At 45.1% G+C, this 287,637-nt stretch overlaps 6 protein-coding genes across 15 annotated transcripts; 2 read left to right on the top strand and 4 right to left on the bottom strand.

The window, feature by feature from the left end:
* Positions 1-905: 905 nt before the first annotated feature.
* OXSR1 (oxidative stress responsive kinase 1) lies at positions 906-97,639 on the bottom strand. 2 transcript variants are annotated; one of them, XM_047770257.1, is made up of 18 exons: positions 97,232-97,639; positions 76,365-76,477; positions 68,795-68,903; positions 58,252-58,393; positions 43,255-43,310; positions 39,188-39,297; positions 37,081-37,182; positions 33,291-33,424; positions 32,529-32,577; positions 31,820-31,885; positions 24,096-24,218; positions 14,272-14,307; positions 11,056-11,208; positions 8,445-8,509; positions 7,733-7,785; positions 5,532-5,600; positions 4,069-4,133; positions 906-3,644 (listed from the first exon to the last, which is right to left on the bottom strand). In XM_047770257.1, exons 1-18 carry the CDS (start codon positions 97,299-97,301, stop codon positions 3,570-3,572), a joined length of 1,590 nt encoding a protein of 529 aa, XP_047626213.1. In that variant the 5' UTR covers positions 97,302-97,639; the 3' UTR covers positions 906-3,569. The 2 variants fall into 2 exon arrangements, with proteins under 2 accessions (XP_047626213.1, XP_047626217.1); XM_047770261.1 differs by lacking the exon at positions 97,232-97,639 and adding an exon at positions 65,837-65,973 and having other exon boundaries at positions 76,365-76,383.
* A 39,515-nt stretch (positions 97,640-137,154) lies between these two features.
* MYD88 (MYD88 innate immune signal transduction adaptor) lies at positions 137,155-141,464 on the bottom strand. Of its 2 annotated transcripts, none has more exons than XM_047770248.1 (5): positions 141,059-141,456; positions 140,046-140,171; positions 139,488-139,668; positions 139,227-139,318; positions 137,155-138,954 (listed from the first exon to the last, which is right to left on the bottom strand). In XM_047770248.1, the coding sequence occupies exons 1-5, from the start codon at positions 141,450-141,452 to the stop codon at positions 138,800-138,802; spliced, it is 948 nt and encodes a 315-aa protein (XP_047626204.1). In that variant the 5' UTR covers positions 141,453-141,456; the 3' UTR covers positions 137,155-138,799. The 2 variants fall into 2 exon arrangements, with proteins under 2 accessions (XP_047626204.1, XP_047626206.1); XM_047770250.1 differs by having other exon boundaries at positions 138,794-138,954; positions 139,227-139,269; positions 139,479-139,668; positions 141,059-141,464.
* A 925-nt stretch (positions 141,465-142,389) lies between these two features.
* On the top strand, positions 142,390-153,342 carry ACAA1 (acetyl-CoA acyltransferase 1). 2 transcript variants are annotated; one of them, XM_047770243.1, is made up of 12 exons: positions 142,390-143,200; positions 143,416-143,509; positions 144,585-144,642; positions 146,820-146,899; positions 147,206-147,248; positions 149,338-149,436; positions 150,359-150,439; positions 151,561-151,751; positions 151,914-152,093; positions 152,367-152,422; positions 152,508-152,653; positions 152,978-153,342. In XM_047770243.1, exons 1-12 carry the CDS (start codon positions 143,024-143,026, stop codon positions 153,051-153,053), a joined length of 1,281 nt encoding a protein of 426 aa, XP_047626199.1. In that variant the 5' UTR covers positions 142,390-143,023; the 3' UTR covers positions 153,054-153,342. The 2 variants fall into 2 exon arrangements, with proteins under 2 accessions (XP_047626199.1, XP_047626202.1); XM_047770246.1 differs by having other exon boundaries at positions 143,090-143,200; positions 143,447-143,509.
* Positions 153,343-153,533: 191 nt separating this feature from the next.
* Positions 153,534-237,919, bottom strand: DLEC1 (DLEC1 cilia and flagella associated protein). Of its 4 annotated transcripts, XM_047770225.1 has the most exons (38): positions 237,803-237,913; positions 235,316-235,834; positions 234,286-234,436; positions 215,265-215,375; positions 213,727-213,920; positions 213,299-213,519; positions 211,715-211,793; positions 194,656-194,743; positions 193,650-193,823; positions 192,850-192,986; positions 191,326-191,418; positions 188,126-188,216; positions 187,394-187,556; positions 186,296-186,488; positions 185,449-185,507; positions 184,723-184,891; positions 184,199-184,292; positions 183,854-183,984; positions 183,609-183,767; positions 180,120-180,259; positions 168,431-168,584; positions 167,741-167,851; positions 166,463-166,593; positions 165,764-165,955; positions 164,767-164,837; positions 163,689-163,840; positions 160,764-160,882; positions 160,227-160,297; positions 157,375-157,580; positions 157,182-157,289; positions 156,987-157,112; positions 156,793-156,887; positions 156,533-156,617; positions 156,172-156,381; positions 154,999-155,160; positions 154,128-154,281; positions 153,793-153,916; positions 153,534-153,699 (listed from the first exon to the last, which is right to left on the bottom strand). In XM_047770225.1, the coding sequence occupies exons 2-38, from the start codon at positions 235,709-235,711 to the stop codon at positions 153,576-153,578; spliced, it is 5,238 nt and encodes a 1,745-aa protein (XP_047626181.1). In that variant the 5' UTR covers positions 235,712-235,834; positions 237,803-237,913; the 3' UTR covers positions 153,534-153,575. The 4 variants fall into 4 exon arrangements, with proteins under 4 accessions (XP_047626181.1, XP_047626178.1, XP_047626192.1 ...); XM_047770222.1 differs by having other exon boundaries at positions 156,987-157,289; positions 237,803-237,914; XM_047770236.1 differs by lacking the exons at positions 153,534-153,699; positions 153,793-153,916; positions 154,128-154,281 and having other exon boundaries at positions 155,057-155,160; positions 156,172-156,275; positions 156,987-157,289; positions 237,803-237,919.
* Positions 237,920-245,897: 7,978 nt separating this feature from the next.
* PLCD1 (phospholipase C delta 1) lies at positions 245,898-267,283 on the top strand. Of its 2 annotated transcripts, none has more exons than XM_047770218.1 (15): positions 245,898-246,055; positions 254,517-254,681; positions 257,930-258,158; positions 263,195-263,324; positions 263,428-263,659; positions 264,196-264,397; positions 264,516-264,660; positions 264,737-264,886; positions 264,977-265,135; positions 265,366-265,525; positions 265,694-265,810; positions 266,162-266,340; positions 266,434-266,566; positions 266,640-266,789; positions 266,926-267,283. In XM_047770218.1, exons 1-15 carry the CDS (start codon positions 246,022-246,024, stop codon positions 267,009-267,011), a joined length of 2,271 nt encoding a protein of 756 aa, XP_047626174.1. In that variant the 5' UTR covers positions 245,898-246,021; the 3' UTR covers positions 267,012-267,283. The 2 variants fall into 2 exon arrangements, with proteins under 2 accessions (XP_047626174.1, XP_047626170.1); XM_047770214.1 differs by lacking the exon at positions 245,898-246,055 and adding an exon at positions 250,865-251,056.
* A 310-nt stretch (positions 267,284-267,593) lies between these two features.
* VILL (villin like) lies at positions 267,594-286,850 on the bottom strand. Of its 3 annotated transcripts, none has more exons than XM_047770203.1 (20): positions 286,756-286,850; positions 282,212-282,278; positions 281,969-282,043; positions 281,472-281,671; positions 280,208-280,316; positions 278,637-278,747; positions 278,138-278,337; positions 277,670-277,748; positions 277,470-277,568; positions 276,829-276,958; positions 276,582-276,682; positions 274,030-274,167; positions 273,766-273,924; positions 272,996-273,175; positions 272,262-272,407; positions 271,176-271,320; positions 268,676-268,861; positions 268,445-268,516; positions 268,085-268,342; positions 267,594-267,860 (listed from the first exon to the last, which is right to left on the bottom strand). In XM_047770203.1, exons 2-20 carry the CDS (start codon positions 282,275-282,277, stop codon positions 267,747-267,749), a joined length of 2,568 nt encoding a protein of 855 aa, XP_047626159.1. In that variant the 5' UTR covers position 282,278; positions 286,756-286,850; the 3' UTR covers positions 267,594-267,746. The 3 variants fall into 3 exon arrangements, with proteins under 3 accessions (XP_047626159.1, XP_047626154.1, XP_047626164.1); XM_047770198.1 differs by lacking the exon at positions 286,756-286,850 and adding an exon at positions 286,596-286,710; XM_047770208.1 differs by lacking the exons at positions 274,030-274,167; positions 286,756-286,850 and adding an exon at positions 286,596-286,712.
* Positions 286,851-287,637: the final 787 nt, after the last annotated feature.

Genomic DNA, 287,637 nt, shown 5'->3' with positions numbered 1-287,637 from the left:
GAGCCCTCCTAGGCACATCATAGCCCTAGAAACTTCCCTACCCTGTGGTCTCACTGACCTGGGAGGATGAGCTCAAAGTAGTATAGGTGCTGGTCTCTGACGTCCCCGAGCAGTCTGGTCACCTCCACTGTCTTCTAGGAGACTGTAGGGTAGGACCAGGCTGCTCTGGCCCTTCCTGTGAGATCCCACAGCCTGTCTCTCTCTCTTCTTCTCTCCTTGTACCTGCCTTCGGTCAAGGGCACAACTAAGACCAAAGAGAGGTGTAACAAGAGTGTTCTAACCACTGGAGCTGCATAAGCTGAATGAACACACAATCACTGGCAGTCACCTGTGTTGGTGTGTTGGTGTATAGGTGGGGGTGGGGGAGGGTATTCCACAAACATCGCCTATAGAGAAGCACTGGATGGTATCTCAAGTCTCTTTGAAGTCTGAGAAGGACTCTAGTAATAAAAATAAGGGATAGGAGTTCTGGTTTCTGCTCCAAAATGTAAACAGCTTCAAAGTTGTCACTCTGTTGCAGCAGATAAAAAGCTGAACTGAAAATCAACAGTTCTTAGATCTGTCAGAGACTCCCAAGGGCTTGAATCTGGGATCTTTCTCCTGCCCAGTAGCATGAGCAGAATTAAACACAGAATATCAGTGCTGGAGTTCCACATCCCACCCTAACAAATTTCCCTGGGCAGATAACTCTCTCTTCTGAGATTTCAGTTTCTCCATTTGTACAATGGTTTTAAGTTCTTCTAGATAATTTGTAGATTAACTCATGCTCTTTATCTTTTTTTAGTTAATGTGTACCTTGGCTTTTCTCTCATCCCACAAAAACTGAAGTTAGTAGTGATATCCTGACCCACTTCCCACTGCTCCTACCAAAAGCCACTAAAGTCAAGAATCCTTCCACCAAGACAGACAATTTATTCTTTATTGATTAAAAATGAATGAAACATGCAGCAAAGTACAAAGTCAAAAGAGGAAAAAAAAGGGAAGGGGGAAAAGTCAAATACTTTACATCTTCCATAATCTAGCACACGACACAAGGAGGAACCTCCATTTAGTGATATACCATTATTCTGTCCTCCAGATTATTAGAATATGGGCTGGCTCTAGGATTTTGCTCAAAATGTAAGCAGGAAAAAACCCCAAGAAATCCATTAGTCATTTAAAAAGACCATACATTTCACAAATAGCATTGGCACATGTTACCTTGTGCTCAGTCAGTCCCTACCCCAGGGACCAGGGCATTCTGGGGCCCTAGGGAAACAGGTGAATCCTGAACCACTGCTGCTGGGGAGAAGCGAGGTTTGCTCACTAGGTCACGTGCTGTCCCACTTGGGAAGCTTCTGTTCACTCATTTTTTCAGCATCACCGTACAAGTCGGCAAAGGGAGTCCACCATACATCATGCAGAAGAAGAAATAACACTGTTCTGGGGCTTGGTATCTGGCTCCTAATTCCCAGCAGGGCAAAAGGTGAATGGAAAACAAAAAGAAAGCCCCAGCCCACTTTTATTGTTACAGCTGTCCCACTGCAGTTCAAAGATAACAGCTGGCTAGAGAAATTGAACAGGGGGATAGGCTGTTGCTTCCTCCAAGCCTAGGCTCTCAACCACCTCCAAATAAAAGGCAGAATAGTGATGCCACCACCCTTTGTATTCATAAATAAGTAGGTTATGATGGGCTGATTTGAAATCAAAACACACATTCCAAGGTAAGCCACTAGTCTGTACCAAAGACACTATCCCTTTTTCATTATTTACTCCTACCTTCCTGTCCTTGTTCCCCCAACCCTCTTCTAAAAAAAAAAAAAAAAAAAGAAGAAAAAGAAAAAAGGAAAAGAGAAAGCTAAATATCTGTCCAGAAAGCTGATCAATCTTTTCTTTCTCCAGGCTCAGCAGGCTCCTTCCTTTTACTAATCCTGCTGCAACCTTGGACTTTGGTATCTGAACATCTAATCTATTTTCCTCCCAACCCCCATCCCAAACCATCCCCTCCTTTTCTTGCCAACAGCCATCTTTTCCCAACAAGCCACTATATCCAGGGCAGGTGAAGAAAGCCCATGACTAAAACTACAAGCTCAGAATAAAACAAAACTGTAGCAAGTCGGTTGTAGGGAAAGCTTTCCCAGGTGCTCCAAGAGAAAACTAGGTAAAGCAATCTTGTTATTCACAGACCAACAATGCTGGAGGGCTACCACGATTCTCTAAGAAGCAACTCTCCCCTTTCCATGGGGCCAAAGCCCATCTTTGTGTGTCACTTTAAGGCCAGATTGAGGATCTGTTTTATTTACAAAACTTGTTAGGGCTATCTGCAGTTAGACAGATAGCCCTAACTACTAGGGCTGTGAAACAGTAGGAAAAAAAGAAAAATCAACTCCACTGATGATTCACATATTGCATTATGAGTGCTCTTTTTTAAACCTAGAGAATAATTTATATTATTTCTGTAGAAAATCAAAACGAACACTGTCTACTCATAAATCCTAAAAGTCACGGCACATGTGGTTTCACTTTCCATCTTGGGTCAGGTTCAGCGCACAGAAGTGTGGACCCCCTCCAAAGGGTCAGTGCAGGAGAGGGGGCAGAAGGCAGGCCTCTCTGGCCCAGTGTGAATCTCCTTTATTGCTGTAGAAATCTCAGCCTGCATTTCCTCAGGACTTGGAGGCCAGGCAAATTGATTTTCATGGGAGGATCAAGGAGCAGTTTTTCTTCAAATTTTTAAGGTTTGAAAATAAACACTTCCACAATGATATGAGTTATGATTTCTCCTGTTCAAAAACCTCTGCTGGGAAAATTCTCTTCCACAAGCCATTACTTGATGTTTTCTCTAAAAATAGTCCAAAGTTCCACTGTGAAGGATCCAATGGCTGATGTTCGATTACAGTCAGATGTTTTGCACCAGCTGAAGTTAAGGCTAGCAACCCTTTCTGGAGGGAGTAATGAAGAGGGGTGCCTGAGAGCAGCTTCAGCAAAATGCTTAGAAACGTCATGAACAAAACTAGAACACAGTTTAGGCTGCCTCCATCTGAGGCTGTGCTTTTTCCTAACATAGGTTGCTAGAATTCATAGCAGATACAAAAAGAAAAAAAAAAAATCACTAAATTAAATCCTCTGGGCTCCGGCTGAACAATCAACTCTGAAATGCTACTTCGGTGGTGAAGAGATATCCTAAGATGCCCACTCCTGTCAGGTGTGGGAGAGTAAGCAGGGTGAGGAGGCCCAACACAGCTGTTACTTTGCACCCAGCGCCATCACTGGAGTAAGGCAAGACTGACAGACCTCCCCTCTGGGCTCTGAGGCACCCAGGCCACTTCTTAGATGCAGGAAGACAGGGAACATGTGCAGTACGTTTACCAACGGAACTCCTTAAAGGGATGCTGGCCACTGGTGATCCAACTTTTCTTGCCCTATGGGAAAAAGGGTAATGATGGCAGGAAAAACATAAAGACAGACCTCTAAAGCTCCTAGCTGGGAGGTTTGTTGCTGGGTTCTTTGGCAGTAGTGGGTTTAGGCCAACAGAAGCAACAGAGATACGCATGTGTGGAATCTCCTTAGGCCGCCTCTTCCAGGGCTGTGTTTTAGCTGATGCTGAGCTGGGCAAATCCTATTAGTTTACTGTCATCAGGAATATCCGAGCCTTCAACACCAGATGCCTAAGAACCAAACAAAATGAGAAGCTGTGGCTAGTTATAAACAAAATTACAGGTGGCAATTAAAACTGATACGAGGACTGCAGGAGGGAGGGCAGTGGGGGACAGGTCCCTGGGATACAAACAAGAGGTTGATGATGGTATTTCTTCCAGAAAAGATGGAGTCTGGATACAAAAGTGGAATCAGGTTCATTAACAATCTCTCTTGAGAATAAATAATCAAGGGCCTTGGGTAGGAGGCTTCCTGGAAGGAGAGGAGAAGGGAAGCTACTGAGGGAGACATCAGCTCAAGGCACTGGGGAAGCTAAACAAACAAAATCCACCATCTTTTAATATTCTTATCACTCGGAGAATAGGGAAGTTGGTCTGAGGAGGCCACTGGTGTGCAAAAGGTGAGATGGTTTAACAAGAAGAAAGGGATGAATACCAGTTTGAAAGTGACAGAACGATTTGACTGGGGTTCTTCCACAATTTTCTGCAAATTAGCTGCCACTGTAATCATACAAACAGAGAAAGTAATGAGAAACTCAGTAAATACACTTCCAACCTTATTTAAAAAATTTAAATGGTAATTCAGAATCTTCTATATCAAAATAGAAGCAGAAAGATAAATCACTCCCCGAACAGAAGTTTTTTCCTATTTTTATTTTTTATTTTTTTTGTTTTTCAGGGCCGCACCTGCAGCATATGGCAATTCCCAGGCTAGGGGTGAACTGGAGTTACAGCTGCCAGCCTAAGCCACAGCAACACTGAATTCTTAAGCCACTGAGCAAGGTCAGGGATCGAACCTACATCCTCATGGACACTAGTCAGATTTGTTACTGCTGAGCCACAACGGAACTCCAGAAAGGTTTTTTTAAAACTCAACTCCAAGTAGCAAAATAAATCTTGATTCACTGAGAAATTAACTTTAAGATGCTATATTAAATTAGGAAAGACACTCAAGTGAAAGAGGCATGATTTGCCTATTTGTTGGGCAGAAAACCCTTGAATGGGAACTGGCCAGCTACGGCCCTCGGCTTGTTTCTGTTCTGTGAGCTAGGAATGGTTTAAAAACAGACACTTGGGGTGAGGTGAGGGGTGGGGGGTGTGGGCAAAAAAATAACAGACACTGTATGTGGTCCACATATAGCAGACCTTAAACTATTTTGCCCTTTGAAACTGCTGACTTGCCCTAGATGATAGCCTTTTCCTTTAGTAATATGCACCCATGGCCTGACTGTGCCTTTTCTTATTTCCTGTTTTTTTGTTTTTATTTTTTGTCTTTTTGCCATTTCTTGGGCCACTCCCTCGGCATATGGAGGTTCCCAGGATAGGTGTCAAATCAGAGCTGTAGCCACTAGCCTACGCCAGAGCCACAGGTACTCAGGATCCGAGCCAAGGCTGCAACCTACACCACAGCTCACGGCAACACTGGATCCTTAACCCACTGAGCAAGGCCAGGGATCAAACCTGAAACCTCATGGTTCCTAGCTGGATTCGTTAACCACTGCGCCACGACAGGAACTCATTTCCTGGTTTTTTTTTTTAGGACTAAATCTCTAATGATTTTTGCTTATCTCTTAGCTCCATAAGGGTTGAGTTTATCCTTCAAAATGGATTAGGTACGGCCAAGCTTACTCTAACTTAAGACTTCTGTCATGGTTTCTAGCAGAGTCTCCCAGAGGCCTGGGTAAGTTTTCATTTACTATCATCAGGGGTCACAAAGGAAACTCAGAAATGAGATTTTCTTTTTTATAAGAACCTGTCCCCTGTACCTGTTATTCCAGCAAAACTAAGAACCATTCCAAGAACCATTAGACCTACTCAGTGGAATAAAAGTCTGGTTTTCAGATCCTAAGTATATATGCAGAGACATGGGAACACAAGAGCAGAACGCAAAGTAGTTACCTATTACTAAATCCCTTCCATCGACGAGGCCAGCAGAAATGAGTTCCTGGGAGACACCCTCCGCTGTATCTGTAAGGACAAAGAAGAAGGTCTCCAGTTCCTGTGCCTGCGTGTCCCTGCTAACTCCTAGAGCTGGCGTTGGCATGGCCAGAGGCTAGCTGCTAAATCCACAAAACCATGACGGCAGGTGGGACTTCCTCCCACACAAAGGTTTTTGCTGCCACCAGGATTATCTCAAGTGAGGAACTCTCACAGGTCTAGCTAGAAGGCAGAACCTGTAACAACCATAAGGCAAATATAGGCTCAATGTAAAGATAACTTTCTAAATGATGGCATAATTTAGATGAGTTCTTGTCCTTGTCAGAAGAGCACCTGATAGTGATGCTGCAGAGGAAACTACTAGTCTGAAGTCAATCCTGGACCCAAGCCCTATGAGCTCTGAGACACGACAATGAGTGTGTGACATCTCCGGGGCTAATAAAACAGAATAATTTAGTCTCAAGTAAATCTTTTTTTTTTTTTTTGGTCTTTTGTCTTTTTAGGGTCGCACCCGCGGCATATGGCGTTTCCCAGGCTAGGGATCTAATCAGAGCTGTAGCCGCTGGCCTACACCACAGCCACAGCAATGCCAGATCGGAGCCATGTCTGCAACCTACACCACAGCTCATGGCTATGCTGGATCCTTAACCCACTGAGAGAGGCCAGAGATCAATCCAGCAACCTTATGGTTCCTAGTCAGATTTGTTTCCACTGTGCCTTGATGGGAACTCCCCAATTAAATCTTAAGAGAACAAATTGTAATCTCTTCTCTTTGGGGATTACACTCAAAGTTTTTTTGCTAAAAAACATTTTCTTTTTTATTCTGATGGGCTTTCCTTCATATCTTGTTTTTACTCCAGGTAGTACAATCTGAGCAATGGGTATATAACTAGAAACTAAAAAGATGAGGACAGAGTACCATCAATTAACCTCATCTCCAAATGATTCCTTCCTGATGGCTAAAGAGAACCCCTGGAGGGAATGGGAGGACCTCTACTTGTACCAATGAGCAGTGATTTGAAATCGTACCTTAAAATGTGACTGTCTGGCTTTAAAAAGGAAAACAGAAACACCTCTGTACATATGCATTTGTTCTTTGCATTTGAGAGTGAGCTGCTCATGATACAGAGACAGCGGGAAGAGTAAGAAAGGCACATAGGACAGATACTCGCTGGCTTCGGGCCACTTCCCAAGAAAGAATCCTGAGTAACGAAGGCAAGAGAGAGAAAATATGCCTTGTTTGTGGGGAGAAGTTCATGGCCAGAAACGATGCATGACAGGGCATAGCTTCAGCTGGGGAGGAAGGGCACAGGAAGCCCTGCTGCTTCTTTGCTGTCAGAGAGGACAACCATATTCAGTGATAAGAGCAGGAACTGTGCACCAACAGATTTGGGTATGAATTCCAGCTACATCTCTTCTCAGCTATGTGAACTGTAACCAGTTACTTTACTCTCTCTAAGCCTTCATTTGATCAACTATGCCATGGAGACATAATCTTCCCTTAAGAGCTGTTCTGAGAATTTAATGAGATACTGCTTAACATGATGCCTGCTGTATGGTAAGGAGCAAATCAGAGCTATATTCATTACTGTTTGTACTATACTCAGTTTGCTAAATGAGGTAGTAATAAATGAACTGCACTTTTTTGGGCCACAGCCATGACATGTGGGAGTTCCCTGGCCAGGGATCAAATCCATGCCACGGCTGTAACCAGACCCACAGCAGTGACAATGCCAGATCCTTAACCTGCTAAGCTACCAGGGAACTCCTATACCAGGAACCCATGAACTTTTTTTTTTTTTTTTTTGCTTTTTAGGGCTGCACCCACGGCATATGGAGGTTCCCAGGCTAGGGGTCAAATTGGAGCTGTAGCTGCTGGCCTATGCCACAGCCATGGCAACTTGAGATCTGAGCTACATCTGCGACTTAGAGCACAGCCCACAGCAACACCAGATACCCGACCCACTGAGTGAGGCCAGAGATCAAACCATATCCTCATGGATACTAGTTGGATTCATTTCTGCTGCACCACAACGGGAACTCCAAACCAGGAACGTTTTTATCTTTAAGAGCAAAATATATCTAATGGATAGAAACTTCACACACATTTCCTTAAATGACAAATGTGAGGTTATTTTGTTTTCAATGTTTTGATGCCTCACCTCTCCCAGGAGTAAATTCGAATCGAATATCATTTAGTTCTTTTTTTGAATTCCTATGAAAGAAAACAAAATGTATTAAATGAGTTCTGAATTTATTTGTACAAATTATGCCTACATATACCAGCAAACTTTGCCTCCAGAAACATCTTTCTGACCATAGAATCATATGATTTGTCCTAATGAGATCACATTAAGGGCTCAGAGCAAACAACTGAGTGATCATCTAACTGTCCTATAACCCTTCTAATTGATGTCCTTGCCATTCTTCTTCTTCTTTTTTTTTTTTTTTTTTTGCCTTTTCTAGGGCTGCTCCCACGGCATGTGGAGGTTCCCAGGCTAGGGGTCCAATTGGACCTGTAGCTGCCGGCTGACGCCACAGTCACAGCAATGTGGGATCTGAGCCGTGTCTGCGAACTATACCACAGCTCACGGCAATGCCAGATCCTTAACCCACTGAGCAAGGCCAGGGATCGAACCCGCAACCTCATGGTTCCTAGTCGGATTCGCTAACCACTAAGCCACAATGGGAACTCCAAGGTCGCTATTATTTCTGATGGAAATAATACACCTGCAAGCAAACAGCACTTGACACTGGGAGGATGCACAACCCTACCCAGCTGCTCTCAGGCACATATTACTAGAAGGAGTAACTTACAAGGAGAAATGAGCTTATTCAGAGTATTCAGAAAACAACAACAAAATGTCTGCTTACCGTAACCTTAGTACTAGACTGATTGGGATCTTGGTTTCTTGTGAACCTGCTCCTGAAGACTGAGCCTAAAAAAGCATTGAAAAGTATAAAGTCATTGCCTGGACTATTAATTGTGTTCGTCAGTAGAGGACTTGTCCACTCAGCAGCATTTTCCTCACCTCCAGATGTGACTATCCTAGTCCCTAGGACACTCTCTGCTGTGGGAAGACATGTACTGCAAGGCAGCAACAAGAACTGAATGTCAGCCCGAGTCAGACAGAAGTACAAAGGCAATTCTCAAACCCACGTGAAATTCCATACACAGCCACACTGCAATGTTGTATTTTTCAGAACCCTGTTCCCCTCCACAAGGGAAGAGAACATGAAGCTGGGTTTTTCCCTTTAAAAAATCTGCCAGGAAGTTTCTGTGTGGCACAGTGGGTTAAGGATCTGGCATTGCCATAGCTGTGGCGAAGGATCATTTCCTGGCCAGGGAACTTCCATATAGCGCAGGTGCAGGGGGCCAAAAAATCTGCCAGTGTATCATACAACACATTAGGTAGGGTCTAAACTGGCTTGCCCTGGGGAATCCATCCAAGCTGGAATTTCTAGGTCTTTAAGGACTAAACTAACACTTTCTGAAAGCTATAAGCTGTCCCTGGAGGATATACATTCTATTTAAGCCCTTTATAAAATGAATCCAATCTTTCCATCAGTTTTCATAAGATAATCGCCTCTTTTCCCACATGATGGACAGAAATGGAAAGCTTGGGCGAAGAAAAGGTGAAATGAAGTTAGAACATGTCCAAGTGGAAGTGCTCTGAGCAGGGGTCTCTTAAGGCAGAGCACCACTGGGATGAGGAAGAAAACATCTAAATTTCCTTTTTTTTTTCTTCTCACCTGAATTTTGGGAAAAAATAAAACAAAAACATCTGCATTATTTAATAAATGAATAGACTCTGGAACTCTTACTCTCACCATGGAGCACAGGGTCACGTACTGCAGACAGTATTTGAAGTTTCCTGAGGGAAGTGTAGGGGCTACAGAGCATGGAGATTCCCAGGGGATCCCCATTCCCTCTGCAACTTTCAGTGTGCTCTGATTTAATGACGTCTCTGTGTGCCTGATTGTGCGGATTCACAGATTACATCACCAGATTTCAATAAAATCAACCCCCACAAAACTGAGAAGTATTTTTTTTTGGCCATGCCCTCAGCACATAGAAGTTCTAGACCAGGAATGGAACCCCTGCCACAGCAGCAATCTGAGCCATTACTGGGACAATGCTGGATCCCCAACCCGCTGAGGCACTAGGCAAGTCTTGACAAGTATCTTTTTCTTTTTACAGCCGCCCCTGCAGCATGAGGAAGTTTCCAGGCTAGGGGTTGAATTGGAGCTGCAGCTGCTGGTCTGCGCCACAGCCACAGCCATAGCAATGGCAGATCTGAGCTGCACCTGTGACCTACGTTGCAGCTCACGGCAACACCAGATCCTTTAACCCAATGAGCAAGGTCAGGGATGGAACCCCCATCCTCACCGATATTTGTCGGGTTCTTAACCTGCTAAGCCACAATGGGAACTCCGACAAGTACCTTAAAAAGATAATACAGGAAAATCACAGCTCAGAGACAGATTAAAGTAAACAGAAAAGCCAAAAATGATCCTTAGTGCCAGCTACATTCTGAACTTGATCATAATAATGACCTAATAAAAAGCTGACAGGACAGGGCCCCTCTTCTCCTTCACTTCTCCTGGCCTGGCTGGAGAAGGCCCTCCCTGCGGGGGTTGGGAGTAGGGGTCAGGGGAGCCCCTCTTGTTGCGGTCCAGTCCTCAGGTTGGTGCCCTCACCCACCACCCCACCCTAGAGCTTCAGGACCTCCCTTAGGTGCAGGTGGTTCCTGTTCCCCTTGGGTTCTCACTGTGGTGGTTCACCAGGGGAGCAGCTCTCTTGAGGGGTCCAGCCAGTAAGGCAGGCAGGCCTGTTCCTCCTGTGGGGCCGGGTGCCACTGGGTAGTGCTCTGGTCCTGGTCCTCCTTGCTGCTTGTGGGGCGCATGTGGTGGGCCATGCAATGTGAATGGAGGCCATCACCCTTTTCAGACAAGTGCCTCCACTCCCCCCAATCTCTGCCATGAGGCAGCACAGGCTTTGCTCACCCCAGGCTTCCCACACTGCGAACTACACCGCCCAGCCCAAGCCCAGCTGGGAATGGTGCCTCTTGGGCTTCTGTGGGCAGAAGGGGAGATAGTGGGTGGGGGATGACGCAATGGGTGAGAAAGCCCCCTCCAGGGTCCCAAGAAGGAGCCTCCGGTGCTGGGCCTCCAAGTCTCCCCAACTGCTGCCCCTTAAGTGTGCAGTGGTGCAGTGCAACTGCCAAGGCTTGGGCAGAACCCCTTGCCTATGCATCAGGGGAAAAGTGCTGATGCCCGCTAAACTTTTGCTGTCGGGAATATTTCCAACATTAACTTATTTTGTTGCTTAAGAACCTCTGCCATCCTTGTCAGACTTTCTCATTTGCATAAAAGTAAAACTGTGCAAATAGAACTTCTGCCTTGTTTCAGAACCTACCTGGACCTCGACCTTCTCCCCCAGGTGGCCCTCCTCCCCCACCCAGGGCCCCGCAGCACCACCTACCTGGGCTGCCTGCACTGGAGCCAACTCTGCAGCGGGCGGCAGGGAGACCGGAGTCAGCTGCGCAGGCATCTGCCCTGCGGACTGAGGTAGATGAGCAGAAATCTGTTCTGGAACTTGGAGTAAAGTACCCACAGGGTGCGTGGTTGAAAACAGCTGTAACAAAAACACACAGGCAGTGCTGAGCCGTGTCTGCGACCTAGACCACAGCTCACTGCAACGCTGGACTCTTAACCCATTGAGCAGGCCAGAGATTGAACCTGCATCCCCATGGATTCTAGTCAGGTTTGTTAACCACTGAGCTGCATTAGAAGCCCCTGTTTTTAAGAACTTTTTGAGGTGTAATTTATGTCCCATCAAATTCACCAATTGTAAGTACACAATTCAATGGTTTTTAGAAAAGACTGGGAGTTAACACCACAGTTAACTCCCAATCCCACACTTAGCCCCTAGGCAACCACTGATCCACCCTCTGTCTCTACCAATATGCCTTTTTCCAAACAAAAGAAACAACGTATAAACAAAATCATACAATGTATGTTCTTTTGTGTCTGGCTTCTTTCATTTAGCAGTTTTTTGATTCAGTCATGTTGTAGCAGATATAAGTAGTTCCCTTTTTCCCCCTTCTTTGGGTTCACCGTATCACATTTATTTTAACACTACCATCTTTTTTTTTTCTTTTTTGGCCGCCCAGTGGTATGTGGAGTTCCCAGGCCAGGGATCAGGCTGGGAACTGAACCTATGTCTCAGTGCTCGTAAGACACCCCTAATCCCACCGCACCACAGCAGCAATTCCATGTTTATTTTAAACTGCATTTATTCTATCCCCTTTGCCTAGCAAAACAGCACCTATAAAATACAAACTTAAGTTATGAAGTACGAAATAACAGAAGTAACATACTTTTATGTTAGGGACCCTCCATTACTTACAGAAAAAGAAAATCAACCAATGATTCCTTAACTTATCTGAAATGCTGTTTGAAATGGATGTGAAGCTTTATAATTAACATAAACATTAAATATTACTTTGGGCGTTTGAAATATTTCATACATTTTAATTATGTAATAGGAAAAAAAGATTGATTCTGAGCATAAAACAAGATATTCAAAATTTTAAGTTAGTGGGGAAAACAAAATCAATGCAACAGCCAAAATTTAGAGTTAAAGGAGGAAAAAATTAAAAGGGCAAAGAGAGGTCTAACAGCTGTTATTAAAGTAATATCAAAGAAACAAAGAAGTAGAAAGTTCCCATTGTGGCTCAGAGAGTTAAGAACCCATCACAGCGTCCATAAGGATGAGGGTTCAATCCCTGGCCTCACTCAGTGGGTTAACTATCTGGCATTGCTGCAAGCTGCGACAGGTTGTGGATACAGCTCAGATCTGGTGTTGCTGTGGCTGTGGTGTAGGCTGGCAGGTGTAGCTCCAATGCAATCCCTAGCCTGGGAATTTCCATGTGCCGCAGGTGCAGTCGATCAAGTTAAAAAAGGGAAAAGAAAAAAAAAAGAAAGAGAGACAAGGAAGTAAAATTTTGTGTTCACTTAGCTTCATAGGAAACCAAAAGTTACTAACTGGCTCTGGTTTTTGGTAGAAAAACAGAACTTTAAGATTAATTTTGAGGAGTACCCATTGTGGCTCAGCGGAAACAAAACTGACTAGCATCCAGGAGGATGCAGGTTTGATCCCTAGCCTCGCTCAGTGGGTTAAGGATCCAGTGTTGCTGTGAGCTGTGGTGTAGGTTGCAGACGCGGTTCGTATCCAGTGTTGCTGCGGTGTAGGCTGGTGGCTACAGCTCTGATTCGATCCCTAGCCTGGGAACCTCCATACACTGCAGATGGTGTGGCCCCAAAACACACATACACACACACACACAAAAGATTTTTTTTTTAAATGTTTATAATTATCAGCACTATTTAAAAAAAGACAGTGGCCTCCAAACTGCATGCACATATATGTTTAGCTCTAAAACAGAAAGGTTATACAATACAAAGTAATGAGAGGATGTGAAGAGACTGGAACTTTGTGCACTGCAGATTGGAATGTAAAATAGTACAGCCATTATGGAAAACAATACGGTGGTTCCTCAAAAAAATTAAAAATAGAACTATCATATAATCCAGCAATTCCCTTCTGAGTATAGCCCCAAAAGAACTGAAAGCAGGAACTCAAACAAGTACTTGTACAGCCAAGTTCATTGCAGCATTACTCACAAGGGCCAAAAAGTAGAAGAAACCCTAATGTCCATTAACAGATAAATGGGTACGCAAATGTGGCACACACACACGTATTATTCAGCGTTAAAAAGGAAACAAAGAGGAAATGTTACACAGATGACCCTTGAGGGCATTATACCAGTTAGGAAAATGCAAGATGCCAGTTAGGAAAGGACAAATACTCTATGATTCTACTTATACGAGGTACCTAGAGTAGTCAAATTCAGAGTCAGAAAGTAGAACGGATGTTGCCAGAGGCTGGGGGGAGAAGAGAATGGGGAGTCACTACTTAATAGGTACAGAGTTTCATTTTACAAGGTGAAAAGAATTCTGGAGATGGCTGGTGCTGACGGTTGTACAACACTGTGAATGTACTTTAATGCCAGTGAACTGCATACTTAAAAAATGGTTAAGACGGTTAATTTTATGTTATGTGTATTTTATCATAACTTATTATTAGTAGGCTCTCCTATCACACTGAGGCAATAACTATAGATATCAGAATCTATTTGACAAGAGAAGAGGCCAAGGAAAAAGGTGGCATATGACAAATTCCTGGACAGATTAATACACAAAGCCTACTTTCCACTTAAGCAGCCTAAGATAAAAACAGCACTTCATAAAATCAAGCAAGAAAGGAAGAACATTCTGTCTGGGTCCTTAGGCCAACTTTAAAAATTAGTGCAGTGGCACCACTTTACTGCAAAGGTCCATTCAAACTCAGAATCGATACTGGTAAATTTTTTTTTTTTTTTGGCTGCACCTGCGGCATGTGGAAACTCCTGGGCCAGGCATTGAATTCAAGTCGCACTGTGACTTATACCACAGCTGTGGCAATGCCAGATCCTTAACCCGCTGTGCCACAGCAGGAACTCCTCCAATAAAATCTGACTGGCATAAATTCTCATTTCCATTTGGGTACATACCAAAAAATGTGCTTAATGTTAAAACCAAACCAAAACAAAAAAAGCACACATACTTTAACGATTCAATAATCATATCTACTTACCTCAGAATTTGTTAATGACTCTTTCACTCTGGGAGACTAAAAAAAATACAAAAAAAGGAGGCTTGTTAACTTTGACAACTCAGGTTACTTGTAGTCAGTTCCAAACTGCATGCATGGAATGCTGAAATGCAAGTCAACTCCATTTCATTCTGATCAAGCAAGAAAGGAAGAACATTCTCATTCTTTAACTCATTGGTAATTCTAGTGAGAGTTTTCTGGAAAAAGAAAGCTGTCATGATACTACTGTATTCTTTGTTCAGGTAGCCTCTAATACATCAATATACTTATGCTATTTTAAGAGTTCTGAACTTGAGGTTCATAAGCAAACATAATGAGACTAATTTCTCAGGCAGTATGGAGATCACATTCTTCAAAGTATAATTCTTTCTACTAATCATCAACATATTAAATGCATAGTATCTCAAACCAATGTAAACATTCAAGGTAATTATCCAATACATTCTCAAAGCAGAGTAATTCTGATTATGGACTTTAATGAAGAAATCTTTTTTTTTTTTTTTTTGTCTTTTTAGGGCTGCAACCAAGGCATATGGAAGTTCCCAGGCTAGGGGTTGAATTGGAGCTGCAGCTGCCGGCCTACGCCACAGTCACAGGCAAGGCTGGACCCAAGCTGCGTCTCCCACCTACACCACAGCTCAGAGCAATGCCGGATCCTTTAACCCACTGAGGGAGTCCAGGGATTAAACCTGTGTCCTAATGGATACTAGTTGGGTTCGTTAACCGCTGAGCCTTGATGGTAATTCCTAACGCAGAAATCTTAAGCCAAAATTGAAATACCAATTATAATCTTTCATTTGAAAAATCTAAGCTAAATTGATTTAGTAAATCTTAAATTAGTAGTAATTCTGGAGCAATGTCTATTTAGATCTTCTCACCATTTTTCAGTTGCACTGTTTTCTGATATAAAGCTGTATGACCTGTTTGTACATTTTGGAGATTAATCCCTTGTCAGTTGCTTCATTTGCAAAGATCTCCAATTCTGTGGGCTATCTTTCGTATTTTTTATGGTTTCCTTTGCTGTGCAAAAGTTTTTTTGTTTTTGTTTTTTTTTTTGCTTTTTTAGGGCTGTTCCCAAGGCATATGGAGATTCCCAAGCTAGGGGTCCAATTGGAGCTACAGCTGCTGGCCTACACCACAGCCACGCAGGATCCAAGCCATGTCTGCAACCTATACCACAGGTCAAGGCAACGCCAGATCCTTAAACCACTGAGTGAGGCCAGGGATCAAACCTCCAACCTCATGGTTCTTAGTTGGATTTATTGCTGCTGCACCACTGCGGGAACTCCCTGAAAAAGCTTTTAAGTTTAATTAGGTCCTGTTTGGTTATTTTTGTTTTTATTTTCCTTAGGAAGTGAATCAAAAAAGACAATGCTGCAATTTATGTCACAGAGTGTTCTGCCTATGTTTTCCTCTAAGAGTTTTAAAGTATTCAGCCTTACATATAGGTTTGTAATCTATTTTGAGTTTATTTTTGTGTATGGTGTAAAAACACAAGTTAGTAGAAATTCTCAATATAGGCACTAGGGAATACAAATACCAACAAGTGTCAATTTATGATAAGTTCTACCAGGTATAAATTTAGACTTCTTATAAAGGTCAGTTTAGGTTTTTAAAATTTTTATTACCATTTTATTAAGAAGACTCAAGATTCAGGCAATAGCTAATGTATATATAAAAGTATATGGCCAACACAAAATCTTTTACAAAAAACTTCATATTTGGAAATAATTTTAAACATAGAGAACAGTTAGAATAAGAGCAATACAAAGAATACTGCTATACTCTTTACCCAGATTTACCCATTACTAACCTTTTCCCTCACTACTTTTTTAGTGCTTCCTCCTTTTTAATATATATATAATATATATATATAAAATACATATATATAAAAAATCAATTCTGTACCATTTGAGAATGAGATACATATAATCATAGCTGTTTACCACCGCATAGTCACTATTTCTTTCTTTTCCTCTTTTTTTTTGGCTGCACTTACAGCATGTGGAAGTTCCCAGGTCAGGGATTGAAGCAGTGATCCAAACCACTGCAATGACATCAGATCCTTAACCTACTGAGCCTCAAGGGAACTCCCAGTATTTCTTTCTTTCTTTCTTTTTTTTTTTTTTGCCTTTTCTTGAGCCACTTCTGTGGCACATGAGGTTCCCAGGCTAGGGGTCTAATTGGAGCCGTAGCCACCGGCCTATGCCAGAGCCACAGCAATGTGGGATCCAAGCCTTGTCTGCAACCTACACCACAGCTCACGGCAACACCAGATCCTTAACCCACTGAGCAAGGGCAGGGATCGAACCCGCAACCTCATGGTTCCTAGTCAGACTCGTTAACCACTGCACCACGACGGGAATTCCAACCCCCAGTATTTCTTAAGAATAGGGATAGTCTCCTACATAACTTCACACAACTAAAGTTATCAAATTCAATAAGTTTTAACAATAACACTCTAATTTAATAATCCAACTTTTCCAATGACTTCCTAATATCCTTTAGAACCTTTGTTGTTCTAGTTCAGGATGCTGTCTGGTATTATGTACTGAAGTTAGTCATCATGTCTCTCTAGATTTTTTTTTTAAATAGCTGTACCCATGGTATATGGAAGTTCCTGGACCAGGGACTGAGTCCAAGATGCAGCTGCAACCTACACAACAGCTGTGGCAACAGAAGACCCTTTAACTCACTGTAATGGGCCATGGATCGAACCTGAGCCTCCTCAGTGACCCAAGCTGCTGCAGTTGGATTCTTAAGCCATCATGCCACAGCAAGAACTCCTGCATTTTTTCAGTTTGGCACATAATCATTGCTCTTGCCTACTACACACTCCACTTGAATAGAATATTCCTAGCTTGTGGTCTGTCTGTTCCCTCGTGTTTCAGACTTAAATGAATTCTGCATAGTGATGGATCCTTCCTATGGTATCATATCTTAGGCAGCCACACATTCCTCTGCCCCTCATATGTGATGCTAATTTTAGTCGCCTAGCCAAAGTATTTTCCAGTTTCTCAGGTATGCAGTAGCTATTTTTTCCCCATGCAACTAATGGGCAATCTGTAGAGAGACAACTTAAGACTTTGTAAATATTCTGTTCCTACATATTTATCAATCACTGATGATACTTGTCCAATTCAATCTTTACAATTGTTTTATGATAACTGTGAAATGATGAATTTCCCCATTCATTCCTACATTTACCAGTCAGCACTGGTGGGTTTACTGTAATAAAAAGTCATCCCGTTTCCCCCATTTACTCATATATCTAATTATCACTGGCATAAACATATAGATTTCTTTTTAAATAATTTATAACCACAATTGATTTTGGTGGTTAAATTATCCCTAATTTGGCCAGTGGGAGCTCCTTCAACCCGACTCTTACATTATTAAGAACTTTTCTTTAAATAAAAAATTTTTCTTTCTGTCAAAAGAAGACACTCCAGATTTATCATGTGGTATCCTGCTTACACTCTGGAAATCAGACATTTCTCTAATGAGCCCCTGTTTGTTTAGTAGAGAATGACATTAGAAACCAAGATTTTGGCATAAGGCGTGCTTACTGTTACTGCTTTCCAGATGCTCTGCATATCTGATAATCTTTGTTTGGATGCCAGACACTGAATTTTACCTTGTTGCATGCTGATAATTTTGTATTTCTATAAATCTTCTTAAGCTTTGTTCTAGAATACAGTAATGTTACTTGGAAGTGGTTTAATCCTTCTGGATCCTGTTTTGATGAGCTGTTAGTTGGCTCTAGAGCAGTATTCAGTCTAGGGCACCACATTATACCCCATCTCTGAGAACTCTACCAAATACCCTGTGAATTATAAATTTCTCCAGTTTAGCTGGTGGGAATAGGTACTGTGCCTGGCTTTGTGTGAGTGCTCCAAATGGGTAGTAGTCTGGATATAGTCTGCTAAATACTCAATGCTCTAAGCTTCTTTCTCTGTGTAGCTCTCTCCTCTCTGGTACTCTACTTTTTCAATTTTATCTGCCTTGATCTCTTACCTCTATTTACTCAACTAAAGAAAACACTTCCCAAGCCATAATGAAGAAAATAACCAATCAAATAAAACTGCCCCCAAACCAACATGGATGTTAGAATTGGCAGCAAAGACATTAAAATAATTATAATTGGAGTTCCCATCTTGGCTCAGCAGAAACAAATCTGACTATCCGTGAGAACGAGGGTTTGATCCACGGCCCCACTCAGTGGGTTGAGGATCTAGTGTTGCCATGAGCTGTGGTGTAGGTGGCAGACACAGCTCAGATCCCAAGTTACTGTGGCTGTGGCAGAGGCCAGCAGCTGCAGCTCCAATTTGACTCCTAGCCTGGGAACTTCCATATGCTTCAAGTGTGGCCCTAAAAAGCAATAAAATAAAATAAAATTAAATTAAAATAAAACTATATTACATATCCTCAAAAAGTTAGAGACCTTGAAGATGCAAAAACCAACACCAATCAAGCTTCTAGAATATAACAACCAAAAATCACCATATCAAAATTTTAGTATGAGGTCTGAGATAGAAAACAGAAAGACTGGATGGGATTAGTAGCAGATTTACACTGCAGAAGAAAAGATCAATGAATTTGTTTATTTATTTAGTCTTTTTAGGGCAGTACCCGTGGCATGTGGAAGGTCCTGGGCTGGAGTCTATTCAGAGCTGTAGCTGCTGGCCTACAACACAGCCACAGCAATGCCAGATCCTTAACCTACTGAGCAAGGTCAGGGATTGAACCTGTGTCCTCATGGATTCTAGTCAGATTCATTTCCACTAAGCCATGACGGGAACTCCATGATTAATGAATTTAAAGTCTAGCAATAGAAATTATGCAAAATGAAACTGAAGAAAAATTTTAAGGCCAATTAATAACCCTACAATTGCCTCTAAGTGGTCAAGTGAAGAGTTGTATATCTCTCCCTATTTATTTATTTATTTATTGCTTTTTACGGCTGCACCTGCAGCATAATGGAAATTCTCAGCTAGGGGTCGAATTGGAGTTGCAGGTGCTGGCCTACACCATAGCCACAGCAACACAGGATCTGAGACACATCTTCAACTTATGCCACAGCTTGCAGCAACTCCAGATCCTTAACCCACTGAGCCAGGCCAGGGATTGAACCCATGTCCACATGGTTACTAGTCAGGTTTGTTACTGTTGAGCCACAACAGGAACTCCCATAGGTCTCTCACTTAATTTTTTTTTTTTTTTTTTTTTTTTTACTATTTCTTTGGGCCGCTTCTGCGGCATATGGAGGTTCCCAGGCTAGGGGTCGAATCAGAGCTGTAGCCGCCGGCCTACGCCAGAGCCACAGCAACGCTGGATCCGAGCCGCGTCTGCAACCTACACCACAGCTCACGGCAACGCCGGGTCGTTAACCCACTGAGCAAGGGCAGGGACTGAACCCGCAACCTCATGGTTCCCAGTCGGATTCGTTAACCACGACGGGAACTCCGGTCTCTCACTTTAAATCAAAAGCTAGAAATGAGGAATCTTAGTGAGGAAGGCACGTTTAAAGCCCAAACAGGCCCAAAGCTAGGGCTTCTGCACCAAAAATAAAAGTTGTGAATGCAAAAGAAAAGTTCTTGAAGGAAATTAGAAGTACTACTCCAGTGAACACAGAAATGATTTAAAAAAACAAAGGAGTTCCCTGCTGGCTGAGTGGGTTAAGGATACAGCATTGTCGCTGCTGCGGCACGGGTTTGATTCTTGGCCAGAGAACTTCTGAATGCCATGGGTGAAGCCTTAAAAAAAAATCAAAAGACTTAAAAGAAAACAGCTTTATTGCTGACTGCAGAAAGCTTCTGTGGTTTAGATAAAAGATCAAACCCACCACAACATTCCCTTAAACCAAAGCCTAATCCAGAGTAAAGCCCTAACTTTCTACAATTTTATGAAGGCTGTGAGGTGAGGAAGCTGTAGAAGAAAAGTTTAAAGCTAACAGAGGTTGGTTTGTGAGACTGAAGGAAAGAAGCCATCTCCATAACATCAAAGTGAAAGGTGAAACAGCAAGTGCAGATGGAGAAGCTGCAGCAAGTTAAACAGGTCTCTAGCTAGGATAATTAATGAAGATGGCTACACTAAACAATAGATTTTCATTGGAAACAAAATTGCCTTCCATTGGAAGAAGAGGCCATCTAGGACTTTCATAGCTAGAGAGAAGTCAATGCCTGGCTTCTAAGCTTCAAAGGACAGGCTGACACTCTCCTGCAGGGGGCTAATGCAGCTGGTGACTTTGAGTTGAAACCAACACTCATTTACCATTCTGAAAATCCTAGGGCTCTTAAGAATTATGCTTAATCTACTCTGCCTGATCTCTTTAAGTGGAACAAAAGAGCCTGGATGACAGCACATCTGTTTACAATGTGGTTTTACTGACTATTTTAAGCCCACTGGTGAGAGTACTGCTCAGAAAATCAGATTCCCTTCAAATTTGACTGATCATTGACAATGCACCTGGTTACTCAAGCGCTCTGATGATTTAAAAGATTAACATTTCCATATCTGCTAATACAACATCCATTCTGGAGCCCATAGTTCAAGTCTTATTATTTAATAAATACATTTTGTAAGGCAAGAGCTGCCCCAGTGATTCCTCCGACAGATATGGGCAAAGTCAAAAGAAAATCTTCTGGAAGGATTCACCATTCTAGATGACATTCAGAACATTTGGAATTCATGTGCAGAGGTAAAATGATCAATATTAACAGGATTCTGGAAGAAGTTACCCAGGGATAACTTTGACGGGTTCAAGATTTTGGTGGAGGAAGCAGCTGTGGATGTGGTGGAAATAGCAAGAGAACTAGAATTAGAAGTGGAGCCTGAAGATGTGACTGAACTGGTGCCATCTCATGATAAAACTTTAAAGGATGAGGGATGGAAATGCTATATAAAATTTGGTTGTGACGATCACTCTACAACTATAAACGTAAAAAAATTTATTGAGTAATTAAAAAAATAAAAATGAAATGATAATTAAAAAATTTTAGCATTCCCATTGTGCTTTTTCCTTAAAATGCTTTTTATAAATCAGTTCATTTAACTCTCACAACTCTGTGAAATCCGAGCTGCAGTTGTGACCCAAGAAACAGTTGCAACCTAAGTGGCAGCTGTGGCAATGTTGGATCCTTAACCCACTGTGCTGGGCTGGGGATTGAACCTAGGTCCCAGTGCTCCCAAGACACTGCCGATCTCGTTGCACCACAGTGGGAACTCCAGTAAAGTATCTTTAAAGTATGTACATTGTTTTTTTAGACATAATGCTATTATGTGTATAGTTTATACGTAATAAATGTGGAAAACCAAATAATTTGTGTGACTCATTCTACTGTGGTATTTGCTTTATTGAGGTGATATGGAATCAAACCTGCAATATCTTCTAAGGTATGCATGTACTGAAAGAAAAAGCCTATCAATCTAGAATTCCTCTACTCAGCTAACAAATCTTTTCAAAATACAGGTGAAATAGGGGATATTTTCAGATATAACATTTAAAGAAATCATTGCCAGCAGATCCACACCACAAAACTATTAAGTGGAATTCATCTGCAGAAGGAAAATGATATATAGATGGAAATCTGAATCTACACAAGTCCTTATGAACATGTGAATTTTGTCAAAAGTCTTTTTCAGGCTGTATAAAAATTAAGAATATAATTTTTTTCAACTTTGGTCTATTAATACTACAAAATTTCCTAATATTGAACCATCCTTATATCACACCACACTCGATTACGGTACATTAAAAGATAGTGTAATTCAACTCAGTGTTAAAAGACTCTCTTTTTCATAAAGTATACATGGTATCAAAAATGGCTATAAGGATAATATGAGAAATAATGGATAATACAAGAAAATCAAAAAGCTACTTATTCTGTGTACAGAGTACATATCATCTTTTTCTTTTCTTTTGGCCGCCCTGCAGCATATGGAGCTCTCAGGCCAGGGATCAGATCTGAGCCACAGCCTCAAACTAAGCAGCAGATGTGGCAACGCCAGATCCTTAACCTATGTGCTGGTTCAGGGATCAAACCCACGTTCCAGCACTCCCAAGATACTACTGATCCTGTTGTGCCACACTGGGAGCTCTGAGAGTATATCATTTTCTATGCAGCTTAGACACCAGTGTATTAGGTTATAAAAAGGCTACGGTGGAGTTCCCTTCACGGATCAGTGGTTAACTGATCCATGAGGTTTCGGGTTCAATTCCTGGCGTTGCTCAGTGGGTTAAGGATCTGGCGTTGCCATGAGCTGTGGAGTAGGTCAGATGAGGCAGAATCTGGTGTTGCTGTGGCATAGGCCAGTGGCTATAGCTTCAATGAGACCCTGAGCCTGGGAACCTCCATATGCCACGGGTGAGGCCCTTAAAAAAAAAAAAAAAAAAAAAGCTATTGTAAGTATTGCAAAACCACCAAACTTTAAACAACTAAATTTCTGTTGTAGATAGAGAATAGTAATCAGATACTGAAAAGCTATTGTTTACCTTTCTAAATATTATTTGTTGGTGTGAGAAAAAGCATCATTGTCTCTCTCATGGGAAGCTAGAACAACAAGGTTCATGTAAATCTATCTCCCTCCGGCCACTTCAATGTAACATTACAAGAGAACATAAATTCGGAGCTCCCGTCGTGGCTCAGTGGTTAACGAATCCGACTAGGAACTATGAGGTTGCGGGTTCAATCCCTGGCCTTGCTCAGTGGATTAAGGATCCGGTGTTGCTGTAAGCTATGCTGTAGGTTGCAGACGTGGCTCGGATCCCGCGTTGCTGTGGCTGCGGCATAGGCCAGAGGCTACAGCTCCAATTAGACCCCTAGCCTGGGAATCTCCATATGCCATGGGTGCAGCCCTAGAAAAGGCAAAAAACCAAAAAAAAAAAAAAAGAGAGAGAGAGAATAAGAGAATATAAATTCAGAGAGGAATCATACAAAAAAGGAAGGCTGCCATAGTCTCACTTCCATAAAGAAAAAAAGTCACAATCGTATACAAACGAATGTTTACATTTATTACCTTTTGAAGAGCTTTTTCAAAGCAAGAGCTTAAAAAAATTTTTGTCAATTTTCATTGGCAAAGTCTTTGAAAACTTGGTTCTCCTAAAGGACTAGTCTCAAAGACTTCATTTGAAAATAAGAACAACAAATATTCAATGCTGATCAGCAAGTCCTAACCACCATCACAGAGCAGATTCTAAAAGAAGGCAGAGATATACCACCTGACCACGACTCATCCCACAAAAAGGTTCTTAGTGGTCAAAGCTATGATGCCTCAAATATTTCCTATACACATTTCTATTCTTGGCAATGAGTCCTAACAATCAACTTGAGGAATTTAATGCTATATAAGAGTGATGAATTAAAACAAGACCCTTGTCTACAATGCTTTTAGCAAAAAGTAATACACACACACACACACACACTGCAGGATATACCAACTGAAGAAGAGGTGCATAGTTCCTCTTCAGGTAGAAGGTTACTTTCAAGTTCACTAATCTTCTCTTCTGCAGTGTTTAATCAGTCAATAATCACATCCAGTCTGTTTTCATCTCAGACATTATAGGTTTCATCTCTCAATCTAGGTCATTGTTATATACCCTAAATATTATCAAACAGATAGGCCAGTCCCCTTTTCCATTTAGAATTACTTGGGCTCCTATTAACAAGTTGTTCAAGGAAATGTGTCCATATTTTTTATATTTTAGCTGGTTAAACTGAACAGAACCACAGAATGTAGTATTACCTCAGAGGCTTCAGTCAAGCAGGTAGAACTCTAGCTGAAGCACATAGTTTAACAAAACTTACCCTGAGTTGTGAAATTGCTGCTTTCCCTTCCTCACTTTCTTCATCAAATTCATCATCACTCCACTCCCAGCCACCATCTTCTGTCTTATGAAGACGGCCACTGGAACCCGGTACTCTCCGAACCTGTTCGTTGGGAAGAGAGACATGGACTCTGGCAGTATTTGACACTTACTATATATAAGAGTCAACCATATTTCTCTCTCTTTCTATAACTTCAACACAGTAAGCAGATAACAATCTTCCCCACAAATAAGTTGTCCCATAAAAATTCACACCCTCCATCTTTCACTTGCTTTCTGTTCATAATCTCCACTATTTATCTTTATTCACAACCAATGACTTTCCCTATATTTCTATACTCTGAGCCTGAACATCATACAAATCCTTCTTCCTATATTTCTATACTCTGAGCCTGAACATCATACAAATCCTTATGTGAAGTCACAGGTCAAATCTAATTAATGGTTTCAAATCCTGAGACATTAAAAAAGAATGGAGGGGTTCAGCCCCCAAATAAACTCAAGATAAAGAAGATTCTGCCTTTTTTCCCTCCAACTTCAAAGTCACAATTATACTTGTATAGTGTTTCAAGAGTACTACAGCTGTGAAAGACTTGTTAAGAAAAAAAAAATTTTTGCATCCCCAAAGGCAACCACTTTTAATTCATTTTATCCTTTTGGAATTTACAGTTATTTCTCTAAGTAATTTTTTATTACCCCTTGATTTTTTGGTTTTAGGAATTATCTATTGGATTTCTCACTACAGAAGAGAGAATTTAACCCTATTATCAATCCCCTTGTCTTTTTTTCAAGACACAATGGTTTTTTTTTGTTGTTTTTTGTGTTTGTTTTCTTTAAGGGCTGAAATCAGAGCTACAGCTGCTGGCCTACGCCACAGCCACAGCAACATGTGATCTGAGACGCATCTGCAACCTACACTACAGTTCACGGCAATGCCGGATCCCAGACCCTCTGGGCAAGGCCAGGGATTGAGCCCACATGTTCATGGATACTACTCGGATTTGCTTCCGCTGCACCTCAAAGGGAACTCCCAATATATTGTAATTTTGGTTAAATCAATACTCAATGTTTACATAACATCATGAATATAAACTATACAGCTGAACCTTATTACATGTTATAATTACTTTTCTTCCCTGCATAACTTTTTTTTCTTGCTTCTTAGGGCAGCACCTGTGGCATGTGGAAGTGCCCCACACAAATTGGAGCTAAGTTGCCAGCCTATGCCACAGCCATAGCAATGTGGGATCTGAGCCTCATCTGCAACCTACACCACAGCTCAAGTCAATGCCAGATCCTTAATCCACTGAACAAGGCCAGGGATCCAATGCGCATCCTCATGGATACTAGTGGGGCTTGTTACCACTGAGCCACAATGGGAACTTCCCCTGAATAACTTTATTTCTCCTGGAGTTAATACTTATTTCTTACTTGCCATATTTATCCCCAAATTCTCTCCCTGCTGTGTAAATCTTCTCTCACCATATTCATATACAGTAGGTATTCACTGGTATCATCTTCTTGAGGAAGCCTCTCACCAGAGCCTCCTGATCTGCTCCACCAGATTCACATCAGGTCTGGTACTCACTCTACCATCATTCAGAAGACCATGCTTCCTGAATCACATGACTTCCCTGTTCTTACTTTAAGCACTTTACTATTAGCATGGTGCATTTATTAAAGCCATGCATTTCTGAACATATCTTGATTCCATCCCCACACTTCATATATAGTTTGCCTGGTTAAAAAAAAAAGTCTGGGTTAGAAATCATTTTTTTCCATACTGTTGAACACACTGTTGCTCCCCTGTGATATGGCTTCCAGAGGTGCTACTGAAGTCATTATGACTTATGATCCTATCTCTGACCTTTTGATCTTCTCTGGAGGGCTACAGGATCTTTTCACCTCCAGGATTCTGATCTACCATAGTATGTGCCTGAGCCTTAGTGTATTTTCATTATTTGTCTGGGTACCTGGGCTCTTTCAATCTGGAAATTGATGAAGTTTTTTTTTTTTCCATAATTTCCTTTCTTCTGTTTTTCTCAGTTCTCTTTTTCTGGAACTCTTTTTAAAACTCAAATGTTGAACTTTCTTAAATAATTCTCTCATGTTCTCATTTTTTCTGTCATGTATCCCTTGGCCTTGTGGCTCTCTTTTCTGATAAATTTCCTCAACCCTAAAACCTATGTAATGAATTTAATGTTTTCAATTTCCAATTTTCTGGTGGTGGGGCCATTCTCTAAATGCTTAGCATTTTTTGTTTGTTGTTGTTGTTTGTTTGTTTTAATGGGCACATCTGCGGCACATGGAAGTTTCCAGGCCAGGGATGGAATCTGCGTCATAGTTCTGACCTACACTGCAGCTGCAGCAATGCTGGATCCTTTCATCCACCTCAACAGGCCAGGGAGTGAACATGAACCTCTCTAGCAGTCAGATTCTTAACCCACGGTGCCACTGTGGGATTCCTAAATGCTTCTTTTTTTTTTTTTTTTTCCTTTTATAGCCGCATGTGAAGCATATGGACATTCCCTGGCTAGGGGCTGAAACGGAGCTATAGCTGTGGCCTACACCAGAGCCACGGCAACAATGGATCCGAGTTGCCTCTGCATGCTATGCTACAACTTGCAGCAACAATGCCGGATCCTTAACCCACTGTGCAAGTCCAGGGACTGAACCTGCATTCTCACAGAGGAAATGTTGGTTCCTTAACCTTCTGAGCCCCAACAGAAACTCCAGCTGTTATGTATGTGTGTATGTGGCTGTGCCTGTGGCATGAAGAAGTTCCTGGGCTAGTTACAGCAGTGACAACAACACCATATCCTTAACCCACTAGGCCTCCAGGGAACTCCATAAAGTAATAGTTATATAGAGAAATTTCATATATGATTAATTTGACCCTTTGAAGTATTGAAATTAAATGCTTTTTAGTATACTGGGAGTTGTGAAACCATCTTCACAATCAAATTTAAATCATTCTCATCACTTCCCCAACTCCCCCCCCCCAAAAATCCCATATTCATTAGCACTCACTACCCATTTCTCTACAATTTGCTCAAGTCTGAGGCAACCAATATGCTACTCTCTGTCTCTAATACATTTGCTTATTCAGGATTTTCACATAAATGGAATAATACAATATGTCTTTCAATTAGTGTATATATATATTTTTGGTCCCACCTGTGGTATGAGAAAGTTCCTGGGCCAGGGATCAAACCTGTACAATAGCTATAACCAGAGCCATAGCAGTGAAAACGTAAGATCCTTAACCTGATAAGTCATGAGGGAACTCCAGCATGATTTTTTTTTTTGCTTTTTGCTTTTTACGGCTGCACCCCCAGCACATGGAGGTTCCTAGGCTAGGGGTTGAATTGGAGCTACAGCTGCCGGCCTACACCACAGCCACAGCAATGAGGGGTTGGAGCTGCATCTGCAACCTACACCACAGCTCATGGCAATGCCAGATCCTTAACCCACTGAGCAAGGCCAGGGATTGAACCTGCAACCTCATGGTTCCTAGTTGGATTTGTTTCCACTGTGCCATGAAAGGAACTCCACTCCAGCATTTTTTAATGGTAATCCATGTTATTGCATGTATCAATGTTTCATTCCCCCCCTTTTTTTTTTAAGGGCCGTACCTATGGCATATGGAAGTTCCCAGGCTAGGGGCCAAATCGGGGGTGTGGTTGCCAGCCTACGCCATAGCCACAGCACAGCAATGCCAGATCTAAGCTGAGTCTGTGCCACAGCTCACGGCAATGCCAGCTCCTTAACCCACTGAGTGGGGCCAAGGACTGAACTCGGGTCCTCACAGATACTAGATGGGTTCACTACCTCATTCGTTATTATTGCTGAATAAAATATTCCACTTTATAGCTATATGATATTCCATTTTATAGCTATATTCCATTTTATAGCTATATAAGATTTTATATATCCATTTATCAGTAAGTGGACATTCAGGTTATTTCCATTTTACAAATAAACCTTCCATGAACATTCATGTATGTATTTTTATGCGTACATGTTTTCAATTCTCTTGGGTATGCCTAGCAGAAACATTTCTGGCTCATATGGCAACTTTATTTAGCCTTTTGAGAAACTGCCAGACTATTTTATAAAGTGGCTGCACCATTTTCCATTCTCATCAGTAACGTGTAAGGGTTCCAATTTCTCCAAATCTTTTATCAACACTTGTTATTCTCTATCCTTTTTGTTACAGTTATCCTAAAGAACATGAAGTGGTGTCTTCATTGTTTTGTACGGTATGAAGAAACTCAAATCACTCTGGTAGTTGCAGTGATTTAACAGAGTTAATTTTTTTATATTACTCAATGAATTTATTACATTTATAGTTGTACAATAATCATCACAACCCAATTTCATAGCATGTCCATCCCAAACCCCCAGTGCATCTCTCCAACCCCTAACCTGTCTCCTTTGGAAACCATAAGTTTTTCAAAGTCTGTGAGTCAGTATCTGTTCTGCAAAGAAATACATTGTATCCTTTTTTCAGATTCTACATGTAAGTGATAGCATTTGATGTTGGTGTCTCACTGACTGACTGACTTCACTCAGCATGATAATTTCTAGGTCCATCCATGTCGCTAAAGATGCTGGTATTTCATTCCTTTTAATGGCTGAGTAATATTCCATTGTGTGTACCATATGTACATCTTCTTTATCCACTCCTCTGTTGATGGACATTTAGGTTGTTTCCATGTCTTGGCTATTGCAAATACTGCTGCAATGGACACTGGAGTCATGGTTTTCTCTGGATAGATGCCCAGGAGTGGGATTGCTGGATCAAATGGGAGTTCTATGTTTAGTTTTCTGAGGAATCTCCATACTGCTTTCCACAGTGGTTGCACCAATTTACAATCCCACCAACAGGGTAATAGGGTTCCTTTTTCTCCACACCCTCTCCAGCATTTATTGTTTATAGACTTTTTGATGATGGCCATTCTGACTGGTATAAGGTGGTACCTCATAGTGGTTTTGATTTGCATTTCTCTATGAATGATGTTGAACATCTTTTCATGTGTTTTTTGGCCATCTGTATGTTTTCTTTGGAGAAATGTTTAGATCTTCTGCCCATTTTTTGATGGGGTTGTTTGGATTTTTTGGTATGGAGCTGCAGAAGGTTTTTATAAATTTTGGAGATTAATCCCTTGTCAGTTGATTCATTTGCAAATATTTTCTCCCATTCTGTGGGTTGTCTTTCTGTTTAGGGTTTCCTTTGCTGTGCAGAAACTTTTAAATTTAATTAAGTCCCATTTGTTTATTTTTGGTTTTTTTTGACATTACTCTAAGAGGTAGATCTGAGAAGATGTTGCTGTTGTTCATTTCGGAGAGTGGCACTCTCTAAGAGTTTTATAGTGTCTGGTCTTTTATCTAGGTCTTTAATCCATTTGGAGTTTATTTTTGTGTATGGTGTTAGGGAGTGTTCTAATTTCATTCTTTTCCATGTGGCTGTCCAGTTTTCCCAGCACCACTTATTGAACAAGCTGTCCTTTCTCCATGGTATATTCTTGCCTCCTCTGTCATAGATTAGTTGGCTGTAGGTGCATGGGTTTAATTCTCGGCTTTCTCTTCTGTTCCATTGATCTGTATTTCTGTCTTTGTGCCAGTACCATATGGTTTTCAGGATTGTTGCTTTGTAGTATAGTCTGAAGTCAGGGAGCCTGATTCCTCTAGCTCCATTTTTCTTTTTCAGGATGTCTTTGGCTATTCCGGGTCTTTTGTGCTTCCAAACAAATTTTAAAATATTTTGTTCAAGTTCTGTGAAAAATGTCCTTGGTAATTTGATAGGGATTGCACTGAATCTGTAGATTGCTTTGGGTAGTATAGTCATTTTGATAATATTGACTCTTCCATCCAAGAGTGTGGTATCTCTTTCCATCTGTTTGTGTCATCTTTGATTTCTTTCATCAGAGTAAGGTCTTTTGCCTCTTTAGGTAGGTTTACTCCTAAGTATTTTATTCTTTTGGATGTTAAACGGGATTGTTTCCCTAATTTCTCCTTCTGATCTTTCATTGTTAGTATATAGAATTGCAGTTGATTTCTGTGTATTAATTTTGCATCATGTGACTTTGCCAAATTCATGGATGAGCTCTAACAGTTTTCTGGCAGAGTCCTTAGGATTCTCTAGGTATAGTACCATGTCATTTGCAAATAGTGATAGTTTTACTTCTTCCTTTCCAATTTGGATTCCTTTGATTTCTTTTACTTCTCTGATTGCTGTGGCTAGGACTTCCAAAACTATGTTGAAGGCATCCTTGTCTTGTTCCTGATCTCAGCGGGAATTCTTTCTGCTTTTCACCACTGAGCATGATGTTTGCTGTGGGTTTGTCATATATGGCCTTTATTATGTTGAGTAGGTTCCCTCAGTGCCCACTTTCTGAAGGGTGTTGGATTTTGTCAAAGGCTTTTTCTGCGTCTAATGAGAGGATCATATGCTTTTTATTCTTCAGTTTGTTAATGTGGTGTATCACACTGATTGATTTGCGGATATTGAAGAATTCTTGCATCCCTGGGATAAATCCCACTTGATCATGATGTACAATCCTGTATTGTTGGATGCAGTTTGCTAGTATTTTGTTGAGGATTTTTGCATCGATGTTCATCAGTGAAATTGGCCTGTCGTTTTCTTTTTTTGTGGAGTCTTTGTCTGGTTTTGGTATCAGGGTGATGGTGGCCTCATAGAAGGATTTTGGGAGTATCCCTTCCTCTGCAGTTTTTTGAAATAGTTTCAGAAGGAGAGGTGTTAGCTCTTCTCTAAATGTTTGATAGAATTTGCCTGTGAAGCCATTTGGTCCTGGACTTTTGTTTGTTGGAAGTTTTTTAATCACAGTTTCAATTTCAGTTCTTGTGATGGGTCCATTCATCTTTTCTATTTCATCTTGGTTTAGTCTTAGAAGATTGTACTTTTCTAAGAATTTGTCCATTTCTTCTAGGTTTTCTGTTTCATTGGCGTATAGTTGCATATAGTAGTCTCTTATGATCCTTTCTATTTCTGTGATGTCTGTTGTTACCACAGTTTAGAATTGATTCATCAACTGCGTAATATACCTTTTCCTTTTAGTTGATAGCAGAGTAATACCTAGCAGAGTGGACTAACAATATTTGCTAAAAGAATATATCAAAGAATGCTAAAGAAAGGACTGAAAGGAGTTCTCTTATTGCTCAGCAGGTTGAGATTCTGATGCTCTCACTGCAGCAGCTTGGGCTGCTGCTGTGGCATGTGTTCTATCTTTGGCCCAGACACTTCTGTATGCCATGCGCAAGGCCAAAAAAAAGAAAAGAAAAGAAAGGATTGAAAATGAGTATTACTTGGAGTTCCCGTTGTGGCTCAGCAGAAACGAATCTAACTAGCATCCATGAAGATGCGGGTTTAATTCTTGGCCTCGCTCAGTGGGTTAAGGATCAGGAGGTGCTGGGAGCTGTGGTGTAGGTCGCAGATGCAGTTCGGATCCCATGCTGCTGTGGCTGTGGTATAGGCTGGCAGCTACAGCTCCAATTCGACCCCTAGCCTAAGAACCTCCATATGGCGTGGGTGTGGCCCTAAAAAGACAAAAAAAAAAAGAAAAAAAAAGACGAGTAATACTCGTACTGTTAACAAAGTATTACTTAGATACACTTTCAAAATGTGAAAGTAAATCTACCCTAAGTAATTTCCCAGAAAAACTCAGTTAAATCCCCATTTACCTTTTTGGCTCTTTCAGAAATGGTTGGTGCTCTCTGCAATATTTTTTCTTGAAGATATTCTTTATTCTGGAGAGGAAAAATAAGTATTTTCTCTTACAAGAACTTTTTATTGAACAAAAAAGTTAACACAGAAACATTCACAATTAAAATGTGATAATAATAACTGTTTTATAAAGAAGTTTGAGAAAAGTTTCCATTCTTTTGTTCTGAATTTCATGTAATGTATCACTACCATGGCTTTATACATTGAGACAGAGCTTTAGTGTACTGTATGAGCCATCACTGATGAAAATTTTGCTTTACTGGATGTCCTTTGGAATCAGAGTCCCTCATTTCCAACTACAGTAACATCTCACTTATCAGTTATCCTTGGGAAATGAGATTACTTACTAGTTCAGTAGTAAACCCTAAAATTAGAGGTCAGTATTTTTCACATAATTTTTCACTGATTGTATTTATAATAGAAAAGTTTAACATTCACTTTTTCCTCTTACAGATTTAGCCTGACATTTAAATTTATTTATAGGAAAAATACATTTATCTTAAATACCAAAGATAATTTTACAGTACCCTTAGCAATCATTTCACCTACCATCATTCTTCCAAAAATAATCATTTCAAGATAATACAACATTTGAGGAGTGAACCTAATTTAGGTAATTGAGGAGGGTCATATGAACACATGAAATCAAAAGTCCAAATTTCCTACCTTTGCTTTTTGGAAAAATTTGTGCCTCAACAGTTCTGCTGCTGTTGGTCTAAAACCAGAAAAGAAAGTTTTTAGAGTTAATTAAAGTGTAATATGGGTTTTCATTATTCAAAATGAAAAAATGATTTCTTGAGCAGCAAGGTAAAAAACTCAGTGTACTCCACTTTCCTTAATCTGCTAAAAAGTGAAAAGGATAAACTCAGTACAGACACTGAACAGAATTTTAAAAAATCAAATAGCAATGTTCTGATAATAATTACTGTAGGTTCTTTCAAAAATTCATTAATAAAATGTTTATTTTTTTTAAAGTCAACTAATTTGGCAGAAGCAAGGAAATAAGTATGACTATTTGACATTAAATATAACATTTGCTATGTGTATTTCTTTTGTTACTAAAATTGTAAAGTGCATTAAGATAGTTGTTTACTCATAACTTTTAAATGCAAATTGCAAACAAACCCTAGCACTAACTTGGCATTTTGGTGAGATATATATAGATATATATATATATATATGATTATAAAAAATTAACCAGGAAATAGCTTATTTAGGGTATACTCTATACTAAAAAGAAGGGAGAAAGTAATTTACTCAATTCCAATCTAATACAATGGTCTGTGTATATTTTTTCTAAAGTTTATATGCAGTTCCTTCAAATATGCACCAATAATTCCCTGTGCATGTATGTATGTGATTCTTAGCCTTTCCCAAAGGTTTACATATTAGATCAAGAAGAAAAGTAAGCTTTATCTCATAGTCTACCTTTTTTCTGGATCCTTTTGAAGGCACAATGAAATCATTTTTCTAAATGACTTTCCGTATTTTTTCAGCATTTCTTTATCCTGAACACCAGTTTCCAAAGAAGGAGGATCATTCTGCAGTGTCAGCATTAAAACCTGTAAGAATTTTCAACATAATATAAACTTCTGAAGACTCATAAAGTAAATTAAATATTGTGGCTAAGATTTTCCAATAGAGACAACCTCAAAACATACAAGCAGAATTATTTTCTACAAGTTCACATCTAGGAGTTCCCATTGTGGCTCAACAGGTTAATAACCCAACCAGCATCCATAAGGATGGAGGTTCGATCCCTGGCCTTGCTCAGTGGGTTATGGATCTGGCTTTGCCACAAGCTGCAGATATAGCTCACAGACACAGCTTGGATCTGGCACTGCTATGGCTGTGGGGTAAGCTAGAAGCTGCAGCTCTGATTCAACCCCTGGCGTGGGAATTTCCATGTGCCACAGGTGTGGTTCTAAAAAGAATTTAAAAAAAGGTTCACATCTAGACAGCTGTTTTGATACTAGATTTTTTTTTTAGCTGTTTGCACATAAGTAATATCCTATAGATAGTTGGTTTCCCAGAAAATACACCTGTAAGGGCCCAACTGTATCAATGTTGTATGTCCTTCAGTTGGAATCCTTTGTGTTCTTGGCCCCATTCTTACACCAGCAACGTATCTTGGAGATATATATACATATATGTATATATATTTATTTATTATTTATTTTAATAGCAAAATTAAAAGTGTGACCTTGCTTACTTTATGTATTCATGGCTCTGTTTCAACATCACCCCTTGTAACCCGGCCTTCTCTTTCCATAACTCCTCAGAAATTTCATAGCAATCACTGATGATATCCTAGATTACACAACTACACAGTCCTCTTTCAGTTCTCATTCTTCCTGCCTTCCCTGTAGCAACTGATAATCTTCATTACTCTGCCCATCTTTTTTTTTTTTGTCTTTTTGCTTTTTCTAGGGCTGCTTCTGCGGCATATGGAGATTCCCAGGCTAGGGGTCTAATCGGAGCCATAGCCACCAGCCTACGCCAGAGCCACAGCAATGCGGGATCTGAGCCGTCTCTGCAACCTACACCACAGCTCATGGCAATGCCAGATCCTTAACCCACTGAGCAAGGCCAGGGATTGAACCTGCAACCTCATGGTTCCTAGTCGGATTTGTTAACCACTGTGCATGACGGGAACTCCTATTCTGTCCATCTTAAATTTCTTCCTTCTTTGACTTACATGGCAACATACTATCTTGATGTAAAAAGATTTAATTAATAAAGGTCATATATACATATAATGGGATTTGGGTTGTTTTGTGTTTTTCTGTACTGTTTAACTTCTTAATAAAAGTATACGTCATTTCTCTAAGGACACAGTCAGCCAATACTAAAATCAAAAGGCTATAATCAGGGTTATTATTTGCTATTCAGAGTCAACTTATATTTCCTAAAAGAGAATTACTAAGGTTGGCAATATTTCTCATTTTGAGCAAATAGGTTAACATGTTTATGTCTGGCTACAATTGCAGCAGTCACTGCCTACAATGATAAAAAGTAAACCTTATCTTTCTCCTCTACCTCCCTTTAAAAAAGCCATTTATTGGGTCTAAAAATAGCCTCCCACCTTACAGTTTCAAAAAAACCATCCTTTACAAAACCTTGTGAATATCCACTTACACCTAGCAGTTCTGACCTTTAGGAAAACCATGGCCTTAAAATATCATTAACCTTTTATATAATCAAAATTTCATTCAGGAGTCCCCATCGTGGCTCAGTGGAAATGAACCCAACTAGTATCCAGGAGGATGCAGGTTCAATCCCTGGCTCCCCGGTTAGTGGGTTAAGGATCCGGCATTGTGGCGAGCTGTGGTATAGATCGCAGACACGGCTCATATCAGGTGTTGCTGTGGCTGTGGTGTAGGCCAGCAGCTATAGCTCCAATTCAGTCCCTAGCCTGGGAACTTCCATGTGCTATACCTGCAGCCACCCCCCCCCCAAAAAAAAAAAAATTCATCCATCAAACACATAGGTCAATATTCATGTTTAAATATGGAGATACAGGAGTTCCCGTCGTGGAGCAGTGGTTAACGAATCCGACTAGGAACCATGAGGTTGCAGGTTTGGTCCCTGCCCTTGCTCAGTGGGTTAACGATCCGGCGTTGCCGTGAGCTGTGGTGTAGGTTGCAGACGCGGCTCGGATCCCGCGTTGCTGTGGCTCTGGCGTAGGCCGGTGGCTGCAGCTCCGATTCGACCCCTAGCCTGGGAACCTCCATATGCCTCGGGTGCGGCCCAAGAAATAGCAACAACAACAACAACAACAAAAAAGACAAAAGACAAAAAATAAATAAATAAATAAATAAATATGGAGATACAGAGAGGTTTTTACTGGATTTCTCTCTCTTCACATTGTCAGAGCCCTAAAGGGGACAGAATAGCATTTTAAAGGTTCTGAAGTGCACCAAGATCATAGAGATGTGAAATATCACTTTGACAAAAGTTCTCAATAGTGGTCACCATTTTAAACAGGCATAGGGCAATTTGCAAAGTGATGCAAGCTGAACTATAAACAACAGCTAGAAATACAAACAGATACAGAATTCATATGCATATTATAACTAAGAGATCATACAGAGAAAAATGGTTACTAATAGTACTGGCAGGACCATTTTGAAACATGAATTTATTACTAATACTGGGGACATTGGGATTAAGAACTACTCCTACATGGGATATAATAGGCCTTTTAATAAAAGCTGCTTAATGTCCTATCACAAAGCAAAGTTTTATTCAATAACAATGAGAATAATACATAGGTATGGTATAATGAACACTCTGAAAAGGATTATCTTATTTAATTTGTAAAAAGCACTTAAAGCACAGATAAGTGCTCAATGAATGGAAGCTGTAAGTACTATAACATGGAACCTTTGGGAGTTCCCATAGTGGCACAGGAAACACGAATCCAACTAGGAACCCTGAGGGTGCGGGTTTGATCTCTGGCCTCGCTCAGTGGGATAAGGATACGGCGTTGCTGTGAGCTGTGGTGTAGGTTGCAGACGTGGCTTGGATCTGACACTGCTGTGGTAAAGGCCAGCAGCTGTACCTCTGATTTGACTCCTAGCCTGGGAATCTCCATATGCCAAGGGTATGGCCCTAAAAAACAAACATGTAACCCTTCCAACAACCTTATGAGGTAGAAATGATCATCATCTCCCCTCTACACAGATGATTGCAGGGAACACACATTAAAATGAGACAGATCAGGAGTTCCCTTCGTGGCTTAGATGAAACGAATCTGCCTGGTAACCATGAAGATGTGGGTTTGATCCCTGGCCTTGATCAGCAGGTTAAGGATCTGGGGTTGCCGTGAGCTATGGTGTAGGTTGAAGACGAGGCTCGGATCTGGCGTTGCTGTTGCTATGGCTGTGGTGAAGGCCGGCAGCTGCAGCTCTGACTCAATCCCTAGCCTGAGAACCTCCACATGTCACGTGTGCGGCTCTAAAAAAAAAAAAGAGAGAGACACAGACAGATCAGGTCCTAATATCAAACTGTTACACAGTCAAGGGATGGTGAGTCATTATATAAAAAGATCAACTACAATGTAAAGTCATCCAATGCTAAATACCAAATATCTATAAGATTTTTAACTGCTAGAAGGAATTCAGGGCAGAATTCTATGGATAACAATATCAAAAAAAGTAGGAATCTGAGAGAACTGGGACTTCAGTTGGGGGAGTACTTTGAATATGGACCTTACCTTCATTGGTGGATACTTATGGTAAGGAGCTGCCCCTGTGGCCAGTTCAATTGCTGTGATCCCAAAACTCCAGATGTCAGCTTTGAAATCATAACCCCGGACCTGTAAACGAGAGAGAGACGTACATGATTACTTTTACCACCTTCGAAGCACATTTATTTATTTATTTTAGGGCCACATCTGCAGCATATGGAAGTTCCCAGGCTAGGGGTCGAATCAGAGCTACAGCCACTTGCCTACACCATAGCCACAGCAACATGGGATCTGAGCTGCATCTGTGACCTACACTGCAGCCTAATGGCAATGCAGGATCCTTAACCCACTGACCAAGGCCAAGGATGGAACCTGCATCCTCATGGATACAACTGGGTTTGCAATCTGCTGAGTACAATGAGAACTCCTTATCACCTTAATTTTTATTTATTTATTTTTCATTTCACCTTAATTTTTAGAATGAAAAAAGCTGAAAAGGATGAAAGTATTCTTAAAGTTGTTGGTGTGAATATGTTGCCAAATATCTCTCCTTTACATGGTCACCAGCATACTAAATAAATATTCTGATTTTCTGTCCTAAGCAATATAGGAAGAAAAACAGGTTTTGGGGTGTGTGTGGTTTGAGATCTAAAATTAAAGCTCTACATTATGTCCTGCCTTGACATTAAGCAAACAGGAAGGCCTCTAATGACCTAAACAAAATTTCCCTTCCCCACTCTCCTCCCAAGGACAAGGTTCCCTAAGTTCAACAATCCTGCTTATCAAATCAATCAGGTATATCACCTTGAGCAGCAGATGTCCACTTTGTGCCAGCCCTCAAAATTGTTCAAACAAGCCAATCACACCTTCACAAAGAAACCAAATGGCATCCCACATCCCATAGGCATACTACAAAGCCTGTCTCCTATAGCAACTGTTTATTTACTCCCTTCCTAAGTACAACCCCGTGAGGCATGCAGTGTCCTCTGCCTCCAGATATGTGTATATGCAAATAATAAACGTCTCCCAGACTTCAGACAATATTACAAAGCCACAGTAATCAAGACAGTGTGGTACTGGTACCAAAACAGACATATAGACCAATGGAACAGAACAGAGAACACAGAAATAAACTCAGACACCTACGGTCAGTTCATCTTCAACAAAGGAGGCAAGTTGGAAATATCTAACTGCAAGCTTAAAAAACAAGACTAGACAGGATATAATTAAGAAATAATTAACAGATGGGAAGTGGAGATAAAAATTTCTACTGAGTATGTAAATTCAAAGGAAAAGTTCAGAAACAAGGTACTAGTAAGCAGTGTTGTTAAATATTAGAAGGAAAGCCATAGGAGAAGTCAGAGAAATGACCCAAGTAGGAGAAGAATAAGGAAGCTAAGAAGTGAATAAAGGAGGAAAAGGTCAACAGTTTGAAAACCCATAAAGAATACAAGTAGCAAAAAATGAGCACTGGAATGGAGAATTAGCTGAGTTTCCGTTCAATAATGGGATGAGTGACATCAGACTGCAGTTATGTGAGACAATTGGGAAATAGGGACATGTAGAAAACTAGTCCTTCATGAGCCATAGCGATTAAGCTACATATAAAAAGATGAGGTCATTTAATTTGTACTAAGGAAAGTATTAAACCAATCATGATTATACCCTTCCTTGGATTGCCTTTCACATAAATATTGAGGTTTATATGTTCTTGAAATGTTCTAGAGGTTTTTTTGGGGGGAAGGGGTTGTTTGTTTTTTAATCATGGACCAAAGTCTTAAACAAGGTACAGAGATGTATTTCCCAAAGCCAAACCAGTAGACCAAACAAACGCAAACTATTCAGTTTGTTTGTTTGTTTGTTTATTTGTCTTTTTGCCATTTCTTGGGCCGCTCCCGCGGCATATGGAGGTTCCCAAGCTAGGGGTCGAATCAGACCTGTAGTCGGCGGCCTACACCACAGCCACAGCAACGCTGGGTCCTTAACCCACTGAGCAAGGCCAGGGATCGAACCCGAAACCTCACGGTTCCTAGTCGGATTCGTTAACCACTGAGCCATGATGGGAACTCCTTCGGTTTTTTTAATGTTCTAACAAAATCTTAAGTCATTTTAAACAAGATAAAAGACACAGTACCTGTTCCATGACTTCGGGTGCCATCCAGCAAGGGGTTCCAACAAAGGTCTTTCTTACTTTATTTCGGGTTATGTCACCACCAGTTGCTAAAAAAGCACTAACCCCAAAGTCTAAAATAGAAATACAAGAGCAAGGTATTAAAAGTACAGTAACAAATAGACAGGAAAACATTGTCATATAGTTCTATAACACATAGCAAGACATTTTCTCCTTTTTCTGCAGAACTTCTTGACTAAATTAAGACACAGCTTAGGGGTTCCTCATTCCATTCCTCTCACCTCCACACATCATCATCTCAGATTTTTCTCCTTGCTCCAATTCATTCTTTTCATTTTACCAAACTGAAATTCTATATCCATTAAACAATTATTCCCACTACTCCTTCTCCCTAGCCCCCAGCAACCACCACTCTACTTTCTGTCTCCATGATTTTGACTATTCTAAGTATTTCACATAAGTTGGAATTCCTGCTGTGGCACAGCGGAAATGAATCCAACTAGGAACCATGAGGTTTCGGGTTCGATCCCTGACTTTGCTCAGTGGGTTAAAGATTTGGCATTGCCGTGAGCTGTGGTGTAGGCCGGCAGCTGTAGTTCCAATTGGACCCCTAGCCTGGGAACCTTCATATGCCAAGGGTGTGGCCCTAAAAAGCAAAATAAATAAAAATAAAAATAAAATAAATAAATAATAAGTATTCCATATAAGTAGAATCATACAGTATTTGTCTTTTTATAACTGACTTATTTCACACAGCATAACATTCCAGGTTCATCTGTGTTGTAGGATATGCCAAGATGTCCTTCCTTTAAAGGGTGAATGATATTTTACTGCATATATATATGCCACATTTTGTGTATTCATTGATCCATTGATGTACGCTTAAGCTGCTTCCACGTTTTAGTCATTGTAAATAATGCTGCTATGAAAATGGGTATATAAAGAACCATTTCAGTCCCTGTTTTCAGTTCCTTGGGGTTATATACTGGAACATATAGTATTTTTATTTTTAATTGATATGAAGAATTGCCATACTGTTTGTTCCCCACTATAGCTGTACCATTTTATATTCCCCCCAACAGTAAACAAGGATTCCTGATTCCTCCGCATCCTCTTATTTTATATTTTTTTGATATTAGCCATCCTGTTGGGTATGATGATATATACTTCTCCCCGCTCAAAGCTTCATTTAAACTTAACCTTCTAGTGAATTTTTCATTTCACAATACAAGTCATTGTACTTTTTAGCTCCAGAATTTGTTTGTGGTTTCTTTTTAGATTTTATCTCCTATTGCTATTTATATTTTATTCACACATCAATTTCTTGAGTTTTCCCATATCTTCCTTTAATTCTCTGAACATCTTCAAGATAGCTGTTTCAAAGTTTCTGTCAGTAGATGTGCCATCAGGTCTTTTTCAGTGACAGTTTATGTTGGTTTATTTATTTTTTAGCATAAGCCATACTTTCCTGTTTCACTGAATGCCTTGTTATTTTTTTGTTGTTGTTGAAGAATGGACATTTGAATCTAATAATGCAGTTAACTCTGGAAATCAGATTCTTCCCCTTCCCCAGGGTTTGCTGTTTTTTGTTACTGTTTTGTTTGGGGAGGTTGTTGTAGGCTGCATCTGTGTCAAGCATCAACCTGAAGTATAAACTTGAGGTCTTCTTGGATCTTTTTTGCACCTTTTTCTGGGCACATTCATTTACTTTCCAATTTTCCCTCCGAATGTGGTTGTTCTTTAATGTCTTAAAGTCTGGCTCCAAAACGGGGAAGAAGGAAAAAATGACAGGAACGGAAAAAACAAAAAACAAAAAATGATGGCCAGTTAAGTCTCCTGAAAATCACATGGAAGGGAGAAGGTGCAATGACAATGGGGCCACTGCCCGTCTCTTTGTCTGCACCTCAGTAACCAGAGCAGATCCCTGGTATTTGGAGAATAGGGTCCTTTCTGGCCCCCATGGTTCCTTTAAGCTGTGTGCAAGCTACTCCAAAAACATGTGCATAGCTGCCAGTCATGTGGCTGATGGATGAGGAATGAGTAGCTCTGAAATTGACCAAAATTAACTGCAATTTACCTTGCAAGTCTGCCCCTAGAATTTTCAAGCAATCAATGGACTGTGGAATTTCAAAACAGTTACATCAGACGGATTCTGCCAATTCAATTATTGTCTAGGTGGGGAGACAGAATTTAGGTGCTTTCTACTCTGCCATCTTCTAAGAATTCTCTTTTCTTTAGTTTCTTACCACTGGGTTTTGTTTCTCTAAACAATACAACATAATTGTGCCTGGTCTTGAACTCATATAAATGGAATCACAAGCTATATATTCTATTTTGACTAGCTTCTTTCACCCTATGTTTTTATAACTGATTTAACATTTCTCTGTAAGTTGTAGTTCTATCCATTTTCAACACCATGTGGTATTCCAAAGTATAAATTAACTACAATTTATCCCTTCTAGTAATGAAAGGCTTGGGACTGTTTCAAACTTTTAATGCTTATGAGCACTATAGCATGCTGAAGTATGAATTTCTGTACACCATACATCTAGAAGTGAAAGTCTTTGGGTATGCATATCTTAAACTTAATAAATAAAGTGTACTAATTTATACTCCCACCACCAGAGTGTGAGATTTTCCCTTACATTCACACTGACAACTAGTGTGTTTGCTGGGTCAGCCAGTATAATGCGGTATCTCAAGGTTACTTTACTTTGCATTTAATTGATAACTAGTGAGGCTGAACATCTTGCATTCCATTTATATTCTCATGTCTTCATTATCTGATTTTTCCTTAATGAGTTCTTGTATATTCTAAATTTAAGCCCTTTATCAATGATTCATACTTCAAATATCTTCTCTAATCTGTGGTTTTGCCTTATTTTTCTTATTAATGGTGATAAACTATCAATGAAAGAGAAGTTTCAAATTTTACAGGAGTCAAATTTATCAACATTTTTCTTTATGTTAAAGCATAATGTGGCTTAGTAAAGCATGATGTGGTTTGGTTAAAACATTGCCTTAACTGAAGACATGAAGATGTGTGCCTAAATTATCTTCTAAGGCTGAAAAAATAACTCAAGGTTTGGGTGATTATCTTCCTCCTGCCAAACACGTGATTATCCCAGCAGTACAGGACTGAGCTGAGGTTTTTTCAGATGATCTGCTTGTTTAACAATCCTGCAGTTCAGCCATTCTGGAGTCTCACCCTGGTAGAGAGGGTATTTCACCGGGAATAGCAACAGTGGCAGGCTTTGGCCTCCAACTCTTACTCTTCAATTCTGAATCTGCCAAAAGTATACTTCCACCTTTTCCTAACTGGCAAATACTTCATTTTCCCCAGGACAGAAGCAGCTCTGTATCAACTTTCTATAGCATATTTCTTCTTCTTTTTTAAAATTTATTTTATTGAAGGATGATTTATTAAAGTTGGTTTACAATGTTGTGCTAGCATATTTATTCTTAAATGTAATGAGGCTTCTTGAGCACTCCTTTAAAGGGAAGTACTATGAGAACCCAAAGAAGATGACTCTAATAAGGGTAAGGAGTGGATAACTGGAAGGTAATGTGGAATGGTCAGAAAATGCCTAGGATTAAAACTAAAGGATGATCATGGACTTGGAGAAGAGACTTGTGGCTGCCTGATGGGAGGGGGAGGGAGTGGGAGGGATGGGGAGCTTGGGCTTATCAGACACAACTTAGAATAGATTTACAAGGAGATCCTGCTGAATAGCATTGAGAACTTTGTCTAGATACTCATGTTGCAACAGAACAAAGGGTGGGTGAAAAAATGTAATTGTAATGTATACATGTAAGGATAACCTGACCCCCTTGCTGTACAGTGGGAAAATAAAAAAAAATTATAAAATAAATAAATAAATAAAAATTAAAAAAAATAAAACTAAAGGATGAGTAGTGGAAGACATCTTCAGTCAGCAGGGATATGCTAACATAGTATATTTGACCAGAGATGGTCCATGGAACAGGAGAGAAAACCAACTGAGAAAAAAGATAAATAATGTGGTTCTACCAACCATTAAATTAAAACAAAAAGAAATACTAATCATTACCTGCAATCTGTACTGAGCCATCTTCTCCAAGGAGAATATTTCCAGCCTTCACATCTCTTCGAAAAAAAGAAAACCACACATTAAAAAACATCTATTCTATGAAGTCACATGATTTAAACAGTTCACTATATTCACTGGCAATATTTATTTACTTATTTATTTATTTACTGCTCTTTTAGGGCTGCACCTGCGGCATATGGAAGTTCCCAGGCTATGGGTCGAATCAGAGCTGCAGCTGCCGGCCTACGCCACAGCCACAGCAACGCCAGGTCCGAGCTGCATCTGTGATCTACACCACATCTTGCAGTAACACCAAATCCTTAACCTGAGTGGGGCCAGGGATCGAACCTGCATCCTCACGGATACTAGGCAGGTTCGCTTCCACTGAGCCACAACAGGAACTCCCAACACTGGCAATATTAAATGCTTGATTTTGCATTAAAGGGTATTAAGGCCAAGAGCAGTATTTTTTAAATTATAGTCACTTGTACTAGAATCCAAACTTTGTATACAGAAGGCTACAATACCATAGCTTTCCACTATAAAATCTGGAAAACCCAAGGTTATTAAATCCTCACTTGAAATAACAGTGGCCAAAGAATATGGCCCTCACTTACCCTCATGTTATTTCTTTTTCAAATACATTGATTTTTTTTCTACACCCTAAGATATGATCAAAATTTTTAAATGGTCCATATGCAACAGGGATTGTTCTACACCTATAGCATAAAATATGATAAAATTATTCAAACATCTCTGTTTTTATTAATAACTATAATAATTCAAGTAATACAAAAATACATTCCTATTGTAAAAACCTAAACATCACTGAAAAGGTCAAAATTCATTTGACTACCATTCTTGAGTCCAATATTCTTCTCTCCAAAATGTTCAACCATTAAATCCACTTAACAGAATATGTTCCTGTGAAACAGCCAGGCTTTTCTTTCAACATAAATGACATTGTACTCTCCATTCAAATCTTCAACTTGTTCCCTCATGCAACATGTCAGTAGTATCTGACAAAAATCTATAATCTCTAAATTCTATGAGTAGCAAATCAGCTCCTTAATAACTAGAGAAACTCACAATGTAAACGAAATGTAAAGGGCAATTCTCTACAGCTTTGGTTATAATAACAAACCCCAAATGATAATAAGTTAGAAAGCCAACAATAGAAGAAAGGTTAAATTAATTCTGTTACATTCATGAAATAGATTAAGGTCAATTAACCTGTTATGACTTCAAACACTCTCTAAGATACCTCTAAGTGAACAAATCAAAAGGGACAGTACATGTTGTATGATACCATTAATGTGACACACACCCCTTTCCATACACACGAAACGCAAAGAAATCAATTTAGTTCCCTGGCAGAGAGGAATGGGGCTGGAGTCAAGGGGGAACAGTGTTTGATAATCTTGTGGGAATGGACTCATCTATTTTACAGTTAAAAATAAATATAATTAAATAAACAAAAGAGAGCCAGGTCTTAAAGTTAGAAAAGAAAGAAAAACGGAAGAAAGCCCTACTTGTCAGGAAAAAGAACCTGTGAAAAGCACAACACTTCATCCTTTCTCTGCCCCTGTCCTCGTTCCTCCATCCTTAGATATAACCATTCTCTGGTAAACAGTGAACAACTGTGTCACAACTATGTGTAGCAGCACCACTGTATCAGGAGTATATAATACCTTTCCTATGTACTAAAGCTTAAGGACATCACATTACTGAGTATTACGTTCTGCTTATAAATCCAAGAAATTTATAGGATCTTACCCCAGAGGCTGACTTAGAATGGAAGTTAACTCACTTTGCCCTACAAACCTAAAGTCTCTGACCATGAACAAGAGAGAACTGAGGATATTCCCTTCCCTTGGTGACAAAGACCATTCAACTAAGACAACCATGAACCTTCAACTCCTTTTTCTCAGCTCATGCATAATGACATCTAAAACAACAGAAAAAAAAAAAAGTACAGTTTTTTTAAATTTTATAACGATTTTTATTTTTTCCATTATAGTTGGTTTACAGTGTTCTGTCGAATTTCTACTGTACAGCAAGGTGACCCAGTCACACATACACGCATACATTCTTTTTTCTCACATCATCATGCTCCATCATAAGTGACTAGATATTGTTCCCAGTGCTATATAGCAGGATTTCATTGCCTATCCATTCCAAAAGCAATAGTTTCCATCTAATAACCCCAAATTCCCAATCCATTCCACTCCCTCCCCCTCCCCCTTGGTAACCATAAATCTGTTCTCCATGTCCATGATGTTTTCTGTGGAAAGGTTCACTTGTGCCATATATTAGATTCCAGCTATGTGATATAATATGGTATTTGTCTTTCTCTTTCTGACTTACTTCACTTTGTATGAGAGTCTCTAGTTCCATTCATTTGGCTGCAAATGGCATTATTTTGTTCTATTTTATGGCTTAGTAGTATTCCATTGTGTATACATACACACCACATCTTCTTAATTCAATCATCTGTTGATGGACATTTAGGTTGTTTCCAGGTCTTGGCTATTGTAAACAGTGCTGCAATGAACATGTGGGTGCATGCGTCTTTTTCAAGGAAAGTTTTGTCTGGATATATGCCCAAGAGTGGGATTGCTGGGTCATATGGTAGTTCTACATACAGTTTTCTAGGGTACCTCCATCTGTTCTCCATAGTGTTTGTACCAATTTATATTCCCACCAACAGTGCAGGAGGGTTCCCTTTTCTCCACACCCTCTTCAGCATTTGTTATTTGAGGACTTATTAATGATGGCCATTCTGACTGGTGTGAGGTGTTACCTCATAGTAGTTTTGATTTGCATTTCTCTAATAATCAGTGATGGTGTGCATTTTTTCATGTGCTTGTTGGCATCTGTATATCTTCCTTGGAGAAAAGTCTATTCAGGTCTTTTGCCCATTTTTCAATTGGGTTGTTGGCTTTTTTGCTATTGAGTTGTATAAATTGTCTGTAATATTTTGAAGATTAAGCCCTTGTCAGTTGCATTGTTTGAAACTATTTTCTCCCATTCGGTAAGTTGTCTTTTTGGGTTTTAACGGTTTCCCTTGCTGTGCAAAAACTTGTCAGTTTGAGTAGGTCCCACTGGTTTATTTTCGCTTTTATTTCTGTTGCCTTGGGAGACTGACTTGAGAAAACATTTGTAAAGTTGATGTCAGAGAATGTTTTGCCTGTATTCTCCTCTAGGAGTCTGATGGTGTCTTGTCTTATGTTTAAGTCTTTAAGCCATTTTGAGTTTATTTTTGTGCATGGTGTGAGGGTGTGTTCCAGTTTCACTGTTTTACATGCGGCTGTCCAGTTTTCCCAGCACCACTTGCTGAAAGGATTGTCTTTTTCCCATTTTATATTTTTGCCTCCTTTGTTGAAGATGAACTGACCGTAGGTGTCTGAGTTTATTTCTGTGTTCTCTGTTCTGTTCCATTGGTCTATATGTCTGTTTTGGTACCAGTACCACACTATCTTGATGAATGTGGCTTTGTAATATTGCCCGAAGTCTTGGGACAGTTACACCTTCTGCTTTGTTTTTTTTCCTCAGGATTGCTTTGGCAATTCTGGGTCTTTTATTGTTCCATATAAATTTTTGGATTGTTTGTTCTAGTTCTGTGAAAAATGTCATGGGTAATTTGATAGGGATTGCATTGAATCTGTAGATTGCTTTGCATAGTATGGTCATTTTTACAATATTAATTTTTCCAACCCAGGAGCATGGAATATCTTTCCATTTCTTTGAATCCTCTTTAATTTCCTTGGTGATTTTTTTTTGTCTTTTTCTTGGGCCGCACCCGCGGCAAGTGGAGGTTCCCAGGCTAGGGGTCTAATCAAAACTGCAGCCGCCTGCCTACACCACAGCTCACGGCAACGCCGATCCTTAACCAACTGAACAAGGCCAGGGATCGAACCCGCAACCTTATGGTTCCTAGTTGGATTCCTTAACCACTGAGCCACGACAGGAACTCCTCCTTGATGAATGTTTTATAGTTCTAAGCATATAAGTCTTTCACCTCCTTGGTCAGATTTATTGCCAGGTATTTGATTTTTTGGGGTGCAATTTTAAAAGGTATTGTATTTTTGTATTTCTTTTCTAATATTTCATTTTTAATAAACAGAAATGCAACTGATTTCTGAGTGTTAATCTTGTATCAGCGACATACAGTTTACTTACTTCCTCCTCCTCTGTGTTTTTGCAGCAGGCTGCACTGTAGAATGTTAGTAGAGCTCATAAAAATATAATCCTATCTCTGGGTCTTTCTCATTTTACCATTAGCCATATCTGGGCCTGTATCTTAATATATTTCTTTATCACCTGCACTTACTTGGTATTACAGTTAGGACATAAAGAGGACCTGCCAGATATTCATCAAACAGATTTAAATAACTAAGTAGAAGACAACTGCCTCAAATCCTCTTAAGGAGATAACTGAAGCAGTAAGTCAATCCATCCATCCATCCACCTATACACCAAAATAGCACAGAGAACTCTACCCAGTATTTTGTGATAATCTATGTGGGAAAATAATCTGAAAGAGAATGGATGTGTAGACATGTATAACTGAATCACTATGTTGTACAGCTGAAGTTAACACATTTTAAATCAAATTCTTCAATAAAACTTTAAAAAATGAAAACAATGTATGAGTTTAAATAACAATTAAATATTAAGAAAATGTCTTTAATCAGTTCAGTAATAGCAACTATTCCTGCCTATGCATAACATTCTGTCAGATGTTTAAAATCTCAATGGCATATAAGGAGAAATTCAAAACTGAGTAACTTTGGCTGTATTAATAAGAAATCAAATTTTCAATTAAAAAAACAAAAAGTGATTGTTTCTGAAAGTATTAAATCAATCAATTCATCCAACTAAATACCAAAATAATTGTATTATTTTGTAACTTAATTGTTCCCTCCTGCTGTCCCAGCCCCCAATTCCCACATCTTATCTCTATTCTAAATATTAGGGTTATAAACTAATATGTTGTAGCTAAAGAGGACAACTATCCATCTAAATAGAAGACAATTATGGTATAGCTATATATAATGAAATACTACCAAAACTAATGAATGTGTTTGTTAATATGGGACAATCTGCAAATATATCAAGTGAAAAAAGAATACTTCATGTTGCCATTTGCCCTTTTTTTTTTTTTTTTTTGGTTGCATCTGAGGCATATGGAAGTTCTTGGGCCAGGGACTGAATCTAGGCTTCAGCTTTGACCTATGCCACAGCTGTGGCAATGTGCACTCCTCAATCCATCACACTAGGCCAGGGATTGAACCTATGCTGCCACAGAGAAAATTACCGGATCCTTATCCTACTGTGCCACAGGAAGAACTCCCCCCTCTTTGTTTGTTTAATGCAGGAGGGAGGGGGATATATACAGTAGGTTTAAACTGGCATAAAATTTCTCTCAAAGGATTCACAAGAAAATGGCAAGAAGTGTTTCCCTTTAGACCAGGATACTAGAGGTTCAGGGAAAAAAAAGAGACTTTTTTAACGCTTTACTTTTTAAAACTTTTTTTTTGTTTGGTTGTTTTTTTTAGGGCTGCACCCATGGCATATGGAGGCTCCCAGTTAGTCTGCATAACTGGGAGCTGCAGCTACCAGCCTACACCACAGCCACAGCAATGCCAGATCCAAGCCGCATCTATGACCTACACCATAGCGCACAGCAACACCATATCCCCTACCCGCTGAGTGAGGCCAGGGATTGAACCCTTGTCCTCATGGATACTAGTCAGGTTTGTTATCGCTGAGCCACGACAGGAACTCCTAGAAAAATTTTAGATGTACATAAAACTTGAGAAGACAGTACAGAGGCATTCTCATATACCTGACACTCAGTTCCCCCCATTACTAACATCATATATGAGAAGGGTACTTTTGCCAGGTTAATGAACCAGTACTGATGCATTGCTATTAACCAAGACCTACAATTTACTCAAGTTTTTTAGTTGTAACGTAATGCCTTTTTTCTTTCCCAGGATACCATATTCCATTTAGTTGTCATGTCTTCTTAGGGTTCCTCCTGTTTGTGACTTTCCTTGTTTTTAACGACTTTGACAGTTTTGAGGAGTAATGGTCAAGTATTTTGTAGGACACCCCTCTGATGGAATTTTTATGATGTTTTCCTCAAGATTAGACTGGTGTTGCATTTGGGGAAAGAAAAATCACAACTGTAAAATGCCATTTTCATCACATCATATCAAGAGAACATAGTATCAACATGATATTGAGAAGATTTGTCATGTCATACACCATTTTGTGCTGTTTAAAAATTTTAAGCCTTGTATTTGCATTATTCCCTCCTGCTGTCCCAGCCCCCAATTCCCACATCTTATCTCTATTCTAAATATTAGGGTTATAAACTATAAATTATAAAGATAATGATAAATTATAAAGATAATGTTTTCTTTTTCTCTTTTTTTTTTAGTGGCCAAACCTGAGGCATATGGAAGTTCCCAGGCCAGGGACTGAATCTGAGCCATAGCTGCAACCTATGCTGCAGATGCAGCAACATGGGATCTTTTAACTTACTGTGCCCAGCAGGTGATTGAATTGGATCAAAGCCACTGCAGTGATTCTTCTGTTTTGTTTTCTTTAGGGTTGCACCTATGGCATATGAAAGTTCCCGGCTAGGGGTCGAATCAGAGCTACAGCAGCAGGCCTATGCCATAGCCACAGCAATGCCAGATCCAAGATGAATCTGTAATCTACACCACAGCTTGTGGCAATGTTGGATACTTAACCCAGTGAGTGAAACCAGGGATCAAACCTGGATCCTCATGGATAAAAGTTGGATTTTTGCTAAGCCATAATGGGAACTCCCTCAAACAATGTTTTCTAAGTTTTTGTCTTATGTGAAACGACAGTAATCCATTTTCAATAGAGCCTACACTTTGGGTGACTATTTTTCCTGATAAATTTCCCAGATACTCAATTCATATTTCCCTTTTCAAACCAAAAGTATAATCTATAGATTGGAGTGCTTCCAAGAGTAAAAGCAGAGGAATATCATGAAGCTAAGTGGCTCACTGGAAAACCAAGCACACCAATATGTCTTCACACAGAACAGGATAACAGACCTTTCAGGAAAAAAACTTATAACTGGGAGTTCCTGTAGTGGCTCAGCAGAAACAAATCCTACTAGGAACCATGAGGTTTTGGGTTCTATCCCTGGCCTGGATCAGTAGGTTAAGGATCTGGCATTGCTGTGAGCTGTGCTGTGTGTCGCAGATGTGGTTCGGATCCCAAGTTGCTGTGGCTGTGGTGCAGGCCAGCAGCTGTAGCTTTGATTGAACCCCTAGCCTGGGAACTTCCATATGCCTTGGATGCGGCCCTAAAAAGCATAAAGAAAGAAGAAAAATTGTAACTAAGTATCTGAAAATCAATATAGTAGTCCTTAATGAAAGAAACTTTTTTGGAGTTCCCAGTATGGTACAGTGGATTTAGAATCTTGACTGCAGCAGCTTGGGTTGCTGTGCTGTGGAGGTGAGGGTCTGATCCCCAGTCAAGTGCAGTGGATTAAAGGATCTGGTGTTGCCACACCTGTGGCTCGGATTCAATCCCTGGCGTGGGAATTTCCATATGCTGTGGATACGACTGTTAAAAAAAAAAAAAGTTTTTTGTTTTTTTTTTTTACCCCACCACTAAGAATACCAAGCAACCCAGCAACCACAATAGTTAAATCCTTTGACAAATCTTAAATAGTAAGAACAGTGAGTTTTATTTTTCACAGCTTAATGCCATTTCTTACATGGCACTATTGCACCAAAGTTACAAATTCCTTTTAAAATTAAAAGAAATATCACAAACATACTTGATTTTCTCATTAGTACAGAACACAAGTTTCTTCCCACTACATTTTTATGACTCATCAACAGGCAAAGTTTATGGAACACTTGATAAAGGCCAAGAGAAGAAACAAATCAGCTAACCTTTTTAAATTGGAAAAATAATCATGTAAGTAAAAAAGAGAGACAGAGAAAAGTTTAAGTCTAATTTAGAGACCTGATCACCCTAGTCAAATGCTCTAAAGATTAGAAGGTCAAGGAGAAAACCCAGGGGAGATGGAATAAAATTATTTGCCCTAATCCACCATGACACAAATCTACATGAAATAACAACTGGACTCTAAAAAGAAGAGAATAAAATCTACTGAAAACATCCAAGGTTCATACACTTGGTATATATACACTTCTATTCATGTTCTGAGGTGAAGACTCTGACCTTTTGTGTGTGTGTCTTTTTTGTTTTTAGGGCTGCACCCATGGCATATGGAAGTTCCCAGGTTAGGGGTCAAATCAGAGCTGTGTGTGGCCTACACCACAGCCATAGCAACGCAGGATCTGAGCCTCATCTGCAACCTACACCACAGCTCATGGCAACAAGGGATCCTTAACCTACTGAGCAAGGCCAGTGATCGAGCCCGAATCCTCATGGGTACTAGCAGGGTTTGTTAATCACTGAGCCACGAAAGGAACTCTAAGACTGACTTTTAAAGATAGAGATATGGATATATTAAATAAGACAACATATAGCTTATTTGAAGAATAATAATTCAGTGGCAGACCTAAATTCTACTGAGTTAGTAACTAAAAGCTATAACTGATATTGAACCAGTGTATGCCCAGCTTCACTGATTAGCCCACTTTTTCCTAGAAGGCTCTGCAAGGAGACTGCCTAAATTCAGATCCCAGCTCTCTCATTAGCTGGGTAACCACTGGCTTAACTCTCTTTGTCTTGGTCTGTCATCTGTAAAATAGGAAGAATAATAATAATAGTACCAACTCAGAAAGTAATTGTGAAGATTAATTGAGGAAAGCTTGGAAACATATTTAGAAAATGATTTCACACACAAGTTTCAGTGACTGCTAGTTGCCATTATCATGGACACCAGAGATCCACATTTTCTTAAAGGGCCAGACAGTAAATAGTTTAGGTTTTGTGGGCCACACGTTCACCATCACCACTACTTTGTCTCTGTAGTATGAAAACAGCCATAGACAATCTGTAAATGAGTAGGCATGGTTGTGTTTTAAAAAAGAAACAAATAATTCAGCCTGTGGGCTAGAGTTTATCAATCGCTGGTGATCTCTACGGCTATAAAAAATTTTTTTTCCCTCTCACATAATAGTCTGGGCATGAATGACATGAATCTGGCATGGACTGACTCCATAGAGGCAGTGAGTGACTCAGGTCCCTCGTATTTTATTGCTTTACCATCTCTAAGTTCTTGCTGCACAGTCCATGATGCCTTACTACTACATCCACATTTCAATGGAATGAAAGAAAAGGGCAAAGAGTGGTTATGTCACTTTCTGTTAGCAGTAGTTCTCGGGGTATATGGCAGTGTTAAGGGACATTTTCGGTTGTCACAGAGGACATTGATGGAGTGGGGATGGGGAGTGCTACTGGCATGTAATATGTAGAAACCAGAGATGTTGCTAGATCCATTCTACAATGCACAAGATAGCCCCTACAACAAATAACCGTTCAGATCAAATATCAGTAGTGCTGAGGTTGATAAAACCTGTTAAGGGAACAACTTGGAAATAGTACACAACACTTCTGTTCTCATCACGATGGCTAAAAACTAAATCTCACAGTCATATCTGGCCTGCATGGGAGGCTATGAAATGTTGCCCTTTTTCTGGATGGTCATCTTTCCAGTAAAAAAAAAAAAAAAAAAAAGCCTTTTTTTCTTATTCTAAAAGAGGGGAGGAGTTCCCGTTGTGGCGCAGTGGTTAACGAATTCGACTAGGAATCATGAGGTTGAGGGTTTGATCCCTGGCCTCCCTCAGTGGGTTAAGAATCCAGCGTTACCGTGAGTTGTGGTGTGGGTCGCAGACACGGCTCAGATCCCGTGTTGCTGTGGCTCTGGTGTAGGCCAGTGGCTACAGCTCTGATTAGACCCCTAGCCCAGGAACCTCCACAAACTGTGGGAAGCAGCCCTAGAAAAGGCAAAAAAAAAAAGACTAAATAAATAAAAATAACAGAGGGGAGACATATTAGAGGCCAATTAGCAATCGCTGGCATATTTCCTTCTAAAAGATTACTCAAAGAACATGGAATCAAACTGAGGTATTAACTGAATTATGTTCACTGCTAGTATCAAGGTATAATACACAAGGTTATCATCATTCAGAGGATAGGAATGCTGTTTTTCAGGGCACCTTTTCCTCTTAACAGTGTGGGAAATAAATTCCCAAGTGTTTACTCTTTGGTCATGCCCCCTTTACAGTCATTTGCTAACACAATATTTTAACTAGATACAAAATAATTGATTACGTATATTAAAAACAATTTTTTTTTCTTTTTCCTTCTTTTTTTAAGGGTTGCACCTGGGCATACGGAAGTTTCCAGGCTAGGGGTCGAATCAGAGCTACACCACAGCCACAGCAATACTGGATCTGAGTCGCATCTGTCATCTACACTGCAGCTTGTGGCAAAGCTGGATCTTTAACCCACTAAGTGAGGCCAGGGATTGAACCCGGTACTTTTTTTTTTTTTTTTTTTTGATTAGGTACAATTTTATTTCATCTTATTTTATTTTGGCCTTTTAGGCCCGCACAAGCATCATATGGAGGTTCCCAGGCTAGGCGTCCAATCAGAGCTACAGCTGCCTGCTTACCCCACAGCCACAGCAAACCAGACCCTTAACCCACTGAGCAAGGCCAGGGATCAAACCCACAATCTCATGGTTCCTAGTCAGATTCATTTCCACTGTGCCATGACTCCATTTCAGATGAAAAATCCTATTGTCTTAAATATATATACAACTTCAGTGTTTCCATGATTTCTGGTTTACATATTATTCCTTAGAATCAACTCTTCTCTTTTATCCCCATAAAAAGAAAGCTGATTTACTTTGTAAGACTTAAACAGGTTGAAAATTTAAACAACTATAAAGAATTATTCAGAGTTCCCATTGTGACTCAGCAGGTTACAAATGTTACTGTATGAGGATGAGGGTCCACTCCCTGGCCCTTTTCAGTGGGTTAAGGATCCAGAGCTGCTGCAAGCTGTGGTGTAGTTCACAGACGCAGCTCAGATCCTGAGTTGCTGTGGCTGTGGCTGGCAGCTGCAGTTCGATTCAGTCCTGAGCCTGGGAACTTCCATATGCTGCAAGTGCAGCTAGAAAAGAAAGAAGGAAGGAAGGAAAAATTATTCATTTTTTCCTAAAATGAGATACTTCTATAGATAGCAGGTTTCGCCTATTATACCTTGATTTTCTTTAAAATGCTTCTAGTCTCAAGGTAACCTAATCAAATGTTTTTGTGTTCAGGGAGGGGATATTTTGCTTTTTTCCTCTCCATTTTCTGATTACCCCTTAAATACTTGAGTTTTAGGAGTTCCTGCTGTGGCTCAGCGGTAATGAACCCAACTAGTATCCGTGAGGATGCAGGTTTGATTCCTGGCCTCATTCAGTGGGTTAAGGATCCAGCATTTGCCATGAGCTGTGGTGTAGGTCATAGATGTAGCTCAGATCTAGTGTGCCTATGGCTGTGGCGTAGGCCAGAAGCTGCAGCTCTGATTTGACCCCTAGCCTGGGAACTTCCATATGCCACCAGTATAGCCCAAAAAGCAAAAAAAAAAAAAAAAACCAAAAAAACAAAAAAAAACCCCACCAACCTTCAGTTTTACAAGTTGGTAGCTGTCTGACTTTTTTTTTTTTTTTTTCTGCTTTTTAGGGCTGCACTGGTGGCATATGGAAGTTCCCAAACTAGGGATCAAATTGAAGCTACAGCTGCTGGCCCAAGCCATAGCCACAGCAATGCAGGATCTGAGCCGAGTTTGCAACCTACACCACAGCTCACACCAATGCCAGATCCTTAACCCACTGAGCAAGGCCAGGGATCAGACCCACACCCTCATGGATACTAGTTGGGTTCTTTACCTGATGAGCCACAAGAGGAACTCCCTAAGATCTGCATTCTTGGCCTTCCTCAATCAATAAAAATTGACAAAAGGCCAGAAAGGATAATTCAGGCAAGGCTTTATTGGAGCCCCTGCTGTAGCAGGGGGAAATAATGACAACAGGTGCCCTTGCTTGCTCACTCCTCAAGGGGTACAGAGCTGGTTCCTTATATGCAGTGAGGGTAGGGGCAGGTCCAAAGGTCAGGTGAGAGGAGTGGTTTAGGTGGTCTTCCCACCCTGTTGGTGGTGGTGTGTGCAGGGGGCATGTATAGTACTCTACTCTTGCTTCTGACACCCTGATTTGCTCCTGGCTCTTCAGAAGAGGCAGCCTGGTTTTTAGCTCTTTTTGTATCTTCTTGCTTATAATTTTTCCCAAATGCATATGTCCGCAGTTATTTTCAGTCCCTTACAGTTGCTTTGTATTTTGTTGCTCGAGATGTTTGTCTAGCTGAAAGCACTGCAGCCACTGCAGCAAAGGGTCCCAGGTCCTAGGTCCCAACCTGTCTCAGGCTTAGCTGCTACCTCCCATTCTTTCATTCAGGGTAGTGATTGACCTAGGCCTGGCACCTCTTGGACCTCCACACAGTGGTAAAGGATGACCCTGGTTCAATGTCTCCTAACACCCAACCCAGCAACAAAAGGTGGCCCAGAGAAGTGCATTTCATGTCCATAGGCAATACCAGAGAATGAATGGGAGCCCAACTAGCACAAGGTGGCCTAGCTCACAAGCTGAGCCCAAGGAAGTGCTCACGGATCCAAAGGCACAGCCACTATCTCCACCTTCCACCTAGCAGCATCTAGCCTGGGGAAATACACTCTGCTCCCATGGTGGCATCATCAAGAACTGAGCAGAGAGCTCCAGCAATGCCATGTGAACAAAACAAACTAGAACACCACTGCAAAGGCTCTAAAAATCAGGGCAATTCCTAAAATATATTATTTCAATATATTATTATTTAAATAGGATCAAGAGTCTTCTAATATACCATCCAAAACATTCATGATACAATAAAACAAAATTACTCAACATACCAAGAACTAGGAAAAACTTAAATAAGAAAAGACAAATCAACTAACATCAACACCAAGATGAATCAATTGTTGGAATTATCTGAGAAGAATTTTAAAGCAGCCATCATAAAAGTGCTTCTAACACGCAATTCAGAATTCTCAAAACGAATGAAAAACAGAAAATCTCAGCAAAAAAGAAAAAAGCTGGAGTTCCCGTCGTGGCACAGTGGTTAACGAATCCGACTAGGAACCATGAGGTTGTGGGTTCAGTCCCTGGCCTTGCTCAGTGGGTTAAGGATCTGGGGTTGCCGTGAGCTGTGGTGTAGGTTGCAGACGCGGCTCGGATCCCGAGTTGCTGTGGCTCTGGCATAGGCCGGTGGCTACAGCTCCGATTAGACCCCTAGCCTGGGAACCTCCATATGCCGTGGGAGCGGCCCAAGAAATAGCAACAACAACAACAACAAAAAGACCAAAAAAAAAAAAGAAAAAAGCTAAAAAAAAGAACCTAATGAAAATTATAGAACTGAAAGCCTATGACAACTGAAATAAAAAGCTCAAGAAATGGGTTCCAGAGTAGAATGGAGAGGACACAGCAAAGAATTGGCAAACTTGAAAACAAATGAAGAATATTTTCTCAATCCGAACAGAGAAAAAAAAGGTTAAAAAAAAAAGGAACCGAGTCTCAGGGATTACGCTACAATAACAAAGGATCTAACACTTCCCAGAAAAAGAGGAGAAGAAATGGGTTGCAAAGTTATTCACAGAAATAATGGCTGAAAATTTCCCCAAACCAGTAAAAGTCAAAAACTTATGGATTTAAGAAGTTTGGGAACCCCAAACAGGATAGACCTAAAGAAATCCACACCAAGATATATCATACTTAAACTTCTGAAAACCAAAGACAAAGAAACACTCTTGAAAGTAGCCAGAGAAAAACAACATATTACTCACAGAATACCAATTCACACGACAAATTTCTCATCTGAAACCATCCAGAAGGCCAGAATTAAGTAGCACAGCATCTTTTAGATGCTGGGAAAAAAAGAACTGCCAACTAAAAATTCTCGTATCCAGGGAAATCATTCTTCAGAAAGGATGGGGAAATAAAGATATTCCTAAAGAAGGAAAACCAAATCCAGGGAGACTCTACCTTTGGAATTCTTATTATCTGTACTCAGGGACTGAAGAGATATAAATAGCAGAAATATTTGAACCATGAACTGTTATACAGCTTTTATTTATTTATTTAGTCTTTTTAGGCCCAAAACCATGGCATATGGAGGTTTCCAGGAGCAACGTAGGACCTGATCCGTGCCTGTGACCTACACCACAGCTCACAGCAACGCCAGATCCCCAAGCCACTGAGTGAGGCCAGGAATCAAACCTGCATCCTCATGGATACTAGTCAGACTCGTTTCTGCTGAGCCACAACAGGAACTCCTCAAATGTTATTTGATTTTTTAAAAAGTTTTAATTTTATAACATTATTTACAAAAGTTTTTAATAATTTGAGAAAATGGTCATGATATAAGAGAAACCAAAAAAGAAACAGACAAAATTATACATATGGTTTTTTAGGGTTCTTTTCTTTGGCCACACCTATGGCATGTTGAAGTTCCTAGGACTGGCACTGGACCCACCCCATAGCAGCAACCTGAGCCACAGCAGTGACAACGCTGTATCTGTAACCTGCTGCACCCTCAAGAGAACTCCCACAGATAGTTATGTTTTAAATATTTTTAAGCATATAAAAGAAACTGGGAAGGAATATTCCAAAATGTTATCAGTGACTACAGATTGACTCCTAGTAGAAAATTAGGAGTTTGCCCTGTTTTTGCATTTTCCAATGTGACTTAAGTATTTGTTACTTTTTAAGTACTTACTAGCTGTGTAACCACAATGTACTGGAACTAGAAATGCAAAGAGCTCTGTTTATACTCAGAGATTATGATTAGTTGTGCAAAAGAATGGGGAATGGCCTCAATGAAATGATACAGCCCAACTATCACTGCACTTATCCAAAAGAGAAGAGTGGTGTCCTTTACATACCTGTGAATCTGTCCATTTTTATGCAGGTATTCCAACCCCTCCAGCACTTCTCGGAGAATTGTAGCTATGGTAGCTTCATCTAGGACTCCACTTTTATGTTCCCCCTTTGCCACAATGTGCTTAATAATATCCAGAACAGAACCTGAAAAGAGAAGGCATGGTTTGTCATAATTTTCTTAACTCATTCAAAATAATTCCGAGCTATTTTGAAATCAATAAACTTAGCTGTGTAGGAAAGAAAGGAAGAGAGAGAAATGTAAGGAAATTCAGAAGTTTAAAATTAATAATTTATTCTTAATTCCACTCTAAAACAGAAAGCAGCCTGCTAATAACCAAATAGTAATATTACACCAGCTCTTCTTTAAACTTCTAATGAGAATCTGAAAAAGGTAATAAGAGGATTTTTGATTGCTTCTGAAGACTCTCTCTAGAGATACTAAACCATGCCCTTGAGTATAAGGTATCACAAACCAGTTTAGGCTTCCAACACCAGATGAGAGTATGCAATGTTGTATGAATAAATACATAAAAACACAACTGAAATTAAGTCAAATTACACAAGAAAACTTGAAAGTAAATATCATATGTGTATGCAAACTAACTCAAGGGTTAAAATTATGTTTCTGGTTAATAAATAACAGAAATAAAACAAGAGGAGTTCCCGTCGTGGCGCAGTGGTTAACGAATCCGACTAGGAACCATGAGGTTGAGGGTTCGGTCCCTGCCCTTGCTCAGTGGGTTAACGATCCGGCGTTGCCGTGAGCTGTGGTGTAGGTTGCAGACGCGGCTCGGATCTTGCGTTGCTGTGGCTCTGGCGTAGGCTAGCAGCTACAGCTCCGATTCGACCCCTAGCCTGGGAACCTCCATATGCCACGGGAGCAGCCCAAGAAATAGCAAAAAAAAAAAAGACAAAAAAAAAGAAAAAGAAATAAAACAAGGGAAAGAAAAATATGAAAAGAATAAAAATGGAAGATCTCTTTACATAACACCCCAGATGTATTAATAATCCTATTCTTCCCAGGATGGGAAATAATATTTCTACTACTTAAAGAGAGGGAGGGAAAAGAAACCTATATAGTAATTAAAATCACAGCATGCTGGAATTCCCTGGTGGCTCAGCAGGTTAGGGATCCAGCATTGTCACTGCTGTGCCTCAGTTCACTGCTGTGGTACTGGTCCAATTCCTGGCCTGGGAACTTCCATGTGCTGTAGGCACAGCCCTCATCCTTACCCCCCACAAAAAAAATCAGATAGCCCTATCTACCATAACTGATGACAAAAAAACATCTGCTAGAGATCAGTAAGATTTCTGGCAGTGCAACAGCCCATAAAGAACACAGAACCAAAGCAAAACAATCTCTAATATTAAAAATTGTGCCAAGAAGTCTGGAACACAACATAAACTTCACAGAAAAGACTGTATGCCCGTTTCTTGGCAAAGACTTCAATGACCAAATTTGAAATCAAAAAACAAAAAAAAAAAAACCAAAAAAAAACCCACTTCTGTTGAAAATACGCCCTGGTGAGTACTTTTTACTTCACACACTTAAAAAGAAAAAATGTACTTCCAAACACATTTGGAAGATGGAAAGAAGTGGTCTAGATGGAATCCCTGCAAACAGGAGAGGACTGAACCCACGCTTACTTTAGCTCCCATTTGAAATCCACTAACTTGATAAACTTGATAAAAAGGGCATACACCTAGAATAAAAAAGAAAACAAGAAAGAAGATAACAGAAGAGAGACAGCACTAACTTTCTGGAAGAGAGAAAGCAGAAAAAGTAACTGACTATGCAGAGTGGAGAAATTTGAAATTTTAGGGCCTGCAGAAGAGATATGGCAGTTAGAATAAAGGGGATCCCTAGCCAGAACTCAGTATACATCCACCAAGGACACATAAGGAGAAGGGTGGGGGACTGAAGGAAAGGGTTGAAGACAGGAAAACTGGCTGAAAGTTCATATAAGGCAGAGTAAGATTTGAGATTCCTCCTCTTGACCCTGGAAACCAGGCCACTACCAATACCCACCTCCAGCAGGAGATAGGCTAAGTTTACTCTCAGGAGACAAAGAACCAGGAAGGCTCCAGATTCTATATAATGTTTCCTAATATATTACCATAGTTTCCCCTCTTATTGCTGAAATTCACAAGACTGTGATCCATAAAGAGGGGGCCTAAGGGAGAAGTTTTGTTCTGTTTAGTTTAACCAATCACACAACAACCCCCAAAGCAAAGCGACTATACCAAGTGGCCGCATATTTCATTCTTCTGAGAAACCCAGGTCACAGAAGAACTGCTTAGTAAGAAAACATGTATAAATGTTAGTTGAATGTTCATAATGCAAAGAAGATCTAAAATAAGGAATGAAAAGAAAGAAATCCCTACTAGAAAATAAAAACACAACTTATTCAACAATTAAGCAATATGAGATCTAGAACTAGGTGCCACAGAATATGTCAAGAGAGATTCTATACTGCCAGCTTTCAGGGAACTTCTAGGAGATCAAAGAAATGGAGCAACAAAGATCTTAGAGCACGTCAAAGTTATTACATCTGTATTTTTAAAGAGTTTGAAGCAGGAACTCCTTTCCAAAATCTTACAGGATTTTTATTGGTTTCACCTCATCCAATGATCAACAGGGAAATTAAAGCAATACATATCCCAACACTGTGTCTGGAGTGGATATACCAAACAAGGCTTTGTAAGAAGCTCCCTTGGAGTTCCCATTGTGGCTCAGTCATTAACGAACCTGACTAGTATCCGTGAGGTTGTGGGTTCTGCCCTGGCCTTGCTCTGTGGGTTAAGGATCTGGCTTTGTTGTGAGCTGTGGTGTGGATCACAGGTGCAGCCTGGATCCTGCGTTGCTGTGACTGTGGTGTAGGCCAGCAGCAACAGTTCCGATTCGACCCCTAGCCTGGGAACCTCCATATGTCATGGGTGCGGCCCTAAAATAGACAAAAGAAGCCCCCTCTTCCCTGGGATTAGAATGACTTTTCAGTTTTCATCTCCTAACAGTATGATTTTTAATGGTGGAAGGATGATCATGCCACTAAAGACCTTCATCTTTAACTGATGAATACTGGTCCTGGAAGGTATCCCCCTTTTTTTCCACATAATTTTTTTCAGCATCTTGAGGCATCTAACATGATGGTGCCTACAATCCTCCCTCCTCGAATATCAAAATTACAGAGAACACTTCATATCAACCAAGAAAAAGGTGAAGGTAAAGTATGCTAAGCAAAAGAAAACTGCAGACTATCACTGGATGATTCAAATTATTATCTAAAGAAAGGAAGGAGTGAGGGAAGGCTCTATCAGCATAGCCTTTGGGCACAATCTGGAAGAAATATTCTACAAGGATAATCTGTTCTCGAACTTTAATAATGAAGAAATTACTTAACAAACTACTTAAAACATGTAGATTTCCAGACCTCACAGACTGCCATTCAAAAGATCTGAAGTAGGGCCCAAGAAGCTGCATTTTAACAACCTAGACTACTTGATGAACACTGCCCACTGAAATCCAAGAATTTCTTAGAGTGAAGGCAAGTAAATTAAATAATGGAAAACAAGAAGGATTTGGTACAAATTTTATAACAAAGCAAAAAATTAAAATGCGGATCATCTATTTTCCCAAAACCATCTCATGTCTGCCTTCGTAGTCTATGGCACAGAACATTTAAAAAGCAATGTAGAGTTCCCGTCCTGGCGCAGTGGAAACAAATCCGACTAGGAAGCATGAGGTTTCAGGTTCGATCCCTGATGGGTTAAGGATCTGGCATTGCCATGAGCTGTGGAGTAGGTCATAGACAAGGCTGGGATCTGGTGTTGCTGTGGCTGTGGTATAGGCTGGCAGGTGTAGCTCCAATTGGACTCCTAGCCTGGGAACCTCCATATGCCATAGGTATGGCCCTAAAAAGCATAAATAAATAAATAAATAAACAAATAAATAAGTAGCAATGCAAAACTTTAACTACCCAAGAAAATCATTAGTAAATATTAAAATAATATTGGCGTTCCCGTTGTGGCGCAGCAGAAACAAATCCGACTAGGAACTGTGAGGTTGCAGGTTTGATCCCTGGACTTGCTCACTGGGTTAAGGATCCAGCATTGCTGTGAGCTGTGGTGTAGGTTGTAGATGCAGCTCAGATCTGGCGGTGCATGCAGTGCCTGTGGCATAGGCCGGTTGCTCCAACTCCAATTAGATCCCTAGCCTGGGAACCTCCATATGCCGAGGGTGCGGCCCTAAAAGACAAAAAGTAAATAAATAAATAAATAATCTTAAAAAAAATAAAATAATATTGAAGAAGTGGTGAAACAGCTGCTGGTTTAAGACACTTGTTAAATCTGATAATTAGAGTTCAAATTAATTATTCAGTCAACATGTTCATTTCCTCAGTTTATTTTTATTAAAAAAAAAATTCTTTGAGTCAAAAATTAACTCACTTATTTTAGTTACCAGTATTTTTACCAGGAAGTTTTAACCAATCTTCAGTCATGAGATGCTGTTTGTGTCTTCCTAAGCCATATAAGTTTTCAAAGGGGCCAAAATTTGCTTGGTCTGAGTATTCTATTTCAGAACAACAGACATATTCTCCACTGTTGACCATCTAAAGCTGGTCACTCCTAATACTTTTTATGTGGGCCATACTTAGGGCCAAGAAGTTTCATACTTTTTATCTCCATTAGAAGATGACAAGTAGAGAGCACCTCTAGACTACAAAAAAATTCATTAAGACAGTGAATTTAAATTAGATTTCTGTATTTCTGCAGTTCATCCCTTTAAGTCCTATAGGTACTTGTTTTCTTTTCCTTTCAGAAGCTTTCTTAATTACTTTTGATTTTAAAAAACCTTATGCTGCAGTTTGGTGCTAATAAATTGTAGAAATAGCTATCTAGGTCAAAAGTAATTCTAATTTCTTTAAAAAAAATTTTTGTTTTTTTAAAAACTTAATGCATGCCACAGCAGCAACCTGAGACTCAGCAGTGACAATGGGAGATCCTTAACCCACTGCACCACCAGGAACTCCAAAAGTGACTCTAAATTTTTTTTTTTTTTTTTTGCTTTTGCTTTTTAGGGTCGCACCTGCAGCATATGGAGGTTTCCAGGCTAGAGGTTGAATCGGAGCTGTAGCTGCTGGCCTACACCACAGCCACAGCAATGTGGGATCCAAGCCACGTCAGTGAACTACACCACAGCTTACAGCAACACCAGATCCTTAACCCACTGAGCAAGGCCAGGGATTGAACCCAAGTCCTCATGGATACTAGTCTGGTTGGCTAACCACTGAGTCATGACGGGAACTCTCAAAAGTGATTCTGATTTTTAAATATTAATTTTCTGTATCAACAACTTCTAACATTTTATATCAGAGTTTTAATTGTTGAATTAACAAAAGTTAAGAATATTATAGTCATAATGAAGCATTATAATACTGACACCCTTAAACTTATTTTAAACATGATGTCTACCTGGTCAATGGGCTTAAGAGTGACAATTGTAATTCATTTTACAATTTAATTAGTTTATTAAAACCTCCATCAGTACAATCCTGCTAAGTCAAAAATACACTTTTGTTTTAAATATTTTGCCTGAAAGTTGATGTGAATGGGTGTAGTCTAAACACATTTGTTAACTCTGGCTTTCTTTTGTTTACTCATTTATTTAATGGCTGCACTTGTGGCATATGCAAGTTCCCAGGCCAGGGACTGAACCCAGCCGCAACCGCAACCTATGCTATAGCTGCAGCAATGCCAGATCTTTTAACCCACTAAACTGGGCTGGGGATCGAACCCATACCTCTGCAGCAACCCGAGCTGCTGCAGTCCAATTCTTAAACTAGCACACCACAGTGGGAACTCCTTATATTTTTTTAATTAATCAAAAGGAGCCCCTGCTTATCAATGGGCCCTCCTCACACTCTCTATGCTCCAGCTGTGATCCTCCATCAGTTCCCCAAACACACCACACTCCTCCATCCTGCCTCCAGACCCTCTCAATACAGTGCTCCCTTTATATGGATCCCTTTTCCTTTTTCCCCATATATCACCTCTACCTCACATTTCACCTAATTATTACCTATCCTTCAGGTCTCCTGAAGAATATCACTTCCTAGGGCAGTTTTTGTCTATTCCACTAAATTTATTCTCCCTCAATAAAGTTAGGTTGTCCTAGTACTTACTTCCATGACATCTGATAGTTCTTCATGGCACTATATACATGTATAATTACATAATTGTACCTTTTTCTTATTAGCTATAAGGCCCATAAGAACAAGGAACTAACAGTTTGATTAATGACTGTGTTGGTAATCAACAATTGATGAAAGGCATTTTAATTGAGCTATCTTGACAGTTTCCTCTTATTTAAATTTTTTAAAAGTTATCTTTAGTTCTATCTTTTGTTTTATAAATACTGTTTAAATATATCTCTTCATTTAAATGTGTGTTCACTTTATAGCTATAAAAGGTTACATTTTCGTAAAAAAGATGCAAAATTTTTAGTATTTTAAAAGTAACTGTTGGAGTTCCTCTGTGGTTCATCGGGTTAAGGACCTGGTGTTGTCACTGCTGAAGCTTAGATCGCTGCTGTGGCACAGGTTTGATACCTGGCCCAGTAACTTCCACATACCATGGGAGCAGCCAAAAAAAAAAAAAAGAAAAAAGAAAAAAAAGTGACTGTTTAATGTAAGCCTAAGTTAATTATAAAAAGAATTAATGCCTGGAACATGCTTGAAATTATCACCCAAGAAATTTGCTGAGTGCTATGCTAGAAAATTTGGGCACTAGCCCAGGAAACTTAAGACCGGAGGAACAGAGAGATATGTTTAAAAGATATCCTACACGGCTATATATCCTGCCCCTTCTGTAATCAGGACATAAAATCCCTGAGAGAAGAACAGTAACTCTTTTATTTTTTTTGCTTTTTAGGGCCACGCTTGTGGCATATGGAGATTCCCAGGCTAGGGGTCAAACTCGAGCTACAGCCACCAGCCTACACCACAGCCACAGCAACATGGGATCCAAGCCATGTCTGTGACCTACACCACAGCTCACGGCAATGCCATTTCCTTAACCCACTGAGCAAGGCCAGGGATCAAACCCGAAACCTCGTGGTTCCTAGTCGGATTTGTTTCTACTGCACCAGAACTCCCAAGAACTGTAATTCTTAAAATTTTTTTTTTTTTCTTTCTGGCTGCTGCATGGCATATGAAGTTCCTGGCCCAGGGATCAGATCCGAGCCACAATCATGACCTAAACTGCAGCTGCAGCAACACCAGATCCTTAACCCACTGTGTGGGGCCAGGGATTGAACCTGAGTGTCAGTGCTCCCAAGATACTGCCAATCCCACTGCACTACCGCAGAAACTCCTAAAGAAAAAATTCTTTTAGAAAAAGTATTCTGCTTAGCAGTAGCAGGAAGAATGGGCTCACATACAGCTATGGATGAGAATTAAACAGGCAATTTATTCCTATTTGTCAGGACTTTCTAGCAAAACATTAAAAACTTTGTATTACACATTGCTGTAAATTACAAATAAAGAAAATTATGCTATAGGTGATCAATAACGAAAGATACAGTATTACCTAATATTCCCATATCTGTCCATACTGAAAGAACCATGCTTGACCACCATCTTGAAAGGTGGTTGGTGTTAGCAAGGCTTCCAACCATCATATGAACAGGGCCTTTAACAAAGCAATCCAGTTTCTCCAGTGTGTCACTAATGGGATTGAAACAAAAAGGTGATTCTGGCTACACTGAAAAGCATCAAATAACAAGGGATTATTATTAATGACTAAAATTTCTTGTGCACCTACTACAGTCAGCACAATGGTAGATGCTTTACATATTCATCTCATTTACTCCTTCCCAATACCCTGAAATGTAGAAAGCTATCGCCATTTAATGGACAAGGAAATAGGTTCAAAGAGCTAAAAGTTTGCCCAATGACACAACTGCTAAGTAGAAAACCTGAAATTTAATTCTAAAGCCTATGGACTTTTCTGTAAAGCCTCTCTGGGAAAGTAAGGTATTCAGTGAGCAATGGTATTGAAATGGCAAATAAAAATGGATTCTCTTTTCTACAACACAACAATCAAAAATGGAAAATCACGTTCCCATATAAAATACGTATGCAAACAAGCAGCATATTAATGGAAAAGTTGGGCAGCTTCATCACTCACTCATTCTCTCCATCTTGCCACTTGATTCAAATCCACGCTGTGGCAAAATGTCTAATTTATTACAAGGCATGGGCCTTCAGGTACCAGGACAAAACTTCAGTGGTTACATATCAAGGGTCCACTGTTGACATCAGCAATATTTACATTTTATTCTAAGGACTAAAGCAGAAATAATTGTATATATAACACTGAAGGATAATACATACAATTAATTATGTTCATATGGGGGAACCAAGATTTTCTGTGTAAGAGAAAAGAGAAAAAATATAAATTTAAAGTTTTAAAGGTCTGTAATGTCCAACCTGAATTGGAAATATTAATGTCAAATCACGGTTTGTGATTTATTTTTATTTTTATTATTATTATTTTTTGTCTTTTTGCCATTTCTTGGGCCGCTCCCGCGGCATATGGAGGTTCCCAGGCTAGGGGTTGAATCAGAGCCATAGCCGCTGGCCTACACCAGAGCCACAGCAACTCGGGATCCGAGCCGCGTCTGCAACCTACACCACAGCTCACGGCAACGCCGGATCCTTAACCCACTGAGCAAGGGCGGGGATCGAACCCAAAACCTCATGGTTCCTAGTCAGATTCGTTAACCACTGTGCCACAACGGGAACGCCTGTGAATTATTTTTAATATGTGGTATTTCCAAGCTCTTTCAACTAGAAGCAGTAACAAAGTAGTAGTGACAAGCATCCCAAGCATCCAAGTTATTCTTTCTAAATACCACTCCCCATAAAAAGGATTAGGGCTCCTTGGAGACTTGGCTGATTCTGAATCTGAGAAAAATAATGTAACTGTGAATCATTTATGCTGAACCAAAAATCAAGGAAGCTATCAAAGACTGATGGATTCATGTCAAAAGGACCTAAGAGTAAGCACCCACTGACAAAATTCTGGATAACCTGAGCCTGAGAAGAACAGAGGATAACTGATTGAAAGACAAGGAATATATAAAAACTTTTGAGTCTAGATAATGACACTCCAAAAAATGAAAGCCTCAATGTCAAAAAAGAGAAAAAAACCCCCAAAGAACCCTCTCATCTGCTACCACTAAAGCAATTTAATTATTAAACCTTTACTCTGAAAATTGGTCCTTAAAAAAAAATCCAATTATATATCCTGCCTTTTCAGTAGGAACTACAGTACAGGTTAATCAAAAAGCTCCAGTTAGGAGTCTCCGTCATGGCACAGCAGAAACGAATCTGACTAGGAGCCATGAAGTTGTGGGTTTGATCCCTGGCCTCGATCAGTGGGCTAGGGATCTGGCTTTGACATGAGCTGTGGTGTAGGCCAGCAGCTGAAGTTCTGAATAGATCCCTAGCCTGGGAACCTCTATATGCTGTGGGTGCGGCCCTAAAAAGCAAAAAAAAAAAAGCTCCAGTTAAAAAGGAAAATTTCCTCTACAGAGAAGAATGCAAGTTTAGAAATATATATGAATATATAAATATATATATATTTAAAATAGGATACAATATGAACAAGAGGGTTTGTCTGCAATCCCTCACAAAATAACTGATTCAAACAAGGATTGTTAATGGACACTAAAAATCATTAGACATAAGCCTTTTAGGAAACAGACACTCACAATGCCCAAGTATCATTCCACAGATTATTTACTAGCTGTAAAGGGAAATAAAGCTAATTTTTCCATGGGGTAGCCTGGCTGTTACAACCTTAAGTAGTCAAAATTAACATCACACTCAAAGATACAACTAGACAGCAAGTACTACTTCCTGATGTGATGCAATATGAAGTACACAGCATCATCTACAACACATTCTCTCCAAAGAAACCTTCGGGTCTAATTTTTTTTTTTTTTGCCTTTTTGTCTTTTTGGGGCTGCACTGGGATATGGAGGTTTCCAGGCTAGGGGTCCAATCAGAGCTGTAGCCACTGGCCTATGCCACAGCCACAGCAATGTGGGATCCGAGCCGTGTCTGTGACCTACCTATAACCACAGCTCACGGCAACACCGGATCTTCAGGTCTAATTTTAATTTGTAGGAAACACAGGAATATAAATCAGTTTAAACATCACCAGGAGGAAATAACCAGATAAATCCAAAATGTGGACATCCTATAAGACCTTCAGACCAGACCCTTCAACAAGTTTGTGTCATGGAAGAGAGGAAATGGAAGGGAACCATCCTAAAATAAGAGCAAGTGAAGAGACATGACAACCAAATGCAACAAGTGGAGCTTCTATCAGCTCATATATTACCATGGTTAGCAGATACTGTATTCTTAGTATTTCCTCAAACACAAATGTCCATGAAAACCAAACCAGGATAAAAAGAAAAATATTTGTAATAACTTTCCAAACCATGGAAACGATACTTTATTGTACTCTACTCACCTCCACTTAGGAGCTTCATGACTAGCCACAGCTCATCTTTTACCACAAAAGACGTGTAGTAAGACACAATATTAGGATGATGGCACTGACTCATGGCTTGAATTTCTTTCTACAAAGAAGAGAAAACATGATAATTCATAATATGTAAGCTAAAACATAAGTTTATAAGTTACTGAATCCAGATTTGGGAATTTTGAGACTATGTCTAGGATTTCCATGGCCCTGACCTCCTCAAGCATGGTTAAACTGGAAACTGGCACAACACTATAAATCAATTAATTTTAATATTAAAAAAAAAAGAATGGTTAAACCAAAAAAACCACTTGGTGTTCCCACAGTCCATTCTGACCCTACCCTTTTCATTCACTATACAAGTAATCTCTAAAACCAGAAACACACACCACTTATCACACCCTGGACAGCACTACAGAGGCCTCCATTGGGACGTGTGACATTTTTACTTTAAGAAATGCCATTGAAGAACCACCTTGAGAAATCAGGTTTTACAGTCATAGAGAATAATTACTAATAAACAGATGGTTGTTTTTTGTTTGTTTCATTTTTCCCCCAAATATTGCTTCAGTGCATTTCTGTGAAATGATTAATAATTCTCACTTCAGGAGTTCCTGTCGTGGCTCAGTGGTTAACGAATCCGACTAGGAACCATGAGGTTGCGGGTTTGACCCCTGGCCTCGCTCAGTGGGTTAAGGATCTGGCATTTCCATGAGCGGTGGTGTAGGTAGCAGATGTGGCTTGGATATGACATTGCTGTGGCTGTGACGTAGGCCGGTGCCTACAGCTCTGATTGGACCCTTGGCCTGGGAACCTCCATATGCCATGGGTATAGCCCTGGAAAAAGACAAAAAGACAAAAATAATAATAATAATAATTCTCACTTCAAAGAGGCCATAAACTAAATCCAAAGCAGAAACTTGAGCCCAAACTCTAAGTTATACCATCTCAGCTAATGAATTTAAATTAGATTTGGCATGATAAATGCCTTATAAAAGCCCTGTGTGATTAGGGCCCTGCTTACCTCTCCCTCATTCTTACTGTCTTAGCTCACCCTATTCCCAATCTACCCCATTCCTATGATCCAGCCAGAGTAACTTGGCTAGCCATGCTTCTTCTAACCCTATTATTCCGTCTGCCTCAAATACACTTTCCTCCTTTTCATCTACCTAAAAGCACCAATTCTTCCTTCTGATCCCAACCAAAATACCCTTTCCTCCCAGCTCTCTAGGTTCAGTTAGGGGTCCCTTTTGTTGGCTTCCAAGCTCTCTGCATATCTCTGTACATCATGGCACATACATACTGGATAGTACATCAGGGGCTTATTTATCTGTTCTTCCTTGCCAGACTGAGCGCTTCAAGAAGGCAAGCAGTTAAAAGTGGATTCCTGGAGTTCCCATCCAGTTAAAAGTGGATTCCTGGAGTTCCCATCGTGGCGCAGTGGTTAACGAATCTGACTAGGAACCATGAGGTTGCGGGTTCGATCCCTGGCCTTGCTCAGTGGGTTAACGATCCGGAGTTGCCGTGAGCTGTGGTGTAGGTTGCAGACGCGGCTTGGATCCCACGTTGGCTGGCAGCTACAGCTCCGATTGGACCCCTAGCCTGGGAACCTCCATATGCCGCAGGAGCGGCCCAAGAAATGGAAAAAAGACAAAAAAAAAAAAAAGTGGATTCCTATACATGGTGGGAATTATCATACTAAATTGTAATTGCCCATTTATTTTTCTGCATCCTTTACAAAACTGTAAGCTCAATGAGAACTCAGACTCTGCATTACTGGCACTTATCATTGTGCCTGGAACACAGTATACCAATTTATCTCTCCCTGGCCTTGCTCAGTGGATTAAGGATCCAGCATTGCAGTGAGCTGTGATGTAGGTCCCAGCCATAGCTCAGATCCCACACTGCTGTGGCTGTGGCATAGACCAACGGCTGCAGTTCTGAGTCAACCCCTAGCATGGGAACTTCCATATGTGGCAGGCGTGGCCCTAAAAAGCAAAAAAAAAAAAAAAAAGGAGACTATGGAGGGGGATAAATTGAGAATTTGGTAAAACACCCACTAAATTACTAGCACAGTCTTCTGTACTAAAAGCTACGTAAATATGAAGAATAAGGAGGAAGGAACTAATGTAAGCACCTGCCTACTGACATAGTTATACAGAATTTGAAGAGATATGTACATATGGGAGAGACAGGACAGCATGTATGTGCCAAATGAGCAGAGATTTATCTGGGTTTAACGGATACACACGTTATATATAAAAATAGATCAGCAACAAAGGCCTACTGTACAGCATAGGGAATTATACTCAATATCTTGTAATAATTTTAAATGTAAAAGAACCTGAAAAAGAATATATATGTATGTATAACTGAGTCACTTTGCTGTATACCTGAAACATTGTAATTAACTATAATTCAACTAAAAAAAACAAAAAAACAAAAATAGAAATAAACGAGCAAAATACCAACAACAAAAAAGGAGACTATCATAGGAGAGCCATAAAATTTAAAGATTAAAAGATCCTTAAATACTGTCTTTCTTCTCTGCTAGTCCTTTAAGGAGGAAGAGGAATCTTCTTTTATCTTAATTCCTGTTGGAGTTATCCCTTTCCTTTCCAAGAGAAAATATATATATATTTAGTGCTTGGCAAGAGCACTCATTCTGACTCAAATTTCCCAGCAGCTTCCTCTACACTCATAAGTGATTTCAAGTACTTCCTTGAAATTCCTCTATTGTCTGTTAATACCAGATCTTTTGTCTGGAATGTTCAGTTCTCCATCTGAAGCACTCTGAAGCCATGTTTTGGTGGTAACTGTTCGTTTCTTCTTGAAACTTACTTGGTTTCTATTGTTTCTCCCTGGTTAGAAAACGTTCTCCAATATGGGTGATTTTCCGTTAGGTCACACAATTCAGTGAGACCCCAAGGAAAGTTCGTTCATTCATTCATTCACTCAGAGTGAACAAAACAAAGTCCCTGCTATTATGAAGTGCTCTTTCTAGTACTAACAATTTTTCCATCTATAACATGTCTAGGTAACCTGCGTCTTCCTTTCCATTAACAGTCACTGCCTGAATTTAGAGTCACAATATCTCTCTGTGAAAGCCCAGTGTTTCTCAACCTATGGGTTTTAATTTAGTTAGGTTGAAAAATAAATTTGGCAAATCACATTGAAAACAAAAAAGAGTTCTCTTATGGCCCAGTAGGTTAAGGATCTGCAATGCCACTGCAGTAGCGTGGGTCATTATTGTGGCACATGTTCAATCCCTGGCCTAGGAACTTCCAAGTGCCGTGGGTGTGGTCAAAAAACAAAAACAGAAACAAAACAAAAAATAAGATAGAAAATCAGAGTGTGTTCCACATAATGAAGAACAGTTTTATGAAAATGTTGAGTTATATTATACATATCATATATATGAATATGCTGTTCTTTGATGATTCTAAACCCCTGCCTGGCAAGGTCTCCATCTTTGCCTCTTCAACCACAAACATCTCCACAAAGGACTCCATCTTTGTAACTGGGAGTTCTCTTCTTCCTCTTACTTCAATACAGATTTATACTTTTCCTAGGCATTTGTCACATAGTCTTGTACAACAGGCAAGGGTCTTAACTATTCAACTAGACTGTGAGCCTCCTGGTAGAAGGAAAGATATTTTAAGCCTCTTACTGGTCCCTCCAATGAAGGCAGTCCTAGCATCTACTAGAGAAGACTAAAAATCTCAATACAACTTCACTGTGTGCCTTTTTTTTTTTTTTTTTTGAGAAGAGTGAGTAAAATCTCTGGAGAAAATAAACACAGTAAGATTTGACAGCTGATTTTACTATCACACTTAGCAAAGGCTGTCAGACAAGAAAACACTATGACGAGAGAAAGGAGCAATACACTATCGTCTCACTAATAACTGTCACACAAAATAGACACCCATAGTGGCTTTACATTGGTACTCTCTGGAGAACCCACAGTACCTTTTCTGCACTATAATAAAGATACTTTTGAAAATATATTTTAGGAGTTCCCTTTGTGGCTCAGCAGTTAACGAACCTGACTAGGATCCATGAGGACTGCAGGTTCAATCCCTGGCATCGCTCAGGGGGATCAGGTGATGCCGTGAGCTGTGGTGTAGTGAGCTGTGGTGTAAGTCGCAGACATGGCTCAGATCTGGTGTTGCTGTGGCTGTGGTGTAGGCCAGCAGCTGTAGCTCCAATTCGACCTCTAGCCTGGGAACTTCCATATGCCATGGGTGCGGCACTAAAAAAAGCAAAAAAAGAAAACAGAAAAGAAAATATAGTTTAAAGTCAGGAGTTTCTGCCATGGCTCAGCGGAAATGACAAAAAAAAAAAAAATTTTAAAGTCATAACATCAAGAGTTCACTATGTTGAGAACCAATAAAATTTTTAAGGTAAACTGAAGGGCTTCCTATTTCTTAGAGACTCTGGCACTCAGATCTCAGTTCCTGACACCATTACAAACAAAGGAGGTTAATGAGGCATTCTTTACATTCTTTTACATATATTTCTTCGGGGTTTAATGGAATCTTACCCACATACCCACCGAGAAAGCCAATTATCTTCAACTTATTTTAAATCACTTGCCCCTACCTTTTCTTAATTGCCAAATATATAAATACTGCATTTGCACTGCAAAACTTATTGAAGTATCTGGCCAAACTTCATGGAGGTTTAACCAATTTTTTTCTTTTTAATAAGGTATATCAAGTTTGCATTCCTCTAAAAACACCCTAATGTAATAACAAATATTACTTTCAAGAATTGTCAACTGATATTTGAGAATAAATGTTCTACTTTTTTTTTTTTTGGTCTTTCTGCCATTTCTTGGGCTGCTCCTGTGGCACATGGAGGTTCCCAGGCTAGGGGTCGAATTGGAGCTGTAGCCACTGGCCTACGCCAGAGCCATAGCAACTCGGGATCCGAGCCATGTCTGTGACCTACACCACAGCTCATGGCAACGGTGGATCCTTAACCCACTGAGCAAGGCCAGGGATCGAACCCGCAACCTCATGGTTCCTAGTCGGATTCGTTAACCACTGCACCACGATGGGAACTCCATGTTCTTTCTACTTTTGAACTAAGATTATAATCAATCATTTGTTAGTATTATATGAAGTGGAAAACAACACTTGAGTCAGAAAAGCCTGATTTTTAATCCAGACTCTGTTGGTTATCATGATATATTTCCCTCATTTATAAAATGGAGTAACTACCTTTCTATCTCACAGAGATGTTTACAAGGTTAAAGTATACTTTAGTGCCCAGCACCAAAAAGATGTGTGGTATTATCATCATATGAACTTATTCAAGGTATTTAAACTCAGCCTCAGTTTCTTTAGTCATAAAGTAATAAATAATAAAACTTTCATTCATCCTAACACTACCCTTAAGAATTATGTAAAACAGGAGTTCCTGCTGCAGCACACCAGGATCGGCAGCACCTTAGAGTGCTGGAACACAAGTTCAATTCCCGGTCCAGCACAGTGGGTTAAGGTGGGCTTATGTTGCAACTGCAGCTCAGATCTGATCACTGGTCCCTGAACTCCATCTGCTGCAGGGGCCAAAAAAAAAAAAAAAAGGTAAAATAACTGGCAAATGATAGGAATTCATATTGGACTTCTCAAATTCAAGTGTTAATATATAGATTAAAAATATTGTTTTTCTTTAACAGAATTAGTTTTCAGTTTAGACTTCTTTAATGATCACAGCAGTTCAAACGCCCAAACAGTGTTCTAAGGTATTGTGGGCATCTGAAAATCCAAGATCATGACATAGCATTTCCCTCGGCGTCTCCTTCTACACGTCTGTTCTCTCACCAAGGACAGTTCAAGATCACTCCAGCAACCCAATTCTTCAGCTTCTGTTTATGCATCACGAACTCCTGAAGAAATACATTTCCCTTATCTGCTGAAAGTTCTGTAATAATTCTATTATCTCCTTATTCCATTTATTCCCTAAATACTCAGTACAGACTATACTAGAAATAAAATCCAGTCTGGGACATTGGAAAGGCTTTGGGACTGTTAGATCATCCCAGTCCTAGGTCCTGCCCTTTCTACTACTAGCTGTAGTTGATAATTTCTTACAGAAATTATCTAACAATATTATTTCATATTTGTGTGGCAATTTATAGTTTTCAAGTACTGTATCATTTGATCTTCAAGAAAAACCTCATGAAGAACACACACAAAGAAGATGTTATTTCCTTTTTAAGCCAAAGAACCTGAGGATTAAAAAGTTAAATGAGGAGTTCCCGTCGTGGCGCAGTGGTTAACGAATCCGACTAGGAACCATGAGGTTGCGGGTTCGGTCCCTGGCCTTGCTCAGTGGGTTAACGATCCGGTGTTGCCGTGAGCTGTGGTGTAGGTTGCAGACGTGGCTTGGATCCCGAGTTGCTGTGGCTCTGGCGTAGGCTAGTGGCTACAGCTCCGATTAGACCCCTAGCCTGGGAACCTCCATATGCCACGGGAGCGGCCCTAGAAAAGACAAAAAAAAAAAAAAGTTAAATGATTTGAAAAACGATCCCATTTCCCTTACTGAGCACTTATACATACTTAAACTACTCTAGGTGTCATGGTGCATAAAAGAATTTCAAAATGATCCCTGTGTGACTAGCTTTTAACACCACAGAACCTCTAGTTGCAGCTGTGGACCCTTGGGACCTGCATCCTCCTCTCTGTCCTCAGCCCTTGGAGAAGCCAATGCTGCTGGGATGTGTGTGCATGAGAGAGATTCTGTTGCTCATCCTGCACCAATGATCAGAATGTAGATTGGTACCATGTTCCTAAAAGACCAAAAGCCTTTTAAAGGATATTCCATTTGACCATGAATCACAATTGCATGATACTATTTTAAGGAAAGAAGTAGGCAAGCATTGTTTATAATAATATAAAGAAAATAAAAATCATCCAACACCAGAGACTAGGTTACATAAAAGTATTCAATGGACTACTACATAAGTACTGAAAACTATATTAACTCATATTTACAGACACAGAAAGAATTCTATGATAAATTTTTCAATGGGAGGTCCTGTCGTGGTATAGCGGAAAAGAATCTGACTAGAAACCATGAGGTTGCAGGTTCGATCCCTGGCCTCACTCAGCGGGGCAAGGATCTAGCGTTGCCATGAACTACGGTATAGGTCACAGATATGGCTTGGACCTGGCATTGCTGTGGCTGTGGGTAGGTTGGCAGCTGTAGCTCCAATATGACCCCTATCTGGGAACCTCCATATGCCACGGGAGCAGCCCTAAAAAAGAAAAATAAATAAATATTAAAATATTTTTTCAATGAAAAGACCAAGATATGATTACATTATCATAAAAATACAAGGATGTTTAAATGCACGCATACAGCAAGTCAAACTTGGAATGAGAGGATTATAAGTAAATGTGTTTTCTCTACTTACCTGGATTTTATAAATTTTATAAAAAGCATTACTTATTAATGAAGAAATCACAAACTTTTTTTTTAAAAGAAATAAAAAACTCCAAGCTATTTTCCACTCTAACATGAATACACAAGAAATATGAGATGTGCATACCAGGAGTTCATCCATGCTAGTTTGACATTTCTCAAGGTTTATCCGTTTGATTGCCACTTTCTCCTTTTTAGGGGTACAATACGCTGCTTGGACCACAGCTGTTGCTCCACTCCCTAAAGATAAATATATAAGTGAGTAAATAAATAAATTGATAGATACAAACAATACTTTTTTTTTTGTCTTTTTGCTATTTCTTTGGGCCGTTCGCGCGGCATATGGAGGTTCCCAGGCTAGGGGTCGAATCGGAGCTGTAGCCCCCAGCTTACGCCAGAGCCACAGCAACACAGGATCCGAGCCGTGTCTGCAACCTACACCACAGCTCACGGCAACGCCGGATCATTAACCCACTGAGCAAGGGCAGGGACCGAACCCACAACCTCATGGTTCCTAGTCGGATTCGTTAACCACTGCGCCACGACGAGAACTCCCCAATCAAGACATTTCTAATTCTTACACAATTCAAACAAGAGAATAATTCTTTTTTTTTTTTGTCTTTTTTGTTGTTGTTGTTGTTGCTATTTCTTGGGCCGCTCCCACGGCATATGGAGGTTCCCAGGCTAGGGGTTGAATCGGAGCTGTAGCCCCCAGCTTACGCCAGAGCCACAGCAACGCAGGATCCGAGCCGTGTCTGCAACCTACACCACAGCTCACGGCAACGCCGGATCATTAACCCACTGAGCAAGGGCAGGGACCGAACCCACAACCTCATGGTTCCTAGTCGGATTCGTTAACCACTGCGCCACGACGAGAACTCCCCAATCAAGACATTTCTAATTCTTACACAATTCAAACAAGAGAATAATTCTTTTTTTTTTTGTCTTTTTTGTTGTTGTTGTTGTTGCTATTTCTTGGGCCGCTCCCACGGCATATGGAGGTTCCCAGGCTAGGGGTTGAATCGGAGCTGTAGCCCCCAGCTTACGCCAGAGCCACAGCAACACAGGATCCGAGCCGTGTCTGCAACCTACACCACAGCTCACGGCAACGCCGGATCATTAACCCACTGAGCAAGGGCAGGGACCGAACCCACAACCTCATGGTTCCTAGTCGGATTCGTTAACCACTGCGCCACGACGAGAACTCCCCAATCAAGACATTTCTAATTCTTACACAATTCAAACAAGAGAATAATTCTTTTTTTTTTTTGTCTTTTTTGTTGTTGTTGTTGTTGCTATTTCTTGGGCCGCTCCCACGGCATATGGAGGTTCCCAGGCTAGGGGTTGAATCGGAACTGTAGCCACCGGCCTACGCCAGAGCCACAGCAACGCAGGATCCGAGCCACGTCTGCAACCTACACCACAGCTCACGGCAACCCCAGATCCTTAACCCACTGAGCAAGGCCAGGGATCGAACCTGCAACCTCATGGTTCCTAGTCGGATTCGTTAACCACTGCGCCACGACGGGAACTCCAAGAGAATAATTCTTAACTTGTTCTTATAGTCAACAGTAGATGCAGAAAAACATTCTAAAAAGTAGACTATCTATAAAAGCAAAAGCCTCGACCATTTCACAGAATTGCCAATAAATACCAACATGCACACAAAAATAAAAATTGCTAGAGTCCCAGAGGTTCTAGAATATGACGACATAGGCTTCCATTTCCTTGCTCTTCTTCTCTGAACACAACTAAATTCCCTAGAAATAATTCAACAAACAATCATAAAATGATTCTGAAAGGTAGAAAGAAGCAGGTGGACTGACTAGGAACCTCAGGATGAAAGGAAAAGCACCACTGCAGCTCCCTGGGTTTGTTTGTTTGTTTGTTTTTAAACTCTCACCTATCCATGTTTGGGCACCAGAACAGCCTGCCTTCCAGAACCACCAAAAAGGATAGGCAGACAGATAAACAAACAAATGAGAAAAATTCTTCTTTCTGGCCAAAGGACTGTAAAAGGGGAAGCTCAGCAGAGATCTAGAAGACAGATTCTCCAATCCACCCAACATACACAGCATTAGCAACAGCATCAGCAGGGTCTCTCCCAAATACCCAAACTGCATGCAGTAGGCCAGATTCACTGCCCCAATCTGCCCTTAGCAGCAGCAGGGAGAGGGGACAGGACCCACATCCACCAGTCAGCCTAGGTAATGTTTGCAGAGATTAAATAGGAGTTCCTGCTGTGCCAGAGGAATAAAGCAGTGCCAGAGCTCTGAAAACTAAGTTATCATAGGAATTACAAAGTTCACAAAAGTAGGCCAGGACTTACGCCTTAAACCTAAGCAGAGTAACTGCCTACTAAAAGAGAAATTTTAAATGAATCAGTGGTCTCCTAACATTAACATCCTAAACACCTGGATGTAATTTTAAAAAGAAGAAAATCACACGTCACATCAAGAACCAGGAAAGGAGTTCCCATCGTGGCGCTGTGCTTAACGAATCCGACTAGGAACCATGAGGTTGCGGGTTCGGTCCCTGCCCTTGCTCAGTGGGTTAATGATCCAGCGTTGCCGTGAGCTGTGCTGTAGGTTGCAGACGCGGCTCGGATCCTGCGTTGCTGTGGCTCTGGCGTAGGCCGGTGGCTACAGCTCTGATTCAACCCCTAGCCTGGGAGCGGCCCAAGAAATAGCAAAAAGACAAAAAAAAAAAAAGGACAAAAAAAGAAAATTAAAAAAAAAAAAAAAAAAGAAGAACCAGGAAAAACACACAGGGTAAGAAAAGACAATCACACTGATACAAACACCAAAATGAATTACATTGGAATTATTCTGACAAGAATTTCAAAGAAGCCATCATAAAAATGCTTCAACAGTTAAGAATTCTCTTTATTTATTTATTGCTTTTTAGGGCTGCACCTGTGCATATGGAGGTTCCCAGGCTAGGGGTCAAATCGGGGCTGTAGCTGCTGGCCTACACCACAGCCACAGCCACATCAACACAGGAGCCAAGCCAAGTCTGCAACTTATACCACAGCTCATACCAGAGCCTTAACCCACTGAGCAAGACCAGGGCTTGAACCTGCGTCCTCAGTGGATGCTAGTCAGATTCATTAACCACTAAGCCATGACAGGAACTCCAAGAATTCTCCCTAAACAAATTTTAAAAACAGAAAAATCTCAAGAAAGAAACAGAAATTATCTTTTTAAAGTACCAACTGAAGGAATTCCCAAGATGGCGCAGTGGGTTAAAGATACAGTGATGCTGCAGCTGGGGTGTAGGTTGCAGCTACAGTGGCTCAAATTCTATCCCTGGCCCCCCGTACTTCCATTTGCCTTTGGTGTGGCCATTAAAAAGAAAAAAAAAAAAAAAGAGTACTAAACGGAAGTTATACAACTGAAACATAAAATTTCCAAAATAAAAAACTTGCTGGAGAAGCTCAACAGAAAAATAGAAATGACAGGATAAATTTGGTAAATATGAGGATAAACTCCATAGTTTACTCAATCTAAACAAGAGGGAGAAAACATACTGCGGAAAAAAGAACAGAGCATCAGGGAGAAACAGGATAAAAAAAGCTCTAAGTCCATGTGGTAGACAGAATATCCCCCACCCCCACATCCTAATCCTTGAAATGTTACCATAAATGGCAAAAAGACTTGGCACATATTATTAAATTAAAAAAGAGAATGGAAAGATAATCTGGGTGGACCCAATCTAATTACAAAAGTCTTTATAAAAGACAAGCAGGAGGGTCAGAGTCAGAGAAGGTGAGACAATGAAAGCAGAAGTCAGAATAATGGGGCCATGAGCCAAGGAACAACTACTGATACATGCAGCAACATGGATGAACCTTGAAAACATTACACTATATGAAATAAACTAGCGACAAAAGACCACGTACTGGTATGACTCCATATACATGAAATGTCCAGAACAGGCAAATCTAGAGACAGAAAATAGATTAGTGGTTACCAGGGACTGGGAGAAGAGGAGAATGGGAAGTTACTGCTTAATGGATACAAGATTTCTTTCTAGAGTGAGAGAAATGCTCTGGAATTAGACACTGATGATAGTTGCAAAACACTGTGAATATGGAGTTCCCTGGTGGCTCAGCAGGTTGAAGGTCCAGCCTTGTCGCTACCGTGACACGAGTTTGTTCCATGGCCGAGGAACTTTTGCATGCTGTGGACGTGGCCAAAAAAATAATAAAACACTGTGAATACACACAAAAACCCCCCACTGAATTGTACACTTTAATGATGGTTAATTCTATATTATGTGACATACCTCAACCTTTTTAAAAAAGACTGCACTATAAACAGCTTTAGCTCATAATTCAATTTAGAAAAAAAATGGACCAATTCTTTGAAAACAACTATCAAAACTCAGCCAAGGGAGTTCCCGTCGTGGCGCAATGGTTAACGAATCCGACTAGGAATGATGAGGTTGCGGGTTTGATCCCTGGCCTTGCTCAGTGGGTTAAGGATCTGGCGTTGCGGTGGCTCTTGCGTAGGCCAACACCAACAGCTCCAATTGGACCTCTAGCCTGGGAACCTCCATATGTGGTGGGTGTGGCCCCAGAAAAGACAAAAAGACAAAAAAACCCAAAAAAAACAAAAAAACCTCAGCCAAGATAACCTGAATAATCCTACAACTATTAAAGATATCAAATTTATAATTTAAAAGTTATTGGAAAAAACCCCAGGCCCAAATGGTTTCACTGGGGAATTTTATCAAACATTAAAAGAAGAATTAAAACAGTCATTTTACACCATGTTTTCCAGAAATGGAAGAAATGGGAAAACTTCCCAACTCACTTCATGCAGCCAGTATTACCAACACCAAGTCCAAACAAAGACCTCACAAGAAAACAAAATAGAACAAAACAAAACCCACGGACCAGTATCTCTCATGAACTTGGCTGCAAAATCCTTAACAAAATACAACTGATTCTAGCAATAGATAATACACCACAACCAAGTAGAATGTATTTCAGGTATGTAAGGCTGGTACAATATTTAAAAAAAAAAAAAAAAAAAAAGAATCAGTGGAATACACTATGTCGACAGGCTAAAGAAGAAAAATCACATGATCACATCAAATGGCACAGAAAATTCTTTTTTAAAAATGCAACACCATTCATGATTTAAAAAAAAAAAAAAAAAGGGGGGGGGGGAGTTCCCGTCATGGCGCAGTGGTTAACGAATCCGACTAGGAACCATGAGGTTGCGGGTTCGGTCCCTGCCCTTGCTCAGTGGGTTAAAGATCCGGCGTTGCCATGAGCTGTGGTGTAGGTTGCAGATGTGGCTCGGATCCCGCGTTGCTGTGGCTCTGGCGTAGGCCGGTGGCTACAGCTCCGATTCGACCCCTGGCCTGGGAACCTCCATATGCCGCGGGAGCGGCCCAAGAAATAGCAAAAAGACAAATAAATAAATAAATAAATAAAAGCTCTCAGCAAACTAGGAAGAGGGGGAACTTCTTTAACCTCATAAGGAACATCTACAAAAATACTTATAGCTAATATATACTTAATGGTGCTGCCTTCCCTCTAAGATTGGGAAAAAGGCAAGGATGTCCACTCTCATCACTTTTACTAAACATGTACTGGATATCCTAAACAACAGAATAAAGTAAGAAAGAGAAATAAAAGGCATCCAGATTGGAAAAGAAGCAATAAAACTGTCCCCATTTGTAGATGTCATAACTGTCTATGAAGAAAATCATGGGAGCTCCCATCAGAGCTCTGCAGTTAACAAACCTGACTAGGATCCATGAGGATGCGGGTTCCATCCACAGTCTCACTCAATGGGTTAAGGATCCGGCGTTGCAACTGTAGCTCTGATTTGACCCCTAGCCTGAGAACTTCCATATGCCACAGGCTTGGCCCTAAAAAGCAAAAGAAAAAAAAAGAAAAAAGAAGATCCTAAGTAATCTCTAAGAAAAACTTCAAGAATTAATCTGAGAGTTTAGCCAGATTGCAAGATAAAAGATCAACACAAAAACCTACTGCATTTCCTTATACAAATAATAAACAAGTGGAAACCAAAATCTTAAAACACAATGTCAGAGAACTCTACATCTAGGGCTTTAAAACTTAAATTTCTGGAGTTCCCATTGTGGTTCAGTGGTAACGAACCCAACTAGTATCCATGAGGACTCAGGTTCAATTTGTGGCCTCACTCAGTGGGTTAAGGATCCAGCGTTGCAATGAGTTGTGGTGTAGGTCGCAGCTGTGGCTCAGATCTGGTGTTGCTGTGGCTGTGGCATAGGGTGGCAGCTAAGGCTCCAATTTGAACCCTAGCCTGGGAACTTCCATATGTCTCGGGTGCGGACCTAAAAACAAAAATATATGTTCATACAGAAACTTGTATATGAATATTCACAGCAGCTTTATTCATAATAGCTAAAAACTAGAAACAACTCAAATATCCTTTAACAGGTAAATGGTTACCATAGATGGGATCCAGTATTTCCACTCCTAAGAAAATGAAAAACATGTACACATAAATACCTGCATGCAGTTGTTCATCATAGTATTATTAATAACAGCCAAAAAAAAAGGAAACAATCCAAACATCCATCAGCTGATGAATGAAGAAAATATGGCATACCATCAATGAAATATTACTTGACAATTAAAAGGAACAAAGTATTGATAAATGCTACAACATGAATAAGCCTTGAAAATATGCTAAGTAAATATGTCAGATTCAAAAGGCCATATATAGTGTAATTACATTTATTTATATGAAGTACCCAGGAGAGGCAAGTCCTCTTAGGAGTCTTCTAAGCAAGTCCCAGAAGCAGAAAGAAGATCCGTGGTAGCCAAGGATTAAAGAAAGGGAGGAATGGGGAGTGCTGCAATAGCTAAGGAATATTTTTCTGGAGCTACTAAAGTGTTCTGGAATTAGATAGTGGTGACAGTTGCACAACTCTGTGAATTTACTGCAGTGTACAATTTAAAAGGGTAAATTTTATGGTATGTGTGGTATGTGAATTATATCTCAATTAAGCTGTTATTAAAAAAAAAATCTGTCCAAGTATGCTACCACATTTCTAACATTAATGTGCTACAAACACTAAAAAACAAAAGCAATCTATATATTAGAACTATATCATTCAACAGACTCTCTGACTAAAACCACATATGTACAACACAGCAGTGACATGGATAAGCCCCAATCACAATGGCAACAAACTAAGTAAAATCTCTGCACAAAGCTAATGCAATGCAAAAGTCAAACTCCAATATCCAAGAACATACTTAACATTCAATGACATCATTCATCAGTGTACTTGAACTATTTTGACAATAGCTTAGGAACACTGATGCGTGGCTTGGTAAAAGGGATGCAACAGGGCACTACTGATATAGTCTGCAGCCTGCTTCTTGGCTGACAAGAGTATGGGTCAGAGTTAGGCAGAACCTTAGTGTTTATCACTAAGTTTCCTCCCTCTCCCGCCTTCTCCTCTCCTAATTCCTTCTGCAAGTAAACCTTGAAGAAAACTTAACTCTCTTTTTTGCCTTCAGTGAGAGGCCACTGCCCTACTCTGATAAACACCAGAGACAAGGAAGCTAATTATGCAAGTCACAGATCTAGAGGCATTCTCAACTCACAGAAGACACAAAGGGGCTGAAGGGGGTACTTTTGGTCCAAGATAACAGACATCTCCTAATACATAGATATCCCTGATTATCACTTTGACTTTCACAAACACACTATCTAGTGATATTCTTTTTAACCATTATGAAGTCTCAAACCAGTTATTCTACCCTCTGGATAATCCAAAATTGGTTATTTATTTTATGTACACAAAACCTGAAATACCAGCCTTAAACATACTAATGGCATGTTCTACCTAAACCAAAAACATGCTAGGGTTAAAAATAGAGATACAGGAGTTCCTGTTGTGGCACAGTGGAAAAGAATCTGACTAGGAACCATGAGGTTGCAGGTTCGATCCCTGGCCTCACTCAGTGAGTTAAGGATATGGTGTTGCTGTGAGCTGTGGTGTAGGTCGAAGAGGCAGCTCAGACCCTGCGTTGCTGTGGCTGTGGTGTAGGCTGGCAGCTGTAGCTCCGATTTGATACCTAGCATGGGAAACTCCATACGCCGCAGGTGTGGCCCTAAAAAGCAAAAAAAAAAAAAAAAAAAAAAAAAAGAAGAAGAGAGAGAGAGACATATGGAAATAACATTGTAAGTTTAGTTATTATTGATTGCCAGCCACTTTTTTTTTTTGGTCTTTCTGTCTTTTTGCTATTTCTTGGGCCGCTCCCGCGGCATATGGAGATTCCCAGGCTAGGGGGTCGAATAGGAGCCATAGCCACTGGCCTACGCCAGAGCCACAGCAACACAGGATCCAAACAGCAACCTCATGGTTCCTAGTCGAATTCGTTAACCGCTGCACCACAACGGGAACTCCAGATTGCTGGTCGCTATTAAATAGAATTAATTTCACTACCAATGAAACACTAAATAACAACTGTTTATAACTAAGGTAACTGTCTTTCACTCAATGATTCACTCACTTAAGAAACAAATCTCTTTAGGAATAAGACATTGAATTCCGTTGTGATTTAACAAATGGCCAAAAGACAAGCTGCTGTTTCCCAGACCTGATGATAAAAAGAGACTTGTAGGTTCCAGTTTTTCTATGCTAGCAATCACTTTCATTGATTTTCATATGGTCTTTCCAAAACAAATGCCAAAATATTACTCAGGAATTGAAAAACATTTTAAGGTACTAACATAAAGGATTATGGTAATGCTGTAAAAACTCACTACTTTCAATACCACTAATTCAGAATAGCCAATGATATTCCATTTTATGTTAGAAAATATTTACTTCACAGAAAATAGCAACTGAGCATAAATACTAGGGAAGAACATCTGAAATTTTTATTTATAATTATTTTAATTATTCAACAACTTTCTGAAGCAAATTAAAAACAGGATTAGAGATATAACTTTTAAAACTATTTTATCTCTTCTTTAAAGCAGGTTCCTTCAGGAGGAATTTTTCAAATCAAAGTCAATTTACTGGGTTTCAACCATTATTTTTCTTAGAGTTAAAAAGAATTAGAAAACCCCAGTATGTATTCCCACTGTGGCGCAGTGGGTTAAGAGCCTGAATGTGGTGGCTCAGGTGACTGTGGAGGCAAGGGTTCAATGCCCAGCCCAGTGGGTGTTGGTGTTGTCTCGGCTGTAGCTCAGATTTGATCCCTGGCCTGGGAACTTCCATGTGCTATGGGTGTGGCCATTAAAAAAAAAAAAAAAAAGGTATTATCTTGTAAAAGTTTTACTTAAGTGTAAGTACACATGCAAATGTGTAAAAGGTCATCTGTTAGGAAAGGTTTAGTCCAGGTGTAGAAGCTACTGGTCTAATGCCCCCTAAGCACTAGTCTAATATGAAGAATAATGTAATGGAAAGTGTAAAACGGTTTCCAATAGCACATCCTAACACAAATGTTCACTATTTTTTTTTCTTTTTAGGGCCGCACATATGGGACATATGGAAGTTCCCAAGCTAGGGGTTGAATCAGAGCTGCAGCTGCCAGCCTACATCACAGCCAGCAATGTGGGATCCCAGCTGCATCTGCAACCTACACTGCTGCTCATGGCAATGCTGGATCCTTAACCCGCTAAGCAGAGCCAGAGATGGAACCCACATCCTCATGGATACTAGTCTGGTTCTTAACCCACTGAACTATGACAGGAACTCCAGACACTCACTACTTTAAGTGTTGTACATCCTCCATTCCCCAGGTCCCCACTTTTCTACTGTTCTTCTGTTCTCTCCTAGCTGGTTCTTTAACTGCTATGTACATTACACACCAGAATGGAATACGATTGAACTTTCTCCCAAAATCCTTCAAACTGGGTAATTTCATCTCTTGAGAGAGAAAAGCAGCTGCCCAAATTTCAGAGTCTCTCTCCATATTGCCAGACCCAGGAATTTAAAAGAATAAGCCAAAAAAGGAAAAAAAAAAAAAAAGGATTTTATTCCTATCTGTGAAGAAAAAATAAATCAACGGAACCAAATCAACTTAAGTTACTTCCCCCCAAATTTTGACAAATCATCACTATAACGATACCTATTCTAAAGATTTTAAATATTTTTAACACGTTTTGTTTTTGTTTTTTTGCTTTTTAGGGCTGCACCTGTGGCATATATAGGTTCCCAGGCTAAGGGTCCAATCGTAGCTACAGCTGCCGGCCACATCCACAGCAACGCAGGATCCGAGCTGCATCTTTGACCTACACGGCAATGCTCACGGCAATGCTCGATCCTCAACCCACTGACTGAGGCCAGGGATCGAACCCAAAACCTCACGATTCCTAGTCAGATTCGGTTCCGCTGCACCATGGTGGGGACTCTTTTAGTAAAATTTTACATTCACTAAAAAGCTAGCCCAGACTGTTCATTCTGAAAGATGACTAAGACGTTGTTACCTGAACCATGGAAAATACAGGAATTTACAATTTCGTGAACCTTCTTCTGAATAATCCCTCTTGTACGAATGATATTGAAAATTAAAGCTCCTAGAACTGGTGAAACAGCTGTAAGAACAGTCATTATCATAAAGATCACACTATCTCTTCATACAAAGATGAAAATAAGGACACACTGCCATATGCCCTGAGTAATTATTCAAGCAGCCTGATGGTTTTACAATGAATCACCTCTCTCTCCTGATCACTCTGGTGATCTCTATCTCAATGGAGAGTAACCCCCAGCCTTCCGGATGCTCCAGCCAAAAATTTTGGATACTCCTCACATCTAAGGCAATGGTTTAGCTCTAATTTCAAAATGTTATATCCAGCATCTGGCTGCTTCTCCCCACCTCTCTCTCCAGGATAACTTCTTCTTCCACCCTTAGGAAACTATTCTCCACACAGCACCCTGGGTTATCTTTTTAAATCATAAATCAGATCATAGTAACCTTCTGCTCAACACCCTGAAATGATTTTCAATCTCACTCAAAGCAAAAGCCAAGTACCACAATGACCTACCAGGCTTCACACCATCTGGTGGCCAGAACCATCCATCCCTACCACTTAACTCCCCTAATCCCTTCAGCCAGTCTCACTCTGCTACAGCCACCCCTCACCTGCTTATTTCTGAGTCAGATTTAGCATGCTCCTCCTTCTTCATGGCCTTTGCTCCTGCTGTTCCCTCTGCTTAGACCAAACTTCCTGCAGATAACCACAACATTCATTTCTCCACCTTCCCCCAAATGTCACCTCAGCAAGGCTCTCCTTGACCTATTTAAAACTTATCTCTAATCCTAGCAATCTTCAACCCCTTTCCCTACTTTGTTTTTGTCCTTCATTACCACCAGATTATAAATTACATAAAAGCAGGAATTTCTGGCTGTCAGCTTCACTGATGTACCTCTGGCATCCAGAAGAGTGCCTGCCTGATACACAAGAAGAATTCAGTAAATATTTGTGGAATAGATTAATCAATCAAGTAGTGGCATATATTTTCAAGAAAAAAAATTTGCTCACTTGGGGCAGAACATACACAGAAATAGGCCAGTATTCACAGGCATTACCTCGTTTTTACCAGCATGAGTGTTAGCATTTATTGAGCACTTACTCTGTGTGCCAGGTACTATACTGAGCACTCTCTACTTGCATTTCTTTTCTTCATCTAATTCTCACAATAGCCCCATGAGTTAAGTATTATTGATCTTACAAAGTAATGGAAGCAAAAGTAAGATTTAGGTCATAAATTAGTAAAAGGCAGTGTAGGGTCTAGAAACCAAAACGACATGATGTTTCAACATCATGCTATTAATTGGTAGGCAACTGGCTCTTTAAAGCTAACGTTTATTAACTGATTACTATCTGTCAGGTTAAAATATTTACTTGCAATGTCTTAACTATTTTAATTCAAAAAAACGGAGGCCAACATTTTTAGTGGCCTATCTAACACACAATTTTCCCTTCTTTAATAAGAGAACTTTGACCTATTTTGTTTGAAGCAATAACATGCCTGGATAAAAGGCTTCATTTCATTTGTAAATGGACAAATGTCATAGTTCTGTCCAATAAAACAGAAATGTAAGTCACTGAGTAAGGCTTCGGCAAAGAAATCCCTTTGAAAGGGAACCAACTTAGTTGTCATGTGACTTTGTCCTTTTACCATATTCTCCTGGCCTGGAACACAAGCACAAGGCTAGGGGTGGAACAACTATCTTGCAACTGTGAGAATTCAAGTCATGTGCTAAGTGGAATAGAGTGAAAAACTATGAGCCTGGGTGCCTGATGCACCTAGGCTGCCATTCCAGTTTTCATTTTATATAAAGGGGGCAAAAAAAGTATTTTACTAAGCCACTATTATTTGCTTTCCATTACATGCAACCAAATGCTATTTGATACAACCCTATGAGGTTGTTAGCCCAATGCAGGTCTCATTGAAAATGTCACCATTGCTAAGTCTTCCTATCAGGGAGAGAATACAGTAATCATTAAAGCATCACTCTACTGATAGAACATAATGTCTTTCACATTTACAGAGGGGCTAGAGGTGGGATCCCATAATTTATATTCAGAAACCAATATTTTAGACATCAAAATGTGTGGCTAGTGAACAATTAACGATAATTTAAAAGGAGAGGGAAAGTAGAGAATAAAGAATGTAAGCTGCTTTCACCAAAGTGTCCAAGGTTAGTGAATTACACCTTCCTAAAAATAGATCTTAAAGAACAATTTTCTAAACCTAGGCTGAGGTTAAATGGTAAATATTTACCGAGACTTTTCAAGATACAAGTTAACAAAACCTACACAGCACAGCCCTTGAAAGACTTCAAACCATACAGTAATTTACATTTTATGGCAATGCCTAAAATTAGGAAATGAAAGGAGAAGAAACAAAGAATGTTGGATATAATAACCACCATATGGAGTACTAAATTCTCACTAAAAGCTTCCTACAAACAATAACACTTAATCCATACAACAGCCCTAATGACATAGGTACCATTATCCCCATTCTACCGACAAAAAACTGACACTAAAACCAGTTACATAAGGAGTCCCCTCGTGGCACAGTGGGTTAAGGATCCAACACTATCACTGCTATAGCTCTGGTCACTACTTTGATCCTTGGCTCAGGAATTTACGCATGCCACAGTCAAAAAAACCCCACAAAGACACACACACACAAAACCAGTTACAGGAGTTCTCGTTGTGGTTCAGCAGTAACAAACCAAACTAGTATCCAGGAGGACAAAGTTTGATCCCTAGCATCACTCAGTGGGTTAAGGATCTAGTGTTACTGTGATCTGTGGTGTAGGTAGAAGACATGGCTCTGATCCTGCATTGCTGTGGCTGTGGTACAGGCTGGCAGCTGTACCTGTGATTTGCCTGGGAACTTCCATATGCTAGGGGTTTGGCCGTAAAAAGACAAAAACAAAAAACAAAAAACAAAACCAACCCAAACAAACAAACCAAAAAAAACCCAGTTACATAAACTGCCCAAGATCAAACAGGTAGTAAGAGATAAAGCCAGGGTTTGAATCCAGGTCAGTCTAATCCCAAAGCCCATACTCTTGCAACAGCTTCAACACACATCAAACACAGTAACCACCTGGTCAGAAATTCTAATACAGTAATTGGAGTTATGAAAGGAGCTCAGAAACACTGAAAAGATGAATGATTAATAGTGAGGCTAATACTACATCTTTTACAAATAAGCACATTTAAAGAACGCCAAGGAGTTCCTGTCATGGCTCAGTGGAAACGAATCTGACTAGCATCCATGAGGACGCAGGTTCTATCCCTGGCCTCGCTCAGTGGGTTAAAGGATCTGGCACTGTCGTGAGCTGTATTGTAGGTCCCAGATTCGGCTCAGAACTGGCATTGCTGTGGCTGTGGTGTAGGCTGGCAGCTGTAGCTCCGATTTGACCCCTAGCTTGAGAACGTCCATATGCCACAGGTGTGGCCCTAAAAATAAATAAGATAAAATAAAATAAAAATAACATCCAACTTTTGCCAAAGCATGATTAGGATGATAAAACTGCAAATCAAAACTACTATGAGGTACCAACTGACACCAGTTAGAACGGCCATCATTAATAAGTACACAAATAACAAATGCTGGAGAGGGTGTGGAGAAAAGGGAACTCTGTTGGTAGGAATGTAAATTGGTACAACCACTATGGAAAACAGTATGGAGGTACCTTAGAAAACTATAGAACTACCATATGACCCAGCAATCCCACTCTTAGGCATATATCCAGACAAAACTTTCCTTGAAAAAGACACATGCACCCACATGTTCACTGCTGCACTATTTACAATAGCCAAAACATGGAAACAACCTAAATGTCCATCAACAGATGATTGGATTAAGAAGATGTGGTGTATATACATACACAATGGAATACTACTCAGCCAGAAAAAAGAACAAAATAATGCCATTTGCAGCAACATGGATAGAACCAGAGACTCTTATTCTAAGTGAAGTAAGTCAGAAAGAGAGGAGTTCCCGTCGTGGCGCAGTGGTTAACGAATCCGACTAGGAACCATGAGGTCTTGCTCAGTGAGTTAAGGGTCTGGCGTTGCCGTGAGCTGTGGTGTAGGTCGCAGACGTGGCTCGGATCCTGCATTGCTGTGGCTCTGGCGTAGGCCGGTGGCTACAGCTCCAATTCAACCCCTAGCCTGGGAACCTCCATATGCCGCGGGATCGGCCCAAGAAATAGCAGCAACAACAACAACAACAACAAAGACAAAAAAAAAAAAAAGAAGATGTGGTGTATATACATACACAATGGAATACTACTCAGCCAGAAAAAAGAACAAAATAATGCCATTTGCAGCAACATGGATGGAACCAGAGACTCTTATTCTAAGTGAAGTAAGTCAGAAAGAGAAAGACAAATACCATATGATATCACTTACATCTGATATAGGGCACAAATGAACCTTTCCACAGAAAAGAAACTCATGGACTTAGAGAAGACTTACGGTTGCCAAGGGAGAAGAGGAGGGAGTGGGATGGACTAGGAATTTGGGGTTATTAGATGCAAACTATTGCCTTTGGAATGGATAAGCAATGAGATCCTGCTGTATAGCACTGGGAACTATATCTACTCATTTACAATGGAGCATGATAATGTCAGAAAAAAGAATGTACACATGTATGTGTGACTGGGTCACCCTGCTGTACAGTAGAAAATTGACAAAACACTGTAAGCCAGCTATAATGGAAAAAATAGAAACCATTATTTTAAAAAAGATGATAAAATTATTTAAAAGGAAGTCCTCTGAATTCCCAATCCATATGCTTTTATTATGTTCTAGGAAGAGAGTTCTCTTTCCTCTGTAGGACTTTGCCAGAAAAAGTAAGAACAAAATAAAATGTGATATATTAACCCCACAAAGACAGTTCTAAGTAGCACATGTGGAAAAAAAAATTATGGTTCAAATAAATGTATGTGCTTTGATGAGAAAGAAGACACCATTATACCATTTCCTTAAAATACAATCCTTTGAAAATAGAAAATTCAAAAGATGCCCCAAACCATTTTTTTCTAGACTTCAATGATTTGTTTCCTGGAAAAAAAAGAATGTAATCTGAAGAAATTAAAAGATTCATTTTAAAAACTAATTAAATCTTATTACAAAATACTGTATTCCAAACATTGTCATGGAAGCAAAGCTAGAATAACAATACACCACTTTATTGAGTCTTGCTACTTGTACCAGGCTGTAGTTCAAGGAAAAACTTTTTTCCTGTTAGGAAGATGGGGTTGGACAGAGTGCGTGACGAGTGGAGTAGAAGTACATTATGAACTTTCAGGAACTTATTAATGAGCAAGAAAACTTTATTTATTTATTTATTTATTTATTTTGGTCTTTTTAGGGCAGCACGCATGGCACATGGAAGATTCCAGGCTAGGGGTCCAATCGGAGCTGCAGCTGCCAACCTACACCACAGCCACAGCAACACCAGACCCCAGCCATGTCTTCGACCTACACCACAGCTCATGGCAACACCAGGTCCTTAACCCACTAAGAGCGGCCAGAGATCGAACTCTCATCCTCAAGGATACTAGTCGGGTTTGTTGTCACTGAGCCACAATGGGAATTCCAAGAAAACATTTTTTAAAAGTAACAAAATGGAATGCACAAAAGAGATTAAATCCTACTACATCTAAAAGGGTTATCTGCAAAATATCTGCTATCAGATTTTTTTCATTGTTAAGGCTATTTCCTTAGTTGGACTATGACCACCATCTTTGAATTACTCCCCAAAACCAATCAAAAGAAGATGCAGAAACAAGGGTCCTAGATTAGGCAACAGGAGAGTTGGATGCCAGGACTACCTCTGCCTGTAACTAGCTCTGACTGTACTCATTTTTACACTTCTATGTCTCAGTGTCTTTATTTGTAAAACAAGATGGTTCACTTTACCTCAAACATTACAGAAAAATTAACTCAAAATATATCAGTGGCCTAAATGTAAGAGCTAAAACTATAACAGAAGAAAATGTAAGAAAAATAAATCTTTGTGGGAGGACTTCCTGTCGTGGCACAACAGAAACAAATCTGACTAGGAACCATGAGGTTGCAAGTTCAATCCCTGGCCTTGCTCAGTGGGTTAAGGATCCGGTGTTGCTGTGAGCTGTGGTGTAGGTTGCAGACAGGGCTTGGATCTGGCGTTGCTGTGGTGTAGACCAGCAGCTACAGCTCCAATTAGACCCCTAGCCTGGGAACCTCCACATGCCACAGATGCAGCCCTAAAAGGACCAAAGAAAACAAAACAAACAAAAAAAACTTTGTGATGTTGGGTTAGTAAAGATTTCTTAGATACAAGATAAAAAGCAGAATCAAAAGAAAACAGTGATACCTTAATCTCTATCAATATTCAAAACTTTTGTGCTTTAAAAGACACCCTTGGGGAGTTCCCGTTGTGGTGCGCCAGAAATGAATCAACTGGTATCCATGAGGATGTGGGTTTGATCCCTGGCCTCCCTGTGGGTTAAGGATTCAGTATTACCGAGAGCTGCGGCGTAGATTATAGATATGGCTCAGATCCTGAGTTGCTGTGGCTGTGATGCAGGCCAGCAGCAGTAGTTCCCATTCAACCCCTAGCCTGGGAACTTCTATATGCCACAGGTGTGGCCCTAAAAAAAAAGAAAGAAAAGAAAAAAAGACACCCTTGGAGTTCCCACTGTGGCACAGTGGGTTAGGAATCCAACTGGCCCAGAAACTTTCATATGCCTCAGGTGCAGACATAAATTAAAAAAAAAAAAAAAAAAACCCTGAGAAAACAAAAAGACTAGGAAAAATATTTGATATCAGGAGTTCCCGTCATGGCTCAGTGGTTAACGAATCTGACTAGGAACCATGAGGTTGCGGGTTCGATCTCTGGCCTTGCTCAGTGGGTTAAGGATCTGGCGTTGCCGTGCATTGTGGTACAAGCTGGCGGCTACAGCTCCAATTGGACCCCTAGCTTGGGAACCTCCATATACCACAGGTGCGGCCCTCAAAAGACAAAAAGCCAAAAAAAAAAAAGATAACAAATGCTGGCAAAGATGTAGAGAAATAGAAACCCTCATACATCACTGATGGGAATGTAAAATGATACAGTCACTTTGAAAGTGTGTCCATTTTTTAAAAAGTTAAAACATACATCTAAAATACGATCTAGCAATTCTACTCAAGAAAGATGAAACATGTTAACATGAAGATTTGATGTAAATGCTCACAGCAACATTATTCCAAATAGGCAAGAAGTGGAAGCAACTCTATGTCCATCAAGTTGTGTCCAATAAAAAGGAATGATGTACTAATACAGGCTACATACAACATGGATGAACCTCAAAAAAATTCACACAGTAAAAGAAATCAAACACAAAAGATCACATATTATATGATCACATTTATATGAAACATCCATAAAAGACAAGTCTATAGACTGAAAGACTATTTGTTGGAGTTTCCATGGTGCAGCAGAAATGAATCCGACTAGTATCCATGAGGATGTGGGTTCAATCCCTGGCCTTTCTCAGTGGGTTAAGGATCCAGCATTGCCGTGAGCTGTGGTGTTGGTAGCAGACATGGCTCGGATCCCCGCATTGCTGTGTCTGTGGTGTAGGCCAGCAACTGAAACTCTGATTCGACCCCTAGCCTGGGAACTTCCATATGCAACAGGAGCAGCTCTTTAAAAAAAAAATTTGTGGCTGCCTGCAACTGGAGTTGGGAATAGGGAGTGACTGCAAATGGACATGAGGCATCTTTCTGGAACATGAAAATGTTCTAAAATTGGATTGTGATGATGATTGAACTCTGTAAATTTACTAAAAACACTATAGTACTGTACACTTAAAACAGGTAGATTTTATGGTACATAAATTGTTTTTTAAAATGAAAAAAATATCATGCTAAATGAATAAAGTCAAACACAAAAGACTACTTTTTTTTTGTCTTTTCTAGGGCTGCTTCCCACAGTTTATGGAGGTTCCCAGGTTAGGAGTCAAATCAGAGCTGTAGCCGCCGGCCTACACCACAGCCATAGCAACACAAGATCTGAGCCACGTCTGCAACCTACACCACAGCTCACGCAATGCCGGATCCCCAACCCACTGAGCGAGGCCAGGGATCAAACCTGCAACCTCATGGTTCCGAGTCGGATTCATTAACCACTGAGCCTTGATGGGAACTCCCAAGACTACCTATTATATGATCCCATTTATATGAAATGTCCAAAAAAGGCAGCTCTATGGAGACAAAGTAGATTTGCCGTTGCCTGGATCTTGGGGTGGGAACAGGGACTAATTAATTGTAACCAGACACAAGGGATCTCATTGGGGTGATGAAAATATTCTAAAACTGGTTTATGCTAATTGGTGCACAACACAATAAATTTACTAAAAATCACTGAATTTTATACTTAAAAATGGGTAAAATTATACCTCAGAGTAATGTTGTTTTTAAAAATAAGGTGGTTAAGCACAGGTAACTATACTCAGTATCTTGTAATAACCTACAAGGGAAGAGAATATAAAAAAAGAACACAGATATATGTATAACTGAATCATTTTACTGTACACCTGAAATTAACACATTATAAATCAACTATATTTCAAAAAATTAAAAAAAAATAAGGTGGTCAAATCACATTGGCATTCTTAACTTTTTATACACAGACCATTTCGAGAATGAGATGAAGATTAACCCTATTCCAGAGGGCTAAGCCTCCCTTTTGTCCACTCACAGACACCCTCTTGGTCTGAAGACACCAAATTAACAAGTCTCTCAAGCTCTAGAGCCTTGTGCCACCTTAACAGCAAAGACATTAAAAACAACCACAACCCAACCCTTCACCCTAGAAAGACGTACTCCTTATCGGAAAGAAAAGCAAAGTTCCTTTTCTAAAATGACAGTGACCCCCTTTCTTCACTTTTTAGAAATCATTTTGGAATCTCCCTTTTAATTCCTTTCTCCAATATGAAACTGACTGAGGGAACAGAAGAAGTCAATCAAGACAGGGATCTAGCTAGCTGTTTTTACAACCAACCAGTACACATCAAAGACCCAGCAGGAAGGACCAGATCCATGAAGTGGCTTAAGGAAAAAGTTGTGATGTCTTTCAAATAAAACTTAGCCCAGATTTGTTTCGAAACAAGAGGCAAGTAAAGTGAAAAAAAGAAATGTGACAAAGTTTCTTTAAATACAGGCAGAATGCAATAAACACTCAAACCCCACAAGACCAGCTAAGGGGTTTTCATCCACTCTTTGTTATAAAACTAATTTTAGGACAGGATGCTGAGCTAGCAAAGTAGACAATCTCCTTCCTCCAACACACAGGGGTCTGCTCCTATCAGTTGTATTGAGCTTCTGTTTAGCTGAACCCACCCCCTTCTGATTTCTAAAATCACTGGATTATTGTTGTCCAACAAATACCCCCCTCATCCCTGGCCCCCACGCTCCCTCAATCACTGTGCCTCTCAGAGAGAATTACAATCCATGTTTGTGCAAGTTTTGATTTCTGCCAACTGGTATTCCCAGGACCCCTTCAAACCCATTTCACACAAAACAGCCAGACCCATCAAATCATGTCATGTTCCCCTTGAAGGCGCTCAATAACACTTAAAATAAAATTCCAAAATCCTCACCTTGGCTGAGAAGGTCCCTAAGATCTGGCCCTTCCCTTACTTTTCTATCCTTACCAGTCTTCGTTCAGGTCCTAAAACACACCAAGCTCCTTCCCTCCTCAAGGCCTTTGCATTTCCTCATCCCTCAGGAAGGAAAAATCTTCCTTAGGCTCTTTAAGACGGTCATCCTTCAGTGCTCACTTCCATGTCAATGCCTCGGAAAAAACAACTTCCTTGAAATCGCCCCGACTAGGTCTCTAGGTTATTCTCTATCAGAACTTCTTGGTTACTTCCTTCCTAGCACTTGCCAAAACCTGTCATTCTTTTTATTTGCCTACTTATTTAATGTCTACCTCTGTAACTAGAAAGTCAATTTCAAGCAGTCGCAAGCTGTCTACAAAGCTCAGTGCTGTACTTGCAGCTTCATCTGGAGAGGATCCCTGGCTCCATCCCAGCAACGCCTGGCACTTCTTACAAGGATGCTGAGGTGAACAAAAGCACTCTATCCCATCACCCCCCAAATAGGGGGCCGTGTCCCAACTGCAATACCTCACTTCTCGAAGCGCCTTGTAAAGGCCTTTCCGACACCTGCACTTTTCTCTCCCAAACACACCTGTCGCTCAGGTTCAAACATCAGTCAGTACGCAAATCTCTTGGGAGCCCCTCAAACCCCACCCTGCCCCGCCGCACAGGAGCGCCACTCAAAGTCGCCTCCCTGCCTCGCACGCGCTGCACAAACCCAAAGCCTCACCCACGCGCCCTACCTCGCCCCGGGCCGCTCGAGTGCCCAAGAATATCTGAGGGTCCTGCCCTCCCCAAGCTCCCGCGTGTCACCCGCCGCCCAACGTAGCGCCTCCTCCCTCCAAGGCGACAGCTCTTACCAATCACCTCCTGCAGCTCATAATCGTCCTTGTTGATGGACCAGGGCAAGGCGCTGGAGTCCTCGGACATGACGGCGGCACCGCACTCGGTTCTCCCTCCAACTCGCTGACCTCTCCCGTCTCCTAGCCGCGCCTCTCCCCACCCCCAACCGCTGCTGCCGCGCCCCCACCAACCGCCTCTGGAACAGCCACTGGTCGGACGGCGCCTGGCGGGGGGTGTCCGCGCGGCAGAGCGGCGGGGGGCTCGAAACGCCGGCACACCTCGTCTCCTGCTCCTCCGCGGCTGGCACTCCCCGGCTCGGCCCAGCGCCTGGCCTCGGCCTCCGCTGCTGCAGCGACACTAGCTTCGCCTGGGCCCAGCCCCTCCGTCCCGCCCTCCACCCTAGCCCCACGCACGGGCCAAACTTTCCCTTCTCCCTCCACCTGCCGACACGCAGCGCGCTGACGTCACCACGCCGGGCACGCCTCCATGGGCCACGCCCCCAGGCGCCATATCAAGTGTGGCTGGATAAAAAGCGAAAGCGCTTGGAGCTCGAGGAGGAAGTTGACAATGGGAGGGAGGAAGTGCTTTGGCAGGAGTTCGGCAAGGGCATCGGAAAGCCAGAGAAGAGCCTTAAATAGCCCAGAAGGTTTAGCCACACTAAGCATGGCAACTAAAGGGCGATCGAGTAGAGGGGGCGGAGCCACTTCTGGCGGCTGGGGCACGTTGCCGTCTCCGCCGTCGCATTCATTGGCTTATTTGAGAAGGAATCAGAAAGGCAATAGGCGTGTGTGGACGTCACTCATAAATTAGTCCTGCCTCCAGGCGCTCGGCGCGCGGTTTGGCGACAGAGCTCGGGTCTTTGGCGATCTCTGGTACCTTGATTGCTTTGCCTGGTTCCGCCGAGTGACGTCGCGGCGTAACCGTCACACCCTCAAGACGTGCAAATGGCTCCGCAGGGTGTGGAGAAACCCTAGGGAGCAGCTGGGTGGGGTAACCTGGGAGTGTGGACGACTGCCAAATAGGATAAAAGGCCTTTGGCCACGGGACTGAGTGGAGCCGGAAGTTCACAGAAAGTGACGACACTTTCTAGGCGGAAGTTTTCTTTGCAGCGCGCGATATAGCATTTTCTCTAACCTTACGGGGCAGTGACGGTGTTCTGTCCCTTCTAAGCTTTGGGTCGGGAGCTCAAGTGAGCCCTTACCTTGGGACCTCAGAAGGTTGGCATTTTTCCCTTGATGTGGCTGGAAATACTAAACGAGTGAGGTTTGGCCCACGGTATCTGAGGTTATTTCAAGGGCCTTGACTTTTGTGTGACCTCACTGAACTTAAGTTTTCTCAAGTTGAACACTTAGGTCTTTGGGGGAAATTAATGAGGTGAAAATTGAACGCGCTTGGTAAAACGGAGACGAGAGTATCGATGTGGGTCAGGCTCGGTTGTGAACCCCTCTGAGTTGAACATCTTTCAGACCTGTATTAGTCATTAAGAACCATACCCTACCAGGCACTGGAAACCTTGTGCAGGAAATCCATTGACCACAAAACCAAAGCAGTCAACTGGGAGCTGCAGAACGAAGCTGTTAGAAGGTTTCCACCTGGTTGGTGGCATTGGATAATGTTTCACAGAGGAGACCCTGAAAAGTTCACATCGATACCAACAGGAGGAATTTGAGAGGCTAGAATATCCAGTCACGGCGAAGGTGCTATTGTTCCCATGTCTGAAAGCATAGCACAGGCCTTGCTGTAAAGATTGGTTTCAGCTGTTACTACTGACACCTTTATTGCCATGTGTTTCTTGCCTTTCATTTGGCAGGGAGAAGAGAGATGGGGATCAGATCTGTCAGACAGGAGATAAACCTGATGGTAGAGATTAGAAATCTCAAGGTTTTGGAGTTCCCTTTGTGGCTCAGTGGGTTATGAACCCATCTAGTATCCATGAGGATGTGGGTTAGGCTTTGCTCAGTGGGTTAGGGATCTGGTGTTGCCATGAGCTGTGGTGTAGGTCGAAGACACAGCTCAGATCCAGCGTTGCTGTGGCTGCGGCATAGGCCAGCAGCTACAGCTCTGATTCGTCCCCTAACCTGGGAACTTCCATATGCCACAGGTGGGGCCCTAAAAACCGAAAAAAAAAGAAAAAAGAAATCTCAAGGTTTGTACCATAAGAAGTGAAACCATACAACTGAAATGGGACTTTTACTCAGCCGGAACTCAGACTGGGACCTGAACCCATGGACTAGGACTCAACCCACTGTCTTTTAATTGAAATCCCACACCTGGTCTCAAGACTTTATGAAGTTCAGGTTCTTTATGTTTTGTTGCAGAAAGAATTCATTGAGAGACGAAATAATAGGTAAGAAGAAGATTTAGAGAGATACACATTCCATAGATGGAATGTCGTCCATCTCAACAGGTGAAAGCAGCCTTGAAATATGGGGTGGTTAGTTTTTAGGGTGTGGGCAATTTTATAGGCTAATACATGGGAGAACTTTCTGTTTTGGAGAAAGGGGTGGGGATTCTCAGGATTTGGGTCACCACCCACTTTTTGCGCTTTTATTATTAGCCTTGAAACTGGCATGGCCCAGTGGACATTGTGACTTAGCTAATGTATTACAGTGACAGTATAAAGAAGATCAAGTTCTACTGGAAGTTGAACCATCTTGGGGCTAATTGATTCTAGCCAGTTTTTGTCATATAATAAATGGCTGCATCATTCTCTTTAAGGTTGTGCCCTGCCTCCTTCCCTCCTGTTTCAGAAAGATCCATAAACTAGAGATTCTTAACCTGGATTTATTGGCCTGTGTGGACCATGGACAGCCTTCAGAAGGTTTGTGGGATTTTTTCTTTTTACTGCTTTAAAATTATATGCAGAATAGTATATAACACTGACCTAAAAATGAAAATTCAATTTGTTAGTTAACCAACATTCTTGGTGGTCACAGCCATTATATATTTGTTGATAGAGTCTTTTGTACATCCTCCATTCACAAAGCTTGATGGTTTAGTTGAGTCAGAACCTGCTCTGCAAATCTGGTGATTTTATTTCCCCTGTCTCCCGGGCTTTCTCTATGTGGCCTGATAGTCATTAAGATCACATGTTTTTTTTCCTCCACATCCTCTCCACATTTGCTATTTGTAGACTTTTTAATGATGGCCATTCTGACTGGTGTGAAGTGGTACCTCCTTGTTTTGATTTTCATTTCTGTAATAATTAACAATGTTGAGCATCTTTTCGTGTGCCTACTGGCCATCTGTATGTCTTCTTTGGAGAAATGTCTGTTTAGGTCTTCTGCCCATTTTTTGATTGGGTTGTTTGGGGGTTTTTTGTTGTTGAGTTGTTTGTATATTTTGTATATTGAGCCCTTTGGTTGTATCATTTGCAAAGATCACGTATTTTTAGTGAGCAAGGAATTGGTGGTTGTTTGAGGCCAGAAGGTCAACCTCAGTTTCTTTCTCAGCTTATAGAGTATCTTCTATGTGAGAGCACTGTCATAAACACTGGGTGTACAGTGGTAAACAGAGTGATTTAGTTCCGTTTTCATGGAGTGTATAGTCTAGTAGAGAAATAGTATACAACTAAGCAAACACATAGATAAGGAATTATGTTACAAAGCATCATGCAGGAAAAGGCTGGTATATAGTGATAGAAAACTAAATAGGGAGTTTAGAAAAAACTCACTGAGAAAATAGAGGGAGCCAGCCATGCAAAGACTATTCTAAACAGAGTGCAAAGGGATTTTAGGCACTTTTGAAGCTATTAATGAAGCTTTTATTTTGAAGCTATTTGGATTCCTGTTAGGCTGCTGGTCCTTGTATATGGCTCCCTCAGTAATCTTTCAGGAGATGAAGGGAAAAGAGGCTAAGGTGATATTATCAAAATTTCAGGAGTTCCTGTTGTGGCTCAGTGAGAATGAACCCAACTAGTATCTACGAGGATTTGGTTTGATTCCGGCCTTGCTCAGTGGGTTAAAGATCTGGTATTGCCGTGGCTATAGAATAGGCCTGCAGCTCCAATTCATCCCCTAGCCTGGAAACCTTCATATGCTGCACGTGCAGCCCTGAAAAAAAAAAATCAAAATTTCATCAACTCTTAAAGTATGACATATTTTCCTGAGGAGAGGGTCCTTGTTTTTCCTCACATTTTCAAAGGAGATTTTGTCTTCTTTTGGGTTCCTCCCAAAATTAGATTCTGAAAAGAGGATTTGGATGCAAATAGTTTAGGAGATGACCCTGAGAAGCACTATGAAGGACTGGAGAAGTGATATAGGAAAGGAAGGAAAGTCATCCAGGGGGAGATTCATGAGAGTGATTGTGTTCCACTTCAGAAACTGGAACACACCTCAGAATTGCCCCACTAACAGGCAAGGAAGCTGAGGTATTTGCCCACCAACCCCTTCCCCTCTTTAACAAGGTAATACTCCTGCACTTCCGCCCAGATCGTGCTAGGAAAGCATGCTCCTGAGGTCAGAAAATATACTCAAGCAAGAAACACAGGCAGTCCTCCTCACATACTAGAACTCTCTGAAAACAAACTTCAGAGTAGGCCTAAAGGACATGAGTGGGTGTAGATAGCATATACTTGCAAACTATTACATTTAGAGTAGATAAACAACAGGGTCCTATATAGCACAGGGAACTATATCCAGTCTCCTGGGATAGAACATAATGGAAAAAAAAAAATTTTTTTTTTTTTGGTCTTTTTGCCTTTTCTAGGGCTGCTCCCTCGGCATATGGAGTTTCCCAGGCTAGGGGTCGAATCGGAGCTGTAGCCACTGGCCTGTGTCAGAGCCACAGCAATGCAGGATCCGAGCCATGTCTGCGACCTACACCACAGCTCACAGCAACGCCAGATCCTTAACTCACTGAGCAAGGCCAGGGATCGAACCCGCAACCTCATGGTTCCTAGTCAGATTCGTTAACCACTGAGCCACAACGGGAACTCCTGGAAAATAATATTTTAAAATAGAGTGTAGGAGTTCCCTTGTGCAGTGGATTAAGGATCCACCATTGTCACTGCAGTGGCTTGGGCCACTGCTGTAGCACGGATTCTATTCCTGGCCCTAGAACTTCCACATGCTGTGGGCATGGCAAAAAAAGAGAATATATATATGTATGACTGAGTCACTTTGCTGTGCAGCAGAAATTGGCACAAAATTATAAATCCACTATAATTTTTTTTAAAAAGTCCTATACCAAACAAAGAGACAACACGTACTACAGTATGAAACCCAGAGGTTGAGAATCAGTGACAGGGCTGAAAAGCCAGAGGGAATGTATATCCATGCTTCCTCTTCTTTCCCTTTTGCCTTTAAGCAACTCGCCTGTATTATGCTTTGCTTTTAGCACCTGTAGGGTGGAAGAAAAGGGACTGATTTCAAAACTAATGATGCCTCAGTGATAATTACATCTTTAATAATGCTTTATAGGCTCCTTTCATGAAAGAAAGCTTAAGTCTATAAATTAACTATAAATTTCTGTGTACGTACAGAAAGTAGAGGCTTAGCATCAAGCCAGATTCTGAGCCAGAGAGTAGCTTCAGGGTTGCCCAGGCTGGCACTATGCCAGCTTGATAAACTGAAGCTGAATTGAGCAAAAAATGGGAAATGCCTGACTGAGATGGAGCAGGTTCCTAGGTGCATGCTACTTTTCAGACACTATTAAAGGTTCAGTATGTCTAAAAACCTCTTTCATTATTAGGATGTTTATTGTAGCATTATTGTGATAGGGAAAACTAGAGACAACCTTGGATAAAGTATGAATTGGCAGAGGATTGGTAATTGCTTGTATATATTATGTGGAGCATGTCAGGATTAATTTTTTTAATGTATTTTGGTATAATTAATGCTTGCTGAAGTAGCAACCCCAGATAAACTAAATAGTCTGGTTTAACTTAAAAGCTCATTTTTCTCAAACACACCAAATTTGGTGTGTATGTCCCTAGTTTCTTTCCTCCAGAGAATTGGAGATTTTGGCTCCTTCTGTCTTGTGGCACCACCATCTTCTAGGGTCTGTTTAGAGTCTTCCACTGGACCCTCAACATTCAGCCAGCTGGTTCCCTGAGAGGGAGGACACTACAAACGGTGGCCAACATTGGAAGTTGTGTTTGTTACTTCCTATGTTGTGTTGGTCAGACCCAGCTGTCTTAACTACAGCTTAAGTCAGGGAAATTGGGACATGGCTTCTTATGTGCCCAGGAAGGGGATGAGAACTTCTGTCCAAGACAGACAGGGTTGATAAGTAGTGTGGAGCTATCTCCTTCCAGCAACACTCTCTAGGTTATAATAAGCTTAATTCAAGGAATGTGGGGTGAGGACCCAATCTTCACTGGAGCAGAGATTGTAAAATGCAGTTTTCAGGTGATATGTGTATTTGGTTTTAACCCTGATTGTAGCAAAAGCCCTGAAAGTAGCTGAGACTTGTTCTGGCCAGAACAAGTCCTCCAGGACCCTCCTGTTTTCCACCATCTCCCCGCCTGACTCCTGCCCAGCCAAGGGGTTTCCATGGATGGCCTAACCTACCCACATGGTGGTTTGTGAGATGCTGTCCTGGCCACTGCATTCAAATCCAATATATACTTACTTAATAAGGTAAAAATTTTTATTATGTTGGTGAGCATATAGCCAATTTCTGCCACAACTGCTAACTTTGGTTACCTCCAAGCCATAGCAGCTGACTTACTGAGGAAGAGGAGTAGAAGGAATATACTCTTTTATATATTTTGGATTTATAAATCCAAATATTACTTACTCAAAAGAAGTTAATTTAAGGAAGAGGACTGGTGGAGTTCCTGCTGTGGCACAGCAGGTTGGAAGTTCCAGCGTGGTCTCTGCAGCAGTGCAGGTTCAATCCCTGGCCTTGTGCTTTGGGTTAAGGATCCGGCATTGCTGCAGCTGTGGCGTGGTTGAAGCTGCAGGTCAGATTTGATCTCTGGCAAAAAGAAAAAAAAAGGGGGGGGGACTGGTTCAGTTCTCTTGTGGCACAGCAGGTTAAGGATCCAACGTTGTCACTGCAGTGGCTTGGGTCACTGCTGTGATGCAGGTTGGATCCCTGGCCCAGGAACTTCCACATGCCTCAGACATGGCCAAAAAGAAAAAAAAGAAAGGGGGACTGGTAAAATCATGTTCATCCATGCTGTGCAATAGTACACAGCAATTAGAAAGAATGAGGTAAATTCTACGTACTGGAATGGAATGGTCTATAATTAAGGTAAACAAGCAAGTTGTAGATTTCTGCATTGGCTTAGTTTGGGCTACTATAACAAATTGCCATAGACTGACTGAGTAGCTTAATAACAAATTTTTTTTTTCTCTCACAGTTCTAGAATCTGGGAAGTCAAAGATCAGGGTGCTGGCGGATCTAATGTCTCGTGAAATCTGGCTTATAGACAGCCATCTCCTCATTGTATTCTCATATGGCAGAGGGCAGAGAGCAGGAACAAGCTCTCATCTGTGTTTATAAGTCCTATTCATGAGGGCTCCACACCAGTGACCCACTTACCTCCCAAAGGCCCCACACCTCCTATCCCAAAGGCCCCACCTTCTAACATCACATTGAAGGTTAGCATTTCAACATAAGGATTTGGGGAGATGTCGAGTGTTCCCGTCGTGGATCAGTGGTTAACGAATCTGACTAGGAACGATGAGGTTGCACGTTTGATCCCTGGACTCACTCAGGGGCTTAAAGATCCGGCATTGCCGTGAGCTGTGGTGTAGGTCGCAGACATGGCTCCGATCTGGCGTTGCTGTGGCTGTGGTGTAGGCCAGTGGCTGCAGCTCTGATTAGACCCCTAGCCTGGGAACCTCTATATGCAGTGGGTGCAGCCCTAGAAAAGACACACACACACAAAAAAAAAGAATTTGGGGAGATGCAAACATTTGAGTCTATGACACATATGTATGTAAAAGCATGGAAAAAGGAGTTCCCGTCCTGGCGCAGTGGTTAACAAATCCAACTAGGAACCATGAGGTTGCGGGTTCGCTCCCTGCCCTTGCTCAGTGGGTTAACGATCTGGCGTTGCCATGAGCTGTGGTGTAGGTTGCAGACGCGGCTCGGATCCCGCGTTGCTATGGCTCTGGTGTAGGCCGGTGGCTATAGCTCTGATTCGACCCCTAGCCTGGGAAACGCCATATGCCGTGGGAGTGGCCCAAGAAATGGCAAAAAGACAAAAATATATATATATATATGGAAAAGATCTGGGAGATGCATGAAGGTGCAATGCACATTTACTTTGTGTGTATTTGAACTATTAGGAAGAAAATATTCCATACTATATAATACTAATCATGTAACTTTTTTTTTTTTTTTGCCATTTCTTGGGCCGCTCCTGCAGCATATGGAGGTTCCCAGGCTAGGGGTCGAATCGGAGCTGTAGCCACTGGCCTACTCCAGAGCCACAGCAACGCTGGATCCGAGCCGCGTCTGCGACCTACACCACAGCTCACGGCAACGCTGGATGGATCCTTAACCCACTGAGCAAGGGCAGGGACCGAACCCGCAACCTCATGGTTCCTAGTCGGATTCATTAACCACTGCGCCACGACGGGAACTCCTAATCATGTAACTTTTTAAAAGCAATTCATTAAGATAAATTTCACAAATATTTTGGAGGCCCATAAACATTAAGCCACAGCTGCATTAATAACTAAGAAAATGCAACTTAAAACTAAAATGGGATACCATTTCATTTTCACCAGATAGGCAAAACTTTAAAGCCAAAGAGTACTAAGTGTTGGAGCTGTAGCCACCGGCCTACGCCAGAGCCACAGCAACGCGGGATCCGAGCCGCGTCTGCAACCTACACCACAGCTCACAGCAACGCCGGATCGTTAACCCACTGAGCAAGGGCAGGGACCAAACCCGCAACCTCATGGTTCCTAATCGGATTCCTTAACCACTGTGCCACAACGGGAACTCCGGAATGTCTGTCTCTTTGGAAAGCAAGTTGATGTTACCTAGTAAAGTAGAACCCGTGCTTCCCCTATAGCCCAGCAATTCCACTCCTAAGTATATACCCTAAGTAATAAGTTATATCAGCTTATTCTTTAATAGCTAAATAAAGGAAATCAGCCAAGTAGAATCCATTATACAATGGATACTATATGTGGAAAGGTACTTATACAGGTACATTTTGAGAGAAACAAAGTAACGAAAGAACACATACAAGCATAATTACACTCACAAGAAGGCCAAGAGTATGCACAGTTGAATGTACTTTTCTGTATTATATAGTGAGAAGGGCAAGGAAACAGAAAAATGCAGTCTGGTGATTAACTCTAGGGGAAAGGAAAGGGCTGCAACCAAGGTAGAGCACACAGAAGACTTGAAAGATTCAGGTAGTATGGCTATTTCTTAACTTGGTGAGGGGTACACAAGTATTCATTCCTTTGATATTTATGTGCTCTTTTAAAGTTAATTAATTTTCTTTTTATGGCCACACCTGCAGCATATGGAATTTCCTGGGCTAGGGGTCGAATCAGAGATGCAGTTGGGGCCTTCACCACAGCAACAGCAACACCAGATCTGAATCACTTTTTCGACCTACGCCCCAACTTATGGCAACACCAGATCCTTAACCCACTGAGCCAGTCCAGGGATTGAACCCAAATCTTCACAGAGACAACATTGGGTCCTTAACCTGCTGAGCCACAACAGACAGTCCGTATATTTCATAATTTAAAGATTGGCTTCTTATGTGTTAGGCAGTAATGTCTGTGATACTCTGAGATCTGCCCTTCCCTTCTTTCAAGCTGAGGGGAGGTCCAGCACTGTATCCAGCCTATCTTTGTTGTTGTTATTGTTTAGGCCCTTCCTCCTCCCAGGAATGCCACCTTTCTTCTGCCCCACCTGTCCGAGTCTTACTGGCTCTGCCAGTTTCAGCCCATGGTCAGCCCTCCCCTCCCCCATACTTGGAATGCTTTTTCTGAGATTGTTCCAACCCTGAGGGAAGTCACGTACACTTAGTACCTCACCCAGACTGTTTCTGAGCACTCAGCCTGTGCTGGTGTGTAATCATAGCCTTCTCTTATTGTGAATATTCTGTACTTCAAATTGGGTGGTGGATCAGCCATGAGAAGTAGGGGATAACCTGTGACTCGAGAGAGAGTAAAAGATTTTTGTGGCATTTTGGCTTTGGTGGTTGTTTTTGGCCCACCTTAAGCCATACCAGCACAGCGATAGTCTAGAAAAGTATGAAGAGCTGCATTTCTCTTCCTTTTAGCAAAATTTGCAAAAATGTATATACCATTTAATTCTCAACCTTAGGAGTATCAGAATCTCTGAGGCACAGCTGTGGTTTATGAAAACCTTCAAAAATACAAGTATCATTATGTAAACTAGGAAACTGAATACTCATATTTATCTTCTGATAACTTGGTAGCCCTCACTCTCTGAACTCAGAAACTCGATAGATTCAGACAGCATGGAATTTAATACCTAGCTTCATTAAATTAATATAAATTTAGATAAAAAGCTCTATAAAATCTTCATAGCAGTGATTAGATTTAAGTGCCTGTAATGTACCAGACAGTGTACTAAGGGAGAGAAGTAAATACCTCACGTAGGAGTTCTGGTTGTGGCTCAGCAGGTTATGAACCCAGCTAGTATCCATGAGGATATAGGTTTGATCCCTGGCCTCTCTCAGTGGGTTAAGGATCTGGTGTTGCTGAGAGCTGTGGTGTAGGCCGGCAACTGTAGCTCTGATTCAGCCCCTAGCCTGGGAACTTCTGTGTGCCACAGGTGTGGCCCTAAAAAGAAAGAAAAAAAAAAAACTCAAAAACTCATGTAGTCAGTAAAATAGGTTTGTGGGGTTTTTATGCCAGTTTTACAGATGAGGAACCAAGTTCAGAAAGATTAAGAAACTTGTCTCCAGAAATTCCTAGAAATGCGCAGCATTATTGTAAGCACTCAGTAAGTGATAGGTGTTACTTATTAGTAAGAAAGCATTATGGAGGTAGAGGTTGAGCAACATTGTCGCCTACCCCATGACTGACTCAGGTCTGCTTACTCAGGAAAAAACGGTTTCTTCTGCCAGCTGTGTGGTGTCATTCACACTGTCCTGCTGCTGCCTTCTTGCTGCCCTTAGCACTGCCAGATTTCTTACTGGAATGTCTAGGAAGGAAATAAAGGCTTTCTCTTTGATTCTCAGTGGTTGGTGAAGCCTTCTTTGTCTTCACCCAACCTGAATGTGTAAATTTGGTGTTCAGGTCTACCAAAAGAAGAGAGGCCCCTGTCTGTCTGGGCATTCATTTGCAAATTTTAGGAAATCAAGAAATGGGGACAAAAATGCCCTATCCCATGCAGTGCCCAGACATTTATGAACTTCTCCATGTGCACAGCTATGAACAGTCCACCTAAAGATGAGATTGTTTTCTATCATAATAGGGGCCTGGGCCCTGGAACTGGTGTTAATTCCCTGGCTCTCCATGACCTTAGAGCAGAGTCTAAGTTAGGTCCACCCCATCAAGCAGACAGAGAAGATGTAATCCTACTATTAGCAGATTCTTCTGGTTCAGTCTTTTGGGGAGTAACTTCTTCTCCCTTAGGTAAAGGCTAACCCATTTAGCACCCCTACCTCCCAACCTCCCGTAGAATGTCTTACTGGGCGTGAAGATAATAAAGCCCACATTAATTCCTTCCATAGAACTACATAAAAGTGTCCTATTGAAATGCCCTGCCCAAGAATTTAACTCACCCAAATCCTAGAGAGAAAAATAATTTTAAAGATGTAGTAGCTTTGTAGTAGCTATTGTAGAACAGTTGGTTCTGTAATGGGTCTTCTTATATACTGATAAGCCTCAGGACACAGTCTGAAAGCAGGAGAACAAAGAGGAACTAGCTATATATTGCATAAGCAGGGAGATTGTCATCAGAAAGTAAAGATGTTGAATCTGAAATTTTTCTTAATATGGAGTTGGGCAATTTCACCTGTAAACTTTGTGCGCATATTGTATGTGGTGTGTTAACATTTCACTTGGCAGGGAGACCTAGGAAAAAAACAAATTTGGAGTGCCAAGGACCCCCTTGGAGCATTCTGGTGATGCACTTGCATGTACATGGGCACATGCAAACATGGCACTTTTCTGTATTAACTAACCAAGCTGTAGAAAATGTATGACCAGGTGATGAGTGTGCCTACAGATTGCCTGGGGGAAAGGAATGGATCTTGGGACCACAACCCCTGGATGTAAAAAGGATAGGGAAGAAATTTACACTATGAAGATTTAGAGAAGAGGGTGGAGTTCCCACTGTGGCACAATGGAATCAGTGATATCATGGGCACGTTGGGATGCAGGTTTGATCCCTGGTCCAACACAGTGGGTTAAGGATCCCACATTGCTACAGCTGTGGCATAGGTGGCAATTGCATCTCACATCTAATCCCTGGCCCAGGAATTCCATATGCCGTAGGGCATCCAAAAAGAAAAGACGAAAAGACAAAAAAAAAAGAAAAGAAAAGAGAAGTGGGCAGACCCGAGGGCAACAGAGTAGAACCTGTAACTGGAATGTTGACACAAAACAGCCCAGGGAAGGGTCTTCATTTTTCAACAGAGATAAAATTTGACATGTGGATCATCAATATTATTGTCCTTGGAAGACCCTAATTCACAGTTTTCCTGCAGCTCTTATGTCAAAAGCCATGCCTTACTCAGACCATCATGTGCCTTGCATACTGTAGGAATGAAACCCAACCCACATATAATGTCCAGACCATGAGGGTCACTGCATTGGGGGTAAAAAGAAGGAAAAAAAAATAGCTCTTGTTTTTTCCTACCTGCACGTGTGTGAATAGGAGAAACAGAAGGGGAAAAGGAAGCAGGGCAGGGTCCTCATTTCCCCCTATCCGTTCTTCCCAACCCACCCAAATCTGGCCTAGGAGGAAACTACAGAAACAGCCAAAACAGATGAAGAAACTATGAAGAACCTGAGAACATTAGAGGCTTGTGGATTACTTCCCCAGGTATAGCTTAGGGGAGGCTATAGTCTGCTAAGAGAAGCCTTCCACTTCGATATGCATCACATCCAGTATAATGTAGGAACCATATTGTAGCAGTGATGGTGTGTAGAGTCTAGGCCACCGAACATCAGGATATCATACCTGGTCCCTCACAGCCTGTACCTGATCTGCAGGAGATCAAAAGCTTCCCTATGCCCCATGAAAGCAAGAGGAAGTGCTGCACAGGCTTGTGGAGAGAGTGGAAATGAAAGGCTACAGAGGTAGGACTTTGTGGCAGAAGGCAAATGGCTGGGACCATGACTTCAGCTCTGAGTGCTGCAGTCACACTCCAAAGGCCAGATCAGGCCCACTACATCTCAGGTAATTATGGAAACTTGGGAATCAGGCCAGATATTTCATGGCAGAACCAGAAGACAGTTCTCATAGGGATTTAAGGCAACTGCTTGCTTCTGCAATGAGTGACATTTGAGCCTCTCCTTTCCTCACTCCCAGACTTTGACAAGGTGAAGGGGCCAAAGAAAGAGACCTGAGAAGCAGCATTTATTTAAGAGAGACCAAGTTACTCAAGAGACCGTTGAACCAAGTAACCTAATATTTACTGGCCAGCCTAAATCTCCCCCTTTCTACCCAGTAGGATGGGTGCTTATGGGAAAGATTAGGTTATAGAAAAGAAATTTCACTGTCTTTGCACCTCTGAGTTAGAGGGTAAGTAAATGCACATCCCTGCTCCGACCTTTTTGTACTTTATATTATAGGGCAATATCAAGTATTAAGTTAGAGCCAGCCCTGCGGTGAAGTGGACACACCCTCACAGCTGGCAGAGGGGCGGGGAAGGGGTGCCTTTGTAAATGAGCACTAGTGATTTGAAGCAGATCATGGGCCTAGTGTTCATCTGCAAAGTGGGCAGGACCCAAAGCCATGGCAATGACAGTGCTGAATCCTTAAGCTGCTGCACCAAAGGGAACTCCCTGCCTGTATCTTTTTGAATTATGATTTTCTCTAGATATATGCGCAGGAATTGGATTGCTGGATCATATGGTAGTTCTATATTTACTCTTTTGAAGAGCCTCTGTACTGTTTTCCATGGTGGTGGTATCAATTTATATTACCACTAACAGTGTAGAAGGGGTCCCTTTTCTTCACACCCTCTCCAATTTATTTTTTGTAGACTTTTTGATGTTGGCCATCCTGACTGGTGTGAGGCGACACCTTATTTTAGTTTTGATATGCATTTCTTTACTAATTAGTGATGTTGAGCATCTTTCATTCTTTTTTTAGCCATCTGTATGTCTTCTTTGTCTTCTTTGGAGAAATGTTTATTTAGGTCTTCTGACCATTTTTTGATTGGGTTGTATTTTTTTTTTTTTATATTGAGCTGCGTGAGATATTTGTATATTTTGGAGATAAATCCCTTGTCAGTCGCTTCATTGCAAAGATTTTCTCTCATTCTGTGGGCTTGTCTTTTTGTTTTGTTAATGGTTTCCCTTGCTGTGCAAAAGCTTTTAAGTTTAACTAGGTCTCATTTGTTTATTTTCTGTTTTTATTGTCATTACTCTAGGAGGTGGATCTGCAAATATATTGCTGTGATTTATGTGAAAGTGTCCTGCTTGTTTTCCTCTAAGAGTTTTATAGTGTTACATTTAGGTCTTTAATCCATTTTGAGTTTATTTTTGTGTACAGTGTTAGAGAATGTTAGAATGTAGGAGAATTTTTTTTTTCTTCTCTGATTGTCATGGCTAGGACTTCCAAACTATGTTGAATAAAAGTACCGATAGTGGACATCCTTGTCTTGTTCCTGATCTTAGTGGCAATGCTTTTAGCTTTTCACTGTTGAGAATGATATTAAAGGTAAATTTGTCATATAAGGCTTTTATTATGTTGAGGTAGGTTCCTTCTATGCCCACTTTCTGGAGGCTTTTTATCAGAAATGGGTCTTGGATTTTGTCAAAAGCCTTTTCTGCATCTGTTAAGATGATGATATATTGTTTGTTTGTTTGTTTGTTTGCTTTGCTTTCTAGGGCCACACGTGTAGCACATGGAAGTCCCAGGCTAGGGGTCAAATTGGAGCTGCAGCTGCCAGCCTACACCACAGCCACAGCAACACCAGATCTGAGCTGCGTCTATGACCTACACCACAGCTCATGGTGTAACTTAATCCTCAATCCATTCATCAAGGCCAGAAATCATACCCGCATCCTCATGGATACTAGTTGGATTCATTACTGCTGAGCCACAACAGGAACTCCTGATCATACGGTTTTTATTCTTCAATTTGTTAATGTGGTGTATCACACTGATTGATTTGCGGGTATTGAAAATCCTTGCACCCCTGGGATAAATCCCAGTGGATCATGATGTATGATCCTTTTAATATATTGGTAGATTCAGTTTGCTAGTATTTTGCTGAGGATTTTTGCATCTGTGTTTATCAGGGATATTGGCCTGTAATTTTCTTATTTTACAGTATCTTTGTCTGGTTTTGGTATCAGGGTGATGGTGGCTTCATAGAATGAGTTTGAGAGTATTCCTTCCTCTGCAGTTTTTTGGAATAGTTTCAGAAGGTTAGATGTTAGTGCTTCTCTAAATATTTGATAGAATTCACCTGCAAAGCCATCTGATCCTGGAGTTTTATTTGTTGGAAGTTTTTAAATCACAGTTTCAGTTTCAGTACTTGTAACAGGTTTTTTCATATTTTCTATTTCTTCCTTGGTCAGCCTTGGAAGATTGTACTTTTCTAAGAATTTGTCCACATCTTCTAGGTTGTCCATTTTATTGGCATATAGTTGCTTGTAGTAGTCTCTTATGATCCCTTGTATTTCTGCGATGTCCATTAAAATTCTCCTTTTAAGTTTGTTTGTTTCTTTCTTTCTTTTTGCTTTTTTTAGGGCCTCACTAGAGGCATATGGAAGTTCCCAGGCTAGGGGTTGAATCAGAGCTACAGCTGCCAGCCTATGCCACAGCCACAGCAATATAGGATCCGAACTACATCTGTGAACTTCAACACATCTCATGGCAATGCCTGATCCCCAAACCACTGAGCAAGGTCAGGGATCAAACCTGCATCCTCATGGATACTAGTCAGATTCATTTCCGCTGCACCACAAAGGGAACTCCTTCTTTTTAGTTTCTAATTTTCTTGATCTGAGTCCTTTTTCTTTCTGTCTTTATGAGTCTGGCTGAAGGTTTATCAGTTTTGTTTACCTTTTCAAAGAGCCAGTGTTTAGTTTCATTGATCTTTTGTATTGTTTCCTTCATCTCTGTTTCATTTATTTCTGTTCTCATATTTATGATTTTTCCTTCTAATAACTTTGGGGTTTTTTTGCTCTTCTTTCTCTAGTTGCTATAGGTGTATGGTTAGGTTGTTTGAAATTTTTCTTGTTTCCTGAAGTAGGCTTGTATTGCTATAAACTTCCCTTTTAGAACTGCTTTTGCAGGGTTCCATAGGTTTTTTTTTTTTTTTTTTTTGTCTTATTGCTATTTGGGCCGCTCCCGCGGCATATGGAGGTTCCCAGGCTAGGGGTTGAATCAGAGCTGTAGCCACCGGCCTACGCCAGAGCCACAGCAACGCAAGATCCGAGCCGCGTCTGCAACCTACACCACAGCTCACGGCAACGCCGGATCGTTACCCACTGAGCAAGGGCAGGGACCGAACCCACAACCTCATGGTTCCTAGTCAGATTCATTAACCACTGCGCCACGACGGGAACTCCCCATAGGTTTTGGATCATTGTATTTTACTTTTCATTTGTCTCTAGGTATTTTTAAATTTCCTCATTGATTTCTTCAGTGAGCCATTGGTTGTTTAGTAGCATATTGTTTACTCTCCACATTTGTGTTTTTTTACAGTTTTTTTTTTTTCTAGTGGTTGTTTTCTAGTCTTACAGTGTTGTGGTAAGAAAAGATGATTTCAGTTTTCTTAAATTTACCAAGGCTTCATTTGTTGCCCAGCATGTGATCTATCCTAGAGAATGTGCTATGTGTGTTTGAGAAGAATGTGTATTCTGCTGCTTTCACAAGGAATGTTCTATACATATCTGTTAAGTCCATCTACTGCATCATTTAAGGCTTGTGTTTCCTTGTTGATTTTCTGTCTGGAAGTCTGTCCATTGCTATAAGTGGAGTTTTAAAGTCCTTAGCTATTATTGCATAATGTCTATTTTTCCTTTTATGGCTGTCAGCATTTGCCTTATATATTGAGGTCCTCCTGTGTTAGGTACATGTATATTTACAATTGTTACATCTTCTTCTTGGATTGATCCCTTGCTCGTTATGTAGTGTCCTTCTTTGTCTCTTGTAACTATCCTTATTTTAAAGTTTACTTTGTCTGATATGAGTATTGTTTCTCTAGCTTTCTTTTGATTTCATTTTTTTGGAAACTGAGATTTACCCAGGCCAACCCATTGTTCTACCAAAATGGCTTTTTATGGATGATAGGACATAGGGTGACACCAGGAATTCTGAGTGTGATGCCACTGTCACACTTCATTGCTATAGAATTTGTACCATAGCGAGTAGCAGGAGCAGTGTCATGTGAGATATCATGGCAGTGGATGAGGCATTTTGCAGATTCGTAAATTAGTGATAGTAGCAGAAATGCTGCAGGCAGTGAGACAAATCCATACCCATGATATGTGTCTCTTCCTGCAAATAACCCTTCTGCAACACGTTAACAAAAATCTTGTAACCAGGTAGTCTGGCTGGTCCCCCTGCAAATGGTGCCATTTCTGGGCTTAACAAAACTTCTGAACATTTTGGGCACTCTACAGCAGTACTCGAGGAAATGTCCAACATTAAATGCCTGAGTTAGAGAAGAATGGTTGCTAACTAATGACCTCAGCTTTCATCTTAAGAAATAGTAGGGGAAAAGTAATTTGAACTCAAGCAGAGGAAAAGAAATAACAAAGACCAGAGGGGAAATCAATAAAATAGTAAACAAACAAAAAATAAAGAAAAGCAGTGAAACCAAAAATTAATTCTTTGATAAAAGTCTGTACAATTGTTAAACCTGTAGTCAGACTGATAAGGAAATAAGAGAGAAGACACAAATACTAGTATCAAGAACAATAGGTAATTGAAGTTCCTGTCGTGGTGCAGCAGAAACAAACCCAACTAGAAACCATGAGGTTGAGGGTTCGATCCCTGGCCTCGCTCAGTGGGTTAAGGATCTGGCGTTGCCGTGAGCTGTGGTATAGGTCACAGATGAGGCTCAGATCTGGCACTGCTGTGGCTGTGGCATAGGCTGGCAGATGTAGCTCCGATTAGACCCCTAGCCTGGGAATCTCCATATGCCACAGGTGGGGCTCTATAAAGCAAAAAAAAATAAAAATAAAAATAAAATAAGAATAATAGGTGATATCACTACACTTTTTGCAGATACTGGAAGGATTACATGGGATTATTATGAATAACGTAATGCCAATAAATTTAAGAACTTTGATAAATTCCTTGAAATGTATAAACTATGAAAGCTCATTTAAGAAGAAATAGACAATCAGCATGGGGTTATTTCTTTAACATTTTTGAATTTGTAGTTAAAACATCTCCCACCCACCCCCAAAAATGGTGGTGTAGTGGCAGGAGCCAGATAGCTTGGTGAGGTCAAGTGTTGTTGTTGAGCCCTATCATAATGGCCACGTTGTAAATGGGTCTATTGACCAAGTACCTGAATATCTAAGGAAGAACCCATCTGATGTCCACAGGTTGGGACATTTTGGTGGTTTGTTTGTTTGTTTGTTTGTTTGTTTGTTTTTGGCCACACTTGCAGCATATGAAAGTTTCTGGGCCAGGGATAGAAACTGTGCCATAGCTGTGATCTACACTACATCTGTGGTAATGCCAGATCCTTCACCCATTGCACCAGGCTGGGGATTGAACCTGGGCCATCACAGAGACATCACCAAATCTTTAACCTGCTGCACTATAGTGGGAACTCCCTTGTCTTCCTGATGCTCGAGTCTCATCTACAACAGATGCTCTTGAATGAGCATTTATGTCAATATGAATATCTTCACATTCTGTGTATTTCAGGAAGTCCATCTTTCCCTTAGACTTCCTTGTCACCAATCTTCTAATCTTATTCTTTTTAAATTCCTGACCAGCTGGCCATCCTATTAGTGAGTCAAGTTAGCTATGTACCTTATTTAGATCTGCAGCAGAGGACTGACCAGTGGAGAATATCCCTTCAGTGCTGGCTTTTGGAGCCACTCCAGAGTCAGCTGTGTTCCAGCAATTTCCTAACTCTGGATGGTTCCAGCAAGTGTGTATAGATTTGTCTGTAAAAGAAACCTGTGGCTTATTTTTCCCCCAATAACTGATCATATGTTTTCCTCTGGAAGGAATGGGTAGAATATTGTAGGAGGCATGTTTAAGGAGTGGCAATGGATAAAAGAGGTGTCAGGTAATTCCTGTGCCTTTGGCCCTGCCTAGAATATACCATTTTCATTTCACAATGTGAAGCTGATATGCCTCTCCAGTTTTATGATTCAGTGGACTGGGTAAAGCCCACTTCCTGATAAGTACCTTGAGTTGATTGAAAATCCCCATACCTTGCCCTCCACCTGCTTTATTCAGTGCCACTACCAGTGGTAATTTGCTTATTTGTGATGACACTGCATGCTATGGATGGCCAGGGTCCTATTTCCCCCAACAAGCAGGTTATCTGTGCATTCCTCATATACATGAGCAACTCAATTCTGGAATCCCATTTTAAGGCTGCTACTGATACCAGTTATGGTGCCAGTCAGATCCTAAAAGCAAATAAATGGCACAAAGTGGATAATTTGAAGAGAGTTTAATAAAGCAGCTATTTGTAAAAGCATGGGCCAGACATAGGAAAACCAGAAGGAATTCCTCAGGGAACCAACCAGTCAAGGCCTGAAGGAGCAAGGAGGCAAGGGACTACTGGGATCAGAGAGGGTAGGTAAAGGAGAGATGTATCTAAAAATATCTGGAGCCTGTGGTAAAAGGAAGTTAGCCCTCAGCAGCCCCAAAAGAAAAGAGGCAAGGGAATATGTGCTCTGATTTTATTATCTTCCTGCACTCATCTCCTGCTGGTGCCTTCCATTGGCCGATCCCAACTGGAAACCAGTAGGCAAGGGAACCTGTTGATGTAATTCTTTTATTTTTTTATTACCCAATGAATTTTATTACATTTAGAGTTGAATACAGATCATCACAACCCAACTTTATAGCATTTCCATCCCAAACCCCTAACCCATCCTCCCACCCCCCAATCTGTCTCCTTTGGAAACCCTAAGTTTTTCAAAGTCCATGAGTCATTTTCTGTTCTGCAAAGAAGTTTGTTGTATCCTTTTTTATATTACACATGTAAGTGATAGCATATGATGTTGGTGTCTCACTGTCTGACTACCTTCACTTAGCATGATAATTTCTAGGTCTGTCCATGTTGCTGCAAATGCCGTTATTTCATTCCTTTAAATGGCTGAGTAATATTCCATTGGTATATGTACCACTTCTTCCTTATCAACTCCTCTGTTGATGGACATTTAGGTTGTTTCCATGTCTTGGCTATTGTATATAGTGTTGCAGTGAACTTTGGAGTACATATATCTTTTGGAGTCATGGTTTTCTCTAGGTAGATGCCCAGAGTGGGGATTGCTGGATCAAATGGTAATACTATTTTTAGATTTCTGAGAAATCTCCATACTGTTTTCTACAGTGATTGCACCAACTTATATTCTCACCAACAGTGTAATGGGGTTCCATTTTCTCCACACCCTTTCCAGCATTTATTGTTCGTAGACCTTTTTATGACAGCCATTCTAGCTGGTATAAGGTGGTACCTCACAGTAGTTTTAATTTGCAGTTCTCTACTAATTAGTGATGTTGAACATCTTTTCATGTGTTTTTTGGTTATCGATATGTGTTCTTTGGAGAATTGTCTGTTTAGATCTGCCCATTTTTTGATGGGTTTTTTGTTTTTTTGGTATTGAGCTGTATGAGGTGTTTATAAATTTTGGAGATTAATCCCTTGTCAGTCAATTCATTTGAAAATATCTTCTCCCTTTCTGTGGGTTGTCTTTTTGTGTTGTTTAGGGTTTCCTTTGCTGTGCAGAAACTTTTAAGTTTAAGTACCATTTGTTTATTTTTGTTTTTATTGACATTACTCTAGGAGGTGGATCTGAGAAGATACTGCTGTGGTTTATGTCAGAGGGTGTTTGGCCTATGTTTTCCTCTAAGAGTTTTATAGTATCTGGTCTTATATTTAGGTCTTTAATCCATTTTGAATTTATTTTTGTGTGTGGTATTGGGAAGTGTTCTAAATTCATTTTTTTACATGTGGCTGTCCAGTTTTCCCAGCACCATTTATTGAAGGGACTGTCTCTACTCCATTGTATATCTTGCCTCCTTTGTCATAGATTAGTTGACTGTAGGTGCATGGGTATATTTCTGGGCTTTCTATTCTGTTCCATTGATCTATATTTCTGTCTTTGTGCCAGTGCCATATGGTTTTGATGATTGTAGCTTTGTAGTATAGTCTTAAGTCAGGAGCCTGATTCCTCTACCTCCATTTTTCTTTCTCAGAAAGGCTTTGGCTATTCTGGGTCTTTTGTGCTTCCAAACAAACTTTAGGATATTTTGTTCTGTGAAAAATGTCCTTGGTAATTTGATAGGGATTGCATTGAATCTGTAGAGTGCCTGGCTAGTATAGTCATTTTGATAATATTGATTCTTCTAATCCAAGAGCTTGGTATGTCCTTCCATCTGTTTGTGTCATCTTTGATTTCTTTCCTCAGCATCTTAGAATTTTCAGAGTACAGGTCTTTTGTCTCTTTAGGTAGGTTTATTCCCAAGTATTTTATTTTTTTAAATGCAATGGTAAATAGGATTGTTTCCCTATTTTTTCTTTCTGATCTTTCATTGTTAGTATATAGAAATGCAGTTGATTTCTTTCTTTCTTTCCTTTTTTTTTTTTTTTTTTGGTCTTTTTAGGACCACACTCATGGCATATAGAGGTTCCCAGGCTAGGGGTCCAATTGGAGCTGTAGCCACTAGCCTACATCACAGCCACAGCAATGCCAGATCCAAGCCATGTCTGTGATCTACACCACAGCTCACAGCAATGCCAGATGTTTAACGCACCGAGCGAGGCCAGGGATCAAACCCTCATCTTTGTTGGTGCTAGTTGGGTTTGTTAACCACTGAGCCATGATGGGAACTCCTGCAGTCAATTTCTGGGTATTATTAATTTTGTATCCTGCGGCTTTGCCAAATTCACTGATGAGCTCTAACAGTTTTCCAGTAGCATCTTTAGGGTTTTCTAGGTATAGTATCATGTCATCTGCAAATAGTGATAGTTTTACTTCTTCCCTTCCGATTTGGATTCCTTTTATTTCTTTTTCTGCTTTGATTGTGGTGGCTAGGACTTCCAAAAATATGTTAAATAGTAGTCAGGAGAACAGACATCCTTATCTTCTTACTGATCTCAGCAGGAATTCTTTCATCTTGTCACCATTGAGAGTGATCTTATTTCTGGACTTATCATATATGGCCTTTATTATGTTGAGGTAGGTTCCCTCTATGCCCACTTTTTGGAAGGTTTTTTTTTTATCAGAAATGGGAGTAGGATTTTGTCAAAGGCTTTTTCTGCATCTATTAATAGGATCGTATGGTTTTTACTCTTCAGTTTGTTAGTGTTGCATATCAGACTGGTTGATTTGAGGATATTGAAAGAATCCTTGCATCCCTGGGATAAATCCCACTTGATCATGATGTACAATCTTTTTAATGTATTGTTTGATATGGTTTGCTAGTATTTCATTGAGGATTTTTACATCTATGTTCATCAGTAACATTGGCCTGTAGTTTTCTTTTTTTGTGGTATCTTTGTCTGGTTTTGGTATCGGCGATAGTGGCTTCATAGAATGAGTTTGGGAGTGTTCCTTCCTCTGCAATTTTTTGAAGTATTTTCAGGATAGGTGTTAGCTCATCTTTAAATGTTTGATGGAATTTGCCTGTGAAGCCATCTGGTCCTGGACTTTTGTTTGTTGGAAGTTTTTTAATCACAGTTTCAGTACTTGCTACTGGTCCATTCATCTTTTCTGTTTCATCTTGGTTTAGTCTTGGAAGATTGTACTTTTCTAAGAATTTGTCCATTTCTTCTAGGTTGTCCATTTTATTGGCATATAGTTGCTTGTAGTAGTCTCTTATGATCCTTTGTATTTCTGTGATTTTTGTTGTTACTTTTCCTTTTTCATTTCTAATTTTATTGATTTGAGTCCTCTCTCTTTTTTTCCTTGATAAGTCTGGCTACCATTTGTCAATGTTGTTGATCTTTTCAAAGAACCAGCTTTTCATTTCATTGATCTTTTCTATGGTTTTCTTTGTTTCTATTTCATTGATTTATGTTCTGATCTTTATGATTTCTTTCCTTATACTAACTTTGGGTTTTGTCTCTTCTTCTCTCTCTAGCTGCTTTAGATGTAAAGTTAGATTCTTTATTTGAGTTTTTTCTTGTTTCCTGAGGTGGGCTTGTATTGCTAAAAACTTCCCTCTTATAACTGCTTTTGCTGCATCCCATACGTTTTGGAGTGTTGTCTCTTAGTTGTCATGTGCTTCTAGATATCTTTTAATTTCCTCTTTGATTTCGTCAGTGATCCCTTGGTTGTTCAGTAGAATGTTGTTTAGTCTCCACATGTTTGTGTTTTTTTTGTTTGTTTTGTTTTGTTTTTTGTCTTTTTTGTTGTTGTTATTGTTGTTGTTGTTGCTATTTCTTGGGCCGCTCCCGCGGCATATGGAGGTTCCCAGGCTAGGGGTCGAATCAGAGCTGTAGCCACCGGCCTACGCCAGAGCCACAGCAACTCGGGATCCGAGCCGCGTCTGCAACCTACACCACAGCTCACGGCAACGCTGGATTGTTAACCCACTGAGCAAGGGCAGGGACCGAACCTGCAACCTCATGGTTCCTAGTCGGATTCGTTAACCACTGCGCCACGACGGGAACTCCTGTTTGTGTTTTTTTGCAGTTTTTTTCTTGTTGTTGATTTCCAGTCATACAGCATTGTTGTTGGAAAAGATGTTTGATATCTTTACCTAGGCTTGATTTGTGGCCCAGAATGTGATCAATCCTAGAGAATGTTCCATGTGCACTTGAGAAGAATGTTTGTTCTGCTGCTTTTGGATGGAATGTTCTATAAATATCTATTAAGTCCATCTGGTCTAATGCTTCAGTTAGGGCCTGTGTTTCCTTGTTGATTTTCTGTCTGGATGATCTGTCCACTGCTGTAAGTGGGGTGTTAAAATCACCTGCTATTATTGTGTTATTGTCACTTTGTCCTTTTAAGGTTGTTAGCAATTGCCTTATATATTGTGGTGATCCTATGTTGGGTGCATATACATTTACAATTTTTATATCTGCTTCTTGGATTGATCATTTGAATGTTATGTAATGTCCTTCTTTGTCTCTTATAATATTCTTTTTTAAAATTTTTATTTACTTATTTATTTTTGTCTTTTTGCCTTTTCTAGGGCTGCAACAGGCATATGGAGGTTCCCAGACTAGGGGTGGAATCAGAGCTGTAAGCCGCTGGCCTACACCAGAGCCACAGCAACGTGGGATCCAAGCTGCGTCTGCAACCTACACCACAGCTCATGGCAACGCTGGATCCTCAACCCATTAAGCAAGGCCAGGGATCAAACCCACAACCTCATGGTTCCTCAGATTCGCTAACCACTGCGCCAGGACAGGACCTCCCCTCTTATAATATTCTTAAGTTTAAGGTCTATTTTGTCTGATATGAGTGTTGCTACTCCAGCTTTCTTTGATTCCTGTTTCCATGGAATATTTTCTTCCATCCTCTCACTTTGAATTTGTATGTGTCCCTAGAAGTGAAGTGGGTCTCTTGGAGACAGCATATATTTGGGTCTTGTTTTCATACCCATTCAGACAGTCTGTGACTTTTGGTTGGGGCATTTGGTCCATTTAAATTTAAGGTAATTATTGATATATATGTTTTCATTGCCATTTTATTAACTGTTTTGGATTTGGTTTTGTCAGTCTTTTTTATTCCCTTCTCTTGTTCTCACCTTTTGTGGTTTGATACTGTCTTTAGCGTTATGTTTGGATTGCTTTTTCTTATTTGTGTGTGTAGCTATTGTAGATTTTTGGTTTGCAGTTACCATGAGGTTTTGATACAGTAGTCTATATATATACAAGATTGGTTTACGTTGTTGCTCTCTTAATTGTAAAAACATCTTCAGTATTCTACATTTGTACACTCCTCTTCTCAGGATTTCTGGTTTTGGTAACATATTTGTGTGGGGGCAATTTCCTGTATGTATGCCTTTACCAGTGAGCCTTGTCAACTGTAATTTTTTTGTTTCAAGTTGAGGCCTTTTCTTTTACACCTAGAGACGTTCCTTTAGTATTTGTTGTAAAGCTGGTTTAGTGGTACTGAATTCTCTTAGCTTTTGCTGGTCTGTAAAGCTTTTGATTTTTCCTTCAAATCTGGATGAGAGCTTTGCAGAGTAGAGTCATCTTGGTTGGAGATTTTTTTCCCTTGCATCAATTTAGATATATTGTGCGACTCCCTTCTGGCCTGCAGAATTTCTAGTGAAAAATCAGCCAATAACCTTATCGGGGTTCCCTTGTATGTTGTTTGTTTCTTTTCCCTAGCTGCTGTATTTTTCTTTGTGTTCAATTTTGGTCCGTTTGATTAATATATGCCTTGGAGTATTCCTCCTTGGGTTCATGTGCTTCTTGGATTTGAGTGAGTGATTCCTTTCCCATGCTGGGAAAGTTTTCAGCTGTTATCTTTTCAGATATTTTCTCTGGCCTTTCTCTCTCTTCTCTCTGGTCTTTTCTCTCTCTTTTCCTTCTGGCACCCCTATAGTACAGATGTTGGTGTGTTTAAAGTTGTCCCGGAGTTCTCTTAGACTGTCTTCATGTCTTTTCAGTCTTTCTTCTCTTTTATGTTCTGTCAGTGATTTCCACCAGTCTATCTTCCACCTCACTCATTTGTTCTTCTGCCTCCTGTATTCTGCTGTTGGTTCCTTCTACTAAATTTTTGTTTCATTTATTGCATTTTGCATCTCTGCTTGCTTAATCTTTATACCTTCTGTTTCTTTGTTCAGTGTTGCTTCTAATTTATCAATTTTTGCCTCTAGTTTATTCCCAAGATTTTGAATCATCTTTTCCCTCATTAGTCTAAAGTCTTTTTCATAAAGGTTGTAACGTCCAGACTACATAGCTGTTTTTCTGTTTGTTTTTTCTTGTTCCTTTTTCTGAGTCATAATTCTCTTCCTTTTCATTTTGAATAGATTTTTGGTGTGGTCTCCTTTTTTCAGACAATAGTGTTATAGCTTCTCTTGCTTCTGATGTCTGTCCCCCTTGTTGCTGAAAATGGTTCTGGGGCTTGCTGCAGGCTTCCTGATGGGAGGGACTGGTGGCTTCCCACTGGTAGGTGGAGCTGATTCTTATCCCTCTGGTGGGTAGGACCTTGTCCCTGGGTGTGATTAGATGTGGCTGTGTGCCTAGGGTGGGGGGGTGGGGTCTTTAGGCAGCCCGTTTGCTGATGGGTGGGGCTGTATTGCCACCTGGTTTGTTGTTTGGCCTGGCGCTTCTCAGCCCTGATGTGTGTGGCCAGATTTTTTCAAAATGGCCCTCTCTAGAGGAACACAAGATGATGATTATTCCAAGAACTTTGCTTCCATTGTCCTTCCCCCTCAACGAGCCACAGTCACCCCTCTTTTCCCAGGAGATCCTTCAAGCACTGCAGTCTGATCTGACATAGATTCCCATGTAGTCTCTGTTTTGCCTTGGGACCCAGTGCACATGGAAGCCTGTGTGTGCCTACCTTTTAAGAATGGGGTCTCCGTTTCTCCCAGTCCCATGGAGTTCTTGCACACAAGCCCCACTGGCCTTCAATGCCAAATGCTCTGGGGGCTCCTTCTCCCAATGCCAGATCCCCAAGTGTGGGGACCTGATATGGGGCTCAGAACTCTCATTCTTGTCCATGAGTCTCTGTGATACAGTTACTTACAAGACTGTGGTATGCCCATCTGGCATGTTTGGAGTTGCTTATATCACATAATCACCCCTCTTACCATTTTGATGTGGCCTCCTCTTTGTCTTCTGGTGTAGGATATCTTTTTTGATAGTTTGCAGTCTATTTGGTTGAAGACTGTTCAACAGTTGGTTGTAATTTTGTTGTTTTTATGAGAAAAGATGAACTCCAGTCCTTCTACTCTGCCATCTTAATCTCATCTGTTGATGTAATTCTGAAGATGAGTATTCTGGGGGCATAGAGCCTGGCAGAGAACAGGGGGAGGAAATGTGGAGGAAGAAACAGTTAGTACCTATCTAGCACACAACCCAAACTAGTTTAAACAAATAGGGAATTTACTGGCTCACATATCTAAACACTCAAGCTATAAGGCTTAAAGCAGGAGCTCAAATGAGGTCACTAGTATCTAGTTTTCCCTCCTACAGGCTTCATACACAGACAAGATTTCCCATCATGCCCAAAGGTTGGCTCCAGTACTAGGAGGCTTTTCCTTTCAAGCACAGTGGAGTCTTATCAGAGGATTCATTGGGTCTCATTGACTGTTTGGATCACTTGGCAAGCCTGAGCAAATCGTGGTGCTCAGCATGAGAGAGAGGCATTGCTTGGTTTAGATCTGTGTTTGGGGCTGGGGCTGAGGAAAATTATGGTATATAACCTGGATAAAGAGAAAATGTTGACATCAGTTATTGAAAACACCATGTCTTCCCAAATGTATAAGGCAGAGCTCTACTGTCTTTCTGTACCTATGAATCACCTGGGGATCTTAAGAAAGTGCAGAACTTGGAGTTTTCTTGTGGTACAGGGGATTAAGGATCTAGTGTTGCACTGCAGCATCTTGGGTTGCCCACAGCTGTGGTTCAGGTTCATTCCTTGGTCCTAGAACTTCCCAATGCTGCAGATGCAGCAGCAGGGGAGGGGAAGAGTGCAGAATTTGATGATTTAGGTTTGGAGTGGGGCCTAATATTCATGTTTCTGAAGATGATGCTCCAAGTCCAGGGACTACACTTTGACTAATAAGATTCTATGACTACACAGTCCAGTATGGTAGCCACTTGCCCCATGTGGCTACTGAGCACTCAAACTGTGGCTAGTTTAAACTGAGGTGTGCTGTAAGTATAAAATACACTCTAGGTTTTGAAGGCTTAATACAAACAAAACCTATATATATATAGGTTTAAGTGAAATATGTTATTAAAATTAGTGTCACCTGGGAGTTCTCTTGTGGCACAGCAGATTAAGGATCTGGCATTGTCAGTACCTTGGCTCAGGTCACTGCTGTGGCTCAGGTTTGATCCCTAGCCAGGAATTTTTTTTTTTGTCTTTTTAGGGCCGCACCCACAGCATATGGAGGTTCCCAGGCTAGGGGTCTAATTGGAGTTGTAGCTGCTGGCCTACGCCACAGCCACAGCAACACAGGATCTAAGCTGCATCTGCGATCTACACCACAGCTCATGGCAATGCCGGATCCTTAACCCACTGAGTGAAGTCAGGGATTGAACCCGCAACCTCTGTTTCTAGTCAGATTCGTTTCCACTGGGCCATGACAGGATCGCCCTTAGCCAGGAATTTTTGTATGCTACAGGTGTAGCCAAAAAAACATGAAAAGTTTACTAGAGTAATATTCCAAAGGACTAAAAGAAAAAAGAAAAGTCCAAGCTCAATAGATACTTTGAACAATCTTGTTTCTGAATAAAATGCACTACATTAAAAAAAATTAATGTCAGAGTTCCCACTGTGGCTCAACAGGTTAAGGACTCAAAGTTGTCTCTGTGAAGATGTGGGTTTGACCCCTGGTTTCACTCAGTGGTTTAAGGATCTGGTATTGCTGCAAGTGTGGCATAGGTCACAGATGTGGCTCTGATCCAGTGTTGCTGTAGGCTGTGCCATTGGCCACAGCTGCATCCCTGATTTACCCCTGGCCCAGGAACTTCCATATACCACAGGTTTGGCCATAAGAAGAAAAAAAATTAATGTCGCCTGTTTCTTTTCACATTTTTACCATGGCTACTAGAAAATTTAAAAATACATATGTGGCTTAAAAATTTTTAAATATACAATATATGTAAAAATACATAGTTCTGTAGATAGCACTGAGTTGTCCAGCTCTTGAAGGAGATAATTCTTGAAGTAGATGAAGGTGGTCTTCTTAAAACATTAATTTGCACTTATGATACCCAAGCCTAATAAAGCAGAGACCTCTTAAGAATCTCATGGGTCCTTAGACTTGCAAGGGCAGAGGATTAAGATGGCAGAATAGAAGGACTGGAGCTCACCTTCTCTCCTAAAAACAACAAAATTCACAACTAAAGCCTGAGAAATCTCCACCCAAATGGACCAGAAACCTTAAAAAATATATCCTAATCCAGAAGAAAAATAGGAGGCCACATCAAGAGGTAGGAGGGGCGATTTCGTGATATAAACAACCCCATACTTCCAGGGTAGGAAGCTCCACAGACTGAAAACTTAACTGATTCACAGAGACTCACCTACAGGAGTGAGAGTTCTGAGCCCCACATCAAACCCTCATGTGCAGGGATCTGGCACTGGGAGAAAGAGACCCTGGAGCATCTGGCGTTGAAGGCCAGTGGGGCTTGTGTGCAGGAGCTCCACAGGACTGGGGGAAACGGAGACCCCATTCTTAAAAGGCACACACAGACTTTCACGTGCACTGGGTCCCAGGGCAGAGCGAGGTCTCCATAGGAATCTGGGTCAAACCTGACTGCAGTTCTTGGAGGACATCCTGGGAAAACAGGGGTGAATGTGGCTAGTTGTGAGGGAAGGACATTGAAAGCAAAGCTTTCCAGAATATTCAGCAGTGTGCCTTTCTCTGGAGGTGGCCATTTTGGGAAAATCTGGCCCCACCCGTCAGTCAGCCTGAGAAGCCCCAGGGCAAACAACAATCCAGGTGGGATCACAACCCCACCCCTCAGTAAACCTAAAGACCCCTCAGGCACTCAGCTGCCTCTAATCCCATCCAGAGACTAAGCCCCACCCACCAGAGGGATTAGAATCAGCTCCACCTACCAGTGGGCAGGCATCAGCCCCTCCCATCAGGAAGCCTACAGCAAGCCCCCATACTGACTTCAGCCACAAGGGAGGCAGACACCAGAAGAGAGGCTATAACTCTATTATCTGTAAAAAGGCCACCACACCAAAAACCTATAAAAATGAAAAGACAGAGAACTATAACTCAGATGAGGGAGAAAGGAAAAATCCCAGAAAATCAGCTAAGTGATGAGGAGATTCTCAGCCTCCAGGAAAAAGGCTTTAGATTGTTGATGCTGAAGATGATGCAAGACATTGGAAATAAACCGGAGGCAAAGATGGATAACTTACAGAAAACACTGAGCGAAGAGATACAAGATATAAAACTTAAAAAGAGATGCAAAATACAATAACTGAAATAAAAAATTCACTAGAAGCAGCTAACAGCAGAATACAGGAGGCAGAAGAATGAATAAGTGAGATGGAGGACAGATTAGTGGAAATTACAGATGCAGAACAGAAAAGAGAAAAAAGATTGAAAACAAATGAAGAGAGTCTCAGAGAACTCTGGAACAATGTTAAAGGCACCAACATCTGTATTATAGGGGTGCCAGAAGGAGAAGAGAGAGAGAAGGGGACAGAAAAAATATTCCAAGAGATAGTAGCCGAAAACTTCCCTAACATAGGAAAGGAACCACTCACTCAAATCCAGGAAGCACGAGTACCACATAAAATAAACCCAAGGAGGAATACACCGAGACACATATTAATCAAACTAATCAAAATTAAAGACAGAGAAAATCTTGAAAGCAGCTAGGGAAAAGAAACAGGTAACATACAAGGGAACCCCGATAAGGCTATCGGCAGATTTTTCAGCAGAAACTCTGCAGGCCAGAAGGGAGTGGCATGATATACTTAACGTGATGAAAGGAAAAAACCTCCAACCAAGATTACTCTAGCCAGCAAGGTTCTCATTCAGATTTGAAGAAGAAATCAAAACCTTCACACATAAGCAAAAGCTGAGAGAATTCAGCAACACTAAACCAGCCTTACAACAAATACTAAAGGAACTTCTCTAGGCAGAAAAGAAAAGATAGCAACAGGAAACAAAAATTCCGCAAATGACAAGGCTCACCAGTAAAGGTATATATACAGTAAAGATACGAAATCATCCATGCACAATTATACCACCAAAATCAGGAATCATGGGAAGAGGTGGGTACAAATGCAGGACAGTGGAGATGAACTTGCAATTAAGAGAACAACAACTTAAAACAATCTCATATACACATAGACTCTTATATCAAAACTTCAGAATAACTGCAAACCAAAAATCTACAATTGATACACAAACAAGGAATCTCTGGAGAAGAAATATATCTCATAGTAAATAAGTGCATAATCCACCATGAAGGGGGTCATTTGACATCATTCTTGGAATGCTGATGTCTTCTTAGATCTGATTCTGGTTTCCTCTCCATCAAAAAATTTATGATAATTATAATTAAATAATGCCACTGTACAATTAAATAATACAGTTCTACAATTGTATTATTAATAACCATTTCTCTCCATGGTACAATGTAAGGTCTATAATGTCTTGTTTATCACATCACCTAGAATGGTGTAATGCCTATATTGGGGAATCACTAAGATGTAACAAATTGTGAAGACATATTTATATAGTTACACTGTTTTTTAACCAATTTATGCATTTTATATTTTACTTATTTTCAGAGGGTGTATTATTTTTGTTATTCTTACCAGTTATTTTTTTATTATGGTATATAAAATATCTAATGGTATAGAAGGCTTTCTTCTTTATAAATTTTAGTTGTGTAATATACACAATTTTAATATAATGCTAATTTTTAAAGAAAAATTGAAATGTAATAGATAATACTAAATAGTAAAGATGAAAGCCATACAAAATGGGATAAAGTATAGAATAAATTTCCTATTTGTCTCAGCATATTTTTCATTCCACTTCTCCAGAGGGAGTCACTTAATCTCTTTCTTAAGATCCATGATATAATAATCTGTGTGAATGTAATTGTGTTTAAATACATGTGTTTTATTCTGTAAAAAAAGAATAAAAATAAAATTTCAAAAAAAAAAGACCAAAAAATATATAGAGACCTGTCATATAATCCAGCAATTCCATTTCTGGGTATATATCCAAAGGAAATGAAATCACTATCTCAGAGATATCTGCACTTCTGTATTCGACATTATTCCCAATGGCCAAGATGCGGAAACAAAGTTTTCATCAAGGGATGTGTGGATAAAGAAGCTATTTGTGTGTGTGTGTGTGTGTGTGTGTATTTGTAAATAGATATATTCCATCCATTAAAAGAGGGAATTATGCCATTTGGGAAAACATGGATGGACTTTGAGGGCATTATATTAAGGGAAATAAGTCAGACGGAGGAAGACAATATTTGATCTTGCTTATATGTGGAATCTATACAAACCAAAAAACCAAAACCCATTGGAAAAAAGATCAGATTTGTGGTTACCAGGGTGACTGTTGGGGGGAGGGGAAATCACAGAAAGGTGGTTAAATATCCAAACTTGAAGTTATAAGATAAACAGATATTGGACATATGATGTACAACATGATGACTGTCATTAACACAGCTGTATGATTTATAGAAAAGTTCAGAGTAGGAGTTCCTGTCATGAGTCAGTGGTTAACAAACCTGACTAGTATCCATGAGGACGCAGTTTCAATCCCTGGCCTTGCTTAGTGCGTTAAGGATCTGGTGTTGCTGTGGCAGTGGTGTAGGCCAGCAGCTACAGCTCCGATTCTACCCCTGGCCTGGGAACCTCCATATGCCACAGGTGCAGCCTTAAGAAAACAAAAGACAAAAAAAAAAAAAAGTTACAAGTAGATCCTGGAGTTCCCACTGTGGCTCAGCAAGTTAAGAACCCGACATAGTGTCTGTGAATATGTGGGTTCAATCCCTGGCAATCACAGTATCCTGTGTTGCCACAAACTGAGATGTAGGTCAAAGAAGCAGCTCAGATCCACTTCCATATGCCATGGATGTGGCCCTAAAAAGAGGGAAAAAAAGAGAGAGAAATGTTTTTTCCTTGTGATGAGAACTCTTAGGATCTACTCTTTTTTTTTTTTTTTTTTGTAGTCACACCTGCAACATATGGAAATTCCCAGGCTAGGGGTCAAATCAGAGCTGCAGCTGCTGGCCTACACCACAGCCACAGCAATGCGGGATCTGAGCTGCATCTGCTGTCTATGCCACAGCTTGAGGCAATGCCAGATTCTTCACCTACTGAGCGAGGCCAACGATTGAACCTGTATCCTCACAGACACTAACCCGATGAGCCCTAACAGGAACTCGCATTTCTTTTTTTACTGATTTATTTTTGGCTGCACACAAGGCATGAGGAAGTTCCAAGGCCGGGAATGGAACCCTTGCCACAGTAGCAACACAGACCTTTGCAGTGACAGCACTGGATCCTTAACTCACTGTGCCCCAAGGAAAATCCTTTCTTTTTTAAATCTATAGAAGATGATGGATGTTAACTAAACTTACTGTGGTAATCACTTCACAATGTATGTAAGTCAAGTTACTGTGCTGTGTGCCTTAAATTTACATAGTGCTGTGTGTCAATTATATCTCAACAAAATTGGAGAAAAAGCAAGATGGAAAATTTTTTGTCATTGCATAAGCACCCAGGGGCTTTTGGTTTTTGCTTCATCCTTTTTTATTTATTTATTTTTTTTTTGCTTTTTTTAGGACCACATCCGTGGCACATGGAAGTTCTCAGGCAAGTGGTCAAAGTTCCCGGCCACAGCTACACAGAATCCAAGCCTCTTCTGCAACCTATACCACAGCTCATGGCAATGCCAGAACCTTAACCCACAGTGCAGTCAGGGATCGAACCCACATCCTCATGGATACTAGTCCGGTTCATTACTGCTGAGCCACAATGCTGACTCCCTGTTTTTACCTCATTCTTATATTGAATTTTTAAAAAACATTTGATCTTGAGATAATTATAGATTTAAAGGAAGTTGCAAGAATAGTACAGAGAAGTTCCTGAATGTTTCACACAATTTCCCCCCAATGGATAGATCTTATGTAACATCTTATGTACAGTATCAGATCAGGAACTTGACATTTGTACAGTGTGTGTGCAGTTCTTTGCTAGTTTATCACATGTAGGTTCTTGTAATCACCACCACAGTCAAGGTACAGAACTGTTACAACACCACAAACACCTCCCTCTGCTACCTCTTTACATACAGCACACACACCTCTTTCCCCCACTCCCCAACCATCCCCAACACCTGACGGCCACTAATCTATTCTCCATTTCTTTACTTTTGGTCATTTAGAGTGGAATTTCATCTTCGTTTATTTATAGTGTTTGGAGAATATCTGTTTGTGTAGATATTTAGGTACAATGTTTGTGTGTGTGTGTGTGTGTGTGTGTGTGTGTGTACATCTCAGTTCTACTTATGTTGACATTACCAGTTTCAGTGAGAGAGAGAAACCTTGCTTCCCTTTAAGTCCCTTTACTCTTCCTCTGTTTCTGTTTTTTGGGGTTTTTTTTGTTGTTGTTTTTTTGTTTTTGCTCTGTAGGGCCATACCCAAGGTATAGGGAAGTTCCCAGGGTAGGGGTCGAATTGCAGCTGTAGCCATAGCCATAGCAAAACCAGATCCAAGCTGCATCTGAGACCTACATCACAGGTCATGGCAACGGTGGATCCTTAACACACTGAGCGAGGCCAGGGATCAAACCCATATCCTCATGGATACTAGTTGGGTTCTTAACCTGCTGATCCTCGACAGGAACTCCTCTCCCCGTTTTTTAACTATCTTAAATAGCTCCTCCTTACAAATTGAGAACCACATCAAATGATATAGGAGTACTCAGGACAGGGGACACTGGACTGGACCTGACGTGCTTTGATCTTTTTAGGAAAGAGGAAATAAAGGGGACCAGAGTCCCTCCTCCCAGCCAGCTGTCACTTCATTTCTCCCTTTTGTTTGTGCTCTTGCTTGCAGTAGAAATTACCACAGTGCTCATCAACTTCCCTAATCTGTCCTGCACACAACCATTAATCCTTTGCTTAAACATCAGATGTAATTTAGAAAACGCAAGAGAAGGAAAACATACTGAATTAAATTATTTCCACTCTTTTGTCCTTCCTTCTTGATACTCCACTTTTCTTTTCCAGTCATTTACTTTCTGCTTCAAAACTTCTGATAGCTATTTTTTTAAGGGCAAGACTGCTGTTGACAAATTCTCACAATTTTTCTTCATCTGTGAATATCTTGATTTTCTCTTCATTCCCGATTTTCTCTACATATGGGATTTTGAGTTAAGTTGTTTCTTTCAGCATTTGAAAAATGTTGTGCCATTTCTTTTGACTTCTATGACTTCTGATGGGAAGTGTGGCATCATTCAATTTTTTTTTCTATTATAGGGAAGTTGTCATTTCTCTCTGGCTGCTTTCAAGATTTTTCCGTTGTCATTAGTTTTCAGAAGTTTGACCATGATGTGTCTTGGCATGAATTTCTTTAGGGTACCCTGATTAGGATTTTATCAGCTTCTTGAATATGTAGTTTATGTCTATGACGTATTTGGGAAATTTACAGCCATATTTATTTGAGTGTTTATTAAGCTCCACTTTGTTCTTCCTGTACTTTTGGGACTCGAGTGACACAAATAGTAGATCTTTTCTTAAAGTCCCCCAAGTTCCCTTTCTTTTTCAGTCTCTTCTTTCTGTTTTTAAGATTGGGTGATTTCTATTATTCTTTCATCAAGTTCATTTTACTATAGAATCCATCCAGAGAGGGTTTTTTCTTTTTTCTTTTCTTTTTCTTTCTTTTTTTTTTTTTTTTTACTTTTTTACTTTTTAGGGCTGTGTCTGCACATATGGAAGTTCGCAGGCTAAGAGTCAAATCTGAGCTATAGCTGCTGGCCTATGCCACAGCCACAGCAATGCCAGATCTGAGCCTTGTCTGTGACCTACACCACAGCTCACAGCAATGCTGGATCCTTAACCCACGGAGCGAAGCCAGGGATCGTACCTGCATTCTCATGGATACTATTTGGGCTCATTATCGCTGAGCCACAACAGGAACTTCCTCCAGTGAGATTTTTATTTCAGACTTTTTTTCAGTTTTAAAATTTCAATTTAGGAGTTCCCGTTGTGGCTCGGTGGTTAACGAATCTGACTAGGAACCATGAGGTTGCAGGTTTGATCCCTGGCCTTGCTCAGTGGGTTAAGATCCAGCCTTACCATGAGCTGTGCTGTAAGTCACAGACTCTGCTGGGATCTGGCATTGCTGTGGCTGTGGTATAGACTGGTGGCTGCAGCTCCGATTCGATCCCTAGCCTGGGAACCTCCATATGCCGCAGGTGCAGCCCTAGAAAAGACAAAAAACTAAAAAATAAAAATAATAAAAAATAAAATTTCAATTTAGGCAGTTCCCATTTGGGCTCAGTGGAAACGAATCTGAACAGTATCCATGAGGATATAAGTTCGATCCCTTGCTTTGGTCAGTGGATCATGGATCTGGCCTTCCCCTGAGCTGTTGTGTAGGTCGCAGACTGGGCTTGGATCCCAAGTTGCTGTGGCTGTGGTGTAGGCTGGCAGCTATAGCTCATATTTGACCCCTAGCCTGGGAACTTCCATATGCTACAAGTGCAGCCCTAAAAAGGAAAAAAAAAATCCAATTTAATTCCTCTTTGCTTGAGACTCTTTTAATTTATTTGAAGTGTGTCTGAAATTGCTCACTGGAGCATTTTTACACTGGCTGCTTTAAAAATCTTTGTCAGGTAATTTCAATATCTGTGTCCTTTTGGTGTGAGCATCTGTTGATTATCTTTTCTTACTCAAGCTGAGATTTTCCTGGTGAGATTCAGGGTGAGATTTTTGATATAAAGAGTGATTTTCAATTCTGGACATTTTGACTCTGGATCTTTTTTTTCTTTTTCTTTTTTAGGGCCACATCTGCAGCGTATGGAAGTTCCCAGAACCAGGGGTCCAGCTGGAGCTACAGTTTCCAGCCTACTCCACAGCCACAGCAACACCAGATTCAAGCCTCCTCTGTGACTTACACTGCAGCTCACAGCAATGCCGGTCCTAACCCACTGAGAGAGGGCAAGGGATCAAACCCACATCCTCAAGCATACTAGTCATATTCTTAACCCGCTGAGCCACAATGGAAACTCCATTCTTGCTTCCTTTGTCATAGATTAGTTGACCGTAGGTGTGTGGGGACCTGCTGTACAGATCAGAGAACTCTACCCAATATTCTATGATAATCTATGCAGGCAAAGAATCTGAAAGATAATGGATTTGTGTGTGTATATATATGCCTGAATCTCTTCTGTTATACAGCAGAAATTATCACAGCATTGTCAATCAACTATACTTCAATGTAACTTTTTAAAAATTTTCAAAAAGGAGTTCCCATTGTGGCTCAGTGGGTTAAGAACCCAACTAGGATCCATGAGGACCCTGGCTTCTCTCAGTGGGTTAAGGATTCGGCATTGCCTTGAGCTGCGGTGTAGGTTACAGATGCGGCTTGGATCTCACATTCCCTTGGCTGTGGTGTAGGCCAGCAACCGGGGCTCTGATTCAGCCCCTAGCTTGGGGATTTCCATATGCCTCAGGTGCAGACCTTAAAGAAAAAAAAAAGAAAAAAAAAACCAAAAAAGGGAAAAAAAAGAATTTGGCTGTTCTAGATACTTTTTATAAGTAGAATTATACAGCATTTGTCTTTTTGTAGATGACTGATTTCACTTAGCATAATGTCCTCAAGGTTCATCCATATTGTAGCCCATGTTAGAATTTAATTTCTTTTCAGGATGAACACTATTCTATCATATGTATATACTGCATTTTGTTTATCTATTTATCTGTCAAGGGATTCTTAAGTTGCTTACATGTTTTTGGCTGCAATTCACACATGTTATGAATACTGCTGCTCCAAATAAGGGTGTACAAATACCTCTTTGAGACCCTGCTTTCATTTCTTTTGGGTTTTACCCAGACGTGGCATTGCTAGATTGTATGGTATTTTTATTTTTATTTTTTTGAGAAATTTCTATATTACAGCACCGTACCATTTTATATCCATCAATAATGCACAAAGGTTCCAATTTTTCCACATCCTCATCAAAAGTTATTTTCTGGATTTTTTGATATTAGCCATCCTAATGGGTACGAAATGCTATCTCATCATGGTTTTGATTTGCATTTCCCTAATGGTTAGTATCATTATAGATACAGAGCATCTTATCATGTACTTTTCAGTTATTTGCATATCTTCTTTAGAGAGATGACTATTCAAGTCCCTCGTCCATTTTTAAGTTAGGTTGTGTATATATTGTTATTAAGTTGTAAGAGTTCTCACTTATTCTGGATATTGACCTCTATCAGATATATGACCCCAAAATGTCTTTTTATAATTGATGTGTTTGAACCAGAGTCTAACATAGTCATACTGTATTAGTATATTTTATTGTTTAATCTGGAGGAAATCCCTCTTCCTGTTTCTTTCCCTTGCCCTTGACTTGTGGTAGAATCTAAGCTCATTGTCATGTAGATCTGTATTTTTTTATTTTACCTTTGCTGCTGTCCTCCAAAACTTCCTGCTTTTGCCTTGGATATTTTCAGCAGTGAATTTTCCCTATTGGGAAAAGAGGGTTTCTCTATCAAAATTCCTAGGAGGCTAAACTAGAAGTGAGAAGAGGAAGCTTTCTTAATATCTGGGGCCCTGCTTATGGGGAGGTAGGTGCTGGAGGGAGGTTAGAGGGGTGTGAGGATCCAATGGGGGTGGTGAGGTGAGTGCATTAGGTCACTATCCTGACCTGAAAGAACAGGATCTTTCCTTGTAACATGGCCAGTGGTACCCAGAGGCCCCTTGCCATGACCAGGAACAGATCCAAAGACTTTCCCCTGCAGCCTTGGGGGCACAAGGCAGGCCCTGGGAGTCCTGTCCTTACGACACTGAGGCTTTGTTACCCAGGGGACACTGGAGAGGAAAGTCTGGCCTCAGGGATACCCTAGGACTCCTGAGGGCATGGGGTAAGGCTCAGAAGCCTCTGGCATCCAGGAGGCTCAGGGTCTAGGACATGGTAACAGAGACACAACCAAGGGAAAAGCTGTGGTACTGGTAATATCTGGGTGCTCTAAAAGATCACTAGAGTTATCTCTGGGTTTAGGACTATGATTTTTTTCCTTTATATTTTCCAAACTTTCTCAAGTGAACTGTAAAAGAGTGGTACATTCTATTAAAAATAGGTCAGCACCTTTAGGATTAACATAGATATGCCCAAGGATATGGCCATCATTGGTAATAACTAAGTTCTCCAGAGACCTGCGAGCTGAAATGGGGATTCTCCAGACTCTCCTTGGAGCCTGGAAGAGCAGCCCCTTCCCACTGGCTCAGCCAGGACTCAAAAGAGTGTGGCACAATCCATGGCCAACTAAGCTTGGCAGAGCTCATCAGTGTCCCCAGCATTGGGAGCTCAGGCTGCGTTTTTTTTTGTTTGTTTTGTTTTTTTGGTTTTTTTTAAGGGCTACACCCACGGCATATGGAAGTTTCCAGGCTAGGGGTCGAATCTGAGCTGTAGCTGCTGGGCTACACCACAGCCACAGCAACAAGGGACCTGAGCCGCATCTACAACCTATACCACAGCTCATAGCAATGCCGGATCCTTAACCCACTGAGCGAGGCCAGGGATCCAACCTGCGTCTTCATGGATACTAGTTGGGCTCATTACTGCTAAGCCACAGTGGGAACTCCCTGAGGCTGCTATTTCTAATTCTGCCTGCAGCCCTGCTAAGCTTGGGTCCTGTGAGGAGAAGGCCCGGCCTGCAGGAATTCCCTGAAAACCCACTGGGAACTACCCAAGGGGCCAGTTTCTCGTACCCAGGAGAGCCTTATTCCAGGTTACTGCTTCCAAACTCCATCCAGACAAAATGAAAACTGCTGATCCCAAAGTAGAGAACTCTTTATTATAAACCTAGGGTACAGAAGGGGAGGTTACCAACAGAGGCATTTCTCAGCTCTCTTTAAAATTCTCCCAAAGAATACAAACCGGGTATGAAAGATACTTTCTTCAAATTGTTTTAAAATACTCTCCAATATCAACGTGGGGATAGGTGCCTGGCAGCTAAGTGCTTCATCAAGGTCACGCAGAGAGGGCCCTCCCGTCCCTCCTGAGACCTCGAGGTAAGGTGCTTTGCCCTACTCCTTGCTGGAGGTGAGCAGAATGCCATTTCCTAGTAGATTTAGGGTCCTGAGTTCTATCCTGGGACAGAGACCCAAGACCATGACATTTCCTTCTCGAAGGAGAGTTCTAGGGAAACATACAAATCCCCCAGGGAGGGAAAATAGCTGTCGTCGCTAACTTGCTATGTGAATTCAAGCACCTCTTTCCTCACTCTGTGCTTCACTGAACGTGTAAATGCTGGCATTTCCAGAGTCTGGTTACGATGAAGAGGGAAAAAGAGAAAAAGAATACAAGCGTGTCCCATCTTTGTCCAGGGTTAAGCCCCCTCTCTGGTGGGACTGTCCCATCCAGCCGTATCCAGAAGCTGAACCCAGGGAAATGTGTGCATGAAGATGCCTGTATGTGTGTGCATGAAGGTGGGTGTGCACCTGTATAAGCGTCTCTGCGTGTGAGCTTGTATGTGTCCGTGTGCCCACAGGCTTTGGGGCAGGAGGCTCTTGTGTGGTCATTGTAAACTAGTCCCAGAAAACAACTTCGTAAGGCAGTTAATACAGAATATTGGTTGGAATGTTCTCTCTGGGTGTTCCAAAGAGGAAGGCTACCTGCTCATTCTGCCATGGTGAGCTGATGGAGATGTCAGAAGTTGGGAATCCCATCTCATGCAGGGCAGAGCTGAGCATAGGACCACAGGCACTTGACAAGAAATGAAAAGCAGTCCCAGACGCTCAGGCCAGTCTCTTGGGGACTTAGCACACTGAAGGTGGGCAGAGGCTGGGAGGAATCAAAGAGGCAGATGAGAGGTGGACCCACTGGGGAATCAGGCTTAATGCAGGATCTCCTTGTGCTGAGCCAGCCTGGTTCCCCATCTGTCCCTGGGGCAAGAGGAAGTGGGATGTGAGGTGGGGCAATGAGACCTCAAAGCATCAGCAGGCACCCTTGTGGAAGCAGCTGTCCCAGCAGTGCCGTGGTTCCAGCAGTGGTCAGCATGTGCCCAGGCCGCCAGCTCTCTCTCAGCCAAGATTTGTCTCCCCCAGGAGACTCAGAACAATGATTCCCTATTTCCCACAGTGCTTCGAACACAGCCACATAGTTCTCTACCGAGAAACTGAGGTCTAAGATGTGTGGATGGGTAAGAGCTGGCTCTTCTGGTCCACCTCTTAGTCCCAGCTGGCTCTGGTTTCCACTGTCCTGGCTTATAACCCAGCAAGCGGGTGTGCCACTTGCTGCTGCATGTTCTGTTTAGGACATGAGATGTGATGTCCAGATATGTACAGTGGCTTCAGCTGGTCTGTGGAGTTGCCATGTCCAGGAATCAAGAGGCCAGTGGAGCACACACATTCCCCCTACAGCTGCAGAAGTACATGTACAGGCAGACAGATGCATGCACACCCAGGGACCCAGGGCAGTTCAGGGCAGGGATAGGGCCCTGGCAAGGCGAGTCCAGAACCAGGACTTGGTGCAGGGGTTGGTGTAGTCACAGACAGTGATGAACCGCAGGATGCTGGGGAACTCTTTCTTCATTGACTTGTACTTAACAGGGATCAGTCGCTTCTGATGGGCACCTGCAAGCCAAGGAGTGCAGAGCTGGCAGCAGGCTCTCACCCACAGTGGGATGGGATCGGTCCCCAGTTCAGAGCTTAACAACAGCCCCCTTCCAACTAACCACCTCTGGCAGACACTCACCCACACAAAGGGCACTCATGTGCACACACAGAGTCATGTGTATAGAGACCTGCCGGAGTTCTTGGGGCTGCATCCATGGCCCTTGGTGAAGGAAGGCTGGCATTTTGAAACCCCACTTACTCCTCTGTGGCAAGAGCAGAGTGGAGCTTACCTGGAGAGAGGCTGAGTGCAAACTTAGTCTGGAAGTCACATTCCTTGCTTTGCAGGTAATCATCAGAGACAACCACTACCATCCGACGGCACCTACGGGAGAGTGAGCAGGCTGCAGGCACTGTGGTGACCTTGTTCAGCACACCCCCATGGGACAGCCTTTGGAGGTGTCCCCTGTTCTCAGACTAGCCAGGGTCCAGCATCAGGATCCCTGGCAGGGCTTTGTACACCCACCCACTTGTCCCTTGGCCACCTAGCCAACCTCTTTTCAATGAGTTCACTAGCAATGGACCAGACGCAGGTGCCAGGCAGGACATCTCGGTCAGACACACATAACTTCAGCCGATAGTTGGTCTGTTCCAGCTGCCGGATCATCTCCTGCACAAACTGGATATCGCTGGGGCAGTAGCAGATGAAGGCATCAAAATGCTCAGGCATTTGCCCTGGGTGCAGAGCACAAGGGTGATGGTCAGAGCTCTACAGGATGGCTGGGGAGGAACCCAGTCAGGTGCCCCAAGACTAAGCACCCCTGGTCCCATACCCTGCACAATTCTGAGATGACACTATTCAGAGAAAGGGTCTTTCCTAGGAGAGGAAAGATGAGCACCCTACCCCCACCCCCCAGCTAAGCCCTAGGTTGACCATGAGACAGACACATCATATGAAACTGTCATGCCAAACCCAGAGATAAGACTACTACTCTTCCTGTTTCTTAGGAAAATAAAGCTCAGAGAGATTAAGTGTCTTGCCCAAAGTGCCACATCCATGCTCTTAACACCGCAGTGTCCTGTGGCCTAGGAAGGAAGTACGGGGCACTTACCCAGGGGGTCATCTCGAATGGTGATGCCTGACATCCAAGGGATGCTGCTGTCTACAGAGTCCACCTGTAAAGGCTTCTCAGCTGCCTCCTGCTGCTGCTTCAGAATATACTTTCGGCAGTCCTCTTCTGTGAGGAAGAGACAAAGTGTGGCCAGCTCCCCAGGGGTACTCCGTGCCTCTACCACAGTCCAGACCCAGCCCCTGTCCCACCTCCCTGGTCATGTTGGCTCCAGGGCTTCTCCAGCCCATTGGTGCCATCCAGAGTTTAACAGCTCTGAAAAGGTGAGCTCCCACCTGTCTCTGGCCATTGTAAAGGGATGTCAGTGGTGTTCTGGCTGTGATGGAAGACATTAAGTTCAGGCTTGTGTCTCTCTCTCTTTGCCCCCCTGACTCCCACTTCCTAGGTAGGGCTCCTGAGAATAGAACCCACAATCTGCTTCTTTTAGGATCCACAGCTGATGTGAGCAGGGCATATAAGAACTCAGGAGACTGGTGGTTTATGTGCAGCTAGGGCAGTGGCCCCAACCAAGCAAGGTGTGCCCATCTATGGGCCACTGTCCCCATGCCTGTGCAGGTATGTGTCAGCAAGTAGCGGAAAAGGGTGCATTTTCTAGGAACCTGAGGTTTCCAAGATTGTCAGCTTTCAGTCCCTTATCTGCCCTGCTGCTCTACTTGAAGCAGTCCCAAGTCCCCTGCAAAGGATCCCAATTCTGACTCCTGGACCTGCTTGAAAGCCTTTGCCTGAGCTGTTTCCTTCCTTCTCTGCCTTTCCAGGCCTTCACCTCCTTTCTCTAGTCCCTATCATACCCGGCTATTGAAAGAGGGAACTGGTTCTGCACGGTTCCCCCATACATGCTGCCTCCAGTGTCTCCCTCTTTACCCCTAGATTACCACCACCTTCCACCCCAGGTGGGAAAGGAGGGATGGATGCTGAGGCGAGTGAAGGTCAGCGCCTTCACACCCCCCCACCCCCACCCTGGCAACTTGGATATGCGGCGAAGAGAACGTCCTCACCAATGCTGGGCCCCAGTTCCACCAGCACGTCGTCGCGGCCCAGCTTGGCAAGCAGCTCGAGCAGGCGGCCCACCGAGGCGCCAGGGCGTCCTTGCCAGTCGTCCAGCAGGCTGCGCGTGGGGTCGGGATGCGTCTCCAGCCGCCGGATCTCCAGGTACTCGAAGTTCATCTCCTCCGCCAGCCCAGTCCAGTCGGCAGCCACCTGCGTCCGCACGTTTAGGAAGAGCGACAGGCGGTGCCGCACTCGCACATTGAGCGCTGCCAGAGGCAGGGAGGACATGGAGGGGGTGGGGGGCGCGGACTCCGCTCCGGAGCCTCCTTCAGCCATGGCGGGCCGCTGGGGAGCCTCCGCGCTGTCGAGTCGCCTTGTGGGCCTGTGCTTCCTCCTTCCCATAAAGCCACCCCGCCCTCCTGGCCCCGCCCCGCCTGTTTCTCTTTCCGAGAAGCGCCACCCTGCCCTACAATCTGGAGCCCAGCAGATGTGTGGAGGTGGGGGACGCCCCGTCTCTGCTCTCAGGATCTCGGGGGACGGGGGTTGTGGGGCCTGGGAACCTGCCTTTTGAGGTCCGCGAAGCTGTCTTCCCTCCTGTCTTCAAGGGTCTGTTACGGCGGTGGGACGACGACCCTCCTTGGAGGGTTATAGGAAACAAGGACCTTGCCCTTTGCGTTCTGGTGGAATTACAACCTTTCCATGGGGGATCTGAGGGGTTCATACGGTCCTGCCCTCCAGAATGGTGGGGAAGGGGCAAGGGGACAGGCATCGGCTCTGCCGTCTCCCAAACACCAAATTTTGGTGGAACACGCAATCCTGCCTCTAAGACCACGGGGAAATCCTCGGCTGTGCACTCAGAGGTGGAGGTGGGGAAAGGCATACTGCCTTCTGGAGCTTGAGGACCCTTGAAAAGTGGGGGCACGACCTCATCCTCCGTGATTGGGGTAACGGCACACTGGCCTTCCGCGTCGAAGAGAACCCCGGTACTACCCTCTGGGGTATAGGAAAACACATTTCCGCTGAGAGTCAAGCAGGCACCTGGCCTTGCTCTTTAGGAGGCAGGGAACGCCGTCCTGATCTGGGGAGTTTTGATTCATTCGCTCATTCGATAGGTATTTAGTGATCACCTGTTAAGTGTCAAGTATATTGCAGGCACCCTGGATACAGAGTCTTTCCCTGCCTTAGAGACCCCAGCCTAGTGGCGGAGGTGGGCACTAATCAAACCATCCCCAATGACTGTAAAATTGTTATTTAAAAAAAAGTATGAGGCCCTTTCTCCAGATAGGGAGCCTGTCTCATCTCGGCACCTTTATACAATCCGTTCTCCTGCAGTCCCAGAGTTCCCAGTTCCTCTCGAAAAATTTCCCAGGAGAGCACAAGCTCGTCTGGGTTGGCTCTGGGCGGTCTCGGAATTATTTAGGCCCCCCAGCTTGGGGGAGACTGAAGAGAAAGTTAGGAAAGGGTAAGAGCGCCGAGCCAGAAGCTGTAGGCGGCGCTTCTGACAGGCCCGCCTTCTGTTTGGCGGCGGGCAGTGGGCAGGGTTGTAGGGAAAGGAAATCCTGGCAGTGGCGAAGTTTGGTTCCAGACACGGAAGGAACTTCTGGAGACCCGCTTCGGGTAGGCGGAGCTGCAAGCGGAAAGGTTTCGGGACTGCATTTCTGGGCGGGGCTTCAGGAAAGTTCACCTCCCGGCTCGCAGCTGCAGGCTCCTGTAGGCGGGCTTTGAGTGGAAAGATCCTCTTGGGTCCAGCTTTAGGAGGTTTGATTTGCGGCTGGGGGCGGGACCTCAGGCAAATTCGTCTTCTGGTTGGCTGGGGCGAGACTCTTTAGAGGGAAGGGTCTGTTAGACGCACGGAGCCGTGGGCGGGGCTTAGGATCCGGTGGACTTAGGTGTAGTTCCTGCGCGGGTGGCGTTCTGTTGGCTTCGGTCTTCAGTGGTCTGCTGGCTGAAGATTTACCCCGCCGAGTTACGCGATGTGGAGGCTGCAGGTTGTGCTGGGTCACCTGAAGGCTCAGCCCACTTCGGGTTTGGCGCCGGCGCCGCAGGCCGCACCTTGTAGCAGCAGCCATCCGCTGGCGTCGGCCGAAGACATAGTGGTGGTGCACGGACGGCGCACAGCCATTGGCCGATCCGGCCGCGGCGGCTTCAAGGTGAGGCCCTTGGCCCGGGGCGCTGGGTGTGAGACGGATGCCCAGGGAGGGTTGGGGTCTTGGTTCCTCTGTTCGGTTTCCCTCGGCGTCAGTAGGGTCTCCGCGCTCGAGCTGCGACCGCTCTCTCTGGGGTGCGATTTGGAGAGCGAGGGTTCCCGGGAATCCCGAGCATCGCCGCCAGCGGGGGATTATCTCGGCCGCGCTTCTCGCTGCAGGACACCACCCCTGACGAGCTTCTCTCTGCAGTCATGACCGCGGTTCTCCAGGATGTCAAGCTGAGCCCAGCCCAGCTAGGGGATATCTGCGTGGGTGAGCACACTAATCCGGGCCTTGTGCTCGGGCTTCGCCTTCCCAACCCGCCAAACCCCTCCTCAAACATTGCTCCACCTGCCAGGTGTTTTCCCTGAGGGGAATGTCACAGATTCGAAGCAGCTGAATTTAATCATCTTTTTAGGTCTTCCGCCCTCTACTCCTGCCTCCGGTACCTTGTGCATATTTAGTACGGTATAAAGGAGGGGTGTCAGGTGATAGACATTTCAACGCCAAGAGTCTTGGCACAGGGGTTTGAGAACACCCTAGGAGACACACAGACCAGGGTTTTCTACCCATCCTGACGTCCTGTCTGCAGAACAGAGGGAGCGTCAAAAACCATCTGGTCCAGGAGTTTCCTGGTGGCTGAGAGGGTTAAGGATCCGGCGTTGTCACTACATTGGCTCATGTCACTGCTGTTGCACGTGTTGCATCCCTAGCTGGGGAGCTTCTACGTACCGCTGGCAGGGCCAAGACAAAGCAGAAAACAAAAAAATCGAGTCCAGCTTCTGACCTACAGATGGAGAAACTGAGGCCTGGGGAATTTTCAGCAGCGCTTAGACCTGAATCCAGTGCCTCTTGACCTTCAGTCCTTTCCCCACCTCTGCTGCTCCAGCCTGGAAACATAACATTATATAGTGAGAGCCTCATCATATAGATGCCACCCATAGGTCAGGAATGATTGTTTCACCCCTGGAGTGCCAGCAGGGCTTGGTGGAGGACACTCAGGGTGTGCATTTTCAGAAATATTTTCCTGACAGACAGAACTACTTCCTTAGACTTCAAGCTTTGCACTTCATTCTTCTTTCCATGCTACCTTTAAATATAGGTGCCATGCCCAGTGTGTGCTGGTTTGGAAAAGCAGGGTGCATAGGAAAGGGAGTTTGGGCCTCTCAGGAATTGGATCTAGTGTATGGCCAGGACAAGCTGCTGGATAGCTGGCTCCCCTTCCTCCAGACCTTGAAATTCCAGTGTTTCTGGAAAAAGATCTGGAATGCCCCTTCTCTGGTGATCACAGCTGTACCTTAGTGGCCAGAGCACTGCCTGGCACTGAATAGAGGTTTGTTGTCCACAGGAAATGTGCTTCAGCCCGGGGCTGGAGCAGTCATGGCCCGAATCGCCCAGTTTCTGAGGTAAACTTTTCTAGTTCTAGCTCTGGATTGGCCTTTCAGACTTATGTGTGGGTTTATGCTGCAGGGGACTCAGCCTGTTGGTGGGAGAAGATTGGGGTTGGGCATCAGACCTGGATGTAACGGGGCTCCTCAGTGCCCTGCTTTCAAGAACACTACCTTTCCCCTACTTTGAATGGAGGGCTTGTTACCTGACCTGAACCAGAACAAGCAGGAGCAGAGCAAAAGTCCTCTGTGGCCTGATTCCCCTCCCCCCTCCCCCCAGTCAGCTTGTTTTGGCTTTTGTGTGAACTTTGTCCTCTTGAGCTTTTTAGACACTAGTTGGACAAGCTGGGACCTGAAAAGCATAGCCCATCAGCTGAGACTTGGGGATGGGGCGGAACCCCAGGGTGAGGGATAGTCCAGGGGGCCCTGATGATTTGCCTTTTACCACTTGCTGTTCTGAGACAGGGGAAGACATTTACATGATTTTCACATGTAGATTTAAGAACCACTTAGCTTTGTTTTCCTAGCTGTGTGAAGAAGTAGTAAGAGGAACCTTAACCAGTGAAGGAATAGGAAAACTGACAAAACTGGGAGAAACTTGGAGAGATTCAGACTGCTTAGGCTGGAGTTCACAGAATCCCACCATCTGGCTCCAGTCTTACCTTCCAGCTGCATCCTCTTTCAGCCAGCCCGTCAGCTGCTTTCTTCCCTAGGCTGGTCATTCTCTCCCCTTGCAGTGCTGTCCCTACCTCCTCTCTCTGTCCTAGTTAAATCCTGCCCACAGTTTCACCATTTGGAGGGCAGGGGTGGCATGCAGCATATGGAGTTCCTGGGCCAGGGATCAGATCAGATCCCCAGTTGCAACCTACACCACAGCTGAGGCAATGCTTAATCCACTGTGCCTGGCTGGGGATTGAACCTGTGTCCCAGTGCCCCAGAGACACCACTGATCCTGTTATGCCACACTGGGAATTCCCAATTTCACCATTTTGACCTGAATTCCGCAAGCTTCTGGACTTAAAATGAGGGCCCACTTTCCAGTAGCTGGCTATGTGCTTCCTTTTGTTTTTCCTCTTTTTTGCGGGGGGGAGGGCACGGTGTGGCTTGATGTGGGATCTTACTTCCCAGACTAGGGATTGAACCTGGGCTGCTGCAGTGAAGGCACTGAGTCCTAACCCCTAGACTACCAGGGAACTCCCATGGCCATGTGCTTCCTTGTGATGTGCTTTGCCGTCTTGCTCTGTTATTGTAGTCTCTGCTAGTTGATTCACTTTCTCTGTGTGGTCAGGCATCTCTGGAGCACTGTATTAGAAGCATGCCAGCATCGTTTGGGTGGTGCCTCATACTGAGTAGGTATTTAGTGAACACTTGGTGGATTGGATGAAGGGGTGGTAACTAGGTATAGGGAATTAGGGGACCCTAGGCTTCAGGGGCTTAGAAATCTATATACCAGAGAGGGTCTCAGTAAAGCCTGGCCTGAGTATTAGCCTAGGAATTGCCAGCCCTGGCTGCATGTCTGAATCACCAGAGTACTTTCACCCCTGAGGTTCTGGGGATTTTCCCAGGGCTTTGTACCTTTGGCCAGTGCAGGTTACATTGGCAGGAACAGCCCCACTAGCGTCCAGGGCTGGAACCAGTGTGAAAGCCTGGGGGGACCCACCAGAAGAAGAGATGTTAAAATACTTGGTGCCCATTGGGGTTCTTTGTCCAGCTGAGAACAGACTTTCCAGAGAGAATGGGAACATAAGAGGACATATGTTCACTAGTGAGGCTGGGGAGTGGGAATGGTTTCTGGCCTTATCCTTTAGATATTTCTTATGCTCTGGTTCACTGTCCCAGCAACAGGCCCACTTTGCTGTTCTTTGGGGGAAATAGAGATGGATAGTTTTCCTTTTTGACTCTTCAAAGGAAGAGAGAGGAGGTTTCTCTGTGGCCCACCCGGGCTTTTCTTGCCTTTGGGCTGTGCTTGGCCTTGGTTGGGGAGAATCACAGGCTGGGAGGGCGTGCGCTTGCAGAGTTGGGATTTGCCTGGTGTGGATCAGGCCTGGAATGGGGGTGGGGCTGCTAGATTTGTTCCCCTGGTCTTTCTGCCCCCCTGATGGGGCAGTCTTATTGGCCAGGAGCACAGGCCTGCTTTCCCTGAAAGCCTGGCAGGTGAGAGGGGGCTAACTCTGTGGTCTCACTTTCTATTTCAGTGACATCCCAGAGACTGTGCCTTTGTCCACTGTCAATAGACAGTGTTCGTCGGGGCTCCAGGCGGTGGCCAACATAGCTGGTAAGTTGTGACTGGGTGGGCTAAGTTGTGATGGCCACTGCCTGACCTTGGTCCTGGCTCTGTGGGTTTGGATCAGCAGAGTCATCGTCTGCTGGGTGAGCAGTAAGGATTTCTGAGAGGACCATAAGCACAGAAAGAGGGGAGCAGAGCCTCTCACCACAGTCCCCAGCCTTCTCTGGGCAGTCCTGGGTCTTCCATCTCAGGCTGGGGCTGAGTTCTACTTAGAGACCAGGTGGGGAAAAGGCTCCCCTGTTTCCAGGACAGATGAACTCTGGGAAGGATGTTTATGAAATGCTTTTGTTGCAGGTGGCATCAGAAATGGGTCTTATGACATTGGCATGGCTTGTGGGTAAGAATTTCTTTCTGCCAGAACTTATTAACCAACTTATAACAGTGAAACTAATTTTCATCTCCTGGGTTCTCAGAGGCCAGGATTTCAGGATTCTCCCCTGGCTGTTTCAGGGGGTTTGGCTCGGGGTGGTTCCTACAAATTCCACTCAGAAGCAACCTCCAGTTCTGACTTCTCAGGACTGCTCACCTCTCTCAGCACCATTGAGGAGAGGAACTTGGCATTGAAGAGCCTTCTCCCTGGGAAATGTGTCAGGCTCGAAATGTGGGCAAGCATTTTGAGAAAAGCCAGCAATTGGGTTTCTTTCTGGGGCCCTGTTGATTCATGATCCGCTGCTAAGAGAGAAATAGAAGTTTTGGTTCCCTAAAGCCAGGGACAGCTGCCTCTTATGGAACTAGTCTCTTCATTTTATCAGGCTGTCTGTCCCCCACCCTGACCAAGGTGGAAACTTCTGCCTACTGGGTTCTGAGGAACGTGGTAAGATCTGTGGTGGTTTGGTCACTGTCAGCTGTGACTCCATCTTTGGTCTCAGCATGTGGAGCTGCAGTGGTACTGGGTGTGCCTCCAGGGAGAAAGGGGCATCTGATGCTGGGGGCTGAAGCCAGGGCACTGGTGGGCTGGGGGAGGCCAGCAGCCCTGGGATTCTAACATGCTCCATCACCTCTCAGTTCTTCTTCTTAGTGTTGCTTGATGAGAGCCCTACTGGGCTATCTCAGAGCTGTGCCAGTTGCATTTGCTCTAGTGCCCTGTGTCTGCAGTTGAAGCTAAGCCCAAAGAGCACACCACTGGGACTTTGGCCAGGCAAAGGCCATGTCCAGGCTGCCCTCTGGTTTCGCTCACGTCCCTCTGTCTTACTAGAGGAGGGAAGGGGGTGTGGGTAACCTGAGGAGAAAGCTGGAGCCTATGTGAGTTTCCTAGAGGAGATCTGAGTCCCCAAGAAGGTTGATGACCGTGCTACTAGGGTATTAAGAGTCTGGGCCAGGGAGTTACCCTGGTGGCACAGCAGAAATGAATTTAACTAGGAGTCATGAGGTTGTGGGTTTGATCCCTGGCCTCGATCACTGGGTTAAGGATCTGGCATTACCGTGAGCTATGGCGTAGGTCGCAGATGCAGCTCGGATCTGGCGTGGCTGTGGTGTAGGCCAGCAGCTATAGCTCTGATTAGACCCCTAGCCTGAGAACCTCCATATGCCATGGGTGTGGCCCTAAATAAAAAGACAAAGGAGAAAAAAAAAGTCTTGGGCAGGACTGTCCCCCATGTCACAGGCTAACTCTTCCCCATAGACTTTGGTCAGGACAAGTAGTCCAGGATCTCCTAGGTGGGAGTGAGCTCTGGAGGTGGACTTCCTAAATTTGGGTCCTGGCCAAGTGACCATGAACAAGTTCACTCAGCCTCTCTGAGCCTCAGCATCCTAATCTATAAAATGGGGATAACTGCCTTAGCTCTGTTGAAGCTGATGAGAAGATAAATGGAGTAGTAACGACAACCAACACTCTAGGGCATGTGTCATATGACACTGTTCGAAAGTACTCTAGTCCCTGAAAAGACTTTTAAAAATAGCCCTGGGCAAATGAAATGTGTGCAGTCAAGATGATGTGTTAGCATCCTTTGAGGCCTTATGTTCTGCCACCTCCAGGAAGCCCCTTTGGACTACACTAAACTGAGATTTCGTCTTCTCTTTGGCTTGTAGCACCTTCTCATCGGTGTAGGTTAGCTTGCTCTTTGATGTGCAGCTTTTAAAATACTTGTCTCTTCTCTTTTCTGAATTTGTGCCCCCCCGAGGGTAGGGCCCAGGCTTGTTAGATGTGTCCTTCACTGTGGCCAACACTGGGCCACTTCCCTTGGAGACTGCCCATGGGCTGCAGCAGCAGTTGTGTGGGAAGCAGGGCCCTGCTGAGGAATGTGGACTGTGCCCGGGGGTGGGGGTGTGGTGGAGGCGGGGCTCAGCAGCTCTGCACCCCCAGCTCTGGCTGGCCAGTGCATGCTCTGCCCCTGGGGCTCCCTGACAGCCCACTGGATTTCCAGGGACTCCCTGGCTGTTCCCCAGCACTTTCCCAGGAGTCCTACTGAAGCTTACCTCCTCCTCAGGGTGGAGTCCATGACCCTGGGGGACAGAGGGAACCCTGGAAATATTTCTTCACGCCTGGTGGAGAAGGAGAAGGCCAGAGACTGCCTGATACCCATGGGGTAAGTGCCTACCGTGTGCCTGTCCCCCTCAACTCTCTGCCTGGCCCAGAGCAGGGCTGCGGGAACTTGGATGATCTTGTGGCCTCAAACCTTTGGGCCTGGTCTGCTCTGCAGGGACTTTGGGCATGGGACCCATCGCTGCCCTGACTTCCCTTTCCCCAGGCCTTCAGTCCATTCTGTGCCTTAAGGTTTTCACATGTGGTGGAGCCTGTCACTCCTACCCTGAGGGGCTCACACAAGGCATAGTGGCAGCTACACCCCAAGCTCTGGAGGCCTAGAAAGTTGAGGAAGTGAGAGGCTTTTGCTCACCAGCCATGCTGAGGAGGGAACTTGGGCCCTGTCCAGGCAGCATCACAGGCGCATAGCATTTGCAGAGCAGCTGAGATCCGCAGCCAGTGTCCCTGAGCTGCCCCCGCCCCCGGTCCACTGGCAGGGAGTCCTGGCTCCACTGAATGTGTGAGATGTGTGATGCCTCCACATCCAGGAACCCTCTCCGAGGGAACCCTGTAAAGCCAGAACTGCAGGCTGGAAGGCCCCCTGTGGCTCTGGGCTTCCCAGGTGAGGGTAGGCTCCAGCTGCGGGGAGCAGAAAGCCCCGCTGTGGCCTCCCAGAGGGGATGTGTCATTGCTCATCTCCCCACAGCAAAGCAGTTTTCCTTGAGCCACTGGAGAAGCTGGCCAAGAGTTGGCTGTTAGCATCTCCACCCCTGCCTTCTGGTGTACAAGCTCCTAAGGGTCCAGCCAGCATCATCAACTCCCTCCCTGTGGCCCTAGCTCCACCCTGAGTCGCCACTCCTGTCTCTGTGGCAGGGACTGACCCTCCTGCCCCAGCCCCAGGGGCCCAGAGTTCCAAGCGCAGCTCTACAGTCTGACCCTGACCCCAGGCCGGACCACGTGCACACTCTTTGCTGTTTGCGTTCTAGGATAACCTCAGAGAACGTAGCTAAGCGGTTTGGCATTTCAAGGGAGAAGCAGGATACCTTTGCACTGGCTTCCCAGCAAAAGTGAGTACTGTTTGGGGTGGGATGTTTAAAGGGCTAGAGAGAGAGATTTTGAAGCTGTCTTAAGTGGTCTGGAGTGGAGTTGCCCCAAGGCCGCACCTGGGCAGTAGCCTCCAGCTCCCAGTAGGGGGAAATGGGTGAGAGCCAGGGCCACTGTGCAGTTGGCACTTCCATGTCCTGTTAGCTTCTGTTCACCCCAAGTGTCTAAGTGGGCCTCTGTTTCCTCATCTCTTCATTGAGACAATAAGAGGGCCAGGGCCCTTCTTTAGTTGGCTGTGGTTTGGTGATGAGACACAGTTAACTGCAGGCTTTTCTGGATAACCTGGAGGGTGAAGCTGGTACTGCTAGGGCCCCTGGCATCCCAGCTTCTGGACCACTCCTAAGTCTGGGGTAGCATTATGAGGCAGGGGAAGGCTGTAGTTGGCAAGCCCCCAGCTGCCCAGAGAGGACAGCAAGAGGAGGGAGCAAAGCTTCCAGCCAGGTTGGCTGCTCTGATGCAGTGGTTGTTAGCAACTCAGGTCAAGTAACTCTTGAGAATTTGGTGAAAGCTACGGCCTTCTCTTTGTGGCTATGCCCTGGGCCCTTATATTTTGCTTATAATTGCAAGGATCACCCTAAAATCCTTTGTGCTTTTATACTGTTTAAATACTAAGATGCATCAAGTAGTTTAGTATATGTCATTTTAAATGAGTGGAAGTGGAACAGATAGAATTGAGCTGGTGGGACTGAACACAAAAGTTAGCAGAAACCTGCATGAATATTCCTTGGCTCCAGCTTCAGTTTGGCTTAGTCCTTCTTGGGTAAAGGGCTCAGAGGGGACCCCCCACTTCCAAACCTCCCACTCCCCTTGAGGTTGTGATACACCAGCTTCTGAAGATATAAGGTTCAGGGACAAGAAGGCCCTGTAAAACCCTTTGCTCCCCACTTCCAGGACAGGCAGGGTAGTAAGTTAGGGACCTGCCCAGCCCCTCTGCACTCCCCCAAGGTGTGCGTGTCCCGACATTTAGCAGCCTGAGCTTTGCATGTCTGTCCCAAAGGGCAGGGGCTGGAAGCCTCAGGAAGGGACCTCAGGAAGGAAGGTAACCCCACGGGAGCCTGAGCCTGGCTGTCCATGGTGCGGGCAGGGCAGCCAGAGCCCAGAGCAAGGGCTGTTTCCAGGCTGAGATTGTGCCTGTGACCACCACGGTCTACGATGACAAGGGCAATGAGAAGAGCATTACCGTGGCCCAGGATGAGGGCATCCGCCCCAACACCACCATGGAGGGCCTGGCCAAACTGAAGCCTGCCTTCAAGCAGGGGGGCTCTACCACGGCTGGTGAGACTGGGCTGTGGCAGGGGGCGGGGGTGAGGATGGGGCTGCTTCTATGCTGGGCATTCTCCATGGGGGGCCTGGAGCCACCAGGCAAGGTGCACGTGAAAGGTGTGGACCCCCTCAGCCCTGCCCCAATACCTCGTTAACCATGTGATCTGCCTCTAGGAAACTCTAGCCAGGTGAGTGATGGGGCTGCTGCCCTCCTGCTGGCCCGGAGGTCCAAGGCAAAAGAGTTGGGCCTTCCCATCCTTGGGATCCTGAGGTCCTATGCAGTGGTCGGGGTCCCGCCGGACATCATGGGGATTGGACCTGCCTATGCCATCCCTGTGGCTTTGGAAAAAGCAGGTGAGATGGCTCCTTCCCACCCTAGGTTTGGATCCAGTTCCTGCCTCTTGTGCTAGTTCCAGAGGCAGGTATGGGCAGAGACCTGAGGTGGGCCTTGGGTGCTGCAGGGTGACAGTGGGGCAAGTTAGCACCCTGACCCCACCGCTGAGACCCACTCACACATCTGGAACAGGGACAGACACTATGGGCAGCCTACAGACCATGGATAGTGTGAGGCCCCAGGGAGACTGAGTGGCCACTGGGTCAGCTCAGGCATCTTCCTCTCACTTGCAGGGCTGACAGTTGATGACATAGACATCTTTGAGATCAATGAGGCCTTTGCAAGTCAGGTGAGACTTTGTTCTGCACCATGGCCTGGGTGGTGATGCAGGGGACTGGGGAGGGAGCTGCGGCTGACGCTCTGCCTCCCGTCAGGCCCTCTACTGTGTGGAGAAGCTGAAACTACCCCCTGAGAAGGTGAACCCTCTAGGGGGGGCAGTGGCCTTGGGCCATCCGCTGGGCTGCACTGGGGCTCGGCAGGTCATCACGCTGCTCAATGAGCTGAAGCGCCGTGGGAAGAGGTGAGGCTGACCCCTGTCAGGGTGGCGGGGCAGTGGGGTGGTGCGGATGGCCCAACTGACCAGCTGAGGTGTTTGCACGAACTCCAAGGGGAGGAGATGGGCGGGATGCCTGTTTTCCCTGGGGGCTAGCTGTGCAGGGGAAGCAAGCATCTGCCACCCCGTGTGTGCCTCAGTGGGCCGGCTGGGCACCGCTCGCCCTGAGGTCTGGCATCCTCTGTGCCCGCAAAGGCCTTGGTCCACCCAGCTCAGCTGGGCCCGGGGAGAGCTTGGTGATTTGATTCTGCCCTTTCGGCTTTCACACAACCAACACATTTTCTTCCATAGGGCATACGGGGTGGTGTCCATGTGTATCGGGACCGGCATGGGTGCTGCTGCGGTCTTCGAATACCCTGGAAACTGAGGGAGGCCCAGACCAGAGGCACTACCCACTGCTCTGGTGGCAACACTACAGAAGTGACATCTGGGCACCTCTAGCACCGATGGTGGCAAAGCAAGGTGCCTCCACTAACTCGGATGTTGTGAACAATGATGATACAGTACAGGAAGCGTGAGGTGTCACGCGTCTCTGGAGGGGAGAGAGTCGGCTGGGGTTGGGTCACCCAGCCCACAAGGCTACCATGTGGTTCCTGGGGGAAAGGGCCTGTGGACGGAATGTGCAGCAGACATAGTAAATGTGTTGTCTTAGTGGATGGGCTTTTTCCGAAGGTCCATTTCCTGCTATGCTGGTCCTGCCTCTGCTCAGTCTGAACACCCATCCTTAAGTGCCCTGCTCTCCTGTGGGTGACCTACTCTTTGTACTGCTCCACCTCTGAGGACACAGGGCACACACAGACCTGGAAGGGGGGGTCCCTTCATTGCAGCGGGTGCCCAGCACACCTGGTTGTAGCTCTCAGTGTGTTTATTTCTGGGATGGGGGTAGGGCCTAGAGCTGGTGGGGTGACTCATATTTCTCATCGTAAGAGCCTTCACCCCTGAGCCTCAGGGTGCAGGATTTCTCACCAAGCACACCTTCCACCACCAACGTGGACTTGTACAGTTTACAGCTCCTGTGGGGAGCGGGGATTGAGATGAGGCAAGGGCCCTGGGCCAGGGCTCTGGGTCCCGCAGGGCAGTGCCAGTGAGATGGTGAGAGGCTGTACCTGGCAGTGAAGGAAACCTGGAGGGTGATGGAGGTTGGGGGTGCGTTGCCCAGTCGTGCCTCCAGCAGCCCACTGCTTGGGGAGACCCTGAAGGCCACAGGGTCCTTGTCTGGCTCCTGCTGACCTGCATAAGGGAAGGGACACACAACACAGGGAGCGGACTCCCACCCAGCATCTTGGCTGTGCGCTGCTGGTCTTGCCTGTGGGATTGGGGAACTGGACAGCTGTGCAGAGATGCCCAGGTGGTCCTGGCCCTGGGAACCCACCCTGCAAGGACAAGGGCATGCAGGCCTGCAGCACAGGGGAGCAGGGAGCCAGTGGGAGGCACGACTCACCTGTCAGCACAGCCCAGTAGCTCCGGCAGCCACTCAGGTTCATCAAGTAGACCTCCCGGACCTGATCCTGGTTCACGAAGCAGGTCCCGAAGTCCACCCAGCTGGTGGAGAGCTGCAGCTCGGGCACGGCCACAACAGCCCGCAGGGGCACCACCTAGGGAGACAGAGCCTTTAACTTGGTGGGGACCAGTGGACCTTGCCCTGGATGTCTGATGACCCCCAGTACTGTAGCTTGTGAGGTGTGTACAGGCAGCACCACCCTGGAAGGAGAGGGCCAGCACCTCCCTTAACACCAGAGGATGCAGATGGGTTTCTGTGCAGGAAAAGGGCCAGGAAGGCCCGAGCTGCTCTCTGATTTCCTCACCACCCCTGCCTTGATCCAGCTCTGTGGTTTCAGCTCCCCGATTGAGCTGCCCTATGTTCTCTTGGGCTCTGGGCCAGCTCACCTTTTCCCAAGGCTTCTTCAGCTCAGCTCCACACCACAGACCCTGACCTTGGGTCAGAGTCCACAGAAAAAGAATGAGGCCCGTGGTGTTTGTACCTGGTGCTTCAGTTTCCACACAAGCCAGAGACAATGTTTCTCAGTTGTTCTCTGTCCCCACCCATCAGGCCATTTCTTTGGCCTGGTTTCTCCTCTCTCTCCATTAAACACTCTGCAGGCTTCGCATGCCACCTTCTCCAGGAAGCTTTCCCTGATTTTCCACCCTACAACATCCCATCTGGCTCTGAGCTCCTAGGTCAGGTAGGGATGGATAACCTTTCTCTCTCCATGCTCTTCTAGGGCAGACTGTCAGGGTTTGTTCCCCTGGGACTACATGAAACCCAGCCCAGTCCTACCCTCCTTGTCGCAGGTGGCATGTCTAGGACTCACCTGAGTGGTCTGGTTGGTGTACTCCAGAAGCAGATTCTGAGTGAACACCATTTCTTTCTCTCCATTCGCGCTCTGCTGTATTGCCACTCCGGGCAGCATCTGGTCAGCTGGGAGCTTCTGATAGGAGAGTAGCTCCAGGGAGAGTGAGAAGGACACGTTCACCTGAGCAGATGGGAATGAGCTGGCACCTCAGGCTGCTAGAGGCAGTTCCCCCAGTGGACTCCATCCTTCCCACCTGTAGGCCTGGCGAGGTCCCAGCTCAGCCTGCAGTGTCCCCACACCATGCTTAGCATCTGTCAGTCCCAGGGACAGGGCCATGCTGCCCGCAGGAGCTGAGGGGCCAGAGGGGTGGAGACAAGCAAGCCACCCTCCCCACCACAGGACCAGGGCTGTGGTCTGGTGAGGAGGCCCAGCCCAGGCCTGTGTCTTTGTCCTGAGAGCAATGAGGAGTTTCTGCTGGGTTGCAAACAGAGGATGCTGAGTGACCTCTGCCTTCCTCAGGGTCACCCTGGTAACTGCAGGGAGGAGGCTGGGGAAGCTTGAGTGGGAGCAAGGACATGGGTTTGGAGGCCAAGGTGGAACTCAGGCCCAAGAGGATGGGGCTTGAACACATGGCTCCCAAACCCAAGCCTGTGGACCAAGGTCCACCAATTTACCCAAAGCACCTGTTACGACATAGATTCCTGAGGCCAGGTCCTCTCATCTGTGGAGCTGGAGTCTGGGGACTGTATTTCTAATCTGTGTCCTAAAGGCTTGTCAGCTTGTCCTAAATCAAGATTCAGGTGTGGACTGAAGGGAAGGCAGATGTGCTCAGACACTGAGGAGGGGCAACAGCAGGGCTGGGTCTGCGCCTCATGACAGTGCTCAGGACCAGGACACTGGCAGAGGAGACAAAGGGAGGGGTCTCGTGTGCCTGGGACGAACTGTGTCCACACTGATAGTCTGGTGGTCCCAGCCTGAGCAGGTCTGGCGTGCAGAGGTGTTCGCTGGACAGAGTGTGTCTACCAGAAGTGCTCTCAGGGCACAGCAGAGTCGAATCTGCAGGCCGGATGCCTGTGCACGCAGACCTGTGGGTGTGCTCTCTGTACACAGACATGAGTGTATGTGAGAGGTGACCTCCAGCCTGGGTGAGTGTGCCCGCTGAGGGCAGGGACCGCAGAACCTTTCACTGACCAGCATGTTCTCCTGTGGGTAGAGGACCAGCTGCTTGCCCGTCTCCTCCTCGCACTCCTGCTTCCAGCCGGGGACAGGAGCCCTGTGGCTGCGGCTCGCCCCATCTTGAGAAACGGAGAAGGGCTTAGAGACCAGGAGCCGGAAGTGGTGTGGGATTTCTGTTGTGTTGGTCAGCTTCAGGTGGTGGGTGGTCACCAGCTCACTCAGCACCTGGGCGGCCACAGGGGTTGGAGGTGGGGTGCAGGATGCATCTCCACCCTCTCAGCACGTGGCTCTGGGGGAGGGACTCAGATTGTAGCCCAGAGGCCTAGGGGAGCACTGAGGTCCAGGTACGTTGGGTCAGGGGGTACAGCACACTCACCCCAGAAGAGGGCTGCTCAGGGATGAGGTCACTGGCCTGCTGCTGGAACTCCACACTGCCGCTGTAGTCCAGCTCCACGCTTAGCCTGCCGGCAGCAGGCATGGCTGGGCCTCAGGCTCACATGGCCCAGGGCTCACCTGCTGGCTTCTCCCTCCCATTGCCATCCTCTTGCACCCAGAACCCTGTCTGGTCCCCCGCAGTGCCCGCGAAAGGTATGCCCCTCGTGGCTGGAGGGAGGCCAGGCAGCCCATCCTACTCACTGTGCAGGCCTCACGTAGCTGTGCAGATCCAGCTTCATGGGTCCCACCTCGAAGTCCTGCAGGCGGCGCCTCCTCCCCGGAAGTTCCCTCTCCATCTACGGAACCCAAGCCTGATTACCGGCATCCCTGAGTGGGCAACGGGCTACCCAGCAGAGAGGCAGCAGTGTGGCCCCTCCCAAGCCAGGAGGGCTCACCTCGTCATCCAAACTCATGAAGCCCAGGGCATAGCCAATACACTCCACCTTGTGCAGGACAGTGGGGCCGAGGACCACAGGTGTGAAGGAGATGTGGATGGTGCTGCTGCCCCCGGCAGGGACCACCTGGTCCAGACACAGTGGCCTCAGAACTGTCCATGCCTCCTGGCCCCCACCAGCCCCACCCCGACTCACCACCTGCTTGGGGCTGATGGAGAACAGGTGGGCAGAGGGCACCCCGTCATGCTCCTGCAGGACCACTGAGATGATCTTGGAGGCACTAGCACTGGAGCTGCCCTCAGCCTGTCGTTAAAGGAGTCCCAGGCTCACGCAGGCCCGAGGCTCACTGGCCACAGCCCTGCACCCAGCACCCCCCACCCCTGCTCACAAACTGGGCAGCTTCGTGGCTGGACTCAGACACATTGGAGGGACCTGGAGATCCAAAGGAGCTGCTGCTCTCAGCGGTCTCAGGGCACAAGAGGTCATTCCCAGCTTGGTCCCGTGGTGGGAAGGGCGGCCCGTAGAAAACCAGCAGCTCCACCAGCCAGTCCTCCCTGTCTTCTGGAATGTAGGTCTCCCAGTCCAGGCGGATGTCTGGGGCAGATGTCGGGGGAGAGAGAAGGAAGCGGAGACAACTCTTCCCTGGGCCCCCACCTCCCTGCAGGCCCCCAGAGGCTGCCTGTTCTCCAGCACTAGTTGAGGGGGCTGCGCCTCCTCTCTAATGCCACCACTAGGCAGTTCTTGTTTTAAAAAAATCTACAGGCTTATGCCATCAGCCCCCTCACTCCTTGCCCTGGATCAGAAGACCAGGTTTCACGTCCAGATGTACCAGGCTCCCAGTCCTCTCCCCACAGCCTCCTTTCCTTCTGGCCAATTTGCTGGCTCCCCTGGGCCCTCCAACCTGTGTTCCCTACTTTTCCCCCCTCCATCCATCAGCTCCCATCTGCTTTCACCTCCTTCCCTGGCCAGGCCAGTCCCTGGGGGCTGCTGTGTCAACTTTGCCTTGCCAGGATTCTCTTCTCTCTTTGCCACCATCCTTCTACCCACCGGGCAAAACCTAACCCTGTGGGAACTGAACTGACCTCTGAGCCCTTGTAAGAAAGTCCACCATGTTCTGAACCACTTGCCACCCTCGTAAATCTGTCCCCAACCTAAACGGTGTACCCACTCTGTCCCTCAGTTAATTTAGCTCTCTGCCAACCTGCATCCTGACACTTGTGCTCTCCCTGGCCTTCTCTGACCCTCAGTGGGTAGCCCCATCTCACCTCCCAGAAGCTCCTGAAGTCCTATCCCGAGCCCCCACATCTGTCTGCATCTATCCCACTCACCTCCTGCATCTATCCTGTTTCTCAGGGGCCAGGTGTGACCTATCTCCCATCTTTCCCAGCTGTTTTCCAACGGCACTTAAGCAAAGTCAGAGGTTTCTTGAACAAGCATCCCTCTGCCAGACCACCTGTCCAGTACTACTTCTCTTCCCCACAGCAACGTGTAGGACAAGTGGTCCATCAGTGTCTCCCCCCATGGGCTTTCACCCAACCCCAGCTCACACGTGAGTCATGGCTTGCCCCTTGGGAATGCCTGGTGAACACACCCCCAAGGTCTCTGATCTAGTAGTTCCTGGGGTTATTACACAGCATCTGCCTTTTGTACCCATCAAATCACTCTCATCATGGCCACCAATGACCTCCATAACCTAAGGTTCAGAGGGTCTCACAGGTAAAGAGAGAGAAATGTGCAAGAGGAAGAGAAGGTAACCAGGGATGGAAAGCAAAGTAGGAGAGAAATCTCAAACAAAGGGAAAATAGAATCAAGTCACAAAAAGAAAAATGAAAGTAGAAAAAATACAAAGTAAAATAAATCACAGAATAAAAATACATAGATTGAGATTTTAAAAAGCACAGTTCTCTGGGAGTTCCCATTGTGGCTCAGCAATGACAAGCCCAACTAGTATCCATGAGGACGTGGTTCGATCCCTGGCCTCACTCAGTGGGTTAAGGATCTGGCGTTGAGTTGTGGTGTAGGTCATAGACTCAGCTCAGATCCCAGATCCGGTGTTGCTGTGGCTGTGGTGTAGGCCAGTGGCTACAGCTCTGATTTGAGCCCTAGCCAGGGAACCTCCATATGCCGCATATGCGGTCCTAAGAAGACAAAAGACAAAACAAAACACACCATTCTCTGTTGCTTACAAAGAAACACACATCAAAGTCACAAATGGTGAGGGGCAAATGCGACAGGCAACCTGAGGAACAATGTTACTGTAGTGCAAGGTAGATTTTAAGCACTTAAAGGGGCCATAGAGGAATATTTCAGAGTGATAAAAGGCATCATTTAGTGAAGATTTTGTTCTCAAAATGCATCTAACAATACAGAAATTAAAACATAAAGCAAAACTACTAGAAATGCCAGGAGAGTGTGATATGATTTCAGTGGTTGACTCTAGGATACCCTTTCCCCATCCAGTGGACAAAGATAAGCAAGGTCACAGAGTGGCCATTCCCTTCTATTCACACCACGTTCCCTCGGATCCCCCAAGGAGCTTAAAAACCACATTGCTTAGGTGCTGCCTCTAGAGACTCAGGTTCAGTCGGTGTGCAGTAGCCCAGCCTCAAGGTGCTTTGAATCCTCCCGTGAGACTCTGGTTCTGAGCTGGCCTTAACTCGTCCTGTGGTTCATATGTTCCCTTGGGTCCAGTTGGGTCGCCTTCCTCCTGGCTTTGGCCTTGAACACCCTCCATACAGTCCCCCAGCACTCTGGCCACTCTGCAGATATACTCAAATGTACTCAATGTGCCAGTAAGCAGGACACGGTCATGTCTATGCCACCCATCAGGATGTAGCCTCTCGGCACAGCCCCTGCTGTCCTGTTGCCTCTTTATCCCCAGTTCCTTGCAAGAACCTGGGGCTGCTGGCTCAAGGGATGAGAAAAGGTGACCCTACAAATGTCTGTCCCTATGCAAAGTGGGCCAGATGAGGGTGTCTGTGGCCCATGGACAGTGGGAGACCCCAGGTCCTACAGACAAGGGCAAGTCCTGTCCTTCAGGGTAGAAGTGGCTCTGACAACCCCCAATGGGCTTGGTCGCTCCCTACCTTGGTGCTCAGGGACCTCCCTCAGTACCCACAGGCCAACTGGATTCCTGGGTCCCAGTCCCGGGCCATCAGCTTCCCCCAGCCCCATTTTCCCTCCAGCCCGCCCACTACATGGCACAACCATGAGTCCCAATTTCCCTGGTGAGCGTCTTACCACAGGGGCTGGAATTATTCAGGCGAAGGGCCCGGGTGACTGTGTCTCCTCCAGACATCTGGGTGCCGAACCTGGAAGCAGAGACCAGGTTGGGCAGCGCCACGGCCAGGGCACACACCTCACAGGGAGGCAGTTCCACTGTGGTCTGCCTTCACCCTGGAGTCACTGAGACCCAGGGCTGGAGGCCCTCTGCATGCAGTGCCTGGTAGACTGTGACCCAGGGATGCTCAAGGCCCAGGTAAGCCCTGGGCCAACTCAACAATTACACTGACCAAGCACACAGATCCCAGTTCAGTGGGGGTGAGGGGCCCTGTGTCTGGCCCAGACCTCGGGCGATACTGACAGCTCGTGACTTTTGTCCCATCAAAGCCCTTCGAGATGTACAGATCGCAGCCATGCCTCCTGAGGGCTCTGTCCTCCAGGGTAGCCCTGGCCTGGGGCTTTCATGCTAGGTGGCCAGTTGGACAGCAACAAGTCAGCATGGGTAGCCTAGAGCCTTTCAAGGGTTGGAGGAGGCACAGGGGAGGGGGACGGAACCTGATGACAGGCTCCTTCTGGAAGTAGTCAGCAGTGTAGAAGGTGGGCCTCTGGGAGCTGATGGGGCAACCCACCACCGCTATGTGCACCGGGATGACAGCTGGCGGCAAATCTCCTGCCTGCAAACACACACAAATTCCTGGTCACTCCTGTCACTGGCTGCCACCGTATCCCTTGGCTCCCCATCCCCTCTGTACAAGGCCTTCCTGCCTCAGCCAGCCCAGGGTCTCCACAGCCTGGTCCCAGCTGGGCAAGGACTCACTTCCTGCTGTCTGATGCTCACCCTGGACCCCCTAAGGGCCTGGGGCTACCTGGCTTCTCAGCTGCAGGTTTGCTGCCCTGCCTTTCCGCTCAGCGCCAGGACTCCACAGGTCTCCCAGCCCAATGGTCTTGGGCATCTTATGGCCCTTTTGATTCAATTTATCTTTTAAATGGAAATAACTTTCTCATTCTTCCCTGATAATAAAATCTTTTTTTTTTTTTTTTTGGCTGCACCTACAGCCTATGAAAGTTCCTGGTCCAGGAATCAAACCTATGCCATAGCAGCGACCCAAGCCACAGCAGTGACAATGCCAGGTCCTTAACCCACTGAACCACCAGGGAGCTCAAAAGCAAGAAATTTTTTCAACATTTAAAATAGAATATGATATCTATAATCCTACATCACCCCCAGCCTGACTCACTGTGAACACTTTAGTGTACAACTGTCTAGACAGACTTGTGTATGTAGAACACAGATATAAATGAGCATTCTGGGCAGGCTCTCGTTTGAATAATTTCCTCTTTTCTCTTAAGAACATATGATAATTTTACTAATGAAGGCTTTCAGTGTCGTTTAACAAGCTGTGCAAAATCCTGTTGTATGGACGTAGCCTAATGTTTTAATCCAATCTTCTCCTGATGGACATGGATGTTTCATTTGTTTCCTTTTCCCCCCTTCTATTATAAACAATGCTGAGAAGAAGAGGAAGCCTGGGATGCCCACTGTGGTGCAGTGAGTTAAGAATATGACTGCATTGGCTCAGGTGGCTGCAGAGGCACAGGTTTGATCCCAAGCCCAGCACAGTGGGTTTAAGGATCCAACATTGCCGCAGCTGCATGTAGGTTGCAGCTCTGGCTTGGATTCAATCCCTTGCCCAGGAACCCATATGCCATGGGTGCAGCCATGAAAAAAAAAAAAAGAAAAAAAAGAAAAGCAAGTCTGGTACAAAGGTATTTGTCACACATCCACTTCTTTCCTTGGGGTGACTTTAAACGTATGTCCCAGCACACTGCGCAAGTGCCTCTGGAGGGCGGCACATGTTTCCCAGCCCACCTGGCTGTGTGCGTGAGGACTCCTCCCCTGCACCCTCATTAGCAGCTTTTTAAAAATTTTTAAAATTATTGTTGATTTATAATGCTCCAGCAACTTTTATACCTTGCTAATCTCAGGTATGACTTTAATTCTTTTCTAATTACCAGAGATGGTGGTAAATTTTCCATGTTCACTGGCCATCTCTATTTGTCATTTTTCAACTGCTTACTTGAGACTTTGCCCGGTTGGGATGCTTCTGCCCACCTTCCCCCCATTATTATTATTATTTTTTTTTGTCTTTTTTTGTTGTTGTTGTTATTTCTTGGGCCACTCCCGAGGCATATGGACGTTCCCAGGCTAGGGGTTGAATCGGAGCTGTAGCCACCGGTCTACGCCAGAGCCACAGCAACGCGGGATCCGAGCCGCGTCTGCAATCTACACCACAGCTCAGGGCAAGGCCAGATCGTTAACCCACTGAGCAAGGGCAGGGACCGAACCTGCAACCTCATGGTTCCTAGTCGGATTCGTTAACCACTGCACCACGACGGGAACTCCCCCCCCATTATTGTTAGTTATAAATGCTTTGGGCTTTTGTTGTTTTGTTTTATTGTTTTTGGTTTTTAGGGCCATACCCAAGGCATATAGAGGTTCCCAGGCTAGGGGTCAAATTGGAGCTGCAGCTTCCAGCCTACATCATAGCCACAGCGACGCAGGATCCAACCTGCATCTGCAACCTACACCACAGCTCACAGCAACACCAGATCCTTAACCCATGAGCAGGGCCAGGGATTAAACCCGCATCCTCATGGATCCTAGTCAGGGTCATTAACTGCTGAGCCATGAAGGAAACTCTGGTGTTTTTTGTTTGTTTGTTTGTTTTTAAATTTTGGCTATATCTGCAAAATGTGGAAGTTCCAGAGCGGTGACTCAAGCCACAGCAGTGACAATGCTGGATCCATTAACTGTTAGGCCACCAGCAAACTCTGTCTTTGTCAAAGGGCACAGCACAATTTAAAGCAAATGTCTATCACAACTAAACTGTCCAATTTACTAAATAGTTCATGAAAATCTGTGCAAGAACTAAACAGCACAGGACTTTGTACACATTTCATCCCTCCACACTAAAAGAGGCAGTCCCCAGTGGCACCATCTGTTGTCTTATCCATCCCTGTACCATCCACAATCCAGGGGACGGACCACACAGGAACCCACGCAGAGGCACTCAGGTCATACTAAATGAGTGAGCACATGAAGGGGCTGATGGAGAATGAACGGTTGCATTAAGGCCTAGGCCAGACTGCACTTTCTCTCCACACTTGTTGCCCACGCCGGTTCTTGGTCCGGGCAGGCAGCTCATCGAACTCCTCTGCCCTCCTCAGTGTGGCCTCAGCCTCAGAGGACCTCATGGGGAAATGTGTGGGCACATCTCCTGCTCGCAGGATCCCTCCTGCAGGAATCTCAGTGGTTGCTATAGATGCAAAGGCCCATCCTGAGTTCAGGGGGAATCATCTTTCCACTTGGTGAGATCTGGGAGGCTGAGGGCCAGGAGGTGGGGGAGAGTGAACTTGAAGGTGCAGCCCTGGGTGGGGGACCCTGAGCTCCCAGGCGGTCACCTGCCTGTGTGCCCTTACCGTGCAGATGAGGTTGTCCCAGTATTCGCCCCACATGTTTGCACAGGCTGTGATGTCGATGCTGAGCTGCTGATGGGCCCCCAGCACGCCCTGGGAGAGGTGGGGAAAGAAGGCAGCGCCTTTCCCATGAGACAACATGCTTTCCATAAACTCTGGGGGAGAACCAGGAATGGGGACTCAGGAACCCAGGGCAGGAGTGAGGTCCAAACCCTCAAGTGTTAGCAAAGTGCTGAACCAGATAAGCCACCCACAGCTTCTCCTTGATCTGGTTGAAGATATCCTCCTTCTGGACACCTAGTGTCCAGGGTCCAGCCTCTCTCAGCTTCCATAAGGCAGGGTCCTAGTGGGAACCCTCCCTTTTTTCTTCCTTTTTGTCTTTTCTGGAGTTCCCTGGCCAGGGATCAGATCTGAGCCACAGTTGTGACCTATGCTGCAGCTATGGCAACACCAGATCCTTTATCTTTTTTTTTTTTTTTTTTGTCTTTTCAGGGCCACACCTGCCGCATATAGAGGTTCCCAGGCTAGGGGTCTAATCAGAGCTGTAGCCGCCGGCCTACGCCACAGCCACAGCAATGCCAGATCCAAGCAGCGTCTACGACCTACATCACAGCTCACAGCAACACCAGATCCTTAACCCACTGAGCAAGGCCAGGGATCGAACCCGGAACCTCATGGTTCCTAGTCGAATTCGTTTCTGCTGCACCACAATGGGAACTCCCAGATCCTTTCTCTTTTAACCCACTGTCCAGGCTGGGGATCAAACCTGTGTCCTGGTGCTGCAGAGATGCTGCCAATCCTATTGTGCCACAGCAGGAATTTTGAGCCCTCCCTTTTGAGCCACTGCCCATTCCAAATCAAAGCCAGGCTTTGGGCACAAGCCACATTTGCACTAGCTAGGAGATGGCCTCGTTTAAAAGAGGGAGCATGGTCACGGGGAGTGTCATGGCCATATCAGAGACTTGGCTAGAAAAGACACAGAGAAGTGCTCTCTGGTCAGGGTCTCCTCAAAGTGGCAGCTGGCCCACAACCCAGGAAGGTCAAAGGAAAGTCTGCTCACTGCCAGCCCTGGGGCTCTTACCCAGCTGCTCACGCTTGGCCAAGAGCTCACGCATCCGAGCTGTCCTCAGCAGGGCAGGAGGCATGTCGGGGCTTGACAAGACAGACAGGACACAGAAACAGCATCACCTTGGCCCTTCCCCAGACCTGAGTTGCCTCCCCTGGCAACTAGCATCCACCAGGTGCCCAGAGGAGGAAGGGGGACCTGCCTGCTCTTCCTAGGGGAGAGCTGGTCAGTCCTCTTCTTTACTTCTGCCTGTGGTCTCTGCTCCCACTGTCCCCCTCCCACTCATAGCATCCCAGCTGCAGGTCACCCACCAGCCCCAGGGGTTGCCTTCCCACCCACTCAGGGGAGTTACAGAGCAGGGACCCCAGATCCCCAGGCCCTGTGCCCTGGTGACCCCTGGTTACAAAGCCAGCCCAGCCTCCCTGTCCATTGCTCAGCCTTCTGCAACAAGTCACTTCCAGGCTTTCCTGCTGACACCTGTGCAGCACTGAGCATGTACTAACTTCCAGCAGCAGGCCGGTTAATGACTTAGGAAGTGTTTGTGGTGCCTACCAGCACTGGCTGTCACTGGTTTTGAATTTGGGCGCCCCGTCTTAGGATTTTTGGTGGTGAGGCATCTGCAGCGGATGCTGATAAAGTGCCTGTTTCTGGAGTGTAAGTACTTTCACAGTGGCTGATTTCAAGTTACAGCTTTGCACCCTGCCTCACTGCCACATCTCTGCCCAGTTCCCCAGCTACAGTAGCTCTTCCCCAACACTGCCTGGTTGATCAGAAGCCCCCCGCCTCAGCAGCCCAGGCTGAGAAGGGGCCACAAGGCCAGCCTTTCCCACAGGCCCGCTCAGGCAGCAGGGCCCTCTCCTCTCTGTGTTTCCCCATATCCACCTGTGTAAACCCTCTTCCCACACCCCATGCCCACCCGCCTCCTGCCCCCTGAGCCACACAGAGGCCCAAAAGGGCAGCACTGGCCACGACCTCCCCAGAAACAGCCTCTGAAATTGGATACTGGACGTACAGCCTGGGTTTTTGGCTCAGGCTGATTCCGGGGCTCCCGAAGTACTCAAACTTGAGGGTGAAAGGGGTCTGTATCGGGGAGCAATTGGTCAGGATGAGCTGGCGAGTCACGCGGGTCCTCAACGGCACTGTCGAGCCAAAGTCCAGGTGCAGCCTCTCCGGGTGGCCTGGCCACAGCTCTCTGCTGGGAACACTGCCCCATGCCCATGGGCACCAGGTTACAAGCCACTCTCGGCCCTGCTCAGGGAGCTGCCTCAGGTTAGGGATGCCAGAGCTGCCCAGAAGCCAGGCTCCATCCTCCAAGTCCTCCTTGTCAAGCTGCCACCCCATTGATGCACCCTCTGTGCCCACCCATGATGCCCAGAGAGGCTCCAAGCCCACCAACCCTCCCTGGCCAGGGGAAGACTGGCCTGTCTCCCAGGTGCTAGGCCTGGGGGGCAAGCCCAAGATATACCCAGCCCTGTCCCCTGCCATCCTCAACCTGCCTGGTCACCATGTCTCCAAGTGTGTGCACAAAGACCACATAGAGGGTGAGGATGGTGTGGAGAGGGCCCATTGCCACAGTTTGTGAGTTTCCATGATAACACTGTAGCATTTTCCTGGCTGTAGGAATCAGCTGGGAGGAGGCACGTATCACAGCCATGCTGGTCCTTTGAATGCTGCCTCAGCCCTCAGTCCCTGGCCTCAGCCCTGGGCTCACCTGCTGCCAGAGTCCTCTGGGGAGATGGCGATGGCCACTTGTAGTCCCTGGGGTTTCCCAGAAATGCCCAGAACCAGAGGCTCCTTCATGCCTGACACGTTACAAGGGAGGGCCAAATCCCTCAACTCTTCCTGTAAGAAAGCCCATCAGGAGTTCCCATGTGGCTCGGCAGTAACGAACCTGACTAGTATCTATGAGGACGCAAGCTCAACCCCTGGCCTTGCTCAGAGGGTTAAGGAGCTGGCATTGCTGTGGCTGTGGTGTAGGCCAGCAGCAATAGCTCTCATTCATCCCCTAGGCTGGGAACTTCTATATGCTGCAGGTGTGGCCCTAAAAAGACAATAAAGAAAAAAGAAAAGAAAGGAAAGCCCATCAGACACCCATCACACAGGTAAGTCCCAGGACGACACCTCAGCTGGGCAGCCTCGGGTGGTCTCCTGCATACAGGCACTTTGCTCTGGGGCAGGGGCTCAACACAAAGGCTTGTCCAGGTCATCTCTGTGAAGGGCTCCCAGTCCCTCCGTGAACCACCATCCACAGACACAGCCTGTTGGACCCAAATATCTGGGCAAGCCCACGTGAGGGGAGACCCCTCTGAGCAGACCTCTGGAGAAGCTTCACATTTACTTGAATAGGGCTGCTACCACAGAAATTGGCCCCTTACTGTGTGATGTCTGCTCTGTGCGGGTCTGGGCTCACCCATGTCACCCGAGAACTCAGGCTCAGCTGTGTAAGGAAGCCCACTGTCCCCATGTTTGCCAGAGAAGAAGTGGGACCCAGGTGTGCTAGTCCCTGTGAGGAAGAAGTTTCTTTTTCCTCAAGAACCACAAATGGGTGGCCAGCCACCACCCAAGTCCTGAGTACACCCCGTTTGATGGCCTTCCTGTGGCTGTCAAGGAGCGATGTCCTTCTCAGGAGGGACCTGGCCGCTGGTGGTCTCCCCAGCAGCGCCCAACATAGGGCCTGCAGGGGCAACAGCTCTGCCCTGCATCTAGGGACAGTTGGGAAACGGAGCCCACTTGTCCCACCACAGAGAATGGCCCAGAAAGGGCCAAAGCTGGTGCCAAAGGGTTTCAGGGCACATCCAGGCCTGCTCCAGGCTTCCTGTCCCTGTATCCCTAGAAAGCCCAGCAGGAATGGGGCCCCTAGACCCAAATGCAAGAGATTTCTGGACTCACAAAGCCCAGGAGAGGGGTCTGAGGCAGACTGCCCAGTGGCACACACGCATACAGCCAGGGGGCCTGCCTGGCCTCGTGGGCCCCTTACCACCTCACTCACCTGGGTGTGAGTGGTCAACTCCAGGCTGAGCTGGCACTCCTCACTGGGGCCCAGCATGCCATGTCTGGGGGAGACTTTGGCTCTGCAGAAGCTGGCTTGGAGCCCTACGAGCTGGCAGACACATGGGTGGGTCATGTGCTAGGCTCCCCGGACAGACCAGGGTCCAGAGAAAGGGCTCAGCACTACATGCTCTGAGGAGGCTGGTGGACTGGGGGCCACAGTGAGACCAGTAGGGCAGGGTGCTCACGAGGGTGGGGGATAGGTCCCTTCTTCTCTTCCCACCTACCCCCTTCAACCTCACACCTGCCCAGGGTCACCTGGACTAAACAGGCTGCCCTGGGAGGCACAGGGCAAGGTGAACAGGGAGCAGCAGCCTCTGATCCCCAAGGCACACAGGGCATTCACCCTGGGGGGTGCCACAGCTGGGCTCCTAACAGTTGCATAGACCAGTCACGGCCTGCGCTGGCTGGGAGGCCTAGCTGGTGTCCCAGAAACTCCTTCTCTGGCAGGGAACTGGAATTCCTGAAGGCCGGACAATGCAAAGCCAGGCCAGGCATGCTGAGCCCTGCAAGAGCCCGGCATTCCAGGCTGTGAGGGGATCTGTTCTGGGAGGTGTCTAGGGCCCACCTCCCCCTTCACAAGGGCCTCTGAGGGCTGCAGCCCTGGTTCCCTCAGCATGGGCCCCCTCACCTTGCCCCAATGGAACCTTGTGGGCAGCAGCGTGCCATTGATGAGTGTGATGGTCGCCTTGGCAGGCATGCCCACGTAGAGGTTGGTGACCTGCACCTGGCTGCTCTGGAGATACACATAGGGCTCCTGCACCTCAGCATACACAGGAAGGTAGCTGGGACACAAGGAAATAAAAGGCATACTCATCAGTAAAGAGGAAACAGGAGTTCCCTTCGTGGCTCAGCGGTTAACGAATCCAACTAGGATCCATGAGGATGTGGGTTCGATCCCTGGCCTTTACTCAGTGGGTTAAGGATCCAGCGTTGCTGTGGCTCTGGTGTAGGCTGGTGGCTGCAGTTCTGATTTGACCCCTAGCCTGGGAACCTCCGTATGCCTTGGGAGCAAACCCCCCCAAAAAGAAAAGAGGAAACAGAGTTCCCTTTTGGTACAGTGGGTTAAGGATCCAGCACTGTCACTGCAGTGGCTCTCATTGCTGCTGTGGCATGGGTTTGACATCTTGCCTGGGAACTTCCACATTCCACAGGCAAAACTAACATAAATAAATAGATTAATTTAAAAAAAGAAAAGAAAAGGGAAAATAAAACTGTCCCTATATGCAGATGACATGATGGTCTACATAGACAATCCCAAGGAATTTGTATTTTTAAAAATCTTGCTACTAATGAGTGATTCAGCAAAGTGAGGGTAAAAATGAACACAGAAAAATCAATCACATTTTAATAGGCTAACAAGAAGTGTGTGGAAACAGAAGTCAAAAATAAATACCATTTATAAGTGCTCCAAAAGTGAAACACTTAGGTAAATAGTAAAACATGTGTAGGACTTGTGTGCTGAAAACTACAAAACACTGATGAAAGAAATCAAAGACAACAAATGGAGAGGCAGAGTTCCTGCGGTGGCTCAGTGGTTAATGAACACGACTAGCATCCATGAGGATGTGGGTTCAATCACTGGCCTTGCTCAGTGGGTTAAGGATCCGGTGTTGCTGTGAGCTGTGGTGTAGGTCGCAGACACGGCTCAGATCTGGCATTGCTGTGGCTGTGGCTGTGGTGTAGCCTGGTAGCTACAGCTCCAATTAGACCCCTAGCCTGGAAACCTCCACATGCCACAAGTGTGGCCCAGAAAAGAAAAAAAAAAAAAAAAGAAGAAGAAGACAAAAACAAATGGAGAGTCATCAATCGCAGTCATGGATTAGACGACTCAGCATAGATGTCAATTCTCCCCAGATTGATCATTTAAGCTTAATACAACAATTCTTATCAAAATTCTCAGCAAGGACTTTTGGTAGATATGGGCAAGCCTATTATAAAATGTATACAGAAAGACAAAGGACAAAGACTAAAACATTTTTAAAAAGAAGAAAAACGTTGGAAATCATTCTACTGGATGTTAAGACTTACTACACGGCTACAGCAATCAAGACAATATGCTATGAGTGGAGGGATGTACACAATAGATCAATGAAATAATGTAGAAAACCTAGAAATAGACCCAAATAAGTCTGAGGGTTTTTTTTCCTTATATAAGGAATGGAAATAATATGCACTTTTTAAAAACTTTTTTTTTTGGCTGCACCCAAGGCACACAAAAATTCGCAGGCCAAGGACTAAAACTGCATCACAGCTGCTTCAGTGTCAACACCAGTTCCTTAACCTGATGTGCCACAAGAGAACTCTGCAAACTCCTTAATTTTTAAATTTGAAATAACTGTAGGTTTACACACAGCTGTAACAACAACAACAACAACAAAAAAATGCAGAGGGATCAGGTATACTCCTCACCCAATTTCTCAGCGGTAACATCTTGCATAACTAACTATAGCACAATATTACAAGCAGGACGTCAACATGGATACAATTTAGCAATCTTATTCAGACCCCATCAGGTTTATAGGCACCCGTTTGCATGTATGTATTTACTTCCACACAATTTTATCACGTGTAGATACTCATGACACCACCACAGTCAAGATACAGGACTTTTTTTTTTTAACTACCCACCTCCACCATTTTTTTTTTGGGGGGGGGCCATAAATATCTAGGTGGTGTTCACTTTGTTCAACATTAAAGGATTTTTTCCAAAAGACCAATGAACCATTACCATTTTGGCCAGCATGGGAATCTTCAAGAATATCAGGTAAGGAGTTCCCACTGTGGTGAGCAGAAATGAAACCAACTAGTATCCATGACAATGTGGGTTCAATCCCTGGCCTCGCTCAGTGGGTTGGGGATCTGGCGTTGCCGTGAGCTGTGATGTAAGTAGCAGACGCAGCTCGGAGCTGGTGTTGCTGTGGCTGTGGTGTAGGCTGGCAGCTGTAGTTATGACCCCTAGCCTGGGAACTTCCATAGCCTTGGGTGTGGCCCTAAGAAGACCAAAAAAAAAAAAAAAAAAAAGGAGTATCAAGTAAGAAAAGATTTGTCCCCGAAAAGTGCCATAAAATATATCTGAAAATGAAGTTTAACTGTAGTTATCATTCTATCTTTTTCTAGCCACAGAAACAGACTGAGATATGTCATAGATTAAAAAGCCAATCAAAATACACAAATAGGCAAAATGCATTTAAAAAAAATGATCCTACTGTATACTATCTACAAGAGACACCTAGATTCAAAGATACAAGTAAGTTGAAAGTAAAAGGATGGAAAAATATACACCATGCAAACAGTACCCAAAGAAGAGCTACAGTAACTATTTTAATGTGAGGTGAAATAGACTTTAAAACAAAAACTGTTACTAGAGACAAAGAAGGGTATTTTATAATTACAAAAAGGTCAATCCATCAGAAAGATGTTATAATTTTAAATACACAGATATCTAATATCAGAGCCCCAAAATATATGAAGCAAAAGACAACAGAATTGAAGGGAGAAACTAATAATTCAAAAATAACTATTAGAGATTTCAATATCTCATTTTACATAATGGACAGAATAAATAAGCAGAAGATAAACAGAGAAACAGAAGACTTAAACAATATTATCAGAGTTCCCATCGTGGCGCAGTGGTTAACGAATCAGACTAGGAACCATGAGGTTGCGGGTTCGGTCCCTGCCCTTGCTCAGTGGGTTAAGGAACCGGAGTTGCCGTGAGCTGTGGTTTAGGTTGCAGACTCGGCTCGGATCCCGTGTTGCTGTGGCTCTGGTGTAGGCTGGTGGCTACAGCTCCGATTGGACCCCTAGCCTGGGAACCTCCATGTGCCGCGGGAGTGGCCCTAGAAAAGGCAAAAAGACAAAAAACAAAACCCCAATATTATAAATCAACCAGATCTAACATATACATGACACTCTATGCAACAATAGCAGAATACACATTTCTCTTTCTTTTCTTTTCTTTCTTTCTTTCCTTTCTTTCTTTTTCTTTTTCCTTCCTTCCTTCTTTCTTTTTTTGTCTCTTTGTCTTTTTATGGCCTCACCCGAGGCATATGGAGGTTCCCAGGCATATGGAGGTTCCCAGGCTAGGAGTTGAATCAGAGTTGTAACTGCTGGCCTATGCCACAGCCACAGCAACGCCAGGTCTGAGCCGTGTCTGCGACCTACACCACAGCTCACAGCAACACTGGATCCTTAACCCACCGAGAGAGGCCAGGGATTGAACCTGCAACCTCACGGTTCCTAGTCAGATTCGTTTCTGCTGCGCCAAGATGGGAACTTCCTATTTTCTTCCTGTTTTCTTCCTTTTTTTTTTAATAGACAAGTAATAGATTTTTAAAGATAGGATGCTTGTGAAGGATGGAAGTGGGCAGGCGAGGAGGCTCTGCCTACATTTTTCTTACATGCACATAGAACATTTTCTGGACTAGACCATAAGATAGCTTATACAACAAGCCTCAAGTTTAAAAAGACTGAAATTATACAAGTATGTTCTCCAACAACAAGAGATCAAATTAGAAATCAGCAATAGAAAGAAATCTGAAGGACAAATATATTTGTAAATTAAGATACTCCTAAATAAACAAAAAGTTAAATAAGAAAAAAATTTTTGGAGTCAATATCCAAAAATCAGTGTAAAATACCACATTAGTACAAAAAAGGACAAAAATGACTTTATCATTTCAAAAGATGCAGAAAAAACATTCAACAAAATCTAACACCCTTTCATGAGAAAAACAAGCAGCCAACTAGGAACAGAAGGGAATTGTCTCAACGATAAAGGATACCTACAAAGAGCCTATAGCTCATATCATACTTAAAGGTGAAAGACAATGTTTTCAAGATCAGGAACAAGGTAAGGATGTCTACTCCTGCCACTTTTATTCAACATTGTACTGACATATTATTAGGTCCATTGGGCAGGAAAAAGAAAAGAAAGGCATCCAGATTGGAAAAGAAGATGTAAAATTATCTCTAAATGCAGATAACATGCATGATCTTCGATTTAGAAAACAATTACAAGTAATGAGTTCAGTAAGGCTGTATAAAAAGACTTGGGGGAAAAGAAAAATGGAGCTGGAGGAATCAGGCTCCTGGACTTCAGACTATACTACAAAGCAACAGTCATCAAAACTGCATGGTACTGGCAAAAAGACAGAAATAGAGATCAGTGGAACAGGATAGAAAGCCCAGAATTAAACCCACACACCTACAGCCAACCAATCTATGACAAAGGAGGCAAGGATATACAATGTAAAAAGGACGGCTCATTCAATAAGTGGTGCTGGGAAAACTGGACAGGCACATGGAAAAGAATGAAATTAGAACACTCCCTAACACCATACACAAAAAGAAACTCCAAATGGATTAAAGACCTAGATATAAGATCAGACACTATAAAAATCCTAGAGGAAAACACAGGCCAAACACTGACATAAACGACAGCAACATCTTCTCAGATCCACCTATCAGAGTATTGACAACAAAAACAAAAATAAACAAATGGGACTTAATTAAATTTAAAAGTTTGTGCACAGCAAAGGAAACCCTAAACAACACAAAAAGACAATCCACAGAAGGGGAGAAAATCTTTGCAAGTAAATTGACTGACAAGGGATTAATCTCCAAAATTTATAAATACCTTCTGCAGCTCCATACCAAAAAAACAAACAACCCCATCAAAAAATGGGCAGAAGATCTAAACAGACAATTCTCCAAAGAAGACATACAGATGGCCAAAAAACACATGAAAAGATGTTCAACATCACTCATTATTAGAGAAATGCAAATCAAAACCACTCTGAAGTACCACCTTACACCAGCCAGAATGGCCATCATCCAAAAGTCTACAAACAATAAGTGCTGGAGAGGGTGTGGAGAAAAAGGAACACTAGTACACTGTTGGTGGGATTGTAAATTGGTGCAACCACTGTGGAAAACACTATGGAGATGCCTCAGAAAACTAAACATAGAACTACCATTTGATCCAGCAATCCCACTCCTGGGCATCTACCCAGAGAAAACCACGACTCACAAAGACACATGTACTCCGATGTTCATTGCAGCACTATTTACAATAACCAAGACATGGAAACAACCTAAATGTCCATCGACAGAGGAGTGGATCAAGAAGATGTGGTACATATACACAATGGAATATTACTCAGCCATTAAAAAGAATGAAATACCAGCATTTTTTGCAACATGGATGGACCTAGAAATTATCATGCTAAGTGAAGTCAGCCATACAATGAGACACCAACATCCAATGCTTTCACTGACATGTAGAATCTAAAAAAAGGACAGACTGAACTTTGCCGAACAGATGCTGACTCACAGACATTGAAAAACTTATGGTCTCTGGAGGAGACAGTTTGGGGGGTGGGGGGATGTGCCTGGGCTGTGGAATGGAAATTCTGTGAAATCAGATTGTTAAGATCATTATACAACTACAGATGCGATAAATTCATTTGAGTAATAAAAAAATCAAAAAAAAATTTAAAAAATTAAAGACTTGGGGAGTTCCCATTGTGGCTCAGTGGTTAATGAGCCCGACTAGTATCATGAGGATCTGGGTTTATCCTTGGCCTTGTTCGGTGGATTAAGGATCTAGCGCTGCTATGAGCTGTGGTATAGGTCGCAGACATAGCTCAGAACTGGCATTGCTATCGCTGTGGCTGTGGTGTAGGCTGGAAGCTATGGCTCTGATCTGACCCCTAGCTGGGAACCTCCATGTGCTGTGAGTGCAGCCCTAAAAAGACAGAAAGACAAAAAAAGACAAAAAAAAAAAAGACTTGCATGTTTCCTTGTGGTGCTGGCGTGGTGTGGGTTAAGGATCTGGCGTTGTCACTGCAGTGGCTCGGGTCACTGATGTGGCAAGGACTCCATCCTTGGCCCAGAAACTTCCACATGACATGGATATGTCAAAAAGAAAGAAAGAGGAGTTCCCGTCGTGGCGCAGTGGTTAATGAATCTGACTAGGAACCATGAGGTTGCAGGTTCGGTCCCTGCCCTTGCTCAGTGGGTTAACGATCTGGCCTTGCCCTGAGCTGTGGTGTAGGTTGCAGACGCGGCTCGGATCCCGTGTTGCTGTGGCTCTGGCGTAGGCCGGTGGCTGCAGCTCCGATTCAACCCCTAGTCTGGGAACCTCCATATGCCGAGGGAGCGGCCCAAAGAAATAGCAAAAAAAAAAAGAAAAAGAAAGAAAGTAAAAAGACAATTCTCAGAATGGGAGCAGATATTTGAAAATCTTATACTTAATAAGAGACGTGTATGCAGAATACATAAAAAACACCTATACCTCAATAATAAAAAGACAATAAATTCTATTTTTTTAATGGGCAAAGAATTCAAAAGATAGTCCTCCACAGAGGATATACAAATGGCCAACAGCACATGAAAGAGGGCAAACATTAGGAAGATTTGAATAAAATCCTCAGTGAATCATCACTTCACACACAGCAGGATGAGAACCATTAAAGGACAGATGGTAACAAGTGTTGCTGAAGTAAAGAAACAGGAGAGTGCGGTGGAGAAGGATAGAGAGGGGTCAGGACTGGCAACTATTGTCTTTGCTTTGTCTATCATTATTATGGTAAATACCTTATAATAACATCATGCACTATTTTTGAAATTTTTTAAATAAAGAAATAAATATAGGAGCTCCCACTGTGCCACAAAGTGATCTGTGGCATCTTGGGAATGTTGGGACAAAGGTTTGATTTTTGGCCGGGCACAGTGGGTTAAGGATTCCATGCTACTGCAGCTGTAGCTTAGGTTTCGACTGTGGCTCGTATCTGATCCCTGGCTGGGGAACATATGCTGCAGGGCAGCCAAACATGAAAAAAAAAAAAAAAAAAGTAAATGCTACCTCAATGAGAAAAAATTAAAAGACAGGATCTAATCAGTTAACTCATGAAACAGAGGAAAACAAAACTACTACTTAAGACCCTGGAGAAGGGCCTAAGAGGTTCCTTGATGATGGAATGAGGCCTCAGAGGGCAGGTAGGCTGGGGTGAAGGGCAGGGGAGTCAACTAAAGGAGTGCTGGGAGATTAGCTGGACAGTTCAGCCAGATGAGCTGCAGCATCACACAAAAGACTGGTAAATCCTTACAGCAGGATTCACCCCCACCCCCAACTGAAGAATGTGGTCGTGGCCCTGGAGAGAGGTCCAGGCAGATTCTGCAGTAACACTGGGCCTTTCTACTGTCCTGGATGGAAAACAACCCCAAAGGTCCTATTTGGGAAGGAAGTAATGGACTGATCCAGGTTGCTGGCTAGAGTGGGTTTCCTCTACTGTTTGTATTTGGGCTGTTTCCCTCAAAGGCCCCTTCGTTTTATGGAATTCAGGAAGCTGTACCTATACTTGCTTCAGTCCTGCGAAGAGGACTGCCCTCCACACCCCCACCACCTCACACCCAGGACCCTGACACTACCAGCTCTTTATGCTAATCAACTTCCTCCCCCCAAACAGGAAAGGGCAGCCTGTTCTCGGAAGTAGGGTTCTCGGAAGTAGAAGAAACACCCAAAATTGAAGAAGGATTCCAATCCAAAATCTGAGCAAACAAAAATTTGTTTCCTTGGGGTGATGTGAGAAGCTGTTGCATCCCTAAGATGTGATAAAGACTGACTATAGAAAAGGAACAACCCACAAACACAAATGCTTGACATTTAAAAACATGATTGCCAAGGGCACAGTCATTAAGGCATTAGCCCCCTTCGCCTGGCAAAGCAATAAAACTATCTTTTTCTCCTTTTAAGAAAAAAAAAAAAAAAAAAGACTGCCAAAACAAGAGGTGGGTAGAAGTGGATAAGACATATGGATTAAACAATATTTGCAATGATTTGATAATTATTGAAAGCAGATGATGGATACACAGGGGCTCATTACACTATACTATTTTTATATATGTAAGAAATTTTCCATAAGAAAGGAAGGCAAGAAGGGAGGGGGCTTTCAAACCTCCACTGTTTTCCTCTCAGAATAAAATGGTATTCACTCATTTAAAAATGCCATGGAGTTCCCATTCTGGTACAGTGGAAATGAATCCAGCTAGTATCCTTGGGGATATGGGTTTGACCGCTGGCCTTGCTCAGTGGCTTGGGGATCCAGCATTGCCGTGAGCTGTGGTATAGGTCACGGATGAGGCTTGGATCCTTGCATTGCTATGGCTGTAGTGTAGGCTGGCAGCTACACCTCAGATTTGACCCCTAGCCTGGGAACTTCCATATGCCTCAGGTGTGACCCTAAAAAGGAAAAAAAAAAAAGCCACATATATAGTCAATTAATATTTGCCAAGAGATCCAAAAACACCCAATGGGGAAAGAACAGTCTCTTCAACAAATAGTGTTAAAAAAAACTGGATAACCACTTATAGAAAAACAAAATTGAACCCCTATCTTTCACCATTCACAAAAATTAACTTGAAATGGATCAATGACCTAATACCATAAAACCATTAGAAGAAAACAGAGAAGTAGATCTTGGACATTGGTCTTGGGGTCTTGGTGATGCTTTTCTGGATTTGACACCCAAAGCGTAAAAAATAACAAGAGCAAAAATTATCAAGTGGGAAGTTCTCTTGTGATGCAGTGGGTTAAGGATCCACCATTGTCACTACAGCGGCTTGGGTCGATGTTATGGTGTGGGTTAGATCCCTGGCCTGGGAACTTCCAAATGCTGCCAAAGAGGCCAAAAAAAGATAAAAGAAAAGGAGAAAATAAAAAAATAAAGAGTGGTACTATGTTAAATTAAAAAGCTTCTAAACAGCAAGAGAAACAATGAATAAATGGAAAAGGCAACCTATCAAATGAGACAAAGTATTTGCACGCAGTGGACAAAGAATGTTGCCTGCCATTTCAGTAAACAAAGAATATTTCAATCATCAAGCCATCAACCACTGCACCTGTCCCAGCAGTCACCCTAAGGGGAATTTAGTATGGAGAAAAAGAGGACACTAGCCCTAGGTAGTTAAGATGTATACCAAAGGAATGACTTCAATAAGCCCAGATTTTCCATCTTCCCATACACAGAGGAGTACTAAAAGCATTAACTTGAGATGTCTGTTTTTTTGTGATTAGAAGTAATCTTTTGATGTTCCACTATACATTGGATATTTTTCCAGCAAAAACTCCTTTACATCCTTGCTTCTCCCTTACCTCTTTGGAACAGTCCGTCAAAGCTACTAAGAGGCTGCATTCCAGGGCTACAGTCTTCAGTAAGGTCCCCAAATAAAACATTTAGTTTTTGTTTTTTTTAGGGCCACACCTGTGGCATATGGAAGTTCCCAGGCTAGGGGTCAAATCGAAGCTGCAGTTGCCAGTCTGCACCACCGCCACAGTGAGGCCAGATCCAAGCAATGTCTGCAACCTACACCACAGCTCATGGACACACCCGATCCTTAACCCACTGAGTGGGGCCAGGGATCAAACCTGCATCCTCATGGATACTAGCAGGATTCGTTTCTGCTAAGCCACAATAGGAACTCTAAAACATAATTAACACTCAATGTTTAGTATGTGCATTTTTTTCAGTCAATAACACCATATATCTGATAAGGGGTTAATATAAAAAATATAAAAAGAATGCATATAACTCAACAACAAAAAGCCAATCAGATTACAAAACGGGCAGAGGAACTAGACATTTTTCGAGAGAAGACATCTAAATGGCCAACAGGTACATGAAGCAATGCTCAGCATCACTAATCATTAGGGAAATGCAAATCAAAATGACAATGAGATATCACCTCACACCTGTTAGAATGGCTATCTTCAAGAAGACAAAGGATAACAAGTGTTGGGGAGGATGTGGAGGAAAGGGAACACTTGTACACCACTGGTAGGAAGGGAAACTAGTTCAGCCACAGAAGAAAAAGTATGAAGATTCATCAAAATATTAAAAATAGGAGTTCCCGTCGTGGCGCGGTGGTTAACGAATCCGACTAGGAACCATGAGGTTGCGGGTTCGATCCCTGTGCTTGCTCAGTGGGTTGACGATCCGGCGTTGCCCTGAGCTGTGGTGTAGGTTGCAGACGTGGCTCGGATCCTGCGTTGCTGTGGCTCTGGCGCAGGCCAGTGGCCACAGCTCCTATTCGACCCCTAGCCTGGGAACCTCCATATGCCGCGGGAGCGGCCCAAGAAATAGCAAAAAGACAAAAAAAAAAATAGAACTACCACCTGACCCAGCAATTCCACTTCAGAGAATATATCCAAAGGAAAAGAAAACAGGGTATCAAAGAGATACCTGTACTCTTATGTTTATTGCAGCATTATTCACAACAGGCAAGGTATGGAAGCAATCTAAGTGTTTGTCGATAGATGAATGGCTAAAGAAGATGTGACATTTGCATAGATTGGAATACCATTCAACCATTAAAAAGAAGGACCTTCTGCCATTTGCAACAACAGGGATGGACCTTGAGGACATTATGCTAAGTGAGTTGTCAGAGAAAGACAAATACCATATACTATCACTTATATGTAGAATCTAAAAAAGCCAAACAAAGAGTATAATGGTGGTTACCAGGGGCTAGGGGTGGGGGAATGAAAAAGATGCTGGTAAGGGTATAAACTTGCAGCCAGTAGGTGAACAGATCCTAGAGATCTAATATGCAGTATGAGGATCATGGACAGCAATACTGTTTTATAGACATCAAAGCTGGTGGAATGGTTATTCTCACCACAAAAAGGAAATGATAATTAGGTGAGGGAGGTGTTGGCTGAGGCTACAATGGCAATCACGTTGCAACCTATAAATGAATCAGGTCAATATGCTATACACTGAAGCTGAGGCAATGTGACATGAATGACATCAATAAAAGGAAATATCTGGCACAATTATTTTGTAACCGTTCTGCTGGTTGTCTGCCAGTTTATCACTATCATGAACACTCCAGCTATGAGCCTTCCATTAGGAGCACAAGGCTCCTGCTGAACATATGTAACTTTCTCTGGGAGTATATTTAGAAAAATTAATACTAGGTCGAGGGTATTGTTACCTGTACCAGGTAGCAATAACATGTTGCCCAAAGCGGTTGCATTAATATACATTGCTTTAGCATGTATACACTAGAAGGATATATCCCATAATATTACCAGTGGGTGATCTCCAGATAATGGATGATGGATCATCTTAATTTTTTTCCATAATTTCCAATTTTTATAGAACACATATAAATAACTTTAAATTTTTATAGAACACATAAATACCTTTACATTCAGAAATGTCTATAAACAAGTATGTAATTTCACATAAGCTAAATAAATATGCCATGAATAGCATAGAGGGTGTTGTGATGACGCCCTCACACCCCCTTACCTCCAGGCTCCATTTACCACCTCCAGCTCTAGGACAGTCTGCAGACGCTGGCAACGTCGGGCCTCCAAGGTGATGTTCACTCTGCACTCGCCCAGCGGCTGAACTTGGCCACTGGAGGGCTCGATGTCAAAAGGAGACGCCTGATGGGGGAGGTCAGTGGGAAGGATGAGGAGATGGGACACTTGGAACTGCAGGCTAGCCGTGACCAACCAGGGTTGACCCCACGCTGCCCCTGCTCTTTAGAGAACTACTGAAATGCTGGACAAGGTAAGTGGGTGGGGGAAGCAAGAACTCAGGATGGAGAGGACGAGTACTGAGTCTCCAAGAAAAGGAGGTGGGACCTAGAGATTATCATCCTAAGTGAAGGGAGTCAGAGGGAGAAAGACAAATAGCATTTGATATCACTTACATGTGCACTATTATAAAATGATGCAAATGAATTTATTTACAAAAAAGAAACAGACTCAAAGCCTTTGAAAACAAACATGCTTACCAAAGGGAAAAGGTGGTGGTGGGGAATAAATTAGGAGGTTGGGATTAAAAGATAACACTACTATATATAAAACAGATATAAAATAGATAATCAACAAGGACCTACTGTATAGCACAGGGAACTCTACTCAATATTCTATTTTTTCAGGGAGAAGCATGCACCTGGGGAGGGCTCTCCATGCCCTGCTCCCTGTCCCCAGCTGAGACAAGGGGCACTGGCCTGTGTGGCTCCAGGGCCCCAAAAGGGCCACACAGCGCAGCAAGGATGTCACTGGTGTGACACTGAAAGATCACAACAAGAAGGGATGTTACTCCTCTTTGGTTTCCTCTTTCTTTGAAACCAAGACCATGAATGATCACAAGGCACCTGCCTGGAGGGAGACCTGGACCCCCTGCCCTGTGCACCCCTGCCCCCCACCCCAGATCCCGTGCGGTGCTGTCTCGGGCCCTGTGTTCTCTTGCTTTTGAGGTTTCACTGCCCTGGCACTAGAAGGAAGATAAGCTGGCCTAAGTCTGAGGAAAAGCAGCTGGCATGCTCTGGCCTGGCCTGCCAAGGCTTGGGTGCTAGAGTTTGGGCCTGAGCTTGGCTAGTAAGGAAAGAGCTTTTTGCGTTCTTTCTTTCTTTCTTTTTTTTTTCTTTTTTTTCTTTCTTTTTTAGGGCCACGCCCATGGCAATACGGAGGTTCCCAGGCTAGGGGTCCAATCAGAGCTGTAGCCAATAGCCTACGCCAGAGCCACAGCAATGCAGGATCCAAGCCGTGTCTTCGACCTACACCACAGCTCAGGGCAACGCCGGATCCTTAACCCGCTGAGCGAGGCCAGAGATCGAACCTGCAACCTCAAGGTTCCTAGTCAGATTTGTTCCCACTGTGCCACAACAGGAACTCCCTCTTTGCTTGTTGTTCCTCATACCCGTCACCTTTGGAGCCCGGGGGTGTGGCTGTGGTAAGGGGTTGGGTTTCTGGGTCCCTAGACCTGAACATCTCTAACAAACCCCAAATCTCACCACTATTATGACTATCATTGCTGCACCCATGGCATCTGGAAGTTCCCAGGTGAGGGACCAAATCCAGCTGTAGCAATGCTGGATCCTTAATCCACTGCACTGGGCTGGGGATCGAACCTGAGCCGCTGCAGTTGGATTCTCAACCTACTGTGCCTTAATGTTATTTTTGAAAGTTCAAAAGGATACAGTACAGAGAACTGTAGAGACAGGATTGTTGCCAGCCTCCGTTAGGATACAAATCATAATAGAATGTGAAACTGACAATTAGTTCAATTATAAAATGTAGTTATGCTTCACAGTGAGAGAAAAACAGATTAGGGCCTCTGAGAACTGAGCTCTGATATGATTTTGCCACCTATTAGCTGTGTGACCCTGATGAAACTGCTGTTCCTGTTTCTCTTCTATCAAAAGAGGAGGTTGGCTGAGGTCTGTAAGTCTCCAACTGCGCTTTGGGAAATCCCAGGGATTGCTCGGAAGTCCTAGGGCAGGGGAGTAGATGTAAGGAGAGGCAGGATGGGGCAGAGATGCCTAATGAGGGGGCCTCCAGGGTCCCGGAGCAGTGATAATTTGAAATCTTGGGCTTCTGTTGAAGCTTTCATTTGATGAAAAGATTTCTGCCTAAAAGTACTGATTCCATCTGCCCCCAGTCCCAATCCCAGCCTCTGGGGCTCCAAGATCCAAGCAGGGAGACCAGGGAGTCCTGGGAGAGACAGTGCTAACCCCAAACCTTGCAACAGGCCACTCAGCAATGGTGGTGGTCATGTGATGCACTGTCACATGTCAGAGTGCCCAGCGGAGAAGTAAGGCTTTCAGGCAAAGCATGGCTTTGGGGAGTCCCCATTGTGGCTCAGCGGGTTAAGAACTCAACTAGTATCCATGACGATATGGGTTTGATCCCTGGCCTTGCTCAGTGGGTTAAGGATCCGGCATTGCTGTGATCTGTGGTATAGGTCACAGAAGAGGCTCAGATCTGGTGTTGCTGCAGCTCGATTCAACCCCTAGCCTGGGAACTTCCATGTGCCACAGGTGTGGCCCTCAGAAAATAAAAAAAAGCATGGTTTTGGAATAGAAAGGAGAAGTCCTGAAGAAGGGATGGTACATTTGCAGATGGGACTTACGTGTGGCTGTGACTGTCTTTCCTCAGGTCCTGCATGTGGAAGTTAAAGTGTGTGGCCTTCTGACCAGGAGGGGGAGGGGCAGCAGGAAGAGGGACCTTGGTAGGAAGCAGTCAGAGGTAGGGTGCTTTCACCAAACACCTGGCAAGAGTCTCACATATGCAACCAGCACCTAAAGCAGCTCCCAGGGATCTACAGCCACCAAGAACTAAGGGTGGGTGTCATGAGCCAGGGATTGACAGTATTTCCCCTGCTGGTGGGTGGGGAAAAAGGATGCTTTGTGTGTCTTGGTCTTGCTCCAGATACAACATCATCGTATTTAAACACGATGCCATAATTTAAATGTGATCATGATAACACTTAGCCATGTCTAATAGTTTCTATTTTCATAGTAAAAAGAAAAGTGCTATTTGAATGGAAATGATCTTCCTTTTGGAGCCTTTTGGTTCAGGCTGCAAGCCCAAGCCTGAACACCACCTGGTGGCAGGTACTCAAACTGCAAGCACATTCCCCGGTGGCTGGGAACCAACCTCTAGAGTGAGCCTGCCCCTCCCCAGAGGACTTGGAAGCTTCCCTCCGAACTCAGCTGCCTATTTTCTTCCTGACTCAGGCTGCTCTGACAGAGGGAAAAACTCATGTTCTATTTTGCATCAGATGGTAGAGGAAGGAACAGGAAAATCCAGTTTGGAGTTAGGCTTAGCTGTAGGAAGAACCTCAACTGCCTAGTGATGGGGAATGGGGGACATTGCCAGGGACAAGTCACCAAGTATGCTTTCCTCTCCTGGCTTCCAGGCTGTGTCACAGCTCAAATACCACGAGGGTTCATCACCTCTTGAGGGGAGGGTGGTACCACAGGAGCCAGCAGTCTCCACTTACAGCCTCGTGCCTTTCCTCCAGGCAGAGCCGGCTCTCCTTCATGTACCATGTGGCTGGGAGCTGGCTGACATTCTGGATCTCGATGGAGTTTGTGGCTTTCTGCCCCAGGCGCAGCAACCCAAACTGAAGGGCTGAGATGTCGATGACGAGGGCAGGTCCCTGAGACACATCCAGAGGGGCCTGTCACTGGCCCTATCCCGGCCACCTCCAGGGGCCAGCCAGCTGCCCAGACCCACCAAAGGCACCTTAAAGCCTGCCTCGATGTGTAACACCACCGGTGAGGGTGAGTCTTGGATTGCACACATCAGGTTCTGGCTTGTTGGGCCGGGGACACCCCCAGTAAAGTTCAACTCAAAATCCTCGACCTCATTGGGCTCTGAGAGAGAGGGGGCAGGTAGGCGGTTGATAAAGGAAGCAGGACTGGTTCCCTTGAGGGCTGGGCCCACATGCCTGGCTTTGCTGATGCCTCAACCACCACAGGGGCCAGGCTGCAGCTGGAGCTGACCCAGCTGCAGCTGGACCCCTGCACCCACCCCTTTCACTGAAAGGCCTCCTTCCCCAGCCAGCTCTGCCCATAGTCCCCAAAGTACCAATGGTCCCCATGCAGGGCTCCACTTCAATGATGTGGCCATCGCTGATCTTTCCCCATGCGTATCTGATGGCTGACTTGCTTTTGTTCCACATCTGAAAGACACACCCCGACCTGGGCTCCCCAGGTTCTGCCCTTGCACATTAGATCCGTACTTGCTGAAGGACGGTGGGCTTGTGGGCTCGCAAAAGGTCTTTTCAACACCCTTCTGGCTAAATCTTGGCCACCCAACAGCACCAACACACACAGCAGGGTTTGTGGACTCCATGTCTGGCCAAAGACCCATGAGCACAGGGATAGGTTCCACTGCCCTGTCGTCTGGAGAATGCTGGAAGGCTGATAAATGACAGACGTGCCCAGCCCAGCATCTGCAAAGCATGTGGGTTCTGGGGCTCTGGAAACAGCCTTATTCTCTTTGCAGTGGCCGCCACCACCACTGGCCCCTCCAGCCACTTCCTCCCAATGTGTGCCACCAAGTTCAGTACCATCCTGGCTAGCCTGGGCTGGGGAGAGACAGTGACGTACCTTAAAATCCTTCTTCACGTTTATGCCAATGTAGTTCTCCCCGGGGATGATGAGGGCATACGGTTCTAGGTAAACGTGGAAGGGTTCCACCGAGCCTTTCACCTCGATTTCTAGGACGATCACGTCATCCATGGAGTATGAAGGGTGCTTCGTGTTTCCCAAATCCAAACTGAACACAAGCTCACCGTAAGCCAAGCCAACATGAACCCTATCTCTGGTCTTGTGAAAAGAAAGCACCCCCAGCCCACAGCTCCCAAGCCCTCTTCAATCAGAGGTCTCAGCAATGCCTTGAAAGAGATGGATGCGTGTGGCCTGGGACAGGGGCAGCCCCTGAGCCTCCAGGGACCACACTGCAGCAATGCCAGCCTGGAATCTCTATACCAGTTGCCCCCCACCCAATTTGCTCAGGGAAGAGCTGGTACAGGTGCTGCCGCAACCTCCCCTTTCTAGTCACTAGCTCCCAAGGGCCACCAGCCTAGCTGCCGAGCGGTAACTGTGAGCCTGGGCACAGCTCCCGGGTTCCAGGGAGGTGGGTCCAGTCAGCTCTGGTCCTGCATGTGGAGCCTGCTCCAGGACTAGGTGCCAGGACAAGGCAAGGGCTCCTACACACCAAAGCCTGCGGGGGGTCAGGCGGCTCACCCACTTCGCCCAGCACCTCCCCCAGCATCCCCAATGGACGAGGGGGCCCGCTGCCCACCCCTCAGCCAGGGCCCAGTTCCTGCTCACCTCGTGGGCTCCGGGATTTCCTCCAGCACCATCTGCAGCACACTGTGAAAATCCCTCGGCTGCCAGACAAACACAGCACCCTGGAAACCAAGGCCTGCCCCAGAGAGGGCTGGAGCCAGGGCAGGAATTCCTCCTCCCGCAGGGCCAGGCCACCAGAAGGGCCTTCCACAAGACACAGTGCCGCTTCCCTGCTACCTCCCTGTACCCCAGGGAAACAGGGGTGGCTTCCAGGACGTGAGCCATGACTCGGGGATGGCGGCCACCATAGTCTCAAGACTGACCTGCCCACCTCAGCTGGGCGTGGGGAAGGGGAGAGGAAGGAAAAGCTCTTGGCAATGCCCCCAACCTGTCTGAAGCACCATACCCTCCAGGGACAGACTGTGAGGTGGCAGGATGCTAGGTGGAGAGGCAGACCTGCTCTGTTAACAAGGACCCCTGGGCAACCCCCCCCACACACACACACACTCCCCTCTCCACTGTCACATCCAGGGCTTCGTGTTGGAAAGGGGGGCAGAGGGAACCTTGCCATGGGAAACCTGCACCTCACCCTCCCTGGGGCCTGCTGGGTGGGGGCTGACACAAATGGCCACACCTATAAAGTAGGAGAAACACGGACAATACCAGAGCTGAGGAAATGAGCCCAGGCTCCTGCTGTAGACCCGGTATGTGTGGGATCAAGAACAGGCAAGATGACCTGCTTCATCTTGTGCACCAAACACGTCCATCCTCCAGCCCCACTCTTAGCTAAGTGCCAGCCTTGGCAGGGTCGGCTGTGGCTTCCATGTCACCACAGAACAGGGACAGAGGATGACAACACGTTGGGCCACCAAGAGGGGCCCATTTTAACCTCATGAGGAGAGAAGCTCAGCATGAACTCGTGGTCCGCGTGGGGGTTGAGAACGCCTGTCTGGGGCGTGATGGAGAAGGCTGTCTCCTTGTCAGGGTGGTACGTGATGCTGTCCATGGTGTAGCTCCCCCTGGCCATCTGGGGCCGCAGGTTGGGCTTCATAATCTGCCAGTGGAAGGCCAGCTCCACGTGCCTATGGGGGCGACCTAGACGGTCAGCAGTGGACCCAAGGCCATGTCCCAAGTCTGCCACGCCCAGGTCCTTCCTTCCCTGCCTGGCCTGGCCCTGCTCCTGGGGTGAGCAGTAAAGGACCCAGGAGCAGGAAGTGGCCAGGGCAGCCTTCAGGCCCTTCCCATGGAGGGTGAGGAAGCACACAGGGCTCAGGGAGTCTGAGTTGGAGACCTCCTGATACAGCTCCCTCCCCATGCCCTGTGGCTGAAGGTTGGAGCCACGATGACCAGGGGGACATGGTCAACACGAGCAGTCATGCTCAAGCAGTCAGGCACCCCCTCTTCCCAGATCTCAGGACATTTTTCTACCTTGTCTCCTACTCCAGGCCTAGGTCACATGGGCAGCCTGGCCAGGACGCTTCCTGAGGTGTGTCCTGGTATAAAGCTGGCACTCAGAGGATGGCCGGGGAATAAACAGCAGTGAGAACTGAACCCACAGACTGTCGTGTCTGACCTGGGAATGAGGGTGTCTTCCCCTCATAGGCTGGGTGGGACCTTCTGGAAAACTGTTCCTGGATAAGGACGGTCCAGAAGATCCAGAACAACACTGTCTAAATAATTCCCTGCAGTGCTGGAAATCTCATATATCTGCTCTGAGACGAGAGCCACTAGCTACACAGATGGCTACTGAGTACTTAAAATGTGGCTTGTGTCACTGAGGAAATAAGTTTTTATTTTAGGTGACTTCCCTTTAAATAGCCACATGCGGCTAGTGGCTATAAAAACAGACAGTGCAAACCTGGATCCTTCCATCCTGTGCCCAGATTCCTCCTTGGCCTCAGGAAGGAACCTCCTGCCTCACTGGGACCCCAGGCCAAGTGAGGAAGGGGGCCGGTGTGTGCGGGGGTCCTGCCCAGGGGTCACTCACGTGGCATTTCTAATAATCAGCAGTTTGCTGGCTGTGGCCTGAAGGTTTTCAGGCTCGAAGCGTATGAAGTGCTGGGCTGTTAGGTCTGTGAGCTCTCCAGGCTCTGGCTGACTTTTTTCACCAGAAATATAGATCAGATCCAGAGCAACCAGCTGCCCGATTCCTGACAAAATAGGGGAGTGAGGCTTCAGTAGGGCCGAAATCAGAACTCTCTGGCCCAAGGCTGTCACAGGACCCAGGCCACCCTCCACAAGCAACTAGCTTTGAACGTTACCCCCCAGGAAGGGCACATGGGAGGGGACAGGGAGCCAGCAGCACACAGGTTCATGGACCCATGTGGGCACAGGCCAAAAGGGTAACGGAGCACATCATGGGCACTAAATCAATGCCCGCTGAGTCCAACCGGATGGATGGTAGACAGATGGAGGGAAGAACAAGGGCATCTTAAATTCAGCAGACGTCCCCCCATTCCTGTGTGAGTCACTGGCAGTTTCCCAAAGGGGGTCACAGTGAGTTTCAAAGTGATGAAAAACTTCATCCCAGGTTTCCATTTCTCTCGCACTAAAAGGCCCCTTGGGACAGCCCTCAGATCACGGTGGCTTGGGTCTGAGGTCTGACTGGTGAGAGGCCCCAAACCAGATCCCAGTGCCTGGAGGCTGCAGTGGCCCAGCAGTACAGTCCCTGACACAGGCCAGCCACCTGTGCCGCCCATTGGGGTGCACCCCAGCCCACCTGTGGTCACCAGCTCCTTTATCTGGCAGTTGTCACACACGATGATGAAGGTCTGCTCTGCCTTTCCCAGGCTGGTGGGGAGGAACAGGATCTGGGGAGAGAAGGCTGTCCTATTGTCTTCCCTTGAAGAGCTTTCACCCACTGCCCAATCTCTTGTCAGCTGCTACCTCTCACTCTGCCCTCCACTTCCTGCTCCCCTCCCAGTCACCTCCTTGAGGCTAGGGATGGCTACACCTTGCTTAACCTTGTTCGTGACAAAAGAAATGGACATGAAAACCACCCAGAAGATCAGTGTTCCACGCCTCCGACTGGCAAAGAGCAGAAAGTTAGCTATCATATACGCAATGACAGGATATCTTAATTGTTTTCAAAATAATCTACAGAGGTAGCGTGGGGTTTGACGGGAGGATATGGAGGGGTATAGAGGTGATAAAGTTGGCAAAGAAATGCTAAATGTTGAAGCTGGATAATGAGTACATGGGTGATCCTTAAACTAGTCTATTTTTGTATATGTTTAAAGTTTTTTTTTTTTTTAAATTGTAGTTGATTTACAATCTCCTATTAGTTTCAGGTGTATAGCACAGTGATTTAGTTATACATACATATAAATATAAGTATATATATTCTTTTTCAGATTCTTTTCCCTTATAGGTTATCAAAAAATATTGAGTAGAGTTCCCTATGCTATACAGTAGGTCCTTGTTGATTATCTATTTTACATTTAGTAGTGTGTATCTTTTAATCCCAAGCTCTTAATTTATCCCTTTACCTCCTCTCCCTCTGGTAACCAAAAGTTTCTTTTTTATATCTGTGAATCTTTCTGTTTTATAAATAAGTTCATTTGTATTATTTTTTTTGGATTCCACATTTAAATTTTATCATATAATATTTGTTTTTCTCTGTCTGGCTTACTTCCCTTAGTATGATAATCTGTAGTTTCATTCGTTGTATATGTTTTAAAATGTCCATGATAAAAACAGTTTTTTTTTTAAGTTTGATAGCACACTGTATTGGTGAAGGTATGAGAAAATAGGCACCCTCACATATTGTTGCTGGAAGGATAAATTGATACAAGCCACACCATGGGGATTTTGGCAACATGAGGGCAAAGACCCCTGAGTCAGCAAATCCACATCAAGGACTCTATCCTATGGGTGGGACAGTGTGATATATGTATAAGCTATTTGCCAAAATGGCCAGAGATTAGAAAAAAATCTTCCTGTCCATCAGCAGGGGACAGCTGACCTAAACTATGGTTGATACACAGTGGAATACTATGCAGCTATAAAAAATATGAAGTGACTGCTAAAATATAGCGCTAAATAGAATATACGTGGTTGCAAAACAGAGTACCAAGTGGGCAACAATTTGTGTGAAAGGAAAACGGAACCAAAGGAAAGGAAAAGCACATATCTCAGGAAGGGCACACAAACCTGGTAAGGTTGTGGCTTCTGGGTGGCTGAGGAACTGGGGTGAAAGGGAGTATTTCTCTGTGGATCTATTTGCATCTTTTGAATTCTTAATGATACAAATTTCTTTTTCTTTTTCTTCTTGGCTGTGCCTGAGGCACACAGAAGTTCCCAGGCCAGGGATTGAACCCAGGCCACAGCAGTGACAATGCCAGATCCTTAACCACTAGGCCACCAGGGAACTCCCTGTGATTTCTTATTTGGCAATATGAGTAAATTTTAAAACAAACAAAATCCCAATCAGTAAACAAAACTTACATAGAAAGGCAAAGGGGGAAAACTTTTCTGACTCCCCTTAATGCTCCCCAGAGACTCCTGCTGCCACCCTCTTTCTGTCCTTGGAGATCACAGGATGATGGAATGAGGAACATCATGGCTTGGACAGGGGTGACCAGTCCCACTTCCTTAAAGCCACGATAAGGCTCTGACAAGGCCTGGGCTACATCAAGAAGACCCCTCCGACACACACATTTAAACAGCAGATAAGGGGAATAAAGCTTACTCTGCCTCTGCATTTGTCTCGTCCTGACCCCAAGAGCCAAATTCTTATCAGGATCAGATCATCACAGACATGAACAAGACAGCATCACTCCAGGGTTCCAGAACAAGACCCCATCAGACCCTTGAAACTGAAAGCACCTTGGCAAAGCAGGTTATGGCAGTGGTCCACAAATTCTGCTGCACACCAGAATCACCTGGGGAGCTTTAAAGATCCTATGCCCAGGAGTACCCTAGCGGAACGGCAGGTTAAGGATCTGATGTTGTCACTGATGTGGCTTGAATCACAGCCATGGCATGGGTTCGATCCCTGGCCTGGGAACTTCTGCATCCCGTGGGCACAGTCAAAAAGAAAGAAAAAAAAAATCCTTTGCCCAGGCCATACCTCAGACCAATTAATTAAAAACCTCAGGGCTGGGGTCCAGATATTAGTGTGCTTGCAAGTTTCTCGGAGCATGGCAAAAGGCACAGGTGAATTTGATACCTATGGCTCTTGGCTCTCACCTGATAGCATAGTGTAGGCCCCCTCCCCAGGAACCAGACAGCTTTTACTCTTGAATGCAGACGCCTCCTTCAACCGGCTAGCAAGGAAGATCACCGTGTTCAGGCAGCCCCACACCCAGCCACAGGCGGCCCAGAGTCAGATTCCTGGAGCAGAGCGCCAGGAAGACATCACCAGTTCTCACAGGCTCTACCGGGGACCAGTGAGCAGGTGTGCCAGGCTGAAGGGACCACAGAAAGGGGCCAGTTAAGACAGAAGAGACCTGCAGCCCAGAGGTCAGACTCTGGGAGCCTCTGTAGAGGTTCAGAATGAGGCCTAAGGAAGTCGGGCCTTGTTGACCATACAATTGAAGATGAAACAGGAAGGAGAAGAAAGGTACCAGATTTGGGAGGGGGATGGTAATGGTGGTCCAAGACAGACTGAAGAACCAAGGGAAGACCCTGGAGGCAGCTTAGATGTCAGAGGAGGTGACATCCAGGCTCACGGGTGGACAAGCAGCGCTCAGGGATCATGATGGCAATGCTAGAACTTTCTGTACTTGCTCTGTGACAGAGGTCATAGGACAGTCAAATGACATCACCCCACAGAATGCAAAACCACTAAGGCTGGAACCTGGGAGTGGATATTTGGGTCACGAAAACAGAGGCAAATGAAATCACGCAAGCAGCTGAGTAGACAGCCACGACCAACCATGAGGAGGCAGAAATGCACGCCAGGGCCTGGTCACTTACCTCCATGAACACGGCCTGCCCCGGGGCCAGCTCAAACACTGACGGCAGGATTCCAAAGGGAGGTTGCTCAATGAAGCCAACGGTTGCAACAGACTTAAAGAAAACAGAAGATGACTCAACAGTCAAGAAGAAACTGTAAAAGCCGGTGTTCGGCTGACAAACTTCCTTCCCTAAACATGCGTTTTGTGATTTGAAGGGTCTTATGGATTAGCCAGTCCCATTTTGAAGAAACAGAGGCCCTTCCATTCAGCAAGCACTTAGCTGGCACCAGGCACCAGATGGGGTTCCAAGGGTTAAAGACGAGCATACCACGGAGCATCTGTAAAGACCTGTCTGCTGGTAGGAGGTACGAGGAGGACCACTGATGAGTATTTTAGATGCAAAGCAGGAGGCGGGAAAGGCCTCCCCCTGAAGGTGGGCTCCCAAAGTGCAGTCCTTTCCCTACTGTAGTACCCCGTGTGCTCGTGTGCTCAGTGCCAGCTTCTGTCTGCCTCCACCCTGGCCCACCCCTGGCCATGAGCTCCTGAGCCAAGGGAAGCTGCCATCCTGTCAGCAGGGCTACAGCCCCAGTACCTATACAGGAAGCCACTCGGCATGCTAGGGACAAAAACCCATGCCCCCAGGACCCTGCAGGTAAACAAAATGAGTGAAAGGTGCGTCTGCGAACATGTGGTCCTCTAGGGTTATTGCTTGTTTTTGGAGATGCAGGTGCAGCAAAATCTCTCCGCGATGAGAACGGTAACAGGGTGAGCGTGACGTTGGCATGGCTGCCACAGGGAGTGGAGGGACGGGAAAACAGGAGGGGGTGTGCATGTGCTTCTCAACTCCGGCCAACAGGGCCACGGTGCAGCCGGGCCCAGGGCCGCACATCTCCCAATTTTTCCAAGACTTGATATCAAGATTTTTAGGTAAAATATATATTTTTCTTTTTTTGGCTGTGCCTGCAGCATGTGGAAGTTTTCCAGCCAGGGATCAAACTCACGCCACAGCAATGACAATGCTAATGCCCTAACTTCTAGGCCATCAGGAAACTCTGTGAAATCTATTTTTGAATGTTGGCTCAAAAAATGTGTTGAAGCCCTGTGCCAAACAAATATGCACAGAGTTCAGCCAACAAGCTGCCAATTTGTGACCTCTGCTATATTCACACTTATTACGGTGACTATGTGACTGATGGACTAACTGACTGAATGTAATGAATGCAGTAACATCTGGGCCAGGCTCAGGTTAAGAGGCTAAGAGAGGTGATACGACCTCCCCAGGGTACTAGGGACATAACAAGGACTACAACACTGGACTCTGTACTTGCTGATGCTCATTGGACCGTTGCAGCTGGAGACAGAGGTTAGAAAATTCTGTGTATAACTATAAGTATAGTAAAATTCATTCAGTTAAAAAAAGAAAGAAAAGAAAATTCTGTTCTGGCTATTTCTAGTCACACGTGCAATCAAGCCGGTCCCTCACAGGGGTGATTTCCTTCGGTGGATCTGTTTTCTTTCCAGGTAGCAAACTGTGAGCACACACCCTGAAACTCGACGGCGGCCAGCTCTTTTTAGGCATAATGCAGAACTTGCCCACGCTGAAGCCCACGTTCTTGCAGATGAATCTGGCTATCTTCATTCCCCCAATGAGGCAGTAACCGCAGTCCAACACTGGTGACACTGCAGCCATGGGAAAAGAGGGGCAAGAGAAAGAGCATAGGCCTTAGGGTCATTCTCCTGAGGCCCTGCCCGAGCTCAGAGCAGCTGTGAAGGGGATGGATGGGGACATGCCCTGATGTCTACGCCCATAGAGCAGCCCAGTCTCAGGACTCTGTGAACTTCTGGCTAGAGAGCAGGAGTCAAGGCCCATGTGGATGCAGGCCTCAGTCATCGCCCCAGGGGTTGTGGTCAGAATCCCAACTTGAAGCCTGGGCCCAGCTGAAGAGGCTTGTAAACGAGGGAGCCTAGCAAAGCCAGCCGCTCCACAGCTAAAACAGGTGACACTCACTGAGGGCTTCAGGCACGGCTGCTTGCCTCATTGTGGCACAGACCCACTCAGGGTGGTCTTGAGCCAGCGATGCCTATGCTGGGATTAGCTGGGCAGCTGGCCTCCTCCCCTGATGAGTGTCATTCAGGCTCAGCCTCCACACAGGAGCAGGACAATCAAGGCCTGACACTGTGGAGGGCTGTGCGGAAGCTGCTGGCAGGGCCCCCCCTCAGGACCTGGAAGCCCCTGCCCAAAGAGACCAGCCCACGTGCTGCCATGAAGTGGCCCTGAAGGTGAGTGCTCCTCAGAGGGGCTCGCAGGCCTAAATGAACCCCGGGGCAGCAGCGCACGCTCACACGTCAGCACTGGGGGTGGCCTCCGAGCCTGCAGGGGGATCAGAAGTGTGTGAGCTGACTGGGTCTCCACTAAAATAAAGTCATCAAAGTCCCCAAGGCAGTCGGGAAAAAACTGGACGATGTACTGGCAGGTCATCCCTGGAGCCACCATTCCACCTTCTCCTGGGAACATTCCTGTGGGTGATAAAAGCAACAGATGAGATTTTGGGAGCCAGCCGCTGGGGCCTGGGCTGGGTTGATGTCCTGTGGGCCAAGGCCATGACGCTGGTGCTTGCCAGGGGAGCAGGCTGTGGGGGCAGGGACTCCAGGTAAAATACCAGGGCCTGGAGTGAGAGGGTCTATCTGGAATGGTCAGGTAGGGCCATACCTGGCCCTTTTATTTAGAATTTATTTGTGGGCAGCAGAGAGGCATTTGATTTTTTTTTTTTTTTTGTCTTTTTAGGGCTGCACTTGCAGCATATGGAAGTTCCCAGGCTAGGGGTTGAATCTGAGCTACAGCTGCTGGCCTACACCACAGCCCTGCCAGATCCAAACCATATCTGTGACACAGCTCACAGCAAGACCAGATCCTCAACCCTCTGAGTAGGGCCAGGGATGGAAACCACATACTTATGGATACCAGTAGGGTTTGTTTCTGCTGGGCCACAGGAACTCCCAACATTTGAGACTTGTGAGTTGGGGGGACATGATCTAAGAACAATGCATTGCAGGAGCAGGAAGGCTGACTGGAAAGTGAAGAACAAGGGGAACTGACAGGGGGCAGTGACAGTGTGCAGGGCAAGGAGAGAGCAGAACTGAGCCTGGAGGGGTGATGGAGGGGCTGTTAGGACGGGGAGCCTTCACTGGAGGGTGGGCGGGAGGCGCTGTAGAACAAGAGGAAAGTGTGAGCAGGGACACAGCCTCAGGAGACACCTGAGGGCTGAGTTGGGGCGGGGAATGGGGTCACCCCAGAGCAAGCCCATGTGCAGTTTCCGGTCCATCTGGGCTACTGCTACCCGGAGCTCACCCAATCCCAGAGCGAAGTAGGGCGTGGACGGTGGGAGGACTCGCAGGTGGCGGCTGGTGGACGTAGTGTTCTGCAGCGAGATCACCATCTATTCAAAGGCAAAGCAACGAGTGTGGACCAAGACTGAGAGGGCTGGGGTGCAGTTAATAATACAGGGATTGGGGAGTGGGCAAATGAAATGAACTTGACTGCACATCGGTAACCGTTGAGCTGGGGGCTGGGTCCATGGGGTTTCATTACACCGTTCTATCCACTTTCATTTATTTTTAGAAAAAAAAGAACATAAAAGATAAACATGAAGGTGGGAACAGATCTGACCTAGTCTCCATCCGTTTAAAATAACAGCTACTATTTATTGAGTTTTTCCTATGAGCCTCCTCAACTTGCCAATAACCACAAAAGGTGGGAACTATCCATATTTTATGCTATAGAAACTGAAGTTCAAAGAGGTTCCTTAACAGCTAGGAGTGGTGGGCTTGAGCTCAAGGCTCCAAAGTTCTGCCCACCTTGCATCTTACCTACTGGCCTCTTCGCCACATAGCCCTTTGTGCCTCTTCCTCCCACGGCCCAGCATGCAAGGTTGTAACTACGCCTCTCTCCATCACTCGGCCCACCCACTGATAAGCCCCACCTTCTCTTCCCCTCCCTTGGACTGGGAGAGGAGGGGAGGGCCCCTATTAGGGAGGCCCCTAACCCCCACCAGAACTCGGCATAGTGCTTGGCACAGAAGAGGAAATCTTCACATGCACACACCTTTGGCTTCTAGTTTGTGAAATATTACACTGGGGAAAAAAATCATGATAAAAGCCATGTTTTCATCACCCAACTTAAGACATAAATCATTAAAAATACAGATGAAGCCCTGCCCCAGCCCCCCACCAGATAACAGCTCCATGAATTTGAAACATGTCTTCATACTTTTACTCATGGGTAGTTATTCCTAAATCAACATTTAAGTCCATTTGGGGCTAGCACAGCATACAGCTTCAATCCACCTGTGAACCAGACCCAAGTGTGGAGAGACCCATACTGTGGTTTTAATTTTCATGTCTTGGTTATTAATGATTAAGAGGATCTTTTCATGGGTTTACTTGTTTTTGGGGTTTCTTTTTGTGTAATGAATCTATTCATAGCTTTTGCCATTTTGCCATGGTACATTCTTTTTCTTACTGGGTTGTAGGAGTTCTTTATAACATATTCTGTTACATATTTATACACATTTATAAAGTATATATTATAAACATTTCCCAGTTTATAACTTTATCTTTTGATGTAAACTGTCTGAAATTTTAATTTAAAATTTATCGACATTTTATTCAAAGTGTATATATACTTCAGTTTGAAGAAATCTTCCTATCTCTTCTCATTTTCTTCTTAAATTTTTGCTTGAGATCTTTGCTGGAAAGTGTTTTGTTTAGGCTATGGAGTGAGGGAGGGAATAAGCAATTTTGCTTATGGCAAGGGTGCCACCTCAGTTTTGCCTCTTCAGGTCTGCACCCATGCACGGGACAGCCCTGGCATTCTCCCCTCAGTCTGCTGCTATTCTCCAGGACACAGAGCTAGCTGCAGCCCCTGTTGCCATTTTGGCAGGAGCTGTTCCTCCTGTCCACTGCATCAGGCCTCCAGAGAGACTTGCTCCCAGCCACACAAGGCAAACCTCCAACCAATGAACTGGAGGATCCAGCAGTTCATATGACTGAAGGGATGTCCCACAGGACAAAATAATCAACTGCACTTACTGGAGGTCAGCTCAGTAATACCTTCTTCTATTGGCTCTGCCTCTTTACATTCCTTTCCTCACCCCTCCCTAGAATTGTGAATGACAGCACATAATTTCACCACCTCAGGTTCTGCTTTATGGAGAACCAGGCTCTGACACTTGGCATCAGAAGGGTCCTAAAACCGTGGCCCCTTAGGATGTGATTCTGGAGCAGGCTTTCTCTCTGGACTGGTGGTGATCAGGACTCTAGCTAGTGGGAAGCAGGCTGTGATGACCCCTGGTATGCAGTGCCATCAGTTACTAAGGCTTTCACCTTGGTCAACTGACTTGAGGTGCAGCCAGAGGTCAGACACTGAAATGTGGTAGCTATGGCGCAGCTGCAAGGTCTGGGAAGACAGTAATTATAAGGACTGTGGAGGGGCCAGCTTTCCTTAACAGCACTGGAAGACTCGGAGGAAAAAAGTGATAAGCTCAGGGCTGCCAACTGCCAACTCAAGGCCCACCACGATGACATTCCTTGCATTCCTGGTTACACACAATTTGGTCCTAGTATGTGTGTGTGTTTCTTTGTGCTTGATTTGGCTTGTTTTTTTTTTTAACTTCATATTTCTGAAACTTTTACATGTCTTTAATGTTTACTAAAATATGGAAAGAAAACAAAAGAGAAAAAATATGAGACGTAACAAGCCCGCGGCTTATAAGGCTCAGGTTTCTATTCTGAGTGTAACCCCTCAGCCTCCAGCACATGCAGCCTGGATCCCGCTCTGCCCCCATCTCAGGACAGAGAAGCTCTCTTATGCTCCACAGGAACGGACTTATGTTCTCAAGCAATACTGGCTTATGGTTGTCCTTGTCACACTTCCTTAGTTGTCTTTGGTGTCAAGGTAACATTAGGCTCTGTCTTAGTCTGTTCAGAATGCCAAACAAACTATCATAAACTGGGTGACTTATGAACAAGAAAAATGTCTTTCTCTCATTTCTGGAGGCTAGCAAATCCAGGATCAAGATGCCAGCATGGTTGCATTTGGGGGAGGGCCCTCTTCCAGTCTTAGCTGGCAACTTCTCACTGTGTCCTCATGTGGGGGAAGGGGCAAGGGATTTCTCTAAAGCCTCTTCATAAAGGCACTAGTCCCATTCACGACAGCTTCACCCTCATGCCCTAATAGTACCTCTCAAAGGCCCCGCCTTCAATACTGTCATCTTTGAGAGCTACGATTTCAACAAATCCTAACAAATTTTAGAGGGATACAAACATTCAGACCATAGCAGACCGATTAGCCAAGAATGCAGTTATGTTTCTTCTTTTTCTAGTCCCTGGAACAGTTTACTTGAGATAGGGATTAGCTTGAAGGTTTGGTGGTGTACCCCTGTAAAGTTATCTGGGCATGGTGTTTCTTTTGGTAGAAAGTTTTCTTTTGAAGTTATTTTCTGTTGTTTTTTTTTTTTTTTTTGGGGGGGGGGTCTTTTTAGGGCTGCACCCACAGCATATGGAGGTTCCCAGCCTAGGGGTCGAATTGGAGCTGTAGCTGCTGGCCTACACCACAGCCACAGCAACACAGGATCCAAATCACATCTGTGACCTATGCCATAGCTCACAGCAACGCAGGATCCTTAGCCCACTCAGCAAGGCCAGGACTCAAACCTGTGTCTTCAGGGATGCCAGTCAGATTTGTTTCCACTAAGCCACAACAGAAACTCCTGAAGTTATTTTCATCAAAGCCAGACAGCCACATACTTTAAAGAACCAAAGAGTTCTACCAAGTTTTGAAAACAGAACTCTTGCTCTCTTTCCCTGCCATTTCCCACCCCAAATGTAAATACTTTTTCCTACTTGAGCTGATTATTTTGGAAGTTACTCCCATGTCTCCAAGCAGCATGCTAATTTTTTTTCAGTTTTAGGCATTAATTATGGATGGATGATATGGGTATTCTCTCTTTCCCATAACCAGTTCACCATATGACATACCCTTCCTGTCCCCCAACTTCCTGACATAAGTGACATCACACTACTGGTTAGATCAGTAATTAACATTTACATCATTATTGCTATGTGAATGCTATTCACCACTGAGCATGAAATTCTCCCTTAATCTATTTTTGTTTTTCCTGGAGTTAATAATCAACAAATTATTTTGTTGCCTATGTACTTATCAATAATTTCATCTCTTTCCACTGCTCTACAAATCTCTTCCTAAGAAGTCCAAATATAACGGGGACTCTGATAAGGGTTACCTCCGTAAGTCACCCCCTCCTAGAGCCTTCCAGCCTCTTCCAGTCAGGACTGGTCACTTGATATACCTACTGCTAACTTTTGCCCAGGACAGGACAACTCCTGCAGCAGTTTTAAGACATCCCCAGAAGATCTTTGACACTCCTACCACTAAGAGGTGAGGTCTATGAAACATCTCCTTGAGTCTGGGCCACTCTCAGTGACTCACTTGTAACCTACAGAAACGCAGAGGAAGTAATGACTTTCTCTACTGTTCCAAGGGGACCTCCAAGGTCAGGTCATAAGGATTGATGCAACTTTCCTCTTGCTTGCTTGGATACTCACTTAGAAGCTCAGATCACTCACTGTGAGCTGCCTGCTCACTTGAGGCAGCTATTCTCTGAGGAAGACCAGGCCACATGGAGAATCCATGGGCAGGTGCTCTGTTAACAGCTCAGCTGACAACCAGCAATGATTACTATGAGAGTGAAAATGCCTCATAATTCCAGCCCCATCTGTCAAGTTACCCCTGGGCACTGACTCTTTCCAACTAAGGTCTCAAGCATCATGGAACAAGTCATTCCCATTGTGCCCTGTTGGAATTTCTGATGCAAAGAATGTATGAGCACGATAAAATGGTTATTTTAAGTTGTGAAGCTTTGGTGAAATTCCCTTTGCAGCAATAGTTACTGGAAAGCCCTCTCACCGCTACGAACCTGGGCATTTCCCTCACCCCTCTCCTGTGCTGGATCTCTTATTTCCCACATACTTTGTTTTCCTCTTCCTTGGTTTACTCACTTCTATAGGGGAGCATATACCCTAAGAGTTTCCTAAGAAAGGCTGCCCGATTCACAGATTCACACATTTTGGTGTGTGTCTTTTTTTTTTCAGGGCCGCACCAGTGGCACATGGAAGTTCCCAGGCTAGGGGTCAAATGGGAGCTGTCCGCCGCTAGCCTACACCACAGCCACAGCAACTCAGGATCTGAGCCATGTCTGCAACCTACGCCACAGCTCCCGGCAACACCGGATCCTTAACCTACAGAGCAAGGCCAGGATCGAACCCGTATCCTCATGGATGCTCGTTGGGTTTCTTAACCAACAAGTCAGGACAAGAACTCCCGTTCACACATTTTTTAAGACTTGGCAAACTCGAAAATATTTTTATCCTTAAACTTATAGTTTAGAAGGGTAAATACCTGCTATGTTATAGTCATGCGTCCAACAGATGCAAGGTGCATTTCTAAGAGACATCACTGGACACAATTCAATTTATACAACACAATGTGGCAGACTGTATTTCTCTGCTGGGGAGGCTTTTGCTCAGGGGGAAAGCAGCACTGTGCTCTGAAGAAGAAAAGAACTACCTGATGTGGAGAAGCCTTAAGGGGACTTCCTAAGGGGAGGGAAAGGAGGGGAGGTGAGGAGTAGCCAGGAGTGTGAAGAGTCCCGAGGCCCTGCTGCTACGTGGGTACACCCCCGGGGGGGTGGGGAATGAGGTCTCAGCTAAAAGCCAGCATCTTCCACCATACACATGGAAGACCTCGGCCCCAGTTTTCTGGCTGAGAGCCCAGATATCACAGGGTAGAGATAAACTCTCCTCGCTGTGTACCATCTGATCAGCATGCAAATTACTGATTCATACCAAGTCATGGGGCAATGTGTTACATGGAACACTGAATATACTAAGAGAAACTCCAATAAAAGTTGCCATTAAAATCACGCCAGAAGACCAAAATATACAAACAGCTCATACTACTCAATTACAACAACGAAAAACAAACAACCCAATCTAAAAATGGGTAGAGGACCTAAAAAGACATTTCTCCAAAGAAGACATACAGAGATAACCAATAGGCACATGAAGAGATGCTTGACATTACCAATTATTAGAAAAATGTAATTTAAATCTACAATGAGGTAAGACCTTACACCAATTGGAATGGCCATCAAAAAACAACAGGGAGTTACCGTCATGGCTCAGCAATTAATGAACCTGACTACTATCCATGAGGATGTGGGTTCGATCCCTGGCCTCACTCAGTGGGTTAAGGATCCAGTGTTGCCATGAGCTGTGGTGTAGGTCACAGATGCAGCTCGAATCCTGTGTTGCTGTGGCTGTGGCGTAGGCCAGTGGCTACAGCTCTGATTGGACGCCTAGCCTGGGAACCTCCATATGCCACTGGTGTGGCTATAAAAATACCAAAAAAAAAAAAAAAAAAGTTTACCAACAACAAATGCTGGAGAGGGTGTGGAGGAGGGGAACCCGCCTACACTGTTGGTGGCAATGTAACTTGGTGCAACCACTATGGAAAACAATATGGAGGCTCCTCAAAAAACTAAAAACAGAGTTGCTATATGATCCAGCAATCCCACTGATAGGCATCTATCTGGACAAAACTATAATTCAAAACAATACATATACCCCTATTTTCACAACAGCACTATTTACAATAGTCAAGACAAGGAAGCAACCTAAATGTCTACTGACAGATGAATAGATAAAGAAGATGTGGGGTGTGTGTATACATATACAATAGCCTATTACTCAGCCATAAAAACAAACAAAATAATGCCATTGGGAGCAACATAAATGTACCTAGAGATGATTATAGTAAGCAAAGTCAGTCAGACAGAGAAAGATAAATACCATATGTTATCACTTACATATGGAATCTAAAATATAACACAAATGAACACATCTATGAAACAGAAGCAGACTCACAGAGAGAACAGACTTGTGGCTGCCAAGGAGTAGAGTGGGTAGGGAGGGGACGGATTGGGAGTTGGAGATTAGCAGATGCAAACTAGTATATATAAAATGGAAAAATAACAGGGTCCTACCATATAGCACAGAGAACTATATTCAGTATCCTGTGGTAAGACATAATGAAAAGGAATATAGAGAAGAATATAAATAGGTATAACTGAATCACTTTTCTGTATAGCTGAAATTAATTCAACACTGTAAATCAAATGAACTTCAATAATATTCGTTTAAAAATTAAAAAAAAAAGCCATGCTGGGAGGGAATATTTCAAGTACTTCGTTTTGTTTTGTTTTTCTGTCCAGTACTTTTAACCACAAATAGTGCTAAGTTCCAGAATGTAATATATCTGGGATATATGCCTCCCACTGTATCAATATTTATAATCCTGCAATTGGACCTGCCGCCACTGTGGTGACCTGACCCTAAGCCTCACTAAACAGCCACCAGATGCAGAGGTTTTCACAAGCAGAATGTTATTCTAAGATTCTTCAGATGACTGTGGGAGAAGGGAGCTACAAGCATGGAATGAGAAGAAGCTCTGTGGAATCAGACTGTAATTAGAGGTATCAGCATGAAGTCATGGTTTTACACATGTGAGCACATGGATGTATACATGAAACTGTGTATACAGACATTTGTGTATACAGGGTTGGACCTGTGAAATGGCTATTTTTTTTCCCACCTCTATCTGTTGAAACGATTTGGAAGCAATGACACTCCAGTAGCAAATAGCGGATCTAGCTCTTGGGTCTTATTATTATTTTTTTTTTTTTTTAGATCTTGGTTTCTAAATACCATTCTCCACTAAAAGAAACCACAACTTCTTAGAAACTGATTCCAGAAATGGGACAAAGAGTACAAGATGAACCAGGGACATCTCGTGATGGCAGAACGTAAGGAAGTGCCCAAGAAACGGCTAGATCATATCAAAAGAACACAAGAGACAGTTTGTAAGGCTCACACAAAGACAAACCTGGGCTAATGTCAGAAGCAAAATGAATGCTGACTGTAAATGAACTAACTACTCATTTTAGGCTAGACCAACATAACTTCATCATTGAGAATGATTCTAAATATATATGCCCTCACCAACAAGATGAACACACCACAACATCCAATACATTTTATAGTGTCTGGATACATATTTTTGAAAAAGATGAAATAATCATTTCATCATAGGGAAAAAACAATTACTTAACTATAACTGACCAAACTGATCCTTAAGATGCAGTCTCTTGGGTAGACCAAGAATGACTGAAAATTAGGATACAAACTAGGTTCCAAATGTTTCTTATAATATTTATAATTGCGTGTGACATCCAGGTGTTTAAATGTTGCTATGCCAACATCAAATTGAGATCCAGTATGTTTCTGTACCAGAGACTAAAAGCCATATGGTAAAATCCTTCCCTCTAGAAACTTTTAAACAATTTTTAATTCTTTAAATTATAGTTGATTTACAATGTTTTTTCAAATTCTGCTATACAGCAAAGTAACCAAGTAATCTAGTTATACATATATATACAATCTTTTTCTTATATTATCTTCTTTTTTTTAGGGCTGCACCTATGGCATATGGAAATTCCAAGGCTAGGGGTCAAATTGGAGCTACAGCTGCTACAGCTGCCGGCCTATACCTCAGCCACAGCAACGTGGGATCCAAGCTGCATCTGTGACCTACACCACAGCTCATGGCAATGCTGGATCCACAACCTACTGAGTGAGGCCAGGGATAGAACCCACATCCTCATGGGCACCAGTTAGATTTGTTTCCACTGCACCACAATGGGAACTCCCTCTCATATTATCTTCTATCATGTTCTATCACAAGAGATTGGATACAGTTTCCTGTGCTATACAGTAGGACTTCATTGCTTATCCACTCTAAATGTAATAGTTTGAGATGTGATTAAGATGGTGGAGTAGAAGGATTGGAACTCAACTTCTCTCATGGAAACAACAAAATTACAACCAACTGCTGAACAACCTTCAACAAAACAGACTGGAAACTGCTAAAAAAAGACATCCTACTCCAAAAGACAAAGAGGAGGCCACATCATGATGGTAGGAGGGGTGATTACATGATATAAGCAACTCCATATGAGCTGGGTAGAGATACCACTGACTGGGAAGTAACTATACTGCAAGGGCTGACCCATAGGAGTGAGAGTTCCAAGCCCCACATCAGGTTCCCATGCCTGGATATCTGGCATTTGGGAGGAGTAGCCCCCAGAGCACCTGGCATTGAGGGCCAGTAGGGCTTGCGTGTAGGAGCTCCATGGGACTGGGGGAAATGTGAGACATAATTCTTGAAAGGCGCACACAGGCTTTATGCGCACTAGGTCCCAGGGCAAAGCAGAAACTCCACAGGAATCTAGGTCAGACCTGACTGTGATTCTTGGAGGATCTCCAGGGAAAACAAGGGGTGACTGTGGCTTGTGAGGGGGAAGGACATTGGAGGCAAAGGTCTCAGGAATAATCATCAGCGTGAAAGCCCCAGGAAGTAGGCATTTTGGAAAGATCTGGCCACACACATCAAGGCTGAGAAGCCCCAGGCCAAAACAACATACCCATGAGCAAACAGGGTGCCTAAAGACCCCACCCCCACCCCAGGCACACGGCCACCTCTAATTACACTCAGGGACAAGGCTCCACCCACCAGAGGGATAAGAATCAGCTCCACCTACCAGTGGGCAGCCACCAGTCCCTCCCATCAGGGATACTGCAGCAAGCTCCAGAACCAACTTCAGCAACAAGGGGGGGCAGATATCAGAAGCAAGAGAAGCTACAAAACTATTGTCTGCAAAAAGGAGACCACATCAAAAATCTATACAAAATGAAAAGGCAGAGAATTATGACTCAGATAAAGGAACAAGGAAAAAAAAAGAGAAAAAAAAAAACAGCTACATGATCTGGAGATTACAACTTCCATGAAAAAGACTTTAGACAAATGATAGAAAAATGATTCAAGATCTTGGAACTAAACTGGAGGCAAAAATTGACAAAGTAGGAGTTCCCGTCGTGGCGCAGTGGTTAACGAATCCGACTAGGAACCATGAGGTTGCGGGTTCAGTCCCTGCCCTTGCTCAGTGGGTTAACGATCCGGCGTTGCCGTGAGCTGTGGTGTAGGTTGCAGACGCGGCTCGGATCCTGCGTTGCTGTGGCTCTGGCGTAGGCCGGTGGCTACAGCTCCGATTCAACCCCTAGCCTGGGAACCTCCATATGCCACGGGAGCAGCCCAAGAAATAGCAACAACAACAACAACAAAAGACAAAAGACAAAAAAAAATTTGACAAAGTAGAATAAACACTGAACAGGAGTTCCCACCGTGGTTCAGTGGTTAACGAAATCAACTAGTATCCATGAGGATGTGGGTTCGATCTCTGGCCTTGCTCAGTGGGTTAAGGATCTGGCACTGCTGTGAGCTGTGGTATAGGTGGCAGACATGGCTCGGGTCCCACGTTGCTGTGGCTGTGGTGTAGGCTGGCAGCTACAGCTCCAATTTGACCCCTAGGCTGGGAACCTCCATATGCCACGGGTGCACCCCTAAAAGACAAAGACAAAAAAAAAAAAAAAGAAGAAGAGAAGAAGAAGAAACACTAACAAAGAAATAAAAGACATAAAAATTAAGTTATCAGAGATGCAAAATACAACAAACAAAATAAAAAACTCACTAAAAGGAACCAATAGCAGAATAAAGGAGGCAGAAGAACAAATAAGTGAGGTGCAAGAGAGACTGGCAGAAATCATTGACACAGAACAGAAAAGAGAAGAAAGACTGAAAAGACATGAAGACAGTCTAAGAGAACTCTGGGACAACTTTAAACTCACCAACATCTATGCTATAGGGGTGCCAGAAGGAGAAGAGAGAGAAAGGGCCAGAGAAAATATTTGAAGAGACCATAGCTGAAAACTTTCCCAGCATGGGAAAAGGACACTCACTCAAATCCAAGAAGCACATACACCCAAGGAGGAATACTCCAAGGCATATATTAATCAAACGGACCAAAATTAAACACAAAGAAAAATACAGCAGCTAGGGAAAAGAAACAAACAACATACAAGGAAACCCCGATAAGGTTATTGGCTGATTTTTCACTAGAAATTCTGCAGGCCAGAAGGGAGTCACACAATATACCTAAATTGATGCAAGGAAAAAAACCTCCAACCAAGATGACTCTACTCTGCAAAGCTCTCATTCAGATTTGAAGGAGAAATCAAAAGCTTTACAGACCAGCAAAAGCTAAGAGAATTCAGTACCACTAAACCAGCTTTACAACAAATACTAAAGGAACGTCTCTAGGTGTAAAAGAAAAGGCCTCAACTTGAAACAAAAAAATTACAGTTGACAAGGCTCACTGGTAAAGGCATACATACAGGAAATTGCCCCCACACAAATATGTTACCAAAACCAGAAATCCTGAGAAGAGGAGTGTACAAATGTAGGATACTGAAGATGTTTCTACAATTAGGAGAGCAACAACGTAAACCAATCTTGTATATATATAGACTGCTGTATCAAAACCTCATGGTAACTGCAAACCAAAAATCTACAATAGCTACACACACAAATAAGAAAAAGCAATCCAAACATAACGCTAAAGACAGTATCAAACCACAAAAGGTGAGAACAAGAGAAGGGAATAAAAAAGACCAATAAAACCAATCCAAAACAGTTAATAAAATGGCAATGAAAATATACATATCAACAATTACCTTAAATGTAAATGGACTAAATGCCCCAACCAAAAGTCACAGACTGTCTGAATGGGTATGAAAACAAGACCCAAATATATGCTGTCTTCAAGAGACCCACTTCACTTCTAGGGACATGTACAAATTCAAAGTGAGAGGGTGGAAGAAAATATTCCATGCAAACAGGAACCAAAGAAAGCTGGAGTAGCAAAACTCATATCAGACAAATAGATCTTAAAATTAAGAATATTACAAGAGACAAAGAAGGACATTATATTATGATCAAAGGATCAATTCAAGAAAATATAACTATTGTAAATATACATGTACCCAACAGAGGAGCACCTCAATATATAAGGCAACTGCTAATGACCTTAACGGAAAAAGTTGGCAATAACACAATAATAGTGGGGGACTTTAACACCCCACTTACAACAATGGACAGATCATCCAGATAGAAAATCAACAAGGAAACAGAGGACTCAAATGATGCATTAGATCAGATGGACTTATTAGATATTTATAGAATATCCCATCCAAAAGCAGCAGAATACACATTCTTCTCAAGTGTACACAGAACTTTCTCCAGGATAGATCACATTCTGGGCCACAAATAAAGCCTAGGTAAATTTAAGAAAACTGAAAATATAACAAGCATCTTTCCCACTCACAACACTATAGGACTAGAAATCAACTGGAAAAAAAAATGCGAAAAACACAACATGTGAAGACCAAACAACATGCTACCAACCAACCAACCAATGGATCACTGAAGAAATCAAAGAGGAAATTTAAAAATACGTAGAAGCCAATGACAACAAAGACACAACACTCCAAAACCAATTGGAAGCAGCAAGAGCAGTTCTAAGAGGGAAGTTTATAGCAATACAAGCCCACCTCAGGAAACAAGAAAAAACTCAAATAAACAACCTAACTTTACATCTAAAGCAGCTAGAGAGAGAAGAAGAGACAAAACCCAAAGTTAGTATAAGGAAAGAAATCATAAAGATCAGAACAGAAATAAATGAAACAGAAATGAAGAAAACTGTAGAAAAAAATCAATAAAACTAAAACCTGGTTCTTTGAAAAGATCAACAAAGTTGATAAACCCTTAGCCAGACTTATCAAGAAAAAAGAGAAAGGGCTCAATCAATAAAATTAGAAATGAAAAAGAAGTTACAGTGGACATCACAGGAATACCAAGGATCATAAGAGACTACTATAAGCAACTATATGCCAATAAAATGGACAACCTAAAAGAAATGGATAAATTCTTAGAAAGGTACAATCTTCCAAGACTAAACAAAGACAGAATAGAATAGATGAATGGACCAATCACAAGTACTGAAATTGGAAATGTGACTAAAAATTCCCAACAAGGAGTTCCTGTGGTAGCTCGGCAGAAACGAATGTGACTAGGAAGCATGAGGTTGCGGGTTTGATCACTGGCCTCACTCAGTGGGTTAAGGATCTGGTGTTGCAGTGAGCTGTAGTGTAGGCTGCAGATGCAGCTCAGATTCTGTGTTGCTGTGGCTGTGGTGTAGGCTGGCAGCTATAGTTCCAAATCGACCCCTAGCCTGGGAGCCTCCATGTGCCGCAAGTGCAGCCCTAAAAAGCAAAATAATAATGATAATAATAATAATGATAATAAATTTCCAACAAACAAAACTCCAGGACCAGATAGCTTCACAGGTGAATTCTATCAAACATTTGGAGAAGAGCTAACACCTATCCTTCTGATACTCTTCCAAAAACTGCAGCGAAAGAAACACTATGAGGCCACCACCTTACTGATACCAAACAGACAAAGACATCACAATAAAAAAAAATTACAGGCCAATATCACTGATGAACATAGATGCAAAAATCCTCAACAAAATACTAGCAAACCAAATCCAACAACACATTAAAAGGACCGTACACCATGATCCAGTGGGATTTATCCAAGGGATGCAAGGATTCTTCAATATCCACAAATCAATCAGTGTGATATACCACATTAAACTGACAAATAAAAACCATATGATTCTCTCAATAGATGGAGAAGATGCTTTTAACAAAATCCTACACCCATTTCTGATTAAAAACTCTCCAAATGTGGGCGTAAAGAGAACCTACATTAACATAATAAAGGCCATATATGACAGACCCAGAGCATTCTCAATGGTGAAAAAATGAAAGAATCCCTGCTAAGATCAGGAACAAAACAAAGATCTCCACTCTTGCTACTACTATTCAACATAGTTTTGGAAGTCTTAGCCAGGGCATTCAGAGAAAAAAAAGAAATAAAAGAAATCTAAATTAGAAAGGAAGAAGTAAAACTATCACTGTTTGCAAATGACATAATAATATACCTAGAAAATCCTAAAAACACTACCAGAAAACTGTTAAAGCTCATCAATGAATTTGGTAAAGTCACAGGATATAAAATTAATACACAGAAGTCGACTGCATTTCTATATGCTAACAATGAAATATTGCAAAGAGAAATTAAGGAAACAATCCCATTTACCATCACATCAAAAAGAATTAAATACCTAGAAATAAAGCTACTTAAAGAGACAAAATACATGTACTCTATATGAAAACTATATGCTGATGAAAGAAATCAAAGAGGACACAAATAGATGGAAAGATATATGATGCTCTTAGATTGGAAGAGTCAATATCGTCAACATGACTATACTACCAAAGGCAATCACAGATTCAAAGCAATCCTTATCAAACTACCAATGGTATTTTTCACAGAACTAGAACAAAAAACAATTTTTTTTTCTTTTGTCCTTTTAGGGCCGCACCCACAGCATATGGAAGTTCCCAGGCTAGGGGTCTAATCGGAGCTGTAGCTGCCAGCCTATGCCACAGCCATAGCAATGCCAGATCTAAGCTGCATCTGGGACCTACACCACAGCTCATGGCAACGCTGGATCCTTAACCCACTGAGCAAGGCCAGGGATTGAACCTGCAACCTCGTGGTTCCTAGTCAGATTCGTTTCTGCTGCACCATGACAGGAACTCCTTGAAAAAAAATTTTAAACTTGTATGAAACACGAGAGATCCCAAATAGCCAAAGCTGTACTGAAAAAGAAAAGTGGAGCTGAAGGAATCAGTCTTCTGGACTTCAGACTATACTATAAAGCTAGTCATCGAAGCAGTATGGTACTAGCACAAAACAGAAATTTAGATCAGTGAACCAGGACAGAAAGCCCAGAGTTAAACCCACTGATCTATGGTCAACTAATATATGACAAAGGAGGCAAGAGTAAACAGAGGAGAAAAGACAGTCCCTTCAACAAGTGATACTGGGAAAACTGGACAGCTACATATAAAAGAATGAAATTAGAACACTCACTAACACCATACACAAAAATAAACTCAAAATGGATTAAAGACTTAAACATAAGGCCAGATACTATAAAACTCTTAGAGGAAAACACTGGCAGAACACTATCTGACAAACCACAGTAATATATTCTCAGTTCCACCTCCTAGAGTAATGACCAAAAAAACTAAAATAAATAAATGGGACCTAATTAAACTTAAAAGTTTTTGCCTAGCAAAGGAAACCCTAAACATAATGAAAAGACAACCCACAGAATTGGAGACAATATTTGCAAATTAAATGACTGACAAATGATTAATCTCCAAAATAAATGAAAATCTCCAGTAGCACAACACCAGAAAAAAAAAAAAAAAAAAGAGCAGAAGAGCTAAACAGACAATTCTCCAAAGAAGGCATACATGAAAAGATTTTCAACATCACTAATTATTAGATAAATGCAAATTAAAACTACTATGAGGGGGAGTTCCCATTATGGCACAGCAGAGTAGTATCCATGAGGATGTGGGTTTGATCCCTGGCCTCACTCAGTGGGTTAAGGTTCCAGTGTTGCTGAGAGCTGCAGTGTAGGTCACAGGGGTGGATCGGATCCAGTATTGCTGTGGCATAGGCCAGCAACTGCAGCTCCAATTTGACCATTAGCCTGGGAACTTCCATATGCCACAGGTTCAGCTCTAAAAAACAAAAACAAAAACAAACAAAAAAAGAAACTGCCCCCCCAAAAAACCCCAAAAAAACCCCCCATCACTACCACCAACAAAAAACTACTATGAGGTACCATCTTACACCAGCCTGAATAGCCATCATCAAAAAGTCTACAAACAATAAATGCTGGAGAGTGTGTGGAGAAAATGGAACACTTTTCCACTGTTGGGGGAATGTAAATTGGTGCAATCACCATGGAAAATAGTAGGAGGTTCCTCACAAAACTAAAAATAGAATCACCATATGTTCCAGCAATCCCTCTCCTGGGCATCCATCTGACTCAAAAAGATACATGTACCCCAGTGTTTATTGCAGTACTATATACAATAGCCAAGACATGGAAGCAACCTAAATGTCCATTGAAAAAGGAATGGATAAAGAAGATGTGGTACATATGCCAATGGAATATTACTAAGCCATAAAAAGGAATGGAAATAATGGCATTTGCAGCAACATATATTTTCCTAGAAATTATCATGCTAAGTGAAGTTTAGTCAGACAGTGAGACACAAACATCATATGCTATCACTTATGTGTAATCTCAAAAAAGAATATGATTAACTTATTTGTGGGATAGAAACTGACTCACAGACTTTGAAAAACCTATGGTTACCAAGGGAGACAAGTTGGTGGGGGAGGGAAGGACTGGGGGTTTGCGATGGAAATGTTCTAAAATTAGGTTGTGATGATGGCGGTACAACTATACATACAATAAAATTCATTAAAAATAAATTTAATTCCCTACAATCTGTGCTTCTGAGTTGAGGCACTTTCCCTCTGTTGCTAAGAAAATGGAAAGAAAGTTGCCCATCACCACCTCTGACACAATCCTGTGAGAAGGATGGGCTACAGCCCCACTCACCATGTTCTTGAACAATCAGGTTTCTAAATAAAGAACTGGACCATCAAAAAAATAAATAAATAAAATAAATAAATTTAATAGTTTGTGTCTACAAACTCCTTGTCCACACCACTCCCTCCCCCTCAGAAACCACAAGTCTGCTCTCCATGTCTGTGAGTCTGTTTCTCCTTCAGGATCTTTTGACCAAAATGAATGGAGTTGAGAAATTTTCATGAGGTGCAGACCTAGCCTAACTAAAATAAAGACATTAACAGAGGACACTGGAAGACACAGTCTGTCACATATATTCCACAATTAATTTTCCAAGATTTTCTTGAGAATTCATTTTAAAAACCCTGAAGTTGCTTCAATACCATCATTCAGACTGCTTAACAACAGACAGCCCAAATGGCCTCTTTCTTACCCTAAAATTACGCAAAGATTCACTCTTCCTAAGACTACAGATTTTTCCTTCCCCTCTCAGTTATAAATTCTAATTTTGCCTTTCTTCACTGACGACAGTGTGATGACCATTATTTCTCAAATGAGTATGCAGATAACTAAGTCCTCTATTAATGAGTCTTTCAATTCATGAATACAGTATATTTAGTGTGTTTGCAAATGTTTAATGACCAATACTTAGGGTGGGAGAGCCCTGGTTTGGTAGTGTTGGCTGATTTCTATGGTATCAATATTCCCAATATAGTCAATTTCAACGTATCATAATTTATAAATAAGGAAGCAGATGGTGTGGGATTTGCAAAGAAACAAGATTTCTACCTCATAAACCAGTCCAATTTTATAATCTGTGAAAAATCCAATTGATGGCTTAGCTAGAAACACTGGCGTATCAGCACAACTGTGGGAGGGTGAGAGAAAAAAAAGGCCGTTAGTGTCATCCCTATGACTGATTCATGTAAAATAAACACATCCAAGTCATCAAAGAGATGACGTTTTGTCATTTGTTGGGTTTTGCTGTTAAAGCAGGTCACAAAATAATTTTAACAGCAAAACTGAATCTTTGTGAGGCTATATGTAACTACATATTTCATTTCAAACTCTAGAGGCTTAAACAACAGTATGTAAACCAGATTTTTAATACAGGTGCTACTTTTACTGGCAAATCTTTTCTAATTTTTCTTTTTCTTTTTTCTTCTTTTTTTTTTTAATGGCTGCACCCCTGGCCTATGGCAGTTCCCAGGCCAAGGACTGAATCTTATCTGCAGCTGTGACCTAAGCTACAGCTGCAGCAACACTGGATCATTTAACCTACTGCACGGGGCTGGGGATCTAACCCGTGCCTCTGCAGTGACCTGCGCTGCTGCAGATTCTTAACCCACTGTGTTACAGTGAAAACTCCTTTTCTAACTCTTCTTTTTTTCTTTTTTTTTTTTTCTTTTTAGGGATACACCTATGGCATATGGAAGTTCCCAGGCTAGGGACTGAACTAGAGCTGTAGCCACCGGCCTACGCCACAGCCACAGCAATGCTGGATCCTTAACCCACTGAGCGAGGCCAGGAATCAAACCCTTGTCCCCATGGATACTAGTTGGGTTCATTATTGCTGAGCCACAATGGACCTCCCTAACTTTTCTTAATAAGACATTATTTGTCTAATAAAGAAACATTAATAATTTTAAGTTCTTTAAAAATAAGAACTCATGTAGCAACTCAAACCCTTCATAAGGACAATTACTTAAATATAGCCAAAGGCACTCGAAGTAAAATTCCAACTTACACTAATTATTTGTAATTAAACAGATTTTAAACTTTTCTTTTGACTTTTTTAGGGCTGCACCTTTGGCATATGGAAATTCCCAGGCTAGGGGTCAAATCAGAGCTGTAGCCGCCGGCCTACGCCACAGCCACAACAACGCCAGATCTGAGTCACATCTGTGACCTATACCACAGCTCATGGCAATGCCGGATCCTTAAACCCACCAAATGAGGCCAAGGATTGAACTCACGTTCTCATGGATATTAGTCAGTTTTGTTACTGCTGAGCCACAATGGGAACTCCTAAACATTTTTTAAAATTACCTAAGATACATGAATTTAATGGAAGGAGCACATGGCTATAGAGATGCCTCCCATTTGATCCAGACTGTTCAGATATAAACAAAGGGCCGACAGTAACCCCTATTCCTCAAGACTCTGGCAGTTCAGAAAAGCACAAACCCAGGGCTCTGCAGACATCCAAAGTCCACACCTGTGGGTAGCCCTGAAGCCCTGCTCTATTCTGATAATGACACCCTGCCTCCCAAAAGTCTAGGACCCACCATAAGCCAAGCCAGCCCCAGGACCTTCTGAGTTTTCCTCTGCAGGGTCAGATTTTCTGAGAATATAAGACAGGAAAAGACACACCTCTGTTCCAGCTCTCCATTCTGGAATTTTCCTCTCAGTGCTGGCTTCTTTGGAGGAAAGAGAAGAGACCTGCCTCCAAATGGAGTATTAGGAGGGAAAAAGCGAGGGTTTTTCAGGAAGTGGTTCCGACTCTCCATTCTGGTGAGCAGAAGCCGCTCCAGCTGTCTCTGCGGTGCACGTAAATGGTTCATCCAGTTTTTATTCTTTGCTGAACCTGTTTTCTTAGAAACACACAGAAAGGATAGAGTCAATGACAAAAAGTGTAGAGGGGCGTGTGTACTGACATCTCACTGGCTGCATGACCCACAGATGGCCAAGGCAACCCCTCCTCTCCATTTCCTGTGGATTCACCACAATGGAGCCCCTTCCCCCCCACCCCATCATCACCATGTCCCAATGCCCCTTCTCCCACAGGATTCAGTGCTCACCTTGACACTTTCTCTGGACCTGAGTTTGGCCTTAAAAGATGAGTCCCATGTTAGGCTGGCTATAGTGAAGTCCATCTCGTCTTCAGATTGCGAGAGTGTCTTCCTGCACGCAAGCTTCTTGTTCAGTTCCTTCTTTGGGACAGAACGTTGCTCACAACTAAATGTCGGTTTTGAATATCCAGGAACAAATATGCCTATGGCAGCAGGAAAATCAATTAAGCTACCATAACAAGGTCAAGGTAAGTTAGCTCAATAAAACCACCAAAGACACAGTTTGGTTTTTTCCCCCTAAACTTTCATACTTCCTCCATCAGATGTAACTGCCTTTCAGCATATCAATTTCTCCTGGAACTTACTCCGTGTCACCAAGACTTGGGACTAGAGAGTGTTCGAATATCTGTTCAGCTGTTGAATACAGTCAAGAACATGAGTAGACTGTCATCACACACATGCATGTACACATAGCCCATGCAGGTGTCAACATGCTCTTTAAAAAGCTCACATGAGAAATCAACGTTTGTATGAGCTTTTTACACCTGTAAGATCAACTCTGAGGGTTAAATGAGAACTTCAATATTGAGAGCGAGAATGCAATGAAACTGGTACTGCGCCCCCCCCCCCCCATGTTTCTTAGCATTGTGCCAGGTAAGTCCTCAACTTGTGTTAACTCCAAACTTATCTGCTTAGGATAGTGAGTTTCCAACTAATTTTAGAATACCAAGGAGTTGCGTACACCATGGCACTTGCTTCTGCTACCTCCTCGTGGCCTCTCCTCTCCATATAGCTCAGGCAGTCAGTGGGACACTTTCCTCATCAACACCCCTGACTGATTCTCTCCACCCCAACCTAAATGCTTCCTCAGCTCCAAACTCCCAGAGACCATCATAGAATCCCACTGACGGGGGCTGCCAACAAGCTTGTTTTCGAAGCTTGACACCATTAAGTCATCCTTTTTGGATGTAGGATCTATGTGGTGACTCTTCTAAAACTCCACCTTCCTGATTAAGCCCACAACACAGCCTCCCACCCCATTCATTCTCAGAAGATCTTGCCTCCCACATCATGGGAAAATGTGTCACACATACACACGTCTTCCTCTGCCTCTCTTCCCACCCTTCCCTCAATACTCAAAGCTGCTCTTGTCCTGTGAATAAGATGGGAAACCCCCAAGATCCAGGTTCTGACTCCATCAGAAGCTTGCCCCCTTGCTCATTTGTGTCTTCAGACCTCCCTCCTCTGGTTTGTCCAACTACATTTATAAACATTTTCATATCTCTTGGTGTTGGGCCCCTGACAAGAGCTCATATTCCACACTGAGGTGCTGAGACTTTGGTCTTGCAGGTGCGAGGAAGCTAGTGAGGATGTGGCATGCTCAAACTTGACCCTTCCAATAGTTACAATCAAAAGTAAGGAAAAGTGGGGAAAAGATCTATGAACAAGGATATGGAAGCAAAGGTGGCCAGTGTGGTCCCACTACTAAAGAATAAAGAGCTTCCTTGGAATGGTATCAGAGGCTCCAAGGAGTACAGAGACATTACCTTTAGGTGCAGAGCAAAATGGTACAGTATCGCTGTAGTAATCATCTGGGCAGATCAAATGATGCTTCTGTAGCAGCTCATTATCCACACACCATCTGAAGATGGTTTTCACTACATAGAAGGGAATGAGAAAAATATATTTCAAGGCAGACTGATGTTGAAGGAACTGCGCCAAAACTTTCTTCATCCTCTGAGCCTAAACCACCTAATAAAATTCTCTTAGAGCCCTGTGGACATTCAGAGAGTTAAGAAACTATCCAGGCCAGCACTGGACACAAAATGGTGGAGAAGACTTGAGCTCTCCTCCTCTCATGAAAACACCAAAATGAAAACTAACTGCTGAATAACCATCAAAATACAAAAGACTGGAGCCAATCAAAAAAGTTATCATACATCCAAAGACAAAGAAAAAGCCACAACAAGATGATAGGAGGGGTACTTTCACAATGTAATCAAATCCCATACCTGCTTGGTGGGCAAGCTACAAACCGGAAAATAATTAGACTGCAGAGGTTCTCCCACAGAAGAGTTCTGAGGCCCACATCTGGCTTGCCTGGGGGTCTGGCATTGGAGAAAGAGCCCTTAGAGCATTTGGTTTTGAAGGCCAGCAGGTTTTGAGTGAAGGAGCTCCACAGGACTGGAGGAAAAGAGACTCCAGTCTTGGAGGGTGCTCACAAGGTCTCAAGTGCAGTGGGATCCAGGACAAACCAGTGACTCCATAGGAAGCTGGGCCAGACCTACCTGCCAATCCTGCAGGATGTCCTGGGGAGGCAAGGGTCAGCTGTGGCTCACTGTGGGGGCAAGGACAGTTGTGGTGGAGGCCCCAGGGAAAATTCTTTGGCATGCGCTCACCTGTAGATCACCATTTTGGCACCAAGACCTGGTCCCAACCCAACAGCCTGCAGGTTTCAGTGCTGGGACACTTCAAGCCAAAAGATCAACAAGATGGGAAAACCTGTACTCTGAAAACCGTAAGATGCTGTTGAAAGAAACTGAAGAGGATACAAAAAAAATGGAAATATAAACCATGTACTTGGATTGGAAAAATCAATACTGTCAAAATGACTATAGTACCCAAAGCAAACTATAGATTCAATGCAACCCCTGTCAAATTACCAATGGCATTTCCCACAGAACTAGAAAAAAAATTTTTTTAAATTGTATGGAAACATGAAAGACCCCAAATAAGCAATCCTGAAAAAGAAAAATGGAGCTGGAAGAATCAGGCTCCCTGACTTCAGGCTATATTACAAAGCTATAGTCATCAACACAGTATGGTACTGGCACAAAAACCAAAATATAGATCACTGGAACAGGATAGAAAGCCCAGAGATAAACCCACATATCCAAGGTCAAGTAATCTATGATAAAGGAGGGAAGAATGCACAACAGAGAAAAGACAGTCTCTTCAATAAGTGGTACTGGGAAAACTAGAGAGCTATATATAAAAGAATGAAATTAGAATACTCTACATACAAAACAGCATATACAAAAATAAACTCAAAATGGATTAAAGGCCTAAATGTAAGACCAGATTCTATAAAACTTCTAGAGGAAAACATAGGCAGAACACTCTTTGACATAAATGGCAACAATAACTTCTCAAACCCACCTCTTAGAATAATTAAAATAAAAACAAAACTTAACAAATGGGACCTAATTAAACTCAAAAGCTTCTTCACAAAGGAAATCAAAAAGACAACCCACAGAATGGGAAAAAAGTCTTCACAAACAAAGCCACTGACAAGGGATTAATCCCCAAAATATACACAAGGCTCATGCAGCTCAATATAAAAAAAAAAAAAATCAAAACAATACAGTCCAAAAATGGGCAGATGACCTAAATAGACATTTCTTCAAAGAAGACATACAGATAGTGAAAAAACACATGAAAAGAAGCTCAACATCATTTATTATCAGAGAAATGCATATTGAGACTAAAATGAGGTATCAACAAACATCAGTTAGAATGGCCATTGACAGAAAGTCCTCAAAAAATATGCTGCAGAAGATATGCAGAAAGGAGACCCTTTCCACACTGTTGATAGAAATGTAAATTGGCCCAACTACTATGGAGAACTGTATGAGGGTTCTCTAAAAAACTAAAAATAGAGGAGTTCCTGTAGCGGCTCAGTGGGTTATGAACCTGACTAGCATCCATGAGGATGCCGGTTTGGTCCCTGGCCCTGAAAGGATCTGATGTTGAGCTGTCATGTAGGTAGCAGACATGGATTGGATCCTGTGTTTCTGTGGCTGTGGCTGTGGTGTAGTCTGGCAGCTGCAGCTCTGATTCAACACCTAGCCTGGAAACTTCCATATGTTATGGGTGTGGCCCTAAAAAGCAAATAAATAAATAAATAGAATTAAATATATATATAATAAAAATAAATAAATACAATTAAAAAATTAAAAATAAAATAAAATACCCTAAAAATAGAAATGCCATATGATCTGGCAAACCCACTTCCAGGTACATGTCCAGAGAAAACCATAATTTGAAAAGATACATACATCCTAATGTTCAATGCAGCACTATTAACAAGAGTCAAGATATGGAAGCAACCTAAATGAGCATCAGCAGAGGAATGGATAAAGACGTGGTACATATATATGCAATAGGATATTACTCAGCCATAAAGACATAATGCCATTTGCAGTAACATGGATGGACTTAAGACATTATCATGCTAAGTGAAGTAAGACAGAAAAAGACAAATACAGTATTGCTTATACGTAGAATCTGATTAAAAAAATATATAAAAGAACTTATTTACAAAACAGAGACAGACTCATAGCCCTTGAAAACAAACTTCTGGTTACTGAAGGGGAAAGGTGGCAGTCGGGGGATAAATTAGCAGTTTGGGATTAACATATATACACTACTATATATAAAATAGATAATCAATAAGGACCTATTTTACAGGACAGAGAACTCTACTCAATAGTCAATAATAACCTATACAGGAAAATAATCTGAAGGAGAATGGAGATACATAAAAAAACTGATTCACTTTTCTGTACATCTGAAGCTAACACTGTAAATCAACCATAGTCCAATATAAAATAAAAACAAAAAGCTAACCAGCAAGTGTTTATGTTGACCACTTAAAGAGTCCAACCACTGAACGAGGTTGTGCTGTGGTATTATTTGAACTAAAATATGGTTACTTGAAGAGAGGTCTATAACAAAACAGAGTTAAGAGAAATATGGTAAATTGAGTGGCCCTAACTCTTCACCCCTATCTGTATCCTCCCCACTCCCCCCCACCGCCATGTGAGTGTGAAGTTATTGGTGGTGGAGACAGTGTGCACTTCTTTGGCCTTGGCTTTGGCCGTGTGATGTTCTTTGACCATGAGATGTTGGCAGGAGTTTGAAATTTGCTGGAGCAGCGGAGCCTTCCCTCTCAGGCCTTTGCCATCATCATGAGAAAAGTTCCTGCCCCTTCATCCTGGAGCCCAATAAGAATCCAGGTGGAACTGACCTGAGCTTCACCTGCAGCAGGGAGCCAAGCCCAGCTTCATCATCCAAGCCCCAAGCAACCTGCAGCCTCATAAGAGAAAACCTCATTTAATAGAGTGAGAAGTTGATAATAATTATCTATGGGTGACAATCCAAGAACCACAGAAAAGATATATTATTTAGAGGTTTCCAAAAGACAGAGCTAAAAATGGGCATTTCTGGCAAGTGGACTGAGGTGAGGTAGAGGATTTCTTTTTTCAACAGACTATTTTTTAGAACGCAGTATTAGGTCTGAGTCTGTGGCAAAACTGAGAGGAAGGTACATAGATTCCCCATATACCCCCTGCCCCCACACATACACATACACTGACTCCTCCATTGTCAACATTCCCCACCAGACGATACATTTGTTACAACTGATGATCCTACTTGACACATCACTATCACACCAAGCCTGCAGTTTATGTTAGGGTTCACTCCTACTGTTGTACAGTTTATGGATGGAGGCTTTTTAATATTTCATTAGAGTTTTTCTGAACTATTTTATTTTTTAAAAAAACTATGTACATGACTACTATGGGTTTGGGTTTTTTTTTTTTTTTTTTGCTGTGCCCACAGCATGCCTAAGTTCCCAGGCCAGGGATCAAACCCGCATCACAGCAGCAACAACACCTTAACCCACTGTGCCACATGGAAACTCCTGTGACTACTTTGATTAGAATTAAGAAACAAGGAATTCCCCTGTGGTTCAGTGGGTTCGGGATCAGGAGTTGTCACTGCTGTGCCACAGGTTTGATCCCTGGCCTGGGAACAGCTGTATGCCACAGGCATGGCCAAAAAAAAAAAAAAAAAAAAAATTGAGGAACAAATAGGATAAATGGAAGACTTCAAAGTTTTCAAATTTTATTGCTTGCTCCATTAACCAACATGTTGCCTTTAAATGGCCCTTCCCTCTGAAGTTTCCCTATAACCAAAAGTATAGTCGAGACAAGTGAAGGATATATGTTTCTCCTATCATGTGTATTAATTTAGAGATTTTTGATGTTTGGCCTAGTTACTGTACTAGTTAAGTTTTGATGAGGAAGACAGAAATCTCTATATATACCATATATAAAGGGGCTGAATCCAGAGGGTTACAGGTGGGAGAAAGGTCAGGGAATCCATCATGAACAACTTCAGCCAGCAGCACTGAAGCTTGGGGCTCTAGGGACATTATCTGGAACTGGCTACGAAATTTACAGCTGCTCAGTCACCTGCCTGCGACCGCTTCTGGAGAACAGTCACCACTTCAAAACTCACCATGAGCCTCTTGTCAATGACCTATCCTGGAACCACAGGTAACAGGTCCATTCTGGGAAATGCAATCCCTGGCCCCTCCTTTGCAACAGAGACCTCAGCAGGAAGTGGCAGCAATGCGAAATTGACACAATCCAGCCCAGTTTTGAAGGGCTCTGGTGATGGCTTATTTGAACTATTAAAAGATGAAATGGAGTTCCTATTGTGGTGCAACAGGATGGACCACATCTTGGGAGCGCTGGGACACAGGTTGGATCCCTAGCCCAGCACAGTGCATTAAGGACTCAGCGTTGCCGCAGTTGCAGCTTAGGTCACAACTGGAGCTCAGATCTGATCCCTGGCTCAGGAACTCATAAGCCCCGGGGTGGCCAAAAAAGGGGAAAAAAAAGATAATATACAACTAGAAAAAAGGGAAAGGCCATGGGTCAAGGAGATGCATCCTCTCTGCTATTGGCATTCTCTCCAGGATGTGGCCATTAGATGTGTCTGCAGAAGCAGGGGCAGTCCGTTGATCAGATCTTTGGGGAGTCTCTCTCCACGTCAGGCCTGGACCATGGGCCAGGGGAGCCTTGGGAACCCTGCCCCGGCTTTGTGACCAACTTCCTCTGCCTGGAAGGGTAGGATTCCCATGCTGACTCCGCTCCTAAGCAGGCTCTGCAAGAGGCTGGATGTTCCATTCTCCAAAAGATAAAGTGGACAATATACCAGCAGGGGAAGGGAATGAAAGTACAGGACATTATGCAGAATTCTGACTTTTCTCCCACTGTCTGGAGAATTTATATACATTTCCCATCTTGTGATGTCTGTATTAGCAGCCAGAGAAAGGCGGCTTCAGTGCCTCAGGGAAGAAAGGTTTCAGGGCAGTGTCCTCACCATCAATCATCTGAGTTATAGAAGAGGTTTCCTGGGTTACCTTGCCCTACCCTGAGGAGCAGGGACCAGAGGGGTGTCCAGGGAACTGGATTAAAATCTCTGCTTCTGCTACCTTTGAGATAAAAAACAATCTTGCCAGCAGAAGGCATAATGTCTGATTATAACTTAACATTATTTTAGGTAAAAGATAAAATGAAGGTCATTGGAAAACTCTCCTGATGCTTGTTTCCCACTTCTCAATGTGTTATTACACTTTCATTAAAAACAACTGTTTAATCTCCCCTGATCTCTAGCCAGAAGAATCCTACCAAAGATAGGGACAGTATCTGACTCCCAGGACTCAGGGGTCATCAGGCAACCAATAAAACCTCCTGAGAATCTACCAGGCATCTCCACCTAAATCCACGACTGATGGAGAAGCCTGGCATGGCATAAATGAGGAAACAGGAAGAGATACAGAACCTGCTATTTAATGGGGCTGAGCCCCAGAGGGCACAGACCTGACGTAGGACAGGGCCTCCCACTCAAAGCTGCTCCCTAAGGGAAGTCATCCACATCCATGTGACACTGTGCCTAGTCAACAGTCCTTCTCTTCCTACTGACAGGAGAAAGAGATATGCTTTGACAACAGACACAAGTTCAAATCCGGATCCCAGCCCTTCTGAGCCATGGGAATTTAGGGAAATTATTTGGGCTCCTTTCTTAGTTCCTGTACCTGTAAAATGGAGAGAAAACCTACCTCAAAGGTATGTTGGATGGATTCAGTGGCATAACCTATGGAAAGCATCTCAGCTGTCATCTGGGCCCTTGCAGGACCCCATATGAGCAACGCTTTCCTAAGCCACTGTATCTTTCACTTCTGCCTCCCTCCAAGGTCATAGATATGCGAGGTCTCCCAACCCTCAAAGCACTAGCTCTACGTCCTGCAGAATGACGATTTTCAGCAGTGCAGGAGGACAGATCAAAGTCTTTGAGGGGGTGTAAAAGGAAATGCGGATTCCTGGTGAAACGGCTCATTCCAGGTCTGGGGCAATCAATACACAAGATGAATATGTAACACCTAGCCATTCCAGAAAGTAAGGCAGTTATCAAAGACAACCAATGTGATTCAAAGAAATCAGATGTTGACTTGAAAAAGATCCAATTGGCCAAAGATAAGACAATTTGAACACTAATAAGGATAATACAATTGTACTTATGAAATCCGTGAGTTCACAGTGGTATTTAAAACTGACCAAGGAGTTTCTGTTGTGGCTCAGTGGTAACAAACCTGACTAGTATCCATAAGGACATGGGTGCAATCCCTTGCTCCACTCAGTGGGTTAAGGATCCGGCATTCCTGTGAGCTGCAGTTTAAGTTGCAGATGCAGCTCGGATCTGGTGTTGCTGTGGCTGTGGCGTAGGCTGGCAGCTGCAGCTCTGAATCGACCACTAGCCTGGGAACTTCCATATGCTTCGGGTGCAACCATAAAAAATCCCCCCAAACATACCAAACCTCATTAGTCATCTTTGGAAGATGCTGGGGAAACCAAGTCATCACTTTAAAAACTGGCAGATAATAGCTATGTGTAAAATGAAATTGGAACACTAACACCACACACAAAAATAAACTCAAAATGGATTAAAGACCTAAATGTAACATCGAATACTTTAAAACACTTAGAGGAAAATATTGGCAGAACACACTTTGACATAAATCATAGCATTATCTTTTTGGATACACCTCCCAGAGTAAGGAAAAATGAAAATAAAAACAAAAATAAACAAATGGAACCTAATTCGACTCAAAAGCTTTGCAGAACAAAGGATACTATTAAAAAATAAGTAAAAATACAACGCACAGAATGGGAGAAAATCTTTGCAAACAAAGCCACTGACAAGGAATTAATGTCCAAAAATAAACAAAAATCTTGCATAGTTTTATACCAGAGAAACAAACAACCCACCAAAACAAGGGGCAGAAGACCCAAACAGAATTTTTCTCCAAAGATGACATACAGATGGCCAAAAAACAAATGAAAAGATGCTCAACATCACTAATTATTACAGTAATGTAAATCCAAACTACAAGTTATCACCTTACACTAGCCAGAATGGCCACCATCAAAAAAATCTATGAACAATAAACCTTCTACACTGTGGTGAGAATTTAAATTGGTGGGAATTTAAATTCCTAATTCCCACCGTGGAGAACAGTATGGAAGTTCCTTAAAAAACTAAAAATAGAACTGCTTTATGATCCAGCAATCCCACTCCTGGGGATATATCTGAAGAAAACCACAATTTGAAAATATACATGCACCCTAATGTTCATTGCAGCACTGTTTACAATAGCCAAGACATAGTAGCAACCTAAATATCCATGAACCAAAGAATGGATAAAGAAGATGTGGTACAGGAGTTTCAGTTGTGGCTCAGCAGTAACAAACCCAACTAGTATCCATGAGGATATGGGTTCCATCCCTGGCCTCACTCAGTGGGTTAAGAACCGGCATTGCCGTGAGCTGTGTTGTAAGTGGCAGATGAAGCTTGGATCCCTGCATTGCTATGGCTGAGGCAGAGGCCAGCAGTTGAAGCTCCAATTTGACCCCTAGCCTGGGAACTTCCATATACTGTGGGTGCGGCCCTCAAAACAACAACAACAACAGACCAAAAAAAAAAGGGGGGGGGGAATATTTTAGTACCATTAGGATTTCATTATAACTTATAACCTCTGATAAAACAAGAGATGCAGGCAAAGACTGCCAGCACCATGAAAAGAGAGATATCAGACATATCCTGTACCTCCTAGAGGGAGCAAAGAGCACCATCTATGAAGTGGTCTTTCCCCACAAACTGAACTTAAACCTCATGATGTCTCTAGAACTAACTAGTGAATTTCAAAGAATATGGAATCATTAGAACAGGTTAAATTATACTACTACATTGATCAGCAAACATTGATCATAGTCCAAACTATGGGCAAGTGTACAGGAAAAATGACCCAATTTCTTTAACATATGAAGCTAGTATTACCAGAGAGGTGGTTGACTGAGAAAAGAGTTTTTGCTGCGTGCTAATGGTGTGGGGATGGAGCTTTGATGTGGAAAAGAGATACTGGTAATATTTGAGAATATTTCTCCACAAAATACTAGTCAGTTATAATATAACTTGGAGAATTTGGACAACCCTGGCAGGCACCAACCTGACCAGGTAATCAAGGTTAACATCACCCATCACCTGTGCCTCCTGATAGGCCCCGCAATAAGAGCACAGCATCGCATATGTGCTGCCACCGCCTTGGTCATGAGGAAACATCACAAATACCCTACAAACGAAAGGCCTGTCAAGAACTGCCAAGAAAGGAGAGAGGATTTGGGGAGATAGGAAGTACAAAGCACCAAGAGGAGTTCCATTTGTAGCCTGACAAGTTAAGGACCTGACATTGTCTTTGGGAGGATGTGGATTCAATCCCTGGCCTTGCTCAGTGGGTTAAAGATCTGGCATTGTCGCAAGCTGTGGCACAGGTCACAAATATGGCTAAGATCCAATGCTGCCATGGCTGTGCCAGAGGCCACAGATGCTAATCTAATTCAATCCCTGGACTGGGAACTTCCATATGCCACAGATGCCCCTGCAAAAAGAAAAACAAAACAACAAAGGACCAAGAGTCTGTCTCCTAATCTAGGCAAAAGTTGCACACAGAATCAGTCTAATGGAACTATTTTGTAACTATGGAGATGAACTATTTTGTAACTTTGAGGTGAATATTTGGACAGGAAATTTTAGTGAACTTCAGCTCTTAGCATAGTATCAGCTACCCATCCCTTACCCCCAGCCCCAGGGCAGGCTTCAGTGAGTATGTTTCTCTGTCCATCTGCATACAGTGTGTGAGAGCCTGGGTGAGTCAAAAGGTCCCTGTTCACCAAATACCAGAGATCTGTTCACTGACTGCCATTTACTGCTTCTGACCACAATGATGTTGGCAAAGAGGCATCTTCCTCTCTTGTATCAAGCCCTTCCTCCAGGGAATTAAAAGGCCATACTGATACATAATCTAACATTTGAAAGACAAAGACAAAGAGAGAATCTTGAAAGAAGCAAAAGAAAAGTGACTCATGCCATACAAGGGATCCTCAATAAGGTTATCAGTAGATTTCTCATCAGACATTTTGGAAGTGAAAAGGCAGTGGGCCAATATATTCAAAATGCTAAAAGGAGGAGTTCCTGTTGTGGCTTAGTGGGTTAAGAATCCGACACAGTGACCATAAGGATAAGGGTTCAATCCCTGGCAGCGCTCAGTGGGTTAAGGATCTGGCATTGCTGCAAGCTTCTGTGTAGGTCATGGATCCTGCTTGGATCTGGCATTGCTGTGGCTGTGATGTAGGCCTGCAGCTACAGCTCCAGTTCAGCCTCTAGCCTGGGAACTTCCATATGATGCAGGTGTGGTGCTAAAAAAAAAAAAAAACAAAGAAAAATACTCAAAGAAAAAAAAAAACTATCAAACAAGAATCCTGTAACCAGTAAAACTATCCTTCAAAAGTGAGGGAGGAGTTAAGACATTTCTTGAAAAACAAAAGCCAAGGGAGTTTGTTACCAACTGACCAGCCTTGCAATGCTCAAGGGAGTTGTGCAAGATGAAATGAGATGACTCTAGACAATAACTCCAAGCCATATGGCAAAATAAAAGATCTCAATAAAAATGATGAAAGTTTTCTACATGATTTAAGAGACTATTCAATTTAAAGGGGAAAAAACTATTAAAGCTAATAAAAAATCTGGTAACATAAAAATCTATTATATTAGCTAGGATTACTGTAAAAGCTAGTGTTATAGTAATCTTGGTTTTTAACTCCAAGTCTGGTTTTCTAGATAAATGAAGAGACTAATGCATTTAAAATAACTATTAGTTGATGTTTCTAGGCACACAGTGCATTAAGATATAATTTTGTAACATCAACAACTAAAAGGGGTGGGGATAGAGATGTAAAGAAACTAGTGTTCCACACATTGTTGAAGCTAAAGATGGTATAAATTCAAATTAGTGTGTTATAATTTCCAGCTGCTAAATGATTTAATCCCTAAGGTAAGTACAAAGAAAATAGCTATAGAACATAGTCAAAAGGAAATAAAAAAGAAATTTAAATATTACACTACAAAAATTGACTAAACACAAAAGAAAACAGTAATGCAAGAAATGAGGAACAAAAGATACTTTTATGCATACAGAGAAAAAAATAGCAAACTGAAAAAAGTTCTTATCATAATTACTTTAAATGTACATGGATCCTGGCCCACAGATTAAACCCCTACCACAGATGTTACCCAAGCCACATCAGTGACAACAGCATATCCCTGAGCCACCAGGGAACTCCAAAATAGTCTTTAAATCAAAAACATTTAGAAGAAACAAAGAAGGATATTATATATGAATAAAAGATTCAATAGAGCAAGAAGATGTAATAAGTACAACTATTTACATACTTAATGGCAGATCATCAAAATAATCAAGCAAAAACTGACAGATTTCAAGGGAGAAATAGACAGTTCTACAACAATACTTGGAGATTTCAATACCCATTTACAGTGACAGATATAACAACCAGACAAAAGATAAGTGAGAAAACAGAGGACTTACCCTAATCAAGATCTAACAGAGGAGTTCCCGTCGTGGCGCAGTGGTTAACGAACCCGACTAGAAACCATGAGGTTGCGGGTTCGACCCCTGTCCTTGCTCAGTGGGTTAACGATCCGGCGTTGCCATGAGCTGTGGTATAGGTTGCAGATGCAGCTCGGATCCCACGCTGCTGTGGCTCTGGCGTAGGCTGGTGGCTATAGCTCCGATTCAACCCCTAGCCTGGGAACCTCCATATGCTGTGAGAGCGGCCCAAGAAAATGGCAAAAAGACAAAAAAAAAAAAAGATAAAAAAGATCTAACAGACACATACAGAACACTCTACTGAACCATAGCAGCATACACATTCTTCTCAAGTGCACATGGGACATTTCCCAGACCATGTGTTTGACCACAAATTAAATTTCAATAGATTTGAAAAGATAGACATTAGGAGTTTGCTTGTGGAGCAGTGGGTTAAGAATCTGGTTGTCACTGCAGAGGCTGGGGTTGCTCCTATGGCACAGGTTTGATCTCTGGCCTGGGAACTTTCATATGCTGGGGGCTCAACCAAAAAAGTTTTTATAAATAAAAAAAGACAAATATCATACAAAGTATATTCTCTAACCAAAATGGGATAAAGTTAGAAATCAGTAACAGAAGGATAACTGGAAAATTCACTAAATTGTGGAAACAAAGGAATGCACTTTTTAATAGCAAATGGAGGAGTTCCCATTGTGGCTCAGTGGTTAATGAATCCAACTAGGAACCATGAGGTTGTGGGTTTGATCCCTGGTTAAGGATCCAGTATTGCCGTGAGCTGTGGTATAGGTCAGATGCGGCACAGATCCCGTGTTGCTATGGCTGTGGCATAGGCTGCCAGCTACAGCTCCAATTGGACCCCTAGCCTGGGAACCTCCATATGCCGCAGGAGCAGGCCTAGAAAAGGCAAAAAGACAAAAATAAATAAATAAATAAATAGCAAATGGATCAAAGAAAATTAAAAATACTTGGAGATAAATGAAAATTAAAAAAATCAAAATTTATGGGACACAATAAAAGCAGTGCTAAGGGGGAGTTTTACAGCTATAAACATATAAAGTGAGAAAGATCTCAGATCAACTTTAGAACTAAAGGAACTGGAGAGAAAAAAAAACTAAACTGAAAGCTGCCAGAAAGAAGGAAGGATACAATAAAGATTAGAGCATAGATTAAAGCAGATAACAGAAAAACAAAAGAGATAATGAAAGTGGGGACATTACTACTGATTCTACAGAAATAAAAAGGGTTATAAGTGAATATTAGGACCAACTGTACACTAACACATTGGATAACTTAGATAAAAGGGACAAATTCCTAGAGACACAAAGCCTACCAAGACTCATGAAAAAACAGAAAATCTGAGTTGACTTATAGCCAGTAAAGTGACTGAATCAATAATAATAATAAAAAAATCTCCAAAAAAAAAAAAAAAGCCCTGAATGCAATGGTTTCCCTAGTGAATTCTACCAAACATTTAAAAAAATTACTATTAATCGTTTTCAAATTTTTCACAAAAACTGAAGGGAACATTTCATTCAAGAGGCTAGCATTACCCCAATATAAAGCCAAACAAAGATACTACCAGAAAAGAAAACTACATCCCTTATGAACACTGAGACAAAAATCCTCACAAAATACTAGCAAATCAAACTCAGCAGCATATTAAAAGGATAGTTCACCATGACCAAATGAGATTTATTCCTGGAATGCAAGGATGGTTCAATATACAAAAGTTGATTGATATAATATACCACATTAACAGAATAAAGGTTGGGGGGATCACATCATCTCAACTGAAGCTAAAGAAATCTTGAAAAAAATTCAACTCCTTTTCATGATTTATAAACACTAAAAATCTAAGAATAAAAGGAAACTATTTCAACATAATGAATGTCAAAGATGAAAAGCCACAGTCAACAACATATTCAGGAAAGACTTAAAGCTTTTCCTCTAAAATCAGGAACAAGGCAGGAATGCTGCTTTTCATATGCACACTGTGGTATATGGAATGAGTGACCAATTGGGACCTACTGTATAGCACAAAGAACTTTACCCAATATCATGTGATAATCTATATGGGAAAAGAATATGAAGAAGAATGAATTTGTGTATAACTTTGTTGTACAGCAGAAATTATCACATTGTAAAACAACTATGTTTCAATAAACTTTGAAAAATAAAAAAAAAAATGTCTGTTTCACCATATCTATTCAACACAGAAGTTCTAATCAGAGAAATTAGGCAAGAAAAAGAACTAAAAAGCATCCAAACTAGAAAGGAAGAAGTAAAATGATCACTGTTTGTGGATGATACAATCTTATATATAGAAAATCCTAAAGAACCTCTTAGAATAAGTAAATCCAGCGAAGGAGCAGGAAAAGTCAACACACAAAAATCAGATGCATTTCTGTTCCCATTGTGGGTTAAGAATCTGACTGCTTGGGAGTTCCTATTGTGGTGCAGCAGAAACAAATCTGACTAGGTATCCATGAGGATGTGGGTTTGACCCCTGGCCTTGCTCAGTGGATCAGGGATCTGGTGTTGCTGTGAGCTGTGGTGTAGGTTACAGATGCAGCTCAGATCCCATGTTGCTATGGCTGTGGTGTAGGCCAGCAGCTGTAGCTCAGAGTTGACCCCCAGCCTCTGAACTTCCATATGCCAAAGGTGGGGCCCTAAAAGGCAAAAAACAAAAGAAGAAATAAATAAATAAAAAAGAATCTGATTGCAGCAGCTTGGGTGACCCTGGAGGCATGGGTCTGATCCCTGGCTCAGTGAAGTGGGTTAAAGGATCTGGCAATGCCACATCTGTGGTGTAGGTTACAGCTGTGGCTTGAATTCAAACCCTGGCCAGGGAACTTCCATATGCCATGGTGCACCCACAAAACTGAAAGAGACAAAGAAATGGGGGAAGGTTTAAACTTCACACAAAAACTACCAGAACAGATAAATGAACTCAGCAATGTAACAGGAGACAAGATTACCATACAGAAACCAGTTGATTTCTTTACACTAACAATGAAATATCAGAAAAGGAATGTAAACAAACAATCCCTTTTAAAATTGCATCAAAAAAATAAAATACTTAGGAATAAACCTCACTGAGAGGTAAAAGATTTATATTCTGAGAAGCACAAAACATTAACAAAAGAAACTGAAAATAAATCAAAGGAAAGACATCCCATGCTCTTTGATTGGAAGAATTAATATTGTTAAAATGATCATACTAACCAAAGAAATCTAGAGATTTAATGTAATCTCTATTAAATTACCCAAGACATTTTCCACAGAACTAGAACAAATAATTTTAAAACTTACATGGAACCATGAAAGACCCAGAATTGCCAAAGCAATCTTGAAGAAAAAGAACAAAGCAGGAGGCATAACCAACCAGGCTTCAGATAATACTACAAAGCTATACTAATCAAAACGGTGTGGTACTGGTAAAATAACAGACATAGGATCAAGGGAATGTAACAGCTCAGAAATTAAACCACACACCTACAGTCTGTGACAAAGAAGGCAAGAATATCCAACTGGAAAGACCATCTCTTCAGTAAGAGGTGTTAGGAAAGTTGGAGAGCTGCCTGTAAATCAATCAAGTTAGAAAACACCCTCACACCATACACACAAAAAAACTCAAAATGGCTTAAAGACTTAAATGTAAGACATGACACCATAAAACTCCTAGAGGAGAACATAGGCAAGACATTCTGTGACATAAATCATAACAATTTTTCTTAGATCGGTCTTGGAAGACAATAGGAATAAAAGCAAAAAATAAATAAACGGGACCTAATGGGACCTAACTTATAAACTTTTGCACATCAAAGGAAACCATAAACAAAATGAAAAGACAACTTGCAGACTAGGAGAAAATATCTGCAAAGGATGAGACCTACAAGAGCTCAATTTCCAAAATAAACAAACAGCTCATACAACTCAATAACAAAAACAAACAATCTAAAAATGGGCTCAAGACCTAAATAGACATTTTTCCAAAGAAGACATACAGATTGCCAAAAATCATATGAAAATGCTTAATATCACTAATCATTAGAGAAATGCAAATCAAAACTACAATGACATGTTGGCTCAGCAGTAACAAACCCAACTAGTATCCATGAAGATGGGGGTTCAGTCCTTGGCCTTGCTCAGTGGGTTAAGGATCTAGCATGGCTGTGAGCTGTGGTGTAGGTCACAGATGCAGCTCCGATCCTGCATTTCTGTGGCTGTGGTGTAGGCCAGCAGCTATAGCTGTGATTCGACCCCTAGACTGGGAACTTCCATATGGTGGGGGTGCGGCCCTAAAAAAAATTCATTAAAAAAAAATGACAATGAAGTGCCACCTTACACAGGTCAGAATGCCCATCATTAAAAAGTCTACATGGAGTTCCTGGTGGCCTAGTGGGTTAAGGATCTGGCATTGTCACTGCAGTGGCTCAAGTCACTACTGTGGCTCGGGTTCAATCCTTGGCTTGGGAACTTTCACATGCCATAGGCAAGGCAAAGAAAAAAGTCTACAAATAGCAAATGTCTGAGGGGGTGTTGAGAAAAGAACCATCCTACACTGTTGGTGGCAATGTAAATTGGTACAGCCACTACGGAGAATAGTACAGAGGTTCCTTAAATAACTAAAAATAGAGTTTCTATATGATCCAACGATCCCATTCCTGGGCATATGTCCAGACAAAACTATAATTTGAAAAGATACACACACTCCTATGTTCACAGCAGCACTATTCACAATAGCCAAGACATGGAAGTAACCTAAATGTGAATCAACAGATGAATGGATACAGAAGATCTGGTCTAGGAGTTCTCTTGTGGTGCTGTGAGTTAAGGATCTGGCATTATCAGTGCAACATCTTGGGCCACTACTGTGGCTTGGGTTTGATCCCCGGCCTGGGAACTTCTGCATGCCTCAGGCACAGCCAAAAAAAAAAAAAAAAAGATGTGGTCTATATATAAAATGAAATATTACTCAGTCATAAAAAAGAATGAAATAATACCATTTCCAGCAACATAGGACCTAGAGATAATTATGTTAAGTAAAGCAACAAAGAAAAAGATAAATACTATTATGTTAACATTTATATGCAGAATCCAAAATATCACACAAGTGAACATATCTACGAAACATAAACAGACACACAGACATAGAAAATAGATCTTCCTGCTGAATAGCATTGAGAACTTTGTCTAGATACTCATGTTGCAACAGAAGAAAGGGTGGGGGAAAATGTAATTGTAATGTATACATGTAAGGATAACCTGACCCCCTTGCTGTACAGTGGGAAAAAAAAAAACTATAAAAAAAAAAAAGAAAATAGATCTGTGGGTGGGAGGACAGAAGGATTGGGAGTTTGCGATTAGCAAATGCAAACCATTAAATAAAGAATGGATGAACAAGGTCCTACTGTATAGCACAGGGAACTATATTCAATATCCTGTGATAAAACATAACAGAAAAGAATATGAAAAAAGAATGCATATGTATATATATATGCATAACAATCACTTTGCTGTACAGAAGAGATTAACACAATATTGTAAAAAACTATACATCAATGAAATTTTAAAATTAAAAAAAATTTAAAAATGGATTAAAATAGGTATTGCTCCAAAGAAGATATGCAAATGGAAAATAAGTATATGAAAAGATGCTCAACATCACTAATCATCAGGGTAATGCAAGTCAAAACCACAATGAGGTATCACCTCACACCTGTCAGGGTGGGTACATTCAAGGGAAAAAAAAGAACAAACAGAAATTACTAGGTGTTGGTGGTGAGAATGTGCAGAAATGGGAATCCTTGTACACTGCTGGTGGGAATGTAAAAATGGTAGTCACTGTGGAAAGCAGTATGGTGGTTCCTCAAAACATTAAAAATAGAACTAGTATATGATCTAGCAACTCCACTTCTGGGTATAAACCCAAAGAATTGAAAGCAGGGTCTCAAAGAGATATTTGTATATCTGTGTTCATAGCAGCATTATTCACAACAGCTAACACATGGAACCAATCCAAGAGTTCATCAACTAATGAACGGATAAGCAAAATGTGGTATATACATACAATGGAGTATATTTTAGCCTATAAAGGAAGGAAATTCTGACATAGGCTACCACATGGATGAACCTTGAGGACATTAAGCTAAGAGAAATAAACCAGTTGCAAAACAACAAATACTGTATGATTATACTTTTATGAGGTACTTATAGCAGTCAAAATTATAGAGACAGAAAGTAGAATGGTGGTTGCCAGGGGCTGGGGTAAAGGGGGGGAATGGGAAGGTATTGTTTAATGAACAAGGAGATTCAGTTTTACAAGAAGAAAAAAGTTATGGAGGTGAATGGTTACAATGTTTGTGCAAGATTATGAATGTATTTAATAGCGCTCTACTGTATGCTTAAAAATGGTTAAGATGGAAAATTTTATTTTTTATTTTTATTTTTTGTCTTTTTAGGGCCACGCCCGATGCATATGAGGTTCGCAGGCTTGGGGTGGAATCCGAGTTGTAGGTGCCAGCCTACACCACAGCCACAGCAATGCCGGATCTGAGCTGCAACTGAGACCTACATCACAGCTCACAGCCATGACGGGAACTCCTGGAAAATTTTATGTTATGTGTATTTTACCACAGTAAAAAAATTGGTGAAACAAAAAGAACTGTCAATAACATGAAACACAGGGGTGTCCCCATTGTGGCGCAGTGGGTTAATGATTGTGTTTGCCTCTGCAGATGCACCGGTTCAATCTGATCCCCTGCCCAGGACCTTCCGTATGTTGCAGGGGTGGCCGAAAAATAAAAATAAATAAATAAAAAGACAATTTAAAAAAAGAACAGGAAAACACCAGAGAACTGTTCCAAATGAAAAGTCTAGGGAGGAGTACTCTTGTTGGTGCAGTGGTTTTAAGGATCTGGCATTGTCACTGCTGTGGCTCAGGTCAAAGCTGTGGCATGGGAGTTCCCGTCGTGGCGCAGTGGTTAACAAATCCGACTAGGAACCATGAGGTTGCGGGTTCGGTCCCTGCCCTTGCTCAGTGGGTTAACGATCCGGCGTTGCCGTGAGCTGTGGTGTAGGTTGCAGACGCAGCTCGGATCCCGCGTTGCTGTGGCTCTGGCGTAGGCCGGTGGCTACAGCTCTGATTCAACCCCTAGCCTGGGAACCTCCATATGCCACGGGAGCGGCCCAAGAAATAGCAGCAACAACAACAACAAAAGACAAAAGACCAAAAAAAAAAAAAAAAAAAAGCTGTGGCATGGGTTCAATCTCTGGACCCAGAATTTCTACATGCCATGGCCAAAACAAACAAAAAAATCTAGGGAGTTTCCTGGTGGTCTAGTGTTTAGGACTCTGAGCTTTCACCACTGCATCCCAGGTTCAATCTCTGGTCTGGGAACCTTAAAAAAGTCTAAAAATAAGACTTGACAGTAACATGCAACACAGCTTCCTAGACAGGATCCCAGACCAGAGAGGAGAAAGGGGGGCTGTGAGACAGCTGGTGAAATCTGTATGTGATGCTGCACCAAGCTGATTTCCTGGCTTAGGAGGCTGTATGCTGGTCTGTAAGAGAGTGTCCCTCTTCTGAAGACATTCCTGCTGGAGTGTTTTGTGGTAATGAAAGATCATATATGCAACTCGCTCCCCAAATATTCAGAAAAAGGCTAGAGGGTGGGTAACTGAGCAAATACAGTAAAACATTAACAGCTGGAGAGTCAGGATAAAGGACATAGAGGAATCATCATACACACCTGGAGGCATCTTGATGAAGGGCTCAAGGACCTGTACTTTGGCCTGGTGCATGGCCCGCTCTTTCTCCGCAAGAGCCCGGGCACGGGCCTGAATGATATGTCTCTCCAACATTTCAACCTCATCCAGTCGCTGCTTATAGAGATCCCGAATCTGGCAAGTGGAGGACCAGGTGAACAGAAATATGGTGAGAAATAAGGTTTTTTCAACCTCACCCCAGCCTCGGGGCTCCCCGTGAAGCATAGAACCACCACAGAACTGCAGACACCATCTGGTATTCTCAGACAGACGTGAACACGGAGACCCACAGCAGGAAAGGGCTGAAAGCTTTTAAAGTCAAGTCGGTAACAGAGCCAAGACTGAAACCCTATCTCCTGGCTTCACAGTAAAGAGAGCTCCCATCCAAACTCTGAAATACCAAATACAAGGGAGTATACTCCTTGTGGTAGAGGAAGAGTTGTCACCCAGATGCACCTTCAAGGAATGACATGCTACCTGGCTGCAGGGCCCATAGAGTTGACTTCAGCTTCTTGAAAACACAGATGAGACTCTTTTAAGGGAGTCGAAGGCAGCGTGGCCAGCAATCAGCCTCAGCAATGAGGACTCATATCAGCTGCTTTTCTCGTTATGCAGATGAGACAGCAGTAGTTGCTGTTCCAGAGATTGGGTGTGTTAAAATATGGGCATGAATACCGTGGTTAAGACTCTAGTTTCTGACACAAAGGCAGGCAACGTAAACGAGGATGTAAAATAAAAGACAGGTGCTACAGATACATGCAGCACGTGTGTAGAATGTGTGTATTTGCCTAGGGGCGTGCATAGTGTCCTTCCACTAGAATATCGGATACATTGCACCATGCTCTTTCCCGACTGCATCCCCAGTGCCTGAACAGCGCCTGGCACTTGGCAGGGGCTGACACTTGTCGAGTGGCTGATTCGCGCCCTGGGCGCCCCTGCACGGCTGCAGAAGCAAAGACGCCCCGCACCAAGTGAGCAAGCGGAGGAAGAGCGCGAGACACAGGGCTGTGTTACCTGTTGCAGCTGGTCCACGAACTCCTCGTGCCTCGCATCCTCACTGCCGCGGGCCTTGATCAAATTTGCGCTCACCTCCTCGCCGATCACCTCGGAAGTGTACAGGTTACGGAAGACGCCGGTGAGCAAGTACGAGATATCTTGGGTGCGCAGCGAGGTGGGGCGCAGACGCAGCAGGTGCGGCTCGGGAAGCGGCGGAAGCTCAAGCGGCGCGATGCGACCGGGCCGGGCCCCGAAATCGTGGTGAAAGGACTCGGAGTAGGCAATGGACGACAACCAGGTGCACTGGCTGGGGCTACGGATCCGGGCCAGACGCTGGGTTGGCGTCCACGTTGCCCCCGCGAACGCGTAGGACCCAGACTCTGCGGACTGCAGCTCTCGCCTTCCAGTCTCCATGGCAACTGAGACGCCGCTAAATCCCTGCCGCACTTCCGGTTCCGGGCCGCCTCTTCCGCTTTGCCTTGGGTTCACAGTGCTCTTAAGCCTTCATCCTCATGAATATTTGCACAGCAGCATCCCCTTTATGAAGATGAGCTTAGAGTTAGGTATCAATGGAGAAAGGGTTAAGTGGCACAGCCAGGCCAGTCTGATTGCAAAAGCCTCTATTTACCTTCATCTGCCCATTCTCTAAATATTCAGTATCTATTAATTCGTTCATTTAAAATTTATTGGGAGTTCTGTAGTGGCTCAGCCATAACCAACCTGACTAGTATCCATGAGGATGGGTGTTCAATTCCCGGTCCCACTCTTGGGTGAGGGGTCAGTCAGTTGCCCTGAACTACAGTGTAAGTCACAGATGCAGATGCAGCTGGGATCTGGTTGTTGTGGCTGGCAGCTGCAGCTCCGATTTGACCCCTAGCCTGGAAACTTCCACATGCCATACTTGCCGCCCTAAAAAGCGAAAAACATAAAAAAGCTAAAAAAAAATGTTTAATGTATTTACAAAGATTCAAAGGAAGATGTTGCTTCCACCCTCACAGATGTGTGTGTGAGTGAGAGACCAGGGTGGTGAGCGGGAAGGAACAGGAAAACAATTGCAGTTTAGTGGGTTAAGGTCAAGGTGGAGATAAATGTTGGTTTTTATGGAACCATAAAGGACAGGAACTTAGTCTGCAGAGGGAGTGTGTACAGTGGTTTTTTGGTAGAGGTGAAAACCAAGCAGAGATTGAAAAGAATAAGTCATCTAGAAAGTGGAAATTAAAACTACAATGCAGTCCCATTACACATTTAGTAGAATGTCAAAAAACTGAATGAATGAATGGGTGAAAGAATCAAATAAGTACAGGTAAGGATATGCAGCAACTAAAATTCTCATATGCTGCAATGGGAATACCAACCAGTATAGCAGCTCTGAAAAACAGTTTGGCAGTTTCTTATAAAGTAACAAATACATCAATTCCACTCTTAGATGCTTTTCCAAGTGAAATGAGAATGTTTGTGCTCACAAAAACCTGTGTGAAAATATTTATAACAGCTTTATTCTTAATCTCCAAAAACTGGGAAAAAAAACAAATGTCCTATTCATTGGTGTCAAGATAAATAAACCGTAGTACATCTAAACAATGGAATACTCTCAGTAGTAAAGATGAAAACAGACTAGTGATACACACAACAGCATAGATGAAAATAAGTGCATTATTCTGGGTAAAAGAAACTATTCTCAAAAGGCTACATATACATACCAAATGATTCCATTTATAGGAAATCCATTTACAAAAATGCAGACACATCAGTGGTTATCAGGAGCTGGTGATGGGAGCTAGTGTTGGCTTCAAAGGAGCATGAGGAGATTTCTTGGGGTGATGGAACTGTTCTACATCTTTTTCTTTTTTAAACTAAAATGTTCCCAATAGGCTGCATGCTAACGAAGTAGCAGAAAGAAAACTTAGTGGGGATTTTTTTTTTGTCATGTTCATGTGTTCTGCATCTTTTTTTTTTTTTTTTTTGTCTTTTTAGGGCCCCACCTGTGGCATATGGAGGTTTCCAGACTAGGGGTCGAATCGGAGCTACAGCTGCTAGCTTACACCACAGCCACAGCAATGTGGGATCGAAGCTGCATCTATGACCTACACCAGAGCTCATGGCAACACTGGATCCCCAACCCACTGAGGGAGGCCAGGGATTGAACCTGCATCCTCATGGATGCTAGTCAGATTCATTTCCGCTGAGTAATGATGTGAACTCCACACATTCTACATCTTGATTGTGGATTTGTTAAGACCTCGCAGGACAGGAATGTACACCATAAATGGTGAATTTTACTGTATATACGTTATACTTCAATTTTTTAAGTGAATAAAAAAAGAATGAGTAAGAGTAAGCAAGGAGAGAAGGAACATATCACTCTATGAAGAGGGACTTCATTGTGCTAAAGCTGGGAGATTGCAGCACATGTGGGAGGAGATGAAAGAAGCTCAGGGTGTTGAGGTACCTGCTAGGCAAGGGCCAGATCATAAATGAGCTTATAGGAAACATTAGGGAATTTACCTTATTCTGAGGCCAGTAGGAGGGCCACTGGGGGTCTTAAGCTGGGTGTGTGGTGGTCAGCTCTAAGTTTTACTGAGTTCATTCTGGTTGCTCTGAGACAGCCAACTGGAGGCAGGCAAGAGGCATCAGAGGGCTCAGTTGGGAAACACCTGCAGGGGTTAGGAAAGAGACGAAGGACACTGGGATTCATATGAGAGAAATTGACTGGAGATTGATCTGAAAGGTAGAATTGACAGGACTCGCTGATGGACAATGGGAGTGAGAGAGGGGAGGGGCCGAGAATGACGCCCACATAGCCCCAGTGTGGGATCAGGTAGGTAATGTCATCCACGGAAATGGGGAGAGGCCTGCACTTGTCTAGGCAGCAGCCTGACATCACAGTGACTGTCGTCCTTATCACAGTGTGGCTTCTGCTCTTTTTATTACCGCTGGGGTGAGCCTGTACCTTCCAGCCTGAAAACCACTTCCTGAGATGAGGCCCAGAATGCTCGCCAACAGAAATGAACCACTTCTGCTTCTCTTGGTCAGGGCTGGCTCCCTCATCTCTAATTTCCAGTGTCTGTTCCATCCTCAGAGCTAGGAAGCCAGGGCCCCTGTTCTGGATTGTGTACCTGATCCTACTCTGACTCTCCTTGAGCTGCACACTTTCCCAGAGTGAGGAGGCCACAAGGCCAACGTGATATGCCCCATGCCTGCTCAGACATCGTGAAGCCACTGACCTGTGCAGGTCACTTCTTTTTTTTTTTTTTTTTTGCTTTTTAGGGTCTCACTCGCGGCATATAGAGGTTCCTAGGCTAGGGGTCAAACAAATGGGAGCTACAGCTGCCAGCCTACGCCACAGCCACAGCACCGCCAGATCTGAGCTGAGTCTGAGACCTACACCACAGCCCACGGCAACGCCAGATCCTTAACCCACTGAGCAAGACCAGGGATCAACCCTGTGTCCTCATGGATACTAGTCAGATTCATTTCCACTGAGCCGTGATGGGAACTCCCCCTTGTCCCCCTTTCCTCTGTGCTTCTTCATCTCCACCCTCGGCTTCCTCTCCTACTGGTATCTGTCTTCCTGATACACTGGATTCATCCCTGATTCCGCTGTGCCCAGCAACCACTTTGTCTTTGCTCTGTGACTAAATGAATAAATGAATGGTTCCAACCCTGCACCAGTAACAAAGGGCACCAACCCCCTTCCCTATGAAGACCTTAGCATAAAGGGAATTTCTTAAGCTGCCTTCTTCCTTTCTTTTTTTTTTTTGTCGCACCCTCCACATGCAGAAGTTCCCAAGCCAGGGATCAAACCCAAGCCACAGAACTAACACCTCCAAATCCTTAAATGCTAGACCACCAGGGAACTCTGACTGCTTCATTTTATAACCTGTTCTGCTGACCAGAATTTTTGTTTATCTCTGGATTCTCACACACAGTTTTGGCCTTTAAATTTTTTTTTAATGTTTGAATTTCTAAAGTTATACATCATCATGGCAAAAAAATATTCTAATAGTACAGGAGTTCCCACTGTGGCTCAGTGGTTAATGAATCCAACTAGGAACTATGAGGTTGTGGGTTTGATCCCTGGCCTTGCTAAGTGGGTTAAGGATCCGGTGTTGCCGTGAGCTGTGGTGTAGGTCTCAGATGTGGCTGTGGCTGTGGCATAGGCTGGTAGCTACAGCTCCAATTAGACCCCTCGCCTGGGAACCTCAATATGCCGCGGGAGCAGCCCTAGAAAAGGCAGAAAAAAAAAAAGACCAAAAAACAAATATTCTCATATATTCTAATAGTACGTAAAAAATAAAACTGTTTTCCTCTCAATCTCTTTCCTTGGATTATTTCTATATCTTTCCAGCTATTGTTTCTGCCTATACAAACACAAATATCTATAAAGGGATTTTTTTTAATTTTTAAAAAAGCACCAATGACATTATATTATGCATTATACATATTGTCTTGCAATGTGCTTTTTTTTCACAGCAACTCACAGAGGACTGTTTTTATGTTTTGTTTTGCTTTTGCTTAACAGATGCAGGGGAACCCACTGTATGGGAAGTTATTTAACCAGGTCCTTGCTAGTGAGTGTCACCTTGTATCATGTTTCTGTACATAATATACAAATGATATCACAGGATTAAGAATTGCTTGGCCAAAGCATATATACATTTTGATATTTGGGATATTGCCAAATTGCCTCTGAGAAAGATGATCCCAGAATAGACTCCCGCAAGCAGGATGGGAGGACTTGTGGGCATTTTAAACATCTTTGAACCATATCCCAAATTTTATTCCCAGCCCACATTTCCCTCTAAAGCTCCAAACTTATACATCCATCTTGACACCTCACATTGGCTGTCTGAAAGCACCTCAAACATGGGTCCACAACTGAACACCTGTTCTTCTTCAGTCTCCCCATTTCAGCTTCTGGAACTCTCTGCTTTGACTGGCCCAGGCCCAAAGCCTAGGGTCATCTCTGACTCTTTCTTTTACAGTCCTCACTCGTCAATCCTGTTGGCTCTCCCATCAAGTTGTATCCCAAATCCTCGCACTTATGACTTCCATGCCTACCACTGGGCCTGACCCACCATCCACTCTCACCTGAATTGTTGCAAGAGCCCCTTCATTGGGCTCCTTGCCTCAGCCCTGTCTCTCCATGTATGATACCTTCCAGCAGCCAGAGTGATTCTTCTTCTTCTTCTTTTTTTTTTTGTCTTTTTTTAGGGCCACACCCATTGCATATGGAGGTTCCCAGGTTAGGGGTCTAATTGGAGCTGCAGCTGCCAGCCTATGTCACAGCTCATGGCAACGAGGGATCCTTAACCCACTGAGAGAGGCCAGGGATTGAACCTGTATCCTCATGGATACTGGTCAGATTCGTTTCCACTGAATCACAAAGGGAACTCCCCAGAGTGTTTCTTTGAAAATGTGAATTAGATCATGTCCCTCCTTGACTTAAAACCTTCCAAGTGCTTCCCATTTCTCCCAAGGTAAAAGTGGACACCAAAGAAGGCCCAGCAGGATTTGGTCCCATTACCTCTCTGGCTTCTCTCATTCCCCTCTCCCTCTATCCCTCTGTTGCAGCCACACTGGCCTCCCTGCTGGTTCCCCAACACACTAGATGCATTCCTGCCTCAGGGCCTTGGCACTGCCTGTCTCTTCTGCCTAGAATCTTCTTCCCTTAGAACCTCTGAATTCCTCACTCTCTCACATCCTAGAAGTCTTTGCTCAAATGTCACTGTCCCTGTAAGGTCCAGCCTGCCCAACCTATTTAAACTATAACTCTCTCCCATTCCTGAATTCCCTTATTTTAAAATTTTTCTTACATATAGTGTGCTATACAATTCGTCTTATGTTTATTATCATGTCTCCTTTGTTTCCATTAGAATTTAACTCCACAAGGGTAGGAGTTTGGAGTATATTTTCTTCACTGAGGATTCCCAAACCTCGAAAACAGTGCCTGGCACACAGCGAGTGCTTAATAAATGTTTGTTGAATAAAATAGCCCTTCAATGTTTTCTTTAGTTCACAGACTCCTTCAGCATGCCTTCCCCCTCAGGTGGGCTGGGCCATGTCTCCTCCCTCAGATGAAAGTCTGACTATTCCCCACACTGAGCACTAGATTCTGCCTGAGGGGTGAGGACTGGGACTTAGTCCACAGTGAAATGAACATCATATCACACAACAAAGGAAACCATTAAAATAAACCAAAAAGACAACCCACAGAATGGGAGAAAATTTTTGCAAATGACTCAACCAAGGTCTAATCTCCACAATATACAAACAACTCAAACAACTCAACAACAAAAAAACAAACAACCCAAATGAAAAATGGGCAGAAGACCTAAATAATCATTTCTCTAAAGAAGACATATAGATGGCCAGCAGGCACATGAAAAAATGCTCAACATCACTAATTATTAGAGAAATGCAAATCAAAACTGTAATGAGGTACCACTTCACACTGGTTAGAATGGCCATCATTAGTAAGTTTACAAATAAAAGATGCTGGAGAGGGTGTGAAGAAAAGGGAACACTCCTGCACTGTTGGTGGAAATGTAAGTTGGTACAACCATTATGGAAAATAGAGTAGAAATACCTCAGAAAACTAAATATAGAACTACCATATGCCCAGAAGTCCCACTCCTGGGCATATATCTGGACAAAACTTTCATCGAAAAAGATACACGCACCCGTATGTTCATCGCAGCACTGTTCACAATAGCCAACACATGGAAACAACCTAAATGTCCATCGACAGATGAACAAATTAGGAAGATGTGGTACATATACACCACAGAATACTACTCAGCCATAAAAAAGGACAAAATAATGCCATTTGCAGCAACATGGATGCAACTAGGGACACTCATACTGAGTGAAGTTAGAAGAGAAAGACACCACGATATCATTTACATGTGGAGCCTAAAATATGGCACAAATGATCTGTCTACAAACAGAAAATATCAGAGTTCCCGTCATGGCTCAGTGGTTAATGAACCCAGTGAGGATCCATGAGGATGCAGGTTTGATCCCTAGCCTCTCTCAGTGGGTTAAGGACCCAGCGTTTTACCTGAGCTGTGGTGTAGTTGCAGATTTGGCTTGGATCTGGCATTGCTGCGGCTGTGGCGTAGGCCGGCAGCTGTAGCTCTAATTCAACTCCTAGCCTGGGAACTTCCATATGCATGTGCCACAAGTGCAGCCCTAAAAAGCAAAAAACAAAACAAAACAAAACAAAACAAAAACCAGAAAAGACCATGGACATGTAGGAGGGACTCATGTTTGCCTTGGGGGAAGGGGAGGGAGTGGGATGGATTGGGAGTCTGGGGTTAGTAGACGAAAACTGTTGCATTTGGAGTGGATGGGCAATGAGATCCTGCTGTATAGCACAGAGAACTATATACCTAATTACTTGTGATGGAAAATGATAGAAGATAATGTGAGATAAAGAAGGTATATATGTGCATGACTGGGTCACTTTTGCTGTACAGCAGGAATTGACAGAACATTGTAAATCAATTATATCAAAAATTTGAAAATAGCCTATCACATCACATTCACAAATGAATTTGCAATAAAATCCCACAAATATAATTATGGAAAAGTAACTGGCAATCAGCCCATAGTGTCCTGGCATTACCACCCAGCCCAGGAAGCCTGTGTGATCCATCACAGCAGCCTGGATCTCTATGCGGTCGGTAGCAGCTGCCTGGTGTGATCAGAGCACAGTCACTTTGCCATAGCTGCTTCCATGGGAGAGGTAGCCTTCACTTTTCCTCTGGATGTATGTGGGTGCAGGACCCACAGGAGGGAGCTCAGATGAGGTTTTCCAGCCCTCACAAGCATCAGGGTCCAAGGGCTTCAGGCCAGGCCCTGTGCCCACCATGGGTGGAGGGTGTTCCAGCACCCTGCTTGGCCGGCAGCATTTATTCTTACCAGGTAGCCGATGTCATCTGTTATTTCAGCCAATTCCCAGGAGGATTGCAGCTCCTGACACAGAGCTCCCAGAGGTGAAGGGACCTGCTCAGTCTCACAGTGGGAAACTGCAGAACCAAGATTTAAACAGCTCTCCAATCGGCTGTGCTCCAAAAACTAGGAGGAGGCAGAATAAACATCATCCACCTCACCTACCCAAGCTGGTCTAGGTTTGTGTTTCTGGGGGAGGGGCTGGGCAGGGCCAGCTCTGAAGCAAATCTGGAAAGTTGGCATTCTTGGGTTGATCCTCCCCCTTCTCTAGGCCTCTTAGAGAAGGTAGTGGCGGAGGGGCCAAGAAGAAGGACTTGGGGGGGTACCAGCTCTGACACTAGGTCTCATCCATCATCCCAGAAGCCCTCATACCCACTCTCACATACACATCGAAGACACGATGGTCAGCTGGGGGTGGTGGGATGCCTGAAACTCCATCAGACAACTAGTCTCTGGGCATACATGGCCTCTCTGTGCTGCTGAAAGCTCCGTGAGTCACCAGGATCTCAGGGCATCTTGCAGAGGCAATTGAGAGCTGGATTTTAGGGGGGTAATTTAGGCACCTAGCCAGGCCTGGGCCCACAGAAGGCCTTGGTGGTTAAAGGGCAAAGGGAGCAGAATCCAGCAAATGAGGTTTGGGAAAAATCCTCTAGCTAGGCCTCTAGCCCATCCACACAGAGATGCACAGTCCCATATGCCACCCAGGCTTACGCACAGCAGAAGTAAGCAGAGTGTCTCCAGCCTGTGAGGGAGATGGAGGGCAGACTGGGGGTGGGGGGGAGAGTCCCAGGGAACAGCTGCCCCACAGGGCAGAGCAGCAGCCTTGTTTCTCTGAGTGGCATGTGGCCCAGCCCTCTTTTCTGGCAGAACCTGGCTGCGTGTGCCAACTCTGAGTCAGCGTGCCCACTCTGCCCAGCAACCCCAGGCTTGGGAGGAGGCCTCAGCTCCTGTGCCTGGGCCAGAGGCCAGAAGAGGGCCTGCACGAGGCAGGTTCGGTGTGTGCAAAGGAAGGGCCAAGCTGGAGCCCCCACCAGATAATGCTCTGGATTGGGCTTGGGGCTCAGAGCTGGGAGGTGATGTGAATAAACAGGAATGATGCTTAAGATGAAGGTTCAGAGCCAACTGCTGCTGTCAGAATTTCATTATGTCTCTGCCTGGAAAGAGAAGCAGGGCTTAAGGAGGCCTGACTTGCTGACTAGAGGGGCCTGCAGGCCCCTGGGGATGTCAGAGGTCCTGGGATTAGCCCCGAGGTCAGAGGAGGCCCCCAGGGGAGCAGGCCTGGAGGCAGGCATCCTGGCCTGGTAGAAGGAGGGCGAGGGCAGAAAAAGGACCCCTCATCCTCCCCGCCCCCAGGCTGGAGCTTCAAAAGGATGTCTTGTGTGGACTTGCTCATCCCTGAGAAAGCAGAGAGGGCTCTTACAGGGCTGCTCCTGATGGAGAGCAGGCCGACTAGGGAGAGTGCCAGATAGAGGGCTACATTTCCCCCCCCCCCCCACCCCGGTGTAGAGGAGGCATACAGAGGGAGTGGGAATTCCAGAGCCAGAGTCTCCAAAGTCCCAACCAGTCTCAACCATAAGGATGGGAAGACTCACCCTCTGGCAGGCTGACATCCCTTCCTGAGGTATTCAAGGCCACCTAGGCCTGCTTGTGCCTAGAGAGGGAAGGGCTGGGGTCTGACTGGTTTTGCTGGACTCTCACACTGGCTTTATCAACCCAGGGGGGTTATGGGGGGAGCCTAGTGGGCACAGCATCCCCAACGTGGGAGGTATTCTGGGGGCTCTCTCAAAAGTCAGTAGGCAGCAGAATCCCTGGACTTTCCCTTAGAGTCTCTACATACCTATAAAGAGGGTGGCTGGGTTGCCAGACTTGAAGGTGGGAGTGTGTGTGTGTATGGGGGGGGTGTCCATGTAGGGACGCCTTGCCCAGACAGCCTCTTGGGAGGCCATCCATAGAAGGAGCCCTGGAGATGTCCAACTCTGCCCCTCACTCTGCTGTACAGATTGCCAGGAGTTTGGGGCGTGAAGGGCTCAAAGTCAACCTCTCTGAAGCTACTTGCTCTAAGTTTTTACCGCCTCTGCTCTAGTCCCCACCAAGGGCACTTCTGGTGTTAGAAACTTGCCAGTGAGACTGGAGGGGATCCTTCTACAGAGTGGGTTCAGGCACGCCTCTCCAAGGATCTTCTAACTTGTGCCTTGCACCCATTCTGCAGAAGAGAAAGCAGACATCTGGGGGGCAGTGGCTGGCCGCCTGAACTCTGAGGCTCCCTTTACGCAGCATCACGGTAGGGCGTCTTAAGTTACGAAGTCCCTGTCCCAGAAGGACGCCAGATTCTTCCGTGCATCACCCTAACCCCGGCAAGGCGCCCGCAGGCAGGGCGTGGGGCCCCACCGCCCTCGGTAATGACAGGGCCCGCGGCCTGTGGGTGGCGGCGGCGGAGGAAGCCAGAAGCCAGAGGGATCTGGCTATTTCTGGCTGGGACGCACCCACCCGCCCCGGCCAGGGTTGGCCCGGCCTGCTGGCCCCCACCTCTGCCCTCCTCCACGATCCCCAGGAGGGGCGGGGAGAGACACGGGTTGGAGGGCCCAGGGGGCGGGGGCGGGGGCTCGGGCGGGGGGCGGAGCGGAGTCCCGGGCCCACCTCCAATCTCCTCCCCTCCGCAGTCCTTTCGGGTCCCTCCACCGCAGTGCGCTGGGACCCTAGGCCGCCAGCGCTGTCGCCGCGAAGAAGTGTCCCGCGGCGCCCCCCTCCCGCCGCGCCGCCCGTCGGGCATGGACTCAGGCCGGGACTTCCTGACCCTCCACGGTGAGTGTTCGGCAGGCACGCTGGGGTCCCCGCCTGAGCTGACCCTGAGCAAAGCCTACCGGCTCTGGGAGGGGGACCCCCGGCTCCTTCGGCCGCCCTCTGCCCCGCCCCGGGCCCGCCCCTCGGCTCTTTTGTCGCATTGAGGAAATCTCGGCCCAGGACTGCCGGACACGACCCTGGGCGTTTCCAGGCTTGTCTCCCAGGTCTGGCGGGTGGGGCGAGCAGAGGTGCAAGTCTGAAGACTTGCCTAAAGACGACCCCCGGCCTCACTGCCTCGGGGACTACTCTTCTTATCTTGGTCACGGAAGGCTGGGCTCCAGGGTCTAGCGTGCTTTGAGGGACCGAGGAGGGAAGGAACCAGCATCCACGAATAACCGAGTTCTCTCCGCCTCGTCCGGGCCGCCCAGAGAGGCTCCCCAAAGCCCAGGCGTGCCTGGACCGCGTCAGGTCGCGTGGGTGTGGCGGGGTGGGAAGGGTGGGGCGAGGTGGTTTACAAGGTTGGCGGAGGTCTGGCTGTGCCGCGGTAGCTGCCCAGCGCAAGAAATCGTAGTCAGCGACGCTCGGGCTGGGATGAGCAGCCCAGTCGCCCCCATCTGCGCACCCTCCTGGCCGGAATGGCCAGAGTCTCAGCTCTAACTGCCTGCAGCTCCTTTTGTCCAGCCGAGCTCCGTCTCCCCGAACCACCGGGAAAGAGTCTAGGCCAGCTCCTTTCTGCATCGCTGTGTCTTCAGGAGAGAGAGCAGCCGCTGGTTCTGGACATCAGGGGCTGGAGGTCTTCAAGCTGCATAGGCCCCTCAACCTGTACCTGGCATTTCTCTGTTCCAGCCTGGGGACCCACCCGCTCTTAGGCGGCTATGTCCTCCTGCTCCCCCAGCCAGCTCTGCAAACCCTCCCCCTCTCAGCCAACCACTGCTTAACCCCACCTCCCTCTGTTTTCTAGTACCCTGGCAGTTCGCTGCCCACCACCTATCCATCTAACCCATGCATGGAGAAAATAAATGGGAAAGAGCAAGGCAGGGATGTCCACTAGAGATCTCCCTGGAATTCAGAGAGACTCAGAGATGTTATTTTCAGCCAGCCTCCCCTCTGTCTCATGTTTCCTGGTTGGCCCATATCTGGTCTCCATGGCCCAGAGAGACCTTGCTCAGTGCCCAGAGCTGTTACCCTCATACCAGTAGTCTGGTCTCCTAAAGGCAGACTCATCCAGATGGGTCATGGGATCCCTGCCCTTTCCAGTGCTCCTGTGTCTCCCCTCAGGACAGAAGTGAACTTAGTGTCCTGCCAGACTGGTAGGAAGGGAGGCTGGGCAGCTCAGGGGATCACAGCAGAGACGTCTGCTTTCTCTCTCATCATCCCTTAGCTAGTGCTGTCTACCCTGAGACCCCCTCTTCTGTGCCTGCTTCACTCAGACCTCCTATAAGCCCTCTGGTCACCTCTGGCATAGCAGGCGCCTCAGCTCATGGTGGAATGGGCTCCAACCTCAAGCATCTGTGCCTCTGTCCAGTCTCTCTCCCTGGGCCCTGGCCTCTTCCCTGGAGAGGAAGCCGTGTGGAGGCTCAGTCAGCACCTCCCAGTCTTATGGCATAGGCTTGGCTGCCCTGGCCCATCCTGTTTGCTACCTTCCTCCCAAGTGCCTGACTGTCCAGCCTTTGCTGCAGAGCTAGCACAAACACTGCAATCCCAAGCTGTTTCCTGAACGCCCTGCCACTTCTAGCTCATCACCCAAAATTACCTCCCTTAACTGTCTTTCGTTCCGCCTGCAAACCAGATTGGGAAGCAAGAATCTGGCAAGGAGAACTGGTGGTGAGAGGGGGTGGTCATTGTCCTGTGCTGTTCCAGGTCGTTTACACTTCCATTGCAGTGTTTGCACCCCTTTCCTATTCGGGGTCCCCAGCACTGGACATATGCTGCAGGACCACACTCTCTGGCTTGGGGCATTGAGGGTCTGTTGCAAAAAGGCCCCCTCCATTGTCCTAGGGGGAGGGGGTCCGCCTGGATGAGGTTGCCCTTCAGTCCTCACCCCAGGTGCATGCAGAGGCAGTGTAGTACCCAGTCACAGATTACAGGGGCAGACGGCCTGCGTTCAAGCCTTAGCTTTTTCGTCTTAGACATATCCCTTGATTTTTTTGCATCTGTGTCCTCATCTGTAAAATGGGAGATAATATCTCCTCCAAAGGATTGCAGTGAGGACTGAATGAGGTAGCACATATAAGGCAATAATGAGACCACTGCCTGGTACCTAGCAGGTGCTTGTTCCTGCAAGAGGCTTACACCTTATGTGACCATGCTCTGTGAGTTCTTTGTAAGACAAGGGGACATAAGGTAGTCCCTAGCCAGGAAGATTGTGACTTGATCTGGGCTTAAGAATCAAAGGGCTCCTTCTTGTGCCCTTGGAGCTCTCAGACTGGTGCTCTAGTCCTCTGGCTTCCTCGCTCTACCCTGCTTCCTTTGTTCTCTCCATTCTAGCCAGGGATGTCCTGGCTTCTCCAGCAGCTCCCCAGATGTATCAAAAAGGACTATGCTTCCCAAAGCCCTCCCCTCACTGGACACATTCACCTTCACTGACTTGCCCAACACTGAATCCCTCCTGCCCCACTGTAAAAACCGGTATTTGTAAAAGTGGAAGGAGGGGTGTAGGAGAGGCCTCATCTAGATCCCAGGAGACCTGAGCTCTAACCCCAGCTTTGCCTCTACTTTCACTGTGATCCCGAGCAAATCCCTGTGCCTGTGTGGACCTATTTTCTCATCCAAGGGAAAGCAGTACCTATGGCACAGGGGATGTCGTGAGGGTCAAGCACTAGGGGCAAAGGAGATCTAAGTTGGCAAAGAAGCCAGAAGCCAGTACCCCCAAAAGATAATGCCGTAATGGCAAGTTGAGGTGGCCAGCCCTCTACCCACCTCAATCATGTTTCAAAGCTGTCTGTCACCCAGGACACTTCACAGACCCACTGATCCACCTTGATCTTAACTATTTTGTACCATAGGCCACTTTGGCAGTCAGGTGAAGGCGGCAGACCCCTCCTCAGAATCATATTTTATATATATATATATATATATATATATATTTTTTTTTTTTTTTTTTTTTTTCCTTTTTAGGGCTGCACTCGCAGCATAGGGAGGTTCCCAGGCTAGGGGTCGAATCGGAGCTGTAGCCACCAGTCTATGCCACAGACACAGCAATGCCAGATCCAAGTCATATTTGTGACCTGCACCACAGCTCATGGCAACGCTGGCTGCTTAACCCACTGAGTGAGTCCAGGGATCGAACCTGCCTCCTCATGGATCCTAGTCAGATTCCTTTCCTCTATGCCACAATGGGAACTCCAGGATCATATTTTAAATGCAAAATAAATAAAATACTTAAGAATTAAAAGAAAGCAAATTATATTGATATGTAATTCTATCCATAGGTCCTCAGGGAGTTCTTGGTTCCCTGGCTAAGATCCCTGGTGTGGTTTCTCTAAAACAGAGGTTTCCCCTTATACTCTGTTTCTTCCTTTCTCCAAACGAATACCTAGTCTGTGCCCATATTCCTGTTCATCTATATTAATACACATTCTTGTGATGTATTATTCTCTGTGGTGGGACCTTAGGCAAGTCACTCTGTGCTTCAGCTTATTGTTATTATTGCTGTGCTTGTCTGTGCTAATAACTGGCTTTGCCAGTGATTCACTGTCATTGCTGGTAACTAGAGCTTCAGCAAGGCGAATGAAAGAACTATTCAGAGGCAGAGAGTAAAAGTAAGGAGTGAGTCAGGTTTCTTCATGGTGTCCTGACCTTGGCACACAGTAGGGGCTCAATAAATAATTGCTGGGCAAATGAAAGGGAGGTTGTAACTTAACATGAAAGGTCCCACTGTTTCCAAGCACATTGGCAGCACAGTTTCGTAGAGTTGGAGTCCTTCTCTATTTATCCAAGCAAGCCCGAGTTAATGGATTCATTTTTAAGATCAGCATTTTTTCAAGAATTCATTCGCATTTGGAACCTTGGAGATTATCCCACTCAGGTAGCAAAACTCTTTTAGAAGGAAATAGGCCTGCCTGAGGTTTACAGTGAGACAACAGCCCGCTAAGTCACAATGGATTCGTTGAGTAATTACGGTAAAATACTTGGCGGGCTCTGCTGACTGGCCCGGCTCTGCCTGACCCCGCCCCACCCGGTTCTCCGCTAGCCTCGGGAGCCCAGGCCGCCGCCCTGCCGGGTCTTCCCTCCTCTGCTCAATCTCGCCCAGTCCTCGCATCCTCCAGCCAGGCCCCCAGCCGAGGGTTTAGAATTCGCCGCTCAGGCTCCGCCCTCACACCGCCTCCAAACTCGAGGTTCCTGTGCGAACACCGCCTTTCCAGTGAGGGACCCTCCCCTGTTTCGTCCCCTGGGCCCCGGCTCCGCTCCTGGTCGTCTTCCTGGGTCTCACTCTGCCCCACTTCGCGTCCCAGACCCGGCTCCTCCTGCTCCCCACCTCTTTGGCTCTGGCTCCACCCCAATCCTTTTTCTGGGCTCTGACTTTCACCACTGTTCTGCTTCCTGGGTTATGGATGTGTCCCACTCGGCCTCTGGGTCCCGGCTCCTCCTCCAGGGCGCCCCGCCTCCCGGTTTCTACCTCCTCCCACCCCCAGCCTTGATTCCACCCTGGCCACACCTCGGGGAGGTGTCGGTCTTGCCCTTCAGAGCTGGCTCAGCCCCTCAGCACGGATTTCTGGTATCGCCCCGCCTCTAGAACCAAGCCCTTCCCTTCAAGGCCCCCGGCCCACCCCGGTTCTAGCCCGCCCATCTATGCCCAGTCTCCGCCCCGATTCTCCTCCAGGGAGGCGGCTCCCGCCCTAGGGCCAGGGCTACCTTCTGGACGCCACACTGTCCCGGGCTAGGTTCAGCCGGCAGCAGGGGCAATGAAGAGCGTTATGCAGTGCCTGGGGGTCCAGAGGAGCCGGAGCCAGGGGCACTCGAGAGAGCTCTACCTGCAGGAGCAAAGCCTCAAGGTGGCAGCGCTTAATGGGCAGAGGCTGGGTAAGGGATGCAGCCCCCCTCCCCTCTGGATCTGCGGAGGCTGGGAAGGCAGCTGGGTCAGGACGCACGCTGTACGTTCCTGGTTTTGGGGATTGGACCTGTTTAGTATTTCTTTTAGTGTGTGAGTGTGACTCACGGTGGGGCTCTGTTTGCAAGAGTGGCATGAGGCGTGAGTACAGGGGGGACTGGCTACCATTCTCCTGATCTACCTCAGCCCCTCCAGAGTTCTCTGCCCTTTGCCACCCCCAAACCATCCTGTTTACAAACCCAGTGATTCTGTCATTTGTATGGCACTGGGAGCCGCTGTACAGGAATGATGATATGTAACACTGTATAATCAAGTGGCACGAGTGTGACAGTGTGCGACCCAGTGTGATGCTGTGTACCATGTGTAACTGTGGGTGACAGATGTGACAGTGGGTGATCCAGGTGACTGATTCTGTCATTCTGTGTTACGGTATGTGTGTTCCTTGGATTTTCTGTGGTTACTCTTTGTGGGGGCTACATAAGGCAATATTTCCTTAGCACTGACCCTGTGGGCAGGCTTCTGAGTCCTGACTCTTCCATGTAACTTCCTTCAGCCTCAGTTTCATCCTCTGTAAAATGGGAACAATGACAGTGCCTTCCTCATAGGGTTGTTAAGGGGATTAAATACATGTGCTGAGAACAGGGTCTTATCGAAGTATGAACTATTATTATTACAGCGGCTACTGTTATTATCATGATGATAATGTTCTGGCACTGTATGTTGTGTGGTGATATGTAACTGAGTGTGCTGGTGTGATGTCTTGTGATTGTGTATGTGTGTAGCTATGTCTGTGTAGCTGTGTATTGCTCTGGGTCCCAAGCTCAGTATGCCTCCATTCTGCATCACCTTAGGTACATGGGCATCACCGTAGGTACTTGGGCAGGGCTCCTGGCACTGCCCACCTGGCCTCCCATTAGCATTGCAGCCCACTGTGCACTTCTCATGGCCACCTCACTGCATGAAGCTACAAGGTCAATCCAGGAGCCCTGAGCTGAGGCCCCTCATCAACACCCTCCCACAGGAGGAGAAGGTTCTACAGTTGAGTAAGCAAGGCTGAGTGAGGGAGGGGTTCCCACAGACCTTCTGGGTGCTAAGGGAGCAAGGGTGGTGGGGACAGGCAGCCCAGAGGCCTCAGAAACAAAAGGGCTTCAGATGAGGCTCAGAGATGGAGATGCCTGCTGGCTTTCCCAGCAGACCAGAGGACAGTGGCTATCATCAATACTCCTTGGGACCCAGGTCTGTTCCGGAAGCCATGTCGGCAGCCAGGGGACTTATCTCTGCCTGACTGCAGACAGGGCAGCAGCCTGGCTCCAGGACAGGATGAACATGTCATCTTTTCAGTGTTTTCCAGAGCTGGAGGGCGGGGCTCACCTTCTACCTTCCAACCCCGTGCCCTGGCTCCCCCGCTCCCAGCTGTGCCACATGCAGTAGCTTGACCTAATGCTCCAGCTGGGGGGCAGGGGGTGCAGGCAGAGAGTAAGGAGATGTCCCTTCTCTTCTAAAAGGTCATGGAAAACCGGGCTGAGCTGAGGCAGAGGCGCCTCTCGCCTCTGACAGCTGAGAACTAGCTTCCCTTTCCTCTGTCTTGAGCCCCAGTTGAAGACATCCTGCAGGAGTCCCTTCCTCCTTCACTGCCCCCCACCACCACCACCCAGGGCAGAAGGGAAATGGACACTAAGGCAGGGGATGGAGAGACTTAGGACAAAGGTGGTGGAAGGTGACATCAGACTGTCACCTCTGAGGAGGCCCTGAGCCGCCTCCAGCTCTGTTCTCACCCAGTGCTGGTGGGAAAACAGAGAGGGAAGGAAGTTGCCTAAAGCCATGGTTGGGGGAGGGTGTTAGTATGGGGTGCTGTTCCTACTGGAGACAGGAGAATGGGGAGGGATAGAGTCAGGGTGGGTGGCTGAGGCCTTGGGAAGTGGTCCAGATGTGTAGGACCTGTATGTGTGTGGAGCAGGCTGGCTGGGGGTAGGGAATGGGAACATGGGTAAAATCCTTATCAGGGTCTGGGGATCTGCGTTCAGAAAAGAAGAGCCTATAGGTGTTGGCATAGTCCCCTCAGACTAGACCGGTATGGTCCCTCATGCCACTACTCTGACAGGGCAGAAGGATAAAGGTTGCTGAAAGGCCACACAGTTTTTGTTTTGGGGACAGAAGTGAGGTGAGATGGTCTATTGGCCCTGACCAGAGCTGGCTGCTGGACTACATGTGGCCAGGGTGATAGGTCTAGAACTAGATGTATCTGTCTCTATGTTACACTGATGAATCATGATGGCGGTAGTGGGGGGGGGTGTCTCTTCTTCGTCACAGTTGGTACAGGGTCTGCTTGGGGATGACAGCTCCTGGGGAGCCAGGCCTGTTCCTACTGTGCCTGGCAGAATGAAGGGAGCCTATGTCTCAGGCCAGCCTGGGTCTCTGAAGAGAGGCAGACAAGAGGGTGCCAGGTAGCCAGGGTCCTCCCTTCCACAGGACTCTGGGCCAGGTCCTGCCTCAGTTTCTGAAAGGGCTGCACTGTGCCTTAGACCCAGGACACCCAAGGACTCTCAGAGACAGACTGGGTAAGGACAGGGCATCCCAGAAGGCCAAACACAGGCCCCATTGGGCTCCTCTGTCTCTTGTGGGGGCAGGGATAATCAACCTACTCAAGCAGGTCTAATTCAGGGGTAGAGGCAGCATGGGTGAGGGTGCTGGGGATGGGCACATGGGTCCTACAGCAAGCACAGTGTGGAACCAAGCACTGCAGCTGCGGTTGCCTTGAGACCTCCCCAGATTCATGCATCACTCCATTTAACTGTAGAACTTCCCTTCAAGGTGGATGCTATACTCAGTTTACAGATAGGCAAGTTGAGGCCCTGAAACATGAAGTCACTTGCCCAGGTCACGCAGGGGTCAGGAAGCGACCTGGACCTAGCACCAGTGATTCCAGAGTCACGGGACTTGGAAAGCCACTGGACTCATGATGCTCTGGGGTCCATTTCCATCTGATTCTGCCCATTTTTTTTCCTGCTCTGCCCCATCTTTTGGTCCCAGATTCCTTCAGGTCACTCTGATCCCTAAGTACGTTGGTGTGGGGCCCAGTTTGTCTTTCAGAGCCGGGCCATTTCTGAGGGGTCTGGTTCACCCAGGAACCAGGTGTTTTTGGATTAGCTTCCCTCCCTTGGTCCATTCAGCTGTAGGTGGCAGGTCATAATGTTTAAAATGAGGCTTTGAGTAGGCGGTTATCCTAAGGTTTGCACTGCCTTGGCTAGAATCATTGATGCTTTCCTGGAGAAGGCTGGGCTCCAGAATCAGGTTGGAGCAAGGGTGGCAGAAGGAGAAGTGGACAGAGAGCTGAGGATGAGGCTGGTGAAAAATGAACTGAGAAGATCCAGAGGTGGGCATGGCCAGCTGGGACACTACGGGAGGTGGCCTCTTACCAGCTCTGCCCCCTAGGCCTACAGGATGACAAGGACCTACAGGCACTGCTGAAGGGTGGCCAGCTTTTGAAGGTGAAATCTAACTCATGGCGGAGAGAACGCTTCTACAAGTTGCAGGAGGACTGCAAGACCATCTGGCAGGAGTCCCGCAAGGTCATGCGAACACCTGAGTCGCAGCTGTGTGAGTGCCCTGGGCTGAGGGGGAGGGCGGGGTGTGGAACCTATGCTTGGATGGGGAAACTAACCCTGGCTGGGGTGGGACGGGTGAAGGTCAGCCATGGACTCGACCAGAGGTAGGGAAATGGAGGCCTGGCCTGGCGGGCTGTGGATCAGTCATGCAACCAGGACCAGATATGGAGAAACTTGAGGACTAGACTAGACTCCAGACTGGGCTAGAGAGGACAGGCATGGACCAAGGGCCACAGATGGAGGATGCTAAAGCCTTTGAGGATAGGAATACATGGCCATGACCACAGGTGGGGAAAGCCAGGCTCACAGGGAGGGAGGGAGCTAGACAGTATTGCCTGAACTCACAGGTATCCACCCAAATGTTTGTGAGAAGGAGCGAAACTGGGCAGACTAGGATTCCAGGTGTGGTGAGGCCCAAAGTCCAGGGGGAAGATAAGGCCCTTCCGGGTATCAGTGGCCAGGATGTGAGGTGGGGCCACAGGAGGCAGCTCCTCCCTGGGACTGGGGCCAGAATAGGGAGGCTAGGGTGGAGCAGGGCTGGACTTGCAGAGAGAGGCTTTGGCTGGGCAGTGCCCTTGAGGGTGTGGGCCTGAGGGCTCTCTGGAGCCTGCAGAAAAAGCCCAGGAATCCAAAGCTCAGGCATGCAGATGGAAAGTGCATCCCGCAAGGCCTAAGGGAGAAAGCTCTCTAACTGGTGTCCTTTCACGCAGATTGCCCTAAAGATTTTGTAAAATGAGAGGGCCCCTCTGCACCTTTACTTGGTGGGAAAATTTTAGATCAAAGCTATCCAAAAGAACTTTCTATAATAATGGAAAGGTTCTCCATCTGTGCTGTCCAATATGGCAGCTATTGGCCATCTGTGGCCATTGAGCACGTGAACTGTGGCTAGGATGACTGAGGAAACCGAATTCTTAATTTTAGTGAATTGTAACTAATTTATATTTAAATAGCCACATGTGGCTGGTGGGCAGAGAGAGCACTGCAGCTAGATTTCACACAGCCCAAATCCCTGGAAATCACTCACCCATTCACCTGTTCTTGGCTGTGGGGGGTACGGGAGCAGGCAGGGTCAGCCCACTGGTAGGTCTACGGGGAGTGAGTCCAGACACAGGTGACAGGGTCCAGATGGGAAGGGAGCAGAAGGAAAGGGAGGGTACCGAGGTGGGGTCTGCCAGGCACCCCCAGGCACTGGGCAGAAACCTGAGAAGGTATGGCCTGCAGGTCTGTGGCAGGGTGAGGGGAGCCAGGAAGGGAGGAGGGTCCCCTTGCTGGGTCCTGGGGGCTGTGGGCCAAGGGAGGTTTCTGAGCTGGGCAGGACAGAATCAGAGAGGATGGAGCCAGAAGAGCTTTCAGAAAGCTACCCTGAGTACATGTCTGTCACCTGATGCAGGAGTGACCGCCTCTGCTTCTGTCTGTGGCACCAGTCAGGCTCCTTCACAGGCCCCTGCCCTGATACTGGGTTTCCTGTTTGACACTGGCGGGTGGCGGCACCGTGGGAACCGGGCATCTTACTCTTGAGCCCTGGTATTTCTGAGCGCCCAACCGCCAGCCGGTACACATGCATGGTTCCCAGTGTATGTCTGGCACTTGGTGGGGTGGGCAGGGGGCACACAGAGAAGTAGGAGGTCCATGCCTTTTCAGACCTGAGCTGGAGAGCTGGAAACCTCATACGGGGACAGCTGTGAGCTCAGGCAGGAGGAGCATCCCAGGCAGGAGGCCCGGTGTGAGCAAAGGTGCAGAGGAGAGAACGAGGAAAGGGCCTGAGTGAGATGCCTGTGCCCTGAGAGGAGGGCCTCAGAGGCGACGGATGGGGCTCTGGGCTCCAGGTGTGCTCAGGTAAGGAACATAACAGGAAGAGGCTCTTTTCCATGGCAGAGACAGAGACAGATTGGCTGAACACGCGGGTCAGCTGCTTCCCTCCCCTGGGTGAGCAGTGAGACTGCCCTCCCAGGGAAACTGAGGCCAGGAGGGGGGGAAGTGGAGCAGGCTCCCCCGGTCCCAGGTCTCTTTGCCTCTGCTTCCTGCTCCCTAAGCTCTGGTTCCTGTAGGCAGACAAAGATTATCAGCAGGGAAGGTATCGCCCGGCCAGGCTTCCTGTTTTCACTCTCAGCCCAGGGCAGCTGCAGCTGGTGTGGGGCCAAGCAGGCCAGCGGGCCGTCATGGAAGGATTAAGCAGGGATATCCCCTGCACCCCAGATGGCCCAGGGTTAACGTGTCTCCCACCGCAGAGTCTGCTGCCTGGGCTGGCATGTGCCACACCTGTGGGGCCTGCAGGTGGCCAGGAGGTGCCTGGGCTCCCAGTGTAGGTAGCCATAGGGAGAGTCAGAGCTGGTCTGGGACGCAGGACAGATGGATGGGGATGGCTTGGGATAGGGATGCAGCAGGGGCAGAGCCCAGCTGGTGGCAGTAGCTCCCAGCCAGGCCAGGGAGGGCACCCTGAGGGTGAAGCGGGGCCAGCAGCACCTTGCTGTTCCCTGAAGCTTGCAAGGCTGGGCTGCAACAGGAAGTGCCCCCCTGGCTCCCAAGGGCAGAACGATGCCATCCCAGGCCCCAAGGGGCACCCTCCAGTCTGCCTCCAGGGATCCTGGAGCACCATCCCTGCCAAGGAACTCCCTGAGATCAAGACACATACAGATCCATGTAGGGCAAGGCCCTGGCTGCCCCCTGACACAGTACTTCTCCCTCTGTCCCCAGACCCCATGGCCAGGGCTGACCAAGGGTAGCAGTCAGGAGACTGGAGCCACACTCCTGAGGGGTCAGGAGAGGGAGGCTCTCGTGGCCATCTTGAAAGGAGGACGAGCCCAGAGTCAAGTACAATCAGAAGAGTGTGTGGCCTCCTCTCTGTCACAGGCCCCAAGCTCCAGAATGGTCTCCATCTCTCTGTCTGAGAGCCCTGTCCCAATCTTTTCCCAGGGGCTCCGTTCCCTCCCAGCAGGGAAATGGGGCAGGGGGTGGGTGGCAGGACCCTAGGTGCCCTTCCCACCCTAAAGGCGGCCTCTCTGTCTGCCTTTCCCTGGGCGTTTCCACTCTGTTCACTATAGCCGTGTCCACTTCAGTCTCTGTCCTTCAACCATCCTCCTGCCTCTGTCCTCCCTCTCTGGTTCAATGCCTGAGCACCAGCCCTGGCTATGTCTCTAAGCTGCACTTCCTCCCCATGCTGGGGCACCAGCCATGCTGGGGGCTGGGCTTGGCCTCATGGCTCTCTCTGCCCCCCACACCCGACCCTTCCGCTCCCTGCAGTCTCCATCGAGGACATTCAGGAGGTGCGGATGGGGCACCGTACCGAGGGCCTGGAGAAGTTTGCCCGGGACGTGCCTGAGGACCGCTGCTTCTCCATCATCTTCAAGGACCAGCGCAACACCCTAGACCTCATCGCCCCATCACCGGCTGACGCCCAGCACTGGGTACTGGGCCTGCGCAAGATCATCCACCACTCAGGCTCCATGGATCAGCGGCAGAAGCTGCAGCAGTATCCTTCTGGTGGCGGTGGGTCCAGGCCCAGCCTGTGGCTACTGGCTGTGGTTGTCCCCAGGGCAGCCTGGGTGTGGAAGATACCTAGCTCGGGCCATCACACCCAAATACTGTAGATGGGTGCTTTAAACAATAGGAATTGATTTGCTTACTGTTTGGAGGCTGAAAGTCCAAGGTCAGGGGGCCAGCATGGTCTGGTTCTGGTGAGCTCTCTTCCTTGCTTCTAGCCTTCACATGGCAAAGAGAGAGAGATAGCAAGCTCGTTGGTGTCTCTTGTACACTAATCCCATCATGAGGGCCCCACTCATAATCTCACCTAAATCTCTCAAGGCCTCATCTCCAAATATATCTCATTGGGGGGAGCAGAAAAGGTACTGGAGCCCAAGGGCCAGATAGCAGTGCAGCCTCCTGAAGTCCCCCATCCCCCCTCTGTAACCAGCATGGAGCTGAGAGGCTGGGGATGCTGAGAGGAGCTGCCTGCTTCAATGGGAGACCTGATCTTGGATGTTTTAATTATGTTTCCTAGAGTGACTACATTTTTTCCTCTCTGGGAGTTTGGGAGGCCATGGTCCATTCACACTTACCCCCATAGCCTGTGCCATTCTTTGGGGAGTGATGGGGTTCTCCCAGGACTGGTAGGTAGGCCAGTCCCTAGGCTTGAATCTAATCTACTTCAAAATCTAGGTGTAAAATAATGTACTAGTCTATGATTCAAAGTGTTTGGGCTTCTGGTATATAGGATTAGGGTGGAACAGGCACCAGTGCTTTTTATTTTTTGACAGCTTTATTGGGATATAATTCATCTCCTTAAAGTGTACAAGTCCATGCTTTTTAGTGTAGTCACAGAGTTAGGTAACCATCAACCAATAAACTTTAAAGATTTTTCATCACCCCCAAAGGAAACGCCATACCCTTTAGCAGGCTACATTTTCCCACAACCTCAGCCCTTGACAACCACTACTTTACCTTCTGTGTCTATATATTTGTCTCTTCTGGACATGTTATATAAATGGAATCATACAGTCTTGTGATTGGCTTCTTTCACTGAACACCATGTTTTTACTGTTCATCCATGCGGTGGCATGCATTAATACGTCATTCCTTCTTATTGCCTGATTCTATACCATTGTATAGTTATTCCACATTTTATTTATCCATTCAGCAATAATGGACATCTGGGTTTCTGCTTTTGGGCTTTTCTGCATAGTGCTGCTATGAACATTTGAGTAGAATTTTTTGTGTAGACATATGGTCTCATTTCTCTTGAGAATTTCTGAGTCTTACGTTTACTGTATGTTTAATTTTTTGAGGAACTGCCAAACTGTTTTCTAAAGAGGAAATTTACATTCCCACCAGCAGTGTATGAGGGTTCTGAGTACTCAAATCTTCACTAACCCTTCTTGTTATCTGCCTTTTTTATTACAGCCATCCTTGTGGGTTTGAAGTGATATTTCATTGTGGTTTTGATTTGCATTTCCTTGATGGCTAATGATGTTGAGCATCTTTACATGTGGCTACTGGCTATTTGTATATCTTTTTGGAGAAGCAGCTATTCAATAGGTCCTTGGCCGATTTGTTGTTGTTACGCTCTTTTTTAACAGAACTATTTATTTTAATTTTTAATTGTGGTAATACATATATAAAATTTACTATCTTAACCAGTTGGTTTTGTTTTTTGTTTTTTGCTTTTTTTGTTTTTTGTCTTTTAGGGCCACACCCGAGGCATATGGAGGTCCCCAGGCTAGGGATCCAATCAGAGCTGTAGCCGATGGCCTACGCCAGAGCCACAGCAATGCCAGATCCGAGCCATGTCTGTGACCTACACCACAGCTCACGGCAACGCTGGATCCTTAACCCACTAAGCGAGGCCAGGGATCGAACCCGAAACCTCATGGTTCCTAGTCAGATTCATTTCTGCTGCACCACGACAGGAACTCCTATCCTAATCCTTTTTAAGTGTACAGTTCAGTAGTGTTAAGTACATTCACATTGTTGTGCAGCCCATCTTCAGAACTCTTTTCATCTTGTTTTTTTGTTTGTTTTAAAGATTTTAATTTTTTCTATTATAGTTGATTTACAATGTTCCATCAACTTCTGTTGTATAGCAAAGTGACCCAGTCAGGACCCAGTCACACACACACATTCTTTTTTTCACATTATCCTCCATCACGTTCCATCACAAGTGACCAGATATAGCTCCCTGTGCTATGCAGCAGGATCTCATTGCTTATCTACTCCAAATGCAGTAGTTTGCATCTACTAACCCCAGACTCCCAGTCCATCCCACTCCCTCCTCCTCCCCCTTAGCAATCACAAGTCTGTTCTCCAAGTCCATGAGTTTATTTCTTTTCTGCAGATAGGTTCATTTGTGCTGTATATTAGATTCCAGACATAAGTGATATCATATGCTATTTGTCTTTCTCTTTCTGACTTACTTCACTCAGCATGAGTCTCGAGTTGCATCCATTCTTTTCACCTTGTAAAACTAAAACTCTGTACCCATTAAATAGTAACATCCCATTCCACCTTCCCCTGAGCCCCTGGCAACCACTGTTCTACCTTCTGTCTCTATGAATTTAATTACTCTGCTTCCTCATATAGGTGGAATCATACAGTATTTGACTTTTGGCCACTGGCTTATTTCACTTAGCATAATGTCCTCAAGGTTCATCCATATTGTCGCATATGTTAAAATTTCCATCCTTTATAAAGGCTGAACAATATTCCACTGTATGTATGGCCCACTCTTTGCCTATTCACTTATCCATTAATGGACACTTGGGTTACTTACACCTTTTGTCTAATGTGAATAATGCTTTAAACATGGGTGTACAAGTGTCTCTCTAAGACCCTGTTTTCAATTATTTTGGATATACACCTAGAAGTGAAATTGCTGTTTCCTATGATAATTCTAATTTCTGTTTTTTGAAGAACCACCATACTGGTTTCCATAGCATCTGTACCATTTCACAACCCCACCAACAGTGCACAAATGTTCCAATTTCTCCACATCCTTAACAACACTTGATATTTTCTTTCTTTCTTTCCTTCCTTCCTCCCTCCCCTTTCTCTCTTTCTCTCTTTTTAAGGCCGCACCTGCAGCATTGGAAGTTTCTAGGCTCAGGGTTGAATCGGAGATACTACTGCTGGCCTACACCACAGCCAGAGCAACACGGGAGCCGAGCCGTTGCTGCAACCTACACCATAGCTCATGGCAACGCCGGATCCCCAACCACAGAACAAGGCCAGGGATCGAACCTGCATCCTCATGGATACTAGTCGGATTTGTTTCCACTGTGCCACAATAGGAACTCCGGTATTTTCTTTTTTCCATAGATTATTTTCTTTTCTTTTGCTTTTAGGGCGATACCCAGGACATATGGAAATTCGCAGGTTAGGGGTTGAATTGGAACTGCAGCTGCCAACAACAGCCACAGACACAACAATGCCAGATCCGAGGTGCTTCTGCGACCTGCACCACAGCTCACAGCAATGCCAGATCCTTAACCCACTGAGCAGGGCCAGGGATCAAACACACATCCTCATGGATACTAGTCAGATTTGTTTCTGCTATGCCACAATGGGAACTCCTTTAATAGGTATCTTACAGTTTTTATTTGCATTTCTCTAATGATTAATGATGTTGAGCATGTTTTATGTGCTTTTGTGCATCTTCTCTGGAGAATGTTTATTCAAATCTCTGGCTAATTTTTTTTTTTTGGCCTTTTTTGCTATTTCTTGGGCCACTCCCGCAGCATATGGAGGTTCCCAGGCTAGGTGTCTAATCAGAGCTATAGCTGCTGGCCTACGCCAGAGCCACAGCAACACAGGATCTGAGCCGCATCTGCAACCTAAACCATAGCTCACAGCAACGCCGGCTCTTTAACCCACTGAGCAAGGGCAGGGACCGAACCCGCAACCTCATGGTTCCTAGTCGGATTCGTTAACCACTGCGCCACGACGGGAACCCCTCTGGCTAATTTTTTAATTGGGTTATTTATCTTTGTATTATTGAGCTCTAAGAGTTTTTGTTTTATTTTAAATACATTCTAAATATAAGTCTCTTATGAGATAAATGCTTTGCAAATAATTGTTCCCATTCTGTGGGTTCTTTCTTTTTTTGTTGGTATTTTCTGAAGCACAGAAGTTTTTTGGTTTTTTGTTTGTTTTTTACAGCTGCACTCATGGCATGTGAAAGTTCCCGGGCAGACGGAATCTGATGACGGGAGCTGCAGCTGTGAACTATGCCACAGAGCAGCAATGCCAGATCCTTTAACCCTTTAATCCACTGCTCAGGGCCAGGGATTGAACCCACACCTCCACAGTGACATGAGCCACTGCAGTCAGATTCTTAACTGACTGTGCCACTGCAGGAACTCCCACTATCATGTTTTCATTGTGCTCATGCATTTCCATTGCCTTTTTCTATAGTGAGCTCTCTGTTTTCTGTGGCATATAGCATGAAGCTCCCCTTTTTCTGTTACCAAAGTCAAGGCTGATGAGTGAAATAAAGGGAAAGAAATCAGTGGCCCAATAATGACACCAGGATCCAGGCTTTGTTTTTTCATGTGATGTCCCCTCCTTCTGTTCAGTGGCTTAAAATTTGCTGTTTCCTATAAAATAAGCCTCAAGTTGTTTAATCAAGTTGGGTGACAATTATATATTGAAAACCAGAAAGACATACCTTGAAATGTGAACAGTAGTAAGAGGGCCATGGGGGCTTTGTTTGCTTACTTTTCTGCATTTTATAAATTGTCTGTAATGAACCCTTTAGAGTGAGAAATGTCTTTGAAATTTTGAAAGGGTTCAAAGCCAGAATATAGGAAATAGACCCCGTCATCAGATGTCACATTTCATCCAAAGAGGTCACTAGGTCTTGCCCCTGAAATGTGGATGTGCCAGTAAGTTGAGCTTGCAGGAAGCTGTGTCAACAGAGGATTTCAATCTGCCTGCACTCAGAAGTTAACCATGAGCTTGAACCGTGGCTCTGGCTGGGGTACTGGGGCTCCTATTATTTCCTTACATCTTGCCCAGCTGGATTCACTCCTGCTTGCGAAAAGCTGACAAAAACAAGGACAACAAGATGAGCTTCAAGGAGGTGCAGAACTTCCTGAAGGAGCTCAACATCCAGGTGGATGACAGCTATGCCCGGAAGATCTTCAGGGTGAGGCAGGAAGTGAGGGCTGGGTGTACCTGGTAGTGGGTCCTTGACCGTGCAGCCCTGGGCCTGCTCTGAGCCCTGCCCACCTGGTGTCCTGGCTCTGTAGGAATGTGACCACTCTCAGACGGACTCTCTGGAAGATGAGGAGATTGAGACCTTTTACAAGATGCTGACCCAGAGGAAGGAGATTGACCGCATCTTTGAGGAGGCTGCTGGCTCTGAGGAGGCCCTATCAGTGGATCAGTTAGTGGCGTTCCTGCAGCACCAGCAGCGGGAGGAGGCAGCGGGGCCTGCCCTGGCGCTCTCTCTCATTGAGCGCTATGAGCCCAGCGAGACGGGTGAGGGCCACAATGGGTGGGGAGATGGCACCCCAAGAGTAGGTTGCTGGAGGGAAGCGGGCTTCTCGGCCAGCCCCAGGGCCCTTGGTCAGAAATTCCCTGCCCCAAGAAAGCAGGCCAATGGGAGGCAGGGTTCTGGCATCATGACCCCTCCCCCAGGAAGGAAGCTAGGGGAGGCTGGAAAAGCAGGTATTTTTCCTGCTTCACTTCTTGTGTCGGTGCAGGGCACAAAGCTTTAAGACTTAAGATGGGGGCCCTGTCCTGGAGAAGGAGGAGATAAGGTTCCACCTCAGAAGGCCTCACAGCATGTGGGACAGAAGAGGAGAACACAGGTCCTCACCCTGGGTAGTTACTGTCTGGTCCAGAGACTCAAACGTACCCCATTCCAAGAGCTATCAAGGATCTGTTTAGGATGGGAGACTGGGGAAGTGGGGGCCCTCTGCCCAGGGCAGTGGCGCCAGAAAGGTCCCCTGACCCTGGGAGGAGGCTGGCATGCAGAGGGCTCTGACCCAGCTCTGACGCCGCCCTCCTCCCAGCCAAGGCGCAGAGGCAGATGACCAAGGACGGCTTCCTTATGTACCTGCTCTCCGCCGATGGCAGCGCCTTCAACTTGGCGCACCGGCGGGTCTACCAGGACATGGGCCAGCCACTCAGCCACTACCTGGTGTCGTCCTCGCACAACACTTACCTGCTAGAAGACCAGCTTACGGGGCCCAGCAGCACAGAAGCCTACATCCGGTGGGGCCCCGCGGGCGCGGGAATTGTGCACAAGGCGGAGGCGGGGCTAGCGTGAGGGGCGGGGCCGGCATGAGGGTGCGGGGCGGGACCGAGGGTCTAGCCGCCACCCTACCCACAGGGCGCTGTGCAAAGGCTGTCGCTGCCTAGAGCTGGATTGCTGGGATGGGCCCAACCAGGAGCCTATCATCTACCACGGCTACACCTTCACCTCCAAGATCCTCTTTTGCGACGTGCTTAGGGCCATCCGGGACTACGCTTTCAAGGTGGGCGCGCCCCTGGGGGTAAGGAGGGGGATGATCGGAGCTGAGCGACACTCCTAATCTACCCTTGGGCCTCCAGGCGTCCTCTTACCCTGTCATCCTGTCCCTGGAGAACCACTGCAGCCTGGAGCAGCAGCGCGTGATGGCGCGACACCTGCGCGCCCTCCTGGGCCCCATGCTGTTAGATCGGCCATTGGATGGGGTCACCACCAGCCTGCCTTCCCCTGAGGTGCCTGGCGGGATGGGGTGCCCAGAGGAGAGGGTAGGGGACTGGCGGGGAGGCTAGCTGGGTCTTGACCAGCTGCTCCTCCATCCTTAGCAACTGAAGGGGAAGATCTTGCTGAAGGGGAAGAAGCTTGGGGGGCTTTTTCCTCCAGGAGGGGAAGGCAGCCCAGAGGCCACTGTGGTGTCAGATGAGGATGAGGCCGCAGAGATGGAGGATGAGGCAGTGAGAAGCCGAGTGCAGCACAAGCCCACGGTTAGAGGGGGAGTGGCTGGGGGCAAGGGAGGAGGGAGCAGCCCTGGGGCCCTCCCGCATCATTACCCTCCATCACCCCGTGGGATGTTTGCCTTGTCCGGGTTCTCTATGGCTGCCATTCAGACCCTCTGCCCCCTCTGTCTCCTCTCTGTCTCTCTGGGTTTCTGGCTCTCTCAGTGCCCACCTGCCCCAACCTCTGAATCTAACCCGGGCCTCCCCATGGCCCCCAGGAGGACAAGCTCAGGCTAGTGAAGGAGCTCTCCGATATGGTCATTTACTGCAAGAGTGTCCACTTTCGGGGCTTCCCCAGCCCTGGCACCCCCGGGCAGGCTTTCTATGAGATGGCATCCTTCTCTGAGAACCGTGCTCTCCGACTGCTCCAAGAGTCAGGTGAGCCCAGCCCTGCATCCCCAGGCTGCTGTCCATCTACCTGACCACCTGAGCTGGGCAGGGCCCAGACTGTTCCTCTCTTCCTCCACTGTTACCAGGCGGAGCTGGTGGGGAGGGGCTTGGGCTCACCAGGAGGCCTCCACTTCTGATCAGCTCCAACTCCCTCAGGAAACAGCTTTGTCCGCCACAACGTGAATCACCTGAGCAGGATCTACCCTGCTGGCTGGAGAACGGACTCCTCCAACTATAACCCCGTGGAGATGTGGAACTCTGGCTGCCAGATTGGTACGGGCTGGCTGAGACGGGGAGGAGGCCTGGGTGACGGTTTCTGCCTGGAGGGCCAGAGGCCAGGAGCCTCTGGGGACCTGGGCAGAGCCAGATACAGGGATTTGTGGGCTCAGGATCTGGCAGTCTGTTTGGAAATATCCCCCAGCAGCACATGGCACCATCTGAAATCTGTCATCCTTTGAATCCTGGCACCAGAAATGCATGGGCATTGGTGTGGTGGGTCAGGGAGGGTGGCAGGTGGGTATCAGGCATCAGAGTGATCCTGGACCCTGCTTTTGCTTAGGACTCTGTACCCCCAGTATTTCTGAGGGCAACCCACAGCCTCTGATTGCTCTGTCCTGCCCTTAGTGGCCCTGAACTTCCAGACACCTGGGCCAGAGATGGACGTGTACCAGGGCCGCTTCCAGGACAACGGGGCCTGTGGGTATGTGCTGAAGCCTGCCTTCCTGCGAGACCCCAACTCTACCTTCAACTCCCGTGCCCTGGCTCAGGGGCCCTGGTGGGCTCGGAAGCGGCTCAGTGTCAGGGTATGGTCGGCCACAGGAGGGACAGGTGCCCACAGGCCTCCCTTCTCCCCCAGTCCCATCCTGAACCCTCCACTGTCCCCCACCTTCCCTCAGGTCATCTCAGGGCAGCAGCTGCCAAAAGTCAACAAGAATAAGAATTCAATTGTGGACCCCAAGGTGACAGTAGAGATCCACGGTGTGGGCCGTGATGTGGCCAGTCGCCAGACCGCTGTGGTCACCAATAACGGTATGTGTCAGGCCAGTGTTGGGCCCGGCTTCTGGAGCCAGTCTGTGCTGCTGACACAGTGCCTGCCCCCTAGGTTTCAACCCTTGGTGGGACACGGAGTTTGAGTTTGAGGTGGTTGTGCCTGAGCTCGCCCTCGTGCGCTTCGTGGTGGAGGATTATGACGCCTCTTCCAAGAACGACTTCATTGGCCAGAGTACCATCCCCTTGAGCAGCCTCAAGCAGGGTGAGTGTTTGTCAAGGGAGGGGACAACTGGGAGGGGGGTGGCATCTCTTGGGCGGGGCCTGCTGTCCCTTGAGGTACCCTCCCTGAGTGACCCAACCTCTCTCCGTGTGCTCCTGCCCGCCCATCCGCTTGCTAGGATACCGCCACGTCCACCTCCTGTCCAAGAATGGAGACCAGTACCCGTCTGCCACCCTCTTTGTGAAGGTGGCCCTCTGGGACTAGGCCTGGAGAGTCTCGGGGGGGCTGCCCCGCGCGGAATGGGCCCGCTGTCCATATCTCGGGGGCAGGACAGGAGCTGCTCTCAACCTCTTGCTCAGAGCTGGTGACCCCACACTGCCTTCAGCTCCAACCTGTTTTCTGTGCTGCTGCCTCTCGGAACCCAGGAGCTGGCCCCATGCCTGAAGCTGTCCCCAGTTCCATCAGGAATGACACTGCAGCCCTCTCCACCCTCACTGGCCCTAGGTTGAAGGATTTTATAAAAATCCTAAGAATAAGTCCTGTGGTCTCTTTACCTTAGTGCCAGAAAATTCCCGTAAACTGCATACATGCGCGCGCGTGCGTGTGTGTGTGTGTGTGTGTGTGTAGAGTACCTCACTCCACTCCTCCACACTCACACTGGCTCAAGGAGGTCCTCTGTCCTCCTAGGCAGGAGGGACCAGGATGAAACAAAGCTCTCCACGGTGGAGGATACAGAAGGCTCAGTCTTTGGAATGTCCCAGACTAGCCCTCCAGCCTGAGGCCCACTCCCCCCCAAGGTGGACCTACTGAATGACCCATCCAGACCTGAAAACCCACTTGCTACACTTTGTGCAGACCACAGACTTTTATTTAAGTGACCCAGGAGTCTCTGAGTGGGGAGGGCCAGGAGGTTCTGCCGAGAGTGTCAGGTATGGGTGGGGGAGGTACCCTCAGGGGTCTTGGCTGTGTGGGTGGCACAGACAGGGGTAGGGCCTGGGTTCAGAAGAAGCCAAACTGCTTCTTCTCCTGCTGCTGCCTCCACTTGGCCATGCTGTAGAACTCCTCCTTGGACTTCCCAAAGATATCTTGGAAGTCCGAATCTGAGAGATAGGACTGGGGTCGGGGGGTGGGGAAGGAGTGGATGCAGAGATGTCAACTGAGCCCAGAGATGTCATCCTCTCCCACATCTCCCTGCCCATCACCCCCTCTGGGACACACATCTCCCTGGGCCACCTGCCCGTTGCCTACTATCGGTGGCTCATGCCACAGGTGCCTCCAGCTCAGCCTCAGATCACTAGTTCTGGGGCAGTGAGTGGCAGGGGGTCTCAGGCACCCACCTCCTTGTGGGCCGGGTCCACCCCCTCTGGCAGGTCCTCGGCAGCCTGGTGCATCAGCTGCTCGCGGGGCAGGCCCCCGTTGCTCACGGCTCTGGGGCTGCTATGGTAGCTGCTGGTGCTGCTGGTGCTCCTGCTGCTGCCCCCCTCCTTGGGGCCCAGCTCCAGCTTGTTCTCAGAGCTGTTCTCAGAGCCCCTGAGGGCCCACAGGCCTTGCCTACCGGTGCTGGGACATTTGGACAGCTGGAAGTTGTTGACATCCTGTCAGGAGAGGAGACTCAGCTGGGGAAGATGGGCTCCCATGGGCTCCTTTCCTGGACCACGCCAGCCAAGCCCGGACCCCCAGGAGGACCCAGTACTCACTGCTGTTATCTTCGAGATGGTAGATACGGCTCCCAGGCTGCCCTCTACCACCTCCTCATAGGACTGGTTGTTCTGAGGGCAAGAATCAGGGTGGGGAAGAGGGAGGGGCACCAAGGGGCCCAGGTTCCCCCCACAGGCTGGTGGTCTTTGGGCAGGGCAATTGGCTCCCCTCAGTCTGCCAGGGCAGACCGCTGGATTAGGGAGGGGATGGGGGGTTCAGGCCTCACTCACGGTCCACTTGTAGGGGTCCCAGGTGCGGAACCATCCAGTGAAGATGGGAGGCTCATGGCCCTGCTTGACCAGCACGATGGGCGTGGCCAGGCTCCTCCCTGCTGGGTGCGTCTTCAGGTACTCTTGGCCCCAGAACACTGCCTCCTGCTTCCACTGGCTAGCAGCTGCCCCCAGCCACAGGAAGATCTGGGCCACAGACAGGGTCTTGCCTTGAGTGGTTGGACCTGACCACTTCCCTCCCCACCCTGTCCATGTGGTGGTCTCAGAACCACCCCCACACATCCCAGCGAACCAGACACACCCAGCAGGCTGGCTGCACACCCACACACCCATAAATGTGCCAGAAGGTCACAGGCATGCAGGTGTTTGGTCAATCCATGAGTATTTACTGAGCACTGATGATCATGTGCCAGGCACTGTTCTAGGTACTGGGGACTCAATCATGAAAAAGACGAAAATCCCCGCCCTTATAGAGCTTTCATGTTACTGGTGGAGATACGAAAATAAGTAAAACTATGTAGCATATCAGATGAGAAAAATAGGGCAGAGAAAGAAGAAAAGTGTGGTGGGGAGTGGGTTTTTTCAATTTTTTAGGGCCACACCCGCAGCAGTTCCCAGGCTAGGGGTCTAATCAGAGCTGCAGCTGCCAGCCTACACCACAGCCACAGCAACGCAGGATCCAAGCTGTGTCTGTGACCTACACCGCAGCTTGCAGCAACACCAGATCCTTAACTCACAAGCGAGATCAGGGAACGAACCCACATCCTCATGGATACTAGTCGGGTTTGAAACCCACTGAGCCACAACAGGAACTCCCTGTCCCTATTTATATTTTTTAATTAAAAAAAATTTTTTTTTAATTTAACTGACTTTTTTTTTGCAGCCACACCTGCAACATACAGGAGTTCCTGGGCTAGGGGTCAAATTGGAGCCACAGCTGCAGACCTATGCCACAGCCACAGCCACAGCCACAGCAGATCTGAGCCACAACTGCAACCTACACCGCAATCTGCAGCAATGCCAGGTCCAAAACCCACATGTTCTTGGACACTATGTCAGGTTTTTAATCCACTGAGCCACAATGGGACCTCTGGGTACTTTCATTTTAAATTAGAGTCAGGGAGAGCCTTACTGAAAAGATGACATCTGAGTCAATATCTGAGGGAGGAGGGGGTATGACTTACGTGTATGTCTCAAAGGAAAGTGTTCTGAACAGAGGAAATAAGTGGTGCAAAGGCCCTGAACATGCTAGGAGGCCACGGTGGCTGGAGTCGGGTGAGCGGGGAGAAGGATTAGGGCCGCTGGTCACAGGGCTGGAGGGAGGGTTTGGTTCAACTCTGTGTGAGATGGGAGCCTGAAGGCCTCCTGGCCACATTCACACAGAGTCCCCAGCATCTACATGGACACAATGGTCCATCACCAGCCAGCCAGACAGCAAATCACAGCCACGCACTGTCACCCGCACTCACACACAGCTGCACATAAACTAGTCACACTGGATCACACAGCCAAGCACAGCCTGAAAAATACAAGTAGCCTGAAACACTACCACATCCAGCCACATGGCAATATGATTAATCACATGAATACAGTCACTCAGGCACTCACACCCGTAGCTGGTCACACAGTCTCTCTCTGACAGTGTCACCAGGTATGGCTCATCTGATCAGTTATAGCCAGTTACTTGCCCGCACAGCCATTAAACACAGACAAACAAATGACAATGAAAATACAACCAAATCACATCTATGGGATGGAGTTCCCTGGTGGCTCAATGGGTTAAGGATTTGGCATTGTCACAGCTGTGACTTGGGTCACTACTATGGCACAGGTTTGACCCCTGGCCTGGACACTTCTGCATGCCACAGGTGTGGCTAAATAAAATAAAATCTATGGAATGTAGCTAAAGCAGTCCTAAGAGGGAAGTTCAGAGGGATAGAGGCCTTCCTCAAAAAACAAGAAAAAACTCAAATAAATAACCTAACCTACCACTTAAAAGAATTAGAAAAAGAACAAGTAAAACCTAACATCAGCAGAAGGAAGAAAATAATAAAGATCAAGGAGGAAATAAATGAGAGATCAAATGCAGTCACATGGAGGCATCTCTCTCTCACACACAGACACACACACAGACACGGTCACTTTACGGCTGCCCACGCAGCACCAACATGTCAGCCACAGGCACTTGCTCAGTCACCTGAGCTCACAAATACCATCATAAAGCAACAGTTACAACAAACTACACAAATGGTCACGACGACACTCGTATCCCAGACACACACCCATAGCCTCCCTGGAATACAGAGTCATCGCTGCTTTCATCCATGGTCACACAATCGCCTAGTCACTCAGTATCACAGTGTCACAGACAGTCACACACTCACTCGCAGCCTTATATGCAGTCACATAGGTAGAGACACAAAGTCACACACTCACGCCCAGTTACACAGGTTCAGACACACCCCATTCCCACCCCAGCCAGGCACCCAGGCTGCCACACCTCCTGCCAGGTGTCCAGTAACATGACATCATACTTGTCCAGGTCTTCTTGGCTAAAGAACACCACTTCTGTGAGGACTGGGGGACCCGTCTGGCAGGAGCACTCAAACAGTCGTGGCTGGAAGTCGGACACATCCTCGGGGAGCCTGGCCAGCATGACACAGGGTGGTGAGGGGGGTAGGGAGAGCTCAGCCTCTGATCAGCCTGGGCCAAGACAGCCCTTAGTACAGGGGCCCCACCCCAGGGGCTGGGACACAAGCCCCTCAGCTTCCCCCATCTCCTGATCCACTCCAGGGATGCCCCACCCCTCTGTGGGCTTCCATGTCCCCCTGTGTCAGTGGGGCAAGCAGGTTAGGTGATCTGCCAGCCACTATGGCACAAGGGCCCCATGAGTTTTCCCAGCAGGGAGGGGATGGCTGGCTCATGGGGAGGGAGGGCCTAGCTGGAGCCCTGCCTCTGCAGGAGGGAGGAGATGTTGGTTCCACCCCTGGCAGGAGCCCAGGAATCCAACCTTAGGCTGAAGGTGGGAGAAGGGAAGCTAGGCTGAGGGGGAGACAGTGGCGCTTAGGAGCAAGTGACCTGGGGAAGTATGGCACATAGCTGGGCTCCACAGACACACAGAGTGGCCAGCACTCCGCTCCCTGTTCCCTTTGAGGCCTCACTCTGCCGTACCCTCTAATACACACCCTTATCCATTTACGCAGCACACATACACACTACTCTTGCACACTCCACACACGCTGTTGACCTGTATATCATACCACGCCATACTCTGGGGATGGTGGGGTTGGGGCATAGCACTTTGCTCTCTGGCCCTCTGCCAATGGGATGGTCTGTGTCAGGGACCAGGCAGGGAGCATATGTGGCCAGCAGAGGACGACACAGCCCTGCTATCCAGCATCCTGCTCCAAGTTAGGGGGAAAGAAGAATGGGCTGTGCTCCTGGGCGCCCCATGAGTTGAGGAGTCAAGAGTTCTCAGTTCTAGTCTGGCCTCTCCACCTCCCTGTGTGACCTTTAATTAGTCACCACTCTCTTGAGCCTCAGTTTCCTCTGGGTCAGGATAGCACCCTCCTCCCAGCCTTGTCACCTCTTGTTGCTAGAGTAGGGCGCTGGGCCCCCCAGGGCCTCCCAGAAATGGGGAGGCTCCTGACCCTCCAGCACCATCTCCTGGTTCTTCATGGAGATGACAGTGGCCACCGTCCGTGCCATCTCACGCTGGTCACCGCTGCAGCCCTGGCAGGCAAAGAGGGGCTCAGGCCCTGCAGGGGAGGGGTCTTCACCTCCAGCCCAACATCCCCCACGAATGAGGGTCTGTGGGGAGCTGGACCTGAGGCACTGGAGGCCGAGGCTCATGACGGGTCATACATGACCAAGGGTCTTCCTTCCTCTCCCTCCTGGCCTCAGTATCCTCAGCAAACCAAGGTCACAAAGATTGGGACCCTCCTGGGGTCCAAAGCACAGGAGGGGGACCCCCAGACTTGGAGATCATTCATGGTTTATGCTGAAGATCCGAGGAAACCCTGGCAACCTGGACTATGCCTCCTCTTTTTCCCAAGAGACTTGGGAAGAGACATGGTCCCTGCATGAGGCAGTAAGGAAGGGAGGCAGCCTGGGCTTGGCCTGGCTCTGACTCATGGACACCTAGGTCCACCTGTCACTTAGTAACTTCCCCCAGGTTCCAGAGGGGTTGCTGTGGCCTCTCCCCCACCTCCCTCCCAGCCTGAGGCTTGGATTTGACATCATCCTCCAGTGTAGCATGGACCCTTCCCTGGCCTGGCACCACTGCCCTGGGCATGAGTCAAGTGGTCATTGCTGGGTTACCTTCCCAAACCAGAGGTAGCAGAGGCCAGCTGTGACCAGCAGGAAGATGTCATTGGAGTTGAGGGCTGAGGCACAAGCTGGCACCTCCATGGTCTGGGTGTTGCAGCTGTCGGTGCCTTGTATGTGGAAGAGCCTCGTGGCGGACACTGGCTGGCCCTTCCCAATGGGGCCAGCACTCCCCTACAAGAGGACAGGATATAAGGCTGAGGCAAGGGCTCCTGGGGCCACCCCACTCTCCTGGTGGGGAACAAACTTCCTCAGGACCAAGGACTCCTTCTCTGTGTTTGCTTGTCTTTTTAGGGCTGCACCTGCAGCATATGGAGGCTCCCAGGCTAGGGGTCAAATCGGAGCTGCAGCTGCTGGTCTATGCCACAGCCATAGCAAGGCCAGATCTAAGCCAAGTTTGTGACCGACACCACAGCTCACAGCAATGTCAAATCCTGAACCCACTAGGCAGGGCCAGGAGTCAAACCCTCATCGTAATGGTAACTGGTTGGGTTTGTTACCACGGAGCTAAAACGGGAACTCCAGGACTCCCTCTCTTGAAGCCACCTTTGTTTTCTGGGCCCTCTGAGTGTAGAGGGTGAAGGTTCCATCAGTCTAGAATAGGGAAATTGGCCTTTTCTAAACAGACCCCTCTGAGGGTTCACCCTCGGAACTCATTCAAGCACCAAGAAGCTGAGGGATGATAAGCTGGGCCCCTGGCCTACAGAGAAGGACACACAGAGAAGCCAGAGAGGCTGTGGCCAGGGAAGCAAGGTGGGACCTACCTGAATGACCACCAGCTGACCCTTGAAGATGGCGAGGAAGTGAGGGGGCTCACTGCCCATGGTCACGTGCTCCTGTACCAGGGCTCCGTGGTACATGATGTCTAGCTCCTCGGCGTTGCTGTTTAGGGCCTTGATCTTGTGCATAGCAGCCTGGAGGCCCTGTGGGCAGGAGTGGTGAGGGCCTGGTGCAGCTCCCAGACCCCATTCTCAGATTCTCAGCTCTGGGGCTTTAGGGTTCCCACCATCTCCCTCAGGCCGGCGCACCTGCCACAAGTATAGGATATACTGGATGAGGCCCATCCTCTGGTATGTGTAGAGGACAAGGTAGCAGCTGCCTGCACACAGCTGCCCATGATGCTTGGGGTCCACGGACTGTCTGCCTGAGTCCTGGATGCACCACACCTGGGGAGCAGGGGACCAACAGGTACAGGTGGTGCCTCCACCCGAACGCCCACCTATCCCGGGTCCAGCCAGGAAACTCAGCTTGGCCCCAGCCCTGCACCTACCTCACACTCTGTGCTTCCCCCATGGACCCCGGGACCCAGCACACTCAGGCCAGCCTGCTCTCAGCCAGGACTCTGAGATGGCCTGTGGGACCTATAAGTGGTGAGGACTCCAGAAGCTGCCATGTGCCAGCACAGCCTGACTCCACCAGCCATAGTCTGGGTTAGGGCCAGGCAGGTCTTGCACAGGTGCTCGCTGCTCAGTGCACAGCAGAGGCTGGGTAGAAGCAAGGCCTTGGGGCTCTTGGAAATAATTTTTTTCTATTTTCTTTCTTTCTTTTTTTTTTTTTTTTTTTTTTTTGCTTTTTGGGGTTGCACACATGGCATTTGGAAGTTCCCAGGCTGGGTTCAAATTGGAGCTGCAGCTGCAGGTCTATGTCACAGCCACAGCAATGCTAGATCCGAGCCACATCTGCAACCCACACTGTGGCTCATGGCAACACTGGATCCTTAATCCACTGAGGGAGGCCAGGGATCACACCTGCACCCTCGTGGATACTAGCTGGATTTGTTACCACTGAGCCACAACAGGAACTCCCAAATTTCCTTTTTTCAAGTGTCCCTTAAAAAGCAAAGCCTGTTCAAAGACAAAGGGAAACACTTTGTCACACTTATCAGTGGAATTTCTTGTTCCTGTGTGTAGCCGAGCACGGGCTCTGGAGCCAGGCAGACCCCAGTCAAACCACACTGGCAGGAGACCTTTCTGAGCTTCAGTTTTTCCCACCTGTAAAGTGGGGCTAACAACACTCACCTTGACAGGCAAGAGATACCTGGGCTTCTTGTGCTCTCACAGAGCCCAACAGCTGTCTCTGGAAAAGACCAGAGCACCCAGAATCCTGTACTTTGCAGAAGCAGCTGACTCCAACCACACGCCTCTAGTTGTAGCACTAACCTGATGGCCAGGCCTCCTGGCTCCAGCCCTCCCCATGCCTGTCTGTCCCCCAGCCTGCTGGGGCGGGGGGGGGGTCCCCTCCTGCCTTTGTACTTAGGGTCTGGGTGCAGATCCCTCTATTCTCCTGCCTTGTCTTTTTCTCCACTTTGCTGTCTCTCCTCTTCTCTCTCTCCTGGCTGCCCCTCTGTCTCTCCCTGGGCACCCCACTTCTCTCTGATCCCTTTTCTCCTCTCCCTGTGCCCTTAACTCTCCCTTCTCTGCACCCCACCTCCCCCCCATTCTGTCCCTCCTTTTTTTTTGCTTTTTAGGGCCGCACCCACAGCATATGGAGGTTCCCAGGCTAGAGGTCGAATTGGAGTTGTAGCCGCCAGCCACAGCAACATAGGATCTGAGCCGTGTCTGCAACCTACACCACAGCTCACGGCAACACTGGATCCTTAACCCACTGAGCGAGGCCAGGGATTGAATCCGTGTCCTCATGGATCCTAGTTGGGTTCGTTAACCACTGAGCCACAAAGGGAACTCCCTGTCTCTCTGTCGTTCTCAGTCTCCACTGTCTCTCCCTGACCCCCCTCCCTATCCCTCTCTTACCCTGGCCCGCCTCCTATCTCAGTCTTTCCCCACTCACAGCCCCATCAATCCACATGAGGGCAAATGTCATAGGGAATCTTGGAGAAAAAGTATTTCCTCTGACCTTGGCCTACTTTAAGAACTAGCACCCCTCACACAAGCCCAGTTGTCCTGTTCCTATAATGTCACAGCACCTCCATACCAGCATCAGGGTCAGTGGGAGCACAGCTTTTACCCCCATTTTATAGATAAAAAAAACAGAGGCCCAAAGGAATTAAAGGCCATTCCCAGGGGTGAGCTAATAAGTCAAGATACAACTCTGCCCTGTACAGAGCCAGCAAATGGCCCCCAATCCCTGCATCTCCCAGACACTGCTCTGAGACCAGGTGGGTGGCTGACTGTGTGACTGTGTGTTGGGGGTGGGGTGTGTGGGGTGTGTGGGCCTGTGATCACATGTGATGTACAGTGATGTAGAGTTTGTACAGTGATATGTTTGCAATTATGCTGTTATTAAGTACAATTACAAGGTGTGTGTGTGTCTACATTATAATATGTATGGTTGTGTCATACACATGACAAAAGGGCACCATTCATCGTTTGAACATTACTGTGCTGGGTGCCATGAGTGCTACCGAGCAGGCAGCCATGGCTGTGTGTGACTGTAGCTGCGACATGTATAAGCTGGCTGGGGGAGGGTGTGTTTATATGCACACAAGCCCCCAGGTGCCCCTAATTTTGTGTAGATGTGCACCTGGGTGTACCTGGGTCACTTTAGCCGCAATGCGGTTCACCTGAAGTCACAGTCTGCACCTGTGCGCCCATCATCCCTCAGCCAGGCCAGTGTCCCTTACCTCCACCTTCCCAGAGCCATCATCCACCATCCTGAGCTGGGCCGCTAGCTCAGGCTGGCTGTGCAGCTTGCCCACGTCCAGCTTTACCTGAAGCAATTTACCTGAAGGTGAAACAGGATGTCACTGCCCTGCCCCTCCAGTCACGCCCCCTCACCCCTCGCGCGCCAGCCAGGCCCCGCCCCCTCCGGTCCCACTCCGCCCACGACTCAGAAAGTTCCGCCCCGCCCCCAGCCCCGCCCCCTCGTGCCTCGGTGGTTCTTCCCGCGCTGCTCTCCAGACCACGATTGGAATAGCTGCTTAAACGCAGCTGACTCAGCGCCGTCGTCCACCACCTCCACGTTGGTGTGGCTCGGGTAGCCTTTGGCCTGGATGAAGCCCTGTGGTGGGGGCTCTGTCAGGCGTGCGGCCCGAGGGCCCACTGCTCCGCTCCACCCGCGGGACCCGCTGCTCAGGCTGCGGGCCAGCCGGGCCCTGAGCAGAGTTAATTAACCAAGCTCGTGACCCGCTTACGGAGCTGGCAGCAGCATTACCGACTTCTCCGAGGTCCCTGAGGACAGGCGGGGTCCCCTTAGTCCGGGCCCCCGAAGGGCCGGCTATGGCAAGCTGTGTCTCCTCCCTCAGACAGGGCGGCCAAATCTCCAAGCTGAGACCCCACGGCAGGGTTATGTCCTCCTCCATCAGACAGGATTCCCAGGGCAGGATGTATCTCCCCCGCCCCCTTGCCCCAGGGTGGGCTACCTTTCCCTTTAGACCCCAGGACATGGATGTCTCCCAGCTTAGACTGCATGGTGGGGCCATTTCCTCCCTCAGACCCCAGGCAGGGCTGCCTCCCCATTCAAACCCCAGGGCAGCGCTATGTCCCTCTGAGACAAGGCTCCACAGCCTCACCAGGGCCCGGCTGAAGGCAGCTTTTTTCTCCTGAAGGCTGGACATGTGTCCCTGCCACACATAGATCTTGAAGCCACCCTGGTCCAGGATGTAGCAGTCCTGGGAGCAAAAGAGGGACTGGTCAGTAGGTGATCCAGACTGAGCTGGGGCTGTGGGATGGGTAGGGAGGGATATGGTGGCTGGGGCCAGGCCTGCCTCACCTCCTTCTGAAGTAGGTCTTGGGTCAGTGGGCAGGTCGCCAACTCCTGGAACACCAGGTCCTTGCCCTTCTCATAGACACTAGGGGAAAGGCATCCATTTGGGGAGTTCAACTCTTCCCTGGCCTGGTGCCAATCCAGCTACCACCACCACCCCCAACCTTCCACCCAGAGGCAGAAGGCATGGGGGCTGGAACCCTGAATTGAGGTCTTCACTGCAGCCTTGCCCTGGAGTCTAAGCAGCTCTCTGGTTCTCTTGGGGCCTTGCTTGCTCTGCTTATACAATGGGTTTCTCAGAAAGGCAGCCATGCAAGAGAACAGGCTGGGCCCAAAGTACCACACGGCTTGCCCCACAAACACCCAAGATGTTTCTAGAGGGCTTCCTAGAGACACCATGTTATTGCATAATGATAATGGACCTCCATGCCTGGGCTATCCCACCCACCTCACCCACTCCCAGGGTCTGCTCACTGGTAGAGACGGACACTGGCCTTCTGCAGCTCGTTGATACTCTTGCTGGGCATGGTGGCACGCAGGTTGCCCACTCTGCGACCCAGCACAGCTTCCATGATCTGCATGAGCTCAGTGGCTTCAACCTCATCGTCCACTATGCCAATCTGTGCACGACCACCACGCTCCCTGTCCTTGAGGCTGCGGGTCAGGGCCAGGCCCTGTGGGAGAGGACATGGCAGTCGGGGAACTCCCCAGCATGTTCCCTTTACCTCTTAGGCAGTCCTTCTAGATCCTTCTTGTCACTGCTCAGCTCCCAAAGACGGGGGGCAAGGAGGGTGTCCCCTTATCCTGGCATCCAGGGGTACCACCAGTGGGGGATCTGGACTCAGCTTATAGGTGCTTCTCAGCTTCTAAGGTGGAGAGCCAAGCCTGCCTCTTTGGGTGACTGGAGGGTGGACAGTTGGAGGACCCCTCTCCCCCAAGTCCTGCATCCCTTGGTCCTGGGGAAGATACTGACTCGTGCTTTCTCAGTAGTGCTGGTCTTGGGCCCATTCCACTGGATCATCATATTGCCCAGGTCTAGCAGGAAGATGTCATCCTTATTAAAGCTGTTCCAGGAGAGCTCCACCTTTCAGAGCAGGGGAGAGGGTGTCAAGGAGGGAGACAGAGTGTCATACCACCTACACCCAGGTGGAGGGGCACTGCAGCCTGTCCTTGCTTATGTGAGCATAGCTCCGGTGTGTTACTTGTGTGCAGGAAGCTGTGTGTAACTGGGTGAAAGTGTGAGTGTAACACTGTTCTGATGGTGTGCAAGTACACATCTGTGTAACCACGTGAGACCTTGAAGGTCATTCTCTGGGTGTGACTGGGTGCATCTCTGGGCATGTGTGACTATAGGTAATGCTGTATTTCACAGGGTGTATGTGACTCTGACACTTCTCACTCGATGCACAGGTGTACATGGATACAGTGGGGCACAGGTATCAGTTTATTCACGTGTGTAGATGTGTGTACACGTGCATCCAATGTGAATAAACATGTGAGGCCCTGGATGACAGTGCATGTGTGCCTGGGGACAGTGTATTATCTGGGGATAAGGGCAATTATCCCAACAGACACTTTTGAGAGTAAAAGTGGAGGCTGGGGCTCTGAACAATTATGCCAGGATACCAAGCAAAACCTGGGGCTGCATGGTTGCTCTGCAGGCTCTGGGATGTATGGTCACTGAATCTGTGGGTGACACTGTGTTAGCCTGGGTGGGATCACCTGTGAGTCACAGAGCTGCCACACACCATGCAGACAGTAATGTGCACCACCCAGGGGTCACCATTACCATCAGAGGCATTAAACTCTTTTTTTTTTTTTTTGGTCTTTTGTCTTTTTAGGGCCACACCCATGTCATACGGAGGTTTCCAGGCTAGGGGTTGAATGAGAGCTTTAACTGCTAGCCTATACCACAGCTGCAGCCACACCAGATCCTTAACCCATTCAGCAAGGCCAGGGATCGAACCCATGACTGCATGGATATTGGTCAGGTTTGTTAACATCTCAGCCACAATGGGAACCCTAAGATCAGTATAAATATATACATTTTGCCATGCTTGTGGCATTCAAAAGTTCCCGGGCCAGGAAGCGATGTGCCACAGCAGTGACAACCCAGATCCTTAACACACTGAGCCACCAGGGAATGCTGCAAGATCAGAGTAGCCCCAGGCGCAACAATGGAGAAGCTGTGTGTGCCTATGGGTGACAGTGACAATGTGTGAGAGATTGGGGCTGTGCACCTCCCCCCCCCCCAAATCATGCTGCTTCCCACGGTGCTGCTTACAAGGCCATTCACGTGCATTATCCTGTGTGCCTCACCTCCCTAGTTCTCAACACGCCCATGAGACAGATGATGAAACAGAGGGTCAGAGGAACCCTGGCAGGGGTAGAGCTGGAAGCCTGCCTCTGCCTTCTCTCTCCCTCATCAGGATGGGCCATTGGGGAATGCGGTCCCCCTCCCCTCACTACCCTCTACACTTCCCTATACCCCAGGACCTACAGTCTAGCTGAATCCAAGGTCAAGGGGCACCCCTAGCAGCTCACCTCGGTGGCCGACACGGGCTTCCTCCCTCTGATGCACAGCAGTCGCTGGATGTTGTACACATTGGTCTCCACATGCTTGCGGCCAGAGGCCAAGCCTCCCTTCCTGTAGCTGAGGAGAGCATGGGGTGCCCTGTGAGATCATATGCTGCCGCATGCAATGGTAAGTGCAGATGTGAACACGTGTGTAGGCATGTGGACATATATGGGGTGGCATGTTTTCTGCATATGTGTGTATATATGTGTGCATATGTCTATACTATATACATGTATTAATTTCAACAGAAATAACTGAATATGGACAATTCCCTAGGACTTAATCTAGTCTACTGCAATTATTTTTTTTTAATTTTATTGGAGTATAGTTGACTTACAATGTTGTATTCATTTTAGGTGTACAGCGAAGTGATTCAGTTACACATATATATATACTCCATTATTTTTTCCCATATAGGTTATTACAGCATATTGAATAGATTTCCCTGTTGCAGCAATTAATTTAATAAATATTTGAAACAAATTTATTTACATATTTACAGCAAAAGACATGTTTCTACTGAGCACAGTAGGACAAAAGCAAACTCAAAACAACATTGGTGTTTCTTTCTGGGTATAAATCCAAAAGAAATGAATCATGAATGTCCATGCAAAAACTTGTACGCCGTGATGAATAGTGAGCAACCTTATGGCAGTAATCATTTCACCATCCATGCAAGTCAAACGGTTATGCTGTACACCTTAAACTCATACAGTGCTATATGTCAATTATATCTCAATAAAACTGGGGGGGAACCCAAAACTTGTATACGAATGTTAATAACAGTATTATCCATAACAGCTAAAAAGTGGAAACAACCCAAATGTCCATTAGGTGATGAATACATAAATAAAATGTGGTCTGTCCATACACAGTGTTGTATAATTCCAATAAAAATGAAATATCCAGAAGAGGCAAATCTATACAGACTGGGGGAAGGGAGTGTTGGGGGAGCTGGGGAATGCTGCTAAAGGGCACCGGGTTTCTTTTTGGGGTGATGAAAATGTTCTAAAATTGTGGCAATGGTCACACAGGTCTGTGAACATACTAAAAAAAACACTGAACTGTATACTTGAAATGGGTGGGTTGTACAGTATAATTTGTCAATAAATTGCTACCCCTTCCCTCCCCAAAGAAAACACCGCACACACTGTGATGGTGATGAGGGTGACCACTGTCCCAGGGTGCCAGCCAGCCCACCGCTCCTTCCCCTCCCGCCCCCTCACTCACATGATTCCGGGGCGGAAGTAGCTGCGGAAACAGGCCGACTCATGGCCCTGCACCTCGCGGTGCTGCACGGTGGCGCCACCCAGCGCCTCCTGGAGGTGTTGGATGAAGGAGCCGGCCGCGGCCAGCGCCTCAGGGTCGGCCAGCTTCCCGACCCAGTAGTGCAGGTCTTTGGCCGCCCCCTGTGCGGCCTCCTGGGGGACCTAGGGCCCAGGTGTTTGTGTCTGTGTCTGGGTGTGTGGTGGGAGGCTGAGGTCCCGGGGTGGGGTGGGGCCCGAGGGATGAGGCGGGGTGGACATTGAGGTGAGGCTGTACCTTGGTCAGGTGCTTCCATGGACGGGAGATGGAGGATGGGGTGGGGAGGAAGAGGCCTCAACAGCAGCAGCCCCCTCGCGGGCTCCCAGCCGACCTCTTCCCAGGAGATCTCTGTCTGCACCATCAACCCCCCTCCCCGCAACTGGGCCATGCCCCGCCCCCTTGGAGACGCCTCAAGTGCTCACGCGCAGGACGATGTAGCAGTGTTCCTCGAAGAAGTTCCCATAAGCCTTCTCAGGGACCAGCACCATCTTCAGGTTCTGGGAGAGAAGGTGCCTGGCAACAACTTGGGAGTGCCCCTCCCCCCTCAACCACGACCCTTGGGGTGAGGTGGGGGAGGGAGCTGGAGTCGGGGGCCCAAGAAGCCTAGTCACTGGGACACACACACTCTCTGTGGTAGCAGCTCTTCTGTTTGGCTGTGTGCTCACCTCAATGATCCATATGTGGAGGTCCCTCTGGTTCTTGATGGCCGAGAGGCCCTTGAGGGTGTGCATCCTAGGTCGAGAGGGAGTGAGCGAGGAAACAAGAACCAGAGTCCTCAGGCCTTGGCCACCTGTGCTCTGGACTCCAAGCCAGAGCCCTCCCCACCCACAGCTCTCCAAAGCCCCTTCATCATAGCCTGTGTCTTTCATGAGGAAGGCTACATAAACACAAGAGCCGGCAAACCAGGACAAGTATTGCAGACATTAGCTCAGAAGCTTTGCAAACAGGTACCTGGCTTCTTTTCTGTTTGTGCTCTTGAAACAGAGCTGAGCTCTGTGGGCACTGATAGGCTTTGAGTCTATGGACAACCTCTGCAAACAGCCAGGGAGTTCGAAATAGGCTTTGCAGACGCAGGATCTGCAGCCAGGGATAGTCCCTATAGATGGTGATAGACTATGCAGGCAGGCAAAGGCTCTTCTAGTAACAACAGAGACTGCAGGTAGGGACAGACTCTGCAAATGGGGACAGGCTCTTGAAGTGAGACAGAATCCTGTAGACAAAGACAGTCTCTGTACCCAAGGCAAATTGGCATGGGTCTTCCAGACAGCTAAGGAAATGGCTGTGCAGTCATAGCACCTGCAGGGAGGGATAGGCTATACAGGTAGAAAAGGGTCTGAATGCAATCACAGGCTCTGCCAACAGGGACAGCTTCCTCAGACCCAAGAAAGGGATGCAATGGGCACAGTTTCTGACAAAGATGAGTTCCATTGACAGGGACCACCTTTGTAAGGACAACCTCCACAAAGAGGAGGGAAAGGGAAATTCAGACAGGCTGGGCAAACAAGCAAAGGTTGTGAACACTGAGAAAGGCTCTACAAACAGTCCCAGGTCCTGCAGTTATGGAGGGGCTGTGCAGAACTGGGAAAAGCTTTGCAAATATGGCTGGGGACAGACCCTTAAGACAGGGACTCTTTGTATAAGGGACAATCTCCGAAGATATGGACAGGCACATTGATAGGCAAGGCTCTGCAAGCAAGCACAGAATCCCCACTTTGAGAAATGCTTCCAAGACAAAGGCAGGCTCTGAAACAGGCCACAGCTTTCTAGGCATGGTCAGGCTCCACATTCAGGGACAGCCTCAGGAAACCACCTCAAATCCTACATACACGGAGATAGGAACAGGCTGGGCAAGCACTTGTGAGCTCTGCAGAGAGATCCAGGTTCTGCAAAGGGCATGGTTCTGTAGACGAAGCCTCTGTAGATGGAGACTTTACAGATAGGGAGAGGTTTCGGAGGACACACAGACTCTGAAAACAGACAGCCTCTGTTAATGTGACAATGTCTTCAGAGGGAGCAGGATTTGCTGCAAGAAGCCAGCAAGGGAATCAGTTCTGTGTTCCAACACAGATGCCCTAGACATGGGTAAGATCTTGAAACAGGACTGGGTTCTATAGAGAGCCCAAGGTCTGAAAACAGGGACAGGATGAGTTCTGGAAACAGATAAAGTCTCCGTAAATAGGGACAGTCCACTAACAAGTACACGTGTAATTAGGAAGTGACTGTGCAGACAGGTATGTGCTCTGCCAAAAGGGAAGTGCGCTGTAGAAAGACACAGGTGCTTTCAGACACAGCGACCCCTGGTGGTGAGAAACTTCATAGCAGTAGAGCCTGCAAGCAAAGTTTCTTTCCTGGGAAGTTCAGACAGGCTGTGCAAACAGGCAAAGGCCCTGACAAATCCTGTGGACTGTACAACCAGGGCTCGGGTTCTGCAGACAGAACCAGGCTCTGAAATAGGAAAAGACTCTTTGAACAGGGACACAGTCTAGAGATAGAAGTACTTCCTGCAGAGGAAACAAGTTCTGCTGACAGGGACAGGTACTGTAAACAGACAAAGCTTGGTAAACAGGGACAGAAAAGAGGTGTCCCAGGCAAGGACGCAGGACAAGCTCAGTAGAGAGGGATAGGCCTTGGTGCCAAGCAGCTTCTGCAATAAAAGAATACCTTATCCATGGGGAAATAAGGACAGCCTGTTTAAAAAGATCTCAAAATAGGCTTAGGACAGAAAGAAGCTCTGTAGATGACACAAAGGCTCTGCAAACCCAGGACAGACTGGGCACACATGGACTGTCTCTGAAGATGGTGCCAGACTCCACAGTGACTCTAAGTGACAGGTTTAGCTCACTTGAACAGTTTGGGTAAATCAGGCCAAAATACACTCAAATTCTTGAAACAGAGCTGAATGCTTAATAAACACAGCCACTGGCTCTACAAATAGCAACTTGGCTGTGCTCCATAGTTCTGGGTTTGCTCAGGAGAAAGAAGCCTGGAATGAGAGGAGTCTGGGGATCTGGATTTTGTTACAAGTCGGCAGGTGACTCTCAATGACCTGCACCCCTCCCAAGGTTCCTGCACGCCTCCTTCAGGAACCTCTGCATCAGGTCTGGTCATTCCTTCATTCACGGAAGTTCTTTCAACGTGTAACCTAAATCCTGCCAGCTACAATTTTTCTTTTTTGCTGCTGCTTTGCCCAACAGACCCAGGAGTCCTTCCTGAGTGTCTCATCCCTTGTGGCCCTTGAGTAGTGTTCCCTTCCCTCCCCACTCCACTCCAGCCATGTCATATCAGCAGGAGGAACACTCTTGACCCTGTCTGACCAAGGGACTTGGGTGGGAGAGGAGATACAGTTGCAGAATCAGAGGCATAGCATAACAGGTGTCACCGAGTGGCTTACATTCCTTATGCCTTTGTCCAGGTGGGGCCCAGGCCCCGGTGAGCTCACAGTGGAAACACCCAGCTCTCTCAGAGACGGCCAAGGTGCCCATGGATGTGGGGGGAGAGGTGAGAGGGAGCTTCCCAGAGGAGGAAGGGCAGATGGGGATCTGCTGGGGCTACAGCTGGCCCCCTGAATCTGTGCTGGAGACCCTGTGTGCTGATGGTCAGGTCTCCCTCACTAGAGCAGAGGAATCTGAGGCCAGGGGCTTGTCCTCAAGTTCCCTGCAGCTGCCTGACACCCAGCAAGATACTCAGCCTGTGACTGTAGGAGTGAAGGTCACATGTGCTCTCACTGCACCCAGAAGAGAGTCACGGTAATGGCCTGTTGCTGTGACAGAGACATGAATGACAGGCAGACGAGTTGACCACCACGTGATGGTGGTCTCAAGCAACAGGAAACACGATGACATCTAGTGACAGGCATGGTGACATTTGGTGGTGACTGGTAGAAGAAGTGACTTAGTGATAGCGACCAGAGCACAGACAGGCAGTGACCAGAGGTGCAGATTATAGGTTGTAGGTCATGTTAAGGGTGAAACAGTGACAGAATGACAGGAAGACTGGCTGGCTCAGCACAGGGGTCACCAGGGCCCCCTGTGGGATGGGGAAGTCAGACTGTGGCCAGAAAGCTGGGACTGGGCTGGTTTCACCGGAGGGAAGAGCATCACCCCTAGGGGGCTGGAGGATGCCCGGATACCCAGGGTCAGCCTGCAGATCCAAACTCTCAGGCACCCAGGGCTTGAGGCCACAGCCCCATGGAACCGGTGCTTACGGCTTCCAACTGGTTTCTAGGGGATGGAGAAGGGATGCTCAAAGGGAGGGGGCACTCTCAGCACCCTCTTTATCCCCCAGGCAGTCCCTTCTTCCTCAGGGACCCCTCCCTCTCCAGAGTGTCCCCTCAGACCGTCCAGGCTCTCCCATGGAAGATGTCCCCTTGGGAGCTCCCTTCCATCACGTACACTGAGTGGGGAATCCTCACTCCACTGTCTCCTGCTGGAAGCTCCCTTCTTTCCCTGGGGACTCACTTCCTCTCCACCCAGGGCGCCCTTTCTCACTTACATGCCCGATTCCTCCTCTGACACCCCTCTCTCCCAGTGCTCCTTCCTCGTCTGGGTGCCCTTCTGTCCCCAGTGGGTGCCCCCTTTCTCCTCCCATGCATCCTCCCTTTCCAGGGCCCCCCTCCTGACTTCTCCTCCCCCTTTTAGTGCCCCTTCCTCCAGCAGCCCCCTGTCCCCAGGCACCCCCTCTGGTACCCCTTTCTTCCCCCACTGTATCCCTTCTCTCCTCTGGGGCTCCTCCCACCTGGGCACGCCCTTTCTTCTCCAGACCCCCACCCCCACGCCTGAGTCTCCTCCCAGCTCTGGTGCCCCTTTCTCTCCACCAGGTGTGTAACTTCCTCTTTCAGAGGTACCCGTGAAAGGGCGGACTCTGAGGTTGCTATACCTTTCAGGAGAGCAGGAGGGGTGCTGCCTGCCGGAGTGGGAGGAGGGGGCAGGGCCTGGTCCCCAGGGGTGTGGACTCTGGGAGACAGATACCCCCACCTTGAAGAAAATCTGCCACTTTCTTCCCTGAGGGTCCTTCCGGCCACGGCCTCCCTGCCCCCACCGGTGTTCTCACCTGCCGGGCTGCTCACTGCCTTCCCCAGTTCTGCCGGCTCCTCCGCAACCCTGATCGCAGTGACCCCACGCTGCCTTTGCTGCTGCCGCTGCTGTACACCCCTATTTAGAGCAACCCCTCCCTCCCTTGGTCCCGGAGTCTCCGCCCTGCCTGGGCCTACCTGCTGGAAACTGCTGGGGCCTTCACCCAGCGTGTGGGCAGTGCTGGGCCTGGCACAGAGCCAGGTTCTGCCCAGGGCTCCCCCTCCACTGTAACTCAATCCCTGTTCCCGCCCTGCAGGACACACCCCGGCAGACTGGGCATTTACACTTAAGTCTATCAGTTAGTCAGTCAACAAATATTGACCCAGCTCTTTAAGAGCCAGCAGGGATGGAGGGCTGGACTGGGCCAAGATGTGGGGGGTGGAATCCACTGTGAGGGTTCCTGATCCCTGACCTCCAGAAGGCTCGGACACCCTAGCAAATGTTAGGAGGAAGCAGGACCAAGGCTGGTGGGGGAGGGGGTGGCAGTCTGGCTCTGTGCCATTGAGGTCATTTCAGAAGGTGGGGGAAGCCGGCCAGAGCTTCCTCCAGCATCTCGGCTGTCCTCCCCACCCCCAATTCGGGCTCGCAGCCAGGCACAGCCCTCTTTAGGGAGCCCTGATACCCATTGTGGGAGAGGCCAGTCCAGCCCTTGCAGGGAAGACGCTTCTCCCACACCTTGGCTGCCCCCTCCTTTCCTTCCTGATTGCCGGGTGGGGGAGGAGCTGGAACTAGAGGATTCCAAAAACTCAAGGGGCACAGCCCCCCCTGACCTCAGGCCACTGGTCTCAGTGGCAGCCATGGTCTAGCCAGTGTGAATGCTCCTTCCAGTGTGGACGCACTGCTAAAACCTGCCCGTTGGCCCCAAGACCCTTTCCCCATATCCAGTTCTCATGCCCACTGCTCCCTGTCACTGGGTGGAGGGACTCTAGGAAATCTGAGTCCATCTGTGCCCAGGAGGGCCCACTGCCAGTGTGTGACTGTGTTTAACAGTTACCAGGGTCCCGTGTGTAAGGGAGGCC

The sequence above is a fragment of the Phacochoerus africanus genome, chromosome 1 (assembly GCF_016906955.1).
Source record: "Phacochoerus africanus isolate WHEZ1 chromosome 1, ROS_Pafr_v1, whole genome shotgun sequence".
NCBI lineage: Eukaryota > Metazoa > Chordata > Mammalia > Artiodactyla > Suidae > Phacochoerus > Phacochoerus africanus.
This window is presented reverse-complemented; position numbering and strand designations above follow the sequence as displayed.

What these genes read in the sequence shown, in the direction of transcription:
- OXSR1 (XM_047770257.1), bottom strand. Translation starts at nt 97,301, where the DNA reads ATGTCCGAGGACTCCAGCGCCTTGCCCTGGTCCATCAACAAGGACGAT. An exon ending in TGGCTCAGTACAGATTGCAG is followed by an intron (nt 39,298 to 43,254) that starts GTAATGATTAGT and finishes TTTCTATTTTAG; the next exon opens with ACTTTGGGGTTAGTGCTTTT. An exon ending in AGTCATTAACAAATTCTGAG is followed by an intron (nt 11,209 to 14,271) that starts GTAAGTAGATAT and finishes TTTTTGTTACAG; the next exon opens with CTGTTTTCAACCACGCACCC.
- MYD88 (XM_047770248.1), bottom strand. Translation starts at nt 141,452, where the DNA reads ATGGGAAGGAGGAAGCACAGGCCCACAAGGCGACTCGACAGCGCGGAG. An exon ending in CATTCGAGATGACCCCCTGG is followed by an intron (nt 139,669 to 140,045) that starts GTAAGTGCCCCG and finishes CTCTGCACCCAG; the next exon opens with GGCAAATGCCTGAGCATTTT. An exon ending in TGCACTCAGCCTCTCTCCAG is followed by an intron (nt 138,955 to 139,226) that starts GTAAGCTCCACT and finishes CTTGGCTTGCAG; the next exon opens with GTGCCCATCAGAAGCGACTG.
- ACAA1 (XM_047770243.1), top strand. Translation starts at nt 143,024, where the DNA reads ATGTGGAGGCTGCAGGTTGTGCTGGGTCACCTGAAGGCTCAGCCCACT. An exon ending in GACTGCCTGATACCCATGGG is followed by an intron (nt 149,437 to 150,358) that starts GTAAGTGCCTAC and finishes TTTGCGTTCTAG; the next exon opens with GATAACCTCAGAGAACGTAG. An exon ending in GGGGGGCTCTACCACGGCTG is followed by an intron (nt 151,752 to 151,913) that starts GTGAGACTGGGC and finishes ATCTGCCTCTAG; the next exon opens with GAAACTCTAGCCAGGTGAGT.
- DLEC1 (XM_047770222.1), bottom strand. Translation starts at nt 235,711, where the DNA reads ATGGAGACTGGAAGGCGAGAGCTGCAGTCCGCAGAGTCTGGGTCCTAC. An exon ending in CTACTTCGCTCTGGGATTGG is followed by an intron (nt 193,824 to 194,655) that starts GTGAGCTCCGGG and finishes TATCACCCACAG; the next exon opens with GAATGTTCCCAGGAGAAGGT. An exon ending in CAGAAGGAGCCTGTCATCAG is followed by an intron (nt 160,298 to 160,763) that starts GTTCCGTCCCCC and finishes CTCTGCTTCCAG; the next exon opens with GTTCGGCACCCAGATGTCTG.
- PLCD1 (XM_047770214.1), top strand. Translation starts at nt 250,939, where the DNA reads ATGAAGAGCGTTATGCAGTGCCTGGGGGTCCAGAGGAGCCGGAGCCAG. An exon ending in AGCACAGAAGCCTACATCCG is followed by an intron (nt 264,398 to 264,515) that starts GTGGGGCCCCGC and finishes CCCTACCCACAG; the next exon opens with GGCGCTGTGCAAAGGCTGTC. An exon ending in GGAAGCGGCTCAGTGTCAGG is followed by an intron (nt 266,341 to 266,433) that starts GTATGGTCGGCC and finishes ACCTTCCCTCAG; the next exon opens with GTCATCTCAGGGCAGCAGCT.
- VILL (XM_047770203.1), bottom strand. Translation starts at nt 282,277, where the DNA reads ATGCACACCCTCAAGGGCCTCTCGGCCATCAAGAACCAGAGGGACCTC. An exon ending in ACTGCTACATCGTCCTGCGC is followed by an intron (nt 281,672 to 281,968) that starts GTGAGCACTTGA and finishes CCTGGGCCCTAG; the next exon opens with GTCCCCCAGGAGGCCGCACA. An exon ending in ATATCCTATACTTGTGGCAG is followed by an intron (nt 273,925 to 274,029) that starts GTGCGCCGGCCT and finishes TCCTGCCCACAG; the next exon opens with GGCCTCCAGGCTGCTATGCA.